This window comes from Sorex araneus, chromosome 3, assembly GCF_027595985.1.
Source record: "Sorex araneus isolate mSorAra2 chromosome 3, mSorAra2.pri, whole genome shotgun sequence".
NCBI classification, from domain to species: domain Eukaryota; kingdom Metazoa; phylum Chordata; class Mammalia; order Eulipotyphla; family Soricidae; genus Sorex; species Sorex araneus.
The window spans coordinates 15,077,423-15,365,780 of record NC_073304.1 but is presented as its reverse complement, the minus strand read 5'-3'; positions in this window follow the sequence as shown (position 1 = coordinate 15,365,780).

Sequence of the window (288,358 nt, the reverse complement as noted above, 5' to 3'; positions counted from 1 at the left end):
ACAGTGATACAGTGAAATAATATATAAATATATGTGAATAATATCCATGGCCAGGGAAAACATGGGTTAGGAAGACTAGTCGATGGTTGGACCTAAACACAAGTGTGTGTGGGATGGAGGGTAAGTAAGATAGAGAAGAGATGACTATGACAGTAATATATGGAATGATCATGCTAGACAATGCTGGACAAGGGCTCAAGGCTAAAGTTAGGTAAGGGATATTGTAGATTACCTTTTAGTATCAATATTGCAAACCACAGTACCCAAAAGGAGAGAGAGAGAGACAGAGACAGAGACAGAGACAGAGAGACAGACAGACAGACAGAGACAGAGACAAACAGAGACTGAGAGAGACACAGAGAGAGAGAGAGAGAGAGAGAGAGAGAGAGAGAGAGAGAGAGAGAGAGAGAGAGAGAGAGAGAGAGAGAGAAGAAAAGTATCTGCCATGAAGGCTGGCAGGGGCTGGGGATATGGAATTCCAGAAATGTACACTGGTGGACGGATAGGTGTTGGAATACTGTATGACTGAAATCCAATCATGAACAGTTTTGTAAATAAATTAAATGAAATGAAATTAACAACAACAACAAAAAACAGTGTGGTCCGAGGAGAAACTACTTTTTGTATTTAAGCACTAAACTATTGTCATCCTCAACTTTCAATAGTAAGTATGGTTAGTTAGGGGCCAAAAGAGATAATACAGCAAGTAGGACACTTGCATTTCATGTACCCAACTCTGGTCTGATCCCATATAGTTCCCCAACCCTGTCAGAAGTAATTCCTGCATGCTGAGCCAGGAGTAATAACACATAAATGACCACTAGGTGTGTCCCCAAAACAAAACAGAAATGCATGGTTAGTTATAAAGTATCATGATGGAAATTCACTAACTTAGTACCTCTAATAGTATAAAAACTCAGTACTTAAAGGAGATGGTCTACGATATCTCTTATATGATATGACATTAATTGTTTTGTAAGCTAAAGAAAATAATTAAGTTCATATCAAGTTTTAGAGATTTAGAGATATGAGATTGATTAGAAGGTTGATTGAGTAGATAAGTCAGAATGAGTAGATTCATGCATTTCACACAACAGTTGAACGGCTCCAAATGGTAGCTATATGAGAGATAAATATTTTACAAACGACTTTTATAGCAACGAGTACTTTTATTTTTGCATTCTGACCTGAAACTTCACCTTCCAATCCTGTAGAGTATTTATTGTAATCTTCTTTTTTCCTCTCTTTTCTTCAGGGTAAGGCACTAAACCACTCACTTATCTCCCTGAGGAATTATTTTTTCTTTTCAGACTGGAGAAGCAAAAGTGCCATAACAATTGTAAAACTATTCAGAAAAGAAATGTCAGCTTTTGACATGTTGACTTTTCTCTTACTTGAAGGAACCAGAGGAAATCAGCAGATGAAATGAAAGGTTGATAAAGCCTTTGGCACATACAATCTTATCTAGGTATATTGACACTTGCAGGTCACTCACATCTTTCTGCTAGGTCTACTACCCTAGTCTGTTGACCATAAAGAACATCTTTTCTACCAGTTCTCAGGAGTCCTGCTACTTGAGCACTCTTTCACGGACTAGATCAACAAAAACAAAACTGAATCCCTGTGTTGGAATACAGATAGACAGACTGAACTAATAGATGCCAGCATGCAGTAAGAGAAAGGTATGTTTTAACTTAATGATATTTTCAATTATATTAAGAAGTCGTTTCAAAAATAAAAAAAAAAGAAACACATAAACTACTTCATGGTGCTTTCTCTGCCATATTTTCAAAAGTACAATGTGGACCTTTTCAATGTGGATCAAATAAAGGTGCAATATGGACTGTTTCAATGTGGATCAAATAAAGTAGTGCTGCATACGATTCCCAAGCTTATTCAAGATAGATAAATAAACTGTTTTTACTGACTCTTCTTCCTGAATTTCCCTTGAGATTAGAGGAACATGTAACAGGAATAGGAATAACTGTAGGGAAACAATGGATCCGAAAGCCAGAATATTTTAGGAAAATTTCAAGCAGATGGGTTGATATTAATAGATAAATTCTCAGCCCATAACAACAGGACTAAGAACAATCTTTGTTGAAGAAGCCCTTAAGGCACTGAAATCTGAGTTAATTGCACAGAGGACAGACATGGGACACTGGGCAATTAGGAGTGAAATTAATTTTAAAAATTATATGATGAATAAGTGGGCCAATTTGAATTTTACCCTTCTTTTACCCTTTATCCTAATAGAAAATAGCATTTTTTTTTGCTCTTAGATGAACATGAGCTCCATAAAAGGAGATACATTCATAAAGATAGACCATCTATTTAAAAACAAGCAAATGAAATTATTCAGAGTATATTCTCATCTACATGATTAAGCTAGAATTACTTTTTGTTAAACAAGATAGTTAGAAGATTCCAATGTCTATAGAAGCTAGTCAAGAGTGTTTTAAAGATCAGAGTCAAAGAAAATCTCAAAACACAATTTGTAAAATGAATGGGAAGTTAATGAGTTACATAGTGCTCTAAAGGGTAAAATACAGAGAAAAAAGTTTCAAGAGACATCCCTAGACTTAATCTTACTTTTATTAGATAGAAGGTAGACATTATATATCAAATTTTAAGCACTAATGATAAATTTTGGTAAAGGAAATAAAATGCAAAATGTTATGAAATAAATATCAATATAAAATCAATAAGATATAACTATAAAATAGTTATATAGCTGTGATATTACTCCAGTCCATAAAATACAAATGAATAAAAAAATCTAAATTTCTTTTGAAATCATTAAAATAATTTAAATATCACTAGGAAGAATAATTAGACAAAAAAATTTTACAAAATAGGGCTGCTTTCTATGGCATGGCTTGATACTGAATGTTTATGTCTGCTGCACCTCAAAAATAAATGAAAGATGTAAATTAGCAAGAGCAAGCATAGAAGCTTTACTAATTATAGCACCTAATAAGAGGAGTATAGCATAATCCTCTTTGACAATAGCTTTTATAATTTAAGTAGAATAGAATAGTCACCAAGAATGTTTAACACTAGAAAAAAATGTGTCTATTAATAACTTTAATGCTTACTAAAATATTAATCAATAATACTATCCATCACCCAAAAAATCTTGGTGGCTCTTACAGATTTTCCAAAAATGACAGTCATACACAAACTTATCCCAAGACACAAAGAAAATTATAAATCACTTCTTTTTATAAAATTTGGGGTTCAAGTATTTATAAGTACTTTACAAAAACATCATGATTGGGCATATTTCTTGAGGACTTAAATATAAAATATGTTCATATGTTTAAAAATAAATTTTCTTAGATGTTTTATAGAGTTAGCCTCTTTCATAGAAGTAAATTTTGAGAATATTTGATAGATATCTTAAAGACAAAAAGATAAACATTCATCAAAACTTAACAGCTATTTAACAGGTGGATGCTGACTGGTCCTTAAGGAGATTGATTATAAACGGAAGCATGGTATTTCAACTTAAAACACGACTCCATTATTTGGAGAGGAAAAGGGATTTGACAATAGAATGAATAGTTGATTATGCCTACATGGTAAAGACTAAACAAAAATCTTAAAAACAAAGTTCTCTGAGCTTCAGGGATAATAAGCAACATGTCCATATGTCTATAATCAAATCCTCTAGGTACAGAAGGTTAATGTTCAGGACACTAGTGTGATTATTTCTTGGCAGTTTTCTTCTCTTACTCAATATTACCTTAATTTTAAAAATTAAAAATTTAACTATATTTGTTGGTTCTATGAATAATTTTGATGAATTGTTGAAACCGGGAGGAATTTCTGGTACTATTTTTACTTTTTTATTATTTACTTTATTTTATTTATTTATTTTTTTTTGCTTTTTGGGTCACACCTAGCGATGCATAGGGGTTACTCCTGGCTTTGCACTCAGGAATTACTCCTGGTAGTGCTCAAGGGACTATACAGGATGCTGAAAATCAAACCTGGGTCGCCTCGTGCAAGGCAAACGGCCTATCTGCTATGCTGTCTCTCCAGCCCCATCTGGTACTATTTTTCACTAGATAAGACAGTGGGGTAGGTAACCTGGGGACTTACTGGCAATTGGTGGCTGGTACAGGGTGCAGGGTTTCAAGACTGAATCCGTAACCTGTGATGTTGTACTAATCTTAGTCAGGGCCAAAAATTAAACTAAATAGTAGGAAAACCTACTTTTAACATATAAGACTAGGATGGTTTGGGAAAAAAATGCATGCATCTGTTCTTACAAGAGTTATAGAGAGGAAGCCATGCATTTTTCCCTTGCACTACTAAAAAGTAGCTGTTAAAAATGTATTACCAGCACAAGTATAAACAAATTGGCAGTATGGAAAAAAAACAGCAAAAAGAAACAAATGCACATTTATTTTATTTTCTGAGTACAAAAGATGCCACATTTTATATAATTCATTATCCTTAATTATCATTAATTATAAGCTACCCGGTCATGAATCTAATAGCATATTTTTGAATGAAATGATTCTTAACACCTACCTCAAATTATGTACGTAATAATACAAGATGTATTGCAAGTCAAGAGCTGAAAAAAGTAATTATGAAACTATTTTAGAAAAGATCTTTAGAACCTTTGAATAGACAAAACATTTCTTAAGCAAAACACAAGAAACAATATAGAATACAACGTTTATTAATTTTATCACAAGTAAAAAGTGAAACTAAAAGTTCTAATACATTGTCAAGAAAAAGGTATCAATATAAGAAAAAGTCAACCACCGAAGTAGATTAATATATATATATATACATATATATATACCTATCATCTAGCTATGCACACAATAATGTACACAAATACACATTACATACAGTAATGAGTTCAAATGTATGATTTGAAAAAAAATATTCTCTTGAGAATAAAAAGAAATAGATAAACAACGAAATCAGACTACAGACTGGATATTCTTAAAGGAAAACAGCAGCATGTATGAGAAGCTAAGACAATGCTCCATCGCATCAAATTTGAAGTAAGTGTGATTCTGTCTCCAACCACCGGACAACAAAATTGTGTAAGATCATATTTGCCAATCTTGGCAAGGATATGAAGTAAAATTTAGTCTCACAATTGCTAGTGGGAGCAAATGTCCTTTGAAAAACTTTCAGTATTATCTACTTACTGTAATTTATTAATCACATACTTTATGATACTATAATTTCAGCCCTTGGTATATATTCATAAACATCATGACGTATGTTAATGAGAAAGGAAGGACCAGAATTTTCAATAAATATTTTTCATAACTTCATGCATGAACGCCCAATAAAAATAGAACTGACTTTTTAATAAAAACATCACAGAAGAATTCATTAATGAAAATAAAACATTAACTGTGATCCAAAACATTATGAAAAAATAAATACCATTTGCCTTTTAATGTGCAACAAAACCAAGCAAAAAACAAAAACCATTTTTAAGATTATTATTAGAGGGATTTACCCTTCATGGGAAGGGCATACATTAACCTTAATATCATTTAAGGATTGTTTTTTTCTTTACCTACAAGGTGAGAAAGACTCATAATAGCAAAAGTAGAGAAAATCCTTTGTTTCTACTCCAAGTAAGAAGCTATGATAAAGCCTGCACCTCCTCCAACCAGTCTTGTAAAGGCCTACTTAGCAACAAAGTATTAACATTAACCACTGCCCTTCTGATCAATATGAATAATAAAAATATGTACTTAATGATTAAATAGGCTAAGCTAAGTAGCTTAAATTTATCTAATTTTCCTTAGAACAAACTTCTAGGAGAAAAAATTCCTGACTTAAAATCATAAGGAGAAGGACATATTCAGAATAATTTTTCTCTTCTCCAGAATAAATAAATAAAAATATAGTAGGGGAATAACAGTGACCAAAAAAAAATACACACAAAAACCAAGAACTTGTCTTTCTTGGGAAGCTTACAAGGTGAGGGAAGTGGACACTGGTACAGCATGTGGTGTTGAAATATTCTACACACACACACACACACACACACACACACACACACATGTGTGCGCACAAAGTCTGGATAATGAGTTGTTAAATGACTCTTATCTAGATACACAATCTTTTATTAAAGGGTTAAAGGGTTAAGCCTTACCTATATTTCTCAGGATTTTTTCCAGGCTCTGGGTTCAGGTACCAGTTCTTATAGTGCTTTATGGACCTAACTATCAGGAAGATGCTTGAACCTAGTGGGTCATACGGACCACAGAAGTGTACATAGCTGAAAGACAACTTCTCATCAAATTTCTCAAGACTCACCATTCTAACTCCAGTGTAATTTCTCAGAAATTCCCAGTGGAGACTAACTACAAAGATTTACCTTCAAGCACTGCATGAACACAGCAAACCCAATCAGGAAGATGTGTAGAAGCCCACCAAGCTCATGAGCCAATACAATAACACAGAAGGGTCATCTGGCATTCATCAGTAGAGTAAATCCCTAGGGAATTTCAGTGACACCATCATGAGGATGTTTAATAAAGTCAGAGAAATAATGACAGTTGTCAGCAAAGCATAAGAAAAAATTGTGAATCAAAATGAGAAAACTGCAAGCAGAAATGACAGTCATGACGAGTGTGGTAGGTGAGATAAAATAACTCATAGAACTCTGAGTTTTCTCAATTTGGGGTAGGCAGACACTACTCACACCAATATTTCTTAAAGTCCTTGGTAGCAACACACACATCCTAGAACAGACGCCATGTAAATCTAGAAAGAGACCAACAAGCCAAACAAATTTACAGTATACTGAGTCTCTGCCTTGATGAAATCTGGGCAGCCTCAGTCCCAGACCCACATCTGCAGCCATATAAACAGGTAATTCCACTGGGCTTTGTGACTAAACTCTGCAGAGATGCTGAACGATTGAAAATTTCAGGTACACTGGTCTTCAGGCTGAGAACTTTGTAGCCTGCTCTGAGTGAGCAGACAGCCCTTCCTCCCCCAAACTCCCAGAAGCCCTAGAAACCAGTCCCACATCCCACAACCACTGCCCTGTAAACTCATGGCCCTGCTAATTTTTCTGGAGTTCCTCAAGTGTGCAGCTGTGTGACACTCCAGATTATACAATACTGAAATCCCAGTAAGAGACACCAATCTCTAAGGGACTGCAACATAGAGGCCAGTTAAGCTCAATAAACAAAAAATTAATACAGAAGGTTCCACTAGCAATGAACAGCTTAGTAATCCACAGGTTAAACACCTCATAGTGAGATATAATAATTTTAACAAATTTTCTTTTACTAAAGTGTTTTTTATAATACCATTAGCCAGTTAGTTGTAACAAGTTATCACTCTATCACTATCATCCCATTGTTCATCGATTCGCTCGAGCGGGCACCAGTAATGTCTCCATTTGTCCCTGTTGAGTACTAGTGTAGCCCAATGGTGTATTGGGGGCTCTTTCAGGATCAGGGGAATGAGTACCACCATTGTTACTGTTTTTGACATATCATGTACGCCACAGGTAGCTTGCCAGGCTCTGCAGTGTGGGTACGATACTCTTGGTAGCTTGCCGGGCTCCCTGAGAGGGACGGAGGTGTTTGGGGTGGCCGCTAATCTCCTTTACAGGTGTTCCCAGTCTATCAAATATAAGCTATTGGTTAACGGGCATGTTGTAAAGATCTTCACAGTGATAAACACGCACCTACCTGAATCTCTGAGCAGCACCTGGGACATGTGCGGCCTCAGGTTGATCTCCTTGAGGCTGATTGAGTGTGCCCGGAGGTTGTTGAGCAGCTGGCAGAGCAGGACCGTATTGCGGAGTCTTCTGTGCCAGGTCACCTGATGGTGAGCTGACAGCACCCCACAGTGGATGAGCCAGTGCACACACTGCTGCCATATCTCTACATCTGATGGTGCTGTGACTCGGCCCGGCTGGGGCAAGCAGCGACGCTGAGGCCGCCTTTGCAGTTTCTCCATGCTCCACCAATGCCATTCTGTCCGAATCTTGCAAAACAGCTGGTGGTGTCCATCAGGTATCATGTGCAGAGTTCCAGCAGCGATCACACGTAGAGTTTCATGCCTGATGTGCTGAGCCACTGTTTAATGCAAGATGGGGAGCTGGGTTCAGGAGAGCGCGAGATAATCTCCTCATCGGTCACCATCCAGAACTCAGGGCTGCTTCTCCCAGAAAGGAGCATAAAATGAGGCCCCCGTAACCATACCACCAGACTCCGAGTCAGGCTGTTTTCACTTGGGGCACCCCAGAGGGGGGTGGGTGCGAGCCCTTCCTGCCCCAAGGGACCCAGACCCAGCAGCCAACCTCCACAACCCAACTGCCACCATGCTCCAGGCTGCTTTCCACACACTCGGGCCGAGCTTCACACATGAGTGAACATATTTGTAAACCATGTGGCCACTTTCACGGCCGCACAACACATCATAAGATACTCCCTATTCATTTTCCATAATTACCACACTATATTTGATTGGAGGCAAGATGGCTCTGATGCTGACCATAACAAGTTATATAAAATAAAATATTTTGTACTGATAAAGGGGCAGGTTTTGGGGTTGGTTGGGAAAATTGGGACAATAGTGGAAGGAATGTCACACAGCCTTTAATGTTTCTGCTTCTTCTGCATGAAGCTGACTGAGTTTGATCACCAGCATCCCATCTGTGCCCCTGAGTTCACCAGGAGTGATCCCTTAGCCCAGAGCCAGAAGTGACTCTGGAGCACCTTTGGGTGTGGACCTCACAACAAAGAAACAAACAAACATCAAACAAACAAATAACAGTTCCAGAACATAATCACTATGTATAGTCTTAATATTAATTGAATATTTGTTTTGTAACTGCAGTAAATTTGTGGTCTAGATTTTTTATGTAATAATTTTGTTTTGTTTATTTTCAACTTAGCATCTTGAACTATTTTACATTTAACTAAATGTAAGGTATGTATGTTGATAAGTATGATGGTGTGCTGTGATACTATCCTTCATATAAGTGGAAAGAGTAAGATGGAGAAACATTTAGACAAAATTAAAATAAAATTTAATTTGCTTTGCCTGTTTCGTTTTGTAAAGGATATTCTTAACTTGGAATATGGCTTCAGCCCATACAGGACAATATGTCTTTCATGTAGAAAGGACTGAGAGAATTCCCTATGGAGCTTCAAAACTTCATTCTAAGCTTTTCTCCTAAGCTCTGAGGCAGTGGGGACCCTTCTTTTGGCAACAATTCGGTCCTTCTTCCAAAAATACTGACCACATTTTTCTTCGCAACCACAAGCCAGAACTGTGGTTCAAAATAGGAAAACACATTTTTAAAAATAAACTGGAACCATAGAGTGAGATTCATTATATAACAGAATCATGATTCTTGAAAACAAAGACACATTTCAACAGTCTATAACGGAGGCTATTTTGTAAGAAGAGAAATCCATATCAATTCCCATATTCTCTTGTTCCCCGACTATTTCGTAATGCACTGCTTTATTAAACGTAATTTTTAACTCACAGAGAAGCTAGTCAGTAAACGGGACAGAGTTACTTATTGATTTTGTTTGTAACCTCAGGTTCCCATAAAAAAAAATACCACAGGCTGGATGTCTTAAATAGTATATTTGGGGCCAGAGAGACAGTACAGAGGTTAAAGCTCTTGCCTTGCACATTGCCCATCTAGAACAGATTTCCGACACTTCAATGATTGCTAGAGCCTATTAGAAGTAATTCCTGAATAAGGAGCCAGAAGTAAGTTCTGAGCACATTGAGGTGTGGTTCAAAAACCATAACCAAAAAAATAGCATTTTTTTTTCCATCAAGGTTACGGCTACTTGGAGTTCAAAATGAAGTTCCAGCAGAGATTTTCTTAAAGTTAGAACTTTCCTCCTCCTTGAGAAGTCTTCAGGAGGCTTTTCCTTTATGTAAGCAAGAAGAGAGGGATCTAGTATCACTTACTTTGCTTATAAAAATATTAGCCCTGCCAGATTAGTGTTCCACCTTTAAATCCACATTTGATGGAATTTTCCTGTTAAATGTGTTTTCTGTTTGGAGTTAGGACTACAAAACATGAACTTGGAGGGGAAATGCAATTCACTCCACATGTTTTCCTATTATGATTTATTTTTAAATAAAAAAGAGAAATAATTTTGCCTATACTTTTAAAAAATATTTGAATCCAAAATAGCAAACTTAAAATTAAAATCACAAAATTTGACTACAGAAATCTTGACTTGACAAATCTAAATACAAAATGCCTTGAGCATTAAATGATCTACCAACAATTCTCATATATTGGATTAGCAAGTTTAACTAAAAATAAATTTCATAACATCCTGAGACAGTATGTACTGAGCATAAGGAAGATATTGGAATGATGGTTTCCTTGAGTGATTCCAATCCTAGGTATCCCATTGATTTCTCAGCCTGAAAGTGACAGTGGATAACTTGCTAGTACAAAATAACATTCAAAACAGTTATTTAAAAGGAGGAGAATGTGTACTACCATTTTGTGTTAGGACTAATGAAAAATCTTTCATTTGATTACCTTAAAAATGTCTTAGAGACTAAATTTAGATCGTAATAGTTTTAGTACTCTTAGTTTAAGTAGTTAAAATATTTGACATATTTTATAAAAATTTCCAATAGAAATGAAAGGAGCAAGGATATTATTCAACCATTTGAATATCATTGATTGACACTTTCCAGTCCTGCATGAGAAGCACTTAATATCAAAGTAAGTTGGTAGAACAATTACTATTCTGTGATTACTGTTCCAAGCGAAGGTTTGTATTCTTAGCTGCTAAAATAATCCCTCAGAATTCAGTTTAATTATAATCAAAACCATAAAACCACATCACCATGTGTCAATATATGACAAATTTGATATTTTGATGAGACCATAATGGCACATGTAACTTCAAGTTATTTCTCATGCAAAATTTTTCTAGGTAAATCAACTACACAGTTCAAAATCATTTAGAGTTGAACTAAATAAACACAATTTTAATTCACTTATCAATGCTCAGTGGGAGCCACCTAATGACTTCCTAAACAAAATAACTTTATGACAATTTATAGAAAATGTTAATTAGTCCTTATTATATAGAAAAATACTCCACGTTGGTAACACTGATGACATGAGAAAGGAAGAATATAAAAGACACTAACAATAGATTAGATGGCTTTATAGCTCCAACATTCTTATTTTATCTCAAGTATTGTGCATAGTGTTCTGATTACTTTTAGCAATTTTAGTCAAATTTAAGACAAATTAGCATTGCTATCACAATGGAATTCCTGTCTGAAACTGGAGCAAATGTCATTTGTATTTAGCAAAGTGGAATGCAGTTTCCAAAATTTTGTTGTTCAGCAAAGCTGGGCTCACTTTAGAGGAAATATCATCACCATCATTATCATCCCATCGATCATCAAATTTCTCGAGTGGTCTCAATCATGTCTCCATTCGTCCTATCCCTGAGATTTTAGAAGCCTCTCTTTATTCGTCCTTTCCAATGGTGCCCCATTGGAGGCTCTTTCAGGGTCAGGGGAAATATAATATGGAATAAATAAGCTTCTCTTATAAGCAGCCCCAGATATTTGATTATCAAAATCACTATTTAGACTTTTAGTATGTGTTGTTTAAATTATACCTTCATCCATTCCTCCCCCCCTCCCCCCCACACACACTTTGTTTTTAAGGCATAACATGATCTGTGACCTAGGTAATTCCAATTGGGCTAGATGTAATCTAAAGAAGCAGATGTGTCAGTTAGAACTTTGTTCTTCTCTTGCTTGTTGCATGAATGCCTACTAAGCTTACTGAATTGACATTTTTGGCTGTTCTATAGCATTCATTACACAGAAAGACAAACATTAATGCTGATCCCTTTCTATCATTTGGGTATTTCAATAATTCATTCATACTCATTTTTTCCCTCTATCAGAATAATTAAAAGTTTATTTTCATTATATACTGACTTTAAAAACCTATGTTTATACAGACTTAGTAGGAATACATAACACAACAGTCATAGTTGATTTGTGTTATTCACATACTACCCACTGCGTGGACTGGAGCAATAGCACTGCATTTGTATTGCATGCAGCCGAACTGGGTTCAACTCCTCCATCCCTCTCAGAGAGCCAGGCAAGCTACCGAGAATCTCGCCCACATGGCAGAGCCCTGGCAAGTTACCCGTGGCCTGGCCTATTCAATATGCCAAAAAGAGTAACAATAAGTCTCACAATGGAGACATTACTGTTGCCCGCTCCAGCAAATCAGTGAACAATGGTATGATAGTGCTACAGTGCTACCCACTTCATAAAAACAGGGCTCTATTGACAAATCCATGACAAAGAAACTATTTAACTTTTACTGTTTAAGATTTCCAAAAGAAGTAGGTTTTAGTTTTTTCAATAGACTTACAAACTTTCATGATTACATATCGGTCATACAATGACTGAGTACCTATCCCTCCACCATGGCCCATTCTCCACCACCAGTGTTCCCAGTACCCCTACCACCACTCCCATCCTTCCCCATCCCCTGCATTAGGTGGAAGAATTGCATGCAGTACCACTTAGCCTGACACTTTAACTTTCCCCACACCATTTGCATTCTGGAGAGTTTCTGGTCTAAACACTGTGCCCCTAATAGCTGCTCTGTTTGAGTATATTCCAAAGAGACTTTCATCATATCACTCCAGATTGACTATAAATACCAATTCAGAACTGATGACTCTCTAACTTTTATTTCCATCTGTTTATTAATTAAGTGTTCTGTCACTGTCATCCCGTTGTTCATCAATTTGTTTGAGCGGGCACCAGTAACGTCTCTCATTGAGACTTATTATTACTGTTTTTGGCATATCCAATATGCACAGGTAGCTTGCCAGGCTTTTTTTTGCAGGCTCCATACTCTCGGTAGCTTTCCCGGCTCTCCGAGAGGGCCAGAGGAATTGAACACGGGTCAGCCGCATGAAAGGCGAATGCCCAACTGCTGTGCTATTGCTCCAGCCCATTAAATGTTCACTCCAATAAAAATTACCCTACATCAGGCCACAAAATTATCTTGTTTAGTATTAAAGTTCTGAAAAGTAGATGGAATCTAATAAATAGTGAAAGGACATATTTTAAATTATTGAACTACCATTGTGATGAGTTGTTTGCTTTTGGTTTAGGGTCATATATGCTGGAGCTGCTTGGGGATTATTGCTGGTTCCATGCAAGGAATTATTCCTAGTGAGGCTCAGGGAACCAGATACCCTTGCCTGGGACCAAACTCGAATTGGCTATGTGCAAGACAAGTCCCTTAACCTCACTTTTATCTCTCCAGTCCATTGATGAGTACTTTAAGGTATTTCTGTGCTGACTGTCCTTCAAAATGACAATATCTTTCAAAAACATACATTCAACTTTTAGTATGTCAGTTATATGCCCAGAGAGAGACATTATTCACATATGCAATGAAAATCTACAGCCATCTGAACCACAAAAAGATTTGATACCAAATGACTGTGGTTTAAAACTTAGGTTAGTCTTATATTAGATGAGTGAATTTTATAACAGGACAGCTTTCTCAGTCATGCAAAGAGATAAAATAGGGAAAATAACTAATTCTTGACTCATAAATGTAAGAGCTAAATAGTGTATACATTAAGTCAAGAGATTATATATATATATATGTTGCACATTCTAAAATGTATAGTATATTATTATGAATGAAAATAGTCATCACTGTCACTGTCATTGTCATCCTGTTGCTCATTGATTTGCTCAAGTGGGCACCAGTAATGTCTCCATTGTGAGACCTGTTGTTACTGGTTTTGTCATATTGAACATGCCAGGGCTCTGCCATGTGGGCAAGATACTCTCAGTAGCTTGCTGGGCTCTCTGAGAGGGGTGGAGGAGACAAATCCAGGTTGGCCGCGGGCAAGGCAGACACCCTACCCGCTGTGCTATCGCTCCACCCCCAAAACAGTCATTGTCATGTTAAATATAATATTAATCACTATTAAATTCTTATTAAAATATTTAATTGTCTAAAAGAAAAATGAATTATTTATAGAGTATGCACATTTGTTAATTAATGCCTGTGATGTTTATATTTACTTTTTATTCCAATCCATCTTTATGGTGGCAATCGACCTCTTATATCCAATCTGATCTAGTGGAAGGTAAGAAGTAATCCTCATGAGGTCGGTTTCCTTGTCTTCTTTAGTTATAGGACTTATATAATTACAGGACCTATTAGTTATATTAGTTATAGGACCTTTAAGTATCTTATAGAAGCAAAATAGTGATTATCAGTATTCCTCTTTTATGTTAAACCTTGATTTCTAAGTTCCTTTTTATGTCATCATCAAGGATTTTGGAATCTCTCTGTTCATCAGCTTCTCAGTATCTAATTCCCAATTTGTCATAGAAGAGTTCTCATTGCCACAAGAGGTCCTGCTTGTCGGTTTCACGTCTTTCTCTGCAGCCTTATGATCCATTAAATCTGAATTGTTTAGACTTTCTCCAATGTTTTCAAACATAAAAGAAAAAGAAATTTGCGAACATCTATATTGTTGATAATAATGTTGTATAGTAACCTGTTTCCCTCAAAACTATACTTTTTTATTAGCACCACATCACTTTGTTTTTGTAAGTTAGTAAATTTCACAAAATATAATCTGGAGAATACTAACACAGAGTATGTACTTTAGTTTTAATTGTATAATTATCATCTGTAATCAAAGTGTTGAAAACACCTCTTTTGTCTGTATATTACTGAACCTTAATTTCCATTGGCTTCCAAATATTTTACACAGGTTGTTAAAAACCTGGATATAGTATCAGAGGCTAATAAAGGAAAAATTTAGATACTATTGACAGGTGGCCTATCACAATAATATAGATGTTCCTTCTTGTAATTTTGAATTATTATAGATTTCCTCTCCTCCTGAGAATGAGATCTTGCAAGTTTCTATTTAAAATTTGCCTGAGAACATTGGAGGAAAATCTAAATAATTCAGATAGCTTCAAAAAAAATAAGAGCCATTTCTCCTTCATGAATCAGATAGAAATGCATCCTTTGCATTTTCACTATAGATTTGACTAAACTCCTTTGTTTCCTTACCATGGCTGGCTGTAAGGGTCACAGTGTCAGACTGCATTAGCATGAACCCACACGTAAAATTAGTCAACAGCCGAGATACTTGTAGTATACTCCCCTTAGGACCTAGGGTTAAACATCTGTCAGGAGCGATGCTTTCTAAAAAGCTTTATGCAATGGTCAAAGAAGCTCACGATAGGCACTCAGTGCAGATGGAAGGGCAAGACAAACACTTGATGTGAAGTGCAGGATTTCAGAGGCCTGACAGTCTCCCACGTCTATGTGAAGGTTACAACCTTAAACTCCCCAAGCTTTTAAAGCGTCTTTCATCTGTATTGCACGGCTGTCTTTGGCATTAAACACTTATGACCAGGATACATGTGTCTTGTTTTCAGCATTTCTGTAGTGAAGATGAGAATGTTTGGAGCGTCCGTAGATATCTGTCCCCCCAAATTGCAACCTCTTTAATGGTATTCAGTTGAAGTACGTTTTATAGTGTTTGTGTCTACATATTGGAACCGGTAAGAATTTTATACACTTTCCAGTGGTTTAACTCATCAGAAAGTTTTCTTCTTAATATTGACTAAGGTCAAATATTGAAAATTTGCATGTTGAAAATAAGGAGAAAAATGAGTTTTGGACTCTCTATTCTGTTCTCTAGGCCTCACTAGCTGTATACCTAAGCCTCTTTGTCCATTGATGCATTTGCATTCTCCAAATTCTTGGGGATGTTTTCTATGAGTCTAGAGTTGACTTTAAGTGTTACTTGAAAATATTCTGTATGAAGATATTATCCTTTGTTCAAGAAATCGCTCTTATTTGACTGCTACTATAACTATTATTCCTAAAGAAATGAGTTATATATTGTCACTTTACAAACATGCAATAGTTAAAAGTAGGAGGAGGGATTATTTTAACAGTGACAGAATAATTCCTTTCACTTACCTACTAAAACAATAATAAATGCATTTTAAGACAGTTTATTTGAAATATAGAAGATTAAGAGACATGCATGGAATGGATTTCCTGGGGTGAGCAGATTCATCAGAAAGGATCAGTCATTTGGAAGTAAGTAATAGTCAACTGTCGCTGAGTTGAATAGAAGGGTTTCTTGTTTAATGCTGTACTTTTACAGAATGTTTGAAGGTACTCCATAATATAATAATAAGAAAAAAATATGCCTAGAACTTCATGAAAGTTTGCTTAAATTAGTCTTTTATTAAATAATGGGATATTTTTTCAAATTTAAAATGATCTCAATTTATATATGTGATCTGACAGATTCTTTCGGAAATGAATAGACCTGCAGTCACAAGCTTTGAATTTTAACAATATTCTTTTCCAATCACCTGTGACCTCCTACATGTTAATTAAACTCCCAGAATATCAGCTGCCTCATCTTTAAAATGAAAATTACAGAGAAAAATTTTAACTTCACAGAGTCACTTATGCCTCAACAGCAGAGTGGACAAAATTGCTATATTTAAACTATTTACTAGCTTGGAGTTGAAGCAGCCCAATTAAACTTGTGGATTCTTCTTGAGACACTTGTGTAGATATCAGAATTAAAGATAACCAGGTATTCCATGAGGCAGAATAATGGGCCCCCAGAGATACACAAGACAGACAATGCAATTTCTAAGTGTGATTGAATTAGAGTTGAGTTAGAGATGAGTAGTCTCTTTTGGACTAACCAGATTTATCCGACGTGAGGGCAAAGTCTTTTAAAAGAAAGAAAGAAAAAATCACTGATGTATCATGAGTCCGGGCAAGAGCGATTGCACAGCAAGTAGGAAGTTTGCCTTGCATGAGGTCAACCTGGGTTCGATTCCTTCGTCTCTCTCGGAGAGCCCAGCAAGCTCCTGAGAGTATCCCGCCTGCACGGCAGAGCTTGGCAAGCTCCCTATGGCGTATTCGATATGCCAAAAACAGTAACAACAAGTCTCACAATGAAGACGTTACTGATGCCTTGTCGAGCAAATTGATGAACAATGGGAGGACAGTGCTACAGTGCTACTATGAGTTCATTTCAATTTCAATTTGTCTTTGCCAGCCCATCTTTGGAGATGGAGGAAGGCCACAAGCCAAACAATGTGGCTGAAGAAGGGGTTGGGGGTGGGGGGATTTACCCTCGAAAAGCCGACAGAAAGAACACAGACTAGAGGAGACGTTTACCTTCGTGTTATGAAATATGAGATTGTTACATTTGACTAACAGAACTGTACATTACTAAACTGTACATTATTTGAGACACTCTCTCTCTCAAGAGTCTCTTGCCCGCATGCCTGGCTGTCTTTCCCGGGGCCCCTCGGAGGGGATGGGCTCCAGCTTCCCTCCCCACCCCAAATAGAGCTTTGGCGGCTGAAGACCACCGGAACCTAGCCACAGCCATGCTCAAGGCCCCTCTCCACACATTCGGACAGGCCTCATGCATGAAGGTACCAGCAGAGGAACCCAGGTGTGTGTAATCCCATCAACGGCCAACATCTAGAGACTTAGGCTCTCCCACGACCTCCTAGACCCTGTTCCCGTCGCCAGGCCTCTCTGCTTGCTCCCCAACTGCGCTGATGCTGTCCTGAACACTGACAGTGTCCCAAGTGGTTACTGTGGGCGTGGCGTTATCTCAGTGGGCGTGGTCTCAAGGGGGCGTGGCCTCCTGCCCGAGCTGCAGCCACTCATGCAGCCACAGTTATTATTACTTTTTTTTTTTAACATAATCTGTATAACCTGTTTCTTTGAAAAATACCGTGGCCGTCTCAATCACTCTATGTCAGTAGTCTATTAGTTTATTCTAACTTCACAAATATCTATCCGTTAACAATAGAAACTTGCAAGGGGAGCATAGCCTTAAACTGTCACAGAGGCCCCACATAAATCAGGATGAATGCCTGAGAGTTAGAGAGAATTCTAGAATAGGAACAAGGCTACCATTATCAATTTAGCGCAAATAGAGCCCCTCTTCCCACAGCAAGAGGGAATAGGGATAGACAACTTGTACGTTCCAACTCTATACTTCCATACCAATATGAAGAAACAGCGAAAGTCCCCTCCACAATGAGAGGATGAAGAAAAGATTCCAGAAACCTCAACAGGGGCTACCCACATACACAACCTTTCAGAAAAAGAATTCAGAGAGGAAATCTTGAGGAGAGTAGATTTACTCCAAGCATGGAACAGACATCCAATAAATAAAGGGAGGATATAAATGAAGCACTGGATGGGTCCACCAAGAAAGTGCGGGAAGAGATGAGAGCAGAAATTTCAAGGCTATGAATGGAAGTCACACAAATAAAGGAATTGGTAGATGAATCAAAAATCTCAGTAGGAGCCCTCAACAGTAGAATGGCTACAGCCGAAGACAGAATCAGCGAGCTTGAAGATGAGCTGCACAAAGCTTGCAGGCAACAACAAATAATGGCAAAAGACCTCAAAATGGCCCTAGAGCAAATCAGAGTCCTAGGGGATGACCTCAAGAGGAACAACATAAGAATCATTGGAGTACCAGAAGCACAGGGAAGTAACACCAATGAAAAAACAGTCAACATCCAGAGACTTAAAAGCGAGTTCTCAGAATCAAGATATCTTGTAGCCTACTTCTCCCTCTGGGAGAAACTGGCAAGCTTCTGAGAGTTTCCTGCCCACATGGGACAGCCTTGCAAGCTTCCCGTGGGGGTATTCATATGCTAAATCCAGTAACAAGCTGGATCCCATTCCCCTGACCCTGAAAGAGCCTCCAGTGCCAGATCATTCGGAGGGCTGAGTCGAAAGAGACTTCAAGATCTCAGGGAAAGGACAAATGGAGAGGTTACTGAGCCTGCTGGAAAAATCGATGATTAACGGGATTTCGTGATTCGTGATTCGTGACATTATTTGAAGTCTCCAAAATGTGGCGAATTGTCTTAGTAGTTTTAGGGAAATTGCTGAAAGATTCCCATTGCTTATTTGAAAAACAAGTTAAGAAATATTTCAGAAAAAAATCTTTCAAGCCTCTAATTATCAAATTTAATGATTATATTTAAGTCGTTACATGCAATTTCTGCCGTGTGGAGCCTGGCAAGCTACCCGAGGTATACTCAATAATGCCCAAAACAGTAACAACAAGTCTTATGATGGAGATGTTACTGGTCCCCGCTGGAGCAAATATCGGTGAACAATGGGACAGCAGTGCTACAATGCTACATGTGATTTCAGGCTTATGTTACAGTTTTGTTTTTTCACCTCTGCGCTGTTCCCTTCCAGAGTTGTTGCATTGAAGCTACTAAGATTCAGCAGAAAGCTTACATAGTTGATCAGTTTTGTGGCAAAACTATATTTTTCATCACTTGTGGAGCTCTAGTTTATACACAATGAAGTTTACCCATGTCATTTGTACAACCTCATATTTATTTAATACTGTTGTTAAAATGATAAAATAATGACAAAGAACATTTTAACACTCCACACACTTCCTTCATGTGTCTTTGACCTCAGCCTTGCTCCATGATCAGTCACAAATAAATATACCTGCTTATGTAATCAGCTATTTCATTTCTTCTGGAATTTCTTACATAGCACATCATATGGCATACAGTTATTATTATTCAAGAGTGATTTAATTTTTCTGTTTGTGTTTGTATTCATTTTTGCTTTTGTGAACACAGTGGTGTTCAAGAGTTACTCCTGATGGCTCTGTGTTCAGGTATTGCTCTTGGCACAGTGCTCAGGGGAGCCATATGTGTATGTGGAACAGGAAATTGAACCACAGTTGGCCACAAGAAAGGTAGGCATATTAAACTCTATACTATCGCTTAGCCCTGTGATTCATTCTTGATGTTATATGTATCAATAACTCATTTTGCTTTTTAATGAAGATGTTACCCTGCTACAAGTATATATAAAATTTCTTTCTTCATCAATGTGTTCATTGGCAGTTGGAGGCAATCACATTCTATAATTATTTGTATGAAAATTTTATGGAAATAAATTTTGAATAACTTTTACTTTTAAAGGATTTTGTCAAACCAATATAAATTTCAGATGTGCATCATAGAGAATCAACATATCTGTCTACTGTCACTGTCACTGTCACTGTCATCCAATTGTTCATCAATTTACTTGAGCGGGCACCAGTAACATCTCTATCGCTCTCAGCCCTGAGATTTTAGTAGCCTCTCCTTACTCGTCTTTCCGAAGATTGGAGGCTCTTTCAGGGTCAGGGAAATGAGATCTATCATTACTGTTTTTGGCATATCGAATACGCCACAGGGAGCTTACCAGGCTCTCTGGCACTGCAGGTGGGATGCTCTCGGTAGCTTGCTGGGCTCTGCAAGAGTTATGTCTGAACTCCATCAAATATGGTGTGGTAATTATGAAAAATGGGTAGGAAGTGTCTTATCATGTGTCACACAGTCACGAAGCGGAAGTGCAGTCCAGAAAGCAGCCTGGAGTGTGACGGTGGTTGGGTAGTGGAGGTTGGCTGCTGTGGCTGGGTCCCTTGGGACCAGGAGGGTTCTCACCCATCCCCCTCTGGGATGCCCTGAGTGAAAACAGCCTGGCACATTGTCCCATCTTTCTACTACATTAAGTTAACCACTAAAGGTTCAATAGTAACCATAACCGTTCAATTACCTCTCAAGATGTGATTTGTCTATCATGTCTTTCCCCTTTGCTTTCTCAAAATCACTGTTGGCATTATAATTTAGAAGTTTATTTTTGTCTTATTTAGCTTTCCTATCTTTTAATTATATATCACATATTAGTGCCATCATAAGGTATTTGTCTTTCTTTGGTTATTTACTAAGTATAACATCATATGAGCCAATTCCTGGGGCGGGTCGCCAGAGATTGAAGGAGGCAGACAGAGGATCTTATTTCCGGGTCTCATTGAGCCTGGACTCCAAGGTCGAAAGGATCTGTGGGGCTTCACTCATGCGTGAGATTTGGTGTGCGGTCCAGAAAGCAGCCTGGAGTATGGCGGTGGTAAGGTAGTGGAGGTCAAACGCAGACGACCAACCGTACCTAGAGCAAGATAAATACCTCACTGGCAGAAATCCACTACTTCTACTACTCAGCCACCATCATGCGCCAAGCCGCATTCTGGACCACGTGGCCACTTTGCAGCCATGCAACATAGCATAAGACACTTAATACCCATTTTCCATAATTATTGCATGATATTTGGTGGGCTTCAAGGCCCTAAAAGCCTCCATTCCTCTCAGAGTACCTTGCCCATATGGCAGAGCCTGGCAGGCTACCCATGGCATATTCAATGTGCCAAAAACAGTAACAACAATGGGCCTCATTTGCCTGACACTGAAAGAGCCCCCAGTATGGCAGCGTTAAGAAAGATGAGCAAGAAGAGGCTGATAAAATCTCAGTGATGAATTAGACTGCCAAAATAAAAAAAAAAAAGACTAAAATAACTGTATATTCATTCAATGCACATACGCTGGCATCAGAAGCATCCATCAAGGACCTGATGGTTCAAGTGCAGAAAATCAAGTACGAAATCATTGGTCTGACCGAAACGAGAAGGCATCAATCACATCACGCCATTTTCAACACTGGAGAAGAACTGTTCCTCAGAACATGCAAAAAAAGAAGTATCAGTGGCGTTGGTGTCCTTGTCAACACAAACTTGGCCATGGGCATTAGTTCATTCGAAAGCCTAACAACCTGAATCGGAAGATTATAGTTGAATAGATGTGGCTCACTGCCAGTACTTTTGTATCTTCGTCGTCTATGCACCAACATCCAACTATGATGAAGAAAAAATTGAGAAGTTCTACATGGAGTTGGAGAATTTCTATAAAAAAGACCACACCTCTTATAAGATCATTGTTGGTGATTTTAATACCAAGATAGGACCAAGAAGGTCGCCCAAAGAATTCCCACTGGGACCCATGGCCTAGAATGGAACGAACAGGGTGAGAGACTGTCTAATTTCATCATGTCGACCAAGACCATCCATGGTAACTCACAGTTCCAGAAGGCAGAAACTAAATGTTGGACATTGGAGTCTCCCAGTGGACAGTTCCAGAATGAAATTGACCACGTTGTATTCAATAGAGAGTTTTATGAATTATTTGTACAATATAATTTCATGTTAACGCAGATTTCTTTTGCCGGCATAGTTTTTTGTTGTTGCCATTGTTGTTAATTTTAGGGTTGTTTTATGTTTGTTCCTACTTGCTTCCAGTGCTGTTGGAGTATCCAAACATATTTCCAATATTTACCATTTATATTTTATGTGTACTTTATGATTTAAGGTCTTACATATTACTCTTTAACATATTTTGAATTAATTTTGCTTAAGGTGTTTAACAGTGTTTTAATTCCATTTCTCTGTGTATGAATGTGTAGTTTCCCCAACTCAATTTATTGAAAATAATTTCCTTTTCTATTACTATAAACGTTTTCTTCTTTGTTGGAAATGTTTCAACCTGTAGCAATTTCTGAGGTCTCAATCATGTTACATTTATCTGTGTACCTGTTTTTGTCATAATTATAACCACTTTTATTATCCTTTGTAGCACATTTTTTTTGCTGTTTCATCTTTTATTTTGTTTTCCAATAGCTTTTTTTTTAAATTTTTATTATATCACCATGTGGAAAGTTACAAAGTTTTCAGGTTTATGTCTCAGTTATACAATATTCAAACACCATCCCTTCACCAGTGCCCATATTCCACCACCAAAATCCCCAGTATACCCCTCGCCACAGCACCCCCCCAACTGTATAACTGATGAATTTCACTTCATTTTCTCTCTACCTTGATTACATTCCATATTGCAAAACAAAACTCACTATTATTGTTGGAGTTTCCCCCCAAGGAAGACAGCCCTACTAAGGAAGCATTTGATAATTGGTTTGTCATTAAAAGATTGTATGTTTTCAGTTTTTAGAAAAGGTCTAATGCGGCTGTGCGGTTCGGATGTGTTCCAGTCCCACAACCCGGAGCCGTGTTAGTTGCTGCTCAGTGTCGCCAGGGCTCCATCTGGAGAAGGTGTGCCTGCTGTACCTCCTCTGTCTGGATCCCCGGTGTTGTTGGCCCGGATTCGGGTCCGGAGCATTTCTCCGGCCGCGTTGCTCACCAGACTGCCTGGCCTCTTCTCTGTTGAAGGTGGGAAGATGGTGCCGAGGGTGGGTCGAGGGCGGGACTTCCGGCGGCCGGGACCATTTGGAGTTCAGGCAGGCGCTGCCCCACTCCAGTGCCCCCCCGAGGCTCGGATGTGTTCCAGTCCCGCAACCCGGAGCCAGGTTAGTTGCTGCTCAGTGTCGCAAGGGCTCCATCCGGAGAAGGTGTGCCTGCTGTACCTCCTCCGTCTGGATCCCTGGTGTTGTTGGCCCGGATTCGGGTCCGGAGCATTTCTCCGGCCGCGTTGCTCACCAGACTGCCTCTGTAGCACATTTTTAACTTATAAAGTGTAATAAATTCATTGCCTTATACATTTATTTATCTTGAGTGATTTGTCTAACGAGACCTTTAGTTCCAAAGAAATTTTGTTATTATTTTGTCTTTTATGGCATATCAGGCTGTGTTCAGGACATATTCGTGGTTCTGTATTTAAAAATCACTCCTGACAAGGCCTGGGGACCATCGGAGGTACAGGGATTGAACCAAAATTGATGTGTGCAAGACAAATGCACTACCCACTGTACTATTTCTCTGGCCCTAAATTTTATTATATTTGCCATATATAAGTACTACTTTTAAGATTTTTAACAGGTATTAAATTGAATTTATATACTGATTAAGATAATAAAATTATTTTAGAATATTGTTATCCATGAGTATGGAATATATTTACATCTCTGTGTATTTTATTGCTTAAGCAAAAGTATTGTAGATTTTTGACTACAGTTCTTTTTAATTCTTTGTTTAAATTCATTCCAACATACTTAGTACTTTTGGATATAATTGGTAATTGTAATGTCCTAACTTGTCTTTATTTTAGTTCATCATCTATGTATAGAAATGAGACATTTTTGCTTATTGATTTTGTGGCAACTTACTTTTTAACTTGTTGTTTATAATGATATTTTACTTAAGATTGGAATTTTTACACATAATAGTTTGTGATAACAAATTTTTTAATAATTCCACTTTATGTGTACTAATTAAATTAGCTTTTTTTGTAAAATTGTCGCTTTGTAGAATTTCTAAAACTCTTTGGAATAGTGGTGGCTGTAGGGACTATGAGTGTTGTTTTTAATAAATATTAAAGAAAATACTGTCCATTTTCCACCATCGACTATAAAGGTGGGTGTAGTTTTTTCTATATGGTTTTAGGTAATATACATTTTTGAAGATCTTTTTAAAAATTTTTGTTAAAAATATGTTGAAAATTGCTAGCTTTTCTGTTTCTATTGAGATAGTCTTTTGGGTTTTCTTCCTGTTGCTAGTGTGCATCCAATTTATTGGTAGTATTGAGTATGTTGAATCATCTTTAACCCCTAGAATATACTTCACTTCTTCCTAGTGGATAATTTTTGACTACTTTATTGAATTGTTCTAAGTCTTTTTGTTAAGGATAATATGTCTCTGCTAAACAGATGTATTGATCTGAGGTTTGTGTTTTCTTTCTTTTTCTTTTTTTGTCTTTAATGTCCCTGTCTTATTTTAAGTGAGAATGCTGGCTTCATTGAATGTGTTTTGCAAGTTTTCTTCCTCAATTTTATGAAAATGTTTGACAATATACGATAATTATGCTATATGGATTTACTATAATTTAGTTACGAAACAATCCAGTCCTGGGCTTTGTTTGATCAAAGGGAACTTTTTTATTATTTTCAATAATATTTAAAAGTCTATTCAGATTTTATATATCTTTCTAATTCAGTTCTAGAACTTTGAATGTGTCTAAGAATTTGTCCATTTCTTCTAGGTTGTCCAATTTGTTTCCTTTAAAATAACTCTCATACACTGTCATCCCTTGTAGTTCTATGCTGTCTTAAAATTCTATTTTATTTATTTTTTCCACCTCTCTGAAATCTGTCTACAGGATTTTCTAATTTCTTACTTTTTTTCCCACCAAAGTATTAGATCTTGATTCATGGATCTTTAGCATTATCTTATTTTTATATTCTTACTCATTTTTTTCTCTAATGCATAGTATTTTCTTTTATATCACGTTTGGAGTTACTTCTTTCATTTTCTAGTTATTTTTTGAGTTAATGTTTAATTTTTTTATGAATTAGATCTGTGTTGTTATAAATCTTCCATCTCGATCCTACTTTTGCTCTAGCCTATAGAGTCTGCTAAGTTGTATATTATTTGTACTTTTTAACCATTTGGCTAATTTAATTGATCTTTGTGTGTATATGTGAGTGGTAACAGAATTACAGCCCAGGATTTCATATGTGCAAGGCAAGTGCTCTCTCTAACTTGCACTCTGAGATATGTTCCATGGCAAATATCCAGGCTTTTGAAAATCTGGATCAGGAACTTACAGTGTTAAATTGCTTTTCATTCATTTTCAATTGCAGGTAGCATGGAGATTTGTGTTAATTTGATTTGTTCAGTCAATGCTGACTCCTATAGGTTCTCAGGCCTATACTTAGAATTACTGAGTCAGAATGAGGGAAATGTCATGGAGAGGATAGTTGTTGTGATACAAATCTTTTCAGTTTGCCTGCTACCAGTGCAGTTGTTCGGGCATAGGGCAGTACTGTCATGAGCATCTTTTTGTTCTCTTGCCCTTGTATCAGCTATGTGGGGTAGGATGGTGCCTCTCTAAGGACCTCAGTGCTGTTTAAGTTTCTTAAGTGATCCATCAAACATTTTATAGTTTGCAAGTCATAGGTTTTATTCTCTTTATGTAAATATGTTTCTCATGGACAGAAAGACAGTCCGAAAGACTGAAGTATACACTTTGCATATCCAGGCTTTTGAAAATGGAGGAATCTTAGTCTTAATCACTGGTATCACATAGTTTCTGTGCACTGTCAGAGTGACTCCTGAGCACTAACTACTGTGTAGTCCATAAACATTATTGGGTGTGACCCTAAAATTTTATGCTTGTCTCTAGTTATTTTATATTTTGATACTCTGATAAATGGTGTCTTTATTTCAATTCCAATTTCTAATAACTATATTGATGTTTGATATTGTATGATTCTCATATTATATTACATGATTCTCTGAACTAGCATTGCCAAGTAATGCCAGTTCTGGTGTTTTCTATGTAGATAAACATTGTACACAAATAAGCGGTTTTAACTTTCCAACATATAAGCTTTACTTTTTACTTTCCTCACTTAATCATAATGGTGAGAATTGTTTTAAAGCCATTATGTTCTTCTTTATTTCTGATTACTGAGAAAAATATTCATTTTTTGTCATGAATCATAATTTAGGTATAGCTTTAAATATAAATCCCCATCATCACTTTTTGGAAATTCTTTCCAATTTATAACTTTGTTATTTTAATGGATATATGTTGAATTTTACATACAAGTTTTATACAACTATATGTCATGAAGAAAATGTACATTGGTGTTGATAATCCAACTCCACTCACTGGAGAATTTGATTAAAATATAATGAAATTGGCATAACCTTCATGGGTACTCCCTCTGAAAAATAAGTTATAACACTCTATCAAGCATAGACTAAGTTCATTGAATTATTCTCTGTATTTTGAGTACAGAGCTAGATAAATTCCTCTCTTATGCATATAGGTATGATATTATACTAATTTTCCCTTGCAAAATGTGAGTGGAATTGATGCATCACTTATACAGTTTGCTTCCTGTCTTCTGTCATTTTTATTTCTCAGTGTTAACTAGATGTCAATTCCTAGAATAAATTCAAGTGGTATGTTCTGTTTTATCAAAATTCTAAAACATGTAGTAAAGACTTACATGCAAGAAACAAGAACTGAAAAAACTGTTATCAGAGGCTGAGAAGACAATATCCATCTTACCTAAAAGCAAATATATGGTAAGTGTTTCACTCCCATTTCCTGGGTGTGTGATCATCATATGCTTGTTGAATTGGCAGTAGTAGGAAAGATATCGAGAAGAATCCTAATATCAATGCTCTGCTATGTGGGCAGGATACTCTCGGTAGCTTGCCAGGCTCTCCGAGAAGGACAGAGGAATCGATCTGGGGTTGGTCTCGTGCAAGGCAAATGCTCTACCCGCTATGCTATCGCTCCAGGGGTGTGTGGTGAGTAAGAGAATATATTAATCTACTGGGAAGCTGATTAAAAAATGATATACTTGAATTGATCGTATTCTCAGGACAATTGAAAGAATTCAGGAGAGGCTGTAACTTAGTAGAAACCCAAGAAATTGAAAGAATACTAAATATGATACAAGTTACTGGAAGCATGCACTGGAAGTTACTATGTGAATCAAAGCAGATGCAGGGGAAATTATAATGATACATATGCTAAGATACTTAATTGTTTAGGTGTATTACTATCTCACAGAAATATTATATTTTTATACCCAATATATTTGATTATTGTATTGGAAAAATACCAATGTAGACTTAATTGCTTTCTAACTTTACTCAGTTGTCAACTTCACAAATCTAGAGCCATTCGGAAGACATAAAATCATAGCATAGGGGAGGAAAGATTCAATGAAGAATACATATCATAGAAATATACAACTAATTTTCCTCTTAGCCTATTCTAATGGGTTATAAAACCAATTTCCAGTGCTATCTTTACACAGAGAAATAAAATTATACATATTATTATCATCATTTATTTGTTAGACTTTCTTTATTTTTTGGCTAACTAAAATATGGGCATTTAGTTCTCTGTTGTAGTTTATTGCGGAGAAATAAAACTCATGGAAAAACTAAAGATATTAATTTTATCTTTGGTCATACATCTAACAGACATGTACTGTACTGTGATTATTTTGTGCCCAAATTACAGTGATGAAGGAAATAGAAAAATTCTCCAAATGAAGAGAGCTTATAATTTTTAGAATTAGAAAAATAAGTTTTATCAAAGTAGACCTAATAAGTTGTGTTCATGTTAGAAATCTATTAGCTAACAGGGATTTCTTACAAGTTGAGTTTTAAGTGAGGAGTCAGTATAACAAAATAAAGGAACTGGATTTGGGTACTACAAAAGTTCCAAAAATATTTAGACCCAGTCTTCTCCCACTTAAACTTTCCTTCTTCCATTTCCTGAGTGAGTGAAGAGCTAGGGTAACTGGGTAACTCCCTAAACTTAATTGCGTCATAGAATTAGAACCCGTGTGATAGGCAATACCAAGTGAAAGGGTCTTTGATGTTACATTTATTCTTCAGTAAATAAATAAATAGAAAATTCACATTTTAGCAAGATAATGTTATATATTTTTTGACTTTGATCAAAACTTGTGTTCTGATATCCAACAGAGACCAAAGCAAGTACTGTAAAATGGCCGTGAATTATCATAAATTATGAAGAGTGTCATTCCAAATTGAAGCATTGATCTGATGTAGATATTTGCAAAATAAATCTGTAGTACCCGAATTTTGTTTATAATGAAATTATTTTGTCTTTAATTGAGTAAATAAAGGTGACTTTCTTTTTATTAAGGTAGATTTTGTGACAACATTTTATGCATGTTTGATGTGTAGCATTAAAATCAATGCAGATGTAGCATAAAGTTTACTACTAAAAGTTCAGTGATAACCTTTATAAACAGTCTTCTGCCCTCACACCTGGCTGTCTTCACCAGGGACCCTCGGAGAGGGCGGGTTGAGTTTCCCTCCTCGCCTTGAGCAGAGCCCTGGCAACTGAAGACCTCCAGAATCCAGCCACAGCCATGCTCAAGGTCCCTCTCCACACGTTGGGACGAGCCTGACCCATGAAGGAACCAGCAGAGGAAACTCGGTGTGTGTGACCCAGGGCTGAGATCTCCAAGCCAGCTAGGATCAGGACTGGGCCTCCTCCACCCAGATCCTCCATTTTACAGTAGCTAGGGAGTCACACCCTCAAAAGGCCCCTAGCAGCCATATAATCCTATCAACGGCAAAGATCCAGAGACTATAAAACAAAATTCCTGGATGAACAACGGGATGACAGTGTTACAGTGATCCTTTATAATAGAAATATCCCCTTTGTTCTTTACCATAGGTTTTACTTAGTCTTTACAATGTTAAAGTTTATTTTTGTTTCATTTGCCTCATTCATTTGTTTGCTCTTTAATTATATATAAAAGAAATCAGGGTGGGGGCTGGAGTGATAGCATAGCGGGTAGGGCATTTGCCTTGCACGTGGCCGACCCGGGTTCAAATCCCAGCATCCCATATGGTCCCCTGAGCACTGCCAGGAGTAATTCCTGAGTGCAGAGCCAGGAGTAACCCCTGTGCATTGCCAGGTGTGACCCCCCCAAAAAAAAAAGAAATCAGGCTGAACATGTTTTATAATAATCTCAAGACCTATGCATGATCTTTTAAATGGCAGGATTTTATCTGCTTTTCAAAACTGAGTAGTATTTTTTTGTGGCATCTTTCTTACATCCTCTTTTTTATACAAGATCAATTCCTCAATCTATACCATACTTTATCTTACAGAGATATTGATCATCACATCACACTTCAGCATGTCATGCTGTTTTTCCATATACATGAACTCAAATTTACAGGATACAATGATGAGCAATATACATGTCTTTGGAATACATATGTGTTAATGAAGGTGGAGGTTAAATTCCATAAAAATGTTTCTAATTTCCACTTATAATTTTCTGTGAGCTACATATCTGGAGCAGTTAATGTATTATATATACTATTGCAGAGTCTTGTAACTATGGTTGAATATAGATAGTGATGCAAATAAATAAATACAGTGACTAAGTATCACTATAGAAAAGAATACAAGACTAGTTCATTGATGTAAAATACTTTGAATTTTAGACCCAGGAAAATGGTCACTGTCACTCTCATCCCATTGCTCATCCATTTGCTCAAGTGAGCACCAGAAATGTCTCCATTGTGAGACTTGTTGTTACTGTTTTTGGCATATCTAATGCTCCACAAGTAGCTCACCAGGCTCTGCTGTGCAGTTGAGATACTCTTGGTAGCTTGCCAGTCTCTCCAAGAGGGGCAGAGGAATCAAACCCAGGTTGGCTGCATGCAAGGCAAATGCCTTTACCCACTGTGCTACTGCGCCCCAGAAAAACAGTATGATAGATTATAGCCAGAATACTATAATGCATAATTTATATTAAGAAATTATTTCATACAGAAGCTCAAATACTGACATCTATAGTCAACAAGGAACAATATCTATACATAATGTGAAATTCTTAAGCTTTAAAGATAGGAACATTAGGGGCTGGAGCGATAGCACAGCAGGTAGGGCGTTTGCCTTGCACGTGGTTGAGCCGGGTTTGATTCCCAGCATTCCATATGGTCCCCTGAGCACCGCCAGGGGTGATTCCTGAGTGCAGAGCCAGGAATGACCCTTGTTCATCACAGGGTATGATCCAAAAAGCAAATGAATGAATGAATAAATAAATAAGCAAACAAACAAATAAATATATAAATAAATAAAAGATAGAAGCATTATCTTACATGCTGCCAGAAGGAAAGAAATGATAGGTTATGAAGATTAACAATTTTGAATCTCAATGCTAAGCTCTCTCTGAAAGGAAAATTTGAATATGGTAAATAAAAAGACAAAGAACTTAAGCCACTACAACTTGACTAACATAATTTTTACTGTATACAATTTGTAATCTATCAAATTTTGAGACATTACTTATAAACCAATTATTTCTATTGTTATTGTTAAGTTAAAAACAAGAGACAACTGGTTCCTCCAGCCATCATTTTCTTAGTGGTGGGGAATGTGCCCTGGTGGAGGGATGGGTGTTTAATGATTGTGAGATTATAACCCAAACATGAAAGCTTGTAACTATCTCACGGCGATTCAATAAAATTTAAAAAATTAAAAAAAAAGAAAATGTGTAAATCTGTATCTGTACCCTCATGGTAATTCACTAATTAAAGAATAAATTTTAAAAAATAAAACTAAAATAAAAAAGAAATAAACAAATAAAGAAAAAAACAAGAGACAAATATTTGGATATATTAATTTATGAAATACTTCAAAATTTAGCATATATTTAGTTTTGTTAAAATTAATTAATAAGAATAATGCTGTGTAGTATTATAGATAATTTTATTCAAAATATTTTACTAATAAATAATAGCGATAGCACAGCAGTAGTGTGTTCTCCTTTGACAAGCCGACTCGTGTTCGGTTCCTCTGCCCCTCTTGGAGAGCACGGCAAGCTACTGAAAGTATCTCGCCCGCATAGCAGAGCCTGGCAAGCTACCCGTGGCATATTGGATATTCCAAAACCAGTAATAATGAGTCTCACAATGAGAGATGTTACTGGTGCCCGCTCGAGCAAATTGATGAGTATATAAGAAATAGAAACAAGATATTTTGCTAATCTTCCTAAAAAAATGAATGAAATATTTTAAGTAAAATACATGAATGAATGGGAGACTAACACCAAAGGATCATAGAGATAAAGTCCAGGAGTATTGCTCCATGGCTTGGAAGCCGGCCTCACATGCTGGAAGAAAAGGCAGCTCAGATAGAGAGGGGAACACCAAGTAAAGGATGCTTGTAGGACCTCTTCGGAATGGGAGATGTGTGCTGAAAATAGACTATGGACCGAACATGATGGCCACTTAATACCTGCACTGCAGACCACAACACCCTAAAGGAGAGAGAGAGTAAAAGGGAATCCACCTGCCACAGAGGCCAGGGCCCAGGGAGGCCAGGGTCTGGGAGGGGTCAAGGGTAGGGGGGCCTGGACAGGTTGGAGAGATACTGGGATCATTGATGGTGGAGAATGGGCACTGGTGGAGGGATGGGTACTTGGTCATTTGTATGACTGAAACATAAGCACAAAAATCTGTAAGTCTGTAACTATACTCATGGTAATTCATTAAAAATTTTTAAAATTTAAAAAAACAATTAAAAATAAAATAAAATAAATAAATGAATAATATATATTCATATTAAATTGATTTTTAAATTGCAAAATATTAGAGAATGATTTGTTAAAGTAATGCAGTACTTTAAGGAACTATTAGGACAAAAAGATTTTAAAAATGATTATAAAACATTTAAATCAAGACCTATTTTTATGTTATTCATGTCCCATATGCATCTAAATCTATGAAATTTATAATTTAATAAAATAAGGCATACCATCTCTTTACTCATCAAACACATTGTAAATAAGAGCAGTGATATTTTTCATAATTATCTATAAGTATATAAATCATATATACATATATTGTTATCATATAAACACATATGTTGCTACATTACCATTTTAACTTATAGGTTGCACATGTAAATCATTATAGTAGTGTAATATGTATATATGGACACATACAATGTCATATATTGACCTTAATTCCTCTGTAGAACATATGATTCACTGATTTAATTTTTTTCAGTGAAGCAAGATAATTTTTCAGTTTTCTAAATAGTTTTCTAAACTATTTTAGAAAGATCTGAGAGGAGAAAGAAATTTGAAATTCATTTACAGTTGAAAGATAAAAAGACTATGAAATAGAATGATACATGATTTGTCATATTTCTGCAGATAATATGTATTTGGATATGTATTTAAAACTCTAGTAATAGATATAATATGTAACATGAAAATGTATTTCACTGGGGCTGGAGCAATAGCACAGCAGGTAGGGTGTTTGCCTTGCACGTGACCGACCCGGGTTCAATTCCCAACATCCCATATGGTCCACCTGAGCACCATTAGGAGTAATTCCTGAGTTCATGAGCTAGGGGTAACCCTTGTACACCACTGAGTGTGACCCAAAAAACAAAAAAAAAAGGAAGAAAAGAATATATTTCTATCCTGGTCCACCCGAGCACCATTAGGAGTAATTCCTGAGTGCATGAGCTAGGGGTAACCCTTGTACACCACTGAGTGTAACCCAAAAAACAAAAAAAAAAGGAAGAAAAGAATATATTTCTATCCTAGAAAAAAATATATATTTCAATGTATCACTGTCATCCCAATGCTCACTGATTTGCTCGAGTGGGCACCAGTAACGTCTCCACTGTGAGAGTTGTTGTTATCGTGTTTCGCATATTGAATACACCGTGGGCGTATACTTGTTATTATTGTGTTTGGCATATGAAATAACTTGCCAGGCTCTGCCATGTGGGCAAGATACTCTCGGTAGCTTGCTGGGCTCTTATCAAATTATTGATAACAAACAGTATTATGCAAATTATTAAGGGCCAGCCATGAAGGCAGGCTTAAGGAGTGGTTGGGAAAATGTATTTATGAGCAAAAATTACTTTTATGATGCAGAATAATTTAAAAAGCAATAATATTAGTGGATGCATAGACCTAAACTATATATTGCATTGAGACTTCTTTAAAAAATGACTATCAAAGTAAAGAAAATTTACATGCAGATGTATGTGGTTTTGAAATGCAGTCTACAATTTATTTTTTTTGTCTTGATTGTTAAGCAACTGTATTGAGATGCAATACATAAAGAAAATATTACAGAACAAGAGTCTGGGATACAGCAATCTATTGAGCAATATCTCATAATTGCATCATATTTCGGAAAGAGAAATCTACCTAAATATAATAAAATAATTTAGGTTCATAAATGATCATACAACTGAAACCATACGGCTCTGATTAATGGATTGATATCAAAATTAATGGAAGTTTCAGTGCACATTCCCAAAACAATTTATCTACCCTGTTCTATGCTAAAGTTCAAGTAATAGCCTGGAAAACGGCCTGCTTATAAATTTTAAAGTCAATTATCAGTGTGTAACAGATTTAGATTCCAACACCATTCATTTATTCAAAATTATTTAAAAATTGCTCTTTCATAGAATCATTTTTATATCGATAAGTAAAAATCTATTAAGATGAATTGTTATAAAATTCCTCATAAGCTTTAGCATTTAGGAACCAAAAGTTTAAATGTGACTTGTGAAAATAATTTAAAAAGTTATCTGAATTAAATGTTAAGTGTTATACCTGACAGTAAAACTCAGTATTAACCAACATACTCCTAGATAGCCGGAAAACTAATATGAAGTAGGCTGAATTTATGAACCAGTATAGAACAGTTTTATGGGTGAATATATGAATAAATAAAATACAACAATAACCAGAAAACATTCTGAAATACTGTATAAGTTACTTGAACAATTTCCAGAAAGCAAATCCTTTTAGAAATCCCATGGGAGCTATAACTATACTTATCATCAGAGAAATTCAAATCAAGAAGAAAATCAGATATCACGTCACAACATTGAGAATGGCACATGTCAAAAATTGCAGTAATAAAATGTGTTGACAGAGATGTGGTGAAAATGGAAGTCGCATCCACTGTTGTGGAAATGTTGTCTGGTACAATTTCTAGGAAAAATAGAATGGAGAGATCTCAGTAAAGATGGAATTGAAGTACCATATGACCCAGTAGTTGCACTTTCAGGCATCTACCCCCAGGACATAAAAGCACTCTCTCAAAACGGCATATGCACATCAGTATTCATTACCACACTCAGTACAATAGCTAGGACATAGAATCAACCTAGGTGTCCAATGACAGATGAATGGGTTATGTAGATGTGGTATATATCATCATCATCATCATTATCATCATCATACCGTTGATCAATTTTCTCCAGCGATCACAGTAATGTTTATATTCTTCCTAGCCCTGAGATTTTAGAAGCTTCTCTTTACTCGTCCTTCCTAACGGTGCTGCATTGGACGCTCTTTCAGAGTCAGGGGAATGAGACTCATCATGTATATATATATATATATATATATATATATCATATCACTGTCAGTCAGTGTCAGTCACTGTCATCCTGTTGCTCATCGATTTGTTCAAGCAGGCACCAGTAACGTCTCTCATTGAGAGACTTATTGCTACTGTTTTTGGCATATCCAATACACCACGGGTAGCTTGCCAGGCTCTGCCTTGCAGGTGTGATACTTTTGGTAGCTTGCAGGGCTCTCTGAGAGGGGCCGAGGAATCGAACACAGGTCGGCCATGTGAAAGGCGAATGCCCTACCGCTGTACTATCGCTCCAGCCCATATATGTCATATATATGATATATATGACATATATATCATATATTATATATATGCCATATGTATGTTATATATACATAATGGAATACTCTGCAATTGCAAGAAATAATAGAATCATGCAGTTTGCTGCAACATGACTGGAACTGCAAGATATCATATTGAGCAAGCCAAAAGAAGAAAGACAGACACAGGATGAGCTCACTTTTCTGAGGTGTATAGAATACTGCAAGAGAAAATGTACTGAAGTAAAGGGAGAAAGTCTAAATCACTCTTGGCACTAGTGTTTGGAGAAGAAAAGCACAGAAAAGGAAAGAAATTAAGGAAGAAGAAGAGAACAGGAAGTAATAGGTGAACAGGCATCAGGTCTTCAGTTATAATGGTAATATGGGTGGGTGGTATAGCCAGATATCCAAAACACAGACTCAAAACTGCTGATCACATGAGAACTAAGATGCAACTCCTGGAACTTTGTAATGTGATTGTCAATTTGATAGCTAAGGGTGGGGAGAGAACTGGAAACACTGGTGGAATTAAGTTGACAGTGGTGGTGAGATTAGTGTTGAAATATTATATGCCTTAAAACTTTATAATCAGAGTTATTTAATTAAAATAAAAATTCATTTAAAGTACTAAAATAATGTTCCTGGGTGGAGAGATAACACAGTGCTTAAGGCACTTTCTTTGCGTGCTGCCAACCTTTATTCCATCCCTGTTACCACATACGGCCTCCTCTACACTGTCAGAAGGAATCCTGGAGCACAGAGCCAGTAGTAAGCCCAGAGCATAGCTGGGTGTGGTCAAAAAATACATCTCCAAATTAATAACCTGATATATCTGAGTTATTATAGTAAATAACCAAAATAACCCCCCAAATATGATTCATGTGCTAACTTTATACACACAAAATTGATTTTAATATTGTAATGTTACTCAGCAATTAAATGACTTTACTGAAGAAAAACGTGTAATAAGTATCACTGTCATCCCGTTGCTCATCTCATTGAGAGACTTATTGTTACTGTATTTGGGAGTGATAGCACAGCGGTTGGGCATTCGCCTTTCATGTGGCCAACCCGAGTTCGATTCCTCCACCCCTCTGGGAGAGCCGTCAAGCTACTGAAAGTATCAAGCCCACGAGGCAGAGCCTGGCAAGCTACCCGTGCTATTAAATATGCCAAAACAGTAATAAGTATAAATTTTCTAAATCACTATGGAGTAAATTTATGTTTTATTCACTCTCTAAGTCATGCTTGCTGGAAGAATACCATTTCAGAAATGTTGGGGGATTCTGGCCTTAATGATGTTGGGAAAGAAGGAATATATTTGTAACCTGTGGAGAACATTGCGACAAACATTTGAGTTTTAGTTTCTCCCAGTCATGGTTCACAGGCTCATTGCCCAAACATCCAGATTCCCTTTACACTCTGTGGTTTTGCTGCTTGCTTGCCAAGTGTGTACATGGATTTTTTTCAGTAGTTCCCAAGATTTTGATTTTCATATCTGAATATTTCCTTCTTCCTTGGCGAATAATCACCACTGCTGTCTGTGGGAAGAGTGAACAGGTCTGTGTCTTTTAACAATGTGGTGTCTCATATTCTAATTATTTTCTTCTTTTCAGGGGAAAACTTATGTAAAATGTTAATCCTTCTGTTCCCATTCCACCAATAGATCAATTACTACTACTAAAGCTCCTCTAGTCTCAAGCAATTTGGAACCTTCCTTTTTTGTTTTGTTTTGTTTTGTTTTTTGGGTCACACCCACCCACTGATGCTCAATGGTTACTCCTGACTTTGCACTCAGGAATCACTTCTGTCAGTGCTTGGGGAACCACATGGGATGCTAGGAATAGAACCCCGGTAGTTGTGTGTGAGGCAAATGCCCTATCCACTGTACTATCGCTCTGGCCCCAGAAACCTTAACTTCTATGAATAAGTGAAGGTGTGTGTGGGATAGGAGGGGCATGAGACAATGGTAGAGGGATAAAAGGCCACTCTGGTGGAGAGAGTGGTGATGGAACACTGTATGCATAAAAGCCTATCATTAACAGCATTGCAAAGCAAGGTGCTCAAAATACAATTATGAACAACAAAGAGAAGAGTGCTGTGCTTTCATAAACCTATCCTTTTGAATGGAAGATTTTGTAGTCTTTTGAAGAATTTGGCATCAGAGCTTGGTGGTCAGTAAAGCACGAAAGATGGGAAGGATCCACATTAAATGGAGTTGCATATCCTAGATAAAGTGTAGAACCAATTCATTTAAATATTCTGATTATCTCTTTTTTTATTTGACTTTTTAAAATGATCTTTTGGTTTGGATTTGGTTTCTTTTGGGGGCCACACTCAGCAATGTTCAAAGGTTACTCCCGACTCAACAGTCAAAAATAACTTCTTGGGAGGGATAGTGCAGCACGTAGTATGCTTGCCTTTGTGAAGCCACTGTAGTACTGTAGTATTGCCGTCCCATTGTTCATCAATTTGCTCAAGCAGGCACCAGTAACGTCTCCATTGTGAGACTTGCTGTTACTGCTTTTGTATATCAAATACTCCAAATAACAAATACTCCAAGGGTAGCTTGCCAGGCTCTGCTGTGCGGGCGAGATACTCTTCATAGCTTGCTGGGCTCTCCAAGAGGGACGGAGGAATCAAATCCGTGTCCTGAATTTTATCTCCAGTACCACATATGGTCCCCAGAGCAGTGCCAGGAGTGATCTTTGAGCACAGAGCCAGGGGTAATCCCTGAGCATCACTGGGTGTGATCCACCCCTTAATCCCCCCGTCCCCCATGAGGTTCCTTTGGTAACATAAATGAGTTTAATTAGCTAAATGCACATTTTGTTATTTCCAGTATTTTTATAATATTAGCATGTATTTCAGTGCTTCACTTTTGGTTTGGGAACCATTAATAGGTGCTCTGAGGTAGCTCCTGGAGTAGCTGAGTAGAGTATGTACTTCTAGGACTTGAATCCAGGACTTCAAAAGATTGGGTGCAAATCACATCATGTGCATCTTATCAAAGGTTATGGGGTAATTTATTATACAGATTAAATAACAATTAATTAGATGTTGAGTGGACTTAACAAACTTCGATAATAAACTATTTTGTTCTTAAAACTTATTTAGAATTTTATCACTAACTTAAAATATCAAAATTTCAATTACAATGCATCTCTTTAGAGTTTGTCAGTATCTCTCTAAGGGAAACAGCAAAATTTCCCACAAATGTATATATATATATACACACATTTATATATACATATATAAAAATATATACATATGTGTGTGTATATATAAACATATATGTGCATGTGTGTGGATGATATCCAGTATCTGCATTACGCAAAAAGAAAATTTATGTGAAATTGGTCATTAATTATTATAACTATCACTGAAATTTCTAGTAAATTATGAATAAGTTTTGTCTGAGAGACTTCAGGTTCTCACAAAATTTTAGCAATGCAAATGATGAACTTAAGTTACAAGTATTTAAATCACATTTGATTAATTATTACATGCTTTTTGTTTTCTTATAGAACCTGTAATGTGCTATTTTGTAGACAAGGTGGTCTTACAATGTGAAATATAGTGAAATAAGTTTACAAATTTGAATATTTTTAGAAAGAAATATCTATCATTTTACTATATGACCTATTTGGATCCTCTTGTCTCAGTCATTATATCAGGCCAAATTTTACTCATTATCCTGGTTGGTCTTAATAGATGCTTTCAATATATACAGGGTGATCATCATCATCATCATCATCATCCCGTTGATTGTCGAATTTCTCGAGTGGTCTCAATAGCATCCCCATTCGTCCTAGCCCTGAGATTTTAGAAGTCTCTTTTTACTCGTCCTTCCCAGTGGTGCCGCATTGGATTCTCTTTCAGGGTCAGGGGAATGAGACCCATCATTGCTACTGTTTTGGGCATATGAATACACCATGGGGAGTTTGCGAGGCTCTCCCATGTGGGCATGAAACTCTCAGTAGCATGCCAGTTTCTCCCCAGAGAAATAACTAGGCTATAAGATGTCTTTTCAGCCGCACATTTCCAGGAGCTTGGTTTTATAGTCTCTGGATATTGGCCATTGATGGGATTTCACAGAGCCAGGGGCAGTACCTGGGTGTGACCGCCTAGCTACTGGAAAATGGGGATTCTGGGCAGAAGAGGCCCAGTCCCAATCTGAGCAGGCTTGGAGATCTCAGCCCCAGTTCCCACACAACTGGGTTTCTCTGCTGGTTCCTTCATGCGTGTGGAGAGGGGCCTTGAGCATGGCTGTGGCTAGGCTCCGGAGGTCTTTGGCTTTGGGAGCTCTGCTCAGGGCAGGGAGGGAGACTGAAGCCCACCCCCTTCCTTGGGGTCCCAGGGAAGACAGCCGAGCTCGGGACAAGAGACTCTCTGCCATACAGGGCGATAAATATATATATGTAAATATATGTATATATATGTATATATATTCACACACATTTGCTTATATATAAATATAAATACATATATGTGTGTATACATTTGGCTGGGAGCCACACCTGGCAATGTTTACAGGACTATATAGAATACCAGGGATCTAAGCTGGGTTGGCCCCATTCAAGGCAAGCACCATTGCCACCGTACTCTCTCTCTAGTACCTACTATATGTTATTATACTTAAATAACACTTGAATTTTTCTCTCATATCTAGGGTAACTTCGCTTTTTTAAGAACTTGTTTGGGGGTTTGTCTGCATTTCAATTAAAATAAATTGAGGAAGACTATGGTTGCACAGATAATAAAAAATGCATGCGACAGGAGTCTCATCCACTTTCATTTATTTATTTTAATATATTGCCAAAAATTAGCATTTTTTAATTTTGTATACAAACACACAACTTAGAAATTGCATTTCTATGTAAGTTCAATGAAGACTGATGCATCTTTGAATTAGTACTAGATTGAACAAAGACAGGTAAAATTTTTGACAGAGTGGTTCCAATAAGCATGAATATGTTATTGATATTGTTTATTTTTTCAAAGAAATGGGGGACATTCATAGTGAGAAATAAATATGGTGAGGGGACAGTTGTTGGAACATTTTATGACTGAAAGCTTTATGATGAAAAGCATTGTATCTCTCTATGAGTCAACTAAAAATAATTCTTAAAAATATGAGTAAGTTAAAATTGTTCTAGAGTGTCTGAAATCAACTTTAAACAGCACATTCTAAAGTACTGGGGTGTTTCAATTTTTTCATTTCTGTTTTGTGGAGGCTTTGATATTTTATCCAATGAAGGCAGTACTCTAGATTGCTTTAAAATGAATGATTTTTGTAAGCTGCTTATGAAGATAGAGTCTAGAAAGTCTTTGTTATTGACCAAAATGTCTTCAATACATTTGTTTCTATAAATTAGTTTTGGCTCCTTTTAAGAACAAAATGCATCTCTAGTCTCTCCTTTCCCTTTGTTTCTTTGTCTTTGTCTGTCTGTCTGTCTCTCTCTCTCTCTTTCTCTTTCCCTCCACTGTGTATTAAGAGACCCACATGAAAGTATACAATGCAAAAAAGTTAAAGCAATTTATATTTCTTTTCTCCTAAACAAATTATTTATGTTTAAGTCCATTGTATTGTTTGTTTGTTGTAGGATAACGTTGGGTTTGTCCTTTCAGCCTTGCCACAGGGAACTTAGTGTACCTTAAAGCGATGTCCTTTCTGTTTAGACACAGGAAGACAGTTAATATTATGCTTTGTAACTTGGGAGTTGATTGACTCTAATGATATTTACTCCTGGGCATCTGTTTTCTCAACTCAGTTGCCCTTAGTTCCTAGCACCCCAAAAGCAGGGTCCCAACTGAATGGACCCAGGACAAAGTGTGAGCTACCCTGGCATCAAAATGGGCCAAGACCAAAGTGCCACAATACTCAACTATAAATTGACAACATGCTCATAGACAAATGCTATCATGGTCCAAAAGTAACGACGAGACTAGGACCCTGCTGGGGTTAGGAAGACTAACCTGGCCTGAGGACTGTGGTCTGGAATATATAGAGAATATCCTCAGGAAGAACCAAACTTTAAGTCTGATATATCTCTTACTGTGCTCATACAGAATGACATTGCTAGAAATATTTGAAGTAGATTTACTACAACTATTTAAGTGGATTACTAGCTGAGGAAAGAAGAAAGTGACACACCCTGGATGGGATCCCGCCTTAAGTGGATCTCCTAGTAATCTGGAGTAATCTCCTTAGATGAGATTTTGTTAAACTAAGATGGCAAGAGAAGTAGAGGGAGAAGACACAGAAACAGAGCACAAAGTGAAAGAGAATCAGGGAGTCATTGGAGCCAGGAGCAGGGGAAAGAAGGAGCACAAAGCGAGGGAGAGTCAGAGACAGAAGTAAGGGTCAGAGTCAGAAGTAAGAGACAGAGTCAGAAGTGAGAGCAAGAAGGAATCCAGAGAGAGAAGCAGAAGGGCTCCGTAGAGAGAGATTGGAAGAAGAGAGATCTGGAAGAGACCAGAGGAGAGACTACAGAGACAGTGAGAGATCTGAAGACAGACGGAAGTGAGCACAGCAGCACACACAGAAGCAGAACATAAGGAGGAGCCATCCGATCCGGTCAATATGCAGCACCTCGAGAGCACCGGATGTGAGCAGCGATAAACAGCCGCTCCGAGAGCCCAAGAACACACACCACCCTTCCGTGTGCACGTGTTTGTATTTTTTACAGTTTATTAGTTTGCTTTGTGGAGTGGAAAAACCTGACTAGAAAATGGAATTATTTTAATCTTATCTTTCGAAACATTCAGTCTTATAAAAATTTAAGTCAACAGCTGTTTAACTGTCAAATCATCAATAAATTCGAGTCAGAGAAAGAAGAAAATCTGCTTAAGTGGAATTTTATTTGAATGAAGACCATAGATTTCAACATTTGCAATAGCCCATAAAATGATTAAAAGCTAAAGAACTTCTTTCAAAGTGACGTTTGTTATATTGTTGGAAAAAAATAAACATTCAATATGAAATATAGAAACCAAAGTGTGTCACCTGTAGAATCACTAGAATACTGAGGAAATTGAACACCATTAAGTCATGAACTCTAGGTCAGAGGAGGTTTACATTTCAATCTATGGAAAAACACATGTTGGCAAAAGGAAAATCTGAAACACTCACAAAAAAATCAAGTGGCCACATTTAAAAAAAAATTTCCAATCTGGAACTATACAACAGTATGAACAGCACTTTCCTTGAGGCAGAAAACCTGACTTTGAATTCTGACATCACCTCTGGTCCCCTAACCTCCACCAGGAATCCTTTCTGAACCTAGAGCCAGCAGTAAGCCCTGAGTACTGCTGGGTGTGGTCCCATACCAAAATAATAATAATAAATCCTAAATAATTTTTTTTAAAAATTCTGTAAGATTCTCTAAGATATTATACAATTGACTGCTGTTTTAGAATTATTTATCTTAGTAACAAAAGTATAAAATTATGTGAAAGATAAACTGGGATTGAAGCTATAGCACAGTGGATAGGGCGTTTGTCTTGAACAGGGCTGGGCAACCAGCATTCAATGCCCAGCATTCTATGTGTTCCCCTAAGCACTGCCAAAAATAATTCCTGTGTTGTCACCATGGTGACTTTTTTGAGAGTAATTCCACAAAGAGAGTGAGTAATTCCTGAGATCCAGGAGTAATCTCTGATCATTGCCAGGAGTGACCCAAAAAACAGAAACAAATAAAAAAAGAAATAACATAGGCAGATATTCAAATATTTTGCAAGAATTCTGAGTTACAATTGGTACATTTGGTCAATAGAAGAGAGTATGTTTAACTATAATATTGGTTAGAGTGTTTAGTATTTTTCAAATACGATAAAATGTGTTCTTATATGCTATGCCTCAAATTATGTGATAAAAGAATGTGATTTTCTTTCCAAGACAGGCTGTCTACTCATCCTAATCTACAGCGCTTATACCTATCTACTTCCCTCTTACAAAATCAGCATGCACATGCAAATATATACTCACACAAACCCATTTGTGATCAATATTTTAGTACATAGTATTTACTGACTGCAACTATTAACTGACAAATTTTCTAATACTTCATAAGTTTTATTTCAAAATCCTGGTGATGAAAAATTACCCAAATCCTGCCATTACGATCTTTGGTGACACCAATATACCCATTGAGCTGATTTTTTTCTATTATAGCACTGATATCTACAATACTATTGCTGATAGAATTGCATGCATACCATGCATACAACATTCCAATACCACACCATACACCAGAATGTACACTCCCCTCCACCATTGTCTCAGGGTATTTCCTGCTAGTATGCTATCCATTGTTTCACCATCAAGTAAAATCAATTCTGTATACTCCTTATAATGTTTTGTGACCTTTGCCATTTGTAATTCCCTTTCTATACTTCTTCATATTCTACATATGAAAGAAAGTATTTTATATTTGTCTCTCTTCTTTTGGCTGACTTATTTAGCCTGATATCCTCATGTTCCATCTATATAGCAACATATTGCATTATTTCTTCATTTTTCACAGTCAAGTTCTACTTCCATTGTGTACATATGAATATTTGCTTGACACATTAATCTGTCAATAGACACTGCATTATTTCTAAATATTGGCAATTGTAAATAGTGCTGCAATGAACGTAGAAGTGTAATGGGTAATGAAGATCATATACTAGGACTAAGTGAGATTTATTCCAGAATGTAAGATTGTTTCAACATATACAAGTTAATCAATGAATATACCATATCTGTGCAATGAAAACTTTTAAAAATCATATGATTGCATCAACAAATGCAGAAAAATCATTTCATAAGACACAGCATCCACTCCTAGTCAGATGCATAAATAAATGAGTATATGAGAAACTTAGCTTAATATAGCTAAAACTGTTTAACATGAGCACAGAGCTAACATCATTCTTAAAGTTGAAAACCTGAAAGCCTTGGGGCCGGAGCGATAGCACAGCGGGTAGGGCGTTTGCCTTGCACGCGGCCGACCCGGGTTCGATCCCCGGCATCCCATATGGTCCCCCAAGCACTGCCAGGAGTAATTCCTGAGTGCAGAGCCAGGAGTAACCCCTGAGCATCGCTGGGTGTGACCCAAAAAGCAAAAAAAAAAAAAAAAAAAAAAAAAAAAAAACCTGAAAGCCTTCTCTGTAAAACATCATGACAATTTTCCCCATTATTTTTCAATATAGCATCAGAAACCATAGTTTTAGCAATTAGGCAAGAATAATATAAAAAGAACATCTAGACTGGAGTCATATTTTCACTATCATTGGTGACATAATACTATATTTAGAAAACACTGAAGACTATAGAAATCTCTGGGAACAATAAACTTATATAGTAATGTAACAGGTTATAAAACCAACATACAGAAATTCATGGCATTTCTATAAGCAATCAATAAAGGAGAAGGCAGAGGAATTTTAAAAATTCCATTCACAGTTGTACCTCAAAAAATATTTAAGTATCTGGGAATTAGCACAATAGGATAGCGAAAAGATCACACGTGTATATCTATATAAATCAGTGCTAAAAGAAAGAAAACAATATGCAAAAAGTAAAAAAAAATCTCGTTAGTGAGCTATTATTATAAGAATATACAAGGCAATGCATATACTTAATGCAAAATATCAATGACTTTTTAAAGACATAAAGCCTAACATTGCTAAAATTTATTTGTGTAATATCACTGTATCACTGTCATCTCATGGTTCGTCGATTTACTTGAGCGGGCACCAGTAGCATCTCTACTACACTCAGCCCTGAGATTTTAGGAGCCTCTCCTTACTCATCTTTCCCAATGATTGGAGGCTCTTTCACGGTCAGGAGAATAAGACCTATGGTTACTGTTTTTGGCATATCAAATACGTCACGGGTAGCTTGCCAGGTTCTGCCGTGCAGGTGGGATACTCTCGGTGCCTTGCCGGGCTCTCGAGAGGTATGTATATATCTGTGACTGTATTTGGGATATGAATACGCCTCAGGGAGCTTGCCAGGCTTCGCAATGGGGCAATAGACTCTATGTAGCTTGTTATGTTCTCCAAGAGGGAGAACTAGGCTATTAGATGTTGTGCAGCTGCATTGCTGCCTCGTGCTTCCAGGAGTTTAGTTTTAGAGTCTCTGGATGTTGGCTGTTGATGGGATTTCATGGCACTGGGGACAGTTACTAGGTGTGACTGCCTAGATACTGGAAAGTGGGGGATCTGGGCAGAAGAGGCCCAGTCCCAATCCGAGCAGCCTTGGAGATCTCCGCCCCAGGTCCCACACACCTAGGTTCCTTTGCCAGTTCCTTCATGTGTGAGCTCATTCTGTATAATAAAAACCTGAAAACAACCAAAGAAATTCTAAGAAAAAGGAAATGGGAGGCTTTTATTTTCCCAACTTAAAATTACAATACAAAGTTATAATAAGACAGTTATAATAAGTTATAATAAGACAGCATGGCACTGGATTAAAGACAGATTCTCAGCCCAATGGAATAGATTGGGAACCAAGAGATCTCAGGTATATGGTCACTTAAACTTTGACAGAAGTAGTAGAGTATATGAAGTGGAGCAATGAAAGCCTCTCCAGCAAATGGTGATAATGGAAAAAGTCACATTAAATGAAAAATTTACAATTAAGAGAATTAAGAGTTTTATTGCCTAAAATCTTGTTTTCTACTCCATTTTTCACTCCTAGGTCTTATATTCTTAATTTGCTAATAAATATACACAATATATTCTAGTTAAGCTTACAGTCTTCAAGTCTCTGAATGACTTTCTTTCATGGTTTTATTAAAAATATTCTCAAATATGTGATTTCTATATGCAAAACTGTTTGTGTATAACCATAATGTGTCTTTGCACTTTTGCTTACACACATGTTCCTGAAGGTCATTTTCTTACACATATTCACAAATATTTTCTTGTATGAGCTTTTTTCCATCTTCTTTCACATACTTAAAGGTACCCTCACAAACGGACACTCAAAATATATATTGATATATATTATATACACACATGTGTTTATATTTATAGTATGCATATATGACTTCCTGAAAATATTTAACCTCATGAAATTTTTACTTTGATTCATCTTAATATGAATAGTCTAAAGTAAACTTTAATTTGGTTTATGAATACTAAATAAATTAAAATATTTGATGTTTTTCCAAAGCTGTAGACTAAACTTTTCCTGAACTTTGAAAATTCATAGCTATGAAGTTATACATGGGATACTTATTTCCAAAATATACAAATAAAATTTTTCTCCTAAATACAATTTTGGTAAAAATTAATAAATATGTTTTATTTTACTGAAAATAAGTATTAAAACAATATTATTTTCTCTAATGATGATAGAAGAAACTGTCTCTTCTATGCATGGTTATATTGTTACCCATATTGAAAATAACATTGAAACTTCTATACTTTTATCAACTGCCTCTGTTCCTACTTGCTATATTTTCCTATGGCACTGGGATGTTTTGAACTAAATAATCAACTAGCCATACACAGATACACCTAAACAGATGTGCATACATATGTGCATGTTCTAAAGATATAATATTAAATATAAAGATGTATGTGTGTAGTTGTAAATCATCTGTATATCTGCAACATATTTATGGATACAGTAACAACACATAAAATATTTACATAGTTTGAGGCTGGAGCGATAGCACAGTGGGTAGCGCATTTGCCTTACAATCGATCGACCCAGGTTCCATTCCGAGCATCTCGTATGGATCCCCAAGCACTGCCAGGAGTAATTTCTGAGCGCAGAGTGACGAGTAACCCCTGTGCAATGCCGGGTGTGATTAAAAAAGAAGAAAAAAAATACATAGTACCCCTTCCAAGGGCCTTTGTTGGAACAGATGTAATTTTTTTTTTATTCATAGATATCTCCAGGAGCCATCCCCATGTATGCTTATGAGATTATCCATTCCTTTTCCTACTATGTGTATCTACCATTTTTTCTCCCCTTCTCTTATTTTGCTAAGATGCTACAGTACAGAAAATAAGTCACTGATCAGTAGTTCATCAGTACATTTGATTTACAGGCTCCGTTATTTCTGCAGCCTTCAATCCCAGCCAGATCCTAATTAATGAAATTAATTAATTAATTAATTTATAAATTATAAATAATTATATTTATAATTAAATATAATTAATATTATTAATATAATTAAAATATAACTTCATCAATGGCCAACATCCAGAGACTATAAAACCAACATCCCAGAAGCGGGCAGCCACTTCTCTGCTTAACGACATCTTATAGCCTAGTTCTCCCTCTCGGGGAACCAGGCAAGCAACTGAGAGTTTCCTGCCCACATAGGAAAGCCTGGCAACCTCCCCATGGTGTATTCATATGACAAAATGAGTAATAATGATGGGTATTTTTAATTTATTTTTAATTATAATTAAATATAATTATATTTTAAATTAATTAATTTATTTACAATGTTATGTTTCCTAAAGGAAAGCTGATAACCATTAGCAGAAGGATTGAGTCACATCATGCTACACTTTTGGTGGTTTTTTTTTTTTACAATCTTCAAAAATCTAATTGTTAGTGTAAGCCAAAAATATATACTGAACTAGCACCGGAAATGTTCAATCTCAACCACCAGTTAATTAACCTTTAAAATCTAGAGCTGCCTGTGTCCACTCTTGGTATAGACTAAGATTCAAAGTCTTTACCATGTGCCAAGCAGGGAGTTAATTTTGGAGCAAAAAAAAAAAAAGTAAATCCTGGTGTTATAGTTTTTATTCACAAGATGTGGAAGAGGCGTGTGAACAACTAATGTTCCAATGAATACAGTGGGGAAGGTAACAATTATTACGACCACACAAAGCAAGAGGTGTGTTTATTTTGCCTCAGCATTGAAATTAGTCACAAAAGACAACATGTTTAGCTAAGCTGTTTCTGATTAGAATTAAGTCACCCAAGAAAGAAGGGAAAAACATTCTAAGCACTGAATTGCATGAGCCAAAATAGTAAGACATCAACATTTATTTGAATCCTAGGAAGCAGGGAATGTTCTTATGCAGTAAAAGTTGAAGTTAAAATATCAAAAGTACACGGCTCAAGAAATACTAAATGTAGACCAACTCAATGTTATAATTTAGCAAGAATTTTTCATAAAGAACACAAATAAAGAGATTGTGTGATTTAAGCTCTAATCAAAATTTCTAATGTTCAACTCGTACTATTTGTTACTATGTTGAAATTATTTTTATTTTACTAGAAAAACTAAAAACATTGATTTGAATATGAACTATTCCATATTTGAAATATTGATTGAATAAATTGTTACTGAATTTATTTTAATTGAATGTTATGTCCCTTAAGGCAATGGCTAATATTATTTAGGCATTATAAACACATTCTTTATGTTACAAAGTTTATAGCTTTAAGATAATAATATAGATGTTGGAGCCAAAGTGCTGTGGGTAGGACACTTACTTTACAAGCAACTGACCCAGGATTCTACCCCAGAAATTCTAATATGATCCCCCAAGCGTGCTAGGAGTAATTCCTGAGTGAAGATCCAGGAATAACCCTTGAATGTTGCCATGTGTGCACACACACACAAAAAAATGGAATAGAATAATTATTGGGGAGATGTACTATTAATCATACTGAGTTAAGTGTGCCACCACCAAATGAAACCACTTAACAACTCTTTACAAACTCTTACAGCATCCCTTCACCATTCATTCTTCACCCAAACTCCCTTCAGTATTAATTTATCAAGTTAATTCTTAACCCTGTCTCTCTCTATCTCTCTAGCATATCCTGAATTTAACTTCTGCTTGAAATTCTTCTTGTACATATTTTTATTTTATATTTAGCACTAGTTCTTCGTCCCATTGGCCATTTAAACCCATTTGGTTCTTCTGGGTTTTGCTATATCAAGGTATCTTTAATTTTGTAATTGCATTCTCATTTCAAGACTAAAATTCTGTGAAACTGGTCAAAATTTAATGATAAAATATTATCCTCACACAAAAGGTAGTACATGACCAGACAAATGAAGCCCTGGGAAAGCTATGAAATGTTCTTTTGGTATGTTTATTAATTAGAAACAGGATATAAGAGTAGAGTACTATCAACAGCTATTCATTGGCATTGGATTCACATGATTTAATTTGAGATTATATAATTGCTGTATAAAAATGTATCATGAATTAGATTTAGAAATAGAGAAAGTATTTATAGTAGAGGCAAAAATATATAAAATTCAATAAGTCATAGTTCTTTGGGCTGGAGCAATAGCACAGCGGTTGGGCATTCGCCTTTCACGCGGCCAACCGGAGTTCGATTCCTCCGCCTTTCTCGGAGAGCCCGGCAAGCTACCGAGAGTATCGAGCTCGAGGGGCAGAGCCTGGCAAACTACCCATGCATATTGGATATGCCAAAAACAGTAACAATAAGTCTATCAATGAGAGACGTTACTGGTGCCCGCTCAAACAAATCAATAAGCAACCAGATGACAGTGACAGTGACATAGTTCTTTAAGAGGATTTTTCTGTGCAGCACCTTTATCCTTCACTATTCACATACTTAAGTGAACCCTTAGTCAATTATTGTCTATGTCATACTATTTTTTTCAGTAAACAATCATAGTATGTCAACCATATGGTCATCTTTTGAAGACCATCCTTATTTTACTTTAGAAGAATCTGTTTATTCTTTTTTGTTTCAGTATTGTAGAAATGCTAAATAACTAAGGTAGGGAAATATATTCTTAGATTATCTGTATGCCTGTCAATTTAATAATCTATCTGTTGGGCTTATAAGGACAAATGCTCTCAGGTATCACTTATTTGAAATTCTAAAGTAGTCAAACTCGTAGAAGCACATAAAGGATAAAGATTTATAGTCATAGGGAGAGAGAAATGAATGTTTGCTAATCAGTGGATATAAAATCTGTCATGAAATATGAACATTTTTTACAACATGTATTTACAATTTAAATACTACTTTGTACATTTGCAATGAACCAGGCATATAGAATTTATATCAAAATTTTCAAAATCTGCATAATACAAATAAAACATATCTGTAAATTAATTTTTTCAGATCTTCCCACCGTCTACTTCTAAGGATACCTTCCAATAAAATCCAGAAGCTATGTCTTGGATTTAATTTTATTTTGTATATTTATTTATTTATTTATTTATTTATTTATTTATTTATGCTTTTTGTGTCACACCCAGTGATGCTCAGGGGTTACTCCTGGCTTTGCACTCAGGAATTACTCCTGGCGGTGCTTGGGGGACCATATGGGATGCCGGGGATCGAACCTGGGTCTGCCATGTGCAAGGCAAACGCCCTACCTGCTGTGCTACCACTCCGGCTACCGGATTTAATTTTAAAACTGAATAAACCTTTAAAAAAAATTGTGACTTTTGTCTTGGGGAGAGAGAAAGCTAGAGCGACGGACAAACAAACAAACAAACAAACAAACAGAAGAAAAATGCCTGCCATGGAGGCACAGCGGGGTGATGCCAGGGGTGGGGAGGGGCCATGGTCGGGGAGGAGAGGAACTATGAACATTGATGGTAGGAAATGGACACTGTTGAAGGGATATTACATGACTGAAACCCAATCACGAACAACTTTGCAACTGTGTATCTCGCTGCAATTTAATTTAAAAGAATATGAGCAGAAAATATTTGACTTTAGTCATCCATTAGGTTGCATTTATTTTTATAACAGTTTACAATTTAACGAGCATGATCCTGATAGAAATCTCTTCACTATATCCCAGTGGCTTCCTAACTTTTCTCAGCTTTATGTTCCGAAATTCTCCATTATATAACTCTTTAGTCAAGAATGAAAATTGAATTATGTCCAACATAAATGAGATTCAGCAGCAACTGAATCTTACATTGTCAAGTGGACTTTTAATGTCATACTATTTGTAAACATTTATTGATTATCCATGTACAGTAAACTAAGGACGTCCAAACCCTGCATCCTTTTGTAGGAAGCTTTTCTCCTTTAAAAACATGAGAAACTCCCCATGCTTAAAAAAATAAATAAACACTGCTACTTAAATTTGCTTTATGGAACTATAAAAATATGAGACGTGGAAGAAAGTTGTTAGCTAATCTAAAGTCCACTGGTGATTTTGCGTTCCTGTATAACATCCCTTTGCTGCAACAGTTTCCGTGCCTTTCCAGGAAGCAAGATCCATTATTAGATAGCTTGAAATGTTATAGAGTCCTTTCTTCTCTTGAGATAAAACTCAGGATAAATTATGGGTGAATTTATCTAAGACAAGGGTATGGCCAAGATAACCCCTGAATATTAGGGCCATTATTTTGAACACAGGACAGGAATGCTTTTACCCATCTCTCCTGGTGCAGAGGGACAAGTCAGGCAATAAGGTTATCAATAGACTGTCAGGAGGCAATTCAATGTCAGGGATAACAAAAACCCACAAGTCATCTTCGTGACTGCCATTCAGTAGCACACAGTTGTTTGTTTCTTAGTGTGAATGGTAGGAAGAAGAAAGCCGAACTGATAAGAGTAACTGCAGTTTCCATTAAACTCTCATCAAGTATGTCGAACTGAGGGCACTTTACTTATAGCGTATTTCAGGGTGCTCATCTACACTTCCAAGGGACCAGCATACAGTTAGGAGAATGTGAATTCAGAAGGAAACAACTGTTTGGGTATTGCATTTATTTGTTAGTGTTGCCATAGTCAAATATGACAAATTGTGTGATATAAACAACAGAAAATTCTGGAGACTAGAAGTTCAAAGTGGCATGGCAAGGAAAATGCTGAGGAAGAATCAATTCCAAGCCTCACTTCCAGGAGTTTGTTGACATCTTTCTATTTCTTTGGCTATAGGTGAGTTCTCAATATTTCTACTTTCAAGAGGAGTTTTTCCTGTATATATTAGTGAACAAATTTTCCCTTTTTTGGTTGAGAACAGAGAATCTCTTGCCTGAGCACCTGGCTGTCTTCCCCGGAGCCCCTCGGACGGAGTGGGCTCCAGCTTCCCTCCCCGCCCCAAGCAGAGGTCCCAAGGTCGAAGACCATTGGAGCCTAGCCACAGCCATGCTCAAGGTCCCTCTCCACAGGTTCGGACGAGCCTCACACATGAAGGTACCGGCAGAGGAACCCAGGTGTGTGGGACCCGAGGCTGAGACCTCTAAACCTGCTCGGATTGGGACTGGGCCTCTTCCACCCAGATTTCCCATTTTCCAGTAGTTAGGCGGTCACAGCCAGGGACTGCCCCTGGCGCCGTGTAATCCCACTAACGGCCAATATCCAGAGACTTAAAACCAAGATCTTGGAACCTACATCTTATAGCCAACTTCTCCCTCTGGGAGAACCTGGCAAGCTACCGAGAGTTTCCTGCCCACATGGGAGAGCCTTGCAAATTCCCCATAGTGTATTCATATACCAAAACCAGTAACAATGCTGGGTCTCATTCTTCTGACCCTGAACAAGCCTCCATTGAGGCATCGTTGGGAAGGATGAGTAAAGAGAGGCTTCTAAAATCTCAGAACAAATGGAAACGTTACTGTGACAGCTCGAGAAATTCGACAATCAACAAGATGATGATGATGATGATGATGATGATGATGATGAGTATGACTTTTTCCTAAATCAAGTAACTACCTGCATATCTACCTTATTTCTAAATAGGTTCACAATCATAGATACCGTCTTATATTAATATATGGAATTTAGAAGAACACAATTAAATGGAGACAAGCATACATGTCATATTTTCAATAATTTTATAAATTCTCAATCTAAAATACTATTTTTGAACTTGAATGTATAAATTTTAGAACAATTCAATCTATATAAGTTATCATCATTATCATCATCATCCTATTGATTGATGATTTTCTTGAGTGGTGTCAGTAATGTCTCCATTCATCCTAGCTCTGAGATTTTAGCATCCTATCTTTACTCATCCTTTCCAACAGTGCGGCATTGGAGGATCTCTCAGGGTCAGGGGAATGAGACCCATCATTGTTACTCATTTTGTCGTATGAATATGCCACGGGAAGTTTGCCAGGCTTGCCTATGTGGGCAGGAAACTCTCAGTTCCTTGCCTGGTTCCCCGAGAGGGAGAACTAGGCTATAAGATGTCGTTAAGCTGAGAAGTGGCTGCCCGCTTCTGGGAGGTTGGTTTTATAGTCTCTGGATGTTGGTCATTGATGAAGTTATATTTTAAATTGTTTAAAAGACCCTCCCCATGAACTTTGAGGTTCATTAAAAACTAAATGTTCAAAAGTATTACAAGCAAAGCAAAAATTATAAGGAAACTTACAAGTGTATATAGCTATATGATTATCCAAATAATGGAGTGAGTCTCAATAATAAGCTCCTTTCTGTAATAAACTTGAATTTTCAGATAAGAGACAACTCAAATTGTAATTTTAATTCTTATTTGAAGATTTCAATCCAAGGAAATGTAGATTTTCTAAGAAAAATGACAGAGACCAATTTTAATTGAGTAAACTAAAAATGAGTATTCAGTAATAATCAAAATATTAATTTTTATAAAATAAATGACTTCTTATATATAGTTATTTGGTTTCATGTTACAGTAATTTTCTATAGAAAGATTAATAAAAGAGTAAAGTATTCAGTTGTAAGCCATAGATTACTTTGTAGTTTTGAATCTATAAACCACAGACAAAGAATTCTCTGATGTAAAGAGAAGGAACAGGTAAATTCATAATGACAGTGTGGTAATACATATATTTTGCTTATGAACCATTAGTATATTCTTCATTCTTAACTTTTTCATAATTTGAAATATGATCCACTAAGTTTCCAATAGATCCTGATTTGTGGAAAAGCTTAATGTTTATTTGTATAGGTAATTGTGAAAGAAAGCATGTAAATGAACTCAATGTAGAAAAACATTTTTCGTTAAAAACAATATGTCGGTTTAATCTTCAGTTCAACCTAAAATTTTCAAAATTCTGCAAATACACATAATTTGTAAATAAATATTTTCAATATTTATTCACTATTTATTCAGTAAGTAGATGCTGAAAATTAAACCCTGATTAGATGCTACATGCTTAACTATGTAGTTCTGATGGCATTAAACTAAACTCAACAGCTCACAAAACTTAAAACTTCTAGTAGTGATATTTCATCTTTGAACTTAAATTTCTTAATAGCAAGTAATTCAGAATATTTTTAATATTTAAATTTATTAGAGTAAACCCCCATCAATCATTAGTTTATAACAACCGCAAATTAATAAAAGTGACAATAAAGTTATTAGAGTCTTTAAATAAAACTATTTAAATTTACATCAATATGCTTTAGTGAAAAAATATTGGACTTGTGATCATTATGTTTTGTTGAGATTATTAAGCTTTGAGTCTCAACAATTCAGTATATACATATATATGTATATGTGTGTTTATAAATCTTTAAAAGAAATCTATCATTTGGAGAAGGAATTCCTTTGCAACATATAGGAACATTGTGCACCTTCGTTATAATAGGATTCAGTTCTTTACATTTTAAATATATTAACTTAGTTTTAATGTAATAGAATCTGTGCTTTACAAATAGGTTCATCACATTAATAACTTCATCAGAATCATTTCATGATAAAAATGGTACTGCTTTAATTTTGTGTGTGTGTGGTTAGATCCCATAAAAGAGTAGGTAGAAATAGCATTTACTTTCATTTTCTTGAGTGAATAAATTGCTACCTTAGTCTCTGACCCATTATTGAAATAACATGCAAATTCAAACATTTCCCTATCTGTAAAAATAAAAAGTGAAGCATAGGGTCAGAGTGATTGTATAGTAGGTAGGGTGTTTGCATGCTGCTGACCTGGGTTCAATCTCTGACATCCCATATCGTCACCGGAACCCAGCCTGGTGTAACTGCTGATCACAGTGCCGGCGATGAGCCCTGAGCACTGCTAAGTGGGACTCAGGAACAAAAACAAGTGAACATTGCTTCTTCATTGATTGTGCATAGCTAAGCAAACAAAAGAAGCTGATAAACTAAAAATTAGACACAATTATTTTTTATTAGATATGTGATCTAATTGTGGGCTCTCAACTCTGAAGTATTGTTTTTATTTTTGGTTTGACATACTAAAACATTATTATGCAAAATTGTATATTTTTAATTAAAATAATGATATTTGGCCCAAGTATGAAATGGAAGATACTGTTATACATGCAAATATTACTTAAATACTGTACTTAGACACATTTGAACATTTATTTCGCCTGACATTGGAAGTTTGAATATGCAATATTTTTGAGCCCAGAACCTCATTTTTGCATTTCTCAGATTTCCAATATGGAAAATATTGATTTTTTTTATAAACTCCTCACTAGCAAAAACCTAACCTCAACTTGGATATAATACCAGACAGCAACCCCCATTGGTATGAATGGTGATATTTTATAGCAGAAAGCTTAATGCTTTGATTTTTCCTCTGGTAAAAAAAAATTTTTACTCCTATTTATCCAGAATGAATGAGATGTGTTTTAGACAGCATATTAGAGTTGATTTGAAATTTTATTATAGCTGCAAAGGGGCAAATAGAATTTGAAGAAATCTTTGAGTTGTGTCCATGATTTCAGAAAGGAGGAAGTTGTTAAAGGCTACAATAGTATAGAAAAGGTAGAATATTTGTGACTCAGGTCCCCTATGCAATTTAAGTGAAAATGTGTAACATGTAAGTGAGTAACTGATAGTGAAAGTTGGCCAAATATTACAATTTTACAGGCTAGGAAATGGGACACTTTGTCAAGCAGCAATTGATTAGTAGTATCTGGACTGTCTTGGATAGAGAGTTTTGGGGCTTTGGTTTGCCCCTGAGTAGATTTGATTCAGGAAGTGGCAGAGAGACTAGTTCAGTCCCTTAGCAGAAGTGCTTGTGTCTGAATATTCCCAGATATTCCTGGAACCTCATTCTCCACAGCTTCCAAACTGTTTTACTCAACCTAACTCATGTAACCCTATGTTATTTCTTATTTTTATATCCCAGAATATTGCTTTGAAAAATGCCCTAAAATTCTAAATTATCAAATAAATCTGGCGTCTTGGGTTTTTGGTGAAAAATTATGGACTTTTGCTTTCTTCTTTCTCAGAGGTACTTAGACAATTTTATAAATGTCGGGAAGACTTTTTTTTTTTTAATCTCAGTGAGATTTTATTTCTGTTTGCTTTTCTTGTAAGTGTGAAATGATAATATTATAACTAAGTTTTTTTTCTTTTTGGGTCACACCCAGCTATGCTCAGGGGTTACTCCTGGCTTTGCACTCAGGAATTACTCCGGGCGGTGCTAGGGGGACCATGTGGGATGTCGGGGATCGAACCCGGGTCGGCCGCGTGCAAGGCAAACGCCTTACCCGCTATGCTATCGCTCCAGCCCCTGTCATAACTAATTTTGTAGTTACAGATGTGCTGGTGGATTTGGTTAGTTTCTGGGTTCTTTGGAATGGTGAATAAAAATGGCAAGTTGACCACCATGTGTCCTCATTGTTATAGCTCTTAGTTTACAGTCCTAAGGGTCCAACATCAAACTTCACACCAGTGACCAAAATCCCAACAACTCAACTCAGACAGCAAACTACCCATACTTAAGTTGTTTATGTATCTTCACCCCTTAACTGCTTCTATTTTCTGATTGATCACAACATATGCAAATGAGATCTTAAAACATGATTAATCTGAATGATTAAAGTAGGTCTTGAAATAATGACCAATTCAATTTGCTACATCAAACAAGCCATCAGATCACCTTTCAGATTGCCTCTGCCTGACCAGTCAGATGTCAGTATTAGAAGTCTTGATTTTCTCACCCCACCTTTCTCATTTCTTCTCCAAAAGAGAGATCTAAATTTTTGAAAGACTGAAATTATTTTTCCTGTAATATGCTCAGAAGAGGTTCTTCACATACTCACATAGTAAGTCAGAAGATCTACCAACAATATAGCTAATACTTTATTTTGTCTTTGTTGGTATATGATGCCCACCAGAAAAAAAATTTATGTAGACTATTGAAATAATTTATTTGTGACAGGTAAAATAACTCATTAAAGTGTGTTTCTGTGCTTGAAAACATTACTCCTTTTGCCAAGATTATTCAAGTAGAAGAATGAAAATGGTCAGATGCAATTTTGATTTTGGAGATTGAAAAAGATATATGTAAGATGAAGCACATCTCTTGGGAGACAATTTCATTTTATCTCTGATATTAACAACATCCTCTGATAAAATAAAATTTCCATTCTCCTGGTTTCATTTTATTGGTTCTAGATATATTCTTGAGCCACACTTTAAATAATTTAATATTTTAGCTTCTATAAAAGGGCTCCTTTGGCTTTCATTTCCTGTTCCCACAACATCCAATAAAGCTTTTGATTTAAATGTGCTACTCTTTAATATATTTAATTTTATTTTCTGAACTTCTCTGTAATTCATCTGGATTCTGCCTTCCGTTTTTTCACTTGAAATGGTCAAGCTACTAAAGAGTGTAAAACATTCTTACACCAATTAGAATCTAAAGCAGCTATTTGTCTACTTTTCTAATTGTTATCACTGTCATCCCATTGCTTATCGATTTGTTTGAGCGGGCACCAGTAACGTTTCTCATTGAGAGACTTATTGTTACTATTTTTGACATATGACATTGTCTAATTGTTAGAAAATACAAAATTAGAAAATACAAATTTTTTCTATTAACAACTAAGGCCTTCCAATTAAGACTAAGGCACATATAAGTAAAAACTTGTGATTTTATAATACTTTAAAGCAAAAAAAAACTGTTAGATTGTTCTTTATTTGACAGTTGCAAAGACTAAACTGACTTTCTTCTATGTAATAATCATCTATGTAATAATTTGACATTGTATTTGTTTGTTATTTTTAAAAAATTATCCCTGGCCTCAATGCTTTTGTATTGTTGTTGATTTTATCTTATCATATTTTTATCTATTTTAATAGCATTTGGGGAAATAATATCCAAAAATCCTTATTTTTAGTGTTCCTCATGATGAGAAAATCATTTGCAAAGCATGGTGAGTACATACTGTAAGTCTTACTACTCTAAGTGAACATGATTTTATGACTAAAAACAAATTCAGATAAAAATTAGAAGCAATACTATGCATTAATTTAGAGGTAAGTATGTATGTAAAGAAGGAGGGGGTCATGTCATATGAAGAGATGAATCTAAACTAGCTTTAGACTTTCAAATAAAAATCATGAGGATGAGAACATTTTAAATTCGTTCACCTGCAAAATGATTACATTGGAGTCAATACTGGATTATTTATTGAATTAAACATGACTACAAAATGTCTACCACTTCTCAAGTCAAAAGAAGGAAACTGGGCTAAAAAGATACTACAGAAAATAAAGCACTTACTTTGAATGTGATTGCCTCTAGATCAATTCACAGAACCAAATATAGTCCCCTGAACACCATTATCTGTATTAGTCACCATTAACCACATATAGTCACCATTATAACTCAGTACTGAGCATGGAGACAGGAGTTCACAGTTATGACTTAGTCCTGAGCATGGAGACAAGAATTGACCTTGAGCATCCCTGTACCCAACTTTCTTTCCTTCCAACCCCAAGGAGTTTGAGACCATTTTTTATGCCTTTGACTTTAGGTTTATAAATTTAATTAATCAATAGAAATCTTGTGAAAGCAATACTGATGTAGTTTTGAGCCTAATCCTCAAAACGTCTTACAATTTCAGACCTACGTGTCTTAAAACACTGAAAGATTGAAACATGGTGATTCCCAAGGCCAAGCTGCTCGGAAACTCTCCCATCATGATGTGGTAGACTAGCTTTGTTCACGAAGGACTAGATGGGCTTCCAAAGGACAGTGGTCATGAGAGCGACCCCAGCAGAGTAGGTGACACCAACAGAAAAGAATACACAATAGATCTGACCAAATTGCCGACCAACATGTCATGGACAAGTAAGTTCATTCTGTTAATCACTGAGTTTGAGGCTTGCTTTCTTAATGTAGCAAATTAATTGAGACAGACAAATATAAACATGAAGATAGGGTTATTTGCTGTGAAGGAGGGAATAGATGCATAACTGTATCACTGTATCACTGTCATCCTGTTGTTCATCGATTTACTTGAGCAGGCACTAGTCACATCTCTATTACACTCAGCCCTGAGATTTTAGCAACCTCTCCTTACTCATCTTTCCCAATGTTTGGAGGCTCTTTCAGTGTCAGGGGAATGAGACCTATCATTACTGCTTTTGGCATATTGAATATGCCACGGGTAGCTTGCCAGACTCTGTTGTGCGGGTGGATTACTCTCGGTAGCTTGCCGAGCTCTCCAAGAGGTATGTATATATCTTTTACTGTATTTGGAATATAATAGGCCATGGGGAGCTTGCAAGGCAAGCTGTGGGGCAATAGACTGTTGGTAGCTGCCTGGTTATCTAAGAGGGAGAATAATGCTATTAGATGTTGTGTGGCCACCTTGCAGCCACAGCCTTCCTGGAGCTTTGTCTTATAGTCTCTGGATGTTGGCCCTTGGTGTGATCACAGGGCACTGGGGATAGTTTGTGGGTGTGGCTGCCAAGCAACTTAGAAAATGGGGGGTCTGGGTGGAGAAAGCCCAGTCCCAATCCGAGCAGGCTTGGAGATCTCAGCCCCGGTTCCTGCAAACCTGGATTCCTATGCCTGTCCCTTCATGGGTGACGCTCATCCGAACGTGTGAAGAGTGGCCTTGAGCTTGGCTGTGACTGGTTTCTGGAGGTCTTCGACTGTCAATACTCTGCTTGGGGCGGGGAGGGAAAGGCAACCCATCCCCTCCGTGAGGCCCCGGTGAAGACAGCCAGGCTCGGGCGGGGGGAGGGTGGTCAAGATGCATAACATTTTACTATAATGTTAAAGGCAACGATCAATCCCTTGTGGATAAAGTCTTCATGTAGTGACTTGTATTACAAACACACGACCTTTTAACCTGTTAAAAGCTGAGAAGAATCACATTGACTATTTTATTAATTTGATACTTAAAGACACACAGATAAACACATTTTGCACTTTTAATTTAAATTGTACATGTATGAGTACAATATTTGTACAGATAATTTAATTGTATTATCTACTATTTTTTTATTTTTTTGCTTTTTGGGTCAAGCCCAGCAATGATCAGGGGTTGCTCCTGGCTTTGCACTCAGGAATTACTCCTGGCAGTACTTGGGGGACAATATAGGATTGAACCCGGGTCAGCTGTGTGCAAGGCAAATGCCCTACCCACTATAGTATTGCTCCAGCCTCATAATTTTATCTTCTCAAAGCATAGTTGAAGTCTATTAGCTTTCTTCTGATTTTTTTAAAGCGTTCTCAAGGAAAATGCACATAATATATTTTTATTTTAAAATTTTTGATAGAATCTCATTATTTCCCACCAGGGCCATGGGTATTTAACTTCACATACATAATTAATTTAATCACACATATTTTCTATTCTCATTTCTTCAAATATGCAGCTTTGGTATTAATATCAAGTAGTACATTTTTATGATCATTCATATATATCTTCTAAGTTAAACCGTGCAATGGATACTTTTATGTTTGTGACTTTTCCCTAAAGCTAGTAATTGTTTCAGTTGCATAATGTCTTAATCATTCATGCCCTAATTACTAGTTTACTTTCAGATTTCCCTCCATATCTACAAAGTAAGGTCATAGAATTATTTACAAATATCTGGAATCAACAATCAAAATTATGTTTTCCCATAGAAGAATGCCTAAGTATTTTACTGCCCTTTATAAGATGTATTCTTTTTCTAGAACTGGTAGGTGCCAGTATCCTAGATTTAAATAAAATACCCTCTTAACCAGGATCCTGAAGATGATGTCTTTCCCTTTCTTCCAAGTTGAAGACAACATTGTCTAGATCCCAATTACTCTGTCTTGGATTTATAATTTATTGCTTTGAGACAATTTCCAGTAACTTAACTACAGAATATGATGGTAAACAGAATCACTGATAGAGAATTGCAGAATTTTCATTTATCCTTCAGTCTATATACATGGTGAGTAGTGAACAGTTCACATACCAATTCTGGCAGACACATCACATTATAGATTTGAGTCCTTTGAGTTCATTTAAAAACTATACTTATGTCAGATTGTTAATTTTTTAAAACATAGTTTTTATTTGAGGAGATCACATACCTAGTGATGTTCAGAGAATATTCTTGGCCTTATGTTCATGGATCACTAGTGACATTTGTCAGGGAACATATGTGGTGCCAGGGATTTAAATTTGGGTTAGTTGCATGCAAGGCTAGTGCCTTACACCCTGTAATATCTCCTCAGCCCCTCTAAATATAGCTTTACACCACTTTTATAAGAATTTTGGAAGTGTTACTTTAAAATAACTCAAGTTCTGCAATGTTCTAACATGTAAATCTCCTTTTTTTTTCCCCAGCAGTACTTAGAAATGTTACCCATACTTTTAAGAACTCTTATGGTATGACCTGATATACATATTACTTAAAAAAAACTTTTTAGATAAACTTCCTCATGATTTTTTTCTACCTGAATTCCAAAATCAGGATATTATGTGTATATTCTTCAGTTTGGATTTTTTTCTTTCCTAGTGCGCTCTTGCCTTTGTTGGATGGTGATCTATACTTGGTAGCACGGAGCACTACTTCTGATTCTGTGCTCCTTGTAGTATGTGATTTCCAGACTGATCTTGGATTCCCACATAAAGTAACATGCGATCAGGACTTTGATAACTCTGTCTTATATATTTACCTTTTCCAGGTATTTTTAAAAACTCCATTTTCTATTTTTTTTTCTTTTTAGGTCACACCCAGCGATGCACAGGGGTCACTCCTGGCTCTGCACTCAGGAATTACCCCTGGCGGTACTCAGGGAACCATAGGAGATGCTGGGAATCGAACCCAGGTCAGCCGCGTGCAAGGCAAATGCCCTACGTGCTGTGCTATCACTCCAGCCCCTCCATTTTCTATTTTTGAAGTTTCCATTATAACACTGTCAAATTTTGAAGTACTTGTATCTATTATTGTAATGTTCTTATAGGAAATGTTTTTGTATTCCATTGATGCAATATTCTTCTATTTCAAAATGCATATACAGTATTTACATGTTGTTTTTTACTGTGCCAGGCTAAATCTCTGTTTCCTTGAAATTCCTTTCTTTGGCAGTTTGGTTTGTCTTCCTTCAATTTATAAGTTTCTTTCAAGCACCTCATGAACTTTGGCCAGTTTTCTTTTCTAGGAGATAATTTTTTAGAGGCTGGATATAGGTATGTGTTATGCTGGTTGGTTAATTGGACAATTTTAATGTAGGAAGATAAATGTATAAAAGGGTGTCTTTTTTGTTGGGAAATTCTCATAATACTTGTCTATAATACTTCTGTCAATATTGATCCATTCCAGGATTTAGTCTATGATTTATAAATTGTTGTCTTATAGGAGATTGAACTTTGGCTTTGAATTATTTTCTAACAATTTTTTTACCTCCTCTCCAGCTTGTGACATTTTTCAAATTTCCCGCAATGCCTAATTTATTCTGTTCCATATGTTTGATTTATGATTGTCAAATTATGTTTTTATAAATCATTTAACACTAATGGAAGTTTATAAAGAGATTGGATATTCATACGCATGATTAGTCTAATATTGGTATGCCTGCGTTGAATTTTTTAAATGAAGAACTTTAAGAATAATGTTAACAATGCATTTACATGGCTGAACGAAAAAGAAATTACAAACTAGAAATGTCTTAATTTTAATCCTGAGTTAGCTATTTCCTTCTTTCTATGATTTTTTTTTCATTTTTTTATATAATTCTTTGATCATCTGCAACAAATTCTACTGCTCTTGGACTTTTAGCACTAATCAATACAAATTGTAGAGCTTGTCAGGTTACAGCATGTACTTGTGTCCTTAATTGAAATTACATTGTTCCAGTATATGAATACTGTATTAAATAGAAGCGACATAATTTAAATGAATTTACAAAATGAATCATATATCTATAGATACTACTTTATTACAAAATAGTCTTTCAATTATTACTACTTTAGAAAGAACATTTTAGGGCATTGGAAATAGTTCAGTGGCAGAAGACCTTTCTTGCAAGTGTGAGGACAAGAGATCATTTTCTGACAACGCCTCAGAAGCTCTGAGTTCTATCTTCAAGACACCACCTTTGGCTTCTGGTGCATGACAAAATTATCTCTGACCCACTTGAACCAAGTGTGAGCAAGCGCAGAGCTAAGTGTATAAGTCCAACTTGTCACAATAATAGCTAGAAGAAGAAAAAGTGGGAGGAATGCTTAAGGAAAAAAGAATTGTTCTTTGAAAAAATTATGATAAGTGACAATTTATTAGAATATAAATGTATTCCAAAATTGTTAATAGCCATGGATACAATTTATTTTTAGATTTGACAATCTAAAAATTTAGTTTCTTGGAAATTATTTTTAATACTTATTCTATCATCTTTTCTCTGTTTTCATTTTGATAGATAAGAAGCATTTTTTTATCTCTTATAATTGCATTTGTCTTTTATGAAGGAGGTTAAATAGATTCTTATATTTAAATGTTTTCTATGGCTTTACATTTTTATATTTGAACCTAGACCTTTATCTTCTTGAAATATTGAGGTATTTAAAATATAAAGGTCTTGAGAAAAGGTTCCATGTTTTCACTAAAGTCTTTGTCAACGTTCTTTATATTATATTATGCTATGCACTTTTTTATCAAACTTGGGTCGGCCGCATGTAAGGCAAATGCCCTACCCGGTATGCTGTCACTCCAGCATCTTAAATGAATTTATTTAATTCTAAAGTATACAGACAGAGGCCCAAGTGATAGTACAGAAGGTATGGCATTTGCCTTGCAAACGGCCTATCAGGGCTCTATCTCTGGCATCCCATATGGTCCAACGAGCACCATCAGGAATGATGGCTGACAGTAGAGTCAGGAGTAACCCCTGAGCATCAGTGGGTGTGAACACCCAAAATAAAATAAATTATAAAACATATACATACTATAAACAATCTTTTCTTCTTTATCTTAGTAATATTTTATGCAAGTTAAACTTTGTATTTGGTTGAAGTCTTATCATTCCATATTATAAGTATTATACTATATGCCATTAATCACTGTATCACTGTCATCACGCTGTTAATCGTGATTTACTTGAGCAAGCACCAGTAACGTCTCTATTATACTCAGCTCTGAGATTTTAGCAGCCTCTCCTTACTCGTCTTTCCCAACAATTGGAGGATCTTTTCACGGTCAGGGGATGAGACCTATCATTACTGTTTTTGGCATATGGAATACGCACGTGTAGCTTGCCAGGCTCTCCCGTACAGGCAGAATACTCTCGGTAGATTGCTAGGCTCTCGGAGAGGTATGCATATATCTGTTACTGTATTTGGAATATGGATATGCCACGGGGAGCTTTCCAGGCTCTCCCAAGCAGGCAATAGACTCTCAGTAGATGTCAGGTTCTCCAAGAGGGAGAACTAGGCTATTAATTAGTTATTAATAGTCTCTAGATGTTGGCCATTGATATGATTACACAGCACCGGAGTCAGTCTCTGGGTGTGACTGCCTAGCTACTGGAAAATAGGGGATCTGGGTGGAAGAGGCCCAGTCCCTATCTGAGCAGCCTTGGAAATCTCGACCCCGAGTCCTGCACACCTGGGTTCCTCTGCCGGCTCCCCCATGCATGAGGCTCGTCCAAACAAGTGCCATTAATACCATAGATATATAATTTATAGTCATTTTCTTATAACAACCTGAGGTATTATAGCCTAGTAATACTGATTTATTACATATGAGATAGCCCTTTCCAAATAATGACCATAATTGTGACTAGAGATAGTTTATCATTTCCTCTTATTGTCTTGCTTTCAACGCTCTATATATTAGAGGACAAGATTTCAATATATTTGTAGTAATAGCTAATTTATATACATGAACATATATGCACAGACCTATAATTTAGAATGTAGGATGCATTTTCATAATTAAAAAAAGTTTAGAAAATCTAACCCCACTTTCCTCTGGTTAGTAATCTCTACAGATACTAAGCCATTTTTCAACATTCACTCTTCTCTTCCTGTTTTATATTTTCCCAGTGTAGGAAGCCTAGCCCAGCTATAATTTTCTCGGTATAAATCATCATAACATAGGCATTTTTATGTCTTCTTTAGACATATTTATCCTATTTTTTTAAAGATATGTCATTGACTAGGAACTCTGGTTCAGTGTTGAACAGAACCAGCCAGTGTGTTAACCTGTTCCTGACATAGGTATTTGAAGTAAGATTTAGTTTTTCTTAGATTATCTTTGCTGGATCAAACAAGTTCTCTTCTGTTTAGAGAAATACAAAAATATTCTTATAGAGAAAAATTTAAATTATGAAGATTGGAGATACAGTTTAGGATAACGTGTTTGTTTTGCATGCAGCCACGCCTGGCTCAATCCCTAGAACTGCATATGATTCCCTGAACATGAGCACCTGTGACTTCTGAGTGCAGAGCCAGGAAGGAACCCAGTGACATACCAGGAGTGGCACAAAATCTAAAGAACAAAAGAAAACATTTAAAAACTACATATATATAATATATATTGCATAACTCTGCATTATACAGAATATATGTGGATCATATAATATACAATTTATATAACATATGTTATACTTTCATCCCTAAATACAAAATATAATCCAATTTATTTATTTTTAGTTTTACAGTTGATGTTTCTATTAGCATCAGTGATATTTTAAAGGCTTTTCATTCTATATCTTGAAGAGTCTATGCTCTTTTCCTTTCTTCACACCGTTACTTTTATTGTCATTTTAAATCCATGACTTATCTTCAATATTCATTCAACATAATATTGAATATAGACACTGGGAGTGCAGATCCAGGTTTTGTCTGGTCAGATTAGTGTGTTTTTTCGAATAAACCATTTTTCCCAAATGAATTTTAGTGATGTCTTTGTTACAAATGCTGTGAATATTATTTCTATGGGTCTATCTCTACACTCTTGTGTATCTTTGTCAATTTCATTTCCTTAAAGCAATACCAATGGTCGATTATTATGTCACAAATGTATACCTCTTGAAATGTGGACTCTCATGCTTTAACTACAGGATGTGTACTGAGGCACTCTCTCTACTCTGGATAAAGCCTGTATTTTCTGTTGAGCACCTTACTTTTCCTCTTTCTTTTTTTCTCTTTCTCTCTCTTTCCTCCTCTTTCTCTCTCTCGTTTTTATCAATTCTCCTCTTCCTCTCCTCTTCCAAATAAAATTGGTTTTGCTTAAAAAACTCACACATGCAAAATTACAGTCATTTTAGGAATTTTTTTCTTATATAACTGTTGTTTTATATACACACATAGACAAACTTGAATTTTTAGAGGATCAAATAAATTTATAAAATGTAATATTGGCTAAGCATTATTGGTAAATATATTTATTTAATACTTTTCACAATAACTAGGTTATTGTGAAATAACTATACTATATAGTTAACTATATTATAGTCACAGTAATTATATTACATTGATCTGTTATTGTCATTTTATTGGTGAGAAAATTAAGACTTAGAAAAACTTTTTTAAAACACAATATATGTATTACACAAATATTTGTTGTGCAACTTATTAGAACTAATGGCTCTACCAGAAATTCTGTGATTCCTTAAAAAAATTGAAATATTGAACAGTCAGATAACCTATGAATAGAATAAAAATATTAACATAACTCTAAAATATTTGTCCTTCAAACTGGGACAAAATTGGAGGTCTCAGTATCAGCTTAACATTCAAATGATTTTATGTATAATGGTAATGCAAATAATATGTAATTTTAGATTATTAGTGATAATGTGAAATAGTTCTGTCACAATAATAATTACCTTTCCCTTAAGATAATATGACATAATTATGGCACTTAAATTCATGTATTTCTAGAGATTCTGTGACTGGTTTTCTATTACACCTTTAGTTAGAAGACAAAGGGAAGGTGAGACAGACATAGGGCATAATTTTCTCTTCTACAAATTTTCTCTTATTTTCCCTTATTTCTTACTTAACTGAAAATATTCAGGAAAAGCATAGAAGGTTTATAATTTTTAAAATGCTTTTAATATCATTATAATATTATTGTAATAATTTTATTATAATATATAAATTTATATTATATAATTTATTTTATAATATTTATTTTATAAATATTTATAAATTTTATAAAATATTTTATAAATAATATTATAAAATATAATATTATTATAATTCTGGTACCTTAAATTTTTTGTTTTGTTTTTAGACCTGGGCTGGAGTAATAGTATAGTGGTAGGGCATTCACCTTGCATGTGGCCGACCTGTGTCCGATTTTTCCACCACTCTTGGAGAGCCCAGCAGGCTAACCGAAAGTATCTTGCCCACACAGCAGAGTCTGGCAAGCTCCCCGTGGCATATTTGATATGCTAAAACCAGTAACAACAAGTCTCACAATGGAGACGTTACTGGTTCTGGCTCTAGTAAATCAATGAACAACAGGATGACAGTGACAGTGACAGTTTTTGGACCACCACACCTTGCAGTACTCAGAAGTGACATACTCAAGGATCACTCCTGGTGGGGCTTATGGGACCATATGTATTTGCCAGTCCTCTGCACCTGCCCCATGCACCTGGGCCCTGGTTGCTTAATTTTAATGTGCATATCCTGCCTATGCTTATAGGAATTAATTAATAATACATTATTTGTAAATGTAATCACTGTAGCACTGTAGCACTGTCATCCTGTTGTTCCTCGATTTACTCAAGTGGCCACCAGTAACGTCTCTATTCCTTGCCACCCTGAGATTGTAGCAGCCTCTCCTTACTTGTCTTTCCCAATGATTGGAGTCTCTTTCAGGGTCAGGGGAATGAGACCCATCATTGCTACTGTTTTTGGCATATGAATACGCCACGGGTAGCTTGCCAGGCTCTGCCCTTACGGGCGGGTTACTCTTGGGTTCCCCAAGAAGTATGTAGGAGAGAGTATTCAAGAGTCTCTTGCCCGAATGCCTGGTTGTCTTCCCTGGGGCCCCTTTTAGGGGATGGGCTCCAGCTACTCTCCCCGCCCTTAGCAGAGCTCCCAGCAGCCGAAGACCACCAGAACCTAGCTACAGCCATGCTCAAGGCCCCTGTCCACACGCATGAAGGTACCGGCAGAGGAACCCAGGTGTGTGTAATCCCATCAACGGCCAACATCCAGAGACTTAAAATCAAGCTTCCAGATTACTTATAACCTACTTTTCCTTCCGGGAGAAACTAGGAAGCTACTGAGAGCTTCCTGCCTACATGGGACAGCCTTCGAAAGCTTCCCATGGTGTATCTATATGCCGAAGCCAGTAACCAGCTGAATCTCATTACCCTGACCCTGAAAGAGCCTCCAATGTGGCATCGTTGGGAAGGCTGAGAAAAGAGAGGCTTCTAAAATCTCAGGGATAGGACAAATGTAGAGGTTACTGAGACCACTCGAGCAACTCGACGATCAATGGGATTTCATGAGCATGATATATATATATATATATATATATATATATATATATATATATAATATAGTCTAGTTGGGTAGTGGAGGAGGTCGGCTGCCGGGGCTTGGTCCCTTGGGGCAGGCCGGTTCTCACCCGCCCTCTTCTGGGGCGCCCCCAGTGAAAACAGCCTGGCGCGGAGTCCATTATATTGTAAACATAACATTTCAAAAGGGAATTTTTTTTATATTGACATTTACTTTCACCTTTCTGGACTTTCCCTTATTTTCTGCCTCTATTATACAATTACTTCAGTTTCTGCTGGTGGTGAACAGCCCATGACATTTTCAAATTTAACTATACCTCAATCCACATTGAATTTACAGGGCGTCCCTCCACAATCTGCCAAAATATAATCTGCCAAATTTGCAATCTTTAGTTTGTAGGGAATTACATAAGTTCCTCTGATTACTAACGCTTGAAACAATTTACATTTAATTTTTAAGTAAATGAATATTATGAAATAAATAGGGGCTTAAAAAAACTTCCCTGGTAGAGTGGGTAAGGTGTTTATTTTGCACATGACCAATTGGGATACTAAATTGGACACCCATATGGTCCCCAGAGCCCACCAGGAATTATCCCTGAGCTCAGAACTGGGAACCAAACCTGCTCAGGGTTTGGCCAAAAAAACAACATGTCTTTAAGAACCTTAAAAGTCCCTAGTGGAGAGAAATTACCAAGAAGATACTAAACAAATGATTATGTGACATCAATTCTTAAAGAAAAGAAGAATTTAATTTAACTCTTTTGAATGAGTGTAACTATTTATTTTTATAATTAACATTAAAGCAATTTATATATTCTGATTCGTTACCTCACCCATTCATAAGCATTCAATCATATACGGAACTCAGTCCTCCACTAATAGAAACACCTACTTTTGTTAGGTGTTGAATGAATTAATATTATGATTGTGGTTTGTGTGCATTTAGAGTTAGAGGGGCTGGAGCGATAGCACAGCGGGTAGGGCGTTTGCCTTGCACGCGGCCGACCCGGGTTCGATCCCCAGCATCCCATATGGTCCCCTGAGCACCGCCAGGAGTAACTCCTGAGTGCAAAGCCAGGAGTTACCCCTGTGCATCGCCGGGTGAAACCCAAAAAGCAAAAAAAAAATAAAAAAATTAGAGTTAGAGTACCTTATCTTGTTCTTTTAAACTTATTTGATTTATTGAAACAAATTATTTTGTTAACTTTGTTCCTAGAGAAGCAGGGAGCTCTTGGTAAGGGTTATCTTTACAGAGAACAACAACAAAAAAAGATGCTTACATATTGTGCCACAGAGTAAATAAAAAGAAAATTAACCAGAAATCTTATCTAGAGAGACTTGATAAGCTGAAAAAAAAAGAATTTCCATGACAAAATCAATATCATTATGTACAAATAAGATAAATTAAGAAAAGAAGAGAATGATTATAATAAGACACATAAGATACACACGTAAAAGAATGCTTTTCTATTATCAAGATACCCGTGGCGTATTCGATATGTCAAAAACAGTAATTAACAACAAGTCTCACAATGGAGACATTACTGGCGCCCGTTTGAGCAAATCGATGAGCAATGGGATGACAGTGATACAGTGATACAGTGATATCATGAATAATTCTTTACCATCTAAAACAGTGATTGGATTCAATAGGATCTCAATTAAATAAAGACAACTTGATGATATTTTCTTTTCTTTAAATTTGTTGTTGTTTTGGGTTCACAACAAAATGTCCAGGAGTTACTACTGGCTCTGCATCCAGGAATTATTTCTGCTCTGTTCCAGTGACAATATGAAATACCATGGATCAAACCTGGGTCAGATGTGTGCAAGGCATTGACCACTGTATTATAGCCCTGGACCCTTTATTTTCTCTTTATGGAATGTGATTTTCTGGTAAATGTTATAGATGATTTTCCAATCAAATATACATCATAACGTAATCAGGGTGTTGAGTCCAGGGGAAAACTGACTTCAGAAGAGAAAAGAGTCCATTAAATAAAAATTTTCAACTTTCAGGTTTATTGACCAAACATCGTCAAGTACCTATCCTCGATAGAGTCAGATGTGAAGAAAGTTAGGATGAGAAAAGGATTATCAGAAGCAGGAGATCTTTCATCGACAGATCAAATAAACTTCTAATTATTGCACCAGGGATACATCTATGCAGAACATTTCTACATATCTTAAAGTCCCTGAGAACTGTGATAATTATTAATAATCACTTATTATTAACTTCTTTAATTTTTTTAAATTTTAAAAAATTTATCTATTTTTTAATTAGTGAGTCACCGTGAGGGGACAGTTACAGATTTAGATTTACACTTTTTTTTTTTTTTTTGCTTCTTGGGTCACACCTGGCGATGCACAGGGGTCACTCCTGGCTCTGCACTCAGGAATTACCCCTGGCCATGCTCAGGGGACCATATGGGACGCTGGGATTTGAACCCGGGTCGGCCGCGTGCAAGGCAAATGCCCTACCCGCTGTGCTATCTCTCCAGCCCCAGATTTACACATTTTTGTGCTTGTGTTTCCTTCATACAATGTTCGAGAGCCCATCCCTCCACCAATGCCCATTCTCCACCACCAATGACCCAGTATTCCTCCCACCCCCCAACCCTATGCCCCCTACCCCACCCCGCCTCTGTGGCAGGCATTTTGTTCTCTCTTTCCTTTTGGGTGTTGTGATATGCAATAGGGGTATTGAGTGGCCATCATGTTCAGTCTCTAGTCTACTTTCAGCACACATCTCCCTGCCTGCGCAGGATCTCCAATCACATTTCACTTGGTGTTCCCTTCTCTATCTGGGATGACTTTCCCCCAGCATGTGAGACCAGCTTCCAAGCCATGGAGCCAACCTCCTGGTATTATATACTACTATTCTTGGGCGTTAGTCTCCTACTCTGTTATTTTATATTCCACAGATGAGTGCAATCTTTCTATGTCTGTCCCTCTCTTTCTGGCCCATTTCACTTAGTATGATACTTTCCATGTTGATCCACTTATATGCAAAGTTCATGACTTCATCTTTTCTGACAGCTGCATAGTATTCCATTGTATAGATGGACCAAAGTTTCTTTAACCAGTCATCTGTTCTCGGGCACTCAGGTTTTTTCCAGATTCTGACTATTTTAAACAGTGCCACGATGAACATATAAGTGCAGATATCATTTTGACTACATTTTTTTGCTTCTTCGGGATATATTCCCAGAAGTTGTATTGCTGGATCAAATGGAAGCTCAACTTCAAATTTTTTGAGAAGCGTCGATATTGTTTTCCAAAGGGGCTGAACCAGACAGCATTCCCACCAGCACTGTAGAAGGGTCCCTTTCTCCCTACATCCTCTCTAACAGCGGTCACTTTTGTTCTTTTGGATGTGTGCCAGTCTCCGTGGTGTGAGGTGATATTTCATGGTCGTTTTGATCTGCATCTCCCTGATGATTAGGAAGAGATATGAATGGCCAAAAGGCACATGAAAAATGCTTTGCATCACTTATTTTAATTTTTATTTAACTTAATTAACTTGCTTTAACTAGAAGTTATACTATTTTATACATGACAGTAGTACTCTCATCACTTTATGTAATCCTCAAAAAACTCCCTGTGAATTATTATGTCTATTTTACAGATTGCTGTACAATTTGACTGAGGTCACAATGACAGAGCTGTGGCCTAAACCCCTGGATTTCTGACCACAGCACTCAAACTCAAACACTAAGTAATTCCATATCATGAAAGTCAAATCTCTAAAAATGGTTTTTATTTTCTCACATTTTCTCAGCTTCCCACAATTTGACTTCACCTCCATTTACAAAATTTTCCCATGGCTTGAAAATTAAGTATTTCCCATCTGTCAAGCTCTTTTTCTTACAAAACTATCTTCTTCTGACTATTGGATTAGATCAATTCTGGACAGATATTTTTAAAACTCTGAGAAATATTAGAATTAATCAGTCATCTGTGATGCTTGGGATACCAGGAAGCAGATATCCCACATCATATGTCCAAGTTTTCTATGTATAACAGAGAGTGGACGGTCTATCATTGTATGGGGAAAAACTACTCTTACTGTGTAGTGATATCTGAGTGGGCTGGAGCTATAGCACAGCAGGTAGGGAGTTTGCCTTGCACATGGCTGACCTGGGTCCGATTCCTCCGTCCCTCTCGGAGAGCCCGGCAAGCTACCGAGAGTATCCCACCCGCATGGCAGTGCCTGGCAAGCTACCCTTGGCGTATTCGATAAGCCAAAAACAGTAACAACAAGTCTCACAATGGAGACGTTACTGGTGTCCACTCAAGCCAATCAATGAGCAATGGGATGACAGTGACAGTGATACAGGGACAGTGATTTCTGAAAGAAGCTCTTCAACCTGAGAAAGAACTTTAAACGCTTTGTACTTTAGCTCAGATCTTGTTATTGCCTTCATTATTTATGAACAGTCAGATGTTTTCTTCTTATCTTATACTTTCATAAATCATAATTGCATTCTTTTAACCAGCTTTGAACTTCAAATTATTTTTGAACTCAACCTCCCTACTGCTCAAATGTCCTGGTTTTGTTTTACAGCAATATTTCAGATTGCTCTCATTCTAAGTTCTGTTTGATACTAAGAATCCTAAACTTGCATGAAGAAAGAAAAAAGTAACTTCCAAATTCTGTTATATAAGCAGTTGATTTTTTTTTTAATGGATTCTGAGCTGCGCTACTACTTTGTTTTTAAGGAAAAGACACTACAGGTATTTTGACTTTCTAAAAAGATTGATGCCTAGGAAGTGTGAATCTTTGATTAGTCAAGTAAGCCTTATTTCTGGAACACTGAGCATTCCTGTCAGGTTGTTTAACAATCTGTCTGTTGAAAAGAGAAGACAGTCTTTTGAGAAAACTATTTGTTGTCACTGGGTTACACTATTGTCACTGGGTTACATTTGCCAGTGCCTGGAAAAGGGTAAATCATTGTGAATGACTCAGATTGCATATACACACTTTGACAAATATAGTTCACATGTTGAAATCTATTATTTCCTTGTACTTGGAAGAAAATTATCTGCCAACCCAAGGATGGGAATAAATGACATACACAAGACAAGCAGACTTCTATATTCTTCCTCATCTCCATTGAAAGCTACTGTTTCTGCTCTGCATGATGACCTCCCAGCGTGCTCATCCCAGCCACAATATTCCAGAGACCTCCTCTGACACACACAGTAATGGCTCTGAAAACTGTTGTGAAAAAAGAGATTTGCCTATTTTCTGAGAATGACGCAGAAGCTGAACACACATGGGCATGCTTGAGTCTCTGGATGCACTAAGCCGTTTCCCATGTCTGATAAGTCATTCTTTTTGCAACTACAAGTGGTTCTTGCAGATAATAATCTGTGCAGGAATAAAATGGAGAAAAGAACAATTTGGGTCTATGGGGACAATCTTCTAGCAACGTTCAGTGCACCTGAGGCCTTGGAAAAGGGCTGACACTGCATTAGTTGGCGGCGAATGTGAATTATTGTCTTCCTATGTCAAGCTGTTCATAGCTTTTGATAACAAGGTGGACAATATGTACTCAGAGTATTTATCATGGCACTTAAACCACGCTGAAGGAAAATTCTAATGCCCTTAGGGAAAGCTTCTATTACCAGGATATCCAATATCCATCGGATTCTAAGTGCAACCTTTAAAGATAAAGTCCTATTAAAATAATCAATTCTCCAAATCACTCCCACCTAGCTCTGACTGGAAATGACTCCAATGAAATCGGAAATAAAATAATCAACTTTGAAAGTGCTCTTCAACTTACATTTGAAAGCATTTTTTTTCTTTTTTCTCAATCTCATCATAGGTTATGCCTCTATATCAGTAAATTCATCAACATGTGGCAGGCACTGTACTTGTCAGTCATATCAAGCATCCAGGCAAGATTGTTACTAGTTCAGGAACAACAATAAAAATAAATTGAAGGGTATTGACTTATAAGAAATAGGTTTAAATGAATAATTCTGATTATTTTATTAATCAAATCAATTCTGCAGTAACTATGGAGTTTTGATTATTTTGTTCTCATTTTTGGACATGGATCAAAAAATGAAAATTGACCCAAGGTGTTAGAGCATTCAAAATGAAAAAAAAATAATTTGGGAAAGTTACTAGTTGTCTTGACATTGGAAAACCAAAGTTGGCATTCACAGAGAAATGAACAATGTTTAGAGCCTGGAAGAGCTCCATTTATGACAAAATGCGAATTACCTTAGCTTGTTATTCTTTATTGATCAAGAGACTTGGCAGTAATGGAATTCTGCTTCATTATGGTGCTGTAGAACAAACCACGGCCAAAGTAGCAACAATCATGAGTATAATAATCCCAGTCTTTTTATGACACTCTGACTCTATCAACTGATCCTTACACAAACCATATGGTTTCTGCAGGAGAAAATAAAGGCTTATCTATGTACAGTCTTCCAGTGTTTCACAGAAAGTGTTTCTTTCCTTTAGTTTTATGAATATATGTGACATCCATATGGAACCCGAGTCACTTGAACATATTGAAATCAGAACCCAAGAAATATTGGTAAAATTTAAATGTGTTCTTTTGGAATATTTTGAATACATGGAACTGACCGAGACTGTACTTCCTTCAAATACTTCATCAGAGGGATGTGTGATTAGCACTAGAGACCCCAGGCAAAATGCCCTTTCATCAAAAACCTGCCACTTTCCTAGTACAGCTAATGCCTTCTCTGAAGCTGTTCCACAGACTTCCAGTAAATTCTTCTAGGCTGGAACCTTCAACTTGCATTTCGGAGTGCGAGAGTGGAGGATAGTTAATGGGAGGCTTCCACAGGACATTTGAGACCTTTGTTTTGTTTCATTTTGCTTTATCTTTCAGCCACACTAATGCACTCAGAACTTTCTCCTATGCTGTGCTCAGAGATAATTCCTAGTGGGCTTGGGGGAATGTGCTGGGATTGAGTAACCTGGACTAGATTAGACTCCTGGCAAACACTTTATCTTCCATACTATCTCTCCAACCCCACCCCAGCATTTTATTGCATTTTTATAACTTTAGTTTTCAATTAAAAAAGCCCTTTTTAGAAAATAATGTTTATTAAAACAAGATAAAATTAGAATAACAAATCCTGATCATTAAAATTTGTTAGAGGGCGCAGAGTAGAGAAACAGTACCAGGGGTAGGGTGCTTGCCTTGCATTCAGTCCTCTCGGGTTCAATCCCCAGAATCCTGTATGGTGCCCAGAACCCCACCATGAGCTATCCCTGAGTTCAAAGCCAGGATTAAGCCCTAAACTCTGTGACTCAAACCCACTCTCTGTAAAAAATAAAATTAAAAAAGAAATTTCCAGTAAAATTATATATATATATATATATATATATATATATATATATATATATGCATGGCCATTTTTGCCTTTCACGCGGCCAACCCATGTTCAATTCCTCCACCCCTCTCAGAGAGCCCAACAAGCTACTGAGAGTATGGAGCCTGCATGGCAGAGCCTGGCAAGCTACCCGTGCATATTGGATATGCCAAAAACAGTAACAATAAGTCTCAATGAGAGACGTTACTGGTGCCCGCTTGAACAAATCGATGAGCAACAGGATGACATTGACCCCTTGTGTTAAGCTTCCTATATATATGTGTGTGTGTGTGTGTGTATATATATATATACACACACATATATATATCCACAATTGATGTGTTTAATTCCTTAGTTTTATTTTGTCACCGTTTCCCCTAGTAAAAACAAATAGGTCTGCCAAGTGTGAGAGCATGAATATAGTCAGAACTCATCCTTAGATTCATCTAACTGCAGATTAACAATACAAAGTATATTGTGAGGGTTCTATGGTTGACTGTAAATGATAATACAGAGATCATTTTATTGTCCTTCTTTTGCCCAAATAGTAGAGTATAGCAACCACACAACATCTTATAGTATAGTTCTCCCTCTGGGAGAAACTGGCAAGCTACCAAGGGTTTCCTGCCTGCATGGGAGAGCCCAGCAAACTCCCCGTGGAGTACTCTTATGCCAAAAGCAGTATCAATGATGTGTTTCATTCCCCTAACCCTGAAAGAGCCTCCAATGCAACACCGTTGGGAAGTAGGAGTAAAGAGAAGATTCTAAAATCTTAGGGCTGGGACGAATGGAGACGTTACTGAGACCACTCGAGAAAATCGACAACCAGTGGGATGATGATGATGATGATGATGATGATGATGATGATGATGATGATGATGATGATGATGATGATGATGATAGCAACTGTTTATCATTAATTGGTATTACATGGTACAACAAAAAATGTGCTTAAATTGCAACCTTATAGATAGGGAACCCTAGTAATGACCTTTTGAGGAAGTAATAGAGTTTAAGAGAAATTGCCCAGCCCTGAATTAGCCCAAAGGCATGAAGACCATATCCTTTTTTTTTAACCTTTTTTTTTTTTAATTTTATTGAATCACCTTGAGATAGTTACAAGCTTTCATGTTTGGGTTACCATCTCACAATGATCAAACACCCATCCCTCCACCAGTGCACATTCTCCACCACCAATATCCCGGATATACACCCCCTTTCCCACCCTCCTTCTGCCTCTAAGGCAGACAATATTCCCCATACTCTCTCTCTACTTTGGGGCATTATATCTTGCAACACAGACACTGAGAGGACATCATGTTTGGTCCATTATCTACTTTTTTTTTTTTTGGTTTTTGGGTCACACCCGGCGATGCACAGGGGTTACTCCTGGCTCTTCACTCAGGAATTACCCCTGGCGGTGCTCAGGGGACCATATGGGATGCTGGGATTAGAACCCGGGTCGGCCGTGTACAAGGCAAACGCCCTACCCGCTGTGCTATCGCTCCAGCCCCCCATTATCTACTTTCGGCATGCATCTCCCATCCCAACTGGTTCCTCCAGCCATCATTTTCTTAGTGATCCCTTCTCTATTCCATCTGCCTTTTCCCCTCCACTCATGAAGCAGGCTTCCAGCTATGGGGCAATCCCCCTGGTCCTTGTATCTACAGTCCTTGGGTGTCAGCCTCATGTGATGCTACCCTACATTCCACAAATGAGTGCGGTCCCTCTATGTCTGTCCCTCTCTTTCTGACTCATTTCACTTAGCATGATACTCTATCTATAAATGTCTATCCATTTATAAGCAAATTTCATGACTTCATTTCTCCTAACAGCTGCATTCCATTGTGTCGATGTGCCAAAGTTTCTTTAACTGGTCATCTGTTTTAGGGCACTCAGGTTGTTTCCAGATTTTGGCTATTGTGAACAGTGCTGCAATGAATATATAGGTACAGATGTCATTTCTACTGTGCTTTTTTGCATCCTCGGAATATATTCCCAGAAGTGGTATTGCAGGGTCATATGGAAGCTCAGTTTCTAGTTTTTGAAGGACTGTCCATATTGTTTTCCAGAAAGACTGGATCAGATTGCATTCCCACCAACAGTGAAGGAGCATCCCTTTTTCCCCACATCCACGCCAGCACTGGTTGCTTTTGTTCTATTGAATGTGTGCCAGTCTCTGTGGTGTGAGATGATATCTCATTATTGTTTTGATTTGCATCTCCCTGATGACTAGCGATGTGGACCATTTTTTTCATGTGCCTTTTGGCCATTTCTATTTCTTTTTTGAGAAAATTTCTGTTTATTTCTTCTCCCCACTTTTTGATGGGGTTGGATATTTTTTTCTTATACAATTCTACAAGTATCTTGTATATCCTGGATATTAATCTCTTATCAGATGGGTATTGGGTAAATATTCTTCCCCATTCTGTAGGCTCTTTCTGTATTTTGGTTACTGTTTCTTTTGAAGTGAAGAAGACCATATACTTTTGAGATATGAATTCTGAGGTCTTTGGAGATGTTAATGTTGAGGCCTCACAAAGAGAAGCAAGAGGATCCAGAAAGGAAAAGATACAGGGGAATCTAGAGGTCATGATAAGAATATAAAAGGACTCTCAATGGTGCAAGCCTTTCCCTGGGGCAAAACTCTTGAACACTTGGATTAAATTTGAAGTACCTGAGAACTTCAAGGCAAAATATTTGGAGGAATTGTGTATACTCTCTTCTCAAAAACTATTTAAAGTTTTTCCTTCCAAGCTGCTGTTCTCGCTTAAATATTCTTTCTCTACTCTGCTTTTTCACTTCTCTATTTTGTTTCTGTCTTTGTCTGTGTCTCCTTGTCTCTGTATCTCTGTCTCTCTATTTTTCTCTGTCTATCTCTGTCTCTGTCTCAGACTCTCTGTGTCTCTGTGTCTCTGTCTCTGTCTCTCTCTCTCTCTCCCCCCACTATCATCTCCCAAAATTTCTTTTAGTAGAACTATTTTGCTTCAGTAATTTGGCTGGTGGACTGGAGTTATAGCCGTAGGGCGTTTGCCTTACATAAGGCCAATCCGGGTTCGATTCTCCTGTCCCTCTTGGAGTGCCTGGCAAGCTACTGAGAGTATTCCACCCGCAGCAGAGCCTAGCAAGCTACCCGTGGTGTATTTAATATGCCCAAAACAGTAACAAGTCTCACAATGGAGACGTAACTGGTGCCCACTTGAGCAAATCGGTGAACAATGGGACGACAGTGCTACAGTGCATTTTGGCTGGTCTTGAATTTTTTTCTTCGAGAGAAGGTGATGAAACTGGGAAGCCTAAATCAAAGTTAGGACTTCCTTACTCCAGTCTGTTTCCAGGGATCAACTCCCAAGCCAAAATCCCAAGAGGATTTTGGGTCTAGCTTAATAGCTGCCTCATGGGACTGCAGAACATGCTCATCTATGCCATGTAGGTGTTCACGGACTTTATCAATCCTGACCCATGGCAGCCTATTTCCTGGTTGGATGAGGTAAAGTGGAGGGAGATGGAAGGCTGTCTGTTGTCTTAAGGCTACCTCTTTCGCTCCCCTCTTTGCCTAGCCATCTGCAATAAATCTATCATAGGTTAAAAGTATTTCATTTTAGTAATCAAAGTAAAGTGAAAGTAAAGTGAAATCTACCAGTTACACAGGTGGAGTAGGGGGCTGGGGAAGTGGGGGGGAGGTTTACTGTGATTCTTGGTGGTGGAATATGTGCACTAGTGAAGGGATGGGTGTTCAGGCATTGTATAACTGAGACTTAAACCTGAAAGCTTTCTACTTTCCACATGGTGATTCAATAAAGGAATAAATTAATAAAAAATAAATAAATAAATAAATAAATACATTTCCCCCTAAAAAAAAAAGTATTCCATTATACATGAATGCATTTTGGCATCATATAATCTTACAAGAGTTCATCACACATACCAGAGAAATAACTACAGAAGAATGTGTGCTTTTCTTTTTTTAATCTAGCACTAAAATTACTGTTGGGAAACAATAATAACAGAAAAATGTAAAAAGAAAAGATAACAGTTTGTAGAATAATCTCTTTACTTTCTTCATAAGAATTACTAAGTAAATTTGATTAATTCAATAATATAAAAGTAGAAGGATATGCAAGTTTTCCCTCGAAAACTTCTTTTTTCCTTTAGAAAATTTAGTCTAGATAAAAACAATAGCAAGAGTTTAAAAAACATCATTCACAGGTTTTAATTCAAAGTATTGGATTTGATTCCATAAAAGTCAGTACTAACTGCAGGCCAAAAATAAAAACCATAAGGAACAGGAACAGAAAAATAGCCCCAAACTGTAGCACATGTAGCTGACTAAATACAGAAAAACTATAATATATATGCATATATTTATATATGTACATGCTAAAATCACTGATGAGTAATAAGAAAATGTAACATACTATACACAAAATGTCTTGAGAAATGAAATCTAATTTTTAGTTAGACTGAGATTTTATTTCAAACTAAATATCCGGAAGGATGGAGATATAGCATAGCAGGTTGGGTTTTTACCCTCCATGCTACTTACATAACCTGGGTTCATTTTCTGGAACCCCTATGGCCCCCCTAGTTCTGCCTGAGATCAGTGTGAGTGATCCTTGAGCACAGAGCTAGGAGTAAGCATAGCCAGGTGCAACTTTAAAACCGGACCAAAAGTTAAGAAATGATGGTATAAGAACAAAGTTTGAAAGCTTATGAACCAATAAATTAAACTATTCTTAATTTTTAAATAGTAGTCCCATTTCTGTAATTGTAAAATCCCACCTCATAAAAATAAATGAAATGAAGAAAAGATATTTTACCAAAAGATGTGCATGGCAATCATATTTTTAATGCAAAATTCAAGACCCAAATCACTATTACATTAAAATATCTTTCATAAAATTCTGCATTACATATGTAAACATGCTAGATTATATACATGGGTATGTAATAATTATTGAAAAAATTGAACAGGGAAATTATAGATGAACTAGCAGACATTGAGTTAGCAACAAAATATTGACCCATATAAAAATAATAGCCCCAGAGCTAACTCAAAGGCCTGGAGTGTGTACATTGTCTTTGTGAGGCCTGAGAGTTCATTCCCTGGCATGGCAAAGTCTCCAGAGCACCAGCGGGTATAGCCCTGGAGGATCTCAGGCTGAGCACCAGACCTGAGTTGGGGGAAACTTCTCCAGAAAAAAATGTTCTTAAAAGATAGTGTTGGGGCTGGAGTGATAACACAGCAGGTAGGGTGTTTGCCTTGCATATTGGGTTTGAATCCCAGCATCCAATAGAGTCCCCTGAGCACTGCCAGGGGTGATGTCTGAGTGCATCAGCCAGGAGTGACCCCTGTGCATCAACCAGGAGTGACCCCTGTGCCTCACCAGGTGTGACCCAACAAGCCAAAAAAAAAAAAAAAAGATAGTGTCATCAGTTCTAAATAACACTGATGATTAAATCTTAGCAAAAATGACTAAATCTCCCCCAAAATTGCCTCATCAAGTTTCCAATGATTAGGGGCAAAAAGATATTATAAGATATTACAGCAGATAAGGTGCTTGCCTTGCACATTGATCAATGCCCAGCATCCCGTCTATTTCCCTGAGCCCTGCTGGAAGTGATCCCTAAGCACAGAGCTGGGAGTAAGCCTGGAGCAGATGTGGAAGAAAATGCAAACACCCAAATCTTTCGTGATTGAGCAAGACAATTTGAATTAATGTAAACATTAATAGATTATAGGGATCAAAGACAGCATAGGGATTAAGTTGCATGATTTGTATAAAGGGGACCTCACTTAGATCCCCATCACCCAGAGACCCCCTGAGCACTGCTCGGGGCAGCCCTGGAAGCCTGAAAGTTCCACCATGGTAGGGCAGGTAATTCCCAACACTGCATCCTCCAGTTCTGACATTGAATCACCAGCCTGATGGACTAAGATTCATTAGGAGGGGTTTCCTGAGCACTGCTTAGGAGGTCTTTCCCAAGTAAATAAATACTAAAAAATATATAAGTCAAAAATCTATTCTCTACAATAGTAATAAATACTGATTTGTTTAATTTTCTAATTTATTTCATTTTTAAATTTAAATAAATTTATTTTGTAAAGATATTTTGTAATGTAATGTTTAATCACAAAAAGAAAAAAAACCTAGTGAGATACCAGATTCTGGAAATTTTGTTTACCTGGGTGCAGAATGCATCAAAAAGTCCTCAGTCTAATTGTGTCACCAAAATTGTGTCAGCATCTGATAGGTTCCCACTTCTATTACCTTTTGGTTTTTACATTTATGAATTTCTGTGTTTTTCCACTACAGCAAACAAAGGCTCTTTGTCAGGTGTTCATTACAGCAAAAAAAGCTGCTTTGTCAGGTGTTACTGCAAGTAAGTTTAATAAGCAGTTTATATTTTGTTTTGGGGGAACACCTGTTGATTTTCAGGCCTTACTTCTGGCTTTATGCTCAGAGATCACTTCTAACATATCTCCGGGGACCACATGGAGTGCTAGGGATTGAGGAGCAAACTTGGGTCATTCACAGCAAAGGAAGGTCCACACACATGTTATATCTTTTCTTCTCTGGGAGAGAGTAAACAGTTTGAAGTTCAAGTCAAAAAACACGCTCCGAAGGAAATTATGGAAGACTTGAAGCACATGTTCAGTCAACCAAACAGCTATTCTAAAATGTTTTTGAATGTTCTTTCATTAATTTTCTAAGTTGTGATTCTGATATTTTCTAATTTGATAAGAAATTGGAGCATCAAAGTTTTATTTTAAAACTTTCATTTACCTGGCAAATTAAACATATAACAAGTTCTGTCAAGTTAGAGTTTAATGATATATTTGCTACGCCAGAAAACATAAAAATTATTAGATGAACACACACTAGTTCCAAGGAACAGAACTCACTTCTCTAGACCAAAAGTCTAGTGTATACTGCATAAATAATTTAAGAGGTAGGACATATTTCTAACAGTTTTGTTACGGAACACTTATTTACTTTCCATGTAGATGTTTGCATCACCCAGAATATTTGATAACCATATTTGTTAATCCATTTTCACTTAGTATATTATTAATTTATTATAATTATAAGCTTCCTTTGAAAAATTTTGAATTGAACCCGGGTTGGCCGTGGGCAAGGGAAACACCCTACGCACTGTGCTATCGCTCCAGCCCTAGATGATGTATTTTAATATTACCTGAGACTAGTTTATGGTGTCTCATTCAAAGTAGGTTGTAAGTTCATCTACTTTTGTAGAAAGAATCAGAGAATCATCAGGGGATTAGTGTCCCTTCCAGCCCTCTCACCACTAATCCAAGCATAGCAGTGAATAAATGCCAGTGTAAAAAATGATGAGGAGAGAACTCTTTTGGCATAGCATTCTGTTTAATTAGTCTGCCAGCAAATGTAAGTGCCTGTTCTCTAAGCCCGGAGAGCAGTTAACCCATAGCAACACAAATTTCTAATGCAAGGTTTTGACCTTGAACACATTGCTCAAATTCTAATAGGTGATGACAATGCTCTGAGTCCTTTGATGACACGATTGTTTACTCACAGTCCTTCCACTGACGGTTCAACAACATTACATGGAGTTGCATAAAGTGGTTTGCAGCCCTGTTGTCAAAAAAATAAAATACACTGTCCACAGTGTCCTGGGAAACTGTTAACACGTTGTTAGTAGTTTCCAAACAAGGACACTGTTAAACATATTTCATATTAATGTAGTCTAGCTCAGTGACAATTTTCTTCAAGTCAAGAAATATGGAGTTCCTGAAAGGTTTAAGCAAACAATACAGAGTGCACTTGAAACATTCACAAGTCAAGCATTGAACGTTTTTTCCTTGTTTCTTTAAATTCAAATTATATATTGTATATCTAATGATGGAGTATTTTTTTGTGCTAGTTTCCAGTGGACTACACATTTTATAAGTGTTATATTAAGAAACCCATACTGTATAGTGATAAATAACTTGTATGCAATTTTTGTGGGGAGTATTTAAGCAAAGTTGAAAGGTGGAATGTGATTATATGTTTACTCTATAGTGAGCTGTTAATCAGAAGAGGCTAATGAGATTCAATTAAGGATTAGATGTTTCCCAGAAATTTAATAGTGTATCCTGGGGTGGGGGGGGCACAAAAACATTTTATCTGTAACTGTACTATAGAAATAGTTATCAGGCTGCAGGCACCATGAAATAAAATAACTAGCTAGCAGAATTAAGAAGAATTTTTGTTGGCAATGTTAGATCCCTGAATTGGAAGCATCATGGTGAGTTTATGGCTTTCTCCCGAAACATCCATCACTAGACCCAGTAGGAAGCAGGATGTTCCATTGGATGGACCATTGGCCAGTTCTGGTGTGTAAATTTCTGCTTGGAATTTACCGAACTACAGATTTTCAAAACTACAACATGAATTCCTCTGGGTCCTGGAGAGTAAATCATCCCTTTGGCCAAAGAAAAGAGATTTATGCTCCTAAAACAATGTGTGCCCCAGAGAAGAGGAGAAAAGAGCCATACAGACTAGAGAATGTGTTCTCACTTGTCAGTAATTTCAGCCCAATATATTATTTTATATGGGTGGTGTGTTTGCTTGTTTCATGTTTAGTAAAGAATGCTTTGTATTCAGGATGTCAATGTATATAAAATCTAGTCTTCACTATAACTTAAGAAAGCATATATATCTTCCAGTATTTCTGTTAATAAGCTAACACTAATTTAAGTTCACTAAACATTAGAGAACGTGTGGTATTTGTTAGGAAAAAGATGCAACCAGGGAAAAGTGAAATGTTTACATTAAATGGTTCATGTTAAAATCTAATATTTTCCATCAAGCATTCATGGGATTAAAATTAAATTACAAGTAGGAACACACATCCTGATTCAGAACAGATGCGTTAACTACATAACTGGTATAGAGTCAGGACACTGTTGAAAGAAGGTGACAAGTGCAATGGTAATGACAGGGTATGTGAGAAAATTAGTCGTATAAGGAAACATGGAGTAAATACTGTTTCAATGATTTTTTAAATTAAAGAATAAAGATTGAATGTCTAGATGCTACAAATCATTGGTTACTACTAATTGTGTCACCTAGATTTAAAATTTTTTACAATGTTCCTTAACATTAACTATGACTTATCCTGGCTCATTATTTAGAATTACTTTATGGATCAACATGGAAAGTATCATATTGAGTGAAATGAGTCAGAAAGAAAGAGACAGACATAGAAAGATTGCACTCATATGTGCAATTTCTGGCAGATAGTTCTCTGGACTTAGTTATTAAAATACTAAAGTACAGAAATCCAAAACCGTGTGGCTGCTAGTGCGGCTGCTCAACCTCATATCTTTTCATTCTCAGTAATGGAAAACAAATTATCAAATGCTTCCTTCTCAGTAGGTCTGACTTTGGGGGGAGAAACTCCAAATAATAATAGTGAGTTTTTTGTTGAAATATTGAATGTAATCAAAGTAAAGTGAAAGTGCAATGAAATGTATCAGTTACACACACAGGCGAGGTGGGGGTCTGGGGAGGTGGGGGGTGGGGGAGGTATATTGTGATTCTTGGTGGTGGAATATGTGCACTGGTGAAGGGATGGGTGTTCGAGCATTGTATAACTGAGACTTAAACCTGAAAGCTTTGTAACTTTCCACATGGTGATTCAATAAAAGAATAAGAAAAAATTAGCAGTATTTTGTAATGAATTATCTAAAAGTACAACTCAATTTTGTGAAGATATCATTATTGCAATAAAACTATTACTACAAAATAGCTTCAAAACATAAAAAATCTGGTGTCCAAGAAATGATACAGTGATTTGGAAGGCACTTGCCTGGGATGCTGCTAACCCTAGCTTGAATCTCAGCATTGCATGTGGTCCCTTGTGTACAGCTAGGTGTGCCCCCTGAGTACAGACCCAGAAGTAATCCTTGAGAAGAGTTGGATGTGTCCCTTCCCCCCAAAGAAAACAAAATAAAAATAATACTATGCCAGCTGAATAAAACAAAGAAGGAAAGCGTGAAGAGTATCTTGAAAAGATTGTTGACCTGCTGGCTGGAAAAATCAGAAGCAATGAATTCTGTATACACAGAGAGATTTTTGTGAAATACATATGAATGTTACTCAACTTTTCTCTCTGACTGTCCAGTGGTCTTAATATTTATTAGAATAAGATTGCTGTGTCAACAGAATCATGATCTGGCTTGAGATATCCCAGTGGTAGAGCTTTACAAATATGAGACAAGTAAAACCACAGCTTCATTTCCCATGATGATCAAATCTTTTGCAGACTGTGAACAAAAAGCTTTCAAGCATCACAACTAAAAGTGAGCTTCACAGTCAAGTATATGACACTTGATCATTGCAGAGACAACAAGAGATTCCAGAGATGGTGTGAATAGATTTACACTTTGAGTGTTGGCTTTTGCTCTTAAATGAAATCAGAAAGAATTGCAAAATCCTATTGGAAGGGGTTAAGTTTTGATCACTTGTTTATGCCTGTATTGACTGTCTCATCTTTGTTCCTTAGACACACTCAGAAAAACTCCATATTAGTTCAATTCTATAAAGGCAAAATTATTTTCTTCTGACTCACTCACACTCATGTTTGAAGCCTTTCAGCCCCGTGGGATAGCAAAATCCCCCTGTAGCAAAAGTCCATTTGTTTTGAATGTTAATTGTGTTAAGATCTATTCTAGTTTATGGGAATGAAGAAGCAAATAGAGAGATGATACTATTCCTTTTCTATTGATTTGCAGTGCTAACAAAACCTGACACTGGGTCTGTGGATAAGGAATATGCATTCAATGGGTTCAGCTATCCTTTCAAAAAGACTACTAAACAAGGGTGTAATTGGAATACCAATAGCACAGGTGTAAAAACCAAATTAAAATAAATCCACTCGTAAATCACTCAAATAATATATGAGAAATGCAGCTCAGGCCAATGCAAAGACAGAAACAATTACAAATAGGAATGAATAGATACAAAATATAACCCAGTGAAAATTTTATAGGACTAATACTTACTGCTGCTCGCTCGAGCAAATCAATGAGCAATGGGATGACAGTGCTACTTTACTACTTTAAGACCAGTGTATATTAAAAATATATGTATACTTAGGAATAAGTAAAAGTAAAACTACATTTGAATCTTGAATTCTTTATTTACAATCCATATAGCTGAGAATAGGCTTTTTCATATATTTTCCACATTTAAAATTATTTCCTATGAAGGGTTAAATAACACTCTGTCACTCTGTTGTGGTGTCTACACAGAACCTACTAGATATTAGCTACTATGTGAATAGCACATGTCATTGTTAAGCATTTTAATAGAAAACACTTGCCTTTGTTCATAAAATTGAACTCTATTCTTTTTAATATCATTGTCTTGTTAATAAAATACTGTTTTCTATCCCCTTCTTATATTCTGGCCATATATAAAATAGCTTAAAATTGCTATTCACCAGGATAGATCATAATTTAAGACAGAATCATTAAAAGCAGATACCAATTAGTATAGTCTTATCCAATTGCAATAAATAATACATTTCACAATTTTACATCCAATGAGAATGCTAATTATACAAATTAAAATTTCTGAATTTTTTATGACAATATCGTTATACCCAAAGGCACATTATAATGTTAGTTTGGGTTCAATACTTCAGATAATAATATTAATCTATCCAGAATATAAGACAAATGTAAATAGAAAACTGGTTGGTATTTACATTTTAAGGTAATTTGATTTATACTTTCCTTAGCACTCATTGAGCTACCTCATTTTTCCTTTTCTTCCTCCTCCTCCTCCTCCTTTTCCTTCTCCTTCTCTTCATCCTTCTCCTTGTATTTCTTCTTCTTCTCCTTCTTCTTCTCCTTCTTTTTCTTCTTTTTTTCTCCTCCTCCTCCTCCTCCTCCTCCTCCTTCTTCTTCTTCTTCTTATTCTTCTTCTTCTTCTCCTTCTTTCTTCTCTCTTCCTCCTTCTTCACTTTGTTGACCTCCATTTCTACCTCCTCTACGTCTGCACCTCTATTCCTCATTCTTCATTATTATTATAATTATTGTATTTTGTCATATTTTAGGTAACATAGTTATAATATGTTAATGTTTATTACTTTGGTGACATAAATACTGCACTTTCCTATCACCAATACGCCAAGACACTTGGCACTTGAGTTTAGTCCAATCTCTTCCTTTTCTGTTTGATAATATCAGCTTTGCAATCTAAAGCCAAAAATATTAATAATTTTATATTATATATCCCCTTATTTTTATATTCTACAAATTATTGAGATAATCTGAGATTTGTCTTTCACTTCTGACTCATTTATTTAGTTTCCCTCCAGTACCCATAATGAAGCACACTGTAAGATTTCATTTCTCTTAAATCTTCACAGTATTATTCATAAACCAGACGCACACATTTGTGTTTATATATATGTATATAAAAATGTTATATATATAACTTTCTTATTTATTCACTAAACATTTGGGTTGTTTCCATCTGATGACAAAGTGTTGCACCCCAAAAGCAGGGTCTCGACGTGGGACGGAATGAACCTAGGGCAAGCTGTGAGCTACCCTGGCATCAAAATGGGACAGGACAAAGTGCCACAATACTCAGCTATAAGTTGAGAATATTGTCATAGACAAATGCTTTCATGATCCAAAAGTAATGATGAGAATAGGGCCCTGCTGGGGTTAGGAAGACTAACCTGGCCTGAGGACTGTGGTCTGGAATATATAGTGAATGTCCTCAGGAAGAACAAACCTTTAAGTCTGATATATCTCTTACTGTGCTTATACAGAATGACATTGCTAGAAATATTAGAAGTAAATTTACTATAACTATTTAAGTGGGTTAGATAGTTAGCTGAGGAAGGAAGAAAGCAACACACCCTTGTTTGGATCCCACCCTAGAATAGATCTCCTAGTAATCTGGAGTAATACCCTGAGGTGAGATTTTGTTAATCTCCTGGAGAAATGGTCTTACCCTTCTTTGTTGATTTGTTAATGTTCAATCCACTTTTGTGTCACCACCCTATGTGAGTGCTATATAAACTAAAACTGTAAGGAGAGAAGGGACAGAGGCAAGAGAGAAGCAGCAGGGAAGACACAGAGGAGAGAAGACACAGAAGTGGAGGAGAGATAAGACACAGAAGTGGGAGAGAAGGCACAGGGGCAGAGGTAAGACAGAAGCAAGGAGAAGACACAGAAGCGAGAGAGAAGAGACAGAGGCAAGACAGAAGACTCTGAAGACCACAGAAATGGAGAGAGGTAACACAGAAGCAAGGAAGAAGAAATAGAAGCAAAAGGGCTCCGGAGAACGAGGTTGGAAGAAGAGAAATTGGAAGAGACCAGAGAAGAGACTACAGAGACAGAGATAGAGAGACAGACAGAAGAGATCACAGCTGCACACACAGAAGTAGAGAACAAGGAGGAGCCATCCCAATCTGGTCTGGTTCATACACAGCGGGGGGGGGGGAGAGAGAGAGAGAGAGAGAGAGAGAGAGAGAGAGAGAGAGAGAGACCCCAAAAGCCCTCGAACAACACAATACATTATCACACATCATTGTAGCCTCCCACACGCACATTTTTATATTTTTTACACTATATGTTTGTTTGGAATGAGTGGGCATGAGAAATACTTCTACCATGTCTTACTATTAAGTGAATTCCTTGAGGGTTATATAAAAATAATTGCATTCCCAAAAATATATCAGCTAAAATCCCGTCATAGAATTAGCTTTTGTTTTTTTTCTTTCCTTTTGCCAAAATTCATGTTAATTTATCCAGGAATGTTTTACACATAATAAAAACTATTTTCAAAGGAGTCATTATGGTGTTTATAAATATATAATCCAAAATATATAAGCCTTGGTTTTGATATTTCATCATTCAGATATTGCAGACTTTCCATAATATATTTTGTTATTTAGTGTGGCCAGGAGATTCTCCATTTCTTTTTCCCTTTAGAAGTAACTTATACCTACCTTGCATCTTTTATTTCAGTTTGCAATTCACTGCAATTATGGAACATCTATCTTGCTTACAAGATTGTGAGCTCCGATGACTTTTATTCTGTTATTTCTTATACACTTAGCATTGTATCTCACAAGTACAGGAGCAGAACAAATGTGTGGTGAATTGAATTGATCTGAGACAAATCACATTCCATAGCATTGTACATGGATCTTCAGCAGAGAAGTGATTTAGAAGAAAGCTAATTTAAATCAGTAATTTGGAATGCCTTTCTTCCTGATCATACCTACCCCAAAACCCTGTGATGGTTAATTTTGTGTGTCAACTTGACTGAGTTCTGGATAATTTTACATTTGATTACATTTTACACTGGGTATGTCTGTGAGGCTGTTTATGGATGAGATTAATATCGGAATCACTATACTGAGTAAATCAAATTGCCCTCAGCAATGTGAGTGGGAATCGTGCACCTATTTGCTCCAGCCTGAAAGTTTATATTCAACCTAAAATCAGTATGTTGAATCACATGTGATTATAAAAGGAATGCAAGGATCTTTGATAGATGCTCCGATTATGAAAGAATATCTCTCTTGTATGTGATTAGTGCCTTTATAGAGACTCAGCAGGGATTCTTTGCGCTTTGAAATTTAAAAGGTGGCCTTAAGCTGGTAAGAATATCCTCACTAAACACCGATAATTTGACTGTTACATTGGACTTGATTTCCCAAGCTTTAGAGATTTCGGACGACTATACCACCAGTCATTGGAATTTTACAAACCAGGACACTATTGATCACATAAGAGTAGCAAGCAAAGGCTGAATAAGGGAAATTTACTCTCTGGCTGGCTGTGATTTCACTTTTCTCCCTTCAAACTTATTCAGGGAATGTACTGTCAACTCTCCCGGGTTTCCAGCTAGCTGTCTACAGATCTTGAGATTTCTTGGCCTTTATAATCCCGTGAGGCAATTAAAGTCACATACTTATCTTATTTCCTCTATATTCCTCATGTAAAAGAATCAGTAAGGAAAATGACTAAGAGGTGATAGAAACTCAATTTTAAGGTGACCAGTCCCTGACTGTATAAAAATAAAAAGAAAAGGCGCGGGAGAGGGAAGGGACGCCTCACCGCACTGAGCCAGGCACAGGGCCTAGGGCAGCAGCCGTCTCTCCCGCCACCCGAGTTCGGTAGCCTCCAGCCGCTTCCCCCACCCCGGGGAGGTTGATGGCGAAGATGTGGCAGGCGAAGGAAGGAACGGAGCCAAGATGGTTGGTCTCACTTGCAGTTTATTCCAATCTTCCCCCTATACACTCTCCTCTGGAACTCTCCCCTGCCCCCTCATACAGTTACCTTAAATCTCCCCGTCCCCCAGCCGCCTGGGCTTATCCAAAGGTGTGGTTACAATCCATAGGGGGTATAGTTCTATCCCTTAGGGGAATGCCTTCACTAGGACAGAATCTCTCTTTCAGCAGGAGGGTCCACCCAAGGGCAGAGTCCCATCAATGTGTTTCTCTTCTCCTCAGCCAGCAAACATATAAGAATTCATAATATTAATCATTTTGTATGGACACAATAAGAGATGCATTAAAGCTTATAGAATTGCTCTCCTGGGGCCATCTCAATCTCAGACTACAGTGCTCAGGCCAGATCAGTCTTTCCTATTCCTGGCAGGGTCCCAGTCTCATAATTACTATTGGATCATGACAGCATTTGTCTATGATCAAGCTCTTAACTTATAGTTAAGAATTAGGCACTTTGGCCAGGCCCATCTCGATGCCAGGGTAGCACATAACTCACCGCTTGCCCTGGATCCTTCCCGTCCCACGTCGGGGACCCTACTTTGGGGTGCTAGGAACTGAGGGCAACTGAGGCTTAAGTGGAGAAAGCAGATGCCCAGAAGGGAATAATATTTGAGGCCAATTAAGTCTTAAGTTATAAAAACATAATATCGTCTTCTTGTGTCTATACAAAAAGAACATAGCTTTAAAGTAAATTATTCAAAAGGCATAAAGAGGAGAGAAAGGCAATGTTATAATATTAAGTGTCCTAGAAAGTTCTGACCTTACCAATTAACAGAGTTTGATTAAGGGAAGAGCAGATAAACTGATAGAAATGGTTACAGATAAACAAAGGAATGGGAGTGACTTGGGAGCACTTTGATGGGTGTGACTGATAAACCTAAGCTCCTTGGGCAAGGGGAGCAAGGACGAACCAAAATCAGGCCTAACATATTTAGAGCTATATTCCAACACCTAACATTAAGGGAATTCAGATGAGCTATATATAAATGCTTACTGGTTAGGTGGGGAACAATGAAGAGCTTCCCACCATGTTGAGTCTACCTTTTTTTTTCTGCATTAGGTCCAAATTGCACATTAAGGCATAAAATCTATTCCTCATAACCCCAGCACTGAAATTGTAAGCATAAATACCTCCATACCAGCATAAATATGCCTTGTATTAGTTAACTCACTCCATAAAAGCTCTCATCCTCAACACAGTAAGTATGATTCATGCTGAAAGCACCAACCTACAGAACTAGGTGTAAGATTTACTGCCTTTAAACACTTTGTCTAATTTTTGAGTCTTTCTCACACTGAAGACAAAAACCTGATGTTGGCGTGGCGGTTTGGGGTCACTAGCTTCCTTTTCTCTTTGACATGAATGAGTTCCTTCTCATCCTGACTCAGTTTTGTAAATCCTGAGTCTTCGGATCCCAAGTGCTAGGGAGAAGCTCCCTTTTTCTCTTCCCTTCTTTTGGTCTCTCCCTGTGCCCATATCTTGCCTAAAATGTAGGCTAATTTTCTTTCAATATGTTACTAACATTTTAGACATCACGTATTACTAAACTATATATTTCAGGCTACACTTTTATTCTAGTGAATGAGGGATTATTAGTTATGTACATTTGTGGGGTGAAGGTCATTAAAAATCTGCCACAATTTGTGTGTGTTATGTATAAAATATAATCTACATTCCCAGAATGCCATAAAATGTTTATCAAACTGATGTTTATCATCCCTCACTTTGATAGGGAGAAAGGTAAGCCAGCATAGGTCAACAGTAAAAAGAAAACACCAAAAATATATAAAATATATTTAATATATTCAATATAAATATATAAATAAATATATTTCAGGGGCAGATTAAGTAGATTTGGTTGTGGCCAGTGGCCAGCTTTTGTCAGACTGACAGGCAGTTGCTGGACTTAGCAGAGTCATTTTCTTATTTTTCATTTCCAGTGGCTTCCCTAGCACTTGAGCAATACCCCCAAACTATCATGAAAAAATGAGTGAAAAAATGTCTATAAAATGTACATGTCATATTGTGACACTTTCTTGTCTTTATTGCCATACTAAAATGCCAAAAATGCATGACCCATCATGCTCAACTCATTGATTGACCTTATAAAGAACCACTCAATGGAAACAACTGATTTATTTACATGAAAATAATTTTCTTCACATGAACATTTTTTCAGTTGTTTTATGCAAACTGTGGAAATGCCTCACCCTCTCTGGATGTCCACTTCTTTCTCAGATATGTATCAACTATAATTCATGTCCCTTCCGAGGAATAGAATAGTGAGCACTCCAAACAAAAATTTACTTAAAAATGTTGGGATTTTGAAATATTTTATCTAGATAATTGTATTGCTTGAGCAGGCACCATTGTGAGACTTGTTGTTACTATTATTGGCATATCAAATATGCCACAGGTAGCTGCCATGTGGGTGGGATACTCTCGGTACCTTGCCGGGCTCTCTGAGAGGGATAGAGGAATCGAACCTGGGTCAGCCACATGCAAGGTAAACGCCCTACCCATTGTGCTATTGCTCCAGCCCAAATTAATAAAATTATATAATATTTTCACATTACTATTATATTTCTCTTTAAATAATATAATTAACTTTGCAGGAAATCACCATATAAAATAATAAAAACATAAGTCATAGAAAATGAGTAAATAGTTTTCCCCGGTAGGTTTTCCTTATCAAAACAGGACTAAATTATATCAAGCACTAATTATTTGTTTAACGTGAATTAAAAAAAATTACAAAAAAATCAATGGAGGCATCGGAATGCCCACCCAGAGTCAAAACCGAAACTAATTGTGGTTTTCAGTCTCTGAAAAGTGAAAATTTAATGGCCTTACATCATTGGTTCTAGTTGATAAAATCTACTGCCTTCCAATGAGGAAGGTGACTTCACTTGATATAACACTTCTCCTATCACTAACTATAAAGCCATCCATTTCTTGCAGTGCCTTGCACTCATTAGATGAAACGTTGAAAGATTCCGTTTCATTAAGAGCACCCGTGAAATCTTGCACTTACCTGGAGAACATGTATTCCCAAATGAATTTCAGTTAATTGAACTAGTTTTGTCTTTATTTTACCTCTTTTTTTATATTTGTTTCTCTTAAGTTTTAGTTTTGGATTTTCCATTTTTATTTTTCACGTAAACAAACTTTCAATGTTCAATCCATTAACTGATATAATCCAAAAATATAGAAACACCTGAATTGAAAGTAAGAGCTTAATTGACAAGAAAATTACTTCTGTTGGGAAAAATGTCTGAACAGTACAGGCTGTAGAACAAAGTTTAGAAAAAATTAAGATATGGTTTAATGCTGAGTAAAATATGCCTAGATATATAAGTAGTTTTCCCCAAAAATCCAGGCATATTTATGACTAAATCAAGGTGTGAATATGAAGTCAACAAAAATAAAGGGGCATACTTTGCATGTTCAGAAAACTATAGGATACCATATATGTTTTGAAACTCGCTGATAAAAATATATATGACATTCCACAGAACTTGTCATAAAGAGCAGACTACAGCTGAATCTTGTGAAGACAATGTTCATGAGAAACTGACTAGCTCCTGACATTCCATTTGCTCTCAATGGAACGAACATCTCTGAATGCAGCAGTTATGTGTACCTAGGTCGAGAACTCAACATGACGGACGACCTGGCGCCTGAGCCGCGCAGTAGGAAGAGAGCGGCATGGAACACCTTTAAGAGCATTGAAGAAGTTGTTAAGAGAACAAAGAACCTCAGGCTCCGGCCACATCTTTTCAAATCCATCATCCTTTCTGCACTAACATACACCTCGGAGACCTGGACCCTAGGAAAACAGGATGAGACTGCTGAACTAAAGCTGTTACTGACTGGATCCCACAGGACATCAAAAGACCACATGACCGCCCACCTATATGATGGTTGGATTTCTTCGTCAAGACCCTGAATGAAAGATTTGATGCTCTTTGTGCTGCTGGAACAAGCAGATGCCATTGGGTACACTAGCACATGACAAGGACAAATGGAGACGTTACTGGTGCCTGCTCAAGCAAATTGATGACCAACGAGATGGCAGGTGATACAAGTGATACAAGTATTATAATATATGAAATTATGGAAATATAATAGCTGAAAGAATTAGAAAAAGTAAGGAATGAAGAAGGGCTGCTGGAATTTGAATTTTGGCCCAATATCTTCCTTCCTCCCTCCCTTCCTTCTTCCCTTCCTTCCTCCCTCCCTCCCCCCTCTTCCCTCCTTCCTTCCTTCCTTCCTTCCTTCCTTCCTTCCTTCCTTCCTTCCTTCCTTCCTCCTTCCTCCCATCTGGTAGGAGGAAGCAAGGAAGGGAGGGAATTGTTCAGATCTACTCTTGTCTGTGCTCTCAATGATCAACACTGGTGGTGTTCAAAGGGATCATATGTGATGCCCAGGATGATGGTGTTAATGCATTGACTTCTGTCATGCTTCTCACTGAACAATACTCATAAAAAAATCCAGCTCCCAGGAAGACTCATCTAATGATATTTACATCACTTCATAAATTCTTGATTATTGTAGAGGAAAGCATATATGTTTTGAAACTCTCTGATAAAAATTTATATGACCCTCCACAGAACTTGTGATAAATATTTGTTGAGCTAGTGATGAAAAATAAAATTAAGTGTATTTAAAATTCTATAAAAATTTACCTGAAAGTAGAATTAGGTATTTCAGACATACAATTGGAAAGCCAACACATTTGTTTTTAAAGGGGGCACATTCTTTATTGCTTTGTAAGGAAACTATACTTATGATTTTAAATAACAAGTCTTAGTAATAAGCTGAGCTAGCTCTTAGATATTATTTTGCTCTGCATCTACAGCACCACCTCCAAGAACCGTGAGAAATATGAATATAGGTACCATATGATTCACTTTCAGCTTCTCTGGGGTACGTCATGATGGTTAGAATTCAGCCTGAAGTTAGGGAGAGAGATTTGGAAATGTCATAGCTAGCAGAGACAATGAAATCTGCCATTGACAACTTACCCACAGGTTTCAGTGAGGCTAACTCTGTGAGATTTGCAGGAGGCAAGCAGCCAAGTCCCAGCGATCAGATGGATACACATGTTTTCATGTGACAGTGACCACTGACAGATGTTCTGTGGGAATCTGCCAAGAAACATGCTCCATTAGCGCTTGGCTAGGTGATCTCTGCTTTTTGTAGTGATGTTTTGTTGCTCTGATAGATATACTTTTTTCATTCTTCTGGTAAGTGATCACAGTCTGGGTTCATTTATTCCACACTCTTATCAATTTATCGGAAGTGAGAAAAAGTACCTTGAGACCATTTCAAGTAGAAAGATGCGTAACGAGTGCAGTACAACTATAGGCTACCTAACTCGGGGTTAAACAGACCATAATGCCATGCAAGAAATAGTCATCAATACCCTAACTGCTACAAGTTTAAACTATCTTTATCTCATTTTCTCCCTTTATCACTGCCATGATTGAAAAATGTGATTACTAATCGGTGCCTTCATCTTTGATTGTGGTGGCTATCCAGAGGTACACAGGCAACTTTAGTAAAATAGGACAAAGGAATTATTAAGTATGATTGTATGCTCTGAGCTAACCATCACTCTGAAATAAACTGCTCAGAACTTTTCCCTGCGTGTGTCCTTTTCTTCAGTAATAACAGAATTGATTATTCTTAGAAGTCTGTTTTCTCCTTTATAATTTAATAATGATTCTATTTTATATGTATTCCAATAGTTCTAAAATGATTATGACATACTGAAAAATAGCTTTATAGAAGGGAAATCTATAATTTTAGAAGAGGCACGTGTGTGTATGTGTGTGTGTGTTCATGTATGCACGCGCGAGCATGATATAGGGAATATTCTATGTATTTAAAATTCTTGCTTTCTAATAGATGTCCTTCAAAGAGATACCCTTTAACTATTAGATCTTTCATTTATTTCCTATTTCTTCCCCTCCATTTCCTTTCTATGTCAGCATAATGATGTAGCAAAAGAGAAAAGTATTAAAAATTGTTAACATGAGCTGCATAATTAGGAACAATTCTTCTGAAACGTCTGCATTTGGCCATGATCACCGCAATCATAGCTATGGGGAATCCAATCATTAAGCCATAGATTATCATTATCACTATCTACTCATGGATGATATAATTTTAATGTAGCCCTTTGAAAACATCAGGATATGTCCAAGAAGCCAAATAATTGGAAGATAAGACACTAGTAAGGAATATGTATGTATATGTATATGTATATGTATATGTATATGTATATGTATATGTATATGCTGAGGGCAAGCTGATAGTCTCCAAGTCTCTCTCTTGAAAACAGAGAAATGGTAAGAGTGGGTTAAACATATAACTCAAAAAAATATATATTGTTGTTGTTTTTTCTCAGTTTCAGGGAAAAACTTATTAGAAATGCAACTTATATTAAGGGGAAGAAATTCTGAAAGATATTCTTGGTTTTAGTGCATAATCCTCAAAATTTATATCTGCAGACAATACAAGTTCTATGCATTAAACTACTGGTACAATATTAGGAACAGTTTAGGCCAATAATGATGAATTGCACAAATGTACATTTAAACAAATTGCTTAAAATTCATCACCTACAAATATATTGGATTGTTTCTAATACTGGCATTCAAACCTCAAGCCTCACCCATGTCAGGCATGTTCTTTATCACTGATTCCTTAAAAGATAAGATTCTTAATTAAAACATTTAAGAAAAATCCTTCATCCAGAAGGGTATCTGACTAAATACTCCAAAAAATGAAGACATAAACTACATCAATATTATAAAAAAAATTTCAAAGTGTAAGAACTATGAATACATATCCAACATGTTATAAGATCAAAAAACAAAACTTGATACAAAAATATTTAGATAGTACAGGAAAATTTATTTTGTAAGCAGATTTGATATTCAAAAAAAATTTATTTTAAAACCCATTCATGCACAAAAGTGATAATGCACTGATTATTTTTATTTGATCCAGAAATTCAAGGTTTCTCTAAACTATCAACTTCATTATAATTTGCATTTATATAAATAGGAGAAAAATGGTTATAATGATATCTCAATAGATGAAATAAAGGCATTTGAATTTATTCAAATTTAGTTATAAATGATTTAAGAAATATAAACTTAGCTTTACAGAGTATTGTGCATCTTAAACATGAACTTAGCTTTATATTAAATAGTAAATATTCTTGTCTAGCTTTGACTTTTAATAACAATTGTTACCATAGAACACATTATTCTATTCTGGCTAGTGTAAGAGTCAAAATTAAATACACAGGATTGCATAAGTGGAAAAGTTAATATGCCAGAAAATAATTAGTATAAGTCACTTGAATTAGGTAATGTTGTTAAGTATAGTACCATGATTTAAACAAATATATAGTCTTGGGGGTCCTGAAACATAGTACAGTGACTTACACTGTGCCGACTCTGGTTTGGGACCCAGAAACACATATGGTTCCTAGAGCACTGCTAGGAGTAACTACCTGGGCATAGAGTCAGGAATAATCCCTTAGCACAGTTAAGTGTAGCCCAAAAAACTAAGAAGCGAAAAAAAAAAACTACCTTTGCAAATTTATATACATATGCAATTGATAAAGCATTAAGATTTACAATAGAAATAAAAAGAAATACACAATAAGAAATCTGAAGAAATTTTGGTGAAATCCATTTGAAAAGAAGCACAAAACATTTCTTAACACTAAAGGACCTTAATAAATGTAGATACCTAAGTCACTCATTGGGGGAATCAATGTCAAATAATCTACTTGGTTAAAATCAAAATTTCAGTAATTTTCATTCACAAACTGTTTGCAAACATTTTGTGGAAATTAGATTTACTGAGTTATTGGTGCATCCTAAACATGAACTTAACGTTGTAGCCAAATGAGTAATGAAAAAGAACATTAATAGCACCAAATATCAATATTTACACAGTAACTGAGAAAGGATGTAATATTGACAGGATGATAAAGATAGACTAGCAATGGATCATAACATACTTTAGAACAATTAATGCAACACATACTATGGAAAGAGGAATTTCAGGGATCAAATCCGTTGAATCAATCCTTCTGCAAAACCTATAATATGTGACAAATATGTCATTTTAGGCAATAAATAAAAATAATTTGTTCAGTCTTACAGTATTCGTAATAAATGGTGTTTAATTTATTGTGATAGTTATAATAATAGTAGTTGATAATATTAATAAAATTCATATGATGCTTTGTTTCTTCTGTTTAGAAAAGTCTATGGCACATAGTTTTCACTAATATGTAAAAATTAAACATCAGTAAAATAATAAACAAAACACTCTGCCATATTTATTAAGGTAGCATAAAAATGTACTCTGGCTTTCAATAGGCAAATTTATTAAACTGCATATTGTAAGAACTCATTACAAAAAAAAGTGTTAGATTATCTAACTACATAAAAATGTGAACACTTGTTAATCAAAAATACACATCGAGTTCAGATATAAGACACAGTGTATGAGAAAATATCTGTAATGCCTGCAACTACCAAAGGATGTACATTCTTAAAGATTTACTGAAAGACACTAGAAATAACTTAAAATTAACAAAGGACTCAAAAGTCACTTCACAATGAATTATGTTCACAAAAGTAGCAAATATTTTAGTGTTCCATCCCATTTGTTGTATGGTGACTATACATTTAAAAAAATACAATCATACCACATATTTCCACTTACATGATAAAAATAGCTCAAATAGGGGCCGGAGTGATAACACAGTGGGTAGGGCATTTGCCTTGCATGCGGCCACCCCGGGTTTGATCCTCGGCATCCCATATGGTCCCCCTAGCCCGCCAGGAGTAATTCCTGAGTGCAAAGCCAGGAGTAACCTCTGAGCATCGCTGGGTGTTACCCACTGTATCACTATATCACTATATCACTGCCATCCCGTTGCTCATCTATTTGTTCGAGCAGGCACCAGTAACGTCTCTCATTGAGAGACTTTTTTGTTACTGTTTTGGGCATATCCAATATGCACAGGTAGCTTGCCAGGCTCTGCCGTGCAGGCTTGATACTCTCGGTAGCTTGCCAGGCTCTACGAGAGGGGCAGAGGAATTGAACTCAGGTTGGCCGCATGAAAGGTGAACGCCCAACCGCTGTGCTATCACTCCAGCCCAGGGGTCACCCAAAAAGCAAAATAATAACAATAGTAATAAAATAAAATAAAATAAAATTCCCTTTAAAAAATAGCTCAAATACTATGTATAGGTGAGAATGTGGTACAACTGATACTCTCATTACTATAAAAATTAGTTATTCCAAACAAATTGTGTTACCATCTGAGTTTGAATATCTCCATACTCACAAGTACATTTCTTTGAATATGTTCAACATCAATGCATAAATATGAAATATATATGCTGATATACACATGTACATATGTAAATGTAACTATATTATTCTTAATTGGCTGGAGCCATAGCACAGCGGGTAGGCCATTTTCCTTGTATGCAGCTGATTAGGGTTCGATTCCTCTGTCCCTCTCGGAGATCCCAGCAAGCTACAGAGAGTATCTCGCCCACATAATACAGCCTGGCAATCTACCTGTAGCGTATTTGATAGGCCAGAAACAGCAACAACGTCTCACAATGGAGACGTTACTGGTGCCCACTCGAGCAAATCGATGAGCAACCGGATGACAGTGACAGTGATATGGACAGTGATTATTCTTAATATTTCCAAATTGAAGGAATTGGTGGATTTGTCAGTGTATAAAATGTCCATTGACTATATTAATTCTTCCATTAAATTAACTTAAATACATTCGATATTCTCTAGTGAAATGAATCTCTCAGACATAATTCGAGACAGCAAAACATAGATGTAGATTTTTAAGAAATTCTGTAATGAAAAATGAAAATAGGCAATATTAACTGATGACTATGAAAGTCAAAATAACGCTGATCTGGGGCTGGAGTGATAGCACAGTGGGTAGGGCATTTGCCTTGCACGTGGCCAACCCGGGTTCAACTCCCAGCATCCAATATGGTTCCCTGTGAACCGCCAGGAGTAATTCCTGACTGCATGAGCCAGGAGTAACCCCTGTACACTGCCAGATATGACCCAAAAAGCAAAAAATAAATAAATAAATAAATAATAATAGTAATAATAATAATGCTGATCTTTGAGGATAATAGCACCTGAGAATACTTATGCTGTCTTCCTAAAAGGTTATAGTGTTCTATTTCTCCATATGGTAGTAGTTATATTTGTATCTACTCTTCAATAATTACTATAATTAACTACCATAACTGACGCACATGCACCTTTCCTAAATATGCAATATTTGGAAGCGAAAAATTAAATCATATCATATTTTCTTTCTAGAGCAAAAATGAAATCATGCTTTGAAGATTAATCAAAACTGTTCTATATAAACTTGAAAAGGTAAAAGTATAAAATAAAATAAATTTGAAGATAGTAAAGTTTCTGCTTCTGGATACAAGTGAGTGATTAAAAATTATAGTTAGAAAAATCATGTTTCTTAGAATATGTGTGACTAACTAGTAGATTCAGATTAAATAAATGTTCTGGAAAATTCAAAAGGCTGAAAATAGAGAGCCCAGTTTTAGGGAGAAAAGTGGGTTGGCTACTTTCAAATTTTTTTATATGACATTTGACCTTTTGGCACACCTATAATCAGGTTGGAAGACTGAGCATTTAAATGGAAGAAGCAATGGAAGGGAACAATAGATAAAAGAAATCACATTGCCAGTGAGATTATGTATGATTTATAATCAAATTGAAGCTGTATCAGCCTTACCTTCTAGCTGTGAGCATAGAATATGAGTGAATAACTCATAAATATTCATAAGTTTCAACCAAAAGTTCTTTATAGTTGAGAGCCCTGCCTGTACTTAAATTTAAACTTACTCAGAAAAAAAAAAGGAACACTCACAAACCCACTCTTATTTTCTACCTTGATAGTATAATATAATATTATGATGGCAGGTGTGAAGTGGAGGAGTGTTGAGTAATCTGCTTCATTTTATTAGACTTTTAAATCTCAACCACCAAAGAAGCATCCGGTAAAAATAGATAATGGAAATGACCTGGTGTGGGAAAAGGTAAGATACTAAAGGGGCCATTGGACATTTACTTTCCTCTTTGAACCAACACTCACACTGAATTTTACTTTTTCTTGGGCCCCTCATCTCAGCTTTCCCAGCTGAAGGCAACAGTTCTCACCCAGAAGTACATGATTAGGGAACAAAGAAACGCCAAAGGGAGGAAGAGCTGCTGGACAACAGCTCTCAAGAGGTCCCCCGTGGAGGTCCAACCATAGACTAAAGAGCAGCAAGGAGCCATAAGGGGGCAACAGTTTGAGAGGCAGATTCAGAAATTGTGCAGTGGACCAAGTACAGTGAAGCATAGGACCTCATCTTTGTACACTATATGCAACAATAAATGAGTACAATAATCTTGTACATGGTTGAGAGAAGGAGATCGATCTCAACATCAAGGTGAGACTGAGTGCCAGTCTACCTAAACTGTATAATAAGTATAACTTTAGAGCATCTGGAGTTTAGAAGTCAAATCTTTTATACATAGCTCAAGAAGTCACATACTCAGAAATTAAGCAAATTTGGAGTGAAGATAATATTAGAATATAATAAATATGATGTGACATAAATATAATTACTCATTTGTAAATTATAATGCAAATGAAAATTAACTAGTTGAAAATAAATAGCAAAAGCAAAATATATCAATAATAAAGTTCATGAATTTATCATAGGAAAAGGCCTCCAAGTATATATATGGACTATTTCCAGATATATCTTACGTCTGTTGATTTGTTAATAGTTTCAATTAATTGATTTTCATAAAATTGATAACTAAAGGACTGGATTTTCATGTACTGTAGAATATCAGAGTTTCACTTTTGTAATGATTTTATTTCAAACATAATTAGTAGCTTCAATTATTTTAATATTGAGAGTGTGTTTTGGCATTTAACCTCTTCTATTCCTCTTCACGGTCCCTGAAAACATAATTCATTAACATTATTACCATCTGAGCAACAAATTCCTCACTATCTTTAGTTTCACATTATTCCTGCCAAAGAAAAGGCAGCACTTGGCTTGGAACTTGTAGGATCTTTTGAATAGACTCTTTCCATAAGAAAGAAAAAAAAAGTGAGTAGGAAGAGATATTAGAAGTGCTGAACTCCCTTCAAAAAGAAGTTCAAATGACCAAATGGCAGAAGGAAATATGCTTTACATCACTAATCATCAGGAAGATGCAAATCAAAACAACAGTATCATTGCACACCACAGAGACTGGCACACGTTCAAAGAACAACCAGTGTTGGTGTGGTTGTGGAGAGAAAGGGACTCTCATTCAGTGTTGGTGGGAATGCCCACTGGTCCAGCCTATTTGAAAAACAATATGGACATACCTCACAAAACTAAAAATTGATCTCTCATTTGACCTCTTGGTGTTTATGGAGACAGCCCGTTGTAGACCTTTTAACCAAAGGGCTATGTCTTGGGAAAACAAGGAAACTTTAAGACTTACAAAGCTGCATCATTTGCACAGCTCATTGGTGAGTGCTTACTTTTCAGTTTGCCACATGGCCCAAATTACTAGAAAAACATGATGGATATCCCAGAAAAAACTTGTGAATCTAAAGTAGCCAGTCTAAATCATGGATAAAACTTGGTATGTTGTGAAAAATTCTTCAATCATCAGTGGAAAATGTTAGCTCTTCTCTTTCCATGTGGAAAACTAAAGCTGTACCAAGAGTATCCTGGCCGCATGATAGAGCCTGGCAAGCTCCCCATGGTGTATTCGCTGTGCCAAATACAATAACAATAACAGGTCTCATTCCTCTGACCCTGAAAGAGCCTCCAATCATTGGGAAAGGGGAGTAAGGAGAGGCTGCCAAAATCTCAGGGCTGGGACGAATGGAGATGTTACTGGCGCCTGTTCGAGTAAATCGATGAACAACAGGATGACAATGACAGTGATTTGACCTGCAATGCTACTTCTGGGAACATACCCTGGGGCTCAAAAACACACAGCAGAAATCCATCTACAAGTCTATATTTTTTGCAACACTGTTCACAATAGCCAGAATCTGGAAACAACTGGAATGCCTCAGACCAGACCACTGGTTAAATAGGTTTGATGCGTCTACACAATCTATATTTCAAGATGTTAGAAAACAATAAAGTCATGAAATTTTCTTAATAAATAGTTTGACATGGAGAGTATCATGTTAAGAGAAATGAGTCAGAGGACAGGGGCAGACAGAGAATGACTGCACTCATTTGTGGAATGTAAAACAAGACAGTATGACGCTAACACCCAAGGACAGTAGAAACAAGGGCCAGGAGGATTGGTCCATGGCGGGCAGTCTGTCTCAAGGGATAAGGGTGAGGGCAGTGGGGATGAAGAAGGGAAACCATGACAATGGTGGTTGGAAGGATCACTCTGGATGGGAGATGTTTGCTTGAAGTGGGAAAAGGACCAAATATGATGGCTTCTCAGTATCTGTATTGCAAACCATAATGCCCAGAAGGAGAGAGAAAGAAGAAAAGTGCCTGCCACAGAGGCCGGTGGGGAAGTGCAGTGGAAGGTGAGGAGTAGGAGTGGTGAGAGAGATCCTGGGTATATTGCTGGTGGGAAATGTATACACTGGGAAAGTGGTGGGTGTTCGAACATTGTATGATTTAAACCTGATCAGAAAAGCTTCATAACTGTATCTTATGGTGATTCAATTAAAACAAAGTAAGAAACAAATATCCAAGGTCAGGAAAAGCAGTGGGCAGGAGGACTAGTCAATGATTGGAAGCTTGCCATAAGTGTGTGTGTGGGTTAAAGGGCAGTTTGGGTAGAGAAGACATCAGTATGACAATAATAGAAATGATCACTGGACAAGAATTGAGAGTAAGTAAAGGGACATACATGATCATCTGAATCTGTATTGCCCACCATAATGTCCAAAAGTAAAGAGAGAAAATGAGAGAGTGAGCAAGCAAGCAAAAGAGAGAGAGAAAGAGAGAGAGAGAGAGAGAGAGAGAGAGAGAGAGAGAGAGAGAGAAGTGCCTGCCACAGAGACAGGTACGGTAGGAGGAAGGAAACTGGGGACATTGGTAGAGGGAAATGTACACTGGCGAAGCGACAGATGTTGTTGGAACATTACATGAATGAAGACCCATCCTGAACAACTTTGTAACAGTGTATCTCACTGTGATTCAATAAAAAATTAAATTAAAAAAATTAAAAAGCTGAACAGAGCTACTTTCTAGAAGCGATGATTTTGAGTGATCCAATCAATAAAGATGAACACTGAAGGAGAGCGGTGGATGAAAGATTTTGCAGTGGTTAATACTCAAATTAAGAGGAATACTGAAGTAGGAATGCTAGCAAGATCAAAACAAAAATGCAGTAGAATTAAAATTTTATTTAAGATATTAATGTTCACCTAACATTTATGATACAGTATTTTATGTTCACGTCATAGTTTTGAAATGTTTATGCATCTTATGTTTAGATGTATTATTGTTTTTATTGGATTTGTTTCAGCAATAATTTTTCATAAATATAAAAGTCTTGTACTTTATAAATATGTAAAAGCAATATAAACATAAAATATGAAATTGATGTTTGTGTATTAAGATAGATAACATGTACATAAATCAACATATGCACATATGCATGAATATGTGTTGACAGACTATATATATATTGATAACATAGATAGATAAAAACAGAGGTCACTCATGATATAGTATTACAAGTAACGCAATAGAAGCAGAACACAGATTCAAGTTCACTGCAGGTCACTGGAGTTCACTGGTGAGAGAGTGGCAGTAAATCAGTCAATTATAGGGTATATAATAATATATCAAAGGAAAAATAAGAAATAAAATCAAGATAGAAAATTAAATTCAAATATCCTTTAAAGATATTTCCATCACTGCCTAGAATAGTTGTGACATTCATAATACTAGCCCTACATCACATGAAAATGTTTTTAGACTTTTTAATATGGACAACAAATACCATAGTTCTAGGCTTATAAAAAAGCTGTTTTGCAAATGTGTTTAAAAAAATACCTTAAAAATAGATACATTAGGGGCTGGAGCGACAGCACAGCGGGTAGGGCGTTTGTCTTGCACACGGCCAACCTGGGTTCGATCCCGGGCATCCCATATGGTCCCCCAAGCACTGCCAGGAGTAATTCCTGAGTGCAAAGCCAGGAGTAACCCTTGAGCATCTCTAGGTGTGACCCAAAAAAAGCAAAAAAAAATAGATACATTAAAAATTAAAAAAGAAAATTCTGCACTGTGGCACCGTCATCCCATTGTTCATTGATTTGCTCGAGCGGGCACTGGTAACATCTTCATTGTGAGACTTCTTGTTACTGTTTTTGGCATATTCAATATGCCACGTGTAGCTTGCTAGGCTCTGCCGTGCGGGCAGGATACTCTCGGTTGTTTTCTGGGGTCTCCGAGAGATATGGAGGAAAAAAGAAAATTTAAAAACAAAAAAAAATAAAGAAACATTACAAAATAGATTAAGATAATAATATGTTAATATTTAACAAATGCAAAATATGCGTTAGCCTCTTTAAACTATATGTTAGTAGTTCACTGAGTTTTTTCTATCTACATAGAAGAGTCTTCTCTTGTTAATATCTTTTTTAATTCCATGCTTAATGAATCTCTGTAGGGGTCCACCCAAGAAGGAGGTAGAATTACGTTCTTTAAGAAAAGTTTCTCATGCTTCTATTGGCATGTTTTACCAAATGAGCTTTTCTGTTTCTCTAAAGATCTCACAATGTGGATACACAGAACATTAATGCCTCTTTGTTTATAAATAGTTAAAGAGTAAGAATATGTGAAAATCATCGCATTGGTACTTGGGCATTAATTATTGAGATTTTTACAGATAATAAAAATATTACTTTTTGCACCATAGATTAGGATATGAGGGACAGTTTTGTATTACTTGTTATTTCATGACAAGGTACTTAGTGATTCTTTCTATTTGCTGGAGAAGTACCAGAAAAATAAATAAATTTATTTGGCCAACTAAATCATCAACTTCACAAGACCAGGTTAAATAAGTCTGTAGCTATTTATATTCTCAATATTATCTGAAAAGATAAATAAAAACTGATGAGCACATAGAAAATTTCTTTCAGAGCTTAGTTAACATGTAACACTTTGAACGAAAACAGGAAGTAATGTCCTTCACTTTTTAATTTACTAGAGGTACAGACAAGCAACATATATGTAGCACTGTAGCACAAGTCCTGTTGTTCGAGTGGGCACTAGTAACGTCTTCTTTGTGAGACTGGTTATTACTGTTTTTGGCATATCGAATATGTCATGGGTAGCTTTCCAGGCTCTGCCGTGCAGACTGGATACTCTCGGAAGCTTGCTGGCTCTCTGTGAGGGATGGAGGAATTGAACCTGGGTCGGCCGTATGCAATGCAAATGCCCTACTTTCTGTGCTATCACTCCAGTCCAACATATATATAAACATAATGAATTTATCAAAAGTTCTTTTATTAAATAATAATATGAGGGGCTGGAGAGATAGCACAGCGGGTAGGGCGTTTGCCTTGCACGCAGCCGACCCGGGTTCAAATCCCAGCATCCCGTATGGTCCCCTGAGCACGGCCAGGGGTAATTCCTGAGTGCAGAGCCAGGAGTAACCCCTGTGCATCGCCGGGTGTGACCCAAAAAGAAAAAAATAATAATAATAATAATATGAACATTAATTTAAATTTTGCACTAGAAAAAATATTGGGAAAGTTACTGAAACAAGAATAATTAACTTGTAAGTAGTGCATCTTTAATTATTACTCATAGTGTGTTTAATGCTGACCTTTTTTCTAAACCTATTAAACATCACAACTGAAAATTTCCTAAAAGTTAATTTGCTTGCTAATATTTTCTCCCATTAGAAAGACAAAAATTACAAGATCTTAAAAGGCAGTACCCACAGGCTTTAGATTCTCATTACTGAAGCCCTGGAGTGTTCATTTTCTCAGACATAAAGTAATATAAGATAGTAAAAATTAACTTTGTAAATATCGGACATTCAACAATTCCGTAGAATAGTAATAAGTGAGTACAGACTATTTGAGTACTTAACTGGCCTTTCAGATACTACTTATAGAACTGCTGAAAGTAACTTCTGCAAATGTCTAGGAATCACTGCTTGTTTTAGACGAACCATCTGCTTTTTCAGAACTCATCAACAGACATTCCAGGTCTGTTACCTTTCCCTCACAGAAAAGAATTTCAAGAGGTGAAGTGGTGAGGCAAGACAGTTATTGAGACTTAGAAGATGTGACAGGACCGAAAGGGAGAAGTATGTGTTTGGGAGAGAACATAGCTTCTCCAGATGGGAAATAAGCAAGCAAAGCGCATGTTCAGGAGAGAGCAAGGGCTTGAAGAGCAAGCCCAAGTGGATTTGGGGAGGAGAAAGCTATTTGTGTACATCTGAGGGAGAATTGTATACAATTCTTCCATATGGGTTTTTCAGGAGTTTTGCACATGTGAAAGATAACCCAGCCTTGCCATAGGAAGACCTTGCACCATTGATGGTCTCTTCAAAATTCTTCTATATATTCTCCCTTTCTAAGGGGTTCACTCCTCTTTGGGTAGGCCTTGGAGTTCTGCATTTGGGTGGTGCCTCAGTTACTCTTCTTCAAATATATCAGGAATTGTTTTTCAAAAGTGTGTGCTCTTCATATTCTTGGGCTTTATTAGGGCTAGAAAAGTTTTATTATTTTAAGCTTTATTTCTTTAGGTTTTAAGTTTTATTATTTCCAAAAGTTCAATTACCAAAGCCTCCCTCTCTTTATGCCTACAACATAATTAATCAAGTGATTATATTTTCCTTAGAACACTATTTGACTGGGACCCTTTGCTTCTGAATAATGACTCTTTTTGTTTACTATTTTGATTTACAGGAAATTCTGCCACTTGTATACTTTTTTTTTAATAAAGAGTCGTCAAGTATATAATTATATATGTCTATCTGGAACAATCATATTGTTTCTGATTGTTTTTATTAGCTTGTGAAATTATATTTGACATAAGATTAGTTCATTGCAAACTAATACAAGGTTAGTATATGTATCTATATTCTATTATAGATGTGTATATATTATATATTATGTTATGTATATTGTATATATATTGTATATATTATATATACATTATATTATAGATTGTATATATTATATATTATATTATAGATGTCTATATATTTATAGATGTCTATATATTTATAGATGTGTATATATGTGTATATATGTATATAAATATACATATATACACATCTATATATACATATATATATCGGTCTGGAGTGATAGCACAATGGGTAGGGCGTTTGCCTTCTATATATATAGAAGTATATATACATTTCTGTTTTTTGGGTCACATTGGGGATGCAGAGGGTTACTTCTAGCTCTGCACTCAGGAATTATTTCTGGAGGTGCTGGGGGGACCATATGGGATGCTGGGAATCCAACACGGGTTGGCCATGTGTAAGCCGAACACCCTACCTGCTGTGCTATCACTCCAGCACTGACAACATTAATATTTGAAACATTTCACTAGGGCACTTTTTACCCGTAAATATTTGAAATATCACATGGGTTTTTGTTTTCGCTCTCAAAGCCGATTTTATCTCTTTAATGTTCATCTCTCTTTTACTTCACATTTCTCTAAAATTCTTTCAATACAAAATATTTGGTCCAACTTTATTGTTACTTTGCTACCCTTGGCATATTGGATATGCCAAAAACAGTAAAACAAGTGTAGGATAGCATAGCCTCTAATCATTTAGGTTTAATGGGTAACTCCCGTCACAGTGCTCCCATTCCTCTGTGTTTATTTGTAACTTCTTTGTGCTCTATTGACTTGTAAATATTGTTTTTCTCCTCTCCTTGAGTCATTTGCATAGTTTATTCAGAGCCATGTTCTTTTTGTATGGACACAGGAAGCCTTAGCAAATGCTATGCTTTTGTAACCTGGGAGTCATTTGACTCTATACAATATTTTCCTCCTGTGCATCTGTTCTCTCAACCTAAGCCTCAGCTGCCCTTACTTCCTAACACCCCAAAAGCAGGGTCCCGATGAGGGTTGGAATGGACCCGGGGGATTGGTGAGTTGTGTTCTACCCTGGCATCGAGATGGGCCTGGCCAAAGTGCCTAATGCTTAGCTATAAGTTAAGAGCTTGATCATGGACAAATGTTGTCATGATCCAAACAGTGATAACTAGATTTGGACCCTGCTAGGGTGAGGAATGATTATTGTGGCCTGAGTGCTGTAGTCTGAGTCTGTGGCAAGATGTTGCCAGGAGAGCTGTCTTGTGAGCCTCAATGTATCTCTTGCTATGTCCATACAAAAATAACTAGTATTAAGATGTTAATAAGTGTTTGGTCTAAGGAGAGGAGAAAAACCCCTTAAGAGGTATTTTGCCTACTGGCAGTCAGGAAGGACTTTGGAATGCCCCTAGGTTGTGTTCCCTTTGAACCTGACAGCCCTCAGGAAGGGATTTCTTATGTTGATTTTGCTACCTGGCTGGGTGTAGCCTAGGGGCAAGGGTGAGGGAGAAAAAGGGAGGAGAGAGACAAGAGAGGGGCTGGAGTAGGTCTAGAGAGAAGACTGAGCTAGGGTTGTGGGAAATGAGAAAGATGGAAGACTGAATAAACGGTAACTAATCAGCAACCAGCTTGGTCCTTGTTCTTCCTTTGTCTGTCCTTGGCCAACAGCCGTCCCAATCCAACCCATACACAGTGGTTCCAGAACACCGAACATGGGCGGTGAGACAGAGCCGCCCGGAGAGCCCTCGAGTGCACATGCCCATCGGTGTACAATAGTTTTTTACAAACAAGTCTCACAATGGAGACGTTACTGATGCCTGCTTGAGCAAATCGATGAACAAGGGGATGACAGCACTACAGTGCTACAATGTAAATGATGTGCATATGATGCCTTAAGTATTTGTAGTGAATGTTTGCAATAGGGGGCTATTGGTCTTTGTGTATCACTGATGTGGACATATATCTATAGAACTGAGCACTCAATATACATTTTATCTTTATTATAATGGTTAAATTGGTTACACTAGAATATAATAAATTATAACTTGTAAAAATATAAGTATATCACATTTCTAATAGATTAATAACTTAATATTTAAAATAATGAATTAGTGAGACTTTTCATATAATGAAATAGTTAATATCATGATGTAAATTAGAAGTGTGACTTAATAAATCTGACATATACTAGCTTGGAAAAAAAGAGAATCAAGTTGCTGGCAATGTGATTCAAGAGCAGGACCGTAGCTTTTGTATGTGAGGCCCTGGATTTGATCATTTGCACTGCATGGCTGCAGATCATAGTCAGGGGACATAACTCACATTCATACATCACATCAGAAAAAAATTAATAAAGTAAATAGATATAAATATTTGGCCTTAGAAAATATATCATAAAAAATCACTGGGAATTTTAACACATAAGAAAAATATGTAATTTTTAAAATATTTAAAATATAATTTTAAAAAATCTTTGAGTTAAAGTAATAAGGCTACATGATATAACATAATTTTTTTTAAAAAAATGCAAAAATGAATTTCTGGAGAAGTATAACACAAAAATTGATCCTTCTAAAAACACTACAGAAGTTGATAAAAATATCAAATATCAACTATAGTGGAAGCTATAGAAGCTGATAAAATATCAATTTTGAAAGTGGAAATGGAAGCTATATTAAAAATGGTTGAAAAAAATATATCAGGTTACCTGAAGAAATGCTAACATTTAGCAAAGTAGACGGTGTCTAGTAAGACAAGTCCACTAAGTGTGGTATAAGAGAAAAGATTCATATGATCATGAATAGAGAAGTAGGAAGAGGAATACAGAACTTACCTGACTGGCTGGGAACACTACCAGATTTGCAGTTAGTAGGAAGGCTTGGAATGTGGGGCTTGTCTAGCTGGATAGACTACATTTCTGATCAGGCAGAACATTTGTAAAGAATATGGGATTTATTGTTTTGCTGATGTGGCACCCTGGGTAGAAGCAGTTTCCTTTTGGGCCCATAAAGTTATTTCAGTGAGATAAGTTATGAAAGAGCTATTATCAACAAAATATCATAGTTAAGTCTTACAGGAAACTTTGACTGTGACTTAAAGAATGGATGATTCCCATAATTTTTAAACTTTTTCAGAATATAGAAAAGGAAGAAAAACTTCTAAGGTGTTCACGTAGACTATGGCAAATATCTCAATAGTTGACATACAAAATAAAAGTAATTTCCACTTATTTTTATTAACTGAAAAATCATAAAGTGCTAGAAAATGCATAACAAGAAAATAAAAAAAATATATAGAACAGTGGGGATTATTCCATAAATACTGGCATGTATTAATATCAGAAGGCTGGAGCAATAGTGCCGTGGGTAGGGCGTTCACCTTGCACATGGCCAACCTGGGTTCGATTCCTCCGCCCTTCTTGGAGAGACTGGCAAGCTACCGAGAGTATCTTGCCCTCACGGCAGAGCCTGACAAGCTACCCGTGATGTATTGGATATGCCAAAAACAGTAACAAGTCTCACAATGTAGACATTACTGGTGCCTGTTCTAGCAAATTGATGAGCAAAGGGATGACAGTGACAGTGATTAATATCAGGAAATGTTAATTAAACTCAACATACAGGGATAAAATGCAATTATCATTATTAATTTAAAAGTTCTCAAACCAGTTCTTAACAGGTATGCATAGATTTTTGTTAACATGACAGAAACACATGAAGCTCAAACACAAATCAAAGAACAATCTTGAAGTGTTAATAATGTCATGAACAAATGGCACATAAATGGTCTTGCTTGTTACTACAAGCAGTGAGAACAGACATATTGGATACAATTTTTTTAAAGCACTGACAAAAAAAGAGATAAAACTTTCCATTTGCACATTATGACTATCTCATAAGATAATTTAATGTGGTGGGGGATATAATATTAACAGACAAAATGTTGGGTGAAAGATATATGGAAAATTTCAGTTTATAACAGCTAGAAACAATTTAAGTAAGTGTGTGGAAATAAATTTATTAGGTAAAGTACTATTAAAATTTCTATAGAAAGCAAACTAAGAAACAAAATAATTTTAATAAATAAAGTTATCCTCTTTATTCCACTCTGTCCTCTAAACTACCATGGTCAGGACTGAGAATGAAGCAAACTGCATAAGAAAAAAACTTTATATGGAGATTGCCATTCAAGGAGCAGTTTAATAAAAAGGTTAAAATTTAAGCCTGGAGAGACCCTAGAGAGTATAAACTGCTTGCCAGGCGTGTGATCAATCCCAGTCGGATGATGACTCGGTATGATACTCTCAGTACCATTAGATGCTTAGTGGATCTCAATGAAAACAATTGCAAAAAAAAAAAAAAAACTATGTGAAGTGTGTGTGTGTGTGTGTGTGTGTGTATGTGCGTGTGCATACATACACACATACACACACACATAGCATCTCAACCCCCCCATCCACCATTGGGTGGGATGCTATAACAGAATACAAAAACTATCGTAAGCAATTATAATTCATTTTCTCTCTGTTGTGTAAGACTGGTTTGTCTTAAGTCATGGGCTAAGATCATTTTGGTTTCTAAAACACTCTTCCTGACTTTCAGAAAACTCCCTTCTTGGTTATCCTGGCACATCACAGAAGAGTGTTAGATGTCTGGTGATTTTCTTTTCTTACAAAAACAATAATTCTATTAATTAAGAACCTGCCCAGCTAACTTAATTACTTTCTTGCTCCAAAGTCACATTAGGTAATAGAGTTCATGAATTTAAGTGGGATATATTCATTGCAGAGCATTAGAGGAGAAATAACAGAGGTGATACCAAGAGTAAAAAAGGAATTGAAAACCTCTATACTATATGAGTCTACCTACAAAATTAGACAAATCCAAATCTTAGACAAATTTGCATAAATTTTCAAAAGATGATTTACCTCAATTTTGTTTTCCTGACACAAAATATGCAGCTGAAAAATAACCAGATAAGAGAACTGCAGAAAAAAAAATTCTCATGAATGATGATGCAAAATTTCTCCACAAAATATAAGCATATTGGATCCACAATTAAAAACATAAGTTTATATCACAGCCAAGTATGATGTGTTCCAGGTATGCAAGGCTAGTTCAAGACACGGTAATTAATTAATGTAATATGCCAAGAAAATTCATAAGATACTATAAATAATTGCCAAAAAGTACTTGACAACATCCAAATCATTTTATGATAAAAACCCTCAGCAAATTAGGACTAGTAGGGGACTTCAATTTAACAGAAAATATATACTAAAAGCTTCCAGCTTACATTTTACTTAATGGCAAGATACACCTTGTTTAAAATTTGGAACAAAGGAAGTTATTTTCTTTCTCCGTTCTGGATAAAAACTGTACATGCACTTCTAGGCAATATACAAGTAAAAGAAAAAGAAAAAAATGACTAAGTACTGGAGAGATTAACCACTACTGATCTTTTACTTTGTTGTATTTCTTTTTCCATGCATCCCACTTGATCTCATCACTAGTCTCCGCAACTTCTTTTGTGCAATGTCTGTGCAATGATCCCCATCATTTAAGTGGATCCTTCGTAAAAACTGCTTCCATTAGCCTATCAGTTTTGATTTCCCTTCTATGAAACTGAGAAAAAATATTCTAAATTCATCTGCAGCCTACCTACTCCTGGAACAAGTCACGTGTTTTAAGAACTCTTCCTTTTCCATGAAATATTAGCTGGAAGATTTATTATTTTGATTATTGAGGTAATAACACCTATATAATGGCATCTATGTGTTTAAGAGAGTGAAGACAAAAGAGGAAAACTAAACAAACTCTCATCAAACTTAGTGACTGAAACTAATATTTTTGCCCGACAATATTTCTTAGGCTAGACACAACTATGTATGATTTTTCAACATTATCATAATAAATGCATGCATTGTTAATATACGATTGGAACACCTGATACTACTAACAGGTCAACAATACTTCTCAACTCAAATTGCTATACAGATTCCACAGAATTAAAGATAAACATGTTTATAAGTTAACTTGTAAGCCCAACTCATTTCAAGTTTATTTAGACATTGAAACTCAAGAACATGATGCCATTTTTCTGTTGTTGAAAAGGATAAAGAAATTGATAAGAATACTAAGAAAATAAATTAGAAAAAAGTATCAGGATTTCACAGCAGAGTGAATACCAATGATTTGCAACCAAATTAAATTTTCTCAACTTTCATAAATAAAAATAAATATGAATTTAACAGACTACTTTTCACATCAGATTGATAAATTTTAAGAATTGAAAAATAGATTTTTGTTAGTTAAATTATAGAGAAATAATATCCTTTTGCATTCTTGTGGGAGAATTAATATTTTTAAATCTCTTATAGTGCAGTTATTAGAATCTATAATATTTACAAATAAAAATACTTCATTGATATAGAAAACTCCACTTTTAAGAGTTAGCCATACAGACATATTCATGCTAATAAGAACATGTTTTACAAGTAATTATCATAAACTTGGTTATAAAAGGAAAATATATTTGAAATAAAAGGAAATTATAGAAAATAAAATAAATAGATTTGAGACATCTATGTAGTGGAATGTCATGCAGTTACAAAAAAATAAAAAAGTATCCTAATACTACTAAAGAACAAGCTCAGTGATCGTGATTAACAAATGACAATGGAAGATACAAAATAAGAATTTTAGCATATTAGGAGTATGTAGTCATATTTTCACATGAAGCATTAGTCAGTTATGGATAAGTAAAAAGCACAGGAAACATACCTAAAGTAGTAACTGATATGGAGAGAGAAGTTAAGTATATGTACATGTATATAATATAACTGCACAAATATTTAATAATGTAAATGTATGCCTGTTTATAAAAAGTAGTTTTCTGACTTTCTTTTGTATTTTTACCCATTGTACCATTAAAAAAGATTGAAAGAGCTGTGAATTAGCACAGCATACCCCTTTTCATTATCAAAACAAAAATGATGAATTTGTGGTAAAATCATAATAGTGATAACATAGAGAAGAACTTGGAGAATTGGAGTCATTGAAAGAAGCAATTTTCCTGCATAATCACCTTCAAACAATTCAGTGGTTATTTGGGGGCCATATGTGGTGGTGCTTGGGGCCTACTCCTGACCCTTTTCTCAGGGTTACTTCCCGCATTGTGATTGTGGTTCCAACACAGTGGCAGGGATCAAACCTGGGCATTGCCCGCACCTTACACAATGAATTATCTAACTCCAAGGGTTGTTCTTGAAGGGCATTTTATTATCATGAGTTAGCTCTACCGCATTCCTATTAGATAGATTATTATATAGGACTTTCATTCCAGATACTGTTTTTGTCAGTTCAGGATGAGGCTTCATTATTCCCTTTTCAATCATGGAAACTGTAGCCCAATTGAATTATATTTTATAAGTTTGTGTAGTTTCCATAGAAAATTATGGCTGTACGAGTGAATTTAGTATCCTTAGGTTTAAAAAGTAGTACATTTGAATTAACAATTTTTAAGCTGTAAAACTTGTCATGTTCCTGGAGTGAGCAGATACCACTGGGCTACACTAGCATGCAACAGGAATGGATGGAGACATTACTGGTTCCCGCTCCAGCAAATCAAAGATCAATGAAATGACAAGTGACAAGTGATAAAACTTGTCAGTCAATAATTTTTAGGACCACCATGTAACTTTTATTTCAGTCTTTTTCTATGGATTCCTCAAAGATGGGAAGATATTTGCTTTATAAGATGATATTGTAAATTTCAAGGCATCCGATAACTATGAGTTATCATTGTAACATAGATATTTTCCAAATTATTTATCCAGAGTTATAAAAACAATGAATGAACTTTCTAAAAAGAAGTCACCTTTTCTTTACTATGACAAAAATTATTTATGCCTTTAGCCTTGCTATTAGTTGTTAGCACTAAATAATTCTGACACATGTAAAGAATATTCCTATAAGTAGCTGATGAAATGTGTGGTGTATTAAGATAAGCTAAAGTTAGGATTTTAAAAAAGTATATAAAAATGAAAAATATTGGGGTAATTGAAAAAAAACAATTTTCAAAAAGCAAAAGCGTATTAAGATAAGATTCTACACATTGTGTTTGATTTCCCTTATCTACTAAGTATAGACTTACACTTAGAATAAATCTACACTGAGTATCTTAGAAATCTTTCAACTTAGTATCTTATGCATTTATCTATCTATCTATCTATCTATCTATCTATCTATCTATCTATCTACCTATCTATCTATCTATCTATCTATCTATCTATCTATCTATCTATCTATCTATCTATCTATCTATTTATTGACTTTTGAGTCACACATGACAATGGTTAGGGCTTATTCCTGACTGTGCTCTGACTTCATCAGAGCTTGGGGACCATATTGGTGCTGTACATGGAACCCAGGTCAGCCACATGCAAGGCGTGTGTCCTCCCTGCGGTACTTTCACTCTGGACCCTCATAATATCTTACTTTTGAAGTTATTTAGACACAAGTTTATGCAGCTCCAGCGATCATCATAATTACTTCACCCAACTGGGAAATACATTTGAAAATTAATGACCTGGAGTGATAGCATAGCGGGTAGGGCATTTGCCTAGCACTCGGCCCACCCGGGTTCGATTCCCAGCATCCCATATGGGCCCCTGAGCATCGCCAGGAGTAGTTCCTGAGTGCAGAACCAGGAGAAACCCCTGAGTATCGCCCGTGTGACCCAAAAAGCAAAAAAAAAAAAAAAAAACAGAATTAATGAACTTTAAAGTTAGTACTAAGTATAATGCTTTTATAAGAATAATAATATAAATAACTTAAGTTTTCATCCTATTGAATTATATGACTCTCCATCTCATAGTTGAATATTCTAAGTTTATACAGTGATAGTTTTCAAGTTAGCATGATATCTGTAGACAATTATTTTATGGCTTTTGTGTGTATTGCATTAACAGTTCTCTGTGATTGTTGGCATGGCAGCTTAGTCCTTAACTTTCTTTATATTTTCATAAGCAAAATACATTGTTTTTGTTCCTTACATTTAGAATTTCATTTATTTGATTTTTGTCTCAGTTTCTTAATTGCTATGTCTCTTTACGGTGGGATGGGGAAGGGGCTAGGTAGGCCTCACCATTGGTGCTCAGGGGTGTGGGGTGAGATTAGGGAAACTGGGGATATTGGTGGTGGGAAATGTACACTGCCAGAGGGATGGGTGTTGAAACACTGTATGACAGAAACAGGAGTATGAACAACTTTGTAACTGTGTATCTCTAGGTGACTCAATCAAAAACAATGAAAGAAAGAAAAGGAAAAAAATAGCACATAATAGCAAGACATCTAGATGTCCTCTTTGCTGCTTTTGTAAATGATTAAATATTAGTTTTAAAGCTAAGCTTTGGCAAAGACAATACTAGATCACATCAAAATAGTATTAACATGTATTACTGGTAACTGTAAAGGAAATATATTCTCACATTATATTTTGATCTCATTGCATACAACCTTGTATCCATCTGAGCAACCAAATAATTTATCCATGATCAAGCAATACACATTTAAATGACATTTCAATGACAGGATTTCAGATTCACTTGAATTTTCTGTACATTTTATACATTTATACATTTTATACATTTCTTTCTAGAACTTTGAAGGATTTTAAAAATCAGAAACTATATTTGAGTTTTTAAAATCTTGAATTCTAAGTGAGGTATATTTCTAGTCAATAGGATATTTTATGTTGAAACATGAAAATGACAACTTTGTAACATTAAACAAGTTAAATGCTGCCTCTTATAAAACATTTTGATGGACTGAGGCTCTTAGGTCTAGAGGGCATGTTTCATGCGCAGCATCTCAAGGTTAGATTCTTAGCATCAGTCATAAGGTCATCTATGAACCTATGGGTATGTCCCCAAGACAAATAAATCAATATAATGTCTTTTAAGCACATTCACTGTGACTTAAAAGTAAAACAAATTATGTCTCTATGCTTTATAATTTGGCGGTGTATTTTCATTTTGTTTGTATTTTCATGTAAATTCAATTATGTATATAATGCATGCATATATATAGTCTATTATCAATCTGCCATTAATTAATTCTAGTACACTGCTATGAGCTAAATTGCCACATATATTGCCACTAATCTATTTGCAGCAATCACAGAAAGAGGAAGACTGATTTACATAAATGCCATTAGTTTTCAAAAGGAGAATATGAGATCTGTTTTGATTCTAAAATTATTTTATGACTCTCAGAATACAAAGGTCAAGATTATTTGGCAAGATGAAGGATTAAGTAGTCCAAGAAGAAACTGCAACCTTATATAAAAATCAAAGTAGCCCAAATTTAGAACATACTGCATTCTTTTTATCAATACCTGGAGAAAACACAGGATCTTATTTCATGCCAATAATCAAATTAAATGCACAGAGAAAAACACTGCAGGAAAATGCCTAGAAATGTTAGTGCTGCAACTATTTCCAATTAGTCTGCATCTAATATTTTTTCCATTTTCTGAAGTTATTTACCACTTACTCATACAATTCTTTAATACTATTACTAATCACCACGCAATGATGTCTCAATATATGCTATGCATTAATTCTTTTATTCGAGTGTAGTACCTGTATGGGCAGTATCAAAAGGAAATTTGTAAAGGTGATTGAAGGACTCATTACTCTGAGAGCAATGACTATTTATGCTTAATGATTATATAGAATATGTGTAATTTATTAAACTTCAATTATTCATGCAAACATTTTAAAAATGTGGATGTGATTCTAAATGAATCATCAATCCTAATTCTAAATTTAGAATCAAAGGAGAGAGGAGGAAATTAGGGTTTCCTTGAGCTGAAAATACATGTAGCTTGTAGTGTTTAGGCAATAAAAATTTTAGTTTTCAGCTAATCAAAGCTTCCTGTTTTCAGAGATTTTTCTTAATTGCTTCATGGATGGGTGGCAAAGTCAAAAAATATAGTCTCAGTCTGTGGGGCTTTCTGATATTAAGAAGAGCGCAGGAGACTTATGCAACAAAGAGACTGAGAAGAGAAACTCACAGAGAAAAAGTAGAAAAAAATAAAAAGAAAAATTCGAGTGAGAGATTTGGGAAATCATGCAAAAATATGCATCTTATGAAATAGAATGGCTTCTGTCCAATGCTTTTGGCAGATCAAATAAAACTGGGGAGGGGTTAGAACTGAGCTCCGACAGGCTGTGTCCTGAAATGGAGATAAGTTTTTCTAAATATCATGTTGTTGTAAGAGAACATTATACTGTCAACTATCTATCTTGGTTATGATTGGCTCAGTGGCTGGGTGGAGTTTACATCCAAAAATATTTGAAACCAGCAGAGGAGAAAGCTATGTAATAGAGCCATTTCTTCCATTCCCCATAATTTAATGTCATGATACTGACAAAGCAGGCATCTGATAAATATTTGTTGATTGATTACCACATCAACAGAATCAAAGAATGTTGATTTATATCAGAATAATATCATAATAGAGATAAATATTTCATATGACTCATCTAGAAAAAATGAAGATTAAAATATGATTAAAGACAGAGATTTTCAGGATCTGAATTAAGTGAATACAAATATCCTCATTAAATGCTTGATTATGAATATGTGGAGAATCCCTTTAAACTTGAAAGAGACAATTGTGAATACATTAAAGTAATAAGATTAATGACAAAATGTTTGATCCACTTTTGGATCTAAAGTAGAAGAAGGCTGGGTAAAGAATAAAGCCAGAAGACCATTGAGATAAGTTTATGGAAGATGTATCTAGAGTGAAAAGTTAATTCTATAAACATTTGAGAAAAAACATTTGAAGTTGACATGATGGAACAAATTAGAATCTTCCTATAAATTTCTCACATTTCCCTTAGGCTTAATAATTTTAACTAGTAGACATCTTATCAGTACAATGAATGACACATTTCAATGAAAGACAAGTATTAATAATGAATTCAAAGCTATTCAATTACCTTTTAATAAACAATGCTCCTCTTCTATTTGGGAAGATATACTTTAGAATGAAGGTCACAGTTTAATTAGAGTATGTACTTGGCTCACCAGATCAAATGAGCTAAACTTGAAAATGATTGAATAAGCTATGTTGTAGCCAAAAAACTTTCCCCCACAAATTGAAAAATATAGATTTTCCTTATGGTTGTATGGTTTGAATTCCATGAGCAAAAAGCATCTTCGATAAACAAAGGAAAGGAAGGTTGCTTCTATTAAGGATCCTAAATTTGCATCCAATTTATACATCAGAATGAAATGTACTCCTTCATAAACTTCTGTCCAATTTGAGATTTTTACTTACTAAAAATATTCAGCAACTGTTGTACATAGTATTTTCTAGACTTCACCATTTCCTTTAGATTGAAATGATTCAACTATATCAGTTATTTTTCCAATTGATGCCATTAAACCATGCTTTTTTTAGAATTTATTATTAATAATTTCTAAGTCTAAACCTCTAAATTACTGAAACATTTAGAATCTTTGACTTATATGTGTATATTTATGTGTACATATTGATAATTAATAAATGATAAATCAATATGTAAAGGCACAAAAATTTATATATTTATGTATACATATTGATCTATCTATACCTACATATCACTTGTATCACTTGTCATCCTATTGCTAATTGGTTTGCTCAAGCGGGTTCCAGTAATGACTCCATTCCTCCCTGCCGTATGCTAGTGTAGCCCAATGGCATCTGCTCGCTCCACAAAGAGCCTCAAGCCGTTTGTTCAGTGTCTTGACGAAGAAGTCTGACCATCTCGTAGGTGGGTGGCCAGGCATTCTTTTGACATCCCATGGAATCCCGTCGGTAAACCAGTGGTCATCTCCAAATCATATTACATGTCCAGACCATATGATTTTCGATTCCTTGACAAACGAGGCAATATCCTTGATCCTTGATCTTCGATGGAGGTTGGAACTCCAGATTCCTTCTTTCACTTGAGTGAAACATACTCCAAGCATAGCTCTTTCGATTCCTCTTTGGGATACAGGAATAAGGTTTTCATCCTGTTTTTGTAGGACCCAGGTCTCTGAGGCATATATTAAAATATTCATTTGGGTCTCACTCGGTGGTGCTCAGGGTTTCTCCTGGCTCTGTCCTTGGGGATCACTACTGAAAGTGCTCAGGGGACCATATATAGTGAAAGGAATTAAACAAGGGTAATCAGCATGCAAGGCACACACTTTTCCCTGTACGCTCTCTTTGGCCGTTTTGTTATATTCTATAAATGCAATTTAGCACTAGAAATCATTTTTGTGGAATATAATATAAAACTAAAGAAGAGCTGAAGAATCAGAAACCATGTGTTGAACAGCAACTTTTTATATAAAGCATTTGATATCATGCTGCAGTTATTTTTGAGTTCAAGTACTTAGTAAAAAAAATAAATAAAATGCAAAATAGCCATTGTCTTATGAATCCCAACACTTTTTCATTGATTATTATTCTAAGCCAGTACATTTTAAAAACTAATTTGCTCTACAGATTGTCTACAGAGAAATAAGTTTCTTGCAAAGAGAAAGCATCTGTTACGAGTGTTTTATTTGACCTATAAGGACAATGTTTTCCATTTCCAGTGTCAATATGCCAGCACCCCCTGGTGGGCATTGTTAAAAGCAAACTTTAATTTGATAAGAAAGGTTAAAGGTGTTCACATACATTAGGTTTATTGGATTGGAATATATTTGCACTAAACATGACTTTGAATTTCTTTTAAATAGTACAAAAAATAATATTGTGTAGTTACCAGCAACCCATTTTCAATAGCTTTATTATCCCAAATTTATGTTTACTTCAAAATTCACACAAGCATTTTGGTATATATATGTGTGCTTATGAGTGTGAAGTGATATGAAGTATTGTCATGTATATTTATTGAACACAGTTTTAATTTTAGGTGCATATTGTATGCAAATATGATTACCTGTCTTATTCTACATCAGATTATTCTGGTATAGAAAATGCAATGAGACATTTCATTTGAACTTTAATTGTCCTAGTTATTAGCATTCTTATATTAAAAAATTCTTATATTTATTGTTCAACATTACTTTTCATATATAAAACATGATAAAAAAGTAGCAGCTTATAAATAATTGTCTTCCAAAGTTTGTCGAGAAGTATTCAGAGTTCTTATATCTTTATTTATTAGTACACATTCTTAAAACGTAGAAATATGTACGATATTATTAACATCAAAAATGAAGCAAAAAGTGGAGGAATTTAAACATTAAAGTCAATGGATATGGTATTTTGGACAGAAATTAACAAAATTGAGCAACTGGTTATCAATGTTGACATAAATAAATTACAGAACTTTTATTTTGTTTTCTGATTATCTAAGAGTACCAGAGAGGTTAGGCAGTGAGAACTTTGCAATAAATATATATTAATTTATTGATACAAAGTAAAGAATCTGCAAAAGTAGGTAAATTAAATGGTGAATTTATTAATGAAATTACATTGCACCCAATGATGTTTATATCATTTTTTTTGAAACATTTGTAAATATACAAGAAAACACTGTCTGTAGCGCTGTCATCCTGTAGTTCATCGATTTGCTTGAGCAGGCACCAGTAACGTCTCCATTGTGAGACTTGCTGTTACTGTTTTTGGTATATCCAATATGCCACACGTAGCTAGCCAGGCTCTGCCATTGGGTGGGATACTCTCAGTAGCTTGCCAGGCTCTCCGAGAGGGACGGAGGAATTGAACCTGGGTCTGCTGCATGCAAGGCAAATGCTCTACCTGCTGTGCTATCACTCCACTCTGCTCCACAAAAAAAATCCCTTTAAAATTCATCCTGTAAAAACTATACTATCTAAGAATAACAAGATCTGTGGATATTATATAAATTACGAGATGATTTAAAGGGGCTAAGTAATATATAATTATGGAAAAAGAGGAAAACTTCAAGACTATCAGACGAATTTCCTGAGAGCAAGAGTCCAAGAATGATTTCCGAATTTCTAAACAGGTTGGAAGAGAAATCATGTTTGGCACAAAATTCGCAAAGATGCCACAGGACCAAAAGAATAAAGGCATAGAAAGCAAACTCCATTTCCCACAATATGCTCTGTGGTATCTGGAAACTATCTAGACTGCTGTTTTCCTGAATAAACTTCAAAATTTCATGCTATATCTTCTTTGACCACAATGGTCTGTGGTAAAGCTTTTCACTAATGGATAACTATGCTGATTTCCATTGGCTACTCCCTGAATTTGCTATATGTTACATAGCCTATTTGAGTATCTGGTAATGCTTTAATGCACTCTGCTCTCTTACATGAGAACTTCCTCTAGGTATCAATGTTCTTTTACCTTGATATACGTAAGTTACAGACAACCATTCCAATTTTTCAACAAGATGTCAACGATGTTAAGAATTTCTTGATCTCTTATGAAAATCAAAACCATCATGTACATCATGAAAAATACATTCCTTTGTCCCAGATAACAGAACCATAATTATTCTTCCAGGTACTTGGGAATCTATATTTAAAAGAGACAGTTATGTTTATTTGCATGCTTATTTAAACATTAAGTTTATTCAATTGATTTGATTCAAAACATAACTATAAGAAGAGAATGTGAGTAGAGAACTCATTAAGATATCCCTATGTATTAGAAGTTACTAAATGGATAAGTAAGTTATAGTAGTGGTCTTCTTGCCATCATTGCTAAGTGCCATTGTTTATTCTTTCTAGTGGGTTAAGAAACAAATAGAACAAGTCTTCAAATGATTCTTGGTATCAATTTTATTTTGCTTATAAAGTTATTTTATTGTGGTATCACAATTTTCAAAAGTATTGAAGCTGTTTTTTACAGTTACAGATCTATTTCACCAATCCCTACACCAATGTGTTAAGATTCCCAGTATCACATAAATTACCTTTCAATGAGTTCTGATATCACTTTGTGAGTCAGTACCAAATTTAAATTTTATTATTTCAGTACATGGTTGCATTCGGTTTAAAAATACACTTATTTTTCTTCAAATAATTGTGACATACTATTTTGTTTATTATATTACATGACAATGCATTTTATAATCACATTTGACAATTCCTTGGCATTTGAAAGCTGAGTTTGTGAGTTCATCATTTTGTACATTCGGAAACTATAGAAAGACATCATAAATTAGAACATAAACTACCGGTTTTGTATTTCAGCTTTTGGGTCACAAAAATAACTTCTTGGGGATCATTGTTTGGTAGCAGAAAATACACACATTGTAAATTTGGTCTTTCAGAGTTTAAACCATTTTATCACTGTCTGTTCTCATGGCTTTAGCCATTTGGGTCTAACTTTTATTTTTCTTTAATGAATTAATTTATACTTGCTTAAGGGGCCATACTCTGCAGTGTTCAGGCACTACTCCTGACTCTGTGCTCAGTCTTGCCACTACTGTGTTTGGGAGACCATGTGCAGTGTTGGAGATCAAATCTAGGTCAGCGATGCAAAAGGCAAGTGCCTTAGTCACTCCAAATCCATTACCTCATGAAGTCTACTTTCAGAAATTTCTGTGGTTACTAACTGTCTATGATATTTGATTCATTGGAGGTGCTTTGCAAAATTTTTTAAGAGTTTGACTATCAAGTAGCTCTGCTCTTAGAATTTCATGTTTTATCTATTCTTCCTTGGATTTAATATGTAAAATCTTCCAGTTACCACTTTAATAGCTCTCAGTTATGTCCTACTGCTATACAAATAAATTTGAGACATTATTATTTTCAAAGGGAGATGCTTTAACTGACTTTAAGAGCTGTGGAAAATGGAAGTTTTGCATAAATTATAATGGACAAGATAAATATGAGAGTGAGGTGAGTCCGGAGTAACTTGGGATTCTTGTGACTGGGTGAGAAAATGACACAAAAGGGCAGTCACATTATCACTGTATCACTGTATCACTGTTCATCGATTTACTCGAGGGGGTGTCAGTAATATCTCCATTAGTCCCAGCCATGAGATTTTAGCAGTCTCCCCTTGTCTTTCCCAATAATTGGAGTCTTCTCTCAGGGTCAGGGGAATGAGACCTGTTAGTTAGTCACATTATACCTACTTAAAAACTGATTCAGAGCCTTCCCTACCTGTTTTGGTCTAAAGGCATTTTTGTGTATAATTTAGTTTCTCTTTCAAATATAATTTTACATTTTAAGTATTTCCCAGTGTATGTAGTGTCCCAAATTCATCATTAAAAACTAGAAATAAATATATGTCTTTGCAATTAGATTTAGGAAATACTAATAAACTAATATTAATATAAGATTAATTTCACTAGAGATAAAAGCTTTAATAAAATAAACAATCTAATTTATTTTAGGGGTCAGGAAGATAGTACAATGGGAAGAGCACTTGTCTTGCATGGTTTTTATCCCAGGTTTCATTTTAGGAATCTATATGGTTCCCTGAACACCATTAGGAGTAATTTCTGAGTGCTGGTATAGAGTAATTCCTGAGAAAAAGTCTATTAAGATAGCTCTCCTTATTCTACAAAAACAATACCTTTATTTTGCCAATAAGAAAATAATTTTTCTAAAACAAAACAAAAATGAGTTAATAAAAGATGGTCATAAAAATTGACTAATAATAATCATGCCACTCCTATAATTTTTGCTATAACCATTAAAATGTTCATGCAGAATCATTTTTTGATAACAAGACATGAAAGATTTTAGCCTATTAATATATTAGCTATTGAGTAGGGAAAATGAAGAAAATCTTCTCTTATTAGCAAATCAGTTTACATGTTCAATTAAAGAACTTCATTATTTTCTGTTCCACTTTCTAATTTATCATACAGTTGTAATTTATTATCTCTTGATAACCTAAGGGGTTTATAACCCTTAGAAGCTAAATGACCGTTCATTTCGCTGACAGAATAACAAGATCTGATTCTCTACATATGTTTTTTTAAGTGCTGAATTTCCTAATACCCAAACAAAACAACTAAAATAGAATGTGGAATAAAAGTAGAGAAATTTTTGCTGAAATAGTTCAGATACTTTAATAGGATAGTTATGGAAGGCTACCTCCAACATCTATGTAGGAGATGTGATGTTTTTCTCCAAACACACAAAATGGGAATTCCAGGATATGTGTTAAAGTGTAGCAGTGATTATCTTACTTTATTCTGTGACAAATGCGTGCCTGCTTTGTGGAAAGTTGAAAATTAAATACAGACATCAGAAGGAGGGGCAAAGGGATTTGTTAGGTGTTTGTACTGAGATGCTAAAGAACTCCCATTAAGTTACATGTTGTAATAATTAAAACATTGCTTTGAGTTGGTTTCAAAAGTTAAGCAGATCCAGAGAAACTAGAGATGGAATTAAGAACTAATTACATTAAAGTACTGAAGATCAATTTCTCATGCATTGGAAGCTTCATGTCACTGTTACTTTAAAACAGTGAAGGCAAATGTTATGAGGAAACATGAAAATATACTCTTCCAGGACTCTGCATTATTCATCAGTATTAAGCATTTTTGGAAGAGAATTTAATGGACTTAACTTTTATTTAAGTAGTACATATTTGCAACAACTCTAACAGTCTGTCTGCGTGTCAATAAATAAACAAATCCCCTAAATAATTATTTCTTCAAAAAATCCCATCTTGAAAGTGTGAAGTGTGTTTTTCAAAATGGTATTCCTAATTTAGAACAGAAGATGATATTTATACATAATCAGTAATATCTAATCCAATCCAATCCTCACTGATTTTATCCTTGTATTTTCTTTTTCCTGAAAAGTAATTTCTTCTTCCTGAAAAGGTATTTACTGACAAAATATGTAGGACCGCTTTCTTCAAAATAAACTGAACTTGCTATCAATATCCTTGTGCTTCTTCACCATAATTTTAGATGGACTCTTCCTCTCCTACCCTAGAAAGTCAAAGTGGCTGACCAGTAAGTGGAATGCATTATCATAATCTTGTAACATTATGTTCCTTGCTGTGCTCATGCTCTGAAATTTTCTCTATCCTGTCTGTTCTTCACTAATTTTCTAAAAAAAAAACTAACATAAATTCGTCACATGAAAGAATGAAGCTATAAGGATAAATTTTTTGACAAGCTGTACCTGTGGCAGTCATGAGAACATACCTTTTAGGATTCCAGAGAGAAATGTGATGGAGGAAAGATTCCAGCTGTTGGGTGCCTTGAACGAAATATCACGGCCACATTGAACTGACTGTGCATTTCCAGAGTATTACTACAAGCGAGTAGTGACAGAGCATGGCAGTGATCTAAGGCAAGCTTGTTCCTTGGAGATCTCAAATCCCTGATTGTGGCTTAGATTTCCTTACGGCTTGCTTAGCGTGAAAGTGGATTTCCCTGAGCTGGTGGGTTCTTGAGAATTGGAAGAAAGATTTGCATGCAGAATTCTGAAGGTTAAGAAGTTAGTTTATTGCACAGTTGAAATAGATGGGTCTGAGGCCCTTCCAGTCCTCTCTTTACTCATGTATGATGTCCCACGCCCCCTCTCCCCCAGTATCCCCACCTGATTCTGCCTTCTGCCTGAACCTATAACCTTTGCTTCATCCTGTCATTTGTAAACGTGTGAGAGCATCCCGGGACCGCACCCACTCCCAACCCTGCCACCATATCTTGCTGTCTGCCTAAGCTTCAGAAAGCCAGAGAAGAAAGAGTGGGAAAAAATAAAAGGAGCAAAAGGAGCAAGGGAAAGGGTGGTCTTGGCTACAGCAGCCTCGATTTATCTCCTGCCATGTCCCACCCCCAGACATCCCCATTATCTATTTTGATTGGCTACCTATCCAATGAAAATAACTTCTGAGATTTAAAGTGCCAACTACATGCATCTGGTACTCCATCCTTCCGCCTTCACTGTTTCAGCTGCACTCAATATTCCTTCGTTGCATCTCTCTCTTTTCACCTGGGGATTGGCCCTGCGTCCTAACACTTGTTCCAGCCTTCTACTGCTCTTCTAAATTTTCTTTTGCGCGATTCTAACAATGCCCAGGCTTGTAAATCTGCCATTAAAGTCTTCCTCAAAATCTGGCAAATAACAATCTTTTATTGAAACTTGCATATTTTTATCAGGCAGAGAGAAATAAGGCACAGATGTTTTTTGAATGTTATACTAAATTAAGGAAATAAAGATGGACCCAGTGATAGGAATAAGATTGAACCAGTTTTGTTTCAGTTCAGAGTGCCTTATTTCAATTGTTACAGTAGATTTAAATTCAACTTTTCCCCTACTTATTGAACTAAATTATATCTTTTAGACTATCTAAACATACTTGTGGTACATTTTTCAAAAGTATAGCATTTAGTTATATCTCAGTTTACAGACAAGGCATGGATGAGCCGAACTCTTACAAATCCAGTTTAAATCCAACTATGTTATTTGTTGTAACTTTTTATTTTGCTTATCTCCAAGTCAGTAGTCAATCTTCACCAAGTTAAACTCAACAAAATTAACTAACATAAAAGAAAAACACTTCCCCCTTTAATCGACTGTTTTTATAAGGGAAAAAGTTCAATATTGATTTTTTCAGTTAGTGAAAAACAGATTTTTCTTCTAAATGTTATGCATAATGTTAAAAAAATAGAAGGGGAAATTTAAACTTATTTTAAAAAATAGTCCATTTATGAATAAATGTCTATCATTGTAATCAAAAAAACTTGTTTAAATAGCATAACTAAAAACATCAGGTATACATATATTTTTATTTTCTACACCCCACCCCAGGTAAATTTTCAATTGTGCTAACATTGGTATACCTAACTTTATGTCTGAGGGCAAACCATTTCACACCTCTTTCAAAGTATGTGTCACCAAACAATAACCATTATTTAAGTTCTAGTCACAGCACCACAGACCATTAGATCCCCACAACTCATTATTTTTAAAAAGATTTAAACTGAATATGAACATAATTTATGCATTTTTAAATGAGCAGTTTTATAACAAAATGTAAATATTTGGTGATTACTTACTCACAAACACACATATTTCTATCATCTATTACTCTATTTGTGATTTTAAATTATAGTGCTTGTAAATTTTATAAAATTAAATATATTTAAAATAAATATATTTGTTCTTCAGTGTACATGTTTTAAATTTATTTTGGATTAGATCCAGAGACTATAAAATAAAGCTCCCAGAAGAAAGCAACATAGAATCTCCCCACCCCAGGCCAGGCTGTCTTCACTGCGGCACTTCAGAGGGAGGCAAGTTCAGTTTCCTTCCCCGCCCCAAGCAGAGCTCCAGCAGCCAAAAATCTCCAGAACCCAGCCACAGGCAAGCTCAAGGCCACTTTCCAAACACTCGGACGAGCCTTGCACATGAAGAAACCAACAGAGGAACCCAGGTATGCGGGACTCATGGCTGAGATCTCCAAGGCTCTTCAGATATCAGGACTGGGCCTCCTCCACCGATATTCCCAGTTTTCCAGTAGCTTGGCAGTCATAACCATAACCTGCCCTGGCGTAATGCAATCTCATCAACGGCCAAGATCCAGAGAATATAAAATAAAGCTCCTAGAATAGAGCGACACAGTATTTTCTGAAGCGTATGACTGCCTCTTATACTCTAGCCCACTGATGTACCTAAAGTACCACACGTGTGTTTGGTTTTAACATAAGTGCTTGTATTATTGTATATATGGGCATAAATGACCCCAGAATGTAATACAACAATCTTCACACACTTCCCTCTTATTGTGGTGGGAAGAAGTTTGCTGGTTGATTTGAATATTATCAATAATGAACTTTTGTGAACTACTTTATGAAAATAAAATGTATAAAAATCATCACTGTATTATGGTATCACTGTCATCCTATTGATCATTGATTTGCTCTAGCAGGTGCCAGTTACATCTCCATTCATCCTAGCCCAGAGATTTTAGCAGCCTCTCTTTACTCATTCTTCCCAGCAGTGCTGCATTGAAGGCTCTTTCAGGGTAAGGGAATGAGACCCATCATTATTACTATATTTGGTATATCAAATATATACCAAATATATATATATTTTTATATATAAATATATATTCCAGGGAGAGGTTGCCAGGCTCTGCCATGCGAGCAGGATGCTCTTAGTAACTTACCAGGTTCTTTGAGAGAGAGAACTAGGCAAGAGGTCGCACGGCCACAAATGTGGCTGCACACTTCCAGGAGCATTGTTTTATAGTTTCTGGATCTTGGCCGTTGATGGGATTACTCGATGCCGGGGGCAGCTTGTGGGTGTGGCTACCAAGCTACTGGAAATGGGGGATCTGGGTGGAGGATGCCCAGACCCTATCTGAGCAGGCTTGGAGATCTCAGTCCTGGGTCCTGCACACCTGGCTTCCTCTGCCGGTTCCTTCATGGATGAGGCTCAACCAAAAGTGTGGAGACGTTAATCCAAACGTGTAGAGAGGGGCCTTAAGCATGGCTGTGGCTGGGCTCCAGAAGTCTTCAGCAATTATTTTGGATTTTGAGCTACATCTTGAGTGTTCGGGGATGACTTCTGTGTATAAAAGTCATTCCCGTGGAGAGGAATCAGTCCTGGTGATGCCCAGGGGACCATATGGAATATCTGGGAGTAAAGCCTGGTCTGCCGTAAAAAAGGCAAGCATCCTGTCCTCTGGAAAATCTCTACAGCCCCTTGAGGATACATTTTTAATATACTCATATATCAAGGCTAAACCTAGGTGTCAAGAGAGCAAATATCCAATATTGTCAGGTGTAGCTTATAATATTCCCTGGGGGCTGTGTAAAATAGAAAATGAAATAAACCAATCTAAGAAGCGTTTGGACTTCATGCTTGTGTGTCTCTAACGTTCTCTTCAGATTAAAGCAATGGATTCAGCCATCCCTACCGAAGATGCTGCCATATAAGGGAAACTCCCACTGTGAACTTTATTGCTTGCTTGCTTGCTTGCTTGCTTGCTTTTCTAAATTTCTTCGTCTTCCTGCCATACTTGAGGATGCTTAGTTCTTACTTCTGGATTTGCACTCAGGGAAAACGCCTGCTGGTCCAGGGGACCATATAGGTGCTAGGATGAACATGTGTTGGGGATTACAAGGCAAACACCCTAACTGTTATACTCTCTTTAAGATCACTCCACTGGATATTGAGCATTTCTCCTGACATTAACTTAGGACTTAGTATTCTCCCTCATTTTCTATTAATTTAATTATGTGCTTACATACTTGCTACATAAGGTTCCTCCCAATAAATCAAATTGCTGTTATAAAAAATAAGTGAAATGTGAATCATTTTAATGGGATCCCAGTGTTTATCATTCTGAACAGAGTAAGTTTTTTATTCACTTATTTATTTTTAGTTTGGGGTAACATCCGGCTCTGCTCAGGGCTTACTCCTGGCAGGCTGAGGTAACCATATGTGGTGTCAGGGATTGAACACGGATAGATTTCATAAAAGGTAAACACCCTACCCAATGTAGCATATCTTTGACCTCAGCATATCTCAGTAAAAAGTTACTGAACTATCATGATTCTCTATTATATGCACACTTGAATTACACAAAAATTCCACAAAAATCATATATATGTATGTACACACATATATATGTATGGGTTGGAGCGATAGTACAGTGGGTAGAGCGTTTGCCTTGCACACAGCTGACTTGGGTTCAATTCCTCCATGCTTCTCAGAGCCCAGCAAGCTACTGAGAGTATCTCACCCCTATGGCAGAGCCTGGCAAGTTACCCATGGTGTATTCGATATGCCAAAAACAGTAACAACAAGTCTCACAATGGAGACATTACTGGTGCCCGCTTGAGCAAACTCATGAACAATAGGATAACAGTGATACAGTGATAGCAAGTCATTTGTATTTGTGATATTTTTGATCACTATTTTCTCTTAGCCAAATATAAGAATATGCTCCCAATTTTCTTAATGCCAAAAATTCAATTAAGTGAGATATGGGAAGAAATACAGTGATTCAGATCTTTTTTCTTTTTGGGTCACACTTGGTGATGCACAGGGGTTACTTCTGGCTCTGCACTTAGGAATTACTCCTGGAGGTTCTCAGAGAACCATACAGGATGCTGGAATTTGAGCCCTGGTCAGCCACGTGCAAGGCAAATGCCCTACCCACTGTGCTATTGCTCCGGCCCCTGCTTCAGATGTTTTGTTCCTATTTTGGCAGATGAATTTTACTCTATATGCAATTGACATCGGTTATTTGCAATTTAAATGTGCAAAACTAAAGTTTGGTAGAACCTTCTTTTTCTCTGAATCCAACTGATTTTCTGGAACTATGGAAACTGTTTTAGCTATTGTCTTTTGGTTAAGAGGCATTCAATATTCTCTCAGGTTAAGTTACATCACCAGAGATAGATAACAACCATGGTGTCACCCTGAATTCCTCAAATGCATTTTTCATTACATAGGGAAATTTCCACTATATTTATTATTTATATGAATATAGAGTGTCTTTTCTAGCATACGTGTGTGCTTTATTTGCAGATAATGCTTCTGACAGTTGTCTTGATGCGTGAATGTGGCTGTGAAAATGTATGCATCATTAACAATCCTTTCCATGTTGAACATATTACATTTTAGCTATAGAAACTACTTGATAAGACCTGCTGTAACTTGCTCTTGTCCTCTGTTTGGTGTCAAATCTTTAATCAGAAACAAACAAAATATTATATTAATCTATCCTGATGTCAAGGCTATCTCTAATAGGAAATTCTGTTCTATTTTGTTGTTGAATATGCTCGAAACTAGATAAACGGAGAGAAGTTGGTTGGTTTAATTCACCAGTGTCCTTTTTAGTCTAAAATTTGAACATGAGTAGGCTAATTTTTGTGGAATTGATAAACTCATACAATTCTGGAAAGGTACAGGAAAGGAATTCTGAAACGGTTACTTTTTATTTGTTTTTAATTTATTTTATTGAGTCACCAAGTGGAAAGTTACAAAGTTCTCAGGCTTATATCTCAGTTATACAATGCTCAAACACCCATCCCTTCACCAGTGCCCATATTCCACCACCAATAAAAAAAAAAGTATACATCCCACACCTCACCCCCCAACCCCCTACCCCGTGTGTGAGTGATAATTTCACTTCCTTTTCTCTTTACCTTGATTACATTCGAGATTTCAACACACAACTCACTATTGTTGTTAGAGTTTCAAAACAGACTCACTATTTTTGTTGGAATTTATTCCCCAAGAATACAGCTCTATTAACAAGGAAATATTTGATAATAAGTTTTCACTGATGAGAATGAAGAGGTAAAATGTCTACTGCGGCTGCGCGGTTTACAATTTCTGTATTATAGTAATTAAGTCCTCGGAGATTTAAGTTGGAAAATGAATCATTTCCCTTCCTGGAACAGCATGTAGCAAAAGCTTAGTTCACAGTCTTCATACATGGGTGCAAGCACTTGCTGGAACCCCAAATCCTAAAGCTGTCTCTGGTTCCCGCTTGTTCCACATCCACCAACTGTGCAGAGGCATGGGCACCCGGGCCGAAACTAGGCCGGAGCCGAGCACCGGCCCCGGCTGGGGCTGCCCCGGTATCCCAAGGCTGTGAAACGGTTACTTTTTATAAGGGAAAAAAATAACAATATGTTCTCACCTTTGGTGGATATATATATATATATATATATATATATATATATATATATATACAATTAGGGCTACCAATACTGCTGTTAAATTAGGTATCAAGTGAATGCACAATGAAGGTGAGATGTAGTTTTGGTGTGTGGCACGGAGGTCATTTTCGAGTCTTCTGAATTTAGTGAAGTATGAGACAGACATTGAAAACACTGTTCTTTATTGGTGACTTTTGGCAATGACTTTATCCTGCTTCTATGTTCTAAGCCCTCACAAATGCACTCTAAAGATTTACATTCATAACAAATATGGAGCCCTGGAGGGAGGGTTTGTAGTTATAAAATTTACCTCTTAAACTCATAGCATATCTTTGGCAAGGAAATAAGTTACATTAAATTTTCCCCCAAACCCTCCTCACCTTTATGAAAAATAATGTCCTTAATTTTACCAAAGCACTAGAAAAGCTAGGAGGAGTCCAAGAATCTGCCAAAGGGGAAAACTACCAGGTGTTTAGATGGCAAACATCCATGGGATACAGTTGAATGAATAAAGATGAATGGGGATGAAACATTTAGTTTGAAATGAGTTCAAGTGAAAATTAAGCCAGACTATGACTGAGATATAATTTAATCTGAGCACTTGCTGTAGTTAACCCCCACATATAAAAATATGCACTGAGAAAACAGGAACTTGGTATAATATATATTGTAAAAACATATGGTAAGTGTCCAAAGAGAAGTGTCAACCTCAAAACCAAGCAAACATAGTGGTCCCCCTGGACACAAATTAAACCTGGGAAGCCTGTTAAGTGCATGGCCAGAAAAAATATGACATATATTATAGGAAATGGGAAAGATAAACCAAATGGAGAAAGATAAGTATGAACTTTCCCAATCTCACAAGACATTTTGCCAATCTGTGCTTCTTTTTTTTAACACATAGGTAATCATTATCTGCAATAGAAAGCTACTACAAACAGCAGATTACCGTGGAATATGATGCTTTCCAAATATTCATTTTCATTTATATTTGGCATGTAAGGAATCAGGCCTTAATGGAAGCATAATTAAAGGTGAAAAAATATAAGAAGATAATGTTCTCAGAAATCACTTCTATAGGAACAATTATTTTTTGTCTACCAAAGATTACTGGAATTCTTTTCATCCTAAATTTTTTGAGAGTTGTAATTTCAAATAGCTCCCCCATTTTAGATGACATGTTAGAAATTAAGATTTTGGGAATTAATATTTTCCACTTTGATATATTATGATATAAATGCTGCATTTCAAGGCTTTTTATAATGATTATTTCTGGGCATTTTCATCATATTCAAAATCAAATATTTGTTATTTTGAGAAACTTTTCAATATTTAAAATTTAGATATTTTTGTGAAAACTTTTAAGTTTATGATTGTATTACTTAAAATGTGACAGAGGTATACAGTGGTATTTTAGAAAATGGTTCATTCTGGGGGGGGGATAGGCACACCTTATTCTGTGTAAGGACTATTCCTGTCTCTGTGCTTGAGGGGTCATTCTTAGCCGTGTTTAGGAGGACTATGAAGTGCCAGAGGTCATAGCCAGGTCTCCCACTTGCAAAGCAGGTGCAGCAGACTTTTGAGTTTGTTTTCTAGTAAGCAAACAGTTAATACTTAAAGCTATTTATACTTAGCAGCAAGTATGTGCTTTTCTAAATTCATTTTAAACACAATGCAGCAAGCTACAGTTATCATATTCACATATTTTTGTAATTATTTTAGTTGCAATTCAATGAAAGATAAAATAATCAACTCTATTCATTTAAGAAAAAAAAAGAAACTGATTTAAAGCTATCCGTACCATAGACGATTTTTTTTTTTGTCTTTGTTTTTTTGAACCACATCTGGCTGTGCTCGGGGTTTCCTACTGTCTATGAGCTCAGGGATTGCTTTAGATGGTGCTCAGGGAACCATATGTAATACCAGGGATCAAGCTCTGCTTCATTGTATGCAAGGAGGGCAACCTTCCCACTGGACTATCCCTCCCGCTCCAAATCAAACAAACAAACAAACAAACAAACAAAAAGACATAGAATACAAGGACCAGAAAGTTTGTACAGTAACAGTCCGGGTTTATTTTCTGGCACCCCAGATGGTCCTCTAAGCCTTTCCGGAGTGTTCCCTGAACTCAGAGCCATGAGTGATCCCTGAGCATAGCTGGATGTGGCCCCCAAACAAACACACCCATTAGTATACAAATATCACTAATATCTTTTCAAGAAGATGGCAATTTATTTTGATATAAAACTCTACTTTAAATCTGAAGACATTTATTAAGAATAATACCATGAACTTAAGGTGAAAATTAATAATGTTAGAAGTCGGTATTAGATACAAAATTAGATGAAATCCTGCAGTTAAAATAAAAATCTATTGATGAACTAAGTCCAATGCAAGAAGACTAAACTATTCCTAGCTGAGTTAGACTACAAAACTGCATATGATCTGATTTGCAATTAGCAGAAATGTCCCATTTTACATATGTGCTATATGGATCATCCATAAGCAGAATATTTCAACGTAACCAAAATACTTCCAATTACAAGTGCAGATTCATAATTATTTGATTCATTATAACTAATAAATTTTAAGGGTAAAACTGATTATCTTAATAATTGTTTTATGCTTTTTAAAATTTAAAGTTGTGATTTACTGATTTAATAATTTAATTATGCATTAATTATTAAAATAACTTGCTAAGTAAATTTTTTATATTGAATTGTATATTTCTTATTTTTGTTATCCTTGAATTCAAATCATTGACAATATCTCTGAGATTTATATCCTAGACTGCTGTGCATATGTCTTCCATGATGTACTTTATAGACTCTGTTCAAATTGGAAAATAAAATGTGTGGTCCACATATGATCCCCAGATCCCCACAAGGAGTGATAGATATCTAAGCACAGAGCTAGGAGTAAGCCCTGAGAAACTGCAGGTGTGGCCCCAAAATCAAATTAAAAAATAAAAGCACCAGTCCAGAAATGTATACACACCTATTTTAATACTGCCTCTGGTGAAGTAATTAGGATTTGGAAACAATTTACATTTCCAGCAGTAGATGAATAGTGAAAGGCGTAGTATATATACAGGAAAAAATACTGACTCCAAGTGTAAATGAACTCTTGCAGTTTGCTTTAACTTGGATAAAAGTGGATGGTACGACATCAGTGAAATAAGTCAGTGGGACAACATGTAGTAGATTACTTAACTGCTGTGGCATATGAAGAAAGAAAACATGGGAAGGAATAGACAGTACCAAATGATGCCAAATCCTTGGCCTTGGATTACAAAACTGATAACACAAAGTAAAAACAGCAAGATGGGATGAAACAAATATAAAGACTAGTAATGTAATTACTTTGGTTGAGGGTCTGGGAACTTTGGTGGGAGTAAGGGATAACCACATGCACCACAATATGATCTTTAATACATTGTAAATATGTGCTAAATTAAAATAATAAAATAAAAATTTAAAATAAGTGACTCAGAATTTGGAAAAATGGCTATCAATATTCCCTATAATTGTTCTCATGAATCAGGTGATAATTTAATAAACTTAAGCTGCCCTTGAAATATCATTAAATAGATTTCAAAGCAGATAAAAGACAGATCTTCAAATCATAAGTGATCCTCTTACCAAGAAGTCTAAAATGATGATGTTTCTGAATATCTTAAATGGGTAATCATATTCCTAGTAGTTTTAGGTGAAGTCATTTTTAAAATAAGCATTCTTCTGTATGTATGTTAACACTACAACAATAAAGCATTTCTATCCAAATTTTATGTAGTCATATTTCTATTGTCTTTAATTACTGAATAATATAGCAAAAACATCATAAAGCACCCCATATCCCATCCCTCCCCCATCTCAGAAAGCCAGTCATTTAGCCTTGCCACATGGAGATGTTATGTACATCTACTCACATACAGTTTGTGGAAATACATGTGTGCAATTTTTCCAGAAAAAAATAGTATTGAGGTAAACACATTTTTGTAAATGAGGGACTGAGTAAAATAATTAGCCGATACATAGAGTTGGAAAGAGATGTGTTTGATCTTGGATGAGATGTTTGGTGAGCTCAGATAAATAAAACATCTCATTTGTGTGCTGGTTACACCACTCCTAACAAACCTTCAGCATATGTCTTATCCTGCTTTTGGTAAAAATAGGAATGTAAAAATCTATGAGGTGATGGATGCAAAAGTAATCTAATACTACTGACTCAAATGCTACATCCTTGTTTAAATAACCCTAATGCAGTCTGACATATCCTTTGAAACAAATGGGAAAATAAGATAATGAAACTCCTGGTTTGTAGTAATGATGTATTTATCCAATCATCTAACTATTTGTTCCTAAGAGAGAGAAAATAACTGCATTTGACCTGGCCTTATGAATAGCTGCATCAATATTTTGATGCATCTTTTTTTTCATGTGTTTCTAAGTAGATTATTTCCTTTTGAACTTTCAGTAGTGTAATTGCAAGAGCCCTGGGATTGCAAACTAAATCCAAAATTTGTATAGTTTTTTTTTTTTTTTCCTGGCTGATACCCAGCAGTGATCAAGTGCTACTCAGATGTGGTAGTCAGGAATCATTCCTAGCATGTTTTCAGAGACCAGGTGGTACCGAGATTGAAATCAAGCTCCCCACATAAATATTACCTCGCTGGGCAGGTAATATTCTACATAGCCCAGTCCCCATTCTAGACCCTTTGACTTTTTGGTCCTCACCCAGAGATGCTCAGGAGTTACTCCTGGATCTGCACTCAGGAATTACACCTGGCAGTGCTTAGAGGACCATATCGGATGCAGGAGATCAAACCCAGCCCCCATTCTGGGCCCTTTGCGTTGAATCTCTTAGCACACAACTCCTGTGTATAGTTTCCACACTGTCATATCTGTTGTGTAGACAAACTAATGTAATGAGACATATGCCCAAACTGTATGATCTATTCAATTCTGATACATATTTTGATCATGTTTTTATACAAAGGAGTGATAAATTTCCATACCCAGAAAATTTTAACTAACAAAGTAAAATTTCATTGTACAATGAATACAATGAGTAAAATACAGTGTACCAGTATTTGGACACTTTGTGTTTAATTCTAATTAAGCAGTAGTTGGCATGTAAAAGGTGGAATAGTGAAAACAATTTTTCACATCACCCTTGCATTTAAGAGGTAAGGAATTTAAAAGGTAAGAAATGATTATTTAAGATCATGAGTTCTTTATCTTCTTATAGTTAAGACTAGCTTGTAACCATCTGGGTCTGGGTCTGTGAAAAGTGTTATTTTTCCTAATACATTATTTTCCTTCTTCACTGAAAATAACCCATGACACGAAGAGCAGCTCTTATAAAGGAAACAACTAAAAAAATGTGAATGAAAGAAAGAAAGAAGGAAAGAAGGGGGAAAGGAAGAAAGGAAGAGTACAAAATTAAAATCTGACCTGTTGTGGTTAATAATGGAAAAATCAACATAAAGTCATATCCAAAAACTATTGCTTTTAACTGTATTAGGGCATTGATTTAATGAGCAACAAATGTAAGCACAGACAGAAAATTTAAAACACCAAGAACACAGATATATACACATTTTACAGACTTTGACAAAAGGGGACAGTGAGTCTAAAACAGATGTTCCTTTTCCCCCCTTTTGAACAAACATTTTATTGAAATTCTTCACACCACATTTTACTAATTAATCTGGAAAAGGGAGTGACGGGTGCGGCTGATGCTAATCGCATGAAACAGACACCAAACTGCAGTCCATTTTTCCTGCCTCTGACAGCAGCATCTGGCTTCTTGGCAGGCACTGTCAACCTCCACGCTGATGTCCTAGGAGTGGCCTGGGGTCTGTCAGTTCCCTGGGACGTCGCCGTTGAGCTGAGGCTCACCACAATCGTTTGATTTTGTGACTCACTCGGGGTCTTAAAGAAATGCTGCTTCTGTTTCTGCAATCAGAGGTAGATCTTCTAAAAAGTTAACTAATGGTGTTTCTCCATAATCCAGACATATCCATCTAGGATTTTTTTATATTTTAAGGTTAAATTTCACTGTAGATATGCTTATATAAAAAAACTGGCAAGGGGTGAGTAGAGAGAGAATAACATAGTTCTTAAAATGAGTCGATAATACTTAGAGGGGTATAGATGTATCTAATGGGCTGAGAGATAAAGCCAGATCAAGACCTTTTATAAGAAAAGTCAGGTAGTGTTCACAAATTAAGTCTCATTACAAAATCACTTGGCCAAAGGAAAGGAGAGTATCTCCAAAGCAGAATTAAATACAACTGATGAAGAATTGAAAGTCTAATACGAAACAGAAGAAATGGGATCATACAACTTTTTTCTCTTCTCACTTTCAAAACATTAGTAGCAATCATTTTTAGAAAATGACACCTGTGAGGTCTTTTATAACATATACTAAATTCACACATTTTTAAATTTCCAGAGTTTTGCTGATGCTTTCTGGCAAGAAAACAACAAATTAAACTGAACCAAGACAAAAAAAAATTGAGTTTGTCTTAAAAGATTATTAAAATTTTGTGAAGTTCTTATTATGGTGAAGACTTTATTCTTAGCTTCAAAATGTAGAAATATTTTAATTTTTAATTTTATTAATTTGCTTTAAAATATTTTTTGGCCACACATGGTGCTGCTCTGGCCTTACTCCTGGATCTATGCTCACAGATCACTGCTCCAGGGACCATATGGGGTGCAGGGTATGGCTGCATGAGACTGCATGGTTAGTTGCATGAATGGCGAACACCCAACCCACTGCACTGTACTATCACTCCACCCCCATAGTGCAAAAATAGATTTACAAAGGATTGTCTTTTTTTACAATAAAAAACAGACAGACGGGGTGGAGGAAGGGGGAGGGAGGAAACTTTGATACCAAACAACAATGAATTTCAGGGCCAACCCTTTTTAGACAAAATCTTATTTTAAGTATTTACACCAAAAAGTGATGAAATCTTTTCCCCTTTAATAGTATTTTTCAAAAATCCTTGACATGAGCAATACCGTCTCTTTCAATATTTTATTTTAAATGTAAATGAATATATTAAAATAGTAATGGTAGAACATGCTAAGTGCACAGATATTTCTTTTTTTATTGTAGTACAGTGTGTATGTCTATCCATGAAAAATAATTCCTCCATTTACTTAAAATTTATGATTCAATACTTGCCTCACCCTTTCCAATCTGTAGCATTTTATAACTTTCATTTAGTCAACATTGCACTAAAGCATTTTTCAGTGGATTTTCATTGATGCTGTTTCTACTTCTTTTCTCCTTCTACAGATACCTGCCTCTCCATATTTTCACTTCTATAACTTCCAGGACTAGAGCGATAGCACAGTGGGTAGGGCATTTGCCTTTCATGTGGTCGACCTCAGTTCGATTCCCCCATCCCACTCGGAGAGCCAAGGAAGTTACGGAGGGTATCCTGCCCAGACGGCAGAGTCTGGCAAGCTATCCCTATCCATGGCCTACTCGATATGCCAAAAACAGTAACATCAAGTCTGAAAATGGAGACATTACTTGTGCCCTCTCGAACAAATAGATGAACAACGAGATGACAGTGCTACAGTGCTACAACTTCCAAATGTCAACTCTGCTTCCTGATGATTTCTGTTCAGTTTTTTTCACTAAGAACTTTTGACATGCTAATCTTTGCAGTGTATTATTTGGTGAACTTTTCTAGTCAGACTTCTTTCATCTGGACCTCTGTTAGCCTTCAAAGTCACTATCTGGGGCCAAATCTGAGGTAGTCTTAAGGTCTTGAACAAATCACATTAGGAGGTCCTTGCCTGTCTGGTTAAGAGGAGAAAAGGTAAGGTGATAAGAATATAAAGGAAAAGAGTCTTTACGCTTGCGAGGAACAAGGACATAGACATCTATATTTCAGATGGACTGTGTACACTTTAAAGTTTGTGAGATGGTTGTATATGGTTACTGTTGTGTTCTCTGAGAAATAGAATGCATAATTGTCAAATGCTTCTGTTAACAATCAGTAGCACAGGCTTTCTCATCTGTTTCTAGAGTGCAGTAGCTAATTTTTGTATTTTTCTCCAATAAGATTGGAGAAAATTGCTTAGAGTAAATTCTAAATTATTATCGCAACTCAAAAACAGACATGCACATTCATAATTGCCATCAGATGAACTTATTTTTGTTGTGAGTAAGTGAACTATATTAGCATTAACAAGACTCAATCACATTGCAATAATATATCCAGCAGAAAATAAAGTTAAACATCTGGTCAACCAGCTGTATTTTGATATACATAAGCCATGAAATTGACTTGACTAATTTTTATGAATTATTTTCTCCCTCTGCTTAAAAATATTGATCATAACTCCATTTGCTTTGAAAAATAGGCCTTCTAATTTTATTGAATCTGTATTTAATAGTTTACTAGGTCTGTGTCTCAATTAGAAAATGGGTATGAGGTACCCTACAAGGTGAGTCACTTGTGCTCTGATGAGGAATGACTGTCTTGATCAGATTTAGATAACGTAATATTGATACAACAAAAATTTACTCATCTGCATTTTTCATTGAGTGTTAAATAATTCATATGAACAATAGGAAAGCAAAGTCGACCTCCTTGTTCCTTTGAAAAAGGAATCTAAACAAAATTCTAAAAATCACATTACCCTTATTAGAATTAATAGCTGTTCCATTTGCTCAAAATGTATAAAGCATTCCATTTATATTCTGTAAGTATCTCCATTTCCATTATCCTCATTTGTAGCTAAAATATCCACAAAATATTATCGATGATTATAAACGTTGTCCCTTAGTATCATGCCCTATGAAGAAATACAACACATGATTAATTTTCACTTCTAAAGAGAAAAAAACCTATCTCTAAATATTTCTTCTTATTCTGCTTTCAAATATGAAAATGGAACTATTAAATGAATATAATCACTGTCACTTCCACTGTCATCCCATTGTTCATCAATTTGTTTAAGCGGGCACAGTAACGTCTTTCAATGTGAGACTTATTGTTACTGTTTTGGGCATATCCAATACGCCACGGGTAGCTTGCCAGACTCCGGCATGCAATCACAATACTCTCGGTAGCTTGCCAGGCTCTCCAAGAGAGGTGGAGAAATCGAACATGGGTCGGCTGCGTGAAAGGCAAATGCCCTAATAATTTATTAAAAGGCATCCATTAAATTTATAAAAATTTAAGCACTGTCTGTAGCACTGTCATACCATTGTTCACCCATTTGCTGGAGCGGGCACCAGTAATGTCTCCATTGAGAGATTTCTTGTTACTGTTTTGGGCAATCAAACAAGCCTGGGGAGCTTCCCAGGCTCTGCCATGCAGGCAGGATACTCTTGGTAGCTTGCTGGACTCTCCAAAAGGGACGGAGGATTTGAACCTGGGTCAACCACATGCAAGGCAAACACCCTACCCGTTGTGCTATCTCTCCAGCCCATAAAAATTTACACTTAACATAATTCATGCTCTGAATTTTCATTCTACTTTGAAACCATACCACTGTTCCAATGACTGAAATAAAGGAGAATTAGGATGTTATTTTTCCCATTAGTAATGCTTTCTTCAATTGAAATTTCTTTGTTTCCTTCATTTTTAAAATTTATCTTTATTGTTTTTTACAACACAAATTTATTATGTTATAGTTTTAGAGGTCAGCAATCCATAATACATCTGACTGGGTGGGCTATATTCTTTCTGAAGACTCTAGGGGAGGATTTTTTCTTTCCTTTTCCAGGTTTTATCAGAAGATGCCCACATTCCTTGACCCCTTTCATCTCCAAAACATCCATTCACTTCAACATTTGCTTCTGTCTGTGCATCTCAGTCTTTGCCTCTATCTTACTGCGTAACTGCATTTATAAGGATTTTTTTTTTCTGTTAGACTCACCTCCATAATTCAGGATAATCTTCCCATCTCAATCTCCTTAATTCAAACACAACCACACACACAAAAAAAACTTTTACTATGTAAGAAGATATATGCACAACCTCCAAGGATTAGTATTTCAACCTCTTCCAGAGGTTTTTTGCTTATTCTAGTTTGTGATAACTGTGCTATTTCAACGTGCCTTTATTTTCATCTTATTTCTACTCTGCTTTTCGCCAATAATGCTCAATTTATTGTTGCCTTTTTAAAGCTATAAATATTAAGTGTTTGCTACACAGCTCAAAGTTGTATAGGGAACAATGAACAATGCATTCATTGTTCTTAGAGGAAACAAGCAAACAAACACACACCTCCCTCTTCTAGAGTAACTGGCTGGCCTTAAAATATCAATTTGCTTTAGGTCCATAGTAATAACTAGCATAGATGGTAATAGGGACATACTCCAGACAGAATAGAGAGGAGCTGCCTTTCTATTTTATTTAATGTGATGCCACCAAAGTCTTTTACATCTCCAATTTATTCCTGCAAAATAAATTACAATGCTAAGCTTGCAGGCAAAGGTGGAAAGGATTCACTGTCCTGTGGCTTCTGAACAGAAGGCAATGTGAATGGTTTCTGTTAGCAAAAAGGAAGCTTAGGAAAAACAGAACAACAGCAACAAGAGTAAAAAAGTGGGGGGTGGGGGCTGGAGCAATAGCACAGCGGGTAGGGCGTTTGCCTTGCACGCGGCCGACCCGGGTTCGATTCCCAGCATCCCATATGGTCCCCTGAGCACCGCCAGGGGTGATTCCTGAGTGCAGAGCCAGGAGCAACCCCTGTGCATTGCCAGGTGTGACCCAAAAAAAGAAAAAGCAAAAAAAAAGTGGGGGTGGGGGCTGAAGGAAAGGAATAAACCCTATGTTAAATTTTATTATACTTAAAAACAAAGATGATAGAGATTGATTGGGGCAGTGTTTGTCCTCTGCCTACTCAGTAATGCTGGAAGGAATACAGCATTTCCAGTGTTACTCTTAGAGTAGAAGGGTGAGAAATGAAAGGGAGAAGGTGGGGTCATTTGGCCACTATGCAAATGTTTTGGATAAATGCAGACAATATTGGAATCTAGCTTGGCCCAGTGGGGCAAGAGTGGGGCATGGAGGGGTCTCGAGAGCACTGGTCATTGAGGGATGGTCTTGAGCACAGGAAGATCTGATAAGGAAATTAGGGAGAATATAGAAATCATTTGCACAATCTTTTTTTTTCTTTTCCCATTTCTCTTCTTTCCTCCCGTCCTTCTTTCTTTACTTCTTTCCTTCTCCCTTTCTTTCTCCCTTTCTCCCTTTCTTCTTTCTTTCTTTCTTTCTTTCTTTCTTTCTTTCTTTCTTTCTTTCTTTCTTTCTTTCTTTCTTTCTTTCTTTCTTTCTTTCTTCTTCTCTTTCTTTTCTTCTCTTTCTTTCTTCTCTTTCTTTCTTTCTTTCTTTCTTTCTTTCTTTCTTTCTTTCTTTCTTTCTTTCTTTTCTTTCTTTCTTTCTTTCTTTCTTTCTTTCTTTCTTTCTTTCTTTCTTTCTTTCTTTCTCTTTCTTTTTTCTTCCTTTCTTTCTTTCTTTCTTTCTCTTTCTTTCTTTCTTTCTTTCTTTCTTTCTTTCTTTCTTTCTTTCTTTCTTTATTTCTTTCTTTTTTCTTTCTTTCTTTTTTCTTTCTTTCTTTCTTTCTTTCTTTCTTTCTCTATCTCTCTTTCTATCTTTCTCTTTCTCTCTTTCTTTCTCTCTTTCTCTTTCTTTCTCTCTTCCTCTTTCTTTCTTCCTTCCTTCCTTCTTCCTTCCTTCCTTCCTTCCTTCCTTCCTTCCTTCCTTCCTTCCTTCCTTCCTTCCTTCCTTCCTTCCTTCCTTCCTTCCTTTCTTTCTTTCTTTCTTTCTTTCTTTCTTTCTTTCTTTCTTCCTTTCTTCAGCATTCTTGTTCTACTATTCTAAAAATTACTCAGGTAATTGAAGTTGTTTTTTTTTTTCTGCTACAAGTTCAACTGCATGAGACAGAAAGAAAGTTGTCAACACTTTGTGTTTGTTGGTTTTATTTTGGGGCCACACCTGGTGATGCTAGAGCTTACTTCTAGCTCTGAACTCAAGGATGGGGTGCTGGGAGTCCAACCTGGATGGATGAAAGTTGGGTGCATGAAAGGCAAGCATCTAACCCTCTATACTATCAATCTGGCACTTGTCAACATTTTTTGAATGAAACAATTATGCAAAATTCCATGCTGTTAACACACTGAATGAAAGAAAATGTGAACAAATGGTGAAAAATAAAAGTATGGGGTACTTGTAGATGGCAAATAAGAAGATTATAAATGCTTTAAACAACAGCACCTTAGAGAAAAAAATAACAGGAGAGAGAGAGAGAGAAAGGTATATATGGTAAGAAAGAGAGGAAAAGAAAAAGAGATAAGGGGGAGAGAGAGAAAGAAAGGGAGAGAGATGGTGAGAGAGAAAAAGAGAGATGGAGGGAGAAGAAAATTATCTACTGTAGAGGCAGAGGAAGGCTAAGAAGGGGGCAAGAGGGAAACTGGGGACATTAGTTGCGAAAAATATGCACTACTGAAGGGATGGAGTTTGGGGAACATTGTACGACTGTAATCCAATCAGGAACGACTTTTTAACTGTGCATCTCATGGTGATAAAAAATTAAATAGAGACAAAAATTAAAAATAAATAACGTTCCTTAAAAACACCTAACAAACACAAAATTTCAGATATAATTGATGAATGCTGTATTTGAAGTAGAGCAAACTTCCTTCACACTAGCCGCAAATAATTGGGCTTTCTGTTATTTGTTGAGCAAATTACTGGGAGCTGAAAAGTAAGAGGCATGGAAAATCATTGTACAGCTGACTTGTTCTGCAAAGTTCAGTGAATGCAAAGGGTGAAAGCTGTGCCTGGCAAGGGAAAAAAAGACATTTAGCTGGTTAAAAAAAAAAAGAAAAAGTGCCACCCACTGCTGCCTATTAAAAGAGTATTACAATATTGGCAGTGGCACCTGTTTTTTTCTCAAACTTGGGGTAGAAACCTGAATTTTGGCAGATAAAAGCAGCAGTCATGCTAACAATGTAAATACACAAGGATACCCACAGCGCACACACACATCTACACACACAAAGCATATAATTTTTTACATTTGTTTCTCTTCAGGCAAATTAGAATGTGGACTTCCCAGCTAATTACCCTTATCCTGACTCTACGCGACTGAACCGCCTTCTCAATAACTTACAGGTGACCTGTGATTTTTTTTCTCCGCCAGTTCTGCTTTGTGTTTAAACCAAAAAAGGCAGATAACCCATTTGTATCAAATTATGCATAACAGTGTGGGGAGTGGCCTCTATGCTTGCATGAAAGGCACAGAAAACCAAACTATTATATTTCATTACCAACACCACTTTTAATCCTGGAGGCCAGAGCTTTTGGAGATTTTAAAGAAAATTTCTCTCAATTTCATTTGCTTTGCTGTAAAGAATTCATAAGCTTTAGCTTTACAAGGGTTGTAAGCTTCTGGGGGGAAAAATAGAGCTCTCAAATATGCTATCTATTCTTTGAATTCAGTGGAACAAAGAGCAACCAAAAAATCAAGCAAAAACAACCTAAAAGACAAAACATAGAACAAATGGCAATAGATTTTATACAATGGGAAGCCGACTCTAGTGATGTAAAAATTGTGGAACTGATTTCATCTTTGAATTAGCTATTCATTTTTAATGTTTTTTTTTGTGAGTTTATAGAAGTGCAGTTAACGAGTTCTGGGATTTTTGTGGGCAGCTCTACATTTCCTTTCCTTTAGTCGGACTTTGACTAGGCTGAATCAAGAACAGCCAATCTTCCCAGACAGATGATGCTATGAACGAATATATGCAACTTCCACCAGAACCACATTCTAGTCTCAGGAGAACTATGCGCATGCCCAAAAATATATCTTTGTTGCATAACATTACCAGTGTTATACTGCCTTTCTTTATCAGCTTGATTTGTTACAGACTTGGTTGGTTCATAACGGTCAAGGAGACAGGCTGCTTGTACATTGGCCCAAATCAGCTGCAGATACTTTTCGGAGTATTCATAACACAGCTGATATGCTTTTTGTCACTTGGTACACGAAATAACTGTTTGCCAAACTGGTTCCACATATTGGCTCCCACATTCAGTTGCATGAGGAAGTGGTGGAGGTCTTGGGCACTTGTGTCATGGTGGAGTTTTATAACTTCATATCTCATCACTGTAAATGTTTATATTATGGTAAACATGATTCCAAATCTATAATAAAATTATTTAGAAAATTAATTTTGGTCCAGAGAGATAGTCCACAGGGCTGGTTGTTCAGCTTACATGCAGTAGACCTGGATTCGATCCTTGGTATCCTACATAGTCTCCTGAGAACTGCCAAGAGTGACCTCTGACCACCAAACCAGGAGTATGTCCTGAGCAAGTCGGATGGGTTCTCCCATCAAATAAAGTTCAAGACACAGAAGTGAAAATTTTACAATCTAGAGGATGTTCTAGGTTTTAATTCAGTTAGCTTATATGGACATGCTATTACCATCAGATTACATGGGAATTTTTTTTGCATTCCAAGACTTTGTAAGTACCTTACTAAGTCATACAAAACAGAAACATTTTGCTATCAGGTTGTAGAAGCACCTTGTATTCCAAATAATTTGATGTCCAGGACTTTTAGAGGCTGAGTTTCTCTTTGCTCTTGGATTTTTTTTCCCTCTCATCCTCTTGAATGCCATCTGCTTCTAACTCTCCAAATACAATCAGCATGAAGTTTTCAATAACACTGACCTATTGGCTACTCTATTACAGAATTATTTGATCCCTCCCATCATAATCATGTCTGAGAACAAGAGTGGAGATAATCCTGAGGCTAAACAATAAAAATATATGTTCCTTTGTAATGACAGCAAAGTAGAGATGGAAGGAAACACTTCAAATCGATAAGTACATGTCATACTCTTTAAATTTGTCTTTATATGCAAATGTTTGCTAATGGTTCTCTACTAATCTCCCAAAATTACTTACTTTAGCAAAAACTTAAGTAAAGAATTGGAATAGATGTGGCTACAATTACTAATTTTGTAGATTTCACATCTTTGATGATTGTAGCAATATGCTTGATTTTTCTAGGAATTACCATTGCTTATTTTGATATATAAAGGAATTCACAGAATATTCTTTCAATTTTGCCCATAAGGGGCACACCCATTTATACTCAGAGATTAATCCTGGATCTCAACACAGGTGTCACTCCTGTCAGTATTCAGGGGACCATATGGAATTCTGAGGATAGAACCCAGGTTGGCTGTAAGCAAGGCAAACACCTTACCTGCTATACGATCACTCTGGGCCCTGAATTTAGAGAATATTCTATATAAAGTTTTATATCCTAACAGCCTATAGTTTCACTGTCATTGTCACTGTCATCCCGTTGCTCATCAATTTGTTTGAGCGGGCACCAGTAATGTCTCTCATTGTGAGACTTATTGCTACTGTTTTTGGCATATCCAGTAGTATGCCACGGGTAGCTCGGTAGCTTGCAGGGCTCTCCAAGAGGGGCGGAGGAATCAAACACGGGTAGGCCGCATGAAAGGTGAACGCCCTACCACTGTGCTATAGCAACAGCCTATAGTTTAGGAAATAAAAAGAAAAACCCACCAGTTGCTAGAAATATATTTCAACTCTGCATTCAAGAACTGTGTGGCTAAACATCCGAAATGTTGGTGGCTCAAACAGTACCTGTTAACAAACAGACAAATATCACAATGTTGTTTATTAATCTTCCCTCTAAGCCATGTCTTTGGATGACAATGACTTTCTAAAATCCCAGTGTAACATAAATAGAAGCCATTGATAGAAAAAGGACCACAACTTTCTGAGAGTTTCCCTGTTTCCTTTTATTTGAATGATGTAGTTCTTCTTACAATGAAAACAGTTGCATTCTCAAAATAGTAGGCTATTTTTTAAATTGAAATGTAACGGGTCTAGGAAATAATGCAAGAAATTGGAAGAGATGTCTCAAGTCCTTTGATGGGTGATTATAAAATTAAAGTAACACTTTGCTGGAGTGCCCATCTATTTGTGCTATACTGTGTGTATGCAAAGTCATGAACTATCATCTCACACTTCGAGTTTTTCAGCTGGCTGCTCTTATCATCCCATGTTTCGCTTACCTCTGAAATCTCTGCCTCTAAGTAGCCCCGGAAGGCTGATTTTCTATCAATTCTCTAGGTGAGAGCATTTCATTTTTCCCCTTCTATTATTATTCTTTTACGATAATATAAGCATTTGTTTTTCAGCCATTAGAATTTAATATCAGATTCATTTTAAGAGCAGAATTATTCCCATAGGTTCTGGAAGTTAGTCTCTTCATTTTTGTGTGTTTTGCATTGTTTTGCTTTGCTTTAAGGAAACTTTTCATTTCTTTTTGGATTTATCTTTTGATCCAATCCATCAATATAGGGTACTTTTCCTCTCCTGATACTCCCTTCTATTTCTTTCATCAGGATTTTATAACTTTTATTATATAGGCATTTCACCCTCTGTTTTAAAGTTGATTCCTAGCTATTTGATGTTCTCATCTAATCTTTTCCCCACTTTCTTTTTAATGATTGCTTTCTAATTTGGTAGCCTTGTGGTATAAGAATTTACTTGGTATAATTTCTGATTTTGTGAGTTTTGTGAATGTTTGAGTTGTGAGCCAGCATGTTATCTAACCTGGGGAATGTTTCTCGTGCATTGGAGAAGACTGTGTATTCAGCTCTGGGTGGTGGATGGTCCTGAATTTGTCTGTTAGACGCAGTTCTTTCAGCTACACTTTTAGAGCCTGGATTCTTTTTGGAGTGGGGTGGGAGGAAGTGGAAGGTTTGAGTCACTCCCAGAGGTGCTCAGGGCTTACTATTGGTTGTGCACTCAGGTTCAGAGGACGATATGTGCTTTTGGGGACAGAACTCAGGTCAGCTGTTTGCCAGGCAAGTGCCCTACCAGCTTTACTATCTTCAAGCTCCTAGAGGTCCTGTTTTTTTCTTTATGTTTTATAGTTGATTATTCCAGACATGAGAGTGGGGTGTTGATATATCCTGCTACTCTTGTTCTGCCATTGATGTATCATTTCAGGTCTATTAGTATTTGTTTTGTATACTTTACCACCCCTACATCAGGTATATATAGGTTGATGAGAGTTAAGTCCTATGGGTTTATTTATCTATAGATCTCATAGCTAACATGTAATGCTCCTATCTTTCATTTTCATTTTCAGTTTAACTGCTATTTGGTCTGATGGCTGGCTCTGCTTTTTTTTTTGTAATTAATCTGTTTTATTTTCTTCTGCTCATTTAAGTTGAATATTTTTATCATAAGACCTTAAGGGTATCTTCAATAAGCAAGAAACCATGGAGTTTTGTTTCCTTATTTAGGCTATTAGTCAGTGTCATTTTATGGAAGAGTCCATTCCATTAACAGTTAAGTAAAGCATTGATATGAAAGGATTTGTTTCCAGATCCATATGTGGAGTTTGATTGCTTATACTATTTGATGTTTTATTTTTATTTGTTGCCTCTCAGTGTTCATCACAGAGCTGAATTAGATTCCACATATGTCCTTATTTTTTGTTTGTTTGAAAATTATTTTAATCTCTTCTTCCTCTCTGAGTCAAGTGGTAGAGGATTCTTGCTTGACATCTTGCTGGGTAGAGGATTCTAGGTTGACATTTATTTTCACTCAAAATTTTGTGTTATTCCATTATTTTTTAACTACAGATTTTCATTTGAAGAATCTGCTGTGAATTTGATACTTTTCCCCTTATCTGTGAGGCTTTGCTTCTGCTTGGGCTGTGAGTTTATCTGTGTTTGGTTCTTGTAATTTTGATTAAATAACATTTTGGCTTTGTTTTGGCTTACTCTAGTTGGTAGTTTTTGGATCTCTAAGATCAATGCTCTATTTCATTCTTCATTTTGGGGAAATTATTTATTCAAGTAATCTTTCTTTTATTCCCATTTATTCTTCTCATAGAATTTCTTTATGGGAGGATTCCCAGTGGTGCTCAGTACCTACTCCTGGTTTTGTTCTCAGGAATCACTCCTGGTGGGCTCAGGGGAGCACCTGGGGTACCTGGAATCAAAACCAGGTTGGCTATGTTCAGTCCTGCCCAGTGTTTTATCTCTTGGCTCTTGAATCTGAAATTTCTATGACTCTAAAGTTGTTCCTTTTTGTTTTGTCAATAATACATCTTATATTATCATTGTTTTTTCTCGTTCTCTTTCTATTTCCTGGCTGAAGATTTTTACTATATATTTGAAGATACCAATTTGCTTTACAACTTTACATATACTGTTTATAAGACTCATTCCTACTTTCTTAAGTTTCTTTACTTGAAAAAACGCCTACCCCCACTAGACTTAAAGGTTATTCAGGCAGAGTTATTGATTCTCTGTTCAAATTCTAAAGTATTTATATATTATTGTTCTAAAGACTTCTTCAGGCAGATTACAGAGATCTGATGCCATTGGGATATGTTTGCACATTTGTGGTCTTCTTTTGGACTCTCTTTGCTCCTTTGTTTTCCTTCATCTCACCATTGATGAATGTTGAACTGCTGTCTGTTGAGCCAGTATTCTGAGGCTGATGCTTGAAATATGCGGGTTTCTGGCAAGCATCAGACTTTTACTCTCATGACTGATATACTTAGGTCCTACTTTTCAGCAGTTGATTTTCTGTGAAAGTAGGCTAAAATCTGATGATTCGTAAAAGGACTTTATGTGTATGAAGAGGATGAAATACAGTAGTCCTGTAGATACATAGGTGACCAGAGTTTGGATATTGGAGTAACCTGTCCATGTACAAAAGTTGTGGTCAGGGAAGCTGGGTAGGGCTAAATTTTGCAAGTTCAATTTTACAATCTTTTATAACTCCAACTACCTAAACAAATTTTGTTAGCTTCATCAATATATTTCAAACGTCTTGAGACAAAAGTATTTCTAGATCCTTTGCAGGATCTTGGCTTGATAAATAAAAAAATTTTATTAGATTCATCTAACCTCCTATAGTTTTTTGGTTCCTTCCTCTAAACACTACCAATTTTTTCACTGTAGTAATATCTTGGCCTGTAAAGCAGTCCAGTCTTTAGCAGCTAAATGATTCACAGTGCATCTGAAAGATTTGGTACATGCACCCTCATAGGGATGACACAAGCACATCAGAACTTCACCAGGGTCACTTCTGGAAGGGTTTGGGTGACCCCTTGTGGTGCCAGTGATCAAACCTGGGTTGGCCATGTACAAGGCACTATCTTTGCTATCTTTTCAGTCCAGTGCTCAGATCTTCAAAATAATCTGGAATAAATTGAATCTCTCACACATGAGTTCTGCAACAACAAATCAATCAAATATATTCAGGCAGAAAACATTCAGAAAGAGTGGGAGTAAGTTGACTGCATTAGTGGTAGCCAACCCTGTTTTGCATAATTGGTTATTCTTGTTTTTACTGTACCTTTAGGACACAAATTAGATGGTTATATAGCTTCAGGGTGGGATTTTTCTTGGGAATTGGGTACATGGTTGGCAGGTGCAGGTTATATGACAAAATTATACACGAGTATTTCATTAGCAATATTGCATACAGAAAAACCTACCTATCGGGACAAAATGTTGATGGTAATAACAACATATGCTTAATGAGTTGGGCAAACTGAGTATCCTAGTTAGACCCATTTGTGTATATCTGAGAAACTTTGTTGGTATGGGTCATCTATTTTTGTCAAAGAACTTCCCAGGCTCAATTCCATTCCAGTTGGACCTTAGGTACATCGCTAACTTTTTCCTATCACTTCTATTTACATCTCACTGTCCAGCACTATGATCAGCCTATAGCTCTTCTACACATTATATTGTTAGAGCTTAATCTAAAATTACACTTTTCAGGGCTGGAGCAATAGCACAGCGGGTAGGGTATTTGCCTTGCACGCAGCTGACTCGGGTTTGATTCCCAGTATCCCATATGGTCCCCTGAGCACCACCACGGGTAATTCCTGAGTGCAGAGCCAGGAGTAACCCCTGTGCATCTCCAGGTGTGATCCAAAAAGCAAAATGATTAAAAAAATAATAATAAAAAATTAAAAATTACAGTTTTCTAGCTTTAGTAGGTATTCACAGGTTCAGTCTCTATGTGCTCACCAAAATATTACACATTCAAAGAACACAATTCTCTTAACCTTCACATTTTATCACAGACATTATTTCAGGTTCAGTAAGAACCTTATTATAACTATAAAGATGAGACTGAAAGAAAAGTAGGAGTTGGGAGCTGAAGATGAAGCTTCAGTTCCAGTTGTTGAATGATTCACTTCCTCAACTGAGGAAATCATCAGTATTTTCAAGGAAGACAGATGTTCTTGAGTGACAAAGGGAATTTGGTGTTGGTATTTCAGGTAAAATTTCAGGTACACATGCATTGTCTAGTTCCATGCTTTTATAGTAGATATAATGAGAGACTGAATTTCATTCATTTTTAGAAAACAGAAACACTTATGTTGAACATAGCATTAAGATTTACATTATTTTCATTGTATAGCTGCTAAAAATTAGTTTCTATGTTTTATCCAAGGAAGATTCATTAATTTTAGTTATTACTTTTTTACCATATATTTATGAAATATAGTATGTTTTCCTCCATTTTTTTTTGGATCTGCAGAGCTACTAATAGCAACCAGTCCATGCTTAATTTTCAGCATTTTATGTGTTTTTTACTTTTCTGTTGTAGTAGTGGCTTGTCAAAGTCAGTCCTCAAAGGAACATTTTCATTCAGATTATCACCAGTGAGAATTTTACTTTCCCTTCAACCTTGTGTTCCTTCCTTGAATATGAAAAGAATTTTCACTTAACCAGATAACCAATAACAGATTATCTGATTTTTCCGTAAGAATTCCTGCTGGCTGTCTACTCCCTATGCCAATTTCTTTATGAGCCAGATATTCAATAACGCAAAAATTAGGAGCAGATGCCTGAGATTTTGAAAGGGAAGGGCTTTCTTAGAAAACAACTGAGGCAGGTCACAAAATCTTTTGGAAGCCAGAAGAACCAATACCAGCTATTGAAAAACAAACTGGAGGTGGTGGATGTAAAGCAACAAATCCCTCCTCGTTGGTCATGGGCTGTCAGCTTTATAACCTGAAGTTCCATGTCAGTAAACTCAGAGAACTGAAATGGAGGTCACCTCAAAAATACGACTGCAATATCAACTCAGGTCACGTCACAGAAAGTCCTTATTAAGTTGCCTTGTCACTGTAGCAGCACCTTGAAAATGGTCATTGATTATATTGTGAATCCTGTTTCTTGAAGTTATCCCATGACTTAAGATTTGATTCTAAGCTACCTAAGTTTTTTTTTTGCATATTAGTTGCAGATTTCAATATTCATGTTCAGATCTCTCTTTTTCTTCCTTCCTTCCTTCCTTCCTTCCTTCCTTCCTTCCTTCCTTCCTTTCTTTCTTTCTTTCTTTCTTTCTTTCTTTCTTTCTTTCTTTCTTTCTTTCTTTCTTTCTTTCTTTCGTTCTCTTTCCTTCTTTCTTTCTTTCTTTCTTTCTTTCTTTCTTTCTTTCTTTCTTTCTTTCTTTCTTTCTTTCTTTCTTTCTTTCTTTCTTTCTTTCTTTCTTTCTTCCTTCCTTCCTTCCTTCCATCTTTCTTTCTTTCTTTCTTTCTTTCTTTCTTTCTTTCTTTCTTTCTTTCTTTCTTTCTTTCTTTCTTTCTTTCTTTCTTTCTTTCTTTCTTTCTTTCGTTCTCTTTCCTTCTTTCTTTCTTTCTTTCTTTCTTTCTTTCTTTCTTTCTTTCTTTCTTTCTTTCTTTCTTTCTTTCTTTCTTTCTTTCTTTCTTTCTTTCTTTCTTTCTTTCCTTCCTCCCTTCCTCCCTTCCTCCTTCCTTCCTCCCTTCCTCCTTCCTTCCTTCCTTCCTTCCTTCCTTCCTTCCTTCCTTCCTTCCTTCCTTCCTTCCTTCCTTCCTTCCTTCCTTCCTTCCTTCTTTCTTTCTTTCTTTCTTTCTTTCTTTTCTTTCTGTCTTTCTTCCCTCCACCCCACCAATCTCTTTTCTGACCATCATAGCTACTTTTGTGATTTTTTTTAAAACATGTTTTTGTTTAGTTTGGGGGCCACACCTGATACTGTTTATGGCTTACTCTTGGCTCTGTGCTCAGAGATAACTCTAGGCAAAGATTGGGAGATAATATGGGGTGTCTGGGATTGAACCCATGTAAGAGAAGCATGCAAGGCAAACTCCCACCCTGCTGTCCTCTGGCCCTACTTTTTAAAATGTATTTTGGGGGCTGGACAATAGCACAGCAGGTAGGGTGTTTGCCTTACACGCAGCTGACCGAGGTTCAATTCCCAGCATCCCATATGGTCGCCTGCGCATGTCCAGGAGTGATTTCTGAGTGCATGAGTCAGGAATAACTCCTGTGAATTACCGGGTGTGACCCAAAAATCTAAATAATTAAATTAAATTAAATTAATTTCTTTGGTACCCTCTTTAATTAGGATTTTCATGAAGCTATATCTGTAGATTGAGAAAAGAGATAGATTTATTTCTGGAAGCTTACAATAAGATAGATTAAAGAGGAGGGGGATTGTATACTTTGATAAAAATCATGTAAAGGAGATAGTATGTAAGAAGATCTCAGAATATCAGAAGCTTTATACATCAGTTTGTTAAGCAGCAATCAAAACTGACTGTGTGCTTATCACTGTATCACTGTATCATTGCTCATCGATTTGCTTGAGCGGGCACCAGTGATGTCTCCATTTGAGACTTCTTGTTACTGTTTTGGGCATATTAAATACACCAGGGTTAACTTTCCAGGCTCTGCCATGGGGCTGAGATACTCTCAGTAGCTTGCTGGGCTGTCCAAGAGGGGCAGAGGAATCAAACCCGGGTCCGCCAAGTATAAGGCGAACGCCCTACCCCCTATTGCTCCAGCCCATATACTTATAATAGTCACAATATATGAACACTGGAATCAACCAATCCCACCCAGAGCAAATTTCTTAAATGATCAGAGAGATGCTCAGCCTAGACTGTTGACATCCTGGGTCCACTTATTTTAGTAGCAGTTGTTGGTGTTATTCTTGATGAATGCAGTTTAAGTGCTTCTGCTCGACTACTCTGCTACCTTAGTTTAAATCTTCTAAGAAAACTATAATATATAAGTAAAATTGAATTGAAAATATGGTATCCCATGTAATTTTTCTGAAACATTGATTCAGAAATTCTGATTACTGGGTGTTAGTAGCAATCATGTAGCACTGAAAATCAGTCTTAAAGCACTCTGTTTATAGCACCACAGAGCTCTGCCTGCACCACGCGTGTATATTTTTTCTTTTCCTTGACATTCATTCAGTAGTTACATGGTATTAGTAGGCTAGAAAAGGGAATAAAGCTATTGAAAGTCTTTATTTCTTTCTGAACTTCTAATTAGTTTTCATGGAGTCATTAAGCTACAGGGCAGGCTGAAAGAATTACAGGTTCTCAGAAATGACCTTCTTTTATGGCACAGCATTTACTTCATAAACCAAAATATAATAGGGAAATGCTATCTTCAAAACTCAGGCAAAAATATCAATGCTAAAAATACTCATGTTACATTACAAAACTATTTTCTATGATTGACTTCAGAAAAATAACAATGTAAATGTAACTTAACAAAAATGATAAGATGGTTGTATGGGAAACATCCATTTTCACTTATACATGTTTCTTTATATGTATGTTAAATGTTAAAGTATATTAAATTAGATCTTAAGTCCATATCCATTCAGATCTCTATATTCATCTCTTTCACATATATATGTATCCTAAAACATATATTAGATATAGCTACCAGCCCATTTTTAAATCAAAAAAGGAAAAAAAATAAAACACATACAGTTTAGTATATTTAAACACAAAAAATATTAATCATGAAATCAGAAATAACAGTAACAGAACAAAGATAATTTAATAATTTTAAATCATAAACTTTCTTTCATACTGTATTTTGTTCTCTGTAGCATGCAGAGTTTGGGAAAAATAAATTATTGGGATATTCGATTTTCAGACACTCAAGTACATATTTATAAATATTTTAATTTTCAATGCCATTGTCAATACCCATCCTCGATGTTTCACTGCCTCAGTGTGGCAAGGGAGTGGCAACAGTGCCAACCGGCAAAGACCGAAACAATATGCCACCCGCATGGCAGAGCCTGGCAAGCTACCCATGGCATATTTGATATGCCAAACACAGTAACAAAAATAAACCTCATTCCTTTGACCCTGAAAGAGCCCCTAATGTGGCAACATTGAGAAGGTCGAGCAAGGAGAGGCTGCTAAATCCCAGGGCTGAACTAGGCTGTCAAAATGAAGAAGGACTAAAATGACTGTACTTATAATGCACATACGCTGGTATCGGAAACATCCATCGGGGACCTGATGGTGTAAGCACAGAAGATCAAGTATGACATCAACAGATTGTCCGAGATGAGAGGCATCAATCATATCACACCAATTTTGACACTGTAGAAGGACTGTTCCTTGGAACATGCAACAGTAGAGGCATTGGTGGTGTTCATGTCCTCATCAACACAAATTTGGCCATGAGCATTGATTCATTCGAATGCCTAACAACCTGAATCAGATGCTTACGTTTGAATAGATGTGGCTCATTACTGTCAGTTTCTATCTTTATCGTCTACACACTACAATGAAGTGCAGTACATCCAACTACAATGAAGAAGATATTGAGTTCTACATGGAACTAGAGAAGTTCTATGAAGAAGATCACACCTTCTAGCAGGTTATCGTCGATGATTTTAATGCCAAAATAGGACTGAGAAGATCACCCAAAGAACTCTACATTGGGACCTACAGCCTACAATAGAAAGGAGAGGGTGAGAGACTGTCTAAGTTCATCATGTTGTCCAAGATTATCCATGGTAACTCACAGTTCCAGAAGGCTGAATCTAAACGTAGAACATGGGAGTCTCCTAGTGAACAGTTCTACAATGAAATAGACCACATCATATTCAATCAACAGTTTTGCCTGACCGATGTCACTGTTGTCCCAAAATTCCAAACAGGATCATACCACCATCTCCTTCACATGAAATTTTACTTCATGGAGTGGGGAGAAAGGGCTGCAAAGTTTAAGAAGAGAACTCCCAGAACAACCAACAACTGAGAGCTCTTTGGCAATATTGCAGCAATATGGGAAGATGCCGTCATTGACAACACCGACGAAGAATACGATCGACTGGTTCACCACCTCCATGTTTGTGCGAAGAACGCCAAGAGTAAGAAAGCCACAAAAAGATGCCTGTCTTTGGAAACTCTCAAGCTTATTCGCCAATATGGTTTGGCGAGAGACTCAGACAATCACATGCTAACGTCCAAGCTTGCAAAGCTGTGCAGAGAAGTGATAAAGGATGACCTCAAAGAGTGAAGAACAGCTGTGTTGGCTGATGTGGCAGAAGCCGGGAAAAGTATTCACAACACCTGCCTGTCCTTTGCCAACTATAAGACCAAGATAAATGCCCTCTGATATCCTGATGGATCTGTCACATCTTCCAGAAGTACAATGGAAATGGTTATCTACAACTTTTACTCGGATATCTTTGATAGCCACATCCACCAGCCCACATACCAAATTCTTCAGGATGGATATGTCCTTCCAAGCATTCTCCCAAAATCCTACATGCCATTTCGTCAGTTAAGAAGCATGTAGCACCCAGTCCAGACAAGGTCAGACCCGAACACCTGAAGAATCTGCCACCAGTTATCGTCAATACATTGGTTTGGCTCTTCACATGCTACCTATCTGAATGCAAGGTTCTGTCCCAATGGAAAACCAGCAGGACCATCTGTTGTACAAGGGAGACATCCATAACATTGGCAACTATCACCTGATCTGCATCTTGCCCATCATCTACAAGTTGTTCACTCGAGTCACTCTGAATAGTATTAGCACAACACTAGATCAAGAACAACCATGCAAGCAAGCAGGTTTTGAAAAGGATTCAGCACGATTGACCATATCCACACAGTGATCAAGCTCATTGAGGTTATGCAAGAGTTCAAGATGCTGCTCTGTCTATCATTCATCGATTTAAAGAAGGTCTTTGATTTTGTTGAGACTGAAGTGGTCAGTGAAGCCCTAGACAAATAGTGGTCCTGATGTACTGAACTCAGTACATCAGGATCCTCCATGAGCTGGATTATTATTTACCACTAGGATCTCACCATTCTACAAAGAAGTGACCATCAATGTTAAGAGGGGTTCGGCCAGGTGATACCATTTCACCAAAACTCTTCAGTGCCACTCTTGAGAACATCATATGATGTCTGGAATGGAAAGAAATGGGAGTAAAGATAGGCTGTTGGCAACTACACCAACTCTGCTTCACTGATAACATCATTCTAATAACCCCAAACATTAGCCAAGTGGCACGAATGCTGCCAACTTTGTTCGTGAATGTGGAAAAGTCGGACTGCAGCTGAATCTCATGAAGACAATGTTCATGAGAAACAAACTAGTTCCTGACGTTCCATTTTCTCTCAACGTAACGATCATCTCTGAATGCAGCAGTTATGTGTACCTCAGTGGAGAACTCAACATGACGAACGACCTGGCTCCTGAGCTGCACAGGAGGAAGAGAGTGGCATGGATCACCATGAAGAGCTTCAAAGAAGTTAAGAGGATGAAGAACCTCTGGCTTCAGGCACATCTTTTCGACTCCACTGTTCTTCCTGCACTAACGTATGCCTCAGAGACCAGGGCCCTAGGAAACCTAAAGCTATTCAGGTCACCCAAAGAGGAATAGAAAGAGCTATGCTTGGAGTATCACATTTCACTCAAGCGAGAGAAGGAATCCGGAATTCCTACCTCCATTGATGATTGAGAATCTAGGATGCTGTCTTGTTTGCCAAGGCATCGGAAATCAGATGGCCTGGACACGTAATGCAATTGGGAGATGACCAATGGACTATGGCTATTATTGACTGGATTTCACAGGACATCAAAAGAATGCCTGGCCGCCCACCTACGAGATGGTCAGACTTCTTTGTCAAGACTCTGAATGAACCATTTGAGGCTGTTCATGTTCCTGGAGCGGTCAGACGTTATTGGGCTATACTAGCACGTGACAGGGACAAATGGAGACATTAGTGGCGAGCGCCTACTCCACCAAATGGATGAGCCACGGAATGACAAGTGATACAAGTGGTACAAGTGATTGTCAGTCCCATTGCCATTATTATTTACCTCCAGGTATATCATAAATATATAGGTGAATTCTTTTATGTAAACTTTTTCAAAATGTTTCCTGGAAGAACTGAATGTTTTAACACACTGTACATATCCACTCTTCAGGCAAGCTCTGCTTTGAGTGACAGGTGAATATGATATTATTACCACTGTCATGATATATATATATAATATATATGAAGGATATAGTGAAGAGAAGTGAAAAATATGAAGTCAAAGCCATTAATAGACTTACAGAACAGTTCAGATTTCCTTCCCAACAAATTATAAGTGTTTGTAGTGTAACAGTCCACTTTGAAAGTGTTGAAACAATTTAATATATATTAAAGGGTACAGGTATCAAAGTGTAGCCCCATCAACTGGCAAAAGTCCACCATTAATCAACCGATTAGTATATTATACTCATGCAGAAACATTGCCAGGCAAGTTAATATTTCTTGCTGGTTTAAATGAGGAAGGCACACAATTTCTTTGTGTGATTAAAATACTAATGAAGAGAAAAATATGTATTTTTCTTTATTAACCCTAATGGCCAACTAAAATTAATTTAAAGCATTGCAATTGAATATTGATTAGACTTGTTATTTTAAGTCAAATTTAGCTCAACCTAACTGCTGGGAAATTATACTTTTATCTGAAAGTGCACTCTAAGAATGATTATGTAGGTAATAATATACTGATATGCATAATGTCTATAAAAATAATAATTAGAGAGGGTGCTGAGGTGGCCAAAAAAATGGGAGCTTCCTTCCCAGAGAGTCTCAGAAAGACTTCTATAGATAAGAATGGAAGAAAAACGGAATTAAAAAATGGAAGAAAAGTGGTAGAAAAATTATCCTTTGAGTTGTTACAGTAACTGTACTGGACAGTTACTAGAAATTCATCATATATTGGAGATTTCCAAGAGAGATAGTACAAAGAATAACAAAGTAAAAGGAAGGTGAGTGTAGAAAGCAGTGGGAATTATTCGATGGTGGGATGCTGGGGAGATAAGTGAGTAAGGGGGTCAGACAACTGCATATGATTTGGGGGAATGACAATTAAGGGGACTTGGGCCCGCACAGGGAGTCACTAGAGAGGGCTAGGTTTGGATGACTTTGAGAGGTATCCCATAAAAATAATCCAGGTGGATTTCCATGTGTATTTTCTTGGTTATCTCTGGCAGCATGGCTGGTCAATAATGTACTAGGGAGTTTCACTGTCTCCATTTTGGAGGTGAAAATTTTCCATTACATCTAAAGTTAAGAAATCAGGCTTGGTGGTATGACACATGAAGATTCTGCCTTCATAGAAGGTTCAGCTTTAATTTTCTTTTTAAAACTTCTGAACATTTGCATCAAAAGATCCAAATCTGGTTGTTGCTATCCTGGGACATGGTCTCCTAATAAGATTAGTAAACATATTATCTATATTCCTTTAAGATGGAATGGTCAAAAATATTTAAAATTTTAATCTGTCTGACATGAAAATAAAAATTTAGGGAAATTTAGGGCAAGAGAGAGAGAGAGAGAGAGAGAGAGAGAGAGAGAGAGAGAATACAGTTGGTAGGTACTTGTCCTCTATATGGCCAACCAGGGTTCAATCCCAGAAATCTATATTGTACCCTGAGTCCCTTCAGGTGTGGTATCTTGGGCAAAAAGACAGGAGTAAATCTTGAATCCTGCTGGGTGTGCCCCCCAAACAGACCAAAACAAAACGTAAAACCAGAAAAAAAAACAAGTAGCACTGTAGCACTGTCGTCCCATTGTTCATTGATTTGCTCGAATGGGCATCAGTAACGTCTCCATTGTGAGACTTGTTACTGTTTTTGGCATATTGAATATGCCACGGGTAGTTTGCCAGGCTCTGCCGTGTGGGCGGGATACTCTTGGTAGCTTGCCAGGCTCTCCGAGAGGGATGTAGGAAACAAATCCGGGTCAGTAACGTGCAAGGCAAATGCCCTACCCACTGTTTTATGGTTCCAGCCCGCTCAGAAATCACTACACAGTAAAAATAGTTTTTTCTTAAAAGAAATAAAATTTGACAAGGATGTTAAATAAGGCATGCAATAATTATGAAATTGTGTGGTTCTAATCAAGCTTTCCTTAAGCAAGCCACCATGTGTCAATCATTAGATGATACTTATATGTCCATGTTATCATACTTTTAAAAATATTTGGGGAATTTTCCAAGATCAGCAGTTAACTAACATTTGTCATCTCTAAATGTATATCTAACCCAATCACCAAAAGTTGAAGACAATGCCACCTTTCTTAGTAATCTAGGTTCAGAGTCAATATTCTTATAACAGAGAGAAAAAAAATTGCAACATAAAGCAGTAACTGAAAGAATCTTTGTTCTTTGCCTCAGACAAATTAATACATTTTCACATGAAGAATTTTAAATGAACTTGACAAATAACTTGGCTTCACATGTTAATTCTTGCAGTAACTATTTGTTTTGGTTTAGGATTATAAATAACTAAAATTTAATATTACATTTGCTTTATAAGTTTTATATAAATAATATATAACATAATTAAATATATATAAAGAAAATAAAAATCATAAATTATAGGGTACAACAATGACTAAGGACATAGCTGCAAAAATTTGTTTGAATGGCTCTTATACTATGAACTCAAATACATCATTTATACTCCTAATTTTGTTCAGGATTTTTAATTTTCTTAATCTTTTAATTTTCAATTTTTTTAGAAACAAACATCTTGTTCCTTTTTGTTATAACCAAACTTGGCATTTATATTGTTGTACATACCTAAGTACATAAAATGTATAATCTTAAAGCTAAAAGTTAATGATTTTTAAACAAAATTCTGGCATACAGCTACTTATAGTCATTGTCCTTATTGTTAAAATAATATTTTCTTGAGAACTCAAAATAACTAATAGCCTTGATTTTAAATTAATAAGTATGTCAACATTTCTATTTTATTGTATCATTGTATAAACATCTGCTAACTCCAACTAGATTTAATCTAGGTAAGTTTATCATAAAAATTACATTGTAAATTTATATGCACCTAGATTTATGTTTTTTGCTATAAGAATATAATATGATAACAAAATTAAGTTTTCCATTTACTATAAAATATACATTACCTTATGTGTTACAAGAACCTTAACTTTTTAAAAAAATAATTAGTCCACTTTTTGTCATTGCTACTTTGGAGAAAAAAATCATATAGAAATCCATTTCTACATCAGAACTTTAACTATATCAGCAAACAGTAATTTGGACTCAGTTCTAAATAAAAATGAGGTGTTTATTTGCACTCACTCTACACTTTGTTCTTCAGAATTCCAACTAAAATATCCAAATAATTGAATAAGAAGAAAAATAGAGAGCACAGCTAAAAATAAAGAAAGCTTTCATCTCTAAGCCTCAATGTCTGAAAGTATATTGGGAAGATATTGTTCAGGGGATATTTTTGTTGAAGTGTCAGTGAACACAAGTTACAACAAGAGAAGAAATTGTTTCTGGAGCTTGAAGCAAATGAGAAAGGCAAAACTGGAAATGCTGATACAGACAGGAAGATGATTTTCAACCTCAGCTGCATATGAGATTACCTGAGAAAGTTTTGAGGAAACAAATCATGTTAGACCATGTCTCACAGCTATTAAATCATAATTTTAACTAGCATGTGATGGTGAGAAACTCAGTACACTGTTTTGCAGAAAATTTCCAGATTGGGGTGAGGTGGGAGAGACAGAGACAGAGAAAGAGATGCAGAGAAAGAGATGATTATTGGCCATTGGTCTAGGTAGCAAGCATCAAACAAACTGTTTTCCGGGAAATCAAAGGTGTCACTAATAGAAAGCACAGTTGTTATACTCACTCTCATTTTATTTTATAAGGTTATAGTTAATCAAAAGCTCGCTAAAGGAAAGCTCCCACTGCAGGACTGGATGACTGGATGAAGAGGTGAGTCAGGGTTGACATTCACCCGTGAAGTTTTATATAAAAACTGCAGTTTTTATAACAGATACTTAAAAATAGAAAACATGACCAAAGAGTAAGAACACACACATAATTTGAAAAGATAAATTCACACCTGTGTTCATTGCTGTAATATGTACAATAACAAAAAAGTGTTTATATTATACATACAACACAACTACAGAACAGCAGATGAGTAGATAAGGATCTGATGTACATATTGAATGAAATATTGCTCAGCTATAAAAAAACAGTAAGTCTTACCTTTTGTTAAGCCATGGCTCAAAATGAAGAGTACCATATAAAGCAAAATAGAATAGGAAAAGAAAGGAAAATATTAGGTGATCTCAGTCATATGCGGTTTATGAGAAGCAAGGGAATAGACAAGGCCCAGTGTATATATACCCTTAATCTCTGGCCACAGTACTGAGGTTACCAAGTCTATGGGGAAGTGGTGCTAGAGAGGTAGAGGGATGAAACCAAGAATGGTACTGAAACTTTTTGACACTTTGCTGGGGATATTTCTACTTTTCCACTATATGCCAAAGCATATACAATAGCACAATTACACGCTATGATAACAGTTTTAAAGATGAAATAATCACTGTATCACTGTATCACTGTCATCGCGTTGATCATCGATTTTTCGAGCAGGTGCCAGTAACGTCTCCATTCATCTTACCCCTGAGATTTTAGCAGGCTCTTTTTACTCATTCTTCCCAGTGGTGCCACATTAGAGGCTCTTTCAGGATAAGGGGAATGAGACCCATCATTGTTACTGTATTTGGCATACCAAATACCCCACGGGGAGCTCGCCAGCCTCTGCTGTGCAGGCAGGATGCTCTTGGTACCTTGCCAGGTTCTCCAAAGGGAGAACTAGGCTATAAAAGGTCTTCCAGGAGCTTTGTTTTATAGTCTCTGGATCTTGGCCGTTGATGGGATTACATGGCTGCCAAGGTCAGTTTGTGGGCAGACTGCCTAGCTACTGGAAAATGGGGATCTGGGTGCAGGATCCCCATTGGGACTGCTGGGTCCAGTCCCAATTCCAGCAGGCATGTTAATCAATGAATACAAATTCATTTTAATGAATTTTATAACTGCATAAAATGTTCTTACGATTAAACTATTAAAGTATGTTTTCTTGAAACAATGTAGCATAGGGGCTGGAGAGATAGCACAGTGGGTAGGGCGTTTGCCTTGCACGCGGCCGACCCGGGTTCAAATCCCAGCATCCCATATGGTCCCCTGAGCACCGCCAGGGGTAATTCCTGAGTGCAGAGCCAGGAGTAACCCCTGTGCATCGCCAGGTGTGACCCAAAAAGCCAAAACACACACACACACACACACACACAAAAAAAAAAAAAAAAAACAATGTAGCACTGTGGAAGTAACACAATACTGAGACAAAGTGCTGAAATTAAAGAAGTGATACACATGAGATGATTCTGATAGTTCATTAATAGTTACAATACAATACCAGTGACAGATAAAATGTAAAAGTTCAAAGCAAAAAACTATTGGAAATAATAAAAGTAACTTCATATTGTTAAAGAATAAACCTCATACAATTCCAAACTTTTGGCAGAAAAGTCACTAAACAAAGTTCAATTTTAGTGAAATAAAAATGGTATATACACTTTTGTCATTTTTTGTAACATAGTTTTATTTGTAGTTTTAGCATAAACAAAATTTCAAGATATCTGCAATCAATGTGTTTGTTGTAGTTATTCATCAATTATACTGTATATGTATATATATATAATAATGTAGTTATTCAACCACAAAACCTGGGAGTTATGAGGTTATAAAGCAAACATTTATCAGAAGTAGAAGAGAGGTAAATTTGGTTTGTAAAATGCATGCTTAATGGATAAAATTTTAAATGATATATTTTAGATATTAGTGTTAAACATTTTCAAAAAAACATGAATTAATTTCCAATGCAATTTATGCCATATATTGAATGTTAAATGCAAAGTGTGAAGAACTTATGAGAATGCAGAATCACTATCTACTTGTAAAACTATATCAACTCCATTCATTAGGAAAACCACAACTTTGATTTTTACAAATATATATATTTTGCATAATTACTTTTGATTACGTGTTCATGATAGATTTAACATTATATTAGTCTTAAGATTCCTCATCAAATTACCACCAAAGTGTCCATAACCAGTCACCTACACCCTTGAATGACCCATAGTTTAGTTTCTGCCCACCTCAATCTGGTACTATCAACCCATTATATTCACTAATGTCATCAGTCTCCATTAATATTCTGCATTGTTTTGTCTTGATTTTCCACTTTTACATATTTCCCATTCACTTTTACTTTAAATCTCACCTCTAATAAACTGGAAACTGTTCCTCAAGGCAAAGACTGTATTCCTAGTTTTAAGAATAAGTACAATTTGATAATGAAGTCAAGATCACCTAAGGTGTAATTGTATCCACCTAAAAGGACTAGCCATCTTCTACCACTTTTCATTTTAAAAGAAAACTCCCAAGGCATATTTGAAAAGAGAGCTTGAAATACAATAAAACTTGAAAAGTATATAGCTTTAGTAAAGTTGATTTTGTACTTAGAAAGTTTTTATTATTATTATTGTTATTATTATTATTATTGCTTTTTGGGGTCACACCCAGCAATGCATAGAGGTTATTTCTGGTTCATATACTCAAGAATTACTAGTGATGGGGGATAGAGGGTAGTTAAGTTAGAGACGGGTCCAATATGACAAATGACAATAATAGTTAGAGATCACACTGGAAAAGAACTGAGTGTTGAAAGTAGATAAAGGGATATATGTGATAACTTTTCAGTTATCTGTATTGAAAACCATAATGCCCAAAGAGAGAGAGAGAGAGAGTAAGAGAAACCTATAGACAGACAGAGGAGAGGAATCTCCTATAGATGCAGGCCTGGGGGGTGGTTCAGAGGGGAGGGGCGGAGGAAAATTTGGGACATTGGTGCTGGAAAATGTACAATGGTGAGGGGAGGGGTGTTAGAATTTGTGTGACTGAAACCCAATCATTGCTCAATTTCACGGTGATTTAGTTAAAGATATGTTGAAAAATAATAATAAAATTACCTGTTACAAACCATTAAATTCAATATAATTGCTCGTAATATATAGAGAATGATATAGAAGTGTATCCTTTAAAGAACATAAAGTTAAAAAAATTAAGTAAAAATTAGTAAAATTAACAACTATATATTATTTTTAATATAAAATCGGTGAATGTCATTTTCATCAAATTGAAATGCAATGTTTATTTATTTATGTGTTTAATTCTTGCTCTGGGAAAAGTGATGTTATACAAATAAAATCATCAAGTACATGTTATTAATATGCTTTTAATAGAAATTTGTGAACAAAATGAAATCCTTGTAAGATAATAATCAGTGCAGAAGACAAAACATTTAATGGAACAGAATTACTGGGAAAAGAAAAGTGACAGATTGTGTGTAATAGACATGAGATACAGGTATGAAAAATTTATGAAGCTTGGAATGGACTCAAAATATTTAGGTTAAAATAAGATTTGAGCTTAATCTTAAATAATGCATAACTTTGATAAGTATCAAAACCACATTTTCAAGTAAATACTAGGATTTAAATGGTTCTAGTTAGAATTGATTATGTGGAGCTCATGAACTAGTAGAGCAGGTAGGGTGCTTGCCTTGCCTATGATTAACACAGGTTCAATGCTCATGTGTTTCTGAGTCCTCCTAGTAGTGGTCCCTGAGCACAGAATCAGGAGTTAGCCCTAAGCAATACTGGATGTGACACAAAAAATGTGCATCAGTATGTATATTTATCATATTAGACTTTTATATTATATACATAACCTCATGTTTAAGAAGACGTTAGACTTTATCCAGGTCATTTATCTTCCTCAAGTATGACAGGATAATTTGTTCCAGAATCTTTTATACCTATTGTCTTTTATACCAATCTTTTATATCAATAGTCTTCTGGTATTGGTAACTACTCGAGGCTAGGATTACCCTGGACGAACCTTATGAAGGCAAAAATAAAGGTACATATCAAAGAACATTGAATATAATTTATTTAAAGTATATACATTATTTTTGATTAACCATTTTCAAGTCTCCCATAAAACTCGTTAGATAGAGTGCATTTGCTCATTAGAACAACTCTTACCATCACTACACAGATTCTCTGCTTCCCGTGCCTGTTATTCATAGTTGGTTCTAAACAGTGAGGACGACTTTCAAGATTTCAAATCTATTTTGTGACTTCATGGACCTTTTCTGGAGGAAGTCAATCAAAATAACTCAACCTCTTGCTGATTTAAGGGTTGGACCCAAGCATTTAGAGGCTTTTTAATCACTTTCTCTTAGAATATATTCTCAGAAGCAGCTCAGCAATATATAACCTTGGAATAAATGTTATCATGTGAAATAGTTTGTTGAGACTATTCAGATAGCTAATGCAGTCAGAGACTTTTAAATAACCTTTTGAAAGGCATACAGAGAGGTGTGTAGAAAACTCTTCCCCTGTGTCTGTCCAACACAGAGGCTTCTTAGTACTCTTATTTATTCATAAAACTTCATCCTATGAACCTGGAGGTCTTCACTTATTTGTAGAATATTTCCAACTATTTAGGTAAGCAGGTTTCATATTATATCTCAGAGACCTAAGATTGCAATCCAAGAAACCTTAAAAGGCTGAAGACATACATCAGTAATTGGCCCGTCCTATAGAATTATTATACTGTCACGTTATATATCTCAGGGAAATAATTGACTATATCTAGTTTTCTTAATAAGAATGATAAGTTCCCTACGTATTATGAAGAACAAGCTCTAGAGTAGTGTTTTGGGATTAGACTCATACTCTTTCCTTCCTTTGTGAGCTGGAAGTAGGTTCCTTTATTTGTTGGTGATGTTGGGGGCTGAGGATATGCCACATAGGGTGGGGTTCAGGGTTTACTTATTACTGTGTACCCGAAGATCATTCCTGGCAGTCATTGATGTGTTTGGCAGGGAGGGCGAAAATGGTAGTGGCTGGGGTTGTTTAGGTGATTCCAGAGATTGAATTGGGGTTGGCAGAATGCAATGAACCTGAACCTTTCTGGTCCCTAAAATTAGGTTCATAACTTCTCTGTGCCACATTTTCTTCATCCATCTCTAACTACCTCAAATGTTTATTATATATGCTACACATCTCCGTAATATCCAATGATTACAACAACTCCTAGCATATGTGGAATTCTCAGTAATTATTAATGTCTTTTATTTGGTTACTAAATGATATGTGAATATTAAAGATAGTGGTATTTACCAACAAAAGTCAAATATTATTTATATTCTTTAAGATGGAAGATACATGATTGTAGTAGGTAATAACATGTTACCTAAATTACTACTGAGTATATAATTGATAATTAGAACAGCTGTCTTTTAATGAATAGTTATAATGTGTTAGGTATAACATTATTCAATATACATATGAAAAATATTATCTTTTAGTGGTGATAGTAGTAATAATATTTTTATTATATTTTTGTAGGGGCCATACCCAGCAGGCTTTTATGAAAGATAGGACCACATGCTTATTGGGGTATCAATCAGATATTAACATAAATTGGACATGTGCTCTATATTTAAATTATCTTCTTGGCTCTCCATTTACATTTAAAAATAAACATATATTACTTAGTTTCAAAGTTTAGACAAAGGCATCTCACTCATAAGAGAAACATGCCATATCTTGATGGTAGCACATTGCCCATGATACTGTGTTGCATTTTCAAATTATATGGTATCATTTATTGCTGTCTAAAAAAACTTTATAAATTCTATAAATTCTAGAAAGAGTATTTCAAACGATATGTGAGTACATGTTACCTTCTATAATGTACATAAATGTTTGCATTTAATTTTACTTAAATTATATTTTCAAGGGCATGTAAATGCATTTATTATATGAATGAATTAATATATTCTTTATTTTTGTTTTTGTTTTGTTTTGTTTGCTTTTTGGGTTATACATGGCAGTGCTCAGGGGCTACTCCTCACTCTTCATTCAGGAATTACTCCTGGCAGTGCTCAGCGGACCATATGGGCTGCTGGGATCAAACCCTGGTCAGCCAAATGCAAGGCAAATTCCCTACCCGCTGTACTATTGCTCCAGACCTTTATTCTTAGAATATTATATTCCTGTGCTTCTAAAATTTACTTTAGGAGAAGGTAAATTCCAACTCCTAAGTTGTTTGTAGTATAATTTAAATCAGGGAATGTTCAAGGATGTTTACTATAGTTTTGAAAAAGAACTGAGAATTTTAGTGTGTTCAGCGGAAATTTAAATTAAGCAGAGAACAATTTAACAATTCTCAACTAGGAAGTTCCTTGCTGCTGGTAATAATAAAGAAGTTTGGGAGTTCAGAGTATATACAAATATATATGTGGAAACATTACAACAATTATTCTTAACAACAAGGAATTGGAAATGACATGTAAAATAAACCCCTTATTCATTTATCACTTTGATATGAGAAATTACACTGTTAAAGGATGTTTGTTATATTTTTAATTAAACATTTCTAACTAATTTTCTCTGTAAGATAGAATTTGGTTTGTGACTTTAATATATATTTGTATGTGAATAGCCATTTTGAAACAAAAATATTGGAAATAAGCAGTCAGGGAAATTTAAAGAATTCAGTAATATAACTGGATAAAAAAGTTATTAAGAAATCATAAACCAGGGCTGGAGCAATAACACAGCGGGTAGGGCATTTGCCTTGCATGCGGCTGGCCCAGTTTCTGTTCCCAGCATCCCATATAGTCTCCCGAGCACCACCAGGAGTAATTCCTGAATGCATGAGTCAGGAATAACCCCTGTGCATCACCTGGTGTGACCCAAAAAGAAAAAAAAAAACAAAAATGAAATGTAAAAGATTTTAAAAATTTGGGCTGGAGCGATAGCACAGCGGGTAGGGCATTTGCCTTGCACGAGGCTGACCCGGGTTCAAATACCAGCATCCCATAAGGTCCCCTGAGCACCACCAGTAGTAATTCCTGAGTGAAGAGCCAGGGGTAACCCCTGTGCATCCCAAAAACCAAAGAAAAAATCAAACAAAAAAAAAAAGAAATCATAAACCTAGGCATTGGAAGTAGTATCTCTATTGTTAATGTGTAAAAATGCTGACTCATTAAAAAACAATTATCTGTAGCCAAAAAAATACAATGTTTGACTTGATGAATTCTGGAAAATATGCATAGTATAAAACATTTTACTATATGTTTTTTGTAAAATGTTATATGATCTAATATCATGTAAATATTTATATAATAATTTTATATGTACCTTTAATAAATATACAAACACTTATAAATATCATGTGTATATGCAATAAGCATACAAATTAACATAATATGCATGTATATAACGGATGATAATCATTTAAATACAATTATGTACAGTATGAATGTGATCTCATCTGAAAGAGTTAAATATCTTGAATTCAGGTTTTCAGGTGAAACATCAGCTGAGCCGAGAACTCAAGTGGTAGTTGAGTTCTAAAGTGTTTATTTTTTGTAACTTCTGATTATACATTCTTTCTTTCTTGATCAACTCCTCACATGGTTCTCTTCAAGTAGTTATCAGTATTTGGAGAGTTTTTGTTTTATTGTTTGGAACTGAGGCTCTCCCCAGCAGTAGTCTAGGTCTGAGGAGTCACTCTCAGCACAGCTTATCCCTGGGGTGAATCTGAGTTGTTTAGGGAGATGGTTTTCAGGTCAGTGGTGTTCAGGGGTCAGCAGAGTCACACCTAGCAGTGCCCAGATATCATGTATCTAGGAGCTAAACTCATGACTTTACACATGCAAGGGTTGTGCTCTACCGATTGAGTTATTTCAACAGATCATTTCCTGTCTTCTTAAGTTTATTGACTTGCTTATTGTCTGTCTAGCTCCACATAAAGTACATTTAAATAGAAAGTCATCAGACCCAGGATAGAATAGTGATCCTAGTGTCTGTTCTTTAAATATTTGCTGAATGAATAAATAATAAGTCAGTTATCAAATATCAATGCACAAACTATAATTTGGCAGGCTTTTACATTTCCAGGGTCTAAATTTCTATCGTATTTAATAAATGCTTAATGACCAATTATTTTATTATTAAAGACAACATTATAGCAATATTTTATTGCTTGCATTATTCCACAAACTATCATACTCATAACTAGAGATTGTGAAACATTTTAAGCATAGTGAGATGTATTTTAGTAATGCCAATCTAAAATTCTAAATATGTGCTATGTGGAGCTTGGGATCAGCCAACTAGAAGTTCAAGAAGAGAAGTTGACTAAAGATGGGACCCAGAAACAGAGAAAGACTATGGTTTGAGAAATGACTGGATTCATTGATATTTTAAAGGTTCAGTTTGGGCTATAGCTGGCATATTGTGTTGAAAGGGTTTCAGTTCGAGTTACAGAGTTTAGACAGTGAAAGAATTGAGATAGGGTCATAGGGGATGAAGTGAGAACACTGTTTATATCTATATTACAAGGAGATCTTGCAACAGTTTTGACTTTAACACTAAAATAATTGAGAATTTTGAGTTGATGAATGAGATGATCTTACTTATGTTTGAAATGGGCCAGAAGTGTGAGTTAAAAAAAATTGTAGGAGAAATAGCTGAAGGGGGAAGTTTAGTATGATAAGTAGTTCAGCAAGCAGGTACTATTCACTTTACTATGGTAGATACACAGTGGGACCTGACAAAGAGGAAAAGGAAAGATTAGAAGAGCCAGTCATTGAGTCCCAGTTCAGGTACACAACTTAAAGCAGGCATATTTAGCCTGAAGAAAGCTGAAGAGTTGCTATCTGGGTAGGGAGGGCAGGAAGAGTTTCAGAGAATTTTAAAGCATTAGTGTAGCTGCACTGACACTAGTTATGGTTATGAAACTGGAATTTTGTGTGTTTGAGACTTTTTATTAACAATGGTGTAGATAACATTGTCTAAATAAAAGCAAGCAAGCAAGAAAACAAGCAAGAAAGCAAGCAAACAAGAAAGAAAGAAAGAAAGAGAGAAAGAGAGAAAGGGAGAAAGGGAGGAAGGGAGGAAGGGAGGAAGGGAGGAAGAAAGGAAGGAAGGAAGGAAGGAAGGAATGAAGGAAGGAAGGAAGGAAGGAAGGAAGGAAGGAAGGAAGGAAGGAAGGGAAAGAGAGAAAGAAAGAGAAAGAGAAAGAAAGAAAGAAAGAAAGAAAGAAAGAAAGAAAGAAAGAAAGAAAGAAAGAAAGAAAGAAAGAAAGAAATGAAAGAAGGAAGGTACTTTGAATATTTTATTGATTAGAATAATTGATAACTGAATTTTTGTTAGTTTTACCAATCGTATTGTATTTTTATTTCCTGAGCTAAGAAATTAGGCATAAAATCCAAATATTTTCATTTGAGAGCAAATGGAAAACTCATTTAAAGAAGAATCAAGTAAAACTAAAGAGAAAAACAATACTGTGTTCTTCATGACCCCACTGCCTTCACTTTTATCAAACTGGTAAACTCAGGATAGCATTTATGTGTGCCGTTCTTTCAAAAAATGCTATAGTCCCCCCCAAAAAATGTAGCCTTTCTTTTCTTGAAAATTAGTATACCACAAAGCCTGTAAGAATAGATTCTGTTTTCACCTTTGTTCTGTAAATTTTAATACAAGTATCTGCAAAAAGTTATTTTAAAAATACTAGATAAAAGAGAAGTACTGTAGCACTGTCATCCCATTGTTTATTGATTTGCTCAAGTAGGCACCAGTAATGTCTCCATTGTGAGACTTGTTACTGCTTTTTGACATATCAAATACACCATGGGTAGCTTGCCAGGCTCTGCTGTGTGGGCAGGATACTCTAAGTAGCTTGCTGGGCTCTCTGAAAGGGACAGAGAATCGAACCTGGGTTGGCTGCGTGCAAGGCAAACACCTTACTCGCTGTGCTATCGCTCCAGATAAAAGAGTAAAATGAGTGAAATATTTGAAGCACATTATGGGCTTGAAATCATCTTCCACCTTTGCCATTTCCTACGAAATCCTTTCATATCTTAGGTGCATCCTTCTCTTTTCTATAAATTGCATGAGCATATCACTTAAAGGCATTTTTAAAGAGAAAAGTAGAAGTTATACATTTATAAATTGCTAAGAAACTGAAAAATGACATACATATTAAACATTATTTAATAATACTTTATGTGGCTGTTTTCAACAATAAAGCCAATCAGATGGGTAGCTCCAAGCTCCTTTCAGGGTCAGTCATAGAGAATAAGACAGACATCACAGTTGATAAACACAGACAAGGACTCTCTAAGCTTTTGATCACCTGGGCAGCATCAGTGGTCTTACAAGTTGGGCATTTATTCAATACAATAAGGATTCCCCACCCTCCTCCCAACACCTGAGCCATTATTTTGCTTGACAGAGACATTAAGGGCAGTTACTGACACATCAACATTCAATGGGTACATTAAGAACAGAGTCTGGGGTATTTTACATAGATGGAATCAGTAGAAACCTTTAAAGTTTAAGGTTAACTTCCTATTCTGTTTTTTACTATGTTGCTCTCTAAGTCTAAAAGACCCTAAGCTGTTCTATTTTTTAACTGAAAGCATATTTAAATGTGTTTGCTCTCATCTATTCTACTCTTTCCTGGGTGCAGGTTTTCTTGCCCGAATATTCTCTGACCTAAGCTATTTTGCAAAGGGCACTATCCTGACCCTGGAATTTTTTTTTTCTTTGGTAGGGGAACAGATCATTCCCCACTAATACTAAATGGAAGGCTTACCTAGCAAATCAGGAAATGCAAAATTTACCTGGAAAACACTATGATCACAACCTTTTTTCCCCCAGAGTCTGGTATATCCAGAGATGCATTGACCCCTGCAACTTCCCCCTCCACACCATGTAGAAAAACTCTCAGCATTATTTGTCACAGTTGAGGACTGATTTACAACAATAAAGCCAATCAGATGGGTACCTGCAAGCTCCATTCAGGGCCAGTCACAGAGAATAAGACAAGAAAAGCACACAAGGTGATAAACACACAACAAAGATGGTCTAAGCATTAGGGTCACCTGGGCAGCCATCAGTGGTCTCATAGGCGGGCCATTCATTCATGCTTGTCTCGGGGGAAAAAAAAAAGTCAATGCAAACAAATGATTACATTTTCATTCTTTTTTTTTTTTTTTGGCTTTTTGGGTCACACCTGGCGATGCACAGGGGTTACTCCTGACTCTGCACTCAGGAATTACCCCTGGCCGTGCTCAGGGGACCATATGGGATGCTGGGATTCGACCCGGGTCGGCCGCGTGCATGGCAAACGCCCTACCCGCTGTGCTATCTCTCCAGCCCCTACACTTTCATTCTTAACTATTTGGATTTTGGATATCCTTACTTAAAATAACTTCATCTCTCATCTTGTGAAAAGCTGTTGATAGACTGCTGACCTCAGCCTGCACAGACAGAAGGACATGACGATTAAAGTGAAGAAATAGGATATTCTAATTGGGGTGTGTTCTCGAGCCGACCCTAAGGATCCCTGGTGAAGCTCGGAGAGAGTCGAACCGTGGGAGAGGATAAGCAGGATTTTAAGTTGTCTTGGGTGGGAAAAGGGAACAGAGACCAGTGGGACTGGTGAGCTTGGTATGGCCTTAGTTATCTGTAGGGGTCGGATGCAAGGAAACATGGAATGAAGTCTGGTGGCTTCCTGTCACCAGACAGGCCATAAATCCTGTCTTTCATGCTGAGGGAAGAAGGACCTTTGATTTCAAGGATGTCACTACCTTATCAGCCCATCACCATTTGTTCCAGACCAAACCTTAGAATTGTTATCTTTTGAATTTCACAAATGAATCAGTACTTAATATCTACATGCAATTCATGAGAAATCCATATAAACATAAGTAATACTCAAATTGACTTAATATTGTCCCATTACTGGGACGTTATTGGAATGGTTTCACCCACCCAATGGTTTCAAAATATCACCATTAAATCAATTCATCCAGCTTTCTAGAATTCAACAATTGGAGATTTCCTAAATGATGTCTCCTTGTTTCAATTTACACTTCTCTCTTTACCACTTTGCTTGAGAATTTATAATTAGAAGGTTTCAGTTATAATTATTTTACTTACCCTTTGTGTATTACACTTCCTATAGATTTTTCTAGGATTGGTTTCTTATGCATTTTACATAAGTAATTCTTGATAGTCTTCGCTTTTGTTTGGGGCCATACCTGGCAGTGCTACTTGTTTATTCCTGGCTTGGACTCAGGTCCCAGGAATTAAAGCCTGGTGGGCTGTATGCAAGGCTTGCATCCTACCCACTTTCCTATTGTTCTGGCCCTGCTTAACAGTATTTGATATGGCAAATATTTTTCCCTATTGGCCAAAAGGAGACTCTGCCTTACTAAAAAAAGAGCATGAAATACCATGTCCTGTTCATTGTAGGATTCATTTCCCAACTTCCTTTGTTGTGGTGGTTTTAATTCATCAGGAAAAATGTCACAATATAAAAGATGTCTGGCACAAAATGAGGACTACCTAGATATTAACTCTAAATGTGTTCTTTGCTTCTATTATTATGTCTTTTGTTTAAGATAAATCTTTTCTTTAAAACAATGGCTGAATTTCATGCAATTCAGTGTTTTGTATATTTTGTTTGAATGTTTTCTCTCCCCTTATTATGTACAAGGCATTATAGTGCATTCTCATCTTTTCGGTTGATCATTTGACCCTTTTATTATAAGCCTTTAGTCTATCACATCTATGACAATTTTACCACAGAACATATATAAAAATCCAGTTTTTATTCAGGCAGATCCAATTTTAACAATTCAAGCTGCTCAGGTAGATTGTGTGATAACTGACCCTTTATCTTTAAAAATATAACAAAACTAAACTCATAGATTATAAAAGAAGGATAAATTAGAAAATAAAATGGAAAACTTTTAGAGGAAATGATCTTGGCCTCTCCTAGAAATCAATGATATTCTAATCTGCATTTCATTTCTTTTATTACTTAAAACAGTCATTTAGCTCAATAAGTGATTTTTTTCTATTTTCAAAGAAGCTTGACTAAATTTCAACTAAGAGGATTCATTTAATTGTGTTATTCTTAATAAGACCACACTTTATTCTCTTTTTTTTTTTTTTTTTTTGCTTTTTGGGTCACACCCGGCAATGCACAGGGGTTACTCCTGGCTCTTCACTCAGGAATCACCCCTGGCGGTGCTCAGGGGACCATATGGGATGCTGGGAATCGAACCCGGGTTGGCCGCGTGCAAGGCAAACGCCCTACCCGCTGTGCTATCACTCCAGCCCCAACACACTTTATTCTCTTAAACATTTTGTTCTTTTTATATCTCACTTCAATATGATCTGATTCAACTATTTATGACTATTAATAGTATTTGATCAAAGAATGTTTTATTTATAATATCTATAATTGTCACTGTCATCTCGTTGCTCATCGATTTGTTCGAGCAGGCACCATGTCTCTCATTGAGAGACTTATTGTTACTGTTTTTGGCATATCCAATACACATGGGTAGCTTGCCAGGCTCTGCCGTGCGGGCTCGACACTCTTGGTAGCTTGCTGGGCTCTCCAAGAGGGGCAGAGGAATCGAACTCTGGTCAGCTGTGTGAAAGGTGAATGCCCAACCGCTGTGCTATTGCTCCGGCCCATTATCATAGAATAAAGAAAAAATAATGGAATAACATGTGTAATGTGATTGAAATAGTAGAGTCATTTAATAACAATTTTTCTCAGGTCAGAAACTACGTCCAGTTTTCACGCAAATACACTAACCCTGAGTTGCAACCCTGCCCAGAAGCAGAGGTCTTTAAAACAGATGTCTTGATTATATGACTCTCCTCCCCATAATACTTAATTTACTGTTTAGTCTTATCTCACTTGCATATATTTTGTCAGTTAAGTGAAAGAAAATGTCTCCCAAAATATTTAACAAATATTTGATGACTTGTATTTAATCCCACTCTTTCCTCCTTATATATAGCATTAGAAATTTAATAGTTAAAATGTAGTTTCCTGGAAAAAAATTGTAGTTTCCTGGGGTTGGAGCAATAGAATATCGGGTAGGGCATTTGCCCTGCACATGGATGACCCAGGTTTGATTCCCAGCATCCCATATGGTCCCTGAGCACTGCTAAAAGTAATTCCTGAGTGCAAAGCCAGGAGTAACCCCTTCAAATCGCCAGGTGTGACCCAACCCCCCCCCCCCCCAAAATGTAATTTCCTTATCTTTTTCTTTTTTGTTGAATCACTGTGAGATAGACCCTTTTAAACAACTCATACTAGTCATAACAAGCAACACAAAATAAATTATCTTGCATCTGCCTGTGGGGCAGCCTTGAGTGGTGGTAGGAAACTTCCAAATAATGGCAGTGGGAAGGTGTAATGCTGGTGGAATAAGTGTTGAAATATTGAATGCAATTAATTACATTGAATAACTTTATGAAAATAGAATTTTAAATTTAAAAAATGTAATTTCCTTATAAAATTAAAATTTTAAGTGCTTTAAAACCTCTTTTACTGATTTCACAAGTTGTGTGTTTTGAGTCATCAAGTAAAAAGTCTACTAGCAGGAATTCCTTGCATTTCTGCTTTGGACAAGAGATTAACAGTATGCAAGAACAGAAACTTTTAAAATGTGTAATGAATTCTAGACAAGCTTTTACACATTGGCTTCCTTGGTGCCAGGTAATTAGAATTTGTAATTTGATCTTATTTTAATTACAGGGTAGAGAAAAGCCTTGATCAGTGGTCTTTTCGCTGCCTTCATTTTGTGAATAGAGAAAAAAGTACACTAAATTATCCTCCTTCTCCCCCACACCAGATTTAATAAACATATAATTAACATTACATACAATATCAACATATGCCAAATATGCCAATTGAAATCAGAACTCCTTATCAATTCCCAAGCATTGGAGAACACTTTTTTTTTTTGACTTAGTACAAGACATTGTAACTGGACAACAGTAATTCTATCATTCACCTATATCAATAACTTCTCACTAGCACGACACTTTATCTTGAAAATCTTTAGCAGGCTGTGCTTATATTATTTGGGTTTTGCTATTCTCATCCCTTTCTGTCTTTCCTACTAATTTTTATGCTTTCAATTTTGGTGGCAGTGGTTTTAATCAGCACGAGAACTACCCAGGAGCTATCTACCTCACAGCGTTAGTTAATGAGATTGTTGTCTTTAGATTTTTAGAAGAGAATTCTTCAAAGTACTGGATAAGGTTAAAGTCAAAATCAAGTGAAGTTATATTGAGTTGAAGCCACCCAAATCACTTACACACAAACACAATGGAGTCAGAGTTAATATATCTGAAATATAACCTCTTACTTTCCTCTTCTATTAAATGAGAAAACGAACAACTGTTTACCTTACTTACATAAGGTTCTAAACAATAGAGGAAAAGGAATTGCTTCTTAGTTTTGTTATTTAAAAAAATTGTTCTTTTTTTTTTTTTGCTTTTTGGGTCACACCCGGCAATGCACAGGGGTCATTCCTGGCTCATACACTCAGGAATTACCCCTGGCGGTGCTCAGGGGACCATATGGGATGCTGGCATTCGAACCCCAGTTGGCCGCGTGCAAGGCAAACGCCCTACTCGCTGTGCTATCACTCCAGCCCTTTAAAAAATTGTTCTTCAGCGATTTGATATATATCAGGTGTTATAATTTGTATTTTCCACAAAAAAAATCTTGAAACTACAAAATATTATTTTCCCTCAATCCTTGATTTTACTAATATTTCTTCTTATAAAACTAAATATTATAAATTGAAAATAGCTCAAATATTTAATTAGGCTTATAGTATAAGTTTAGATGTGCTCTAAATTGTTGGAAGTTAACTAATATGCTTATTAGTTATTAGGGATAAGAACCTAGATAGCATTAAAATGCAGTCATTTAAGTAAAAATCTAAAGTTTATATAAGTGGATAGTTGTGCTTTCAAAATAAATGGAAATAAATGGACTATAATGATTAAATTATGTTTTATTGTTTTATGTCCCATTATAAAATTCAAATCTCTGAATTTAAATATATGCAAATTCTCTCTCTCTCTCTCTCTCTCTCTCTCTCTCTCTCTCTCTCTCTCTCTCTCTCTCTCTCTCTCTCTTCAAGCATTGCCTGGTGTGCTTGAGAACATGTCGGTTGGATTGCACTGGGGACTACCACATTCATGAAAGCATGTGCTCCTGGTCCTCTGAATCATCTGCCAGGCACAACATTTTTCTTCATTGATAAAAGAAACATGTCTATTGAGTGTCTTCTCCCCTCCCAGGTCCATGCAATGGAGGATTGCTTGAACTTCCTGGGCAATGAAACCCAGAAGACCATGCGGAACAAGGGAGGGAACAGAGCTTAGGCACGTGCCGCTCACACACCCTAACTGCTGTCCTGTTTCTCAACCTCCCTCTCGCTTTTGTAAAATTGAAAAGAGGCCAAAGATTGAAAAGATGGTTTGTTCACAACCATCACATGATTTTAAAACTTCTATGCAATGATACAATGCAAATGTCTTAATCGAACATCAAAAATGATTTTTTGCTCATAGTATTGATTATGGTTTCTCCGTCAAATATCGCATTCAGGTAGCATTCCTGAAGAGTATCTCACATTATTTCTAATTATCTGCATTTAAAATTATTTGTCAATTTTAAAGTGGGAATGACATTTTTCCCTGAAGTTTATAATTTATTATTAGGTTTCTTAAAGTTTTTAATATATGGAGTGTGAATAAAGTTGGATTTAGCCAAATTTAATATATTTAATATAGTAATCTAAGATAAACTTCAATGTAGAATTGAACCTTGTCACCTGGCACTTGCCATCCCATTGATCTTCGATTTGCTCGACCGGGTGCCAGTAATGTCTCCATTTGTCCCTGTCACGTGCGAGTGTAGCCCAATGATGTCTGCTTGCTCCAGGAATAGGAAGAACCTCAAATTCAACCTTATGCATTAATAAATCAGGTGCATATAAATTGTTAAATTCTAGCCTTATTAAAGACACTTAATATGTTGACATAAAGAAGCAGGTTTTAGAATAGACATAGATACACTAAAGTATTATGATATAGTATAATGCATATTATAAACACAAATACCAAAATATTTTGCTAACATAAGGCAGGAAATGTGAAGCTATAAAAAATAACATACAAAAAAAAATAAAATGAACAAACAGGAAGCAAACTGGGCTAAAAGAATTCAAACCACAAGTACAAACTATGTTCATCACAGAGATTCTCTTTAGGTACATGGACTTAAAACTATTAGAAGGAAAATAATTTAAAAAAATACAGTATAACAATTGTATGAATACTAATGTAGAATGAATATATTAATATATTAAACAAGATAAAACATCTCAAAAGAAAAATATGGTTACTTCATAATAATAAAATTATTTAAATGAACTGAAAGAATTCAAATATAATATTTGCACATATTGTTATGAGCTAATAAAACACCCACAGAAAGGGTCAAAAATGGTAGCAATAAAGGGTGATTCAGAATTGTAGTTGGAACTTATCTGCATTTATTTAGTAATAAATAGGTTAATTAAACAAATGCCCAGTAAACATATAAAATACAAAAAAATCACTGCCCACTTTCTTAAAATAATTTGTATTTGTCGAGCACCACATCTAAAATGTGAACATTTCTTTCAAGTTATATACAAAGTCCACCAAGAGAGATCAAGTGATGGGCTATAATATAAGATGAACTATTACATGACTTTTATAACAAGTCTTAATTGATTTCATTTAAAAAATTGGAACACTTGAGTTTCCAAGCATAATAAAATTATATTAGTAACAATAAAGTGCCTTGAAAAGAAATCCACAAATGTCTAGATAACAAATTAAATCATTTACAAATAACCTATAGGAAAGTAGCAAATAATTTTTAATTGAATGATAATAAAACTATGAACACCAAAATTAGTAGATTAAAGCTAAATTAATGATTTAGAAGAAAATTTATGACTTCAAAGTCTACATTAGCTTAGAAAATTACATCTTGATTTTTGACTCAAATAGAAGGAATAAAGAAATTTACAAATGCAAATAATCTGGGAAAATACACAATTATCAATTAACACATGCACATATTAGATTCTACCTACAATATTTAAGAAGAGGAAGAAGGCCAAACACCAAAATAAAGAATTAGAAAAGCAATACCTCTGCAACTTTTAATGATTTAAAATGATCAAATTATTACAGCCAAATTTATGCTAATGAGTGAATAAAACTCATGTCAAGAAAAATATAAATAAATTTTGCATATTGTGTCATATCTGAAGTACCAAATTATGAAATGAATTACTTAAATTTTGGTGAGGGATAGGTTTGGTCAAACCCAGTGGTGCTCAGGGCTTACTCCAGGCTCTTGAACTCAGAGCTCACTATTGGTGGAACTCCCAGGATCATATGGAATATGTCACTGTCACTGTCACTATCATCCCATTTCTCATCGATTTGCTTGAGAGGGCACCAGTAATGTCTCCAGTGTGAGACTTGTAACGTCTCCAGTGTGAGACCTGTTGTTACTGTTTTTGGCATATCAAATACGCCACAGGTAGCTTGCCAGGCTCTGTCGTGCTGGCGAGATACTCTCAGAGGAATACTCTCAGAGGAATCGGAGGATCGGAGGAATCGAACCCGGGTTGGCCGTGTGCAAAGCAAATGCCCTACTGCTGTGCTCTTGCTCCAGCCCATATGGAATGTAGGAGATCAAAACAAGTTCTACCACTTGCAAGTCAATCCCTGTACCTAGTAAATCTGAGCACCACCAGGTGCATGTCCCCTCCGGTTTCCCCAAACAAACAAGCAAAAACAATGCAAAAACAAGTACTAGGCACTAATATTTCTTGTAAAAAGACATATATAAGCCTTTCTAAAAAGTCAGATTCAACTCAATATAAAAGGAATTGTCAATATAAAATCATCATCACTATGATGTTATCTCAATACCTAAATTGTTCAGTATTTGAAAATAAGCAATGCTAATGTCACACAATTTTCAAGAAAACAGAAGAAAGTAAGTATATCCATAGATATAGAAAACACATCTGACAGCTTTTGGTCATGATAAGTAGTCTTAGCAAAATAAAATATAAGAGAAAACCCTCAAGCTGTGAAAGTGAATGTGAAAATATACAGGTGACATTCTTATTAGTAGAAGATAAAAGAATTCATCTCCCTATGTTTGAGATGAAAAGATCCTTTCCCATATTTTCTTCAAGATTGTACTGATAGTCTTAGCAATATCAAAAATAAAATAAAATAAAATAAAATAAAATATGATAAAATAAAATGTGAACCAGAGAGGCATTGCAGGAAATAAGGTGCTTGCATTGCAGACAATCTTGTCTGATTCCTAACACTACTTTTCGTTCTCCAAGAACCACCAGAAGTAATTCGGAGCATAGAGCCAGGAATAAACCTTGAACAAAAACTAATAATAAAAATCCATGGAACCATCTGGGCCTGGGCTTTTGTTTTTGGGGAGGTTTTTGATTACCGTTTCAATTTCCTTAACATTGATGGGTCTATTCAGGTATTCCAGGTCTGATCATCAAGGAGGTGCAAATCAAAACAACAATGAGATATCAACTCACATCCGAGACTGGCACTCATCAAAAAGAACAAGAATAGAGTGACCCGTCCACCGCTGCCGAGATGTGACCCCGGGGGGCCGCACGCGTGTGCGGCTCCTTCGCAGCTGCACGAGTGTGAATCCAGACCCATCTGAACCAACTTCAAGATGGACTGCTGCTCCTTGCAGATTGTCTCCAGCCAGAGAACTAAGCCACGACCCCATGCCCGCCCAGGAGGGGAAAGGTATTTCTCTCTCTCTCGCCTGTCCATTCCCGGGGATGAAGGGCGTGGGGACACCATATTATGACGACCACAGATGGGGTTTACAAGCTTGCAATGATCGAATATCCAGAAGAAATCTCCCTGGACTTAGTTGTTAAAGTACAGAAATACAAAACTGCGCGGCCGCTACTCATTTCTCTTCACAACAGGTCTGACTCTAGTGGGGTGCTCCTAATAATAATGGTGAGGTTTGTGTTGAAATATTGAATGTAACCAAAGTAAATAGAAAGTAAAGTGAAATTTATCAGTTACAAGGCGGGGGGAGTGCGGGGGTGGGCGGGATGGGAGGTGTACTGTGGTTATTTTTTTTTTTTGGTCTTTGGTAGTGGGATATGGGCACTGGTGAAGGGATGGTTGTTTCAGCATTGTATGACTAAGACTTAAGCCTGAAAGCATTGTAATTTTCCACATGGTGATTCAATAAAATAAAATTCTTTAAATAAAAAAAAAAAATCCATGGAAATCTTAAAAAGAACAAGTAAAACCTTTATTCATAAATGGCAAGCATGATAAAATTAAGTAGACCAAGAAATATGCAAGCAAATACCATAGGGAGTGAATAATAGCAAGAATTAGATAACAGCTACTAATATTAAGAAAACAAAAATAGGGGCTGGAGGAATAGCACAGCAGGTAGGGCGTTCACCTTGCATGCAGCCGATCCAAGTTCGATTCCCAGCATCCCATATGATCCCCTGAGCGCCTCCAGGGATAACTCCTGAGTGCAGACCCAGGAATAACCCCTGTGCATCGCCAGGTGTGACCCCAAAACAAAACAAAGCAAAATATAAAACAAATACTTTATGTAAAAGATATAAAAGATAAATAATAGTACTCCCAATAAAATGGTATAAAATTAAAATATATATGCACAAAAGTATACTCTGGAAATTATAAATTATCAATATATTAAAGATAAAAATAAATGTGGTATTACACTGTATTCTTGATCAAACCATTTAATTGTTTTCAAATATCACTACTCCAATGAATTTGACATAATCCACTAAAAATTGTAGTAGACAAAGTTATCTTTTTTATTTGGTTTTGGTTAACATAGATAAGCTGATTTCCAAATTCAAAGGTATTTTTTAACTTGGTTTTGGTAAACATAAACAAGCTGACTTTCAAGTTCAAACAGCAACAGGAGAGTAAAGAATAGTCAAAATAAATTCATAAAAGGACAACAGAGGGGCCGGAGCGATAGCACAGTGGGTAGGGCGTTTGCCTTGCACGCGGCCGACCCGGGTCCGATCCCCGGCATCCCATATGGTCCCCCAAGCACCGCCAGGAGTAGTTCCTGAGTGCAAAGCCAGGAGTAACCTCTGAGCATCGCTGGGTGTGACCCAAAAAGAAAAAAAAAAAAAGGACAACAGAAGTAGAAGACACACACTAACTGATATCAATATTTAATTAAGATATTGTGGGTAAAAGGCAGTGAACACATCATTTAAATATTGCATTGCTGTGAGTCTAGAAAAACTTTCGTAACTTGAATCCCTTAATTATTGACACTTTTAATGCAGTGCAATGGAAAAATGAATGTTTTCTTTTCCCATATAAAGAAGATTCTAAAACAATTGCAAAATTTTGGAAAAAAGTGAACCACAATAAATTAGTACTTCACACACACAAAGATAGATTAATTGGCTCAGAAATCTATGCGCAAAATACATTGAAATTATGTAGAGGAAAATATGTGTTTCATGTAAATATGTCTTTCATGTATTCGTAAATAAAATACCAAGCATATACCGTAAAAGAAATAAGTACTGATAAATGAAATTAATCACTAAAAATTCCTTCGAAAATAATGAGATTTAAAGTGTAAGCCAAAAGTAGAAAATATAACTCATGTAGCTGATAAAAAAAAATTGCCAGTATATATGTCAAAAAATATATATAACTTAGTCATAAGATGACAAGTAATCAAAAACAAGTGAACAAAAAGACTAAAAATACAGTTCTAGAAAGAATATAGATGGTCCCAAGCATGTTTAAACTGCTCATAGCTTTCTTTGTTTATGATTTTGTTTGGGGGACATACCCAGTGGTGCCCCAGGTATATTCTTCGCTCTTTGCTAAGAATCTCTCCTGGTGATGCCAGGGGTACCATATGCACTGCCAGTCATATGCAAGGCACGCATTTTTACCTTTGTACTTGCTCTCCTGCCCCACCTACCTTAAATTATTAAAGAACTGACTGTAGATGAAAAGACAAGAAGATTTTGCTTGAAACTAATTAAAAATATGCTAACGTTAAATAAAAGAAAGGTGGGAAACTGGGCACACTGGTTCTAGGAAATGTATGTACACTGGTGGAGGAATGGGTGTTGGAACACTGCATGACTGAAACCTAATCATGAACAGCTTTGTAAGCCTCTATCTCACAGTGATTCAATAAAAAATATAATGTAGCACTGTAGTCCGGTTGTTCATCGATTTGCTCGAGCGGGCACCAGTAACATCTTGATTGGGAGACTAGTTGTTACTGATTTTGGCATATCGAATACGCCATGGGTAGCTTAGCAGGTTCTACTGTGTGGACGGGATACTCTCGGTAGCTTGCTAGGCTCTCTGAGAGGAGCAGAGGAATCGATCCCAGGTCGACTGTGTGCAAGGCAAACGCCCTAGCCGCTATGCTATCGCTCCATTCCAAAAAATAAATACATAAACAAATAAATAAATAAATAAATAAAATTAATGCAATGCTTAATTTAGAAAGAATATGTAGCAACTGAAATAGTCACATATTTTTGGTGAAACTGTTAAAAAAAATTCTTATTTTCTTCAGTTTCATTCCATTTACGGAAGAGAAATGCAAACATGTGTGCTCAAAGTCATGCTATAATGTTCACAGGCCACAAATTTCATATTTATTTTTTTTGTGGTACATATTTCACTGTACCAAAAAAGAAACAATTTGGTGATCATAAGCAGATCAATCAATAAACAACTTATAAAATGTCCATATAATAGAATAGTCAACTGTTATATAAAAGGGGGGAAATCTACTGATGTACTCAATAACACCAACTGTGTGTGTTTGTGTGTCTGTGTGTGTGGTATGTGTTCTCTAAGGAAATATTTTTCGCCATTTTTTATTGATTCACTGTGAGATACAGTTACAAAGCTTTCATGTTTGAGCTTCGATCATACAATCATCAAAAACCCATCCCATCACCACTGCACATTTTCCACGACCAAAATCTCCCGTATCTGCCCCACACCCCCTTCCAACCTTTCCCTTGCCTGTGTGGCAGACAATTTGCAGAATGTTCTCTCTCTATTTTGGTTACATTCAATATTTTGGCACCAGTCCCACCACAACTCTAACCTGCCAAAAAAGCAAAGCTAGACAATTTGTTTTGTATTCCTTGTTATGGATAAAATATAATGTTGTGCGGCCGCAAGAGAAGCCACACACAGGGCTGAAGCGATAGTACAGTGGGTACAGCTTTTACCTTGCGCGTGGCCGACCTGGGTTCAATCCCCGGCATCCCATATGGTTTCCCCAGCACTGCCAGGAGTAATTCCTGAGCACAAAGCCAGGAGTAACTCTTGAGCATCACTGGATGTGACCCAAAATACGAGAGAGAGAGAGAGAGAGAGAGAGAGAGAGAGAGAGAGAGAGAGAGAGAGAGAGAGAGAGAGAGAGAGAGAGAGAGAGAAGCCACATGCTCTAGGAATTCTAATAAAATTTTAATAATTAGTGTCTGGAGATATCTCTGCAGGGAGCTTCTTGGTGCCAAGATTCGTGTTTGGTTCTAAGTCATGGTCATGTGGGAGCTTAAGTAGCTGGTGGCCATTTGTGGGAGTCATCTCAAAGTCACATTGGGGCGGGGGGAAGGGGAAGGGCCCACTCCTCCCTGTTCCAAGAGGTTTGGAGTTTGCTGCCACTGACACCACGGACCTGGAGCTTTCGTTGAGTTCTAAAAGATAGTGGCCGCCAGGATTTCTTGGGGCAGGCGGACGGACGGCACTAGCTCCAGTCGGCAGTGGCCCAGCAAGAGAAGTCTAAGGCAAAGGCTGGAGGCATCTCTGCAGCAAGATGCTCGGTTCCGAGATTCATGTGTGTGTCCATATGTGTGCGTTTGTGTGTTTGTGTGAAAGAGAGAGAGGAACAGAGAGTGAAAGAGAGACACAGAGAGAGAGACAGAGACAGACACAAACACAGACACAGACACACAGAGACACAGAGAGAGAGAGAGAGAGTGCTGTGAACAATGCTAGATTCAAAAACATACCTAGTTGCAGTTATATGAAAGTTTAGAAAGTCAAACACCTAACTGTCAAAATCAGATTAAATGTAGCTGGGGGATAATGGCTATGGGAAGACTTAACTAGGAACAAAGAAAATGCTACGTCAATTGAGATGCTACTTTTGACATGCTTGTTTAAATGATCACTTTTAATGTTCACAATTGAGAGTCACCATGCTCTCACTTTGAAATTGATTTTAAAAAATGGAAATCAGTCAAGTTTCGCCAAGCTAAGAAGGTGTCTTCTAAATATGTTTCTTCTCACACCATCTTTCATGTGATATCTTACTAAAGGTTGTGTGCTATGATGACCACGTGTGACAAATGTCTTGAGCTTCTTGTCTAGGTAAGACTTGATAACATAGCATTTGTAGTTTTAATGATGCGCATCCTAGTTTATAATAGCAAACATAAATTCCATTATTCATATGTTGCAAAACTTGGAATATTTTGATCATTTTTCTTGATCATTAAGGAAGATGTTAAACATCCATTTATGTCATTCATACGAACTCTAATTAGGAAAAGTGCTTTTCCATAGCTAGAGAGAAGTTTTTAGATCTGGATTTTTAAAATAATAATACAGATTGAGTAGTTGGAGGGTGTTTGACAATTTGATAGTGAGGAGTCTGCAAAGGGCAAGTACATTTAAACTTCAACTCTTAAATGGTGATTTTAGTGTGACCATATTTCTTGAACCATATGACCTAAGTTTTTTTTTTTACTAAAATAGAAGGAATTAAAAAAAAAACACTTAAAGAAAAATTAATTTTACATATATGCCAGTTCAGCTTAAACAAGGCCATCATGTATACATATATGACAAGATTTATAGAGAGACATATTTCAACATATGTAGCGCTTCAATGTTGGGGGCAAAAATACATATATACGTGTATACATATTTACATACGTGTGTACATGCACACGTGTGTATAATAACAGATACATAAAATCTATCTCCTTGTATTGAAGCTGGGCCCCAAAAATTAAGATTTGAATTCTATATTAGAAATTAGAAAGCTGGTGATTTTTAGGGATGGTTTAAAATGTTGTGAATGTCTCCTTTTACTTCTAAAGTATAAGAGGATGAAAAGCTTCATTAGAAATCTTTATTTGTAGTCACAAATAAAGGGTAAATATCCAGAACTATATTACAATATATTACAATAATATAAAATAATATATTATATTACTGAAAGTGTGCCTCAAGTATCCTCAAGTATGTCTCTGTTGATCAGTCTGAGTGATTTATTGGTCAGTCTGGCTCTGACCAGGCTATAATCTTCCCTTTATAAAAATGCTCTTTCTTGTCTTTATAACACACACATACATACAGACACAATTTCTTTAAACCAGCAAACAAGACAGTTGCTTAGGACCTGAGTCCACTGTCTTCCTATCTGCCAATGTGCTGCCAAGAAATCTCTGTATTGATCCATCACATCTTTCTCCTGATTGGCCCTAGAACAGTAATGGAAACAACCCCTATGAGCACAGTATCCTCATGTAAAGGCGATGAATATTTACACCATATCTTCTTTGCTTTGGGGCCACACTCACTGGCACTCAGGACTCACTTTTAGCAGGGCTTGCAAAACCAAATGTGTTGCTTGGGATCAGGTGTGATTTATGCAAAATAAATGAGCTATGTGTTGTAATATAGCTCTGGACATTTACCCTGTTTAATGAAGGTAAATAAAACTAAATTTATGTGTAACTGAAATACATATTTAAATTTAATTATATGTTAAGTACAGAAAATATAATTGTGTAATTCCTACTCTGACAAAAGTATGCATGCATTTTATTGAGCACCTTATTTTTATTTCAGTTAGAGTCTTCTATGATGTGAACAAATTAAGGCACGGTTTCCAGAATTTCTTTGATTCTACCTTTAAGCCATATTGAAATTTGTGCCACAAAAATTATCTTCACTTTGAAATGCTTTTTTCTTTTTTGTAGTTTTTTCTCAGTTTTAGGAAGGGCAGTGTTTCAAAGATTTTTATCATCTTTCTTGGTACATTTTAATTAGCCTTACCTGCTGTTCAGTAAATATTCATTGATAAGTTTTGACAATTTAAGTTTGTTTGGAGATTACATTGTGAAAGAATTTTGTTTCTTTCACAAATGTTATTACATAAATTATTTTTAGACATTTATAGTAGTTTCCTATCCAAGAGGACTGGAGCTATAGTGCAGCAGGTAGGGCGTTTGCCTTGCACGTGGCAGACCCGGATTCAACTCCTCTGTTCCTCTCAGAAAGCTCGTCAAGGTACTGAGAGTAAACGACATGCACGGTAGAGCCTGGAAAGTTCCCTGTGGCATATTTGATATGCCAAAAACAGTCACAACAAGTCTCACCATGGAGATGTAACTGGTGCCTGCTCAAGCAAATCAATGAACAATGGGACAACAGCGCTACAGTGGTATAGTAGTAAATTATGCAAGGGAGTAGAAGAAACTTCATATAATCAGAAAAATTAATGTAAATTTCTAAATGCCTGAACACCAAACAATCATAATTATAAAAACCATGTTCCCAGAACTTTCTCTCCAGATATTGTAAAATGGTGGCAAAGGATTGGGAAAAAAAGTAGAATCAGCACGAAAACAACAGAAATGTTCTCCACCCAACCATAACCATGTCTTCGAATCCTGCTGCTAATCCCTTCAAACAAATGCAGTTTAACAAAAGAACAGATATTTTGAGCAAAAGGCTGGCCTAATTATCACTTGGGAAAAATATAATATATACATTGAAGGACTCTGAAAATCAATGGTAAAATGAGCAGGGTACTTGAGATCATAGAAATGCAAATGCATTAACAAAGAGAGATGTCTTCTCATTGGCCATAGTTGTCTTGGAGTTGAAATAAAGTCCACCTTCATAATCAAAAGCTAGTTGCTTTCTTTTATCTTTGGAATGTTTTAATTCATGAAACAGGTAACAGATATTACTCAAGTATCCCTACCTAGTCTTTTTTCTGCATTTGTAAGTCTATCCCAACTTAAATCCATCTGGGGATCTCATTCAAATATAAGGATATCTAATCCCTGAGAACTTCTTATAAACTGGGTTATTCTCTCTCTAATTCTTCTAATGATGACTGTCTGTAGCCTACAATCTACTGTAAGCATCCTAATTAAGCTAATGCTAAATATTGGTTGGCTGGAATGCTGTTCAAATATTTAACTCAACTTGGTGAAAGTTTTATTGTGAAGAAAGAAAGAGGTGGTAGGTAAAATAAATGATATTTCACTGTGTATTTTATGCACATTTTCAGTGATATAATGTGTCAGCCAAGTTTATTACTTTTCCTGACATTTTAACAAGGTCCCCAAATGATACTTTTTACTACTATTAATTCTGAAACATTTTTTAAAATTAAAAACGGCATAATATTATGATTAAATGGCTAATTCTGGAACCATGCTGTTGGTATTCAATTAAGGTTTCTCCTTGTACTTTCTGCATGACTGAAGGAATATCAATTAGTTTTACTGTGCCTCCATTCTTCTTCTGTAAAATGGGACAATAAAATTTGTCTTCTAATGAATTTATTAGAAAATAAATAAATGCTAAAAGTATTAAGTACTCAGAAATAGACAAGTGGTCAGCAGATGTAGCTATAATAGCTATATCAGGATTTGAATCATGTTTTTCTTTTCATGTGACTCAAGAACATAAAAATCAGAGAATGCAAAAACTATGGCTTTAGTTTATAAATTAATTCTTTGGAAATGGGCATGCATCGTGTCTCTTGTTTTTTAGCTTTCTTTCTCTTTGGTTTGGGGGTCATATTTGTAGGTGTTCCAGGATACTCTCAGCTTCATTTTCTAGGATCATTCCCAGTAGTTCATGAAGTCCATACAGTGCCAGTATCAAATGGGTTATTTTCACCTCAACCCTTTGAGCTATCCTCCTGACACACACATGCACTTTAGTCTATTCTAGACGAGTATCCCCCCAAAACCGAGTTGGTACAACATCATGATGGTGGTATTTGATTCTAGATCCCTTCTCATTCTCTTTATTTATCAAATCTGTTTACATACAAGTTGTAGGACATGTTTAGATTCCCTCTTTCACACTGTCCTCTTATGAAAACTCTGCAGTCTGAAAATATTTATAACGCAAACTTTTTTTCTCTTTTACAATATAGTTCTTATATTATTTTACTGGACACATTTCACTTCATTCTTTGAAGAAGATTATTTTTCTTCTCTGGTGGTATTTTTCTATCCTGTTGTGAGCCTGTGCCTCTCTCTTTTCCTACAGCCCAATTTCCTGTGCTTGAACTTTAAATAGGTTCTTTGACACATGTGTCCTGTGTACTTTTTTTGCAAACACCCTTCTTGATATTTGCTTGATGTCACTAGTTTAATTATTTTTTATTCAACAAATACTTAATGAATAACACCATATGCCAGATCTTGTGCTTGGGACATTGCATACAGAGACAGGAGCTGTTTCTACCTTTTGAGTTTAATACTTAGAAGACTAATATCAAAATCAATAAATATGTGAACTAATACTTTTAAAGATTAAACATAGGAGCCTAGGAAACTATAGAGGGGAACTTAATATGGAGAGAATTCATTGTGAGGAGCTAAAGTTCTTTGATCTAGTGTGTTTCAAATAGTCACATTTTGATTAGAGGTTGACAACTGGATAACATTTTAAAGGTAAGGATGATTTTACTTATGTTAGCTGAACAATAATCAGGGTATTATATAATTAAGAGAGTAAGAGGAAGACTTATGATCTAACTCCATAACCAAAAGGCAGTCCACCAGGGGCAAGAAATGGAGAATTTTAAAAGTTCAAATAAGGTGTGGACTCATCTTGGGCACCCCTCCCTTCTTCATATTTTTGTATTGCTTTTTAAAGTCCATTCATATTTTTTAGGACTGTGTTAATAGAGTATTTTGGCAGAACATTAAAATGTGAGATTTATCAATAAGAATATAGTCTCTGTTTCTTTAATAGTAATTGAAAAGACCAAAATGTGTTACACTCAATAATTCACCCAGAATCTTGAACAGAGAAGTTAAAGATGAGGTGTCTATTATATATAAAATAAGTTTCACAATTACTATCTGATCATTGGATTAAATTAGAGAGGAGGTGAAGAGTCAGAAGAGGACTCAGAGGTTAGTCCAGATATTCTGAAATTAAAAGATTGAATAGAGACGGTCCAGTACAATAGTACAGAGACTATGGTATTTGCCATGCATATAGTCAGCCCTGGTTTGATTTCCTGCATTCCATATGGTCCTATGAGCACCACCAGAAGTGGCATGTATGTGGAGTCATGAATAACCTATGAGCATTGCTGGTTGTGACCCCCAAATCAATAGCAAAGCCAAACAAACAAAAAGATTGAATGGAGGAAGAGGAGTTTTCGGAGACAGAACATGCATATATGAAGAGTATTTGATTTCACAAGTTATATAGGAAGCTTTTCTACACATGAGAAAGTTACTTATTAGGCATCTTGTATGCTTAAGAAATATAATATATTTATTTTAATATAATATATTTATTAATATAATACTAAGAAAACTAACTGAACCAAGAGAGGTGAATTGGAGCTTAATTTGGAGCTTAAAGGTAATCTTTTCTAATTGTTAATGGGAGACTGAAGAGGAATACCAAGTGAGAGAGTGAAAAAAAGAGAATTGAGAAGAACTGAAGATTAGGTTGAGTGATATACACGAGATCCAGTCACTGCCTCTATACCACATCTTCTTCCTTAGAAATTTATGCTCCAAATTTGACCAATCTTATAGTTACCTGAACTATTGATTCCATTGTTCACCCTTGTCATTCAATTTATTAACTATTTCCTACTTAGCAACAAGATACTTAAGAACATTCAAGATCTGAGTTATTAGAAGATACACTATATGGGACTATTTTAAAAGAGCTCTGGGTAATAATTATTAATGTCCTCCTCCTTGGTCCAGTCTTCCTTCTTGTGCCCTGAAATGAAAGACAACGGTTAAAATACAGTTGATATTTTTGTTCAAGCTACTGAGAACTACTTCCTACAATGCCACAGTGCTGAGGTAGAAGGAAAAGCATTCTTAAAAATAATTCTCTAGCTAAATTATCAATGTAGCAATATCTACAAATTTTATGCCAAAAAAGAAATAAATTGTATCAGGTAATATATTCTACAAATATGAACCAAATTATAATTGAGGAATTATACCCTAATTGTAAATAGGAAAATTTGGTGGAGGCAACAAGGAGTTACTTGAGACCACACGCTGTGGTATTGAGGGCTACTTCAGGTCCAGGTTCATGCTTGGAATCACTCCCAGCAGTCCTCAGGGCACCTTGCAGTGCCAGAAATGGAGTTGAGGTCAGCTACATGCAAGGGAAGCTCTTTAAGCCCTGTAATATTCTCCAGCCCAAGAGACACAATAAAAGTTTAAAATATGGTTAGAGTAAAAGAGGAAAAAAGGATGAATATGTATTCCTTGGGGACAGAGGAGTAGTTAGAAAGTAGCTTGCTTGCATTGCATGCTGCCAAACTTGGTTCCATTCCTGGTACTACGTTTGGTCCCAAGTTCCACCAAGAGTGATCCCTGAGAAGAGAGCCAGAAGTAAGCTTCCCCCCAAAACAACAACAACAACAATATTGTTAAAATGAAGATATAAAAGCATGATTCCCAGATGATGATAGAGGAACAGGTAAATGGATAATCACATTTCTAACTACCCAGCCACACACCTCCCCTCACCCCCCCACTTGAAATCCAAATAATGGGCAGAGTATTCTTAGGATGACAAGAGGAAATTTGTAGACGTTACAAAGGAAAGATATTGTAGGATAAGAAATCAACGGGAGTGAAAATTCAATGGCTGGAAAAGTAGGGAATACTTTTCATAGCTCTCTTAGTGAATTTTTAAATGGTACAGGCCAAGAAAAAATTGATAAGAGTGACCTGGCTATGAAACTTCCTATTTCAGTTCTAGCATTTTAGAACAAACTCAGGAGTGAACGAAGAAAGATGAAAGAGTATACTCAGTGGCAATCATTCTCAACTTCTTGGTTTATTAAAACATGATCACCATCCAGTTAATAACATTAACTACAGTGTATCACCCTTTTAAAAATTTTATAATTTGTGGAGCACATGACTGCATTTGTGGCCCGACGATATCTCATATTCCGCAGCACTGATGCACCAAGAGTGGCACAACACATTGGATAAGGTGTAAAGTAGACACAACAGATCTCAAAAAAAAATTATATATAGGGAGCTGGAGCAATAGCACAGTGTGTAGGGCATTTGCCTTGCACGAGGCCAACCTGGGTTTGATTCCCAGCATCACATATGGTCCCCTGAGCACCATCAGGGGTGATTCCTGAGTGCAGAGCCAGGAATAACCTCTGTGCATCGCTGGGTGTGACCCAAAAAGCAAATATATAAAAAAATATATAAAAATATATAAAAAGCAAATTTGAAATAATGGTATGGGAAGGTGTAAAGGTAGTGGGATTGGTGTTAGAGTATTGCATATAATAATTTTATGTTTATTCATAATTTACAATGTTTATTTGCAATGTTTATTGTAAACAACTTTATGAAAACAAAATTATTTTTTAAGAAACTGTAAAAAAAACGATGAGATTATCGTTGTAGAATTTTCTCCATAATATTTGAAAAAAAATCCAATATGGATCGATTTAGAGAAAAGCTTGAATTTCTGCAACATCATTGCCCACTCTCCCAATAGATTTTTCTCATGTTTATTTATTTATAATTTAACTTTTCAATTGCCAGTAAACAAATCACTTCCAATATAGCAGAGATTAAAAACAGATGGATTACGTCTATTTCTTTATTCTGCACTATTATTGAATACAGTCCATATGCCCATTTCCAAAACTGGCCTGGGTAATATTGGAAAAATTGTTAAAGTATCAGAAGAAAGATATTTACTTGAATGGGATGTATCAAATGATCCTCATATAAAATTTAGAAAAATTAGAAATTAATCATATATTAGGAGATTAGGAAAGTATTATGTAGCCTCTATGTGATTGTCAATAATAAGAAACATACAATGAATCTTTTGGCTGCTTTTCAGTTAATAATGCTACATAATAGTAAGTTGCTCATTGGCTGAGTCAGTGGTTTCTGTTTCCCTGAATTGAATAATTTCCTAGGCTTCAAACTATGCTCTGTCTCTACTGTTCTGGACTATTCTAAATAATGGCAATGCCCCATGTAATATAAAGATTTTGATTTATTTGAAGGGTCAGGGAAAATTAAATAGGTGGATCACAATGTTTTCCTTTAAGTCCTTAATAAATATAAATTGTGAACATGTGTTTTGATTTCTACACTTAGAATTAATGCTTTTCAGTAAAACTGTGTCATTTCTGCAATTCTGCTACTGAAGATAGAACAATGGTAAGCATAGTAAGGAACTTATTCCAACAATTGGATATTTGGGTCAGATTGTCACCGATATTATTTAGAATGTCAATTTTCAAGGGCAACTTAAGATAACATAAGGGTTTCATAATTTAAAATTTTTGTCCTGGATGTTTAAAGCTAGTTGGGATTCAGATTTTTCAGGTATAGCATTAGGATTGTCTTCATATTTGCAGTTCTTAAATTTGATCAACTCAATAAAAGAAGGTAAATTCTGAACAATTAAGTTGGGCAATTTATTCTAGTAGGAACTGTTTAATAGAACACTGAACAGTATTTCATAAGACAGTAGAGTTCTTTAAATTGTTATTACTGCAAGAAAGCAAATTTTGGCAAAAATAATGTGTCTTTTGTGACTAAAATCCTGCTTCTCTGAAAGAATGCATATTTTCCACAAGTGAAGTTATATTTTAACAGTGCAAGCAAGTCATGAGGCTAACATTCATTTAAAGTCATACATCCTTACCAAAATTCCTTATCCTATTAATCTTAATGTCTGTACAGATTTTCAAATCTGTTTATCAAAATTATATGTTCCCTTCTTTCAATATAGTCTAAATTCTGGCGACAACAACATATTGAGAGGCAATAAAATGACACCTCATTTATATATGTATATATATTTATATATACATATATAAAGAAAGAAAACAGATATCCATAAATAGAATTATTAGGGAAAATCATTTTTATTAAATCACTGAACCACACTGTTGAGATACTACTATTATATTTGAACTGTACTAAATCTTGAGAGAAAAAACAGAATAAGGCATAGTGATTGAAATGAATTTTCAGTGAATTTTATTAGAGAAACCTTGCAGATTAACAGACCTACTTCATTGTTGCATAACACTGGGTTCTCCTTGCTTCTCCCACAGGGACCTTAGGTTTATGAGTTACTCCAACAACAGTGCCCCCGAGGCACACCCAATTCCATCAAGCATTAAATAAACAATATTGCTTTCTCTTTCCTTTATGTCACTTGCATGTCCTTTGTGTACAGACACAGAAAGATAGTTCATTCTACGCTTTTGTAATGTGAGTTAATTGACTCCAAAATAGTATTTACTCCTGGGTATTCACCATATTTACCTGACTTAAAACTCAGTTACCCTTACTTCCTAACACCCTTCAAAGGAGGATCCTGACAAAGGGACTCGACCCAGGGCAAGCTGTAAGCTACTCTGGAACCAAAAGGGGACAAGCTAAGAACCATAAGTATAATAAATTAAGACTATGGTCTTGGAACAAATACTGTTATTACCCAAAAATAAGTAACTGAGTAAGAACACTGTTGGAGTTAGAAAAGACTAACCTGGCCTGAGGACTATGGTATGGATATACAGTGAGATGTCCCAGGACAAGCCAAACTTTAACCTTAATATATCTTGTACTGTGTTCATACAAAATGACTAGAAATGTTATAAGAAATAAATTTACCATAGCACTGTAGCATTGTTGTCCTGTTGTTCATCAATTTGCTCAAGTGTCTACCAGTAACGTCTCCATTGTGAGATTTGCTGTTACTGTTTTTGGCATACAGAATTCACCATGGGTAGCTTGCCTGGCTCTGGCATGCAGGCAGGATATTCTAGGTAGCTTACCGGGCTCTCTGAGAGGGTTGGAGGAATCGAACCTGGGTTGGCTGGTGTAAGACAAACATCCTACCTACTGTGTAAAACTCCAGTCCAAATTTACTATGATTGGTCAGATGGATTACTTAAATATTGTGAGAAGTACATTTTCTATAATTGGTTAAATGGATTACTAGCTGAGGAAAAGAGAGAGCAATACACCCTGGATGAAATCCCTTCCTTGAGTGGATCTCCTAGTAATCTAGAGTGCTTAACCGTCAAGTGAGATTTTGTCCTCGAACTTCCCCTGATGGAGTGGCTTTCCTTCTGTTTGTTGTTATGACAATGTTCAACCTCACCTAAGTGTATCCCCACCCTTCATGATTTCTATATAACTGTGCTGTAAGGTGTAAGAGGAGACTATAATGGAAACTACAAAGAGAAGGACTAGGAGGACAAGGATGAAGAAACTAAAAAACTGGACTACCACCAAAACTGCTACTAAGATTGTGCTGTAAGGGAGAGATTGAACTATACTGCGGAGGAGAGAGAAATAAACTGTCTACCAACAAGCATGGTGCCCTGTTTCTAGATTCCCCCAGTCTTTCGTCCATCCATCTCTGTGGGCCGGCCAAGGGAATGGTTCTCGGCCACCAAATACTCTCGTCCTGTGTGGGTACCCCCACCTTTCTTTTGAAACTCACGCTTCATAATAGCCAGATCCTTTGTTGATATTTGATTAAATGAATGATGTCATGCTGAAACTGGTCCCTGTAGATTTTATTTAAACCTAAGTAATGATTCACTATGTAGATAGTTCATTTTGTTATTGTTCTTTTTTTATCTTTGTTGGCTTTGGTACCATACCTAGCAGCGCAACAAGACTTAACTTCTATCTCTGGTCAGTGATAACCCCTGTCAGTGCTTTGGGAACCATTTTTGGTGCTACGGATTGAACCCAGATTTATCTCACATAATCAATCTCCTTGCTGTGCTATCTGTCTGGCCCTGTACTTAGATATTCAAAATCTTATCTTCTCTAAGGTAATTATCCAATAATAATTAATAACTGATATTTGGAGTTTTATTTTTTATAAACACAATAGAAATATTATATATTTGACACTGATTAAAAATAGGGAAGAACTAGAAAATATATTTAAAAACCATAAAATGCACATAAATGTATAGCCATAATTTCACAACATACCATATCATTCTTGTGATTTCATTCTCTGGTATTCAAATCTTTTGTGCTTTCTTTCTCACTGAAACTCACTGAAATTAAGTCACAGAGAATTGCTTAAGTCCTCTGTACACAGTTCGCAGTTTCAGTGCATTTTTTCTGAAATCCACCTTTCATTGGATACAATGCTTATTGATAAATTTTTTATTTGCAACTAGAGCAGCAACTCCAGATAATTAAAGGCAAACATTATATGAGGAATATATAGCACAGTTATTAGAAAATGCAAATAAAGTGTTTCAAGTCTGATCTCTCAGTAATATTTTTCTACCTAACTTAGAGTTATTGTCACCAGGGGAGCCATTGCCTCTGTCCCATGAGAAGAGTTACAGAATAAGACTGGTCCCTCCGGTGATACCATCGATGCACAGACTCTTTCTCTCTCCTGGTCACGTCCTGAAACAGGGATGGATATCCTGACTGAACTTCTATCCTCTGGATGGTAAAGTGAAAGGGCTTTCTGTAGTTAGAAGCAAATAGCCTCTAACTTATCAGTGGCAAGAGAGTTTTAACCATACCAGTATATAACTATCCAAGATATACAAGACATCAGTCTTAGTTTCTCAGATAAAATAACTTTAAAATATTTTGGAATGTTATTAGTAAGCCAAGGTAAAATTAGTATTAAGCCATATATAATTGAATATATATGTACATATATATAATTGAATAACAGTGAGATACAGAGTTATGTTTTCTCATTATTGAGTTTTAGTAATATAATCTTATGACACATTCCCTTCACCAGTGTACATATCCCACCACCAATGTCCCTAGTATCGCTATGTTCTGACCCCCGACCTCCAATCACCACCAGTACGGTAGGAACTTTTGTTCTCGCTCTCTCTCTGCCTATCTCTGTCTGTCTGTCTGTCTGTCTGTCTGTCTCTCTCCTCTTTTGGGCATTGTGTCATTATGGTTTGAAATATTGATATTGAAAAATTATGTATATCCCTTTACCTCCTTTCAGCACTCAATTCTTGTCCAGAGTGATCATTTCCAACTATTATTGCCATACTGGATCATTCTCTATCTTTTTTTTTTTTACTGAATTACCTGAGACAGATGCAAAGCTTTCATGATTGAATTTCAGTTATACAATGATTGAACACCCATTCCTCCACATTTTGGTGAACACTTTTCACCAAAATGGTGGTGAACATTTTCCACCACCAATGTTTCCAGTATCCAAGATATTCCAGACATTAGTAGAACTGTACAGAAAAAAAATCAAAAACAAAACTCCAACCCTATCAAAAATGGGGAGAAGAAATGCACAGATACGTCCTCAAAAAAGAAATACAAATGACAAAATGGCACATAAAAATGCTCTGTCAGTTATCAGAGAGATGCAAATCAAAACAATGAAATATCATCTCACACCACAGAGACTGGCACACACCAAAAAGAATAATTACAACCAGTCCTGGCATAGATGTGGGGATAAAGGGACTCTTTTTCATTGTTGATGGCACTGCTGTCGAGTTCAGCTTTTCTAGACAACAATATGGGCATTCCTCAAAAAACTAGAAATTGAGTTTCCATATGACCCAGCAATACCACTGCTGGGAATGTATCCTTGGAGGGTGGCTAAAAAGCACAGTAGAAATGACATCTGAACTTGTTATGTTTACTGCAGTATTGTTCACAATAGCCAAAATCGGAAAGAACCCAAGTGTCTGAGGACAGACAACTGGTTAAAGAAACTATGGCACCTCTATCCCTTCTCTGTCTTAACTGCACTTTACTTCCCACACATTTGTGGCAAGTTCCAGCCACTGACCAGCTCTCATGGCCCCTGTTTTTCCTTCCACTGGATATTAATCATACGATTTTTTTTAATATCCCACAAATGAATGCAATCTATATCTGTCCCTCTATTTCTGACTCAGTTTACTCAGCATGATACTCTTCATGTTCATCCATTAATAAATAAACTTCATAACTTTATTTTTCCTAGTCTCTTGCCTCCGCGCCTGGCTGTCTTCATCAGGGCCCATCGAAAGGGGTGGGTTGAGTCTCCCTCCCCGCCCTGAGCAGAGCAGCTGAAGACCTCTGGAACCTGGCCACAGCCATGCTCAAGGCCAGTGTCCACATGCTTGGATGAGCCTCACGTGTAAAGGAACTGGCAGAGGAACCCAGGTGTGCGGGACCCGGGGCTGAGATCTCCAAGCCTGCTTGGATAGGGATTGAGCCTCTTCTGCCCAGACCCCCCAATTTCCAGTAGCTAGGCTGTCACACCCCTAAACTGCCCTTGACGTTGTGTAATCCCATCAACGGCCAACATCCAGAGATTATAAAACTAAGCTCCCAGAAGAGAACTAGAGCTCTTATAGACTACTATTCCCTCTCAGAGACCCTGGCAAACTACTGAGAGTTTCCTGCCCACACGGGAGAGCCTTGGAAGCTCCCTGTGTCAAATTCATATGCCAAACATAGTAACAATGATGGGTCTCATTCTCCTGTCCCTGGAAGAGCCTCTAATGCAGCACCCTTGGGAAGGATGAGTAAAGAGAGGCTGCTAAAATCTCAGGGCTAAGACTAACGGAGATGTTACTGGGCCTGCTTGAGCAAATTGACGATCAATGGGATGATAGTGATAGTTATAGTGAACTTCATCTTTCCTAGTAGCTGCATAGTACTCCATTGTGTAGATATACCATGGTTTCTTTACCCAGTTATCTGTTCTTGAGCTCTTAGATAGTTTCTCAAATCTGGCTATTGTGAATGGTGCTGCAATAAGCATTGAAATGCAGATGGAGTTTCTGCTGTGTGGTTTTGGGCCCCCAGGATATATTCATGGAAGTGATATTGCTGTGTCAAATAGGAACTCAATTTCTAGTTTTTTGAGGAATGTCCATGTTACAGCTTTATAGTATTAGTCCGTATTTCTTCCCCTTACTCCTTGTTGTCCATCAATATTCACTTGCTTATCAATTCTATGACAATTCATTCATCAGTTATTAATCACCAAACAGTTTTTAATTGAGGAACTTTTCATAAACTGTTTCCTCTCATAAGATTGCTCACTTTTCTAATTGTATAAGCTACCATATTATCAAAATCTATGTTGAATTATTTATCCTTGGTTTTACTGGAGAATCAGTCAGAATTTTAACATAAACCAAATATCATTCGAGATCTGGGGCAATAATCCAGCAGGGAAGGTGCTTTCCTTGTACACTGCCAACAAGTTTCAATCCCCTTATGGTCCTGCAAGCACACTGCAAGAAGTGATTTCTGTGTGCAGAGCCCAGAGTAATCCCTGAGCATCGCTGGGTGTGCCCCCCCTCCCCATCCCTGCAAATGAAAAAGAAAACTTACCAATCTTAACAGAAATACAATATGTTAGGTTGCTTATGCAGCTGTTAAGAAACCAGGGCAAGAATCTCAGCAAGAATCTCTCTGAGATTCTTGATCAAGGATATTGCTGCTACAGTCATGAGATTATAAAAATCGAGAATGCCAGGATTTTAGTTTCATTCAAAATTGTAGTTAAGGCAATGGCATTGACATATAAGCTCTTGGTGGACAAAGATACCTCACCCCACTATCATCCAAGTATCCAACCAGATCCAATATCTGCCTATAGTCTGCAATCTGAGGTTTATATTCCAACACCAAGAGTTGCTTACCAATTGATATTATCCATTTCCTTGTTTGTTTCCCTGTATAACAAAGATAAGTAAGGTTATCTGGTACTTGCCTCTCTTCCTCTGGCTAATTTTACTCAGTCTCAGTATCGAAACTGCCGTTCCATCAAAGTTGCAGCTAACTGCATGAATTCATATTCTCTTATGACTGCATAGAGTCTATTGTATATATATATATATATATACATATATATGTATCAAAGCATTTTATCCATTCAATTTTTTTGAGAATGTCTAGGTTTTGTCGATCGTTCTTGCTATCAGTTTCTGGCATTACAGAATCAGAGAACAAAGAGATTCTTGCTGGGAAAACTAAACTTGCTGAAAAATAGACAAACCCGGAGAACTTGATACATCTTAGTTTCTTATAGATCTGGATCAGCTTTACAAATGTTTTGTTTTTGTTTTTGAGAGCTCAACTGCAGTCAGAAAATAATGAACTCTCTCCTTCCAATCAAGTACTACCGATTAGCATAATAAAAATAATAAAAGGGGGAAGTTTGGAAAACTAGCTGCAGTCTTCTTTCTTAGGATGAATCAATGAGTTTAAGGGAAGTTCTATATTATTGAGTCATTAAAAAAAAGGATATGGTTTAGTATCTCCATGTGCTACATGATACAGACAATACAGATATTATTTTCTAAAATATTAAACTTGAAAATCATTGACTATGATGACATTCTTGACCTTAAGCTAATATAACTATCTAATTCTTCCAATATTTAGATTATTTTTTCCTTATAAATATTTCTCAGTTTTGGTGATGGTACTCCTTTAATAACTTTTAGTCATCTCTATTAATTATAATTAGGCAGTAAATTCTAATAATAAATTTAAGTACAGTGAACAAAACCTATTTAAATGGGAACAAAGAGAAAATTAATACAAAAACGATTATGCTGGGTTTTTCCTCATTTTTATAGCTGATCCAAGAGTCATATTATTGTTCTCTCCTTCTTCCACTGTATCCATTTGTCTTTAAGGCAGTATCTCATCTGTTTATAGTTCTTTAACAGATCAATTGACCTATGCTCTCTCCTGAAAAAAAAAAGACCTATCTCTACTTCTGCTAATATTAATACATTACTAGTAATCACTGTATTAAAAATGATTATATAGACTGTCTTCAGACACAGATAAATTCATTGCATCACTATCAAGATTAATTACCCTTAAATATATGAAATATCTAGAATGTTCTCACGATGAAATCAAGTTCAAAGTCACCAGAGTCATTATCAGTCACCAACTGGGGCTATTTTACCTTGTGTATTTAATAAGCCCTTTCACATATCCAGATACAAAGTTGCAGATATAGGTGGGAACTACTTTACTTTCTGGCCCTCAGTAACCTAGTACAATAAAAGACCTCTGTGTTTAACAATAGATAATTTTCATAAGTCTATGTTAATGCTTTTGTTACATCTACTAGCCTACTTTTGGCCAAATAAAGTAGTGTTCATGTGCTTTATAGGGTTTGAGGTTAAACATATCTGGGAATCAATTTTCCACATGCAGCATTTAGTTAATTCTAAGTAATACAAGTAACCAGATTAACCATGAAGAAAAGAAATGCATGTTTATGAGTTCAAGGTGTCAACTCATATACATCTTCCCAGAAAGACTTGTTTGAACTTTGCATATTATTTTCATAATTTCATTGATAATCTATATAAATATCAGTGACTTGAATAAGTCAAAGTAAATTAAACATTTATCTATTTCTCCTTGTAAAGGAAGGAAATAGTGGTATTACTTAAGCTTCTCCTTTTAGTTTCAAATCTAGTGTATAGTTATGAAGTTAAAGGAGACCACTTTGTATGATGCCAAAATATATCATCTATATTTTTATGTTTTTTTAAATTTGTCAATCAATTAATCAGAAGAAAATCCCTGAGATTACACTAGGTGTGATTTGAAAGAAAAATGACAATCTTGCTAATTTCAGAACTACACTCATTTAAGGAAATTATTAATGTGACTTCATTTTACTTAGACTCTGATGAAACTAAATATGATATATCACATTTCTCCTTTAGTGAAGGAATTCTGTTGTTATGGCAAATTTATGGTTCAGTGGATCAGTTAACACTCCATTCATGAGGGGCAGCTTAGTTCCCATGTTTTCTTGTTGTCTCCTAGACAAGTATTCAATCTTAATCAGAACCGACTAGTAATCCAGCAGCTATTTATCAAATGATATTACAGAATAATTATCTTCAGGAGAAGAGGGTGCTTTGTGAACTCATTGTGGCTTCACAGAAAGGTTCAAACCTGTTGGGAATGCTTTGGCCATCAGTAAATCAGGCAGAGTATGAAGTCTAAATAAAATTCATTTTTACTCATGCTTAACAATTTCCAGTCACCTTTGGCTTCTCATAGACAACTGGATATGTATTGCATGTGATCCCCCGAATATATCACAGGAACATCATTTTGCCTCATGTTAAGCCATAGAACTTGCTCTGGGTCACATATTTTATAGTAAACAAGTAAATTAAACATGCTAGCCTTGGATTGCAGAACTACAAGAGGAATATAAGATACTAAATTTCCAATAGTGTGATTCAGTTCAAAACTCCTCAAACTCAGGGGCATTCTTTCAAATCTGTGTCTTAAACCTTTTGCTAACATTTAAATGAATGGATGAATACACAGGAAGATCACTAAGTCAATCTTTACACAGTGAAGCAATCTTTACATAATCTTGGAAACAGCTGTTTTGTTTTTCCCTAGTTTGTCTGGTAAAAGATTGATCTACAGCTTGAGTCAATGACTTTATCCCAGTGTTTATTAGGATAACAATTAAAGAACTCATATTCATGACAGCTCAGGTCCTATGAGAAAGTTTAGATAATTTTGCTGTCAGTTTGACATTCTGTCAATATCTATGAATCCAAGACACTTGGGTCAGCTGTTGAGTTACAGATTTATTGTCTACATCAAAGTAATTTCACATTCAATTAAGTTGAAGATTCACTGAATCTAAACTCACTTCTTATTACATCAACCAAGTTTTGACAAGTTGAAATGAACTTTAACCAAGTTATTTAGATTGCATTTGAAAATATGACTTTCATCATGATGTAAGATTTTTTTGAAATTCCTAAACTTGTACCGTATGATTTTTTAGTTTTTCACTTTATTATTTGTTTACACAACAGTAAACATCTTTAAAACATGCTCTGATTAGTTTGTTGGGCTAAAGTAACACCTTTCTCTATTAAATTTTTTCTATAATTTTTCAAATTTATGCAGTTGGGCGTTCGCCTTTCATGCAGCCGACCCGAGTTCGATTCCTCTGCCCCTCTCGGAGAGCCTAGCAAGCTACCGAGAGTATCAAGCCCGCGAGGCAGAGCCTGGCAAGCTACCTGTACGTATTGGATATGCCAAAAACAGTAACAATAATTTTCTCAATGAGAGACGTTACTGGTGCCTACTCGAACAAATCGATGAGCAAAGGGATGACAGTGACAGATGTATTTTTATTCAATAGATATTTGTTGACAATCTACTGTCAGATATCATATAAGCATATATGAAGACCAACAAACTTCTTTCTGTTAATATTATATCCCACTAGAAGAGTAAGTTAATTTGCTTCTATAGGAATGGACACGGAGAATATCATGCTGAATGAAATGAGTCAGAGAGAGAGAAATAGACATAAAATGACTACACTCATTTGAGGGATATAATAAAACATAATACCTAAAGTACTATGAAACTAATACCCAAAGACAGAAGAAATGAGAGCCAGGAGGACTGCTCCATGGTTGGGAGCTTGCCATAAGTGGAGGGGAAGGGGTGCAGTTGGGACAGAGAAGGGACCACTATGGCAATGGTAGTTGGTAATTATCACTCTGGATAAGAACTGAGTATGGAAATGAAGTAAAGTGATATACCTGATAACCTCTCAGCTCCTGTATTGCAAACCACAATGCCTAAAAGGAAAGAGAGAGAGAGAGAGAGAGAGAGAGAGAGAGAGAGAGAGAGAGAGAGAGAGAGAGAGAGAGAGAGAGAGAAGTATCTGTACAGAGTTAGGTTTGGGGAAGGTGGGAGGGGAACTGAGGAGGCTAGGGTGGGAAATGTACACTTTGGTACATGAAGGATTGGGTGTCGGAGCACTATATGACTGAACTGAAAAATATTAGTGAAATTTAAAAAATTAAAGATGTGGGAGAAGACAATTTAGACCTAAACAATAGTTAACACAGACTTGGAACCATTTTGTATGAAGGATCACTGTCACTGTATCACTGTATCACTGTCACCCCGGTGTTCATCGATTTGCTTGAGTGGGCGCCAGTAACGATTCCATTCATCCTAGCCCTGAGATTTTAGATGCTTCTCTTTACTCATCTTTCCCAGCAATGCCACATAGGAGGCTCTTTCAGGGTCAGGTTATTTTGGATGTTGAATAAAATAAGAGATGTTGAATAAAATAAGTGATGAGAGTAGAAATAATATGACTTACTATGGTCATTCCCATAGTTTTGCAATAAGACTGAACACAGGGTCATTTTCTGTGATGGTAAAGTGACTAGATGAAAATCTGTAAAATGATTTATGGAGCAAATTAACCAGAATAGTGAAAAGAGTGGATTAGCACAAGTAACAAAAGAAGAACTTTTGTGGTACAAAGGGAGCGTTGAACTTTGAGATAGGAAAAATCTAAGGGTCACTTATGTTTAAAGTTGATGACAGTCAATACCTCTGATCACAACTCCTTGATTTCAATAGCAAGCATGATATATAGAAAAGAGGGATTTTATATCCTTTATCATTTACCTGAAACTGCAAAATTTCATCAAAAACTTTTTCGAATGTCTAAGAATATAATATGAAGATATTAATCAGAGAATCAGTAAATATAAATGAGAAATTTCTTTCAGAATGTCATCGATTTTAAGCCATATGTAGCCACCTTAGAATCCCTTTGACATGCCACTGAGCTCATTTTCGAGGAATAAAATTGTCCTTTCTTTGAAAAGTGCTCCTGTGGTGGGGAAAAATGCTTCTTTTAGATGTGGACAAGCCAGGGCTTGACTTTCTTTTAGAGATTCAAATCAAGTTATACATCTTTCCCCTCTAATTTTGTTCTCTGTGAACTTTCATTAAAAGGTCATTAGAGAAATTTTAACTTACTTATAACTGTTTCACTTAAGCTAGTTATTATGATACCCAAGATTTTCTATTTTAATTTGTATAAGACTTTCATAAATTCTCAATTCCTGGTCTTGGCTTAGTATTTACTAATCAGGTTATCTATAATACTAACAATAATTAAATCTATTTTTTATTATTTTTGTAGTAATGAAGTATATAGGTTTGCAGATCTGGGTATTAATTTGGATTTTTTTCTGACACAGAATTTTACCTATAACTGCATAATTATGAGTCCAATGAAGGAGATGGAGTTACTTTCTTCTTTTTGCATTTCCTCCTTTCACTTTGCCTGTTTTCTTTCCATTAATCTTTGCTGTTTGCATTCTGCACTTTAGCCTTCTGACATTTTGTCAACTCTCAATTAGGTACTGTTCTAAGTGCTAGAGGAGGATTAGACAAGAAATCTTTTCAACTAAATTTTGCATTCAAGTGTGGAAGACATGAATAAATAAAAGAACAAATACGTGAAGAGTGGAATGAATGAGGGAAATCTTCACTTAGTGGCAAAGAAAACTCCAGCAGCGCAGGCAGAAAGAACAAATGCCCTAAGAGAGTAATCTGGTTGGCATATTCAGTGAACAAAGATAGCAGCTGATGTATGAGGAACTTGTTGGAATTGATATTTAAAGATATAGTTGGCAGTCAGACTATATGTAGCCCCAAATTTACTCTAAATGTCCAGAAAAAATAGTGGAGAGTTTTGACAGGATCATCACTTAAAATTGTTAACATTTGTAGAGCCCTGTGTGGGTGTTGAATGAACCAGAACTGTAGAATGTCAAAGGTAAAATAAAAAATCTAGGCAGTAAGCTTCTGTAAAATCTTAGGTGAGAGAATGTGATGGTTTGCAATGTATACTGGAATCACACAGGTAATGAATGAGTCTTGGGATATATTTTAAGGGGAAAACTGAAAGAGTTTGTTAGTGGTATAATTAAGAATGGGTTGTGAACTAAAGAGAAAGTAAAGGTAGCTGAAAAATTGTTTCCTAAGCAACACTGCGATTAGTCAGGTTATTCACTTAGTAGTAGAAAGGAGGTAGATTTGAGCAGAAAAATCCAGAGTTCTGTCTTGATATCTCCAATTTGAGGTGGGTGATAGAGTTGCAATTCTACATGAGATCTGAAATCTAGGGAACTGAGAGTAATGCAGAAAAAAAGTGAATTCATCTGCAAGGAAGAGATGATGGAAATTATTCATTGTCCATATTGAATAATGCCACCAGAGGATCTACTAGCTTGGGGGAAAAGACCAGAATATTGATTTTTGAAAGCTCTCCAATTAGATAAAAAAATAAGATCAATAAAAGAGGCTGAGACAAGCAACTTTTTTTTTCTTTTTTGGGTCACACCCACAATGCATAGGGGTTACTCCTAGCCCTGCACTCAGGAATTACTCCTGGCGGTGCTCAGGGGACCATATGGGATGCTGGGAATCAAACCTGGGTCGGTCACATGCAAGGCTGCAAGGCAAACACCCTACCCACTGTGTTATCACTCCAGTCCCAAGACAAGCAACTTTTGAGATCAAAAGGAAAATCAATGGTTGGTTTTCTGACCAGATGAGGCCTTAAGCATGGAGGTTGAACGCATGCAGAGACCAAGCTGCCTGATGGTCTTTGTCTTCACGAGATTCCTCCTTACCACAGATATCACTATCACTATCACTAGTTGGTCTTGTGGAAGATCCCAGTTTAAATATAAACATGAGAGGTTGCCAGTAGCAACCATAACTTTTAGTGATTTCTCACCTACAAGCATAATTTTGCCTAATTGTGCACATTCCCTCAATTACTCCTTCTGTAGGTCAAAGATAATATTTATGCATTTTAGTGACCAACCTTATGTTACTCTAATGATACATTCCAAAGCTCCTTGAACATTATGAAATGCTTTACTAATGCCAGCATATATTGCTATCATTTGTTACACAAGCCAGTGGTAGTAAGAAGAGACAAAGAGAGGGAACTGATAAAGCGTGGCTTGTTTCCTTCTTGATTTAGAGTGAAAACACAGAGGCTATTGAGTTTCTGTTCCTCTGCTTTAACATGCGTTTTCAACTTTGCTACTCATAAGTTTAAGTCTTATAAAGTGTTTCCTGCTGAAATGCCATGCTGACTAGAATTCAGCAGCAAATAAATATTGCTGTCCTCACTAATTTGAAACAGTATGAGTTTTAAACCTCTAGCTGTGGGAGATTTATTAAGATTACAGTTTTCATCACCATCCCTTCAGTCCATCAAGATAGGTCAAAGCTGTATAATTTTTTTTTAACTAGCAGCAATTTTCATTCCTTTTTTTTAACTCTGTTTTCTGAGCTAGCAATTTTATTAGAAATATAAGTTTGAAGTAAATGAAACACATCACCAACAAAACCTTGTAAATATTTTAATCTGACACCTGTTTTGGAAGAAACAAAATTATAACTATTTCATTTAATTGTAACTCTGAACCAAAACATATTCCTTAGTATAAAGACATTATTGCTACGTATAAAAATAATATTAATGTACTTTCTTTTAAAATAGCTTTTTTTGGTAATTGATAATTAAAATGATAATGTGTAATCCTTTCTTCCATTCTAAAAAAGGTGAATATTAGTGAGATTTTTTTAGCTATTGTTTTCTTAGTACATTTTCCTGAATTGTCTGAATTATCATGCTTATTAATTTAGAGTAAGTAACCATTGGTAAATAATTAAATGGTAAATAACGCTAATCCTCTTGCTCTGGGTTCATTAATAAGGATCCAAACCGTGTTTTATAAATGTTTTAATATTTATAAAGATTAATGCCTAAAATAGATTGAGAATAATTTTAGATATTTTAAAATAGCACAATTCCTAGAATCATACAATTTATAGAAATCAACCTTAATCATGTTAGATAGATTTATATTAATACTCAAGCACTGTTTAATAGACCAGTCGTGACTGTGGAATTTTGTGAACCCATTGATGTATTTCAAAATAAGTCCGTTTCAAAGACTGATTTAATCATTTTTTCAAAGATTCTACAGTAAATACTTTCTATTTTTGTTCTTTTTGGGGGGCCATACTATTCATGTTTCAGGTTTATTCTTGGCTCTGCAATCAGAGATCACTCTTGACAGAGGTCAAGGGCTCATAAGGGGCATCTAGGATATTACCTGGTTCAGCCATAAATGCAGGAAGCACGTTGCCTCCTATCCTTTTGCTTTGTCCCCTACAGTAAATGCTTTATTTGTTTATTTTATTTTAGGGAGGTTCACAGCTGTCAGTGCTTCGGTCTTACTTCTGGCTCTGCACAGAGGAATTACTCCTCATGGGCTTAGGGAACCTTGTAGGATGCCTCAGATCACACCCAGGACAACATCAGCTGTATGAAAGCAAAGTGCCCTACCCACTGTAATACATAGCTCAGGACTACAGTGAAAACTTTTTTTTAAAAGAGAAAGTTCTCAATTTCAAGATTTATTTATTTATCTGATGAATTAAATAAGTCAATAATCTTAGTATGCAATAAGATTTCAGTAAATATTCAGTGAGTGAAATATCTGTTATATGTATATGTATCTATATATCCAGTAAGTAAATGTATATATTATAAAAATGTGTGTAGACTTATGCATTAATATTTGTAGTGGATTTCAAGAAAACTATCTTACAAATTTATTATTTATTTATTTATTTCTCTATTCCTCTTAGAGGAGGCACACCAAACTATGCTCGAGGTTTACTCTTGGTTCTGCCCAGGAATCGTTTCAGGCAATGTTTGGTAAACATATGTGGTGCCCAGATTTGCCTAGTGCAAGACAAGTGCTTCCATAGCTATATTATTTCTCTTACCCTTTAAAGCTTTTAAAAATTTATTTCTGTGTTAATAAGATTTGTGAGAAAAGTATTCAGATAACAAGTTTATTTTGTAACCCACATATTTCTTTACCTTGCAAAAATTTTAGTCTGCTTCTTCTATTGAGAGAAATGAGAAAAGTACAGAAAATCCTGAACTAGTTTGTCCTTCGTTTCCTAACAGGATACTCTTTCAAAGGATTTTTACTCATTAAAAAATCACAACTTTAAATGCCCCTTTTTGTTGCCATTAGGAAGTGATTAAAATGGTTCCAACTCTGTGTAAACAAACTCCTCCTACTTACTGTGCTTTGCTGACCTCATAAAGTCAACTAAAGAAAAATATTAGCGCAAAATTCAAGCAAAGCATGGGTCCATCCTTTTGCTGCTTGCCAGAGAAAGTTTATTTAAAGACTAAGACTGCTTTGTTCCCCCAAATTGCCCACTTCTGGGTGACGCCAGGTTTATCAGAGTGCCATTACCCTACTTAGTTCTCCAAGTCACATACTTACACTATTAGATTTATTGTTTTATCTTTTTTCTTTCTGTTTCTCTCTTCACGCTATTCTTTCACCTCTCTCTCACTCCCACCCACCCACTCATTTTACCTCTCTCTAGTTTTCAAACCTATTTGTCTCTAAAGCAAAATATCATCCCATGGCTAGATTAGGTTCAGAGATCTTTCCAACCTCATCTATGCTTGATGTCTACACTTCCATTCACTGCCCTGACCTCTTAAGCTATTAGTTATCATATTGAGCCTGGGGTACAAGCTCAATTATCTTTTTAATGGACGTGATTAACTTAGAGTACCTCACTGGTCCTTCATTGGGTCTCTCTTGATTAACCCCAACTTTATATCCATGAAAGCTGGAATTGGTTCTTCTATTTAAGGTGTTCCTGAACATTGAGGTCAATAGAACCCAAATTACAGGATATTAACTTTGTTTCTATGCTTTGTTAATTAATATTAGCTATACTAGAAGACCTATTTCCAAAGAACCTCGGCCATTCAAGTGACCTTTAATTGCGTCCCACAATTGGGTATTTCTCTAGACACCATTAAATATTAGGTATTATCAGAATACTTACATCACAGTCTAAAGTGTTATATATACTGAGATAAATTAAGGTTCTTTTTGGGCTCTATTCTAAAGGAGTCAGGATTATTTGAGTCCATATGGAAAAATACATCTTTTAATTTATAGTATAACTCATGTGCAAATTAACCAAATTTATGCTATAACAAACAATAATTGCCTTATAACAATAAAAATGGAGTATACAGGTAATGTTATAGATATTCTTAATTTATGCTTTAATTATATTTGAAACATGGATAAGAATTTATTTAAATAAATATTAGTATAGTTATGTCACAGTTTTAATTCAAATAATAGGTGATTCTTATAAAATATTACTCATTTTGGATCTAAGCAAAGTAAAAATGTCACTAACCTAATATATATCCTTTAAAACAAATGACCAAGAGTATTTTCTTTATTATTTATTTATTTATTTATTTTTCTTTTTGGGTCACACCCGGCGATGCACAGGAGTTACTCCTGGCTCTGCATTCAGGAATTCCTCCTGGTGGTGCTCAGGGGACTATATGGGATGCTGGGAATCGAACCCAGGTCGGCCGCATGCAAGGCAACCACCCTACCTGCTGTGCTATCATCACTCCAGCACCGAGTATTTTCTTTATTTAAATATTGATGATACTTGAATAAAAATTATAAACTGAGGCATGCTTTACATACTGGATCCCTGGGTTTTATCCTCAGCATCACATTGTTCTCTAAACACTTTTAGGTCTAATAATAATTTAGTTATGGGATAATCCTGAAGACTGGTGAATTCAGTACAAACATTAAAGTAAAAGTATGACTTGGCTAAGATATTATTGAGAAATATCAGTTAAATAGAAAATATTATCTATTTATACAATATGGTTTCAACTTCACCCCATGTTAAAAATATACCTTATGATTATGACATAATAATTATATTTTGGTCTAATCTAATTTTTCACCCGTTCTTTGATTTTCAGCCAATATATTCAGCTCTGAATGAAAGTATACCTACAAACCTCTTCTAAAAAACTCACTATGTTCACATTCTTCTATTTATCTCTCAGAATGATGCAAATGTGTTTCAGTAGCTACACAAATGATTAAAGGAAAGCATAATAAAGAAGCTGTGAAACAGGAAAACACTTCAAATAATTATCTATGTCTTTTAAGTCTTATTAAAATTAAATTGTATTTTTTTGCCAGGCTTATTATTACAGCTTCTTTTCTATCAAAAGTTTACATTTTGGTCCCATTTCCCACATTTCATTGTTATAAACCAATAGGGTTCCCTTGCCCTATTTATGATATTCTATTAAATATTTTAAAAAAGAGTTGGTGAATAGTTATAAATATAGACTTTTAAAGTATTTATATTATGATCCTGATAGGCTTATAATTATACATCTGGCTAAATCTCAGATAAATTTAGAATTATTAAATTATTTAGAAAAAACTTTCCATATCTCTAATACTTGTAATACTTCACCTACTACCATCATGCATGACTCAAGTGTAAAGAACTAATAAGACAATGTCTATTTGGGTCAGCTATATGTCTCCTTTGCTCTGTAAGTTTATGTTTAATTCTATATTACTAATTTTTATGGAGTGAGCTTTGGAATTGCATTTAATTTTGTTTTTCATACCCAGATTTGTGCACAATATTTTATCAGTAAATACATATTGAAAGAAGCAGTATTGAAAGGAATAAATGATGTAAAATGGATGAGAGTGAATACAGAGAATGATAATGTGTCTCAAAATTTTTGTCCCCCAAATGCTTGAAAATGTTTGCTGTGCTAAATTTATTACTCTGTGCCTCGCAAATTTTTCAGCTAAAAATTGAGTATAATCTTTTACTCTTAAGTAATCTGAGAAGGAATGGAAAGCTGCTAATCTTCCTGTCTCGATATAATTTTGCGTGAATTTTCTTCCTTGAGTTGTAAATTCTAAAAACATTCATTGTCATGGAAATAAAATTAGTTAAATTATTTCCACATCCAACTGAACTCAGCCACACCATTGCAATGAGAACTGGCAGGAGATTAAGATTTGTTTGGGATTCTTGAAGGAATTATATGATTTGCAATGCGCTTGAGTGGCACGGAATATGTGATTGATTAGAGATAATCTACAATATTTTGTAAAATAGATTTTGCCATACAGACTTCAGAGGCTAATTGGCAAGAAGAACACTGAATCCATGGAAATCAAAAATAGGTTCCAGGTTTTTAGTTATTATATATGCTGAGGTGTTTCACATTTTATCCTTTTTGTTCTTTCCAAATGTTCACAGGAGTGGTATTATACAAAGCAGAACCTGAGAGAGAAAGTGGATATGATAAAGAAGAGTGCCAGGATCTGAAATGAAACTCTCAGCCCATTTCAACATTGTTCCATTTCGTGTTGCTATATTAATCTATTCATCAAAGATTTAGGTGGTGCTTTCTATGGGGATTGGAATAGCGCCTGAGTAGAGTTGTGGTTCATGCAATCATTCTTCTTATTTTGTAGTTTTCAGTCTGAGTGAGCGAGGGGAAAAGTTCCATACATAAACACAGAGATAAATATATGTTTATACATTGCAACTTATTTGATAATGTAAAATAAGTAGGCATCATGAGAGAACAAAGCAGATGAGTCTAGTTTATAACATACAAAAGATGATATTGGTGTGTCAAGAAAGTTTCTTGGACAGACTTCATGATAGAAAATTTCATTGAGGTCTTGAAACATATGTAAAATAATCCAACTAAAGAAAGGATTTGTACAACAGGGACAAATCCATGAAAAATCTATTTGAGGGAATGAGATCCATGTTCTCTAGAGACCATGAGATTCTGAGATTAACTGTGAAAGCTTTGTGTGTACTGATAAATTACATGTACATATTTATGTATATATAGGAGAAAGTTTTGTTTTTTTAACTTTTATTTTTAAAGACAATATTTCACAAATTTTCTTTTATTGAAGTACTAAATAATATTCCTCTTTTCTTAATTTTTCAAATTTTTATTTAATTAAAGCACCATTAATTACAAATGTATTCATAGTTCAGTTATTGACATGAAGTGTTCCATCACCCGTCCCACCACCAGTGTCAACCTCCTTCTACCAATATTCCCAGCTTCCCCCTCCTCCCCAACCCCCAGCCTTGACAGGCCTACAGTGGAGCACTACACAGCTGTAATAAATGATGAAATCATGCAACTTGCTGCAACATGAATGGGACTGAAACATACAATATTAAATAACGTAAGCCAGAAAAAGGATAAGCACAGTATGATATCACTTATATGTGATATTTAGAGTGCCTGGATGGAGAAGTTTAATGGTTTCAAAAAGGGATGCCTAGATCACCCTGAGTGCCCCTTAATAGAATAACTGTACCACTGTCATCCCATTGATCATCTATTTGCTCGAGCAGGCCCAGTAATGTCTCCATTCATCCTAGCCCTTAGATTTTAGCAGCCTCTCTTTACTTGTCCTTCCCAATGGTGCCACATTAGAGCCTCTTCAGCATCAGGGGAATGAGACCCATCATTGTTACTGTATTTGGCATATGAATACACCACGGGAGCTTGCCAGGCTCTTCCCCGTGCAGGTAGTAAACTCTTGGTAGCTTGCCAGGTTCTCCAAGAGGAAGAACTAGGCAATAAGACGTCACTTCTAAAAGCTTTGTTTTATACTCTCTGAATATTGGCCATTGATGGAATTTCACAGCACCAGGGGCAGTAACTGAGTATGACTGACTAGCTACTGGAAAATGGGGAATCTGGGTGGAAGAGACCCAGTCCCATCCGAGCAGCCTTGAAGATCTCAGCCCCGGGTCCTGCATATCTGGGTTCCTCTGCTGGTCCCTTCTGAACCTGTGGAGAATAGCCTTTATCATGGCTGTGGCTGGGTTCCAAAGGTCTTCAACCTTTATAGAATATAGGGGAACAAAAGAAAGAAAAAGAGTGTAGGGGGAGAGGAGAAACGATAGAAGAGAAGAAAGAGGGTCAAATTTAAGAGGATTCAGGAACATCAGAGCCTGTAAGGAATGACAGCTAAATATTCAAACTATAGAATCAACAGCACTGAAATTATGAGATCCAAACCTTAATAACCAAATTTATAAGGTGTTTTGGTTTTCAATCCCATTTTCACTTCTGGAAATTCTTTCTGAGTGCACTTACACCTGAAATTCTACTAGCAGAAGCTCACTCACCTGAATTTCACCTTTCTTTGGCAGGGGCTGTTGACTATCCAGGTTTCTCAGAGCTTTCCTCATGGAAATCATCAGAGCTCTCCAGGGTTTTTTCTGAAAAATAAAAAAAAATCCATATATTTTTCAAGAAAGAGAAGATACATTATAACTTGCTTTTCCCCAAAGTGATCCAATATCCAGTTCGAGTTTACATTTGGAAAATGTTTATTTCATGGATTAAATTCTGTGGAAAATTGGTTTGGCAAGCGCCGCATACTATGCCATCATCTGTGGTGGTAGCTCCAGTTACATTAAAACAGATCGAAACTTCAGGAAATATGTTTATTATTTTCTAACTCTACTTCTCAAACACATTTCAGCACAGAATGTATTTCTGTTGCTGCTGAAGTCTTAAGAACTTTAACTTCTAGAGCTAAGAAGATAGCTTAAAAGGCCCGAACATATGTTTTGCCTGCAGGAGACCCAGTTTTGATCCTTGAAACTGCAGGATTCCTTGAGTATAACTGAGAGTGATCCCAGGGTTCCAAGCTGGGTTTGATTCTCCCCAAGACCAACAAGAAAAATGAAACTTTATCTTCTGCTCATAACATAGGAACTTTATGTTCAACTTCACCACATAAAGCAGAGTACAAAGAACATTATTTAAGGAGTGCGTTTTGTTTCTTAAATTACCACCAGATAAAATATAATAGGAGTAAACAGCTAATAAATCATTCACATTGATATTTTCTTGGCACATAATCAAATTAATTTACATAGTACAGAAAAGCTATTCAAAAGCTCAATCTCATCACTCATTATTATATTATTTTAATTGGTCCACCTATTAATCCATTATTGGAAAAGCAGTCTTTTCTGGAGAAATTTGTACTAACACTTAATTTTAATGTGCTTCATTTCATTTTAATACATTTCTTTAAAATAACATTTCTCAAAGAGTATTTATTACTATAACTTTATGTATTTTACATTTTAGGAGTTAAGATTTTTAATAGATATTTTATATGTTTCTGTGCAAATTAATTATAATTTTAATTGTCTTATCAATCAAGCTTCTTTCTTTAGTAGATATATGCATACATACTAATACTTGAGAATGATTTCAAACATTTTATAGTAATATAATTATTGGCTTTATATTATAAGGTTGCTTTCTTTCGAAATTCTGACATTCACAGGAAATTGGAAATAATTGCTTTGTTTTTTTTTTTTTGTTAAATTTTGATATATCCTTAACTGGCCCTGAACTCTGCATGCAATGATTACTTGTTATACTTGGGTTGTTCAGATCTTATTTTACATCTCAATTTAAAAACAGATAAAAAACATTTTATTTATAATTGGGGTGTTGGCGGCGGGCTCTCAGGTGTTGCTCGGGGGTCTTTGGGCCATTGCCAGGGATTTTTTGCTAAACTAAAAGTTCAATGTGGAGACATCAGGACAAGACGTTGGTTAGGCTTTGTACTGCTCAAAAGCCCTGAAGCACTCTGGAACCTGCAAGATGACACTTGGCAGTGGTTGAAGGCTTCACGGACTGCACTTGTCTATGCTCCAAGCCTCATGTGGCACTGGGCCAGAGGCAATCACATATAAGACATGTGCCTTAATTCTCATACTATTTGTCGCGCACTACAATTTGAAATTCCTGTAGAGTTGACAGAATTTTATGCATTGTTTTTGCTTCTATCAGAACCAAACATAAGCAATATTGTAAGTAAATATTAACAATATTGTAAGTCATATTAGTAAAGTAATTAGATAATTACGTTTTGGATTGGTAAGATTAATATGATTTTATTCTAGACATTCCAGAAGCGCTGAGAGATAGTGCAGTAAGATATTTGCCTTGCATGCGGTGAAAAGGGCTCAATCCCCAATACTATGTATGGTTCCCTGAATCCTCCAGGAGTAATTTCTGAGTACAGACCCAAGAGTGAGCTCCGAGCACACCTGGGAGTTCCCCCGGCCAGTCCGCCAAACCCTTCTAAAAACAAGAAAGCTATATAGTAAGATAGCAGACTATACAATCAATGCACATATATCTATTGCATTCTTATGGAAAAACAGTAAAGAGAAGAAACATATTTCTTTAAATACTACCCCCTATCCCATACATAATTAAACGAAACATTCAAATATCTAAAAATTCAAATAGAAAATGTTGGGAAAAATTATTTTGTAAAAGCTGTAAATTACTTCTGAAAGAAATGTCCTGGAAGTCAAAAACCTCCAGTGCCCAGCCGCAGCCATGCTCAATCAAGGTCACTTGACAAGCCTCACCCACAAGGGAACCAACAGGAACCCAGGTATGTGGGACCAGTGGCTGGCAAAGATCTCCAAGACTGCTCAGATCAGGACTGTGATTCCTCCACCCAGAACCCCCATTTTCCACAGTGGCTTGGCAGTCACACCCACAAACTCCACCTCGTCCCCTGCCATGTAATTTCATCAATGGCCAATATCCAGAGACTATAAGACAAAGCTCCCAGAAGAGAGAGATGCCGAATCTCGCACGACAGAGCCTGGAAAGCTACCTGTGGCGTATTCAATATGCCAAAAACAGTAACAATAATGGGTCTCATTCCCCTGACCCGGAATGTGACAGGGAAGAAAGGAGATGTTACTGGTGCCCACTAGAGCAAATCGATAAGCAATGGGACGATAGTGATACAGTGATAAAGGAAATTCAGATAAAGCTAGCTGATGGATTGCATTTTCTGGTGTCTTCTATGTGGAATTTGTCTGTTATAGGAATCGTTTTTGGGGATCTGAAACAATTCACACATGGCTCTGTACGATCAAGTCTGTTATATGAGCGAAAAATCTAGAACTATATACTGCAAACATTCTTACCATCAGGGTTTCAGTTTATACTCCCCCCCAAAAAATCTCCTGGTAAAGATTTATAAGCATAGGATAGCAGAGAGTTGCTTTGACTTTAGTTCATTGGGAGATATCAGACAGGCGCTTTTGTCATTTGAATCCAGCCATCAAATAGGCATCAATCTCCTGTGAGATGAAGAGTGTGTTTAGATTTGTCACTGATCTGGACACTTCGTGATTACTGGAAAGCTAGCGGAAATTTTCCTGGCCTTTGCAGTCCTAGCTCACCTGACAGTTTCATAAACTTCTGATTCTTTGTACTAAACTCCATCTTGTTGCAACTTCTTAAAGTTGTATCTGTGTTCCACGCTTCCTGTTTATTATTCAGTATAAGAGAGTGTATCAACTATTTAGCAAGTCATTTCAATAATCAAAGAAAACCAATGTACAGAAAGTTAAGAACATATTTGACTAAAATATTTTCATTATAATTGGTAAGACTGGCTCATAAACCTATTTATAACTGGTGATTCATAGCTCATGCTTTTCTATTATGGCATATCTTCCTAAATCTTAATATTCTCCTCTATAAAATGGAACTTTAAACAATTCTCTTGTAATCTTAGGTCTTATGATTGACACTATCACAATTTATGCATTCTTACTTCAGGAATGAAATTTCTGCTTAGAAGAAAAATGTCATCTACTGTTGCATTTTCTGGACACATTTTTACTTTAGCATCTTTTCCATCTGATGAACATTTAGTATAAAGTCACCAAATCAGATTTCATAATTTAAAGCTTCTTGAATGTCCTGATTTAGCTTTCAGGTAAATGATGCTATGTAGGGCTGATGTTATGTATCCAATAATACTAGAGTGGAAATGAGAAAAGAGACATTATTGAAAACAGTGAGAGAAATGGGTTTTTAAGAACTAACTTTCAAGTTAAATCTTTTTCATTGCAGAGACAAAAGACACATATCTAAGGTATGAACATTTTTACAATGTGGATTTTTTCTATAAAAATATTTTGCTCAAATGTCCTAAGAAAACTTGTGGTTTTTTTTGACTTATCAAAATAAACAAAATTTACTCTATGTTCTTCAGAGTTGTGTCTTTTTTTAACTTAGTACAATCTTAAGCTAAATCAAGTGGGAAACCACATAGTTAGAAATAGTTGATTAATAAAAGCAGAGAGAAACAGAAATGCCTTTACATAAACAGAGACTTTGAGTTAAGTTGAACAGGAGAGTGCAGAAGTAGAGGAAAATGCAAGAACGTTTTTTTAAATGTCAAACCTGTTTCCATTCTACCCTCCCAAATCAACTGGGTGTGTTATGCATTATCTATCTATCTATCTATCTATCTATCTATCTATCTATCTATCTATCTATCTATCTATCATCTGTGTATCTATCTATCTATCTATCTATCGATCCATCCATCTATCATCTATCTATGTTTCTATCTATCATTCAGTTCCATTTTATTGATTAAAACATTTTTATTTATTTATTTATGTTTCAAGGCTGCACCTGACTGTGGTCAAAGGTTACTCCTGGTTCTTCTCTCAGGGATCCTAGGGGGTGATCGCATGGTGTGGGTGGGGTTGAACCTGGGTTGGGTATGTGCGAGGCAAGTGCCTTATCCTCTGCACTATCTCTTATTTCCCTTAGTGTCTATCTTTATTATTATTATTAATTAAAAAGGAAAATTAAGAACAGTATTAAACCACTCAAAGTAATGCCATCCTTATCAATATATTTGAGAAGAAATGTATAAACATCTGCAGTGTGAGTTAAAATGATTTGTCTCAGCTAGCATAGTAATTGATGGATAGAAAAATGAACTGTAAGTGAAGAAAAGGGTTGAACTGATTGAATCTGAGTAGTGTGTATATAGATACCCAATGAAAATTTCTTCTGTAGTAGTTTGTTTAAAATTATTTACAATTAGATATTGAGTGATACTGTTGAAAGTATAAAATGTTTTACATTTTTCTTTTTATGTAGAAAATTTACACAACAGACCACTGCATACTATGTGAAAATATTAATGTGAAAATGTGAAAAAAATAGTGTGTTCTATTTGGAGACTAGAAACAAGACCACTTAGTAGAGAAGCTCTTGACAAAAGAACAACATGTGACTTTATCTAGATTTAAAATGACCAAGGTCAATGATCTGAGAAATATGATTGCATTAAGTTTAGCATATGAGATCCAAGGTAAGAAATACTCTTTTAGAAACCAATGAGGGATATGACACTATGTCTTTTCCCCTTTCAGAGTTTGTAACCATTCACAGGTAAGAAAGATGTTTGGTCCACATTCATTTGTCTTAAAATGCTGACTGCATTTTGATATTAAATCCATTTTGTAGAAACTGGTAGCAATGACTATGGCTTCATTCTGATTCTATGTGAAAATATTTGATTTTCTATGTATGCACCATGTAAACAGTAATATCAAAAGAAATGTGATCCTTCTGATAAAATCAGAATACCAATATTTTCCCTGATATTATTATGTGACTTCTGTTAATTATTTCAATAGCTGATTTTAGACACTTGTGTGAAAAACAAAACAGAAAAGAATGAAATACTTTTGCATTCATTATTTTTTTCTGTCTCATTTTCTAGGTCAGAATAAGAATAGAATAATTGTAAAAATGCTAAAGTCAGGCAATTTTAATTCCAATTTGGGGGCAGGCTTATGGTAGTGTAACTAGGGGCAATTTGATTTTTATATAGTCTGATTACTCATCATAAAAGAGAATGAGAGACATTCTGGTTAGGACAGTTATGCAGATCAAATAATAATATAAGCATGAAACACAGTAGTAGCAGAGGTATCATAAACTCTCTCTTTAACTAAAAGGATATTGCTATTATTAAAATCTAGTTTTTCTCTGTAAATAGTTTTCCCAGATCAACAAGAAACTCATATTAGCCTTTTAACTTATGACTGAATCGAACTTGCCTTGGAGAAGTCAATAAACACTTAGTGTTAGCAGTTCATTAGATATAATTTTTCTCTTGCTTCGTATGAGTGGAACCCTTGTTCTGATTCACCTGACAGATGCTGAACTCCCAGAGAGAGACTTATTAAACATCCAGCCAAATGGAACATTTTTGAGTTCCAACTGCAAATGTACCAACCAAACAAGCATTTGTTTAACAAGAAACGCAAAGCATTTGTTAGTAGTCACTGTCACCGGAATCCTGGACCAAGTTTTCTGCCAAAACTAACTCATTAGACCCCAAACTCCAGTCCCAATTCTCCCACACTTCCTCACTGAATTTTTTTCGAACATTTTCTTTTTAATTTGGTTGCAGAAAACAAGACTTTTTTTTTTTTTAAATCAATGGTAAGCTTTATGTGGTGTGCTTTTTTTTTGTTTTCTTTGCCCACTCGTGTCAGGAGAGTGCTGACTGCAAACTGACAGCTTGCACTGGAAGCCAAATTATTGTTGTAGTTATTATACTCCGGATTCAGTTATTAAGTCGCTAGGGAGAAATTAGTCTATCACTCATCCTCTCTGCCCTTAATGATCTCTTCCCTGCCTTTGGGTAGCAGAGCTGTTGTGAGCATGCCCTCCACACAGAGGTTTGGCTTCTCCACCGACACCTCAACTTCTCAACTGAAACTATAACTCAGATTCGTATCTACTTCCTGCTGCCCTTCCAGCAGTCTAAGGAACAGCTGATGAAGATACAACTCTCTATGAGCTGATACCATTTACAGGGAGGCCACCATCCGTGTTTGGACACTTCAACTTTGCTTGTCAATTTGCACACTGGCTTCTAGACTTGCCAATCATGGTTCAAAGAATTATCCTTTGCATTCTTACGAGTTCTCTAAGGTGGTTACTCTAGGAGATTTGCTGAAAGTGGTATCCTGAGACCACCTAGCAACTCCTCTTAACAATTAGCAACTGGATGGAAAGGGTAGAGGCATAGACATGTGTTCTTAAGAATCTAGGAGAGTCCCGCCCTTTCTTTCCTTCCTTAAGAAAACTCTTAGGGGCTGGAGCCGTAGCACAGTGGGTAGGGCGTTTGCCTTGTATGCTTCGGACCCGGGTTCTATTCCCAGCATCCCATATGGTCCCCTGAGCACTGCCAGGAGTAATTCCTGAGTGCAGGGCCAGGAGTAATCCCTGTGCATCGCCAGATGTGACCCCCCCCAATTTTTTTTTTAAATGTTGGTGATCTGTTCTGAATATGAGGAAAATTAAATTAGTTCACTGTTAAAGATCAGTATTCTAAAGCAAATGACTGGAGTTAAGTAAGAAAAATAGTGAATTTTTATTCTGTGTGTTATCGTCCCAAATTTATATCTTTCTTGGAATCTCCGAGTGAGTTTTTATTTAAAAATTAGATTCTTGGTGGATATAATAAATAGAAATTGGATCACACTGGCATATTGTGGACCCTGAATTTCTTAAGGAAAGAGAAGAATCAGAGACAGATCAGTACAGGGAAATCATCTGATAAGGCAGGCCAAGATTGAAATGTGACATGTATAAGCCCAAGAAAAATTCTGCACTACCATAGCCCCCAAAGGTCAGGAAAATACACTAGAGCCTTTTCCTCCCCTAACGCTTTCTGTGAGAGCCAAGCCTGGCTGACACCTTGATTTAGGATCTTTAGCCTCCAGATCTGTGAGAGGATAATTTTTTGTTGTTTTAAGGCATCCGTTTTGTGGTAATTTGTTACAGCAGCCCTAGGATACTAATACCATTCTATTCTATATTGGGATTTTGATAACATAAAAGCACGGAGCCCTAGGGTGAATGAGAAAAAAAAGAAGGCACCAACATAGTTCCAAACTGTTCTTTATCCCATTGCTCAGGAGCCTCTCAATCACTCAGAACTGGAGGGATTCTAAATGTAAATTCTGAGAAGAAACGCTTGTCAGGCTCATATTTATCACTTCCTGTGACTTCTCTTTATTTGTTGGGGGAGTTCAAAATAAGGATTGTGATAGGATTGTCCAGTTCAGAGTGTGCAGAGAACTTTGTTCCTGAATGAATGTATAGGGTTTAAAAAGTTTGGGTTTTGTTTTAATTTGAGGGTTTGGGGTCCGGTTTGAGGTCATAGGTGGATGATCAGGGATGCCTGACTCTGAGATCAGGGATAGCTCCTAGTGGTGCAGGGGAGAGGAAACCAAGTGGAGAGCTATGGCTCAAATGTGGGCCAGCTAAATGGGAGACCCGCCTTAACCCACTACATATCTTTCCTGTACCAACCATGCACACTATTGCAAGAAATTCAATCAAGTCCGACTTTTTCAATCAAAAGTGGATTCACTGTGGATGTGTAATACTATTTCCGGAAGACATCTTCATATTATATGTATTCAAGTTCTTCCATGTTCACCAGCAAACAGCAGGCACCATCCTGCTACTAAATGGATCTCCTCGATCTATTACTAATATCCCTCTTAATCTTTCACTCTGATAACAATCATGATTTGCATAGAATTTTGTGGTTGTTATAATTGTGAGTGTGTTTGTTTAGGTTACTTATATTTTCAATACCAGTGACATTATCAGCAATCAGTTATTATTTCCTGACTTATTTTCTAAAATATTCACCTTGAGTTCTTTGGGTGTTGTCTCAAAAAGCATGGGTTAGGGGCCGGAGCTATAGCACAGCAGGTAGGGCAGTTGCCTTGCACGTGGCTGACCCGGGTTCGATCCCCGGCATCACATATGGTCCCCCAAGCACTGCCAGGAGTAATTCCTGAGTGCAAAGCCAGGAGTAACCCTTGAGCATCGCTGGGTGTGACCCAAAAAGAAAAAAAAAAAAAAAGCTTGGGTTAATACTTGAATGACTCACTGTATTTCACTTAATACCCATCCTACAGCTTTTTATTACAGTATCAGAGTGCTCGCCTTTTCATCTGTTTTTTGGCTTTAAATAACTCATTGTAGGCTTTTAATAAGAATCTGACTATACATTTACTCACAATTGTTTATTTATTTCATTATTTTGTTTGGGGGCCATACCCTGCAGTATGCAAGACTTATTCCTGCCTCTTTGTTCAGGATTAACTCCTGGCTGTGTGTGTGGGGTACTCTCTGGTGTCCCTTGGATCAAACCAGAGTCGGACTTGAGCAAGGCACTTCCCTTCCCCACTGTTCTTTGTCCCAATATTTGCATATTTAATCTTTGATATTTTAAATTTGCATAATATTAAAATAATCGTTTCTCTGTCTTTCCAAATTTTGCCTTACCTAACCCTCTGTGATCCTCAGCCAGATAGTAGCTGAGATTGAAATCAAGATTAATTAGAGACAAGGCCTTTATTGGATGGCCAATTATGTTTGCAATCACATAGAGACCAGAATGAAGAAAACCTCCTAGAGCTTCTGTTTGGCACATGTACACAGAGATTTTAACTATTTTTTAATGATATCATACAGTGCTTTCATAGTAAAATAAGCACACTTTATTATTTTAACATAAAAACTTGGTTTGTTCCTTCCATTTTACTCAGATATATTGTGGTATTTTGTTTACCTTTTCCATCCTGTTTTCTTAGTTCTGCTTATTTTATTTTATTTATGTTTTTTTTTTCTTTTTGGGTCACACCCCGCAATGCACAGGGGTTACTCCTGGCTCTACACTCATGAATTATTGTTGGCAGTGCTCAGGAGACCATATGGCATGCTGGGAATAGAACCTGGGTTGACCGAGTGCAAGGCAAATACCCTACCAGCTGTGCTATCACTCCAGCCCCAGTTCTGCTCATTTTTTTAAGTTCCTGTTTATTCAATGGTCTTTTACCTCTTAATTTTCTTTCCTGGTTATACAAACACATATTTCTTTACCACCATATGAAAATAATATGCAATCAATTCCCTTGAATCTTTATTTGTTCTATTTTCCATCTATTACCTCTTATCTCAATAAAATATAACCTTTAAAATAGTTTTACCCTCTTTTAGTTCCCTTTCTAATCCTCAATTCCAATGTAATAAAATGATTTGAAACAATAAAAATTACTAACATTTGAGCTTTTAAAAAATGAGTTTAAAATATATAGTAGGGTTCAATATATACTTGTATTCTGAGTCTATATTAGGTGTCCACTTATAGTGTCTCTATTCTTTTTCCTGCCCCAAATATAAAGCTCTTTGCACTTATTCATATTTTGCTTTATTAGACTATACTATTAAGAATTTTTCAATATGGATATACATATTATACAGTTCAAACACCATTGTAAATACTATAAGACATATGCACTATACTACTTGCAGTGCGTTTTAGTTTAGACTTTCACTTCAGATATTTTAGGTGTCATTTAAAAAAATATTGACATTTAAAAATTTTACAGAGCTGAATAGAGTTTTGCTCATTTGTATTAACTGCTGAAACTTAAAAATGCACTCTAATTTACGCAATCTTTTTCAAGGTAGATACTTTTCCTACTTGTTTAGTTATAATTTCTTTTCAAGTTGTCATTTTTTTTCCTATTTCTATTAAAACTTATTGTATGTCTTCTGCATATGTCTACTTTGTCTTTTAACTTTTATTTCATGATTTTAAGCCGATTTTAGTTTTGGTTTATTTTGTGCTCCTTGTAACATTTGATATTTTTTGTTACCAATTAAAATCAGAATGACTATCTTACATTCTATGATCTACTTGTTTCTCTGTTTTAGAAATAATACATGCAATTCTCATATAAACTTTTGGTCATATAATAAAGTCACTTTAAATATTTTAGATAGTTTGAATACTTTTAATTTTGCTGAAACTTGGTGTTGTTATGGATGCTGTCCTTTAATAGTTTATTTATTTATTTTTTCCACTAAAAGCAGGCTGCTACTTTTAATACATTGTCCCCTCTGACTGATAGAGCTCCTTAGTGAAATTCAAATGTCCTTTTGTTCTATTGATGTTCAACTCTATTTGGTGCAATGCAAAAGAAAGGAGATGACCTGGAAGCTGGCTCTGAATCCCCATATCTCTACTGAGACACTGCAAAAGGGCTTATGTTATTTTCAGCTCCAAATAATAGCATACTTAAAAATCATTCCTATAGAAAAAAATTCTCACAGATTTTAGGGAGTAAGAGAATGGTGATTCTTAGAACTTGGTAATTCTCAAGGATTCAACTCTTTCTGGAATCCACATTATTTTGGTTTTAAGACTCTCTCACATTAGTCCAAAAACTCTTTCTTTGAAAGGAGAAGAAATTGAATCGTCACTTTCTGGTTTGAGTATTAGCATTTTCCATGTACTGATTCAGTCTCCAAACATGATTTGTCGGTTGTTTTCAGCATTGATTTGGTTCAGGAGCAAGAATTAAACGTTGTAAGGAAACTGAGATGGGGGCATGCAGAGAAGAGGTCAAGTTTCTATCTTTCCAAAATTTGTAATAACTTTCAATATATGATTTTCTGAAACATAAATCCATTTAATTCACCAGGTTATTATATTGGATAGCAGATTAATTTTGTGTATCAGTAGAAGTTTTCTTTCCTCTTGCTAGAGTTTGGCATCTGAAGTCAGGGACAATCTCATTCTCTTTGTTTCAGTTATATTCTGGTGATTTTAAGTGTTTAATACTGATTGACTTGATTAAAAAATTAAAAGTTAAATGTCCGATGTTTAAGTCAATACAATTAATTATTTATATACATAAAATGTATATATATATAAGTGTGTGTGTTTACATGTACAAAGCATGTCTAACTTTAAAGTGACAGAAATAATAAATAAAGCTTGTAGTCATAGTCAATTAAGAACTGTACTAGTTCTTGTGTATTTAACTTTGTAGAATTTGAGTTATACTGAAAATATGTAGGTCGTGTAAAAAAAATCACCAGAGAACAAAGGAAGAAATGACTAAATTAAAGAAGAAAGGGAGGGATGAAGGAAGGGGGAAATAAATATTCTATGGGATAAATAAATTATTCAGTTTTGCGATACAACAGTTACATTGGGATATTTAAACTAGAGATCTTAAAATTATCATTTGAATAATTCAGACAGTTGTTGTAAGTCACTACTTTGTTTCTTCATGGAAATATTAGTAAAACACTACAATGTTTTTATAATATGAATCTATTGTTTTCCTGAAGTAATTCTATCAGGTATCTTGAGAAATTAGTAATATTATCAACTGCCTTTTATGTTTATAAACATAGAACAGTTTTATTATTCAGGAGCTGTCTATTTTAAAAACTGTGTAAACCATTCTGATAGTTATGTGACATGTATCTGGAAAGACAAAGCCAATATTGAAAATAAACATAAAATAGGAATTTTGTGAAATATTAAATTGCTTAAAATTTAGTGTTTCACAATTATTATTTTTCATTTCTTAAATAGAAAACAAATGTCATGAATGGAAAGATATTTGGTCTTTCAGATCATGGATCTGTCAGGACAGGTGGTAAATAATAGCATCCTCAAAATCATTCCCCCTGGAAAAAATTTTCCCACAGATTTTGGGGTATGAGAGAATGCTGATCTTTTCTTTTCTTATAGGAAAAGAATTTTAAATTTCTTTCTTTTTAATCAAGTCAAATGTATTTATTAAAAATCTAAAATCACCAGAGTATAATAGAAGCTGAGAATGATATTGTCCCTGACTTCAGATGCCAACATTTAACACAATTTAATAAAACAAGAGAGCTCTTAGATAAAAATTGCTACTTGATTTTTTTTTTTAACGTTAGAACACTGGAGACAATTAGATGCATTTTCTTCTCTACTGTTAATTTTGAATGTCTGACTGTTCATTATACATTTTAAATTGACTGCATTTAAAAGGTGTGGTATGATTTTAAACAATGTCTAGCAAGAATCTTAATCTTAATAATATCAGGGTTAGCTTATTATTAAGAACCCATCATAAGAAATCATACCAAACTAGGAGTGCTATAAGATTTTCATTTTTTTCCATGCTTATAAGAGAGAAAATACACCAGGATTATTTCTATCCCTAGTGTTTCCATAACATTTAATCTGCTCATCAAATTAAAGAAGTTGCAAGATAAAATAGCACTGACCATGCAAGTTGAAGCAAACATAAACAAATGGGACTACATCAAACTAAGAAGCTTCTGCACTTTAAAAGAAACAGTGAACAAAATACAGAAAGAGCCCACAGAATGGGAAAGAATATTTACCCAATACCCACCTGATAAGGAATTAATATCCAGGATATACAAGAACTAGTAGAATTGTATAATAAAAAACCTCCAACCCCATAAAAAAATGGGGATAAGAAATGAACAGAAGTTTCCTCAACAAAGAAATACAAATGGCCAAAAGGCATATGAAAAAATGCTCCACATCCCTAGTCATCAGGGAGATGCAAATCAAAACAACAATGAGATATCATCTCACACCACAGAGACTGGCCCACATTCAATAGAACAAAAGCAACAAGTGCTGGCATGGATGTGGGGAAAAAGAGACACTCTTTCATTGTTGTGGGAATGCCGACTGGTCCAGCCTTTCTGGAAAACAATATGGATAGTCCTTTAAAAACTAGAAATTGAGTTTCCATATGACCCCACAATACCACTTCTGGGAATACATCCAGAGGATGCAAAGAAGCACAGTAGAAATGACATCTGTACCTATATAGTCATCGCAGCACTGTTCACAATAGCCAAAATCTGGAAACAACCTGAGTGCCCTAGAACAGATGACTGGTTAAAGAAACTTTGGTACATCCACACAATGGAATACTATGCAGCTGTAGGAGAGATGAAGTCATGAAATTTGCTTATAAATGGATAGACATGGAGAGTATCATGCTAAGTGAAATGAGTCAGAAAGAGAGGGACAGACAAAGTACTGCACTCATTTGTGGAGTATAGAACAACATCACATGAGGCTGACACCCAAGGACAATAGATACAAGGGCCAGGAGGATTGCCCCATAGCTGGAAGACTGCTTCATGAGCGGAGGGGAGAAGGCAGATGGAATAGAGAAGGGATCACTAAGAAAATGATGGCTGGAGGAATCAGTCGGGATGGGAGATATGCGCTGAAAGTAGATAATGGAACAAACATGATGGTCTCTCATTGTGTTGCAAGCCATAATGCCCAAACATAGAGAGACAGTATGGGGAATCTGGTCTGCCATGGAGGCAGGGGAAGGGTGGGAAAGGGGTGGGTATACTGGGGACATTGTTGGGGGAGAATGTGCACTGGTGGAGGGAAAGGTTTTTGATCATTGTGTGATTGTAACCCAAACATGGAAGCTTGTAACTGTCTCACAGTAATTCAATAAAATTAAAAAATAATAATAATGCATAAAAAAAGAAGTTGCAAGAGCAAAAAGAATGCAAGGTTTCATCTTATTTCAGTTAGTCTCAGTGACACATATTTGGCAGGAGATAACATTATACTTTGGCATTATTTCATCGGTCCTTGGTCCTTTTCACTAATGTTTGAAACAATGAGATTTCTGTTATGAAGATGATCTTAATATTTTAGTTTAGAAATTAGCTGAGAAACTCTAAAAACTTAGGTTCTTACACATTCTTAACTGATAAATAAGTGAATATTGTTAGTATTTTCATTGATACAGATGATAGAGAGCTGCAAATTATGTGCACTTTAATATTTATAATGTGTATATCTGTGTGCATGTATATATGATTATACACATCTATGAGTGAGGACAGGAATGTGAATAAGACAACACTAAATGTATTACAGTGGCAAGAACTCAAGATGACTGGTGATTTACAGTGTTGTGGTTAAATTTGAATCATAACTTAAATTTAATCAGAATATGTTATTCCCTTGTAAAAATTAGCACTTTCCATGTAAAATGTGCTATCAAAAATGTCAAAAGATGCAAACATTATAATGAATACATTAAACTAGTAAACATGCCTATAACAAAACTACTTGAAAATTAGGCCTTTATATTTTTCTGATATCTCTATATAGCTATAAATATTTAGTCTACTAACAAATAGCACTTTTACTATTTGTTGAAACTCTTTACCTAAAAATAGAATTTACCGAATTAATAGAGGTTTCTACAAAGTTTTGAACAAACTTGATTCTAACAGTTCTAACAATGAGATATACAGGAAGAGGACTCGCTGGACCGATAGCACAGCAGGTAGGGTGTTTGCTTTGCATAAGGCCAACCAAGGTTTGATTCCTCCATCCCTCACGGAGAGCCCAGCAAGCTACCTAGAGTATCCCGCCCCCCTCATGGCAGAGCCTGGCAAGCTACCTGTGGCGTATTCGATATGTCAAAAACAGTAAAAACAAGTCTCCCAATGGAGACATTACTGGTGCCTGTTTCAGTAAATCAATGCACAATGGGATGACAATGCTTCAGTGCTACAGAGATATACAGACTTCCAAACCTGGGATCTCTGAATCCATCCTGGATAATGAAATCAATAATAACCTGCTTTCAAAAATCTCAAAACATAAGAAAAAGAAATACTTATCATTAGATGAATTATGTAGATTAAACAAATACTTTCTAGGGTTTTTCCAGAAATATGCATATTACACTGGTGAAACCAGTTCTTTATCTTCAAAAGTCATATTACTGTATATGGAGCACACTGTGATGTCAAAACAGAGCAAATAATGATATAAAATATAGGATTTTTGATGACTCAAATCTGCATCAGGATTTCACAGGAGGGAGGAAAACTGTCAAAGCTAAACATTAGCATGGATCCCAAACTTAGTGTCTGCGACATTTCCAGTATGCAGAAAGATAAAACAAAAAAGGTAATGATGCTTTTTATGAACCCAAATGAAGATTGTAAAAATAAATGCATTCAAATTAAGTATAATAAAGCAAGTCACTGAGGTTTTTATTTAAGTTCCCTCTTAGTACCCTACCAGTTCTTTCAGTATGATGAACCAGGTGTCAGGGAACTGTTAAGCAATGGAATGTGAGTGAATCCTGGCCCCTAGGATGTCTGAAAGGGGGATGTATAACTTCTGCTATTCTAAATGATTTGGATATTATTTGCTGGTAATGGACTGTCCTCCCTCCTTCCTTCCTTCCTTCCTTCCTTCCTTCCTTCCTTCCTTCCTTCCTTCCTTCCTTCCTTCCTTCCTTCCTTCCTTCCTTCCTTCCTTCCTTCTATTTCCCCATCCTTCCTCCCTCCTTCCTTCCTTCTTTCTCCAGTATGGGAGGTGACCCCACACAAAAAATAGGGTTCCCTGGGTAGCTTATATGAAGTAGGGAGAAGAGAGATGGCAACATCATAATGTAAATCTACTCAGACACACAAATCTCGGACCCAAGCAACTTGCAGCAGAGATGGCCCGGACTTTGCAATAGGCCCTCTCTGCTGGGCTGCTCCAGACGGGAGCAGGTGTTGTCCCTCCTCCTGCCCTCTAAGAGCTCCAGCGGTCGACATTTCCTAGAAGCCAGCGAGAAGCTCCAGGTATGAGTCACCATGACGGCAAATCCTAAGTCTCTCGGGACAGGGGAGGAGTGGGTCCTTCTCCTGGGACTCCAAGATGATACCACATCAGCCCACTGTCTGCTTAAGCTCCCACATGGCCACAGTTCCGGAACACACAAGTGAATATAGGACCCGAGCAACTTGCTGCAGCGATTTCTTCAGACCTTAATTATTAAAATCTTAGAATTCCTAGAGTGTTTGGCTGCTCTTGTGCCCGCGCAACATTATATTATATCCATAACAAGCAATACAAAACACAGTGTCTTTCATTGTATTTTCGGCAGGTATGAGGAGTGATAGGACTGGTCTCGAAATATCAAAGTTAACTAAAGTAAAGAAAGAGTATTTTGCAAATTGTCTGCCACACAGGCAGGGGGAGGTGTGGAATGGGGTGTGTGGGAGGGGGTGTACTGGTGATTTTGGTGGTGGAAAACGTGCATTGGTGAAGGGATGGGTGTTTGATGAATGGGGTGGTGGGGTGTACTGGGGATTTGGGTGGTGAAAAACGTGCATTGGTGAAGGGATGGGTGTTTGATGATCCTATGATGAAAGTTTAAACATGAAATTTTTGTTACTGTACCTCACAGTGAATTAATAAAAAAAAAACAATTAAAAATGTAGGTCTACTGATTCGCTCTCTAATTTGCTGGGCTTCTAGGACAGTGCAGGGAAATTATAGGACTGATGAGAGTCTCCTATGAGCTCCTGCACAGTATATACCTTTTTATGTCTCTCCAGTCCCAGTAGTTGACAAACTGTACCCAAGTCCCACACACACTGCTGGGGGTGAGAAATTATCCTACAACCCAATTTCAAGGGGTTACTGGAACTCAAGTTGAAGTGGTGAGTTTCTCTTTGCAGGAAAACAACGTCACTCCTAAATCCTTCCTACCCTGGTTTTTCCAGTTCCAAATTGTTCCCTCATACAAAATAATTTCAGGAGGAAAGGAATAATGAAGTAAAATCAGGTTTATTTGAAAATTAGAGGAAGGAAAAGAAAGAGATAGAGCGAGACTTCTCAACTAGAGAGGAAAAGTAGACCACCCTACAGTGGAGACACAAAGGACACATCTTAGCGAGATGCAGGTCATTTTCCCAGAATGGGGACTTGAGCCCTTGAGTAAGAAAGCACACTCAGCTGGAGGTGTGTGCAAATGAATGCCTTGGACTCAGCAAAGTTGGTTTTTATACAATGTTCCCAAACTGTGCTCCAAATTCATTGTAGAGTGATTGTCATGGGTGGGCTGTTGGAGCTGTTGATGATCTTTTAATATTCTTGGCACGGCCTTTGTTCTAGCAGTGCAGACTCTCCTCGGAGCATATTATTCTTCATCTTTGTGACTTTCGTGGCAGAGAACTTCAGGTGGGTCTTGTCTCTCAAAAGCCCTCATGCATCTGGGCCTGTTTGGGTCCCAGGAAGTCTTCTTCACAATACACATGACCAGGGTCCATTTTCTCTCTGCTCTCAATACTTTCTCTTTTTCTTTATTCCTTTTAGTCTAGATTCCTTTTTTGTTGCTATTTTTTTTTAAATTAAAAGGGTGTTTGTTGTGAATTTCAAATGAAAATCATGGGCATACGTGGGACTCAAGTATCTGGTGGCTGGATGAATGAAGGAGAGGGAAACGGACAAACAGGCTCCCCAGGGCTGGTCCTTAGTTTATTTCTTTCTCCTCAGCATAGTCCGATCTCTCCCCTTATAGCACAATTGTAGTCATAGTTTTGGTCACAGTCTATCATCATAGTTCCAACAAGAAAGACTAGTCCTTGTCTTTCTTTATCTTCATCATAGTCCCCACTCTCCCCTTGCAGCATAGTTATATACAAATTGTGAAGGGTTGGGGTATACATAGGTGGGGTTGAACATTGTTATAACAACAAATAGAGGTAAAGCCACTCCTTCAGGGGAAGTGCTAGGAGATTAACTCAAGGACAAAATCTCATCTGAGGGGTCAGCACTCCAGATTACTAGGAGATCAGCTCAAGGTCAGATTCCATCCAGGGTGTATTGCTTTCTCCTTTCCTCAGCTAGCAATCCTTTTAAACAACCATAGTGAATTTACTTCTTATAATATTTCTCATCTTTTTTACATGAACATAGTAGGACATATATTAAACTTAAAGGTTTTCTCTTTCTAGGGACATCTCACTATATATTCCAGACCACAGTTCTCAGGCCAGTTACTCTTTCCTAACACCAACAGGGTCCTTATTCAGTTACTTCTTTTTGGGTCATGATAGAATTTGTCCCATGACCATGCTCTTAACTTATTATACATAGGGAACAAGCTGAGTACCATATGTATAATAAGTTACAGCTTGCCTTGGGTCCATTCAGTCCCTTGTCAAGGTCCTCCTTTGGGGGTGTTAGAAAGTAAGGGCAACTGAGGCTTAAGTCACGTAAATACAATGGATGCCCAGGAGTAAATATTATTTTGGAGTCAATTAACTCCCATGTTACAGCATAGCATGGACTATCGTCCTGTGTCTATACAAAAAGGACATAGCTAAACCATGCAAATAACACAAAGGAAAGAGAAAAGCAATATAGGATTATTAGTTATTGATGAAATTGGGTGTGCCTTAGGGACACTGATGTGGGAATAATTTAACAAACCTAAGCTTTCTGTGGGAGGAGCAAGGACAACCCAATGTTATTCAACAGTTTGTTTTGTTTTAAAGTCATTCCTAGCAGTGATCAGGGCTTGTGCCTCTACCCTCAGGGATCTCTCTTGGCAGTGCTCAGAGGCCACATGGAGTGCCAGGGATTGCTACCCACTTGTCTGCTATTGCAAGGCTAGAGCCCTGTCCTCTGAAAAAAATACGTTGCCTCAGTATAGAATCTTAAAAAAAAAAAGGCACTAATTTGATACGAAATTTAAAATCACTGTCTTCCTGTTGCTCATTGATTTGCTCGAACGGGCACCAGAGACGTTAGTCTCTATTGTGAGACTTGTTGTTACTGTTTTCGGCATATTGAATATGCCACGGACATATCAAATACATCATGGGGAGCTTGCCAAGCTCTGCCTTGGGGCGAGATACTCTCGGTAACTTGCTGGGCTCTCTGAGAGGGATGGAGGAATTGAATACAGGTAGGCCGTGTGCAAGGCAAACGCCCAACCCGCTGGGCTATCTCTCCAGCACAAAATTTAAAATAATATAAAAATTAATTTTACTATATGAAGCATTCTGTTAGAATTCTTTAATAGACACACAAAAATGGACCCAGAAAGCTACAAGGAGGTACTTATACATCTTCCAGAAGCTTTTTCGTATTACTTGCCTTCATTCTTCTTCATCAATAGTTATTAGAGACAAGTTCCAGCTTCCTTAGGAGACGTGCTTCATTTCTTTCATTCTAAATGTAATATCGCCTCTTATCTAAGAAAAATTTGAAAATATGTTCTATATATTTTTAACATTCATGTTTTACCTTTATTTTGGGGCAGAGATGCTTGCTTTATAGTTATGGACATATTTGTCTTATTTTTCATGCTAAATTAGGACTCATAGATTTAAATGTCAGCATAGTTTGGTCCAGAATGAATGAAGCATATGGAGAAGAGCAACCAGTGAAGACTGTGGAAACTGAAAAGGGCAAGCACATCTTCAAATTGTATTAAAATGCTCTCCTAGACCCACATAACTATACTGTCTTTCTGTGAATTAGTATTACAACACGTGCGTCTATTCTCGGCACTAATAGGCCAACATATTGCTCAATTTTATCTTAAAGATAATCCTACATTAGCATTCCAGACAAACAATATGCTAATTCACTGAGTTAGCACACATTAACTGTTGTCACTGATATTATTTATTTTTTATTCCATCCTCTCTTTTGCCATTATGATGACTTGGTTTCGGTGCTGATACCTGTTTGTGACACTGCCACAGATTACATACGTTAGTGGCAGTGCTACACACACACACACACGCTTCCCAGGGGTTATGATCATGGCTATGGTGCTCATACATCTTTAATTGCCATTCTTGCTGCCGTTGCAAACGTCAATTGACTCTATATCTGACTATGCGTGGAGCTTGTACACTCTATGATGGGACCAAAAGTAGTAGGAATAGTACTCAGAATAACAGGGACAGTGCTCAGAATAAGAAAACAACTTTTGGGTTTTCTTTTATGAAGGATCCTAGATTAGATACAGGAAAAACTTAAAGAGGCATGCATGCTTACCAACTGTTTTATAAAATCTAAATATTTTAAGGAAACAATGGAAAATAACCTGCATATCTAAGTTTTATACCTTCATTTGATATTTGCATAATACTGAATGACTGACTTCAGCTATGTAGGTCTGTATTTTCGTATAATCTAAGAATAGATATAGAGTGGGGTGAGAACAAAAGGCAAAATATTCTTAAATATTTTAGAAATACTGAGGGTATTTTTTGGGTTGGAGTGATAGCACAGCAGGTAAGGTGTTTGCCTTGCACGTAGCTTACCCGGGTTAGATTCCCCTGTCCCTCTCAGAGAGCCCGGCAAGATACTGAGAGTATCTCGTCCGCATGGCAGAGCCTGGCAAGCTCCCCGTGGGGTATTCGACATGCCAAAAACAGGTACAACAAGTCTCCCAGTGGAGACGTTACTGGTGCCCACTCAAGCAAATCTATGAGTAACAGGATGACAGTGATGATAATGATGATGAAGATTTTTGGGGTGGAAGAGTGGGAGAAAAATGGAAGGAAAAATAATTCTTTGTACATAGAATTATAATAAAGCTTAATGTAGGAATATGCCACATACATTACCTTTTTTTTTTCATGTAATCACCTTACAATTACAGTTATTCCTGATTGGGTTTTAGGCAAACAAAGATTCAATACCAACCCCTTTGCCAGTGTCCATTTCCTTCCAACGTGTCCAATGCCATTCCATTTGCTTCCCATCCTGCTTTTACTGATGTACTTCTTTAAAGAATGCATTTTAGCAATGTAATTTACAGTACTATTATTGATAAGGTTTCATACAGGTTTCATAAGACTTTACAATCTTCAGCCGCCTCTGCCTCTTAGTTGAATGCTCCCCTCCCCTAGACGTTGCCTCCCCCATGGTCTATCCCTCAGTCGCCTCAAGAGGCATGGTTCCTACTGAACACCACTTCTCATGTTCTTTGTTTCCATTACCTTTAGGATTTGTTACCATTATGTTTCTTTATGTCCTAAATATTCACACAGCGGGTAGGGTGTTTGCCTTACACGTGCCCAACCCGGGTTTGATTCCTCTGCCCCTGTTAGAGAGCCCAGAGAGCTACCCGTGGCATATTCTATATGCCAAAAACAGTAACAACAAGTCTGACAATGGAGGCGTTACTGGTGCCCACTTGAGCAAACCGATGAGCAATGGGATAACAGTGATACAGCAATTAGAGAAACCATTGTGTGGGTCTCTCTACCTCTAACTTCAGTTAGCTTGGTACTCTCCTGGTCCCTCCAAGTAGCAGCAAATTTCATAACTTTATCATTTCTGATGGCCAAATAATATCTCACTGTGTATATGCGTCCATAATTTGTCTTCTCATCTAATGTTGGAGAGTTGGGTTGCTTCCAGATTTGGGCTATTGGGGATAGTGCTGCAAGAAAAACAAGAGTGCAAAGGTCTTTTCTCCATTGTGTCTTTGGGCCTTTAGGATATATTCCAAGAAGTGGAGTTGCTGGAAAGCTCAATTCCTAGTTTTGTTTTGTTTGTTTTTTTTTAGAAATGTCAATATTATTTCCAGAAAGGCTGAACCAGACATTCCCACGAGGATTGAATAAGATTTCCTTTCTTCACACATCCACACCTGTTCACTTAACTTTCAATTATAAAGTTAATACAAACTTAGATAAAAGTTTTTAGAGCAAATTTAATAAACATTTTTCAAAGTGCCCCTTATGGAGAACGTCCCTATATCTCAATGTTGATCAAATTTCCTCTTTCCCTCACCTCTCTCTTGTTTCTGAAGAAAGACTTTATAGAAAATTATACTTTAGAGTTAAAGAGAAGCATTGTGGCGAACCCTAGAATGCAATACTACATTAAAAAATTTTTTTTAAGATTCCTTAATGTACTTTGAGCATGTTTTTGCTCTTTGTTTTTGAAGGTCTTGCCATTTTGTAATGATGTGAATCATATTGTTCTACTTTTGAAATTGTTCACTACAGATTTGCAGTAATGCAACATTTCAGGAGCACAGTTTCTTAGCCTATAAGAAAGACTTTAACTACCAAGTGTTGAAGAAAAGGGTGCTTCTCTTAAGCACTGCTGATAGGATACAGCTTTTGTAGTTCCTCTGGAAAGTGCATAGAAATTCTACATTGATTTTGAAGGCAAATTGTCAGTTACTTTATAAAATGTCCTTCCATTTTGCTTGTTTTATTATTTGTTAAAAATTTGTTTTGCTATGCTCTTGAGCCAGAAATCCAGAGAAGATTTTCTCGGTGCTTCCCATCAGGGAGTACATGGTTTTCAATTGTTCTATGATACTAACAATAATTTTGATTAGTTGTGCAATCTAGTTAGTTTTCTTCATTGTTAAATTATATTTTTTCCAATAAATGAGAAAAGTGGGAAATTATTTAGAAATTATGTAGACATTTTATTTCTTATATCACTTTTTCTCACTAGACTTACCATAGCGGAGGTATTTTATGTATTTCTCAGATCCCAGAAGTACTTAAACTAGGAATATGAGAGTAGTTATACAGAAAATAACTGAAATCATGTATATTCTCTTGCCACAACTTTAGAATCCAAGGATACTGGGTAATTTTGACATGATGAAGACAACCACTGAGGAATGCTACAAAGTATAAAGTTTAAGGAATTTTGTTTAATAATTTATATAATGGTGCTTCTCTGTGTCAAAATTATATCTTATTTGCTAATTTTGGTGTTGGGCATCACACTCTGAGGTGCTCAGGGATTCTTCCTTGCTCTAAGCTCAGGAATAGTCTTTTGCAGCATATGGACCTCAGCTATATGTAGCAGGTTTTAAAGAAGATTTTGTAGTGTTGTATTGCATTTGTTAATAGTTTTAGCATATATTTGATATATAAATGCACAAGTACACCTTATTTTAGTTTACCATAATTTTTTAAATAGGCAATGTTTTGTTTACTGATAGATGTTAATTATCTTCACTGTATCACTGTCACTGTAATTCCATTGCACGTTGATTTACTCAAATGGGCACCAGTAACGTCTCTATTCCTCCCAGCCTTAAGATTTTTAGCTGCCTCTCCTTACTCGTCTTTCCCAGTGATTGGAGGATCTTTTAGGGTCAGGGGAATGAGACCTATCATTACTGTTTTTGGCATTTTGAATATGCCACGGGTAGTTTGCCAGGATCTGCCCATGCGGGTGGGATACTCTTGGTAGTTTGCCAGGCTACCAAGAGAGGCATGGAAATGATGATTATATTTTTGTTTTATTCTAATCATTATCTTTTAAACATTAAGCACTCATTCTTGTTATAATTTGTATTAATAACTAGAAATTAGGAAGACTTAAATAGCATGCATATGACTGGAGCGATAGTACAGTAGGTAGGGCATTTTCCTTGCATGCGACCAACCCAGGTTTGATTCTTCCGTCCCTCTTGCAGAGCCCAGCAAGCTACTGAGCGTATCTTTCCCACAAGGCAGAGCCTGGAAATCTCCCGTGGCATATTCAATATGCCAAAAACAGTAACAAGAAGTCTCACAATGGAGACATTACTGGATCCCACCTGAGCAAACCAATGAACAATGGGAGGACAGTGCTACAGCGCTACAGGGCCGTGGAGGCTCTCCGCGAAGGTTTCTTAATAAATAGCTGGAAGAAGAATCTCCGGGTTGCGTGTTACTTTACACAGGGCTACAGTGTTACAGTGTTACAATGAACCTAAGTAACAGGATAGATTATTCTTCAAATATAGAGGTAAGTGTAATCAAATAAGGTCTAGTTTAAAAATGAAAAACTAATTTTAGTTCCCAAGACTCAATTATCAACTCAATTATCAAGAACACTCAATCCAATATTCACAAAGCAGATTTGAAATCACTGTTTTTCAGAGACAGAAAGGTTAACAGAAGTTTTCTTTTATTTTCAGTATTAAAAACAAGTGCTTAATAACACAGCATTGATAAGTATTATTTTACAAAATAATTTTATTTCTAAAGTAGTTTTATTTCTAAAAAATATTAGAATTTATTTGCAACAATCTTATATTTTATAACTTTTTCCAGCATATTTTTGTTATTAAAAGTAACTTTTAATATTAAAAGTTTTTAATTAAAAGTTGTTAATATAATACTTCTGTTATTAAAAGTTATTAATAGTTGTTGGTAGTATTGAGAAATTTGCAGAGAACTATTCAGTTGTTTTAAGAGTCACAGTCACAGTTACCTTCTAGGAAATTCGTAGCTAACTTTTCTAACAAGGGCCAATAATCTAAATAAAGGAGAAGATGCTAATAGATCAGCATATGATGAATAGATAAATAGATTTGCCACTTGGAATTTTGAATTTATAGAAACTTACAAATTTAAGATTTGCAGTTGGCAATATATTCACAGTAGTTTAACAGTTTAGTTTCTTCTTTGGGTTTAAGGAGAATGCTGATAATTTAAGTTCACATGAAAGTCTGTTTCTGAATATGGAAGAAAGTGATGTCCCAGCTTGAAGGAAAATAAGAGAAAGGAAGACGTTCTTAATAACACTTTGATTCTACCCAGGCATTCAACTGGTTGAATTAGACCTACTGTCTCTAAAGGAAGGCATCTGCTTTATTCTACCCAGTCAGATATTAATCTCATTTCAAAACTCCTTCAGACTAGTGTTTAGAAAAGACACACACTGTTCCAACAAACTGGGCAGTTTGTCTCAATCAGCTGAAACAAAATGAGCCATCTCATTTGTGTTCTGTCTTTCTTGGCAAAGAAAAGTTTTGAGGACTAACTATAATATGAGAAACCATTTGGGAACATAGGGAATTTGCAATATTTGTTGAATGTAAAAAAAAAAAAGAAACAACAACATTTGGACAGTAATTTATGCCCAAACAAATTAGCAGGTAATTATCTCTAGAAGTAATAGCTGAAATTCTAGGTGGATTGGGGATTGTTAACAAGGGGTAATACCATGTTATAGGTACCAGCTGTAATAACCTGGGTCATTGTGCAAAAAAATGGAAGGGGTTTATCTACTGAGAACACAATAGTACCCTGAGAACAAATATTTCAGAGCTAGGGTGTTAGGGCAAATCCTACCAGTGTTGACAGGTTGAGACCTCTCATTGCTAAAGAAAGTCCCTGGGATTCTTTTAGGAAACAGTTCTGAGAACAAAATTAGCAGTTTGTTTGGTAGAAAAGAGATAGAATCTTCCTAGATTTTTTATTTAATCCTAAATTTTTGCCATTTGTCTTTCAAAGATATTTTCTGGGTGTGACTGCCTAGCTACTGGAAAATGGGGGATCTGGGTGGAAGAGGCCCAGTCCCGATCCGAGCAGTCTTGGAGATTGTGGCCCCAGGTCTTGCACAATTGGGTTCCTCTGCCAGTTCCTTCATGCATGAGGCTAGTCCGAACATCGAGAGTGGCCTTGAACAAATAATAATAAAAAGTAACCAAACAACAATAACTATTATTTTAAATCTGTTAAACACACTTTTCTTGATGGCATAATTGTTCATATTTCGATATCTGTGGATTTGATTGTGTTCTTTGAATAGGTGTCTGTGGTCACAGTGACATCATAGTGCTCAGGAACGATTTTGATACTAACTGTGCTCTCTAGGTCTCATTATTGCTAATAAAAATGACAGTATAAGCTATTCAGAATGGATTCAGGTAAAACATATTAAAATTTCATATTGATACTAAAAAGGGGTGTGGAGAGATAGCACAGCCAGTAAGTTGCTTGCCTTGCATATGGTTCACTTGGTTTGACCCCTGGCACCCCATATGATTCTCTGACAGCACCAAGTGTGATCTCTGAGCACAGAGCAAGGAGTAAGCCCTGAAAATAACTGGGTGTAGCTCCAAACACAAATAAAAAAAGAATAAAGAAAGGGAGTATTCTAGTATGGCCCCACCAGGTGGTACTGAAAAGAGTGATCAGGGTGTGTATGGGAGATCTAGTCAGTCTTGCACACATGAAGCGTGTGGCTTCCACTTGACCTACATTCTTGGCCCTTATAAGTCAGCTTTTGACTTATAAAAATCTGAGAGTTGAGAAGTTCATGGCAACAGGTAATCAAAGAGTTGGTAAAAACGGCTGTAAAGTAAAACAGAGACTTCCTTTCTTCATGTATGCTAAGCTGTAAACAGTGCTCAAGTATGATTATGTGTCCTGTTATATTAAGAAGCTCTTGGAAGTTCATTTTCAGACCACTTCTGAAAAAGTGCGGAAATTTAATGGAGAATGAATAACTGGGTTTTATCTTAGTTGATAAAAGTCACTGAAGGCAGAAAATCTTGTCATGTAAATAGGATGTGGCCACCTTACTTCAAAACAGATGCAAGCTCTGAGTACAGAGAAATCTGAGAGGCAAATAGCCAACAAAACAGCCAACTCAACATCTCTGATTGGAATGAGCTTCACAAGGCTGCCAGAAGCCTGCATTAAAATACACTAGGATATTACACTGGGGAGTACTCTAATTCCCAGTCTGTCTTTGAAGTACATATGATTTTATGATCACCTGGAGGTCTATGAAGATAGTTTCTCTGGAAAAGAAAGCATTGTTTATTTACTATTCATTTTTAGAACAACACTGGAGTTACTCAGATTATAAGTAAATTCACTAACCAACACACCTATCTTTCTTCGAAATTACATAGGAAAATAATCAAAAAGTACTTTTTATTAATTATTTGAAATAAGAGAACTAAAAGACATTCCACTTTTAATAGTGAACATTTCAAAGATAGAAAAGTATCTTTAAAATATTTATTAGCAGTGATATCTAAATCTGATATCCATAAAATCTTTAGTTTTAGAATAGTACTTTATTCTTCCCTAGTGGTTATTAATTCTGGTTAGACATTTTCAAACATACACAATGTTAATATTAAATAAACTCTTTACCCTGGCAGTGCAATGATTTTCTTCTATCAAATCCTAAATTATCATTAATTTTCTTCTATTCCTACATCTTCTCTCTATTTATTTTCCTCTTTGGTCAATAACTGAGCACTAATGAAGGACTAGCACAAAATTAGTTACTCTAAATAACCCAGTAAAAAATTAGATCTGAGGGGGCCGGAGCGATAACACAGCGGTTAGGGCGTTTGCCTTGCACGCGGCCGACCCGGGTTCGATCCCCGGCATCCCATATGGTCCCCCAAGCACCGCCAGGAGTAATTCCTGAGTGCAAAGCCAGGAGTAATCCCTGAGCATCGCTGGGTGTGACCCCCCCAAAAAAAAAGCAAAAAAAAATTAGATCTGAAATGAAACAACGACTTTTGTGAGTATTTGCGAAGTCTTTTCCTTATTTTTATTATATTTATTAGGAAAGTGTCATTTAAAAAGTTATTCATGACTAAGTTTTTATTCATAGAATGTTCTAGTAGCAGTCCCACCAGTAGTGTCAACTTCCCTGCACCTGTGTCCCCAGGGTCTCTCCTACCTGCAGTCCCAAGTCTACCACTTTGAGAGGTACATTTTGGGTTTTCTAAGTTCTTTCCACACCAGCATGGGGTGTTATGGAGAAAGAACCCCCAATATATGAAAACATATATGTGTAAATGTATCACTTGTATCACTTGTCATTCCATTGATCTTCGATTTGCTAGAGTGGGCACCAGTAACATCGCCATTTTTCCCTGTCGCGTGCTAGTGCAGCCCAATGATATCTGCTTGCTCCAGGAATAGGAAGAGCCCCAAATCGTTCATTCAGGGATTTGATGAAGAAATTTGACCATCTAGTTGGTGGGCGGCCACAAGGTCTTCTGACGTCCCATGGAATCCAGTTGGTAATAGCTCTAGTCCAGCGATCATCTCTGAATTGCATTATGTGACGAGCCCATCTGATTTTTGATGCCTTGACTGTTGATGGAGGTCAGAACTCTGGACTCCCTCTCTCACTTGAGTGAGACGTGATACTCCTAGCATAGCTCTTTTGATTCCTCTTTGGAATACCCTAATAGCATTCTCACCCTGCTTGCATAGGGCCCAGGTCTCTGAGGCATATGATAGTGCAGGAAGAATGGTGGAATCGAAAAGATGTGCCCAGAGTCAAAGTTTCTTCATCCTCTTAATCACTTCTTCAACACTCTTGAAGGCATTCCACGCTGCTCTCTTCCTCCTGTGCAGTTCTGGCGCCAAGTCATTCCTCATATTGATTTCTCGACCCAGGTACACATGGCTGCTGCATTCGGAGATGTTCATTCCATTGAGAGCAAATGGAGCTTCAGGGACCAGTTTGTTTTTCATGAATATCGTCTTGTTGAGATTCAGCTGCAATCTGACCTTTCCACACTCGAGGTCGAAGTCAGGCAGCATTTGTGCCACTTGATTAATGTTTGGTGTTATGAGAACAATGTCATCAGAACGATGACTGGAATGGGAAGGAACGGAAGTGAAAATAGATGGTCAGCAATTACACCACCTCCGCTTCGCTGATGATGTGTAAATGTATCAACAGTGAAAGAAGTCTCTGATTTACTTCTGGATGATGATTGGTTAGCTATAATTTTAAGTGACATGCACTCAGCCAATTTGGCACAAACTATTCACTCTCTCAGTCACACACATTTGAATGTAGAATCTGGTTAGTGCCGTGAACTATGTAGGTATCTTAAACAGCAAATACTTATTCTCACATTTCTGGAAGCTATGCAATGTAAGACAAATGTATCAATAGTCTGGGTTTTATATGTATTGAATTCCTGATTTTCAAACCATTGCCTTCTTTCTTAGTAGGGTAAGATAAAAGGAGGGAAAAGGGGAAGAAGAAGAAGATGGAAAAAGGAGAAAGAGAAAAGAGAGAGAAAGAGAGAGAAAAAGAGAGGAAAGGGAGAGAGGAAAAGGAGGATAGGGGAAGAATAAAAGACAAAGACAGAGAAGAATGTTTAGGAGATATAGAAGGAGAGGGAGAGAAAGGAAGAGAAAATGAAGACAGGGAAAGAGGAAAAGATGAAGAGAGATCTGAGACTGGAAAAGAAAAGAGATGAAATAAAGGGAAAGAGCAAAGGAGAAGGAAAAATGCAAAGGGGAGGGAGAGTTAGAGAAGGAGGAAAGGAGAGAGGAAGAGAGTGGGAGGGAGACAAAGAAGAAAGAAGGAAATAAAGGGATGGATAGGGAAGAGATATATAATAGAGACATAATTTCTAGGGATCTCCTCTTATTAGTCACACATCCCATCATGAGGCCTCTATTCTCATTACCTAATTGCCACTCAAAAGCTCAGCTTTCAAATGTCACTATATTGAGATTTTAGGGCTCTAATACAGAATTGGGGGAAAGGGCAAAACATAAACTTCTTGAGAGTGGGTGGTCTCCAAATCTCTACACAAGAATTTGTAGATTATATCATATAAGGACAGGAACTGCTTATAATATTCAGTGTTAAATGATAACTTGGAGTCCTAACTTGTGTTACCTCCCCAGTCATTTAGCAGTAAAGTAAGTTTGTAGATATGCACTTACCCATGTAATCTCATATACTAATATCATAAAAGCTAAGCAAACTCAGCACTTTAAATTACTAAAATCTTAAGAGCAAATTTTCAGATTAAAGATTTTTAATATGTATGTAGGTTTTAATTATTTTTGAAAAGTAAATGCCATGTCATTTATCTTTGTTCCCTATTTCCTTTTTCTGAACTTATTTTTCATAGCATTATCATTCTCTTTTCTATTCTTATCCTTTTATTTCTTAAGATTATATAAAATTGTCTTAGGCTAGAATCGGAAATGTGAGCATAGCGATGTTTTCTTGTGTAGGATAACATTGCTTTGTCCTTTCTCCTTTCCCACAAGGAGTTTAGGTTTATTGGGTTACACCCATCACAGTGCTCCCGAGTCACTCCCATTCCTTTGTTTATCTGTAACCACTTCTCTGTGCTCTTTTCCCTAACCAGTTAATCAGCTTTTTCCCCTAGTCAGACTCTTAATGTGTAAGGTCAGATCCGTCTAGTACACTGAACTCGTATTGTAAGTTAATATTGCCTTTCTCCTCTCTTTATGTCTTTTGAATGGTTTATTTTAAAACAATGTCCTTTTTGTATAGACACAGGAAGACAGTCAATATTATGCTTTGTAACTTGGGATTTAATTGGCTTTGAATATTATTCCTTCCTGGGCATCTGCTTCCTCGACTTAAGCCTCAGTTGCCCTTAGTCTCTACCACGCCAAAAGCAGAGTCCCAATGAGGGACTGAATAGATCCAGGGCAAGCTGTGAGCTACCCTTGTGTCAAAATGGGTCAGGCCAAAGTGCCACAATTCTCAACTATAAGTTAAGAGCTTGATCATTGGCAAATGCTGTCATGATCCAAAAGCAACAACAAGACTAGGACCCTGCTAGGAATAGGAAAGACTGATTTGGCCTGAGCACTGTAGTGTGAGATAGAGATGACCCCAGGAGAGCAATTCTATAAGCTTAATGTATCTTTTACTGTGTCCATAAAAAATGATCAATATTTTGAATGCTTATATGTTTGTTGGACAAGGAGAGGAGAAACACACCCATGGGATTCCGCTCTTGGGTGGGCCGTCCTGCTGAAAGAGAATCTGTCCTAGAAGCAGCATCCCCTGAGGGGAAAGAACTTTACCCCTATTGATTGTGACCACACCTATGTGTAAGCCCCAGCCCCTCATGCTGGGGGATTTAACTAGGCTGTAAGAGGGAGCTGGGAGGGGTCCAGATCCCAGGCCAGAGGAGAAGGAGAATGAGAGAGGCAGAAGGAGATTGATGAGAGATGGAGAAGGAGAATGAAGTAACATGGGGGAGGGAGAAGCAGGAGGAGAATCAGAGGAGAATGGAAATGGGAATGGAATAAACTGCAACTGAGACTAACCAGCCTGGCCCTTGTTCCTTCCTTCACCTGCCCATCGCCATTGACCTCCCAGGGTGAGGAAATGGGGTGAGACTATGGAACTCCAGCAGCAGGAGAAATAGAGTGCCAATGCCCCCTTTTTGTGATTACACACTCTTGTGGTGGGTGATATTTAATCCTTCTAATTCCACGTAGCTAATATGATATCCATCACTTTTTTTAAAAGCCAACAACAATAAAAATATGCACAAATTACTAAGCATTTGTGTAACATTGGATTTCAACAATTATTGAGAAAGTTTAAACGCAGAATTAAAGTACTTAAATTTAAATTAAATTAAATTAAAGTACTTAATTTATCCTTTATTTCCTTCTTCCTTTCCTTCCTCCTTTTCACATTTTTTCTTTCTTTCACTAATTGTTATAAATTGGATGTGGTTGATTTCTGTACGTAAAAACACTGTAGTGTATCCAGAACAAAGAAATATAATATGCAATTATATTTTAATCCAACATAAATGTATTTCTTCTTTCATAGCTATTTTAGTGAAACGCATGTTTTCTGAATGATCTAAAACTGATTTCCAGAACACTACCTACAAAATTAATTTTTGGTAAAACTAAATTTGATTCAATATTTCCAGTCATTATGACATTAAATGGGAAAGTGAATTAAATCACGGCCTCTCTGAGTGTCTACATAGAAGTAAAAGCGGGTGGAAATAAAAGGTGTCAATTCAAGCTTTAAAGGTGTTCTGTAGGTTTCGTTTCACTAAAATAGCTATGAAAGAAGAAATACATTTATGTTGGATTAAACTTAAAAAACGGTGGCGAGCAATGGTATATGTTATATGTAAAATAAAAAATCACTAGTTTTTTTTTTTGTTTGTTTGTTTTTTTTTTTTTTTTTTGCTTTTTGGGTTACACCTGGCGATGCACAGGGGTTACTCCTGGCTCTGCACTCAGGAATTACTCCTGGGAGTGCTTGGGAGACCATATGGGATGCTGAAAATCAAACAACCCAGGTTGGCCACATGCAAGGCAAACACCCTCCCCGCTGCGCTATCACTCACAGCGCCCCAAATCACTAGTTTTTAGAAGAACCCTATATTGTTATTTTTAGGGAGTACTTTGTGGCCGCTCTGGTGGCATCTTTCCAGTGATGATGGGGAGACTATTCAGTACTGGGGACCAAATAAGGAGGTTGAGTTTGCAAAATTTATTTCCCTGGCTCCGCAATCATTTTTAAAATTGAGAGTTGCCTATTGAATGCCTGTAACTTTATCTTTAACCCAAACTCCTGCTGAGTTTCAGAATAAAGGGTTAAGTGATTTTTCAGTCTGTAGGTAGAAGTTTTGGACATTGTTCTTTTTGTTCAACAGGAACCCATAGAGAGTGGAGAAGCAAAAAGTATTTGAGAATTTCCAATTTTCCCTTCAATTCAAACTCTTTGTAGGCTCTCTAATGTCAGAAGGCAACATCCGGGCTCTTTTAAAAACAACTGCTCAAGTTTATACGATATACTATTATCAATTTTGGTTTTTAAAAATAAGGTTTTGTTTTTAGGGTGAGGGAGTTACTCCTTGGGCTAGCGTGCGTGGTTGCACATAGACGTGAGTTCGATTTCAGCACCACACAACCAGTGAGTGTTAGAAGTAAGTTTAGTCCATCATTAGTATTGAAGCTCAAGTTCAAATAGTTTCACCAAGAATCATTGCATAAAGCACTGTCTGTAACACTGTAACTGTTGTCCCATTGTTCATTGATTTCTTGAGCAGGCACCAGTAATGTCTCCATTGTGAGACTTGTTGTTACTTTTTTTTTGCATATCAAATATGTCATGGGTAGCTTGACAGGTTCCGCCCTGGGAGTGGGATACTCTTGGTAGCTTGCCGGGCTCTCGAGAGGGATGAAAGAATCGAACCTGGGTCGGCCACGTACAAACCAAATGCCCTACCCACTGTGGTATTTGGTCCAGCATTTAACAAAATTTAACAAAATTTTGGAGGCCGCCCTAAGAGCCTCCATCTCTCTCGGAGAGCCCAGCAAGCTACCAAGAGTATCTCGCCTGCACGGTAGAGCCTGGCAAGCTACCCGTGGAGTATTCAATATGCCAAAAACAGTAACAGCAAGTCTCACAATGGAAACGTTACTGGTCCCTGTTCGAGTAATGAGCAACGTGATGACAGTGACAGTGACCAATCCTGGTGGAAAAGCAACAGACATTGTGTGCAGAACAAAATTTTCAAATTATTAAAAAATGTAACAAATTGTATATTCCAAAAAGATCCCATCCCTGAATTCAGAAATGGGTTAAATGTGTATTTCAGAAAAGAATGACAGGGGCTGGAGCGATAGCACAGCTGGTAGTTCATTTGCCTTGCACGCAGCCAACCTGGGTTCAATCCCCAGCATCCCATATGGTCCCCTGAGCACAGCCAGGAGTAATTCCTGAGTGCAGAGCCAGGAGTAACCCATGTGCATCACTGCATGTGACCCAAAATTTAAAAAAATGACAAAATTTGCATCAAATGTTTCAAATTGTCAGATTGAAATGCTAAATATATTTGTCTATATGTAGTATGGAAATTAAAAAAGAAGCCACTTTATGAAGTGCCGATTGTTACTATGAAATCTTTATGATTTTTACCTTATTTTGTGTTTTTCTTTTCTCTGATTATATATGAAATTACTATGTAAACACATCCCAGACCACCGAGTCAGGTTCAAAACAAGCTTTTTTTCCAACCCCAGTGCAACTAACTCCTAAGGGATGCTGACAAACCCAACTCTGTTTATCTTTTTATTACAATAAATTCAATTGCTAACTGATAAGCTTTGGCTGAGAAGTTTGCCCCAGTTATTAAAATGTGTATTTTGGACTTCTTTGATCCAGCTTTGCTCTCCAAATTTCTAGTGTTTTCTCATCCACAAACATGAATGCAAAGACTAATTTTTTGCCAATGTTTTTGTTCCATCCCTTTGAACAAACTAACAACTATTTTTGTTTAGTTTATATCTTACAAATTTTTCTCTGTCATTTTATCTTGCATTATCATTATATCATCAGAGGCAAAAAGGAGTGGGAGGCATCTTTTTTTTGGCCTAGGAACTAGAATAAAGGCACATATAAGGTTGTATAACTCTTTCTTTCACAAACATGCCAAGCTTTACATCTTCCAAGAAGAATTTTTCTTCCCACAGGGGAGCATTTGTTCCAATAAGGCTATTTGTACTTTGCAAGTCTGCTTTGGTAGTTTTCCTCAATAAATTATCTTTAATATCTTCAAAGAGGTTGGATTTCTGCTCTAATTGTGTTTCACTTGGAATTCTTGAGGCAGTATAGAGATGAGATCATGAAATCAGACTCAGGGGATTGGTTTCAAATTCAGGGGTTCCTGTCCCTGTTGCACCATTTAGATGACATTGACACTTCCCGAATCAAGTTTTTCACTTGAAAAATGAGAAAAACCAAGAATAATTACTTCAATGGAGTTGATGATAGTAATAAAAGAGGGGTTATGAAAAGTATTTATCAGAATGACTGGTACTTTATCAAAATGCATGTTGCCCACTACCATTTTAAGACAAGATAGGGAACATACGGTTTTCTCACTAATTTTTGTTAGAAAAAATCAACATTCTTATTAATTATATTATAAATTAGATTCATTTAAGAATATTTAAATATATATGATTAAAATCAGCAAATAAGCTTCAAAGGTTGATATTCTAAAAAAAAACTGTGCACATTACAATTATCCCTAAGTATACTGTCTAATAAATTATACTCTTGGATATTTTAGTATTTTAGCTGCGATTTTTACTCACTTAAAGACTTCCCACCATTTTGGAGCTGACAATCTACAAATAATGTAAATGGATTTTTAATGTCCAATTAAATAAATGGTCTCTGAACTGGTCTAGAGAAAGGGTTTTTGACTAGAAGGAGTCTACATTAAAGAACACTTGACTCAATAGGAAAATTTCTTGAAGTTACTTAACTGAAGAACATCTGGATTATTATATACCTCCCAGTAGTACATTTTTTTCTTGATACCTTGACAGTAAAGTGAAAAAATATTATACCCTTTCTCTCTCTCGAAAATTTTTATGGTATGGTTTACTTTAGCATACTCTGATACTAACATCATTGCCATAATTTCTTGCTATATTTAGAGATCTATGGTCAAGGAATTGCTTATTATTTGTTTAACTCCCTGGGAACTGTGCACTTAAGCATAAAATCCCTTTCCTTTAAACAATATCTCACATCACTACCTTTGCCAAAGGCCATGAAGGATTTATCATAGTGCTATATCATGCATTTGAATATGAACTGACTTAGATATAAATATGGGTTAGTTGAAGTAGTTGATGTTGTCTGAATGATAACTCTTGACCTGAGATTCTCTGAAGTAATGAAAGGGGGATAAATTTGCATGATTTGTGCCATAAGCAATATTTATAATGTAAGAGGGCTTTAAAGATTAATATGTTCCCAGAGCAACACATGAAAGAGACAGGAAAGGTCATTCAATGATCATCCAAATGCACTGTTTATTTGCCGTCCTTTTATTGAAAATATTTTCTTACCTTTTTCCCCTTTCCCACCATTAATTTCTTGGACAAAGGGGACATTGATATCACTCTAATTTCAAAATATTTTCTGCATGTTTAACTCCTTTAATCAAAGAGGAAGCACACACTGTTTGAAGAAATAATTGATTGATTGCCTCTCATTAGTCGAATGACCTACAGTACTTTGCAAGTGCTTATATCATTAATTCCATATTTTGAGAATCAAATAGCTAGAACTCTTTTTTACTAAATAGTTCTTGTTTTTAAAATTCTAATTGTTTGTAGCAGGGAAAATAATGATTATTGAGGACCATAAAGAAAGGACTCGGAGGGGCTGGAGCTATCGTCCAGCCGGTGGGGCATTTGCCTTGCATGCAGCCAACTCGGGTTCCATCCCCAGTATCCCGTATGGTGTCCCTAGCACCGCCAGAAGTACTTCCTGAGTGCAGAGTCAGGAGTAATTCCTGTGCATCTAAAAAAAAAAAAAAGGACACAGAGCTGATAGTACAGCAGGTAAGGCACTTGCCTCACATGTAGCTTATCAAAGTTTAAACCCTAGCATCACATATGGTCCCTGGATCCCTGGCAGGAGTGACCTTGAGAATAGAACCAGTAGTAAGCCCTGAGCACAGACAGGAGACAGGTCCAAACCAACCAACTATATATATGTGTATATATATATGTGTGTGTGTGTATATATGTGTGTATATATACAAATACATATGTATATATGTGTATATATACACATATTTGTGTGTATATACATATATATGTATATGTGTGTATATATATATATATATATATATATATATATATATATATATGGACTCGAGCCATAGCCCAGCGGGTAGGGCGTTTGCCTTGCATGCTGGAGACCTGGGTTTAATTCCTATGTCCCTCTTGGAGAGCCTGACAGGTTACCGAGATTATCCCGCCCGCACGGCAGAGCCTAGCAAGCGACCCGTAGCATATTCAGCATGCCAAAAACAGTAACAAGTCTCACAATGGAGACATTACTGGTGCTCGCTCGAGCAAATGGATGAACAATGAGATAACAGTGCTACAGTGAAGTGCTACCATGCTCTATGTGTGTATACATACATATATATGTATGTATATGTACATGTCACAGTAAAGTTTTGCTCTTAAAGTCTGAGATTAACACAAGCTAGCAATGCGTGTAAGGTCCTTTTATGCTTATGGCAAACTCAAGGTTTGATCAGAAGCACCAGCTTTGAGCCATCCAAGCATCTCCAAAGTGACCCCTGAGCGCAAGTGATTTTACTCCTATCTCACGAAAACTGCAAGCAACATTTAAAACTAATTTCTTCTAGATAACTTCTTCAAAATTACTTATAGCGAATCTTTAACGACATCTAAAAAATTAAAAATTTGTCACTCTCCTTACTTATTTTCCCATCTTAAAGAACTAAAATGAGGTCTAGGGATAATTCAAAAATGAAACAACTTGTGAAGAGAGGTACTAACCAGGGGGGAAGGGGGTAAAAGAAATTAAAGGTTAAATCAGCTTTGCTCTCAACATGAATTCTGATTTTCAGTCTTTTTGAAAACGGGGTTATGTTAGTAAAGCTGAACTTACACACTTCTGAAATAATCTAAACTAACTGAAAAACAAGGAATTTTGTCAGTTGAACATTCAATTTTATCTCTCATGCCAACTTGCTTTCACAGGGGCCATGGAATGCATTGTTTATTCTAATAATGTGAACTGAGATTAACAATCAATAATAAGAGTGGCTCCAGAACCCTGCCTGCCATAGGGCTACTGCCCCAGCATGTCTCTTTGACTCAGTTCCCTGTTCTTGTTGGCAGATTATATCTCAACTAAAAACAGTCTTTGGCTATGATGACTTATTTTGTAGTATTGCTATGGTGAAGAAAAGAAAAATTCATTCTCTTAATTTATGTCTCATGAATCAAAAGTTATTCATATTTATAGCAAATAAAGTGGAGTATTTGAAACAAGCCAGTAAAGAAATATAAGAAATAATCAAGACTACAAATAGAGATCACCTGTTTTCCATTTTCTTTTCAATTGAACAATGATATTTCGCTTTTAGAAAAATAATTTGTTTGGGTGTTTGGGCCGTAACCATGGGTGCTCCATGCTTACTCCGTGCTTATGGATTGCTACTGGTGAAACTTGGAAATTGAATACAGGTCTGCTGTATGCAAAGCAAGCACACAACACACTGCCCTAGCTCTCTGGCTTTTTCACAATGAGTTCTATGTGGAATAATTTGTAGTATATTGAGGCTATTAAGAAAAATATTTTTCTTTTTCTCAGAGACGCCAAAAGCATACATAAGTAACCAATAATTAGGAAAATGATGTAGATCCATTTTAGTTGTTAAGAGCAGTTATAATCTGTATATACAATATAAAGAAATAATCACTGTCACTGTCACTGTCATCCTGTTGCTCATCGAGTTATTCGAGCAGACACCAGTAATGTCTCTCATTGTGAGGCTTATTGTTACTGTTTTTGGCATATCAAATATGCCATGGGTAGCTTGCCAGGTTCTGCTTTTCGGGCGAGATACTCTCGGTAGCTTGCCGGGCTCTCCCAGAGGGACAGAGGAATCGAACATGGGTCGGCCACGTGAAAGGCGAACGCCCTACCGCTGTGCTATCTCTCCAGCCCAAAGAAATTATCAATAACAACTATTTTTAGCAAATGAAATGCACCTGATTATATTCCAGAGTATTATGCTCTTGACACCACAGTGAACAGACCATTTGTCTCCAGATAGTCTCTACTTCACCCTGGTAGCTCTGAATATTAAACCTGCTTACTGCCACTTTGGCAATTTCTTTGTAAATGAGCACCATGGAATCATTTTTTTAGAAATCACTCAATCTAACCAGCCTAAATCACATCCAAATTTCCTCTATTTTGCTTCCCTCATTATTGGTGATATGTGTTGTAACTAAATTTTCAGGCTATTGAGTTAGGCCTCAATACCAGTTATGAAGCCTAACTTTGTGGACTATGTTTATTGGGAATGTAGCTGTTTTCTTGAAGAAGGAAACTACTTGCCTTAATATAACAATGGTAAAATACATCTTGTGTTAATAAATTGTGGAAAAATTTGCATGATGCAATGCATAGAAAGTATTAGTACATGTTGAGAGATTGAAATAGTGGATAAATAGGTGGTATGATGTTTATTTGCCCACAGTCAACCTGGCTTCAATCCCCAGCAGTGCATATGATCCCCTGAGTTCCACTTAAGTGATCCTGAGTTCAGAGGTGAGTGTGAATGCCACAGGATAAAAAATGAAAACAAAAAAATAAAGAAGTGAAATATTTTTTCTATTACGAGGCCAACATTTTCTCTTCTGAAAAAAAAATTGCAAAAAAATTGGGCTGGAGCAATAGCACAGAGGGTAGGGGGTTTGCCTTGCATGCAGCCGACCCGGGTTCGATTCCCAGCATTCCATATAGTCCCTTGAGAGTGCCAGGGGTAACTCCTGATTGCAGAGACAGGAATAACCCCTGTGCTTTGTCACATCGTCAGATGTGACCCAAAAAGCAAAAACAAAAAATAGATTGATTATATGTGCAAAAGAAAAAGGGATTTTTGGATTATGTTAAAAAATGCAGGTAGCAGAAATACCAAAGGTGCATTTTCTATGAAATCTTAGCATAGTACATCAGGTATAAATATTCTTTATATTCAGAATCATCATGTTTATTACCCGTTTATTGTTTTTAATATTAATAAACAGATTTTGTAGTGAAATTTGTGACAAAAAAATTTACCATTGTCTTGACTTGATGGTATAACTGTGGTGTGTATGTCCTATACTACAACATTGTGATAAGATCTTGAGGTAATGTATCTAAATTTTAACTAATGTGTAAATATATTTTCCATACAATAATACATTAAGTATGTCTTGAATCCAATAGGCACTCAGAAAACATTTCCTTGAAAGAATAACAACATACCTAAGGTGAGGTGATTCTTACTTCAAACTATGATTCTAACTCTCAATGAGCTCTTTTTTTCTCATGCAAGACACTCTCTGACAGAAAATTTTATGTGAAATAACTTTAAACTTTAGGCATAGAAGAATTTGTTCTGGTTCTTTTATCATGTTTCAATACATACTCATGTAAAAACTAGTTGCATTGACATACTTGAAATTACAAAGTGATTTTGAAAGACACTCAAAGACAGAACTTTGCTCGTGGATGTGATCTGTACAGGGTCTTTCTTTTTTCTATTACTAGGTTATAGAGTACAACATATCCTGAAGTCTATTGTGATTTGTGCAGATGCGTACAGAAATGTAAAGAAGTCAGTCAAATGTCATGCCACCAATACCACAGAACCACAGTTTAAAGAAATGGGAAAACAATCATTTTTCTTAGTTCTTTAGATTCCCAAAGTGGACTTTCACCCTTCTTTAAGTATAGTCGTGGAACTCAAGTTCCCCACTGGGACTTTTGTAAACATAGACAAGGTTTGCTTCCTTAATCTTTCAGAAGCTGGACACACATGTTAAAACACCGCAAGAAAGACTCTGTACAAAGGATTTTGAGCTGAGACAGGAGGTAGGCGGTAGGCGTGCTGAAAATTCTCACCGGGGAAACAGACTTCATGATATTTCCAGATGATGCGTATGGTCCACTGTGATGGGGTAAAGTTCAGCTGAACCTCAGTTGTTCTACAGTGTGTTCCTCCAAATGTTACTGAAAAAAAAAATTTTTTTAGACAATTTTACTTAACAGCAACCTGCATTTATTATAGCACTGTTTGTGAAGATTGTTCTGCTTTGAAGGGGAAAGGAATGAGTATTTTTCAAATACTCATGTCAAATATTAACTCCATGGTGGAAACTGTAGTCCCCCCACCCTTTTTGAAATGACCTCTTCGCATTAAGAGGTCTGTGGAAAATGAAGCATTACCTCTCCTGATGGATTTCAATCACCTGGATCGGCAGCTTCAGTGATAGCTTAGACTCTATTAAAATGGACTCAAAATTGCACAGCAGGGAGGTACCACCAAACATTTCCTTGTAACTCTCTGCATTATCCTTTCATCAATATCAATATTTTTTGTTGCTGCGCTATTGATGTTAGATATGCTTTTTCATCTCATTCATACAGTATTGGGATTACTGCCAATATAAATAGATGGTGATGAGTTACTAAAGCTAAGACTTAAATCTTTATAATTAGAAAACAAGGAACATTAAAGGATTTCATTTGAAAAGACCATATTGTAATACCCTTTGTTATTTCAAAGAAGTTTATACTAACTATACTTTTTTCCTAATATAGTTAAAAATAATTTTCAAAATAATATGTAAATCATTTAAGCTGTTTATACTGTTTTAAAATAATGTAATATAAAAATTATTCAACATCTGATATATTTATATATATGTATACACATGTATATATGCATGTATGCATATATATTCTTGGATTGGGAATATTCCTTTGATACCTGATGTGATAAGGCAACATGATTTTCTCTTATTTTCATTTCATTGTGTATAAATATTTTAGGTGGCACACAACTTGTCCCTTGCCATGAATATTTTGTTTTGTCTATACAAAAGAATTGACACACAAAAAATTAATTTGTAAGAATTTCTCTGAGTGCAAAACACAAAATGAGCATAAAAACATTTGACTACTGATTTTCATACAGATACCACATAATCTTGGATTAAATTCTGCTTTTTTTGAAAGTCTGTCTCACCATGATATCTTGAGTTCATGTTGTTTTACAGCAGATTACTAATAATGTTTCCCTGGGGACAATTCAATAAATATTGCAACATTAAAACCACATACTCCTGTACTTTTGGAAAGACTATAAATAATGACAGAAAATAATGTCACTTGTCTAAATCTACATTTAAAGTTTTATGTATATGGTAAGTCCATGGCATGGCAAACATTTGTTCTTATTTAATTTTTCTTTTCTAGAAAAAATATCAAAACAAACTAGGATACATAAGTAACAAATATTGGGTTAGATGGAGGAAAAAAGGAGGAAAACAAGAAACAAGTGTTGGGGGGAGTCTCACTGATGATAGAAAATACACAATAAACAATATTCTTGTTCCAAATGTTTTTGGTTTAAACATTACACAAGGAAGTAGGCCTGGATTATTTATTGTTTTGTTCTTAGTATGGCTGGTCAATAATGGAGTGTGCCAGTGGATCACAGAAAATGTGGAAGGGATTCATTGTGTGTCATCCAATTGTTTTTCATAACTCCTTTTAATCATATACTTTTTGTTCACCCATTAATGTCATGCTATACTCTTTAACATTCTTATTCTACTGGGTGAAGCACTATTTCTCATAACTTTTCCTATTGATTTGTTCCATTAGAATAATGGTTTCTAAAAGTACAGAATTTCAGGGACAGGGGCTGGAGCGATAGTACAGTGGGTAGGGCGTTTGCCTTGTAGACGGCCGACCTAGGTTCAATTCCCAGCATCTCATATGGTCTCCAGAGCACTGCTAGGGGTAACTCCTATGTGCAGAGCCAGTAGTAACCCTTGTGCATTGGTGGGTGTAACCAAAAAGCAAAAGAGAAAATTTCAGGGACATAATCAGTCACACATCTCTCTAAGTGATCAAAATTCACTGCACCCACCATAGAAATTCCAGTGCTGTAGTACTACTCAAAAGCTGCCTATACACATAGAAAACCCCCAAATCCTTCCACTTCTACTAACCACCATTGTTTCTATCAAGCGTAGAGACTGGGTTTTTACATTTTCTTTTTTGTAACTGTTGTCTAGTTTATTAGCTTTAACTATCTACATTTCATATATGAGTGAAATTATATACAAATTTTATTTTGCTTCTTCAAATAGAACAATCACTTCAAATTTTATACTTTTTGTCCTAAGAGGTAATTCATATTTTATAAACAACAGCATAGTGTTCTGTTGATTATGGAAATCACAGTTTCTTTGTCCAGACGTCTGTCAATGTATCACTGTATCACTGTCATCTCATTGTTCATTAATTTGCTCAAACGAGCGCCAGTAACATCTCCATTCATTCCAGCCCTGAGATTTTAGCAGCCTCTTCTTACTCATTCTTCCCAATGGTGCCATATTGGAGGCTCTTTCAGGGTCAGGGTAATGAGACCCGTTTTTGTTACTGTATTTGGCATATCAAATATGCCACAGGGAGCTTGCCAAGCTCTGCTGTGTGGGCAGGATACTCTCAGTAGCTTGCTGGGCTCTCCAAGAGGGATAGAGAATGTATATAAGAGAATACAAGAAAGTTTGTTAAAACCAAACACATGTGTGTTGCTTTAGGTATATCAGTGGGCTAGACTATAAAAGGTTGCGCAGCTGCAAATGCGGCTGTGCATTTCTGGGTACTTTGTTTTATAGTCTCTGAATCTTGTGCATTGGTGGGATGACATGTCACTGGGGGCAGTTTCTGAGTGTGACTGCAAAACTACTGGAAAATAGGGGATCTGGGTGGATGAGACCCAGTCCCTGTTCGAGCAGGCTTGGAGATCTCAGCCCCGGGTCCCACATACCTGGGTTTCTCTGCTGGTTCCTTCATGCATGAGACTGGTCCAAGCATGTGGTCCAAGCATGGCTGTGGCTGGGTTCTGGAGGTCTTTGGCTGCCGGGCTCTGCTTGGGATAGGGAGGGAAACTCAACCCACCCTACTCTGAGGGGCCCCAGTGAGGACGGCCTGGTGTGGGGGCAGGGGACTGCCATCTGTCAATATACATTAGATTAAATCCATTACCTGTCTATTGAAATGAGATTTTGTGAATATAGACACAATTGTCCTTTCAAATTAATGTTTTAATATTTTTAAATAAATCATATAGAATATTGATTTTAAAGAACTTTAAGATATTGTGTTATTATCGATAGATGTTGCACCAGTTCACACCAGCATTAAAATGTGCAGTGTTTCTTTTTCAATACTTATCACTTCCAGCCATTTTGATATAAACTGTTACTGGATATGTGAGGTGATATCTCATGAGTTTGGTTTTCCTAATAATAAATGACTTTGACCATATTTTGCATGTTTGTCATCTCACAACTTTCTTTGGAGAAATTTCTGTTCTGACATTTTGTTAATTTATGCAAATCTTGCAGTTTTTAGATGATGTAAAACTCTTTTGAGCTGTATAATGCAAAAAAACCTTCTACCAAGTGAATGAATGGCTTGCTTCTATTGAATGCTCTTTTTCTTTTTGAAATCTTTTGGATCTGATTAACTCCAACCTGTTAATTCTTACTTTTGTTTCTAGTGTTAATAATTTTACTTATTCAATTAAATAGCTTTGGTGGAATTCTAGGTTTATCACTTATACTAACCTCTATCTTCTACATATTTTATAGTTTCTAATCTAATACCCGGATACTTGACTTTAATCTTTATTGTGTTAGTTTTCTTGTATGATGGTAGTGATCACATAATCTTCATTCTTCCCTTTTTCCCACCATTTCTCTCTCCCTCCCTCCCTCCCTCCTTCCTCTTTTTTCCTTCTTTACTTTCCTCCCATGCATCTGTTTCTTTTTCCAAGATCAATTTGTTGAAGACTTTTTATTGTATGGTTTCATCTAATTTTCCATATATTTAATAACCATGTGTATATGAATTTAGTTAAGGACTCTCAATTCTGTTTCTCTGGTCTCTGTAACTGCTTTATTTTTTCAATACCAATATTTTTACAATATTTTCTGAACATTTTCCAATATGTAAATTACCATTGCTTTTACAAAATATTTTAAAAGTAAGGGGACATAGTACCTTCATTTTTTTTCTATCATATATATTTTGACTGTTGAGGATCTTTTGTGGTTCCACATAGATTTTAGAATTGTCTGTTCTAGTTGCTGGATAAAAAAGCCTTGACTGGAATTGTATTAAACCATAGGTTATCTTAGGTAAAATGACCAATTTAATAGTGCTTATTCTTCTAATCCATAAGCACAACATTCTCTTTCATTTCTTTGTATAATATATTAATTTTAGTAATGTTTTATTAGCTTTTCAACCCCCTTGTTAAGGTGACTACCAGAATTTTTATTTCTGATACAATTGCAACTTAGATTGCTATATTAGTTGTTCATCTAACTATTGTGTACAGAAATATAACACATTTGTATGTATTGATTTTTGTAATACTGAACAAATTATTAGAATGTGTTTGTGAGACTGATCTCTTTCGAATTCTTTTATTATAGTGTCTCTAAATATTGATAGTTAAACTTCTTTACAAATTGAATTCCTTATATACTTTTGAAATATATTTATTTAAAAGTTTTTAATTTAGTGACTAGAAAGCTAGTACAGAGATTAAGATTTTTACCTTGCACTTGACTGTCCCTGGTTGGATCCCAGCACTGCATATTGCCTCTTAAGCACTACCAGGATTGATCTGAGCACAGTTCAGGGGGTAATGTCTCAACACTTCTGAGTGCTGTCCAAAACATACCACACACGCGCGAGCACACACACACACACACACACACACACACACAAACCTTTAAGTTTAAGTAAGATGATAGACAATTATCCAAAATAGTTATCTTAAACAAAACAGTTATGCTATGAACCAAATATTTGAATCACTTTATTGAAAATTTTAACTGAATTACTATAGTACTCACAATTTACATGGCTTATCCTTAACAAAGTGCATTTCAAAAAAAGAAATGGAACTTAAAACAATAAAATTTAACTAAAATATGGTTTAAAATAATCTGTTACTAAAATTAACAATTTTTTTATTAAATCAGCACATTTAGTAACATAAGTCTGGTATATTTAGTTGTCTCTCAAATTCTGTGAGCGTTCTAACACATTAAAATACATTGCTTTATTTTTCTGTGCACCCACACAAATACTTGAAATGAAAATAGAAATTAATGTCCAGGAATAGACAGACACTTGATTTAATTGGAATGTTAAACTTCACAGCATGGTATGCAAATAAACTTTCTGTCACTTAAAATGTTCAGGGTATTTTTTTGTTTTTTTTTTCTCTTTTGTTTGGTTTTATTTTTGGCCACAGGCTTCTTTAAGAGATGTATTAGTTATAACTGTCCCCCAAAGTTGTGTCAGAATTAAAGTTACAACAGCTTGTTTCTGTGAGTGAGAAATATAGGCCCAAATTAGCTGGTTGATTCTGGCTCAGGGAGTCTCCCAAGGTTCCAATCAAGCTGTTGGCAAGGGCTGAAATTATTTCAAGACTCAACTAGGCTTGTAGAAATTCACTCCCAAACTCACTTCCACGGTAGTCGGCAGAATATCATTCCTGCCTGGTTATTGGCAAAGGATTCATCTAGGTCCATTCAGTGCCCTTTTCAGAACAACTTCTTAATTTTTTTTCTGAGTTTGATGAATTTATGAAAATAAAACAAAACATGAATTTCAATATAACACATCATTGCCTGATATTCGGGTTGCTGTCTCTTTTTATGAGCTTTCTCAACTCAGTGCCAAAAACCATTGCTAAAGGATAAAGACGATGGTGGAATTATTCTTCCCTCCACTCTGTCCTTCCCATTTACATCTAATGCATTAGAATATTGCTTTACCTTTTCAGTATATTCAGACTTAATTTCATCACAACATATACTGGAACTGCCCTATGAAAACCACCGCTATCCCCTCTAGACAACTACTGCTTATTTTTAATCCACAGCAAATCAAGGACAGAGGAAGAGAGAGACACAGTGACAGAGACAGAGAATGGTTGTGTGATAGATAAGTAGATAGATAGATAAATAGATCTCTCACCATGTCTGTGTGTGCAGAAAGAGAGTGAGAAAGAGAGAGAGAGAGGGAGAAGGAGGGAGAGAGAGAGAGCAAAAGAGGAGAGACAGTATGTGACATGCTGTCATTTTTCTATATTTGTAACACTCAATCACATTTGGTGTGGTAATGACTAATCCTGGGAAAAGATACAGAAGCAGAAATCATTGTGGCCTTCTTAGCATCTAAAGGCTGGCTGCATTTGCAGAAATGATAGCTAATCTTTAAAGTGGGATGAAAAATGTGAATATTTTGCACTTCATTCAGTGATGTCTCCATAGCTCTCATGGATTCATTGATACTCAGTGATGCAAAAATACAAATTTATGACAATATTCTAGAGAAGGAGATTCAGTACCTAACTAAGCATTTTAAGAAACAACTCAGTTATTTTCTTAAAGGCATTGCTATTTTTATTTTTTTTAAAAAAATAAACTGCTACCAACAATGAGGTAAATACCTATAAATTGATGCCATGTGAAAACCATGAGAAAAGTTTTGTATTCAGAGTCAGACAATTCTCCATGTCTTACAACTTGCCGTATAAGCATATAATTGCACATGTCTCAGAGAACCCTAAATTGCAATTGCTCCTTATTTACCACTGCTCTTTTAAACAATGACCTGGACACTGCATGTGTTATAGGTTAAGAATGTGATCGCAAAATGATCAGTGAAGATGATGAGCTCAACCACAGACTCCATTAATCACTGTACCACTGTTATCCCGTTGATCATCAATTTGCTCGAGCAAGGCAGCAGTAACATCTCCATTTGTCCTAGCCTTGAGATTTTAGCAGCCTCTCTTTACTTGTTCTTCCCAGTGGTGCCACATTGGAGTATCTTTCAGAGTAAGGAAAATGAGACCTATCATTGTTACTGTATTTGGCATATCGAATATGCCACGGAGAGCTTGCCAGGCTCTGCCATGTGGGCCGGATGCTTTAGGTACCTTGACAGGCTTTCTGAGAGGGAGAACTAGGCTATAGGAGGTGGAGACTGGGAGCATTGTTTTATAGTCTCTGGATCTTGGCTGTTGACAGGATTACATGGCGCTGGTGGCAGTTTGTGGGTGTGGTTGCCAAGGTACTGAAAATGGGGGGTCTGGATGGAGGATGCCCAGTCCCGATCTGAGCAGTCTTGGAGATCTCAAGGTGTGTTGGATCCCGCACACCTGGATTCCTCTGCCGGTTCCTTCATGTATGAGGTGTGTCTGGACGTGTGGAGAGGGGCCTTGAGCATGGCTGTGGCTGGGTTTCGGAGGTCCTCAGTGGGGGGGCACTGTTTGGGGCGAGGAGGGAAACTCAATCCTTCCCGGTCTGTGGGGCCCCGGTGAAGACAGATCAGTGAGGATGATGAGCTCATTTCACAGACTCTATTAATAATATATGTAATATATAGTTTGGATTATCTCATTAGCCACAGTCCAGAACTCATGGCTGCTTCTCCTGGAAGGGAGCATAAAATAAGGCCCCTGTAACCATGCCACTGGACTCTGTGCCAGGCTGTTTTCACGTGGGGCGCAGGTGAGAGCCCTAACCACCTGAAGGGACCCAGCCCTGTCAGCCGACCTCCACAACCCAACCACCGCCATACTCCAGGCTGCTTTCCACATGCTTTGACCGAGCTTCATGTATGCATGAACATATTCCTAAACCACATCACAAGACACTCTCTACTCATTTTCCATAATTACCACACCCTATTTGATTGGAGGCAAGATGACACCGCCGCCGCTCAAACCCTTCGCACTCTCTTGAACCCAGCTCACTATCTCCCCTTAGACAACACACAGCTCAGCATGCCAGACATAGAACTCTATGCATGATCCCTGCAGGAACTCTACACATGATTCCTGATGGACATTATTGGCTGTTTAGCAAGATTCAGACAGAATGGCGACAGTGGGGCATGAAGAAACCTAGTGATGGCCTCAGAGTTGCTGCCTGAGCCAGGTGGGATGGGTCGCAGCGCCATTGGACATAGAGGCATGGCGGCAGTTTGCTCAGTGGCTTATCTGAATTTTAAAAATCTCACAATAGTGTTTATTTTAAACAAAGAAACCCCTGCACAAAGGCAAAGTTGAGTGGTGTCCTGGTCAGAAAATTTAGTATAGCATTTTTTGTTAACATTTTATTTCAGTTATTGAGTAAAGAAACACATAGATTTCCCTATGCATTATAAAGATAGTTTTTCCAAATATTTTGTGGTAATAAGGAACCTGTCATTACTTTTGTTTTTCCCTTAGCACATTAAAAGCTTTGTGTTTTCAAAGTTCTGTATTAATAGCAGTTTCTTTTAATAATGCAAAATAGGACATGTTATTATTATCTTTCTCAATATAGAGATACCTTCAAATTTGCAATAAAATTATATTAATGACAAAATACTGTTAGCAAGGTTGTAAATAATAGAGAAGTAGACAGATGGGGAAATAATTTAATAAGCAACACGTAATAATTGCTGGTTTTGACAAATGGAAATGATATATGCATATTTCTAACATTTTAAATAGAATTTAATAAGCCTGTAGTCATGTTCATAAATTTCCAATAGCATATCAATTATTCTCCAAGTTGAATTAAAAATTAAGAAATACTATTCCTACTAGACATGTTTTTGAGACAGGTTATCTCAGACATATTCTCCCTCTGTGGCTAAATTTTATTCTGTCAAGAGACTACTATTTTCACATTTTAATGGCTTATTAACTTTATAACTTAATTTTTCAGAATATCATTGTGAAAATTTTCAAGTATAAAGAAAATTTGCATCATTATTTAAGATTAACAAAGGTAGAAATTCACCACCACCCCTCTACCACCCGCTAACTTCTGGGAATTTGAGGATGGGTGACACATTTTGATATTGGTAGATATTAAAAATTTGCTTAATTAAAATTAAGCTCATATAATATCACATAGACTTAGTAGTTCTAGAATGTCTAATTTTCTCAAAGGTATAGTCATGCATTGATTTACATTTATATCTTATTTTAAATGGTGTATTTCATCATAGTGTTAAAGGCTTTCAAGATTTTCATTATCATATTCACTATTCAAATAGTTTACATATTTTAATCGTATTAACTTTTATGCATAGAGATTCCTTATGTGGTTTAGTGATCCTCTGCTCTTTAACCTTTTAAATACCTTTTTAAGCACCACATTTTTTCTAACATTGGTTACACTACCACTTGCCAAAATGAATTTTATATATTAATGTAGTCTTTTGTCTCCCATTTACCACCAGCACTCATTTGCACGTACGGCATTTAGTTTGCCCCAATATAATCACTGTTGATCCTGAATAAAATTATCTACAGTGTCTTCAGCCTGTAGTTCTGGGTTATAGACCGTCCATCATAGACTGCATCAGAATCGGCTTTGTGTATCTAGATCACCAGATCCTGCAGAACAGTATCAAAAAGCTCCCAAGACCCGGTGTGCAGTGACAGTGTGGAGCTAGCAGGGACTTCAAAGCATGTATAAATTAGACTGCTGCTCATATACTTCTATCTGATATATGCGTAACACTATATTTGGAGTCTCTATTATTTCACTATCTCTCTACACTGAACCAAAGCCATGTATCTGAAAGTATCATGCATGTGACTAAAATAAGTTAAAAAAAAAAGCCTGATGGATTATGTCACCTCTTGACTCTTTAAAGTGGTCTATAATTGCCTTTTACTTTGGTAGGGGCACACCTGGTGATGTTGAGTGCTTACTCCTGGCTCAGGGCTCAGAGATTACTCCTGGGGTGCTTGGTAGAACATATGCAGTGCCAAAGATTAAATCCTGGCCACACAAGCAAAAGTTAAATGTCTTATCTGCTGAACCCAGTTACAGGCTCTTTATGGCATTAACCCTTTATTTTTCTATTTGGATTTTGGATTTTTTCAAGTTTTATAACATAGTCCAATAGGAATATTAATTGCAATTGCATTAAATTTATATGTTGATTCAAAGAAAACTTTAATTTATAATGTTTATTATTTTCTTTCATAAGCGCAATTATTTCAACATTGATTGCCTTTTATGATTTTTAGAGAGGATTTATAATTCTTTTATTCAATTTATTACTAGTTAATTTACAGATATTTTTCTCACTGTTAAAAGAGTCTACTTTAAATCACATTATCTAATTTGTCTGAATTCAATTTGTTGTTATGTATTGATCTTAGAGACAACAATTTTGCTGAACAATATTAGTCATAAATGCCTATAGATATTTTGAGTCATTCAGCGTTAAAAATCTTATCTCCTACTAAAACAAGAAAGATAGTTTCTTTGTTAAGTTCTAATATTTCTTTTTCCCTTTCTTAGTTCACAGACAAGAACGTTAGATAGAAAGTTGAGGTACTGGAAAATTGCTTTATTTTTAAATTTAATTCTAAGACTTCTAATAATTTATCAGTAATATAATGCTTGACAGATCATTCTGGAGTATATATTTTTCATGGCAAATTCTTTTCCTATATTTGAATATAGAAATATAGTATATTTAGGATATAGAATAATAGAATATATACATTTTAATTATTGTAATTGACTATTGAATTTTATAAAACTTTATTCATTGAAAACACTGACTAATCTTTTAGTATCTTGTTACTAGTACATTTTGCTATTGTCCGGTATTTTGTTTTGTGTTTGCAAAATATTTATGTGAAAATGGTGCTGCCTCATGAAGATTGCAGGACATTGTCCTTTCTTTTAATTCTCTGGAAGAAATTGTGTATAGTAATTTTCATAATTTTTCTAAAAAAAGTGCTCCTATATTGTTAGTTTATTCACGAGTTTCTCTGTGCAATTAACCAGATATTCTCTGTGATGATACCCAAATTCATTAGACATATCAAAAAATCATCTACCGACAAAGGCTCCATACAAAGTGGACATTCCACAGAGTCTTCCTTCACATCAGGACTGCGAGACACTTTCACGTTTATTAAACAGCAGCAAAAGTTTATAATAATTTAAGGGAGAAGAAAGTTAAACACTGAGAATGAAAATGTAGAACTTCAAAAACCTCTGTCTCGCCTTCACTGACACCTCCCCCCGCACCCCAACACTGCTGAGTCCTCCCCACAGGCCCCAGGAGGAGAGTCGGGGAGAAAACTCTGGAGTCAGCTTCAGCGAGTCGGACCTTTACGGCTGAGAGAGAGCCTTTCAGTTTTTTTTTCTTTTTTTTGCTTTTTGGGTCACACCTGGCGATGCACAGGGGTTACTCCTGGCTCTGCACTCAGGAATTACCCCTGGCCGTGCTCAGGGGACCATATGGGATGCTGGGATTTGAACCCAGGTCGGGCGCGTGCAAGGCAAACGCCCTACCCGCTGTGCTATCTCTCCAGCCCCAAGAGAGCCTTTCAGTTTTCTGGGGGGTTCCACAGCCAGAGGGGCCACTATCCTACATTAGGGTATGATGATGATGATATAAAAAAATATTCAGAATTATTGAGCATACTGTTACTTATAAATGATATTCTAATTCTCTAAATGATATTCCTTGTTGAGTAACCATAATTTCATTAACTTCTTGCTCAGGCAAGAGACTCTCTGTGTTGCTCTCTTCCGAGAGCTTGGTTTTAAGTCTCTGGATGTTGGCCGTTGGTGAGCCCCCAGCACCGTGTAATCCCACAAATGGCCCACCACCTACCAGTAATAAAAATAAATAAATAAATAAATAATAATAATAATAATGGTACTGGAGAAATAAAGCCTGAGAACCAGCTAGTGTAGCTCCAAAACTAATAATAATAATAGTAAAGATAATCATAATAATAATGGGGCTGGAGAAATAGCAGGGTGGGCACTTGTCTTGCACTCAGCTGACCCAGCCTTGATCTCTGCAGTAAATACGTCCCATTGAGGCCCATCCTGAGTGATCCCAAAGCACAAAGCCGAGTAAGCCATGACCACTGCCAGGTCCATGTGCTTAGCAAGTGCCTTACACATGTATTATATTTCTGGATTTATGACTATATCTCTTGTCATGACGATTATTATTTTATATGTACTTTTTATGCATTATCACTGTCATCCCGTTGCTCATCGATTTGTTTGAGCTGGCACCAGTAACATCTCTCATTGAGAGACTTATTGTTACTGTTTTTGGCATATCCAATACGCATGGGTAGCTTGCCAGGCTCTGCCGTGCGGGCTCCATACTCTCGGTAGCTTGCCAGGCTCTCTGATAGGAGCGGAGGAATCGAACTCGGGTTGGCCGCGTGAAAGGCAAACGCCCAATCGCTGAGCTATCGCTCCAGCCCATATGTACTTATATAAATTTTATATTAAATTTCATTTAAAGAAATATATTTTATGTGGTTACAATTTGGAAATATTTGTATTGTGGTAGTTACTATTTTTAGCTACAAAAATCAATATTAGGCCAATATTTTTTAAACCATTTTCATTTCTTTTGGACCCAGTGATTTTTTCTTTTCTCAAATTTTGAATTGATCTAATGAAAATTTTCATCACAACTCAATCTGCTTACTACTCCCTTCCTTCCTTCCTTCCTTCCTTCCTTCCTTCCTTCCTTCCTTCCTTCCTTCCTTCCTTCCTTCCTTCCTTCCTTCCTTCCTCCCTTCCTTCCTTCCTTTCTTCCTTCCCTTTCTTATTTTTCTACATTTTTATCACCTTACTTTATCATTTAATATACAGTATAATTCAAAGTGGATATTACTTGTACATATACTTTTAAAGTTTCACATTTTACTTATTTAAATTAAAATGTAACTTTTATTTTCAATTAAAACATTTGTAATATTTTGACCACCAAAACTTGCTTTTGTACTTGTTCTAATTAGATTGGCCAAAGGCTGGATTATGTCCATGTTCTAATCACTTCCATGAGGCCATACTCACTGGTGCCGGAACCTCAGTACATAGCAGTCTGCAGTCTCCTCTGAGGTCACCAGAGCTACACTGGCAGTGCTTCGGGGGGCTTGTGTGGTGTCAAAGATAGAATTTAAGGTCTTTCACATGAAAGGCTATGTTTTAAAGCTTAAATTATGCCCCTGGTTCTCAGATATTTTTATTATCAAAATATTGGAAACTATGCAACTATAGATGCAGTAGATGGTGCAAAAGAAAAATATGTCCAAATACAATTTTACTTTTGTTTTTCTGGGCCATAAACCTGGTCATGCTCCAGAACTATTCCTGGATCCTTACTCAGGGATCACTCTTTGTGGGACACAGGGGGCTACAAGTATTGCTGGAGCTCAAACCTGTGTCAGCTACATGCAAGGCAAGGACGCCATTTAATAACATTTACCCACAATGAATACAATTTAATCAAATATTATCCAAAAAATTAAAATAGCATATATTATTAAATGGGTCTTAATAAAGAAGTAATGTTATCAACATTACAATAAATATGATGGTGATGATATATATATATGTATATATTTAACATGCCCAGAGATGATTCCTGGTTGTGTGTATGTATATGAGCTAAAGTATGTGCAAGTGTGTGTGTTATTATGCGAGAGAAAGAGAGAGAGAGAGAGAAAGAGAGAAAAAGAGAGACAGAGACAGAGAAAATAAAACCAAAACACAATTGACAACAACATTTTTCTTCTCAAGTTTTGAAGCAGAAGGCAACAAGTTGTTAACTACAGAAGTTATGTTGTACAGTTCATATCTAGAACTTGTTTATTGATATTATAAAAATGTATATTCAATGAACACAATTTCTACATTATGTCAATATCCATGCTCTAGTAAGCACAATTGTATGCTTTGCTTCTGAGAATTTAGCATTATATAAGCTGATTTTGACTAAGATCGTGAAGTATTTGTTTTTCAGCAATGTGCTCTAGGTTTATGTTTGTATAAATGAAAGAATTCTATTATTTTAAGAAGCTGAATATATATGTACGTATATATGTTTATACATATCTATGTTTCCATTCTTTGTATACTGTGAATAATTTTATTATAAATGCAGTGGAGGTGATGTTGCTTACTTCAATATGCAAGTTTATGTTTTATATATAATTTCTATTTCTTGCCATAATGCATTGAAAAATGGGTCTTATGATGACTCAAATATTCTTAGAATCCATCCATTTGTTCTCCAATCAATGGCCTATTCACTGTAGGACCATAGATATAGGACAAGTTTTAAGTCACTTGCATTGGATCTGACAAAGCCTATTAGATCCCTGGTCTGGCAAATGGTTAGCCTAAAAGAGGAGTAAGTCCTTTACCCCTACAGAAAAATGATGAAGGGTGTATACAAGATATTATCATATTGCAATGAATGATATTATGGAGAAGGACAGAATTAAAGAAACTTCAGATTGTCTATCTTCCATCCACATTTCTAGTACAAGTAAGAAAAAAAATGGTGTCAAGAGTAAAGTAGAAGGAGACCAATCTCGATTACAAAAATAAAAAAGGACTAGATTTAACTTGTAATAACTTAACCTATAAATCTTTTCTACAAGAGTTTAATGGCTCCATGGTGAGATACAAAAATATTCACACACCATCTTCTAAAGAAGTATTTTTAATACTTTTTAGTGAATAACACTGTCATCCCATTGCTCATCGATTTGTTCAAGCGGGCACCAGTAACGTCTCTCATTGAGAGACTTATTGTTACTATTTTTGGCATATCCAATACCCACGGGTAGCTTGCCAGGCTCTGCCTCTCGGGGTCGAAACTCTCAGTAGCTTGCCGGGCACTCCGAGAGGGGCAGAGGAATCGAACTCGGGTGGGCCGCATGAAAGGCGAATGCCCTACGGCTGTGCTATCACTCCAGCCCTAGTTCTAGTGAATAACAAGCAATACAAAATAAATTATTCAGAGCATACTATAGGGACAGGCTTTAGAGGGTTTTGAGAAAATTGAAAATAACGGCAGTGGTAAGGTGGATTGGTTGTGGAATTGGTGTTGGAATATTGAATGCAATAAATCATGAACAGCTTTATAAAAAGTAATCGATTAATTAGTTAAAATAGTATAAACAACAACTAAAAAAAATACCTCATCAATTTGCAGTCAGATGAAGAAAGTGTTAGACTGAGAAATATTCCCAAATTCACGAATTGCTCACGAATTATTAAAGTAATCTACCAATTCTCTGCTCTAGAATATTACGTGAAATACTATTTGGTTAGTTTTATATAATTTTTTGTCAATATTTTTTATTTGATAGGATTGGAGCAATAGTATAGCAGGTAGGGCATTTGCCTTGTACGCGGTTGACCTAGATTTGATTCTTCGGCCCCTCTTGGAGAGCCCGGCAAGCTACCGAGAGTATCCCTCCTGCACGGCAGAGCCTGCAAGCTATCCGTGGCATATTCGACATGCCAAAACCAGTAACAACAAGTCTCACAATGGAGACGTTACTGTGCCTGCTCGAGCAAATCGATGAACAATGGGATGACAGCACTATGACAGTGCAGGAGCAGCAAGAAGTGCTCCCCAGTAATGAGCAACCCTGTTTGACCTGAGATAAAACACATCCAAATCCTCAAATCACTGTCCTACACATTGGAGCTGATAAGTCAAAAAATATACTTTTTGGCTACATGGATTATCATGGATTCATTTCCAGAAAATAGATCGAAAGCTAGGTAGATAATGAATTAATTATATATGTGTATTTTCCATAATTTATATGAAAAAAGTGTGTTTTTACAGAAAAAAACTTAAAATGTGCCAAATTCTGGGATTTGAGAGATTGTGACAAATTTTCTACAGATAAATTTCTATTTTCTAGTCTTTCACTCGTATTGATGCAAAAATAGTTTTTTTTATGTTTTGTAACTCTAAAACAAATTAAGTGTTCTATAAATATTGCTTATTGATGATAAAAATAAGTAATGTAAATGGTGACTATCAGTAAAATTAATTAATTATGTACAAAATGTTACTTTTAGAATGAGTCGCCTTTAGTTTCTGCATGGATTATCAATGCTAGAGCTTATTCCCAAATAATAATACATTATATCACTGGGAATTTTAGACAAAATCTACAAACTTGTTTATCAATATATTTTTTCTGATATCCCCATCATGTTCCCATTCATTTGAAGTTTTCCTCACAAAGCTTAATCACATACTTGTAAATGTTTAGCCCCAAATTCCTTTTTCTCTGGGGAAACAGACCACTGAAAATATGAACTTCAATCTAGAATCCTAATCATGCAAGTCATCTATCATTAATTCCTGGTCTAAAATAACCATAATTTTTAATGAGATTTCACCTTGCTCGGAGTTCCTAAAACGTCAATTTTCCTGGAGGTTGTTTTGAATCACAAAACAATACAAATCTCAATAGCCTGATATTATGGGTTAATATGGGGTGTTGGGGTTTGAACCCGGGTCCAAATACCCAGGTCCCAAACACCAGAGTACAAAAGAAGTGCCCTAACCTCTGCACTACCTTTTCTGCTCTCTTGGTTACCTGTCTATCTCAGCTACTGTGAAACTGAGGCCTGCGTTTGGTGAGACAGGCCTGTTGACTTTATCATTATCATTTTTGTGTTTCTCTTTAACCTGGAGTGTAAGAATCACTGGCAATCTGATCCACGTGTGCTGGCAAATCCAGATTCTAGTTAACCAGATCCAGGTTACCAAGGTCTTGGCATCGCCTGGACTGCTGCCCAAGGAAAATGGGACAAATTATAATACAGACTATTTATTACCAAAAGTATTCTTCCATCTTCATCCCTTACTTATACTTATTTGTTCCATATAGGGGGCTGGAGTGATAACACAGTGAGTACGGTATTGGCCTTGCATGAGGACAACCTGGGTTTGATTCCTCCGCCCCTCTTGGAGAGCCCGGCAAGCTATCGAGAGTATCCCACACACACGACAGAGCCTAGCAAGCTACCTGTGGCGTATTCAATATGGCAAAAACAGTAACAACAAGTCTTACAATGGAGACATTACTAGTGCCCACTCGAGCAAATAGATGAGCAGAGGGATGACAGTGACAGTGTTCCATATAGAGAAAAAGATGTTTAACTCCAAGATAATTGTTTTACAGACAATGCTTGCCTTCTGCTATGTTGTAATTCTTTCTTGGGGCATGAAACATAAGTCTCCTTATGTCTCCTGCTTGCATTAAAAACATTTTAGGAAAACAAACAAATACTTAGGAACATCTTTAAAATGTTATTGCCACAGATATAATTATATGTGGCATGCAAGTTACCTAAAAATAAAAGAACATAGGTCTTAATGAATGGAATAAAGATGAAGCAAAGGATTAGGACTTCATTAAAGGTAGTTGAAAGCATGAAGGATACTTAATTTTGAAATAAGGAGAATCTTATGTGGTCATCTTCTCTCTGTTTTACAGAGCAAGTGTAGGGAGACATGTTTTTAGTTTATCGTTATGGAACATCTAAGTTGAATGATTGTGTAATCAGAAAAATCTGAAATTGTTCTCAGTTTCTCAATTTGGGGACATATCAGAGAGTACATGAGTCTTCATTTCTTCAGTTTTTCCCTCTTCTTCTTCTTCTAATTTCTCTTCCCCCCCATTATATCCCTCCTCACTTCTTTTCATTCTATTATCATTATTCTATTATTTATTTATTTTCAGTGAGGAAAGATAGTTTTTATTGAAACACATTTAGAAAGGTATGAGGAGAGAGAAAGATAGAAGTACATGTTCAGGAGCAAACACAGGTTTCTCCAGAGTGGAATAAGTAAACAAAGAAACACGCAATGAGATTTATGTCTAAGGGAGAACACCAGTCTGAAATAAAGCCAATTTTTTTCTTGCTTATTATTTCCTTTATATGTTTGACAAAATGCTTATTTTTTTTTCTTATGAGTCAGCTTAACATTTGAGAGAGAGAGGAAGAAAGAGAGAGAGAGAGAGAGAGAGAGAGAGAGAGAGAGAGAGAGAGAGAGAGAGAGAGAAATGGACAGGAAGATAGTGCAGTAAAATCTAAATGCTTTGTTTTCATCACCCAATCTATTTAGAGAAAGTGATGTATAAATTACCACAAAAAGGAATTCAAATAAATATTAAATTGTAATAGTAACAATGATATGAAGCTAGGAATGTGATACGAGGGCAAGTTGTGATAGAGGACTAAGCCAAATCCTATGAGGCTGGCAAGCAGATCTAAGGGTAACTTGGTTCAGGTGCGCTGTGGCAGGTGTCCCTGGAAGATGGGAATGAAGAGAGACGTTAATTCTCTGAGCTGGGCTGAGAGCCTCTCAACTCAGGGAATACTAGCAGATACAGAAAGCTACAGGGGACAGAGAGGTGTGTAAGACGGGACTCAGACCACGTGGATATCTGATGCAGAAGAATATATATCAATTAGCCAACGCTCATTAGAGCTTATATGATAAAATCTCCTGAGAGTTTTTAATGATTGATAAGTAGATTCCTGAAGTATTATTTGCACTGAAATAACATTTGATAGTAATCCAAAGGGTCAGGCAAGCATGAACTATGTATTGCAGGCAGAGAAAGAGGGCAGCCCTGAAAATGTACGTTGGAAAAATACTGTTTAAACCAGCCCAAAGGAATGTAGGTCTGTGAGAGATAGAACCCATCTGAGGAGAGCTGGAAAGTCAGTGATATGCAGAATCTAGGCTCAAAGCAAGGCTGGGCACACGGGGAGGATGTTGGCTCTACTGCTGGAACAAAGGCCCTTCTTAGAATATCATCAGCACCTTCCTGCTCTCCCCTCGTAACCACCTTTGCTAGGGACACTGGAGGGAGTCCGGGGAAACTGTTTCTAAACCAACTTGCCCTATAGCCACTTTCACCAGCAATCCTGTTTCCTCAGCAGAATCACTGTTTTTTTCCATTTTTGTCTTTATGACATGTGTAAAAACACAAAAAAGAAAAAAAAGGGGTGTGGACACCGCCCCGGGGAGGTTGATGGCAATGATCAGGCAGATGAAGGAAGGAATGAGGGCCAGGCTGGTTGGTCTCAGTTGCAGTTTATTCCATTCCCATCTCCATTCTCCACTTACTCTCCTCCTGCTTCTTCCTCCCCCATACTACTTCATTCTCCTTCTCCTCTGGATCTGGATCTCAATCTTGCTTCTCCAGATCTGGCACTGGAGACTGGTCTGGGACTGGCCCTGGAACTGACCCTGGGACTGACCCCCCCAGCCCACTCACACAGCCTAGTTAAATCTCACAGAATGAGGGGTTGGAGCTTACACACAGGTGTGGTCACAGTCGATAGGGGTAAAGTTCTTTCCCTCAGGGGATGCTTCTTCTAGGACAGATACTCTTTCAGCAGGACACTGAAAGAGTCCTTTCTCCTCTCCTTGTCCAACTAACATATAAGCATTCATATTATTAATAATTTTGTATGGACATAGCAAGAGATGCATTAAGCTTATAGAATTGCTGTCATGGGGTCATCTCGATCTCAGACTACAGTGCTCAGTCCAGATTAGTCTTTCCTATCCCTAGCAGGGTCCTAGTCTCATCGTTGCTTTTGGATCATGATATGACATGCCCATGACCAAGCTCTTAACATATAGTTAAGCATTAGGTGCTTTGGCCAGGCCCATCTTGATGCCAGGGTAGCACACAACTCACCGCTTGCCCTGGGTCCGTCCCATCCCTCGCCGGGACCCTGATTTTGGGGGTGCTAGGAAGTAAGGGTAGCTGAAAGCAGATGCCTGGGAGTGAATAATATTTGAAGCCAATTAATTCCCATGTTACCAAAGCATATTAACAACTGTCTTTCTTTGTCCATGCAAAAAGGATATTGTTTTAAAGTAAACTGTTCAAAAGACATAAGGAGTGGAGAAAGGCAATATTAATTTACAATACAAGTACACTGTCCTAGCAAGGTCTGACCTTACAAATTAACAGAGTCTGATTAGGGGAAGAGCTGAATGACTAGTTGGGGAAGGGAGCATAGAAGTGATTACTGGGAAAGGGAGCATAGAAGTGATTATGGATAAAGAAAGGAATGGGAGTGACTTGGGAGCACTTTGATGGGTGTGATTGATATACCTAAGCTCCTAATGGCACGGGGAGCAGGACATACCAATGTAGTCTAGAATTGTTTAGAGATTATTACCAGATAAGCCCAAACTCTGTGACAAGGGAGAAAGGACAAACCAATGATATCCTACAATGACATGTTAACTTGCTCATTTAAATTTTAAAGTTTAGTGATTTTATATTTTTAACATTTCTATTTGGCATTATTTATATTTTATGTTTGTAATCTAAGACTTTTCATTTGCTGATGCTTTCTGCTATGGCATTTGTTTCATGTGTGTTTGTTTGTTTGTGAGGGAAAAGTTTATGGTGACTGCTTTAAAAATCGCAACATTTGCGTAGGCATCTTTGTCAACTTAGTGTGAGCATATGTTGATTGCTTGTCTTTTATTAGACTCAGATCTTTCTGCTTCCCAGGTTGAAGATGATGAGCATTTAAAAAAATATATCTTGATATGATATTCTGAGACAGTGTATCTTGTTATATTTTCTGCTTTAACTATTTTTTTTTTTTCCTGAGAGTCCTCTGGAGCTCCATGGCGGCTGCTACTACTTTCTATTGTCAGATGTATGGAGAAGTCAAGGTCCCTACTTGGTCTCTATTGATAACTAAGGTGAGTGATTCTTTGTTTAAGAGAGTTGGGCGATAGCCGTTGTGGTTTAAGGCTTGAACTTCACTGTTTGTTCACTACTGTAAAGAGTAGGAGTGTTGTGTCATTGTTCCCAGACAGGCCTCTTAAAAGTAAGTAAAAGGAGAGGCTGCACTTGTTCCGGAAAGAAGTGGTGTACTCTCTCTGCACTTGATCTCTCTGATCAATTTCAATGTAGTGGTAAACAGTTCTGTTAGAGTCCTCAAGGGTAGACGTTGAGCTTCCTTTCTTTGCTTTGGCTGAAATCAAAAACTGAGGAGATTTTTCTCTTGGTATTGTAGTAGAATAGGGCAGGAATTCTTAATCTTTTCCCACTCAAGAGGGCCAGAGAGTAGTAGATGGGGTAAGGCTCTTATACACCTGTCAACCCCAGTTGAACTCCTGGCTCTGTATGTGGTCCCCCAGGCAGTTCAAGGGGTCACTTCTGCACAAAGAATCAGGAGTGTTAGCATAACGCCTGAGCATTGTGAGGTATGGTTAATTTTATTTTGTGGGGGCAGGGGGGTGTCACCTGGTAATGTTCAGGAATCTCTCCTGGTGGCGCTTGAGAGACTATATGGGATGCAGGGAATTAAAACCTAAGTGGGTTCTGTGCAAGGCAAGATCGATACTTACCATGATGTCCCTGTGATATCTCTTCAGCCCCAGGTCAATTTCTTTCTTTTTTTTTTATCAAAAGAAAAACTTATTCTGTTTGTGAGAAATCATCAAACCTGAAATTATCAAACTTGGCCAAATATATAAATCCTTTTCACTGAAGAAAATTTTACACAATTCATTTTTTTTTTTTAATTTTTGGGTCACACCGGGGTTACTCAGGTCTCTGCACCAAGGAATTTCTCCTGGCGGTGCTTGGGCGAATGCCAGGAATAGAACCCAGGTCAGCCACGTGCAAAGCAAATGCCCTACCCTCTGTGCTATCACCCCAGCCCCCAAATTTTACACAATTCTCTATCGAAAATAGTTAAACAAATACTGATAATAAATCAAATAGAACTGGTATTTTTTTAATTTTAAAAAATTATGACCCTATATTTAGTTATGTGATCACATATGGAATCATGACCCACAATTTAAGAAACTGGGAATAGAATGACTTTATTTGAAAGATTTGTTAAGTTGAAAAATTTTTCTTCTACTTTATCTACAGAAAATGTTATTTTTATTATATGTAACAAAATATATATGTATGCATGTATATATAAAATGATACAGTCAACTTTTATTTTGTCCTTTCTCTATGTTAGAAATCACTCCTGGCAGTGATTAGAGAATTGGATGTGGTGCCAGGGATCAACAAAAGGCAAGTCAAATGCCCTAATCACTGTACTATCTCTTCAATCTGTTGAAAGATACTTTTAACTGCACTTTTCAGAGTTTCTAGGTTGTCACCTGGAAGTTCATGTGCAACGAAATGATACATTTAATACTTAAAGAAATCTCCAGGAAGCTCACAAGGATAACATTATTAGGAGTAAAGATTTGTAACCCTTTTGCTATCTTACACACTCACACACGCGCACACATGTACTTGCACACACCCAATAATACAGGGTCTTAGATCTATTATTGGAATAACAGAAAATCATGTAGACTCTATTTTATGAGATCAGAAGTGTCTATCCAATATATCCAAGGGAGTACATTGAGACATTTTGTAAAGTCATTTTAAAGCCATAATTTATAAGAATGGTTGAAAATTAAGATACAAGTTAATACCATAATCATTTATATCATTTTTAAAGGAGAAAGATACTCTTCTAGCTATTAGTGTGTTGTTATTTGCTTCAGTACCTAGAAAATAATCAAAAGGGATATTACAAGGTTCTTACCATTTAGAAGTGTGTACTGTTTAAGTCGGTAATTTTACTTTGAAATTATTTGGTGTGGATTATATTTTATATAAACATTTCATTTTATATAAAATAAAAACATTTAATTTTATATAAAATTTGGTCTGGATTATATATTTTATATAAACACTATCATTTAATACACCATGCTAAGCTCAAAAGTATTTAAAAATGAACAAAAGTCTTGAACAGAAACTTCTAAAAATATCGTAAAAATGTGTTCTTGTGAGTCAGGGAGATAGCACAGGGCCCTAGTTCAACATGGTTCTCTGAGCATCACTCACTGTAGACCTGCATATTCCCAGATATCTCAATGTATGTCCCTGAGAGCCCCAAGTCCCCTCGGGTGGTCATGATGGTCCCTGACACTGCAGGTCCTGAGCATTACCACATCCTTGGAGCCTTTCACTGAACTGCCTAGTCTGGCTATCAAGAATTGCTAAAATGGTGCTGAGACCCCCCTGAATACTCCTTGAATAACATCACCTCATGCCTTTATTGAAAATACTATATCAAGATATATCAAATACAATGCAGTAGTTACATGCATGCATACATACACACACAAATGTATTTTTATGGAACTACAAACAAAATCATTAACCATAGCATGCTTCTGGAGCTTTCACTCTCAGTTTTCTTATACAATCTACTGCTAGGTAAGAAACAAAGACAATCTTCTCATGGGGTATAACATGTCTACTACAAGATGGGTACATGTGGGTCTTCTCTCAGACTGAAGACCTGTGTGCCATCTTTACTGCAGAGATCTTGTATATGAGTTAGGCTTAAAAGTTCCTGCTTTAATCTAATAGACTTGCCAATTGCATTTCTCAGACTCTCCCTTATCAATTTGGATGCCTTTGCTTGATACCACAACGTAACAAATACCCACTGAGACAACCAAGCACAGTAAGTATTATAGACACATATTTGACCACATAGATATTTTATTATCACAAAGATAAACTGTAACCCTTGCCTATTTCCAGTTGAAGTGTATAACAACTTTGAGAAACCATTTCCTAGTACAGCTGAATATGTGCATACCCGAATTCTTATTGCCTTTGATTCTGTGTATATGGATATGTTTGTATGTGCATTCGTGTATACCAAGTGTGAGTATATATGTATATCATATGCATATATAATAATTGAAACACTATAATAATCACAGACTGGAAATAATTCAGAAATAATTAGCAATTGAATAGATTATCAGCTTAAAATATATTCATAGCATGGGCCTCTGTAGTAGTAAGGACAAACTATCTAATAAACATTATAAATGTCATAATGTTGATCCTAAATTCAGTCACAGAATGTAACATTAAAAATAATTAAATAATTAATGAGGGGCTGGAGCAATAGTACAGTAGGTAGGGGGTTTGCCTTGCAAATGGCCAACCCGGGTTCGATTCCCAGCATCCCATATGGTCCTCTGAGCACCGCCAGTGGTGATTCCTGAGTGCAGAGCCAGGAGTAACCCCTGTGCATTGCCAGGTGTGACCCAAAAAGCAAAAAAAAAAAAAAATGAGAACCTGTTATAGACATAAAGGTTTTCAATAGTTCTGATATTCTTGATTTGAAAAATCATAGTATTGAGTATCCTTTTGGACATGCTCAATTTAAGAAAACTCTTCACATTACACACTTGTTATTTCTACTATTTTTAGTTATCATATATATTGACTAAAATAAAATTTGGGCAACTCATACTTTTCTACTATTATACTATTGTGATTACTATGAGAGAAAAGGATGCTCTTTACAGAAGAAAAACTAAGGTGGAGACAATCTTTTCACTAAAATTATTAGATCATTAGAGTTGTTAGTAGTATTGCTTTATTAGTGTTAATTAATGGAATATTTTCTTCACAAAAAGTCATGAGCAGATGTTTAAGGTGTTTTGTTGAGATATTATTTAGAACTCTATTTTCTGGTAAATGCTATCATACTTAGGTATCCTTGTATTGGTGAATTTTTAGTGACCAGAGAGAGGTTAATGTACCTAAAATGGTCTAATAACGCATGTTGATTCATTTATAATAGAAGAGATCTTATCCATTTTAGCCATCTAATAATTAAAGGATTTACTGCAGCTTTGAAAATTGCAATGCTATCTGTCATTGAAAATTCTAGGGGCTGGAGCGATAGCACAGCGGGTAGGGCGTTTGCCTTGCATTCGGCCGACCTGGGTTCGATTCCCAGCATCCTATATGGTCCCCTGAGCACCGCCAGGAGTAATTCCTGAGTGCAGAGCCAGGAATAACCCCTGTGCATTGCCAGCTGTGACCCCAAAAAAAAGCAAATAAAGAAAAATTCTATTAAGACCATGGAGAATACTGGGGTGTCATGACTAGCCAGGTGACATTTTAGAAGTTTAATTCTTCAGGAGACACTGCTTCAGTTCTCAGGGATATAGAATGGTTTTTAAAAAGTCTAAATGTTGAGGAGAGAATCCAAATCTGAAATTTCCAAATGACAGCTTAGATAGAGTGCCAAATTCTATCCCTCTCACGCTGTGCTGCTAAAAGCCAAGAAAAACTAGAACTCAACAAAAGAACTTTTCATGCTATCTGTAGTGATCCAAATCAAGAAATCTATTTAGGCTGGAGGCCATTAAACCAAGAGCTACATTCTATTCCACAAGCCAGTGAATGCCAGACTGTAGCACACCACTCTTCATACATGTGAGATGAACCAGGTGTGTGCTTCACCACTCTTGATATGAAAAAAAAAGAAAGTACAAGAGAAGAAGGTGATAGTATGATTTGCCCTATTTATGGGATCATAATATTTTCATTAACTGTGTGTGCGTGTGTGTAATTCAGTGAATGCGTTAACACTTGGAAACATCTGAACCACATTAAGAGATAAAATACAGGCTCAGCATTGACTAAGATTGCCAATATGGCCAACATATCCAAATTATTTTGTTAACAATAAACAAAAACCCAATAATGTGCCTGAATAACTCCAAACATCTGGATATTTGCAAATAGTTGTAGGAACAGCCTCATGGTTTGGCACCATGCATAATTAGTGACACTGATAAATTGATCCTGATCATTATTATTTCTTGGGAACCTTTACCAAGAAACTAACATTACAGTTTCATCAGAATGACCGGGATTTTTATTTTGCTTAACGTTTTTCACAACACTTTCACACAAACAGCTTTACTTTCTCTTGCACATCTTTTGAAATTAAATAGACATCTGTATGTGCTTTTGCTTGCATTTATTTGTTTTGAAAAAAAAACGGAAGAAATGTGGCTAGGGGGCTTTACCAATGTGGTCTAGAGGCTCAACCAGTGTCATAGTTACATGTAGACAAGATAAAAGCATTAAAATGTATTATTTCTTCCACACACTCTAACATACAAAATTAAGCATGATGAGCACGGGCTGTAAGATGCGAGCATCTAGCACTGAGTTCAGTCCCTGTCATAGCACAGCTAATAAAGACGTTCAGATATTGCCCTGGGATCTTCAGAGCAACATCTTATGTCCCTGGTAACTCTAAGCAGTATCAGACTGAGCAACCCTACAATGCTTGTCTCACACCAGGCCAAAGAGTACCGACAATGACGCAGCTCTCGCTGAGGTCAGCTAGAGGGAACTCAATTTTTCTTAATGCAATAACACATCTTCTTATTCTATCACTTCTGTTGAATTAGCATGAAACTCCTCCCGACACAAAAAGGAGGGCCCGGGACTTAGTACATTGGTAAGTGCATGGGTAATACTAGCATGTGGCTGGTGTGGGTTTTATCTCTGAACAACCTATATGGTCCTGTGAACATTTTCCCGATTGATTCCTGAGTGAAGAGCCAGGAGTAATCCCCCAGCACGGCCAGGGGTGGCCCCCAAACAACGACAAAACAAAATCAAAAAACCAACCAAAAGGCACATTCTAGGGGCTGGAGTAATAGCACAGCGAGCAGGGTGTTTGCCTTGCACTCGGCCAACCCGGGTTTCAATTCCCAGCATCCCATATGGTCCCCCAAGCACCTCCAGGGGTAATTCCTGAGTGCACAGCCAGGAGTAACCACTGCGCGTCTCTGGGCGTGACCCAAAAAACAAAACAAAACAAAATGAAAAGGCACATCTAAACATTAAAAATACATGTTTTGCTTCAGTTGAAAGAAAAAGAAACAGAATGAGGTACTTCATAGAAAATACGATCGATATTGTCTACATGCTGGTATTTCCCCAATACTTATTATAATAAGTAAAGCATATCTTAATCTTAGTCACATTATGATAATTAAGGTTTTGATATTTCCTTTATTCCAAGCTATTTAAGCAGGAGACTTTCAATAGAAAGATTATTTTCTTTTTTCTTTCAGATAACAGGCAGGGCCAGGGGGTATCTTACAGAGAAATACTATTTGTTTTAATAATTTGGAGGTAAAATTAATTTTTTCTGTATGAATCTTATCTGAGTTGATAGTCTCAGTCATCTAGCACGATGCTGACTTTATAAAGTCGTGTTACATATAAACTTTTTAATTAAAATGAAATACCCCCTTTAGCAGAGCCGTAGACCAATGGAACAGGGTGGAATATCCCTACACACAACCCCAAATGTATGACCATCTAATCTTTGATAAGGGAGCAAGAGATGTGAAGTGGAGCAAGGAAAGCCTCTTTAACAAATGGTGCTGGCACAACTGGACAACCACATGCAAAAAAATGGGTTTAGACCTTGACCTGACACCATGCACAAAAGTCAGATCAAAATGGATTAAAGACCTCAACATTAGACCACAAACCATAAGGTACATTGAAGACAAGGTCGGCGAAACCCTCCACGATATTGAAGATAAAGGTATCTTCAAAGGTGACACGGAACTAAGCAATCTAGTAAAAACAGAGATCAACAAATGGGACTACATTAAACTAAAAAGCTTCTGCACCGCAAGAGATACAGTGACCAGAATCCAAAGACTATCCACAGAATGGGAAAGGATATTTACACAATACCCATCAGATAAGGGGTTGATATCAATGGTATATAAAGCACTGGTTGAACTCTACAAGAAGAAAACATCCAACCCCATCAAAAAATGGGGCGAAGAAATGAACAGAAACTTTACCAAGGAAGAAATACGAATGGCCAAAAGGCACATGAAAAAGTGCTCTGCATCACTAATCATCAGAGAGATGCAGATCAAAACAACTTTGAGATACCACCTCACACCACAGAGACTAGCACACATCCAAAAGAACAAAAGCAACCACTGTTGGAGAGGATGTGGGGAGAAAGGGACCCTTCTTCACTGCTGGTGGGAATGCCGACTGGTTCAGCCCTTCTGGAAAACAATTTGGACGATTCTCAAAAAATTAGATATTGAATTCCCATTTGACCCAGCAATACCACTGCTGGGAATATATCCCAGAGAGGCAAAAAAGTACAATCGAAACAACATCTGCACATGTA